The sequence below is a fragment of the Tiliqua scincoides genome, chromosome 8 (genome assembly GCF_035046505.1).
Source record: "Tiliqua scincoides isolate rTilSci1 chromosome 8, rTilSci1.hap2, whole genome shotgun sequence".
In the NCBI taxonomy this organism is placed as follows: Eukaryota; Metazoa; Chordata; class Lepidosauria; order Squamata; family Scincidae; genus Tiliqua; species Tiliqua scincoides.
Window position 1 is genome coordinate 54,154,799 of NC_089828.1, and position 270,844 is coordinate 54,425,642.

At 45.4% G+C, this 270,844-nt stretch overlaps 5 protein-coding genes and 3 pseudogenes across 7 annotated transcripts; 4 read left to right on the plus strand and 4 right to left on the minus strand.

Moving 5' to 3' along the window:
• The first annotated feature begins 20,718 nt into the window (after nucleotides 1-20,718).
• NLK (nemo like kinase) lies at nucleotides 20,719-120,851 on the plus strand. 2 transcript variants are annotated; one of them, XM_066635905.1, is made up of 11 exons: nucleotides 20,719-23,707; nucleotides 74,410-74,539; nucleotides 78,816-78,871; nucleotides 98,452-98,558; nucleotides 100,225-100,310; nucleotides 104,537-104,746; nucleotides 107,607-107,708; nucleotides 112,299-112,385; nucleotides 116,472-116,670; nucleotides 116,923-117,022; nucleotides 118,918-120,851. In XM_066635905.1, exons 1-10 carry the CDS (start codon nucleotides 23,253-23,255, stop codon nucleotides 117,018-117,020), a joined length of 1,530 nt encoding a protein of 509 aa, XP_066492002.1. In that variant the 5' UTR covers nucleotides 20,719-23,252; the 3' UTR covers nucleotides 117,021-117,022; nucleotides 118,918-120,851. The 2 variants fall into 2 exon arrangements, with proteins under 2 accessions (XP_066492002.1, XP_066492001.1); XM_066635904.1 differs by having other exon boundaries at nucleotides 116,923-117,016.
• Nucleotides 120,852-124,671: 3,820 nt separating this feature from the next.
• TMEM97 (transmembrane protein 97) lies at nucleotides 124,672-130,826 on the plus strand. The gene is made up of 3 exons (XM_066636552.1): nucleotides 124,672-124,787; nucleotides 128,407-128,551; nucleotides 130,513-130,826. Exons 1-3 carry the CDS (start codon nucleotides 124,674-124,676, stop codon nucleotides 130,761-130,763), a joined length of 510 nt encoding a protein of 169 aa, XP_066492649.1. The 5' UTR covers nucleotides 124,672-124,673; the 3' UTR covers nucleotides 130,764-130,826.
• Nucleotides 130,827-132,211: 1,385 nt separating this feature from the next.
• On the minus strand, nucleotides 132,212-138,093 carry IFT20 (intraflagellar transport 20). Its single transcript, XM_066636188.1, has 5 exons — nucleotides 138,004-138,093; nucleotides 136,083-136,229; nucleotides 134,901-134,986; nucleotides 133,662-133,765; nucleotides 132,212-132,677 (listed from the first exon to the last, which is right to left on the minus strand). Exons 2-5 carry the CDS (start codon nucleotides 136,207-136,209, stop codon nucleotides 132,596-132,598), a joined length of 399 nt encoding a protein of 132 aa, XP_066492285.1. The 5' UTR covers nucleotides 136,210-136,229; nucleotides 138,004-138,093; the 3' UTR covers nucleotides 132,212-132,595.
• A 4,841-nt stretch (nucleotides 138,094-142,934) lies between these two features.
• On the plus strand, nucleotides 142,935-161,922 carry TNFAIP1 (TNF alpha induced protein 1). Its single transcript, XM_066636312.1, has 7 exons — nucleotides 142,935-143,174; nucleotides 152,315-152,666; nucleotides 153,657-153,826; nucleotides 154,965-155,054; nucleotides 156,817-156,869; nucleotides 157,317-157,512; nucleotides 158,433-161,922. The coding sequence occupies exons 2-7, from the start codon at nucleotides 152,450-152,452 to the stop codon at nucleotides 158,649-158,651; spliced, it is 945 nt and encodes a 314-aa protein (XP_066492409.1). The 5' UTR covers nucleotides 142,935-143,174; nucleotides 152,315-152,449; the 3' UTR covers nucleotides 158,652-161,922.
• A 30,187-nt stretch (nucleotides 161,923-192,109) lies between these two features.
• SGSM2 (small G protein signaling modulator 2) lies at nucleotides 192,110-261,647 on the plus strand. Of its 2 annotated transcripts, XM_066635732.1 has the most exons (23): nucleotides 192,110-192,212; nucleotides 215,154-215,316; nucleotides 219,275-219,436; nucleotides 221,621-221,688; nucleotides 223,462-223,607; nucleotides 225,750-225,884; nucleotides 229,488-229,612; nucleotides 230,834-230,901; nucleotides 231,949-232,109; nucleotides 233,100-233,235; nucleotides 236,729-236,863; nucleotides 241,950-242,100; nucleotides 243,654-243,718; nucleotides 244,309-244,454; nucleotides 247,044-247,172; nucleotides 248,789-248,965; nucleotides 249,319-249,714; nucleotides 250,943-251,067; nucleotides 252,032-252,114; nucleotides 253,997-254,106; nucleotides 254,270-254,366; nucleotides 260,792-260,959; nucleotides 261,559-261,647. In XM_066635732.1, the coding sequence occupies exons 1-23, from the start codon at nucleotides 192,110-192,112 to the stop codon at nucleotides 261,645-261,647; spliced, it is 3,138 nt and encodes a 1,045-aa protein (XP_066491829.1). The 2 variants fall into 2 exon arrangements, with proteins under 2 accessions (XP_066491829.1, XP_066491830.1); XM_066635733.1 differs by lacking the exon at nucleotides 236,729-236,863.
• Nucleotides 196,085-196,204, minus strand: LOC136659824 (5S ribosomal RNA; annotated as a pseudogene).
• On the minus strand, nucleotides 201,722-201,838 carry LOC136659795 (5S ribosomal RNA; annotated as a pseudogene).
• On the minus strand, nucleotides 237,175-237,291 carry LOC136659570 (5S ribosomal RNA; annotated as a pseudogene).
• Nucleotides 261,648-270,844: the final 9,197 nt, after the last annotated feature.

Here is a 270,844-nt window from a genome sequence, read left to right on the forward strand (position 1 = left end):
TCTGGGAAGCCCACAAACTGGGGCATCCATTAAAATTGACTGGTAGGAGAGTTAGAACAGACAAAAGGAAATATTTATTTTCCCAGTACATAATCTGTGGAATTCCTTGCCACAGGATATGGTGATGGCATCTGGCCTAGATGCCTTCAAAAGGGGATTGGACCTGATTTACGGAGAAAAAGTCCATCACAGGTTTGTATTTGTATTGGCAACCTTCAGTCTCGAAAGACTATGGTATCGCGCTCTGAAAGGTGGTTCTGGCACAGCGTCTAGTGTGGCTGAAAAGGCCAATCCGGGAGTGACAATCCCTTCCACACCGGGAGCAAGTGCAGTCTGTCCCTGGTCTGTCTCCCTGGCTATGGGCCTTCCTTCTTTGCCTCTTAGCCTCAGACTGTTGGCAAAGTGTCTCTTCAAACTGGGAAAGGCCATGCTGCACAGCCTGCCTCCAAGCGGGCCGCTCAGAGGCCAGGGTTTCCCACTTGTTGAGGTCCATCCCTAAGGCCTTCAGATCCCTCTTGCAGATGTCCTTGTATCGCAGCTGTGGTCTACCTGTAGGGCGCTTTCCTTGCACGAGTTCTCCATAGAGGAGATCCTTTGGGATCCAGCCATCATCCATTCTCATGTCGTGGGTCATGTCGTGAGAATGGATCACAGGTTACAAGTCAGGATATATGCAACCTCCAGGCTTTAGAGGTAGCCTATCTCTGAATGCCAGATGCAACAGGATATGGGTATCTTGTTGTCCTGAGAGCTCCCTGGTGGGCCATTGTGAGATACAGGAAGCTGGACCAGATGGACTCTTGGCCTGATACAGCAGAGCTCTTCTCATGCTCTTATGGCATGGAGTCAGGTATTCTCATCTCAGAGCAGGGAAATGAGGGTCACTCTAAAAGACCTGAGGCAACAGTTGTGATCAAGGACTGCTGGATGGTCAAGTACCAGCTCATGGAAGGAAAGTGCTGTTGTGGTCAAACCAAGTAACTCAACCTGGAACAAGTGTTATGGGGGCCAGCTTGACCCCCATTGGTTCCCTCAAGCTACTTGGGTTTGGGAGCTGCAGTACCGGTTTTAGCCATTATGTAGGCGGTGCTGTGGTGCTGCTAAGAGCACAAGGCACCCAAGCCCTGCTGTCAGGTGCCTGATTCAAGGTCCCCCCCCCCCCCCCCGCACCTTGCATTCAGGGGCTTGGAGCACTGACCCAAGGCTCAAGATCCTTTCCCCAGAAATGACCGCACAAGATGCACACAAGATGCATTGCACACAAGATGGAAGAAAATTGGTGCCAGTCTCAGGATGGATGTCCAAGAACAAAAGCAGCATTAAATATTTAACTGGGACCAGGAAGGGGGGTAATATTTAACTACTCCCAACTCTGTGGCTTGTTCCACTTTGCTCCAGTTTAGAAAAACTCGCAGTCTGATTTACCAGCTGTTGCAAACCGAGAGATAGAGGGAGGGTTCACATGCCATAGAAATCTTAACCCTCACCAGTTACTGTATTTCAGAGGAGAGACTGAGGCTCTGTCCGCAGTGAATGACGTTTTCTTGATTTGGAAGGGGGGTGGGAGGGGGGCTGCCAATCGCGTGAAGGTCAGAGAGATGTTGGGCGCTCTGCCGATTCCGAGGCGGCGTTGACAATTTCCATCAGGCCTTGTTATCTCGCGCCTCTCGTTCTGAAAGCCAGCTGTACGCCATGGATAATTGATGCGCTTGATTTCAAAGATCCCCTGTCCTGCCAATTATGGGGGGGAGGGAAATAAAAGACCTCTGTTCCATTCAGGAACGTGCGCGCATATTTGTTTCTAAGGTGATAATTTTCCCGGCAATCGTTTCTAAAGTGACCGAATCGAGGACAGGAGTGTGTGAAAACCACAGTTGGCATCTCTGGCCCCTGCTAGGAGCATAGCCGTAGAAGTTCAGAGACTTGAAAGCCGTGCACACACCCTCTGCGGTGATGGACATCTCACCACATCCTCTGAGCAAGTTCTCCCAGGGCTCTGTCGTTTTCAGAATGTGTGGAGAGTCCTGCTCTAGGGGCCTAGAGCAGTGATTTTCAACATTTTTCTTCTTACAGCACTGGGTCTATCCCCATGGTCTACGCACTAGATGTCATGCGGTGTCACGCAGCAGGTGACGGGGGGGCTGAGACCACTACTCACCAAAATTTTTTAAATCTTGTTATTTTCGAATAATACCATCATGTCATATATCAGCCGATGCGTAATTTCACGTGGAATGCAGTGAAACAAACCAGGCTGAAATATCTTTATCCTATCAAAAGTTATAACCCAAAAACCAGCAGGGGCAAGGTGATGGCACATCATCACGCCCACACACCCAGGGAATTGCCCTGCCCACTGCATGGGGGGAAGTCCATCACAGAGGTGGCGTGTTGGCCTCTTGCACCAGGTGATGTAAACCCTAGTGACGCCACTGCCCTTCGGCCTTCTCTTCTCCTGGCTTCTCTTCCTCACACTTCCCTCCATCCTCTTTTACTTGCAGCATGGAGTCTCCATCTAGGCATCACATTTCATAGCCAGTGATAGGTCTGTCCATGCATTTGTTTAATCCCCTTTGGGACTCATCTCCTTTGGAATCCCCTTTGGAACTAAACTGGAGTGGAAAAGGAGGAGGGGCAAGAGGGGAACAGAGTGGGAGAGGAAGGCTCTGGGCTTCTAGCCCATCACTTTCCTCTCTTCCACATTTCCTATCCCACTCTGCCCTCTTTCCCTTTTCCAGTCTAGGGAGTGGGAGACATGGCACATTAATAGGTAAGGGGGAGGGAAGGGAGCATTTAGCCTGCTGCCTCAGATGCCAGGAGGTCATCGACTGGCCCTGACCAGTTCAGACACTTTGAACCAGCTTAGAAACTTTTTATGCACAGGAATGTTAACCTTTCTGTTATGGCTTGGAATGTCACTCTATAAAACCATGATAACTATTTACCTGAGGGGGGGACGGGACATTTTTTTAAAGGTTTATTTTTCAAGTTTTCAAAGGTTTGTTAGAACAAAATGCCTGTGGAAAAACAGGAACATATAACATTAGCCATATAATTGCAATATGGGTCCCTGATGACTGAGGGAACAAGCCTATGCCTGTCTACTCAGAAGTAAGTCCCATTATAGTCAGTGGAGCTTACTCCCAGGAAAGTATGAAGAGGATTGCAGTCTGAACCACTTATTTCAATTGGTCATTTTGTGTGTATGGGGATCTGAGTTCAGTTCTGGTTTCGGGGGTCACTCCCTACCTACCTACCTACCTACCTACCTACCTACCGACCGACCGACCGACCGACCGATTGATCTATCTATCTATCTATCTATCTATCTATCTATCTATCTATCTATCTATCTATCTATCTATCTATCTATCTATCTATCACATTTTTATACAAACCTTCCTCAAATGAGCTCAGGTTGGTATACATGGTTCTTTCCCTCCTTTTCCCTCCTTCCTTCACAACCCTGTGAAGTAGGTGAAACTAGTAGGTGAAGTACCTATCTAGAACTAAGATAGTGACTGACCCCAGGTCACCCAGGAAGCTTTATCACTGAGCAGGGATTTGAACCTGGATCTTCAAGTCCAGCTCCTGAACCATGTCACCATCCTGGCTTCTTTGCAAGGTGTGCCATTTCCTGTGATTGTAGTCATTGTTTCGGTTTTGACCAAATAGGCGCCGTTGGCAAGAGGATCAGAAAGGGAGGTAGATGTGTCTGAGAGCAGGCATTTTAATCTCACACCCAGATATGCAAGTAGGTGCATAACATTGACTTACGGCAATGACCATGTCATTTCGCTGCTTCCTCTGAGAATATTTAAATGAGGGCTCTCCTTTGCCACCTTCTCTCTGTTGCTAAGTCACTTTAAAAAAAAAAAAAGTCTTCACACATGTTGCAATTTAAATATTATTAGAGATGCATTATCTTCCCAGAGTATAAAGTCTTTTGCAGAAGACACAGTTATGAGAGATGATTCTTGGAATGGCTTTTGATGACACTCAAAGGACATGGAAATGGGGAGACACACACACACACACACACGTATATGTATATGTATATGTATATGTATATGTATATGTATGTATGTATGTACTAAAAGAGAATTCTGACACTGAGATAGTTTAATTAACTGGCGTTCTTAAAGAGCCTCAAATCCCCAAAAGAGAACAAAGCAACAGCATCGGATTGAATATTCAGCTCAGGGTCGCAGCTCACAGAATGGGAGCCTGCTAAGGAAGGTGGCACCTCTTCCCATCAACACTGCTCTGTGGCTTGTGTAGTCCCCATGTTACTGGCAATGTTGGGGCATGGGGAACTGTCCAACAGGGTCGGAGAGCTCAAGGCAAGGCTGCTGAAAAAGTATTGAAAGAGAGCTATCCAGCAGAGGAGATCAACCTCACCCAAGCCTGCCACCAGTTCCCCGTTGCTTGGGATACAGATTTCACACACACAAAAAAATTAAAAATTAAAAAAATCACAGCATTATTCAGCACAGACAGCAATTCACCATTTTGGATGCTGTGGCTCATACACAGGGGAACATGTGGTTGGTCTGTGGAACTCCTTGCCACAGGATGTGGTGATGGCATCTAGCCTAGACGCCTTTAAAAGGGGATTGGACAAGTTTCTGGAGGAAAAATCCATTATGGGGTACAAGCCATGATGTGTATGCGCAACCTCCTGATTTTAGAAATGGGCTATGTCAGATGCAAGGGAGGGCACCAGGATGAGGTCTCTTGTTATCTGGTGTGCTCTCTGGGGCATTTGGTGGGCTGCTGTGAGATACAGGAAGCTGGACTAGATGGGCCTATGGCCTGATCCAGTGGGGCTGTTCTTATGTTCTTAAGTGAGAGATTTTGTAGCTGGCCCTGCTGTCCACCCCTTCAGTGGAGCCGTGTTCCTGGGGTATACTCTGGTTCATTTTTCCCCCTACTGCGTTGGGCTCAGAAATAGAAGATGCTAGACATGCCTTGTGCTATCTGGGTCAGGCTCCAGCTCAGATACATTGCTTTCTCTGCTCCTGGAGTCCCAGAGGTCATTGGGGGGAGAGTCTGGAGCTGAGTGGAGGGTCTGATCAGTTGGGATGCACAGATTTCCTGAATGAATAAGGCACCTTCCAATGTCCTGGCTGCGAGTGGGAGCCCACATGTGAGTGGCAGTGCAGCAGGTAGGGTCAGACTGGAGCTGTGGTACCTTGGATAGCTTCAGGTTTCCTCCAATAAAAGGCTAGAGTCCAAGTGAATGGACATCCTCCCTTATCTTGGTTTCATGTCCTAGGTTTTGCCCCCTCTGGGATAAGAGAAAGAACATTTAAAGAGACAGCCTCTCTGACTGCAGAGTGCTATTCTATCATTGTATGGCTAGATGTTGCTGGGCAATGGCTGGGAGAGTGGAGACTAGGAGGTCCTTGAGACCCAGTGGTTTGCCTGGGGTTGTGTCCCAGAGAGTTCTGCCTTAGGGGATCTCCAGTAGGGCGGAGATTGGGGTCAGGCTCTGAGCTGTCTTTTGTGCATCTGTAGGCCACTCCGCTGCACCCCAGAGCTCCCCAGGATGTTCAGATGCCGGCTGAAGCCATCTGAGGATAGCTGAAGCCTCAGTCCATGATGTCTGTAGTTCAAGCCCCATTATATCCAACAGGATGGTTCTCCCTCCTTCCCTTGCCAAATAAATCCATTTTCTTGTATACAAGCCTGCACAGATCATTCCTCCCTCCTCTGCAATTTGTTACTTTGGTGTCTTCTTTGATGTATTATCGACAGAAACAGCATCACTGACTGTACTGTCTATTTTAAGGGGGAAATGGCCCTCTGGTTCCAACCCACACCCTCACACCACCTCTCCCTCTTTCAGCTCTGAAAAATAACTCTGAAAACCACATGGAAAAATAGCATCAGCATGAACCTTCTCCCCAAAGCAGTCAGGAACGAAAGCAGCAAAGAAGTAACATGGCAACGCCCGGCTCAGTTTCATCTAGAAAAGGGGAATTTGGCACTGGGGATGCACCCAAAATGGAATAAGGTTTTGTTGAACAGGGTGGAAGGTGTTCAGGAAACTGCGGGCTTCTTTCTCAATGGTGGAACATGTCTTAATCCTGCTGGGTTTGTGGCCTGAGTAATTAGTGCAGAACACTGGTTCCCCACCTGTGGTCCATGGACCACAAGTGGTCCGCAAGACCCTGAGAAGTGGTCCGCGGGGCCTCAGGAAAAAAATGAAACACCGTTGATCACTTCCAGTGTCTTGCTGTGCAAGCAATCTCCCATGGACCACCAAAGAGGGTAGAGAATGGACTGCCCACAGCCATTGAAGTGTCAGCTGTGGCTGTGGGTAGGCCATTCTCTGTCCTCTCTGATAATCCGTTTGAGAGACAGACCACCAGAGAGGGTGGAGACCAGACTCTTCACAGTCACGTGTAGTCCAATTTTTGCCTAAGTGGTCCGCGGGACCCTAAACATTGGTGTGGTGGTGTAGAAGAACATTTGTAGAGCTGAAGCTCACTTTTTGGGGTAGAACTCTTTAGAATATGGCAAACTGCCCCTCTTCCCAAGACTATTTTAATCCCAGGTGCATTTGCCTCTATATTATATGTAGACTGTGTTGATGGTTGGTTGGCAACCTTTAGTCTCGAAAGACTATGGTATAAGCCTACAGCACCTGGTATTCCCAGGCGGTCTCCCATCCAAGTACTAACCAGGCCTGACCCTGCTTAGCTTCCAATATCAGACGAGTTTCATTTATTATTATATATAAAGGTTTCAGGGTGCAGTACCAGTGGGTTGGCCAGGTTGTGCACTGGCCAAGGGCTCACACCACTGGAGAGACTGCCTGACCAGACTGACCCCTGAACCCTCAGTTCCAGTGCCCAATGCACCATCCAAGGACAGGCAGGGACAATGGGAACCCAGTGTAGGCTCTGCCCCAGGCCCGAGCAACCAGGTGACAAAACTGGGTACCAGGTTGACTCTTCTTGTCCTCCCTAGCCCATTAACAAGGATGAAGTAAAGGAGTGGGAAGGGGAGATGAATGAGAAGAGGAGCGTGATGCTTGCAGGTGCTGCCAAAATTCACACCTCCCATTCTCTCCCAGAGACTCCCCTGATCCTCCCCCTCCATGCCTGTTCCCCCCACCCACTGTGCCAGCTTATCTGAGCTCCCACCAGTATCCGGCAGCAACAGCAGGCCTCTGACCCCATCCCTGTTCGTGGTGACAGTTCCAGAATGGCTGCCAGCTGCTCATTGCACACCCTGCGGTATGGCCATTTACGACAGTATAACAGCTGTTCCTGGGACAGAAGACCTTCTAAAGGCTTAAAAATATCACTTCTGGTTTCCTTTGTGAAAGGCAAGGTCCTCAGAATGCCTCTAGGCTTTCACCCTGAGTGATGCAAGAGGGGTTGCCACATTGGGGGGGGTGGCTAGTAGTGTGGTGCTGCCCCCAACCTAATGCCCAGGCAGTGGCGTAGCTGGAGGGGGGCGGAGCGCTCAGTCCGGCGGGGACCCTCAGCGAGGCAGGCAAGCGGCCCCTCCCTTTGGAGCCATTCCCAGCAGGGGGAGCAAAACGGAGCCACCCCCCTCCAGCTATGCCACTGCGCCCAGGGTGTTTGTCCCCCTTGCCACCCTCAGGTACACCACTACTGTTCTGCTATCATAGAGCCCAGTTAGGTTTGGGCTGCAGTTTTTAAATAATGGCATTGTTTTTTAATTTTTAATGTTTTTTTTTTTGTGTGTGTGTTTTTTTGCAGCTATTACTAGAGAATTGGGAGCCAGAAGCCCTTGCCAATCTACTGTAGACCACTCAGAAATCTACTAATAGATCCTGATTTACCTTCCACCCACCCTCACCATATCTGGAATCAACTGACGTTTCCAAAGACTCTTGAACGTTTATGGTGTGTCTTACTTGTGAAAGAAAAAGGAGGTAGACGCTTTAAAAATTAATTTGAGCGTCCATAATTCTTCCTTCCAACACCCATCAGGCAGCAATGCCTTGAAACCAGGAACTTTTTCCAGTGCAGAAAGCTTCTTTCCCCCAAAAAGTGTTGCTTTCTTTCCTGCCTCCCCCTCCCCCCGAGATATTCTTAACAACCTGGTGCCTGCAGCCTATTTTGAACTGGCACCCCCCCGACCATGCCAAGTGGGCTCAGATCTCTTTTCCTACAGATGGCTGGCAATGTAGGCCTGCCAGAGCGCTGGTTTATATATTGGCATTTGGCAGGGCCTGTGGTGTGCTGGGTGAACATCCAAGCAGTAGCATAGCTAGAGGGAGTGCAAAGCACTAAGTTTTGCAGGGAGCCTCACCACGCTGTGCAAGCGATTTGTCATTCATTTTAGGTTCCCATAGTACCTTGCTTTTCAAATGCAATAATAATAATAATTAATAATAATAGCAATCCACCAGGAGCAAAGGTGTGATTTACGTAAAATGTACATCATTCAGATGTCCCACAATAGAGTTAATTGCACTTAATGTGTCGATTAGCCCACTTTTCAGCGGAAAAGCTCCCATTATCTTTTCTCCTTATCTCCTCTCCTCCATGAATCTGTGTTTAATATCAGCCTGTCTTGTTACAATATAAAGTTGATCTGTTGCCAGCATTATCTCCGTTTGATGTAAGCCGCAGCTGACTTTAAAAGGTCACCGACAAACCAGCTGCTTGATAGAAATCTCGGCATCCTGGTTGGAGGAATTTGGAGGCTGGGGAGTGTCACTGGGCCTGCAAAGTCTCTGTTGCAAGGTTGCCCCAGGTAAGCTAGCTGGACATTTTGTAACCCATGAAACAGTCTGCTGCTTTGTTACTTAGCCTTAGACAAAGGACTTGTGTGATTCTGTGATAGAAAGGAATTTAAGATATGTATGCCTTGATAGTATCTAGGGACTGTCTTTGAAGACTGCCAGGAGACTACAGGAGACGTTGGTACAATAAATAACCATTAAGCTATCAGCCTGCACTGATTGGCAGCAGCTCACCAAGGTTTCAGGCAGGGGTCTTTCCCAGCCCTTACCTGAAGGTGCTGACAGAGATTGAGCCTGGGACCTTCTGCACTGAAAGCAGATGCTCACTGAACCACAGCTCATCCCCTCTATTCAGGACCAACAATGACTTCCCATTTGTTTTGAAGTGCTGATTTTGCCCTCTCTGGTCCAGCTGACTTGGGATAAGAGTAACTGCAGGATCACCTTCTCAAATAAGAACTTATTAAGATCTTATGTGTTTATTTTTCACAATTTTAGACCGCCCTTCCTCCAAGGAACTCCAAGGTAAATGGTTCCTCCTCTCCTTTTGTCCTCACAACAACCCACTAAGGTAGGTGAGGCTGAGAGACAACAACTGGCCCAAGGTTACCAGGAAGTTTCACGACTGAGCAGGGATTTGAACCTGGTCTTCCAGGCCTAAGTCCAACGCCAGAACCACTACACTGCCCTGGCTGGTGCAGAGGTGCTTCTGTGGCTCAGGGTGCAATACTGAGCACTCCTCAGGAGTGCTCCCCAGTCCCTTGTGCTGAACCGGGAGTGTCGCAAGCATACTATAAAAGCATGTTTGAGCTTCCTTGTGAGTCAGGGAGGCTGGTGCAAGGATGCGTGCCGGCTTTCCCCTTGCCAGAGCAAACCCCAGGACTGGGAAGTTCACGCTGGCCGTGTCAGGCTGGTGTGGGGATCTGGGGAGGGTGGGGAAAGAGCAGAATGGAGGTGTTCCAGGGCAGGGAGAGGGTGGGCAATAGGTGGGCCTGCAGGGGGGCTAGGGCTGAGCAAGGGATGGGGCCAGGATCTTGCACTTGGACCAGATCCTAACCCCACTCCTGGGCAACCCAGCACAGTGCTGGGTTGCTCAGATCTGTGTCACCTCTTTAGGTGGTGCAGATTCGAGTAGCCCCACTGGGGCTGCTGCTGCGTGCCTGGGGTAAGGGGAATTCCCCTTGCCTTGGGCTGAAGCCCCAACCCTGTGCTGGATTCAGCACAGGTCTACTGGCCTGCCTGTTCCAGCACAGGTTAGGACTGGGCTGTCATATTGTAATGACCCTTATAAAACACCAAAGAGCTTTGCTTAGGCTCAAACCAAACTCTCCAATGAGAGGGAATTCCATAGGTCAGGCGCCACAACAATTAATCAATTCATTGCATGTTGTGTGAAGCAGAACTTTGATTTATGCATTTATGTTTTTGTCTATTCTAGTGGGGAGAGAGAGAGAGAGAGAGAGAGAGAGAGAGAGAGAGAGAGAGATTATCTCCATTTGTAGTACCAGATTTGCATTGCACAGCCCACCTAACAAAGTGCCACTTCCACATGCGGGAGGGGGGGTGTCTGTATGTCTGAATGCTTCTCCTTATGAAGAAAACTCCCTTCAGCGAGAAAACTAGCAAGTCAAGGAGAAGAATTCTAACCTACTTTACTTCTCATTCTCATTGGGCACTGTATTTTTTTTTTTTTTTTTTACAAACTGCAATACTAATCCAATGCAGGAGTCCTTTGGTGTCCCAACTCCCGAAAGAATTAATTTCCTTGACCCAAATATGGAGTTCCATTTTGCTGGAAATTGCTTTATAATCCTAGCTCTTGAGGACTGCCTCTGAAACCATCTGCTGCGCACGCAGGGTGACAGGTCCTAGATTGCTGTTATTACCGAAGACTTTCTTTTGTGTAATGTAATGTTCTTCAGCGCCTCCATGCAACAAATTAGGAAATCAAAGCAAAACTGCAAATCACAACTGCTCTGCCATTATGCACTCTGCATTTTTTTTTTTTAACATGGAAGTCAAAAGCCATTTACAGCAACTCCAAGGGTGCAGACAACTTTGTCATTTCCTTTCTTTCCATCTTCTCAAGACATTTATAAAATAGATATGGGCCTATTTATATGATTATGGGCACAATCCTGAGCAGGAGATGGCCGTTAAGCACTTTTGCGACGACTTAGGTGCAGGGAGACTGGTGCACGGACATGCGCCAGTCTCTGGAGGCTGACATGGGAGCCACTCAGTCAGGGCAGCAGGTAAGCCCACGCCAGCCGAGCTAGGCTGGGGAGGTCTGGGGGGCATGGAGAGGGTGGAGGGAGACGTTTCAGGGAAGGAGGAAGGCAGGTAGTGGGCAGGTCCATGGGTGGGCAGCAGGGAAGTAGGGGCAGGGCCAGTATCTGACACTAATACTGGATCCTATCCCTGTTGCCGGGCAGCCTGGGGCATCTCTGAGCTGCTCAGATCTGTGCCACCTCTTTAGGTGGCGCAGATCCAGGTAGCCTTATTGGGGCCACTTTACCTGGGGTAAAAGGAAGCGATTCCCCTTGCCCTGGGCTGAGCCGCTTTCAGCCCCAGCTCTGCCTTGGATGTGCTGGCCTGCCTGCTTCAGGACAGGTTAGGATTGGGCTGTAAGGATAAGAAGAGCCCCACTAGATCAGGCCAAAGGCCCATCTAGTCCAGCTTCCTGTATCTCACAGTGGCCCACCAATGCTACAGGGAGCAAGGCACAACCTGCATCCTGGTGTCCTCCCCTGTATCTGGTATTCCGAGGTAGTCTACTTCTAAAAGTAGATAACTATTTGGGTTTCCACGTATTTTTTTTCTTTTTACTAGCCCTGCTCCTGTGCTTCTTGAAAAGCAACCTGACACACAGGTAAGCTGTTCCCATCATTTTAGCTTAATGCCAGGGAAAGTTTTACCCACTACATCTTGGGGTGTCCAGTTGGCGTCAAAGACACAGGAGCAGAGTTGTTGGCAACAACCTCTGAACTTCTGAATTTACACATTTCAATAACTTCTGAATCAACACATTTAAGCCTGGAAAGTACATTTAAGTGGGGGCTCAAGGCAGCAGCCAATGGCATCAGGGATGGGGCTGTAGCTCAGGAGGAGAACCCATATTTATTATTTATTTTTCACATTTGTTTTCCATCTTTCCTCCAAGGAGCTCACTTTTGTCCTCACAAAAATCCTGTGAGGCTGAGAGACAGTGACTGGCCCAAGGTCACTCAGGAAGCTCCATGGCTGAGTGGGGATTTGAACCTGGATCTTCCAAGTCTAACACCAGAACCACGACACTTTCTTCGCTCTCAGCCTTGCATATCTTGCATACTGCCATTTCCAGCGCTGGGAAAGAACCCTGTGTGAAGCCCTGGAGAGCTTCTGCCGGTCCGAGTAGGCAAGAGATGGATCGAGGGTCTGACTCTGGAGAAGCTTTGGTATGTACTCATGTATATTCAGGTGGCTTGATTCTGGCTAGAGGTGGTGGAAGTCCCACAGTGCACAGACAGGTATAGGAGTTGCTCACACCCTGCAGAACTCTGGACAGCTCCTAATAGACAACTCTTTCCAACAACCTCTATAGCAGAGCAGGCCGGCCCTCTTTCACCAGGAATGGATCCTGGAATCTAGGGGCATGATGAATGCAGGTCCCTTCAAAAGTCAATGCTGTTTTTTTTCTGCTGTGATCCCCCCATCTTTGCCCTTCTTTTGAAACAAGTACTTGCTCTAGCTCCTGCAAGGATTTCCTCTCCTTCCTTGCCTTGAGCAAGGTCTTCTTTTTATATTTTTTTCAGGCACCCGACTTGCTCATCCAGTTGGGTAATTGTTTTTCTTTTCTTTTTTTTAAAGGCCTTTTTAGAAAGTCAGATTGGCAGGGGTGGCGGTGTGTGGCTTCACGACCACTGCAAGGAGCAGCACTTTGTGCAACCAAATGAAGAGATGGTTTCTTGGATGCCCTACATTTTGGGGTGCCTTGTCCTCTTTCGGGGTTATGACATCTGGTCGCCTGCACTGAGCACAGTGGGATTTATTTCTTTATCAGCATGCAGTGTTAGTCAGACACTCTAGCCACTCTGCCATAGTGTCTCCCAAAGAGCTGATGACGTTTTGCTCCTGTCCAAATATAGGGTTCTGGAAGGGAGAAGTGCATGCCATTCTTTGCAGAAGGGGGAAAAAGAACCCCACATAGAGTCCATATACTGTACCGAGATCTAGTAATAGGCAGAAGGACATGTATAAAAACTGCCAATTTTTTTTCCACTAATGCAGAAAACAAAGTGCATTTGGGATGATTATGACAAGAAGGAAACCCATAAAAGCAAAATGATACAGTAGCATCATTTGGGATGACAGGCTGAAAGAGCTGGTAATTTGCCATTCTCTTAATGCTGCTTTTTGCATTAAAAGCAACCACATCTGCAGGCCATTTCCACCCTCCCCCCCCCATGCACAAGTTTGCTGAAATAAAATCATTTGCTTGTCTATGCATCCCACATTCTTCCAACATCTGCATGGCGACATCCCTTTTTGTGGGGGTCATTATTTTCCAGTGTTGATTGCTTTCTGCGTGTTTTTAGGAGAAACTGATAGGGAAAGGGGAAGCAAGCATGAAAGGAGAGGGGATATGCTGGGCGGGGGTATCATCATTTATTTTGGTTTGGGCTTCAGCAAGAGAAAATGAGGATTAAACTTTTATTCCGCCCCCCTCCCCCTGTAGCACCAGTGAACTGACTGGTTTGGCTGTTCATCATAAAGAACCTCATTGATCAAAGGGTTCCTTTCCTCTTAAAATCTGGCTTCCAGTCTACTAGGGCAGCAACTCCTCAGAATGGCCTAGGGTGATAGTAAACCCAATGGGGTGGTGCATAGGGCATGTAGGATATCCCTGCCAGTTCACCTGTCCAAGACCATTATCTGAGGCAGCTACTTCACCCCACCAAATACATGAGTCAGGCCCCATCACTCAAGATCCTTCAGTGGGAGATGCCAGAATTCAAACCTGGGACCTTCAGTGAGCAAAACATGTGCTCTCGCATTGAACTGTGGTTCCTCCCCTGGGCATTTTTCTTCAACTCTAAGGGCCTTCTTGCAACAACCTCAGAAAACAGGACCCAAGTGGTAGGTCAGGAGAGTTTACAGGGTGACCTCACAGACAGAAATAACTCGGACTGGGCCTTAGGCACTTGAAATTCCATGTATCTGTAAAACAGCTGGGGACATTAAAGGTTAATAGACCCTTGCCAGAGATGGGGAAAGAGGGATCACTGCAACTTGCAGCTTAAGTTGGTTCCAGCTGAAGTTCACGTGAGGACACCAGACGCAATGTGTTGGTGAAGAGCCAATTAACTAACAGGTGGGAGTAAAAAGTAACTGGCACATTTTACTTTAAACATACATTTGCCAGCAGGTGGCCTTTATAAGGGCAGCAGACTCCCTCCTGGGTGCAGAAACAAGTCTGAAGAACAAAAATGTAAATGAAGCTGTTATTTTAGTCAGGCTCTTGCAAGCCTGATGTCTCAGCAGGGTGACTTGGGTGCTCTGCTCGGCAAGGGATCTTCCCTGCAGAGCTGCTGCCATGAGCAGCTCACAGTCACTGAAGTGGCTGAGGCTGGAGCTGGCTTCCCTGTTCTTCCTGCATCTTGGCCAGATCCTCATCCCAAGCTGGTCCTGGTGCCTGCCACCCCTTCTCCTAGGAGGGTGCCTGGAGGCAGTGGCGAAGCAAGTGGGGCTGGGTGGGTGGGCCTCCTTGGGTGCCAGGCCGGAAGGGGGTGCCAAGTAAATGTTTCAGGCAGCATATTGGCTGCTGTGTCACCATTTCTGAGCTTCTGCATGAACCTGCTGCTGCTCTTTGATGGCTCATTGGCAAGACACAGAACAAAATAAGATCAAACGCAGATCTCAGCCCTGGGAAGCTGTGGGAGGGGTGGTGCCAACTGGTCTCCAAGGGAGCTGGTTTTAAATTGTAACAAAAAAAGAAATACATGTACAGATTTGAAAACCTTACTCATAGCTGTATATCATACTGCTCTTAATGGTAAAGCATGGGTTTTTGGGTCAGTTGGCAAACATATTAGGGCCCAATCCTATCCAACTTTCTGGCACCGGTGCAGCCGCAGTGCAGCTCCGAGGTAAGGGAACAAATGTTCCCTTACCTTGAGAAGGCCTCTGTGACCCCCCCCTCCCACAGTATGCAGTGCATGCCTCATTGGCATGGTTGCATTGGCACTGGAAAATTGGATAGGATTGGGTCCTTGGTTGGAAGTGATCCAGGGATCACAGGTGAGAGTCCATGCAACCCAGTCTGCCCATAAGAGATAAATGCAGGCCATGTCTCTTCCATTTTGCCTTGTACTTCAAAAAAAAAAGTAATTGGTCAGAACAGATAAATGTAATAGAAAGGCCCTCCCTTCGCTCAGTGGAAGAATGATAAAGAACAGGTCTTAAAATCAAGCCAAGCGTGAAAGGTTTGTGTGACAAAATTTCATGCAACACAAGTAATATCACCCTTTTTGGCTGTACTTTTATCCAACAGACTCAAAGCAAAGCCTTATCTCTGGGTCACAGCTGGCTGAGCAAGGTAGTAGTATCTTGGCAAAGACCAGGTAGTAAATCAGTGGCACAGGCAGAAAGATAAAAACGGTCCTCTATCCCATCACCTCAGCAGCCAGTCTACACATGTGCAGGGAAAACACTAGAGGCCCAATCCTATCCAACTTTCCAGGGCTGTTGCAGCTGTGTGAATGGGGCATCCTGTGGTAGTAGTGGTGGTGGGTAGTCTAGGAGGCCTCCTCAAGGTAAGGGAATGTTCGTTCTCTTACCTCGGGGCTACATTGCGGCTGCATCGGAACTGGAAACTTGGACCCTAGATGTGTTTGTGCATACCTGGGATTGTATTCCCCTGCAACATGTGCGTGGTGATGCTGGCATTAAGGACTTCACTTCTGGAGCACTGGAATGCAGGGCTGCTGCCATGTAGCTTTTCCTGTTCTCCCCTGCCCTGCTTTGCAAACACAAACTCTGTGCTAGAAAAAAAATGCCTCCGCTGCATTGTGCTCTCAGCCCTTGAATACTATAAATAGCAAAAAAGAATCAAGCATCAGATGGACCTTCCCTTAGGTGACTTGGCAGCCCGTGAGCTGTCGAGGAGGCCTCAAAGTTACTCTGCAGTGGAATTAATGCGTAAAGCTACTCCAAACGTCTTCTGCCTTGTACCCATACCCCTGTTAACTGGGTAAGGGCCCAGTCCTATCCAACTTTCCAGCACCGGTGCAGCTGCAATGCCGCCCCGAGGTAAGGCAACAAATGTTCCCATATCATAAGAGGGCCTCTGTGACTGCCTCCCCACGACAGGATTCAGTGCATGCCCCATTGGCACAGCTGCACCGGCACAGGAAAATTGGATAGGATTGGGTCCTAAGAGGCATTTTTTTCAAGTGGGTGCCCCTTTTAGCAGGGGAGAGTAATTGGCCCTCCTCACCCCAGCAGTGTCTTTTCAAGTGGCTGTCTGCTGGTGTTCTTTTGCATCCTTTCAGATTGTGGCCCATTTGGGACTCATTAGTTATTTGATTTTTCTCTGTAAACTGCTTTGTGAACTTTCGTCATGAAGCGGTATATAAATACAGTTATTAATTATTATTATTATTATTATTATTATTATTATTATTATTATTATTGTTGTTGTTGTTGTTGTTGTTGTAGGCAACTGTCCTAAGGGAAATAGGATCTACCCCACAGCCCAATATCTTTCTTTTGCCACTTTACTTCCCAAGATGTAAGGATGAAGTACAGGTAGATTACACCTTATCAGGACATTCAAAATGCAGACCATTCTAAAATCCAGACATTTTTGTACAAGACTTTTTATTTCTGTGCACTAGAAAGTTTTGTGCTCATTCTCACATACAGTGCAAGTACAGGCTGGAAGTTCTGTTCTCTGCTCTGGTGTGTACCATAAGTGGTGCAGGTGGTGGTCCCAGAGGTGGTCTCTGGTGGTGCATACCTGATAAGTCCAGATAAGGGATACTCAACCTGTACTTCCTATTTGCATGAAGAGAAATGGGTCTCTCTCACTCATAGACATGTAAGTTGATAAGTCTACATATCACATGATCCTGTTTGTAAACCTTCTTTAACTGGAATGCGTTTGGTGGGTGCCACAGACAGACACCTTTTGGGTGGTGGCACTGGAACTGTGGAACTCGCTGCATAGAGATGTGTCAGATTCCCTGTTCTGTTGTTGTCAAATGGCAGCTGAAGTCCTTGCCTTATGCTTTAAACCAGGGGTGTCAAACTCGCTTCATACAGAGGGCCAAACTGAGCATTCGTGGTGCCTGCTGAGGGCTGGAAGTGACATCATTCAGCAGAAAATGACATCACTCGGCAGCAAGTGATGTCACTCAGCAGATGATGGCCAGAAATAAGCACTTTGTTCTCACATAGAAACTCATGAGCTCCAAGTGACAGGAGAGAAAGCAAGCAAATCTCCTTCGTACTTTCAAGATACAAAAGAGCCCCATTAACACGCTGGGAGAGCCCAATTATAATGAGGGTTGGATAAATCGCTTTTGGGGACTGCATTCAGTCCGCAGGCCTGGTGTATAACTTGTGTTAATGTGCGCTTTAAACACTTAACAGATTTTGAAACTCTTGTCTATTTTGAAACTACCGCTTTTGTATTCCTATTGCACATTTTTAGATGGCTACTCTTGCGCCATTTGTATTGCTACCATATATCATGTTGAACATGTTACTTTTACTCAGCAGTTTATTGTTTTAATTCGCCAGCCGACGAAACTGAGGGTCAGAAAAACCTTTTCCCCCCAACATTTATGGTGGTTTTATATGAATTTGTGGGTTGCTGATTGTGAAAATGGCACCAGTTTTGCCCTCTCACGTCTGGCTTCATAAATGTGGCATAGTCTTGTTAGTGAAGGGTTCAAGCAGCTTATTAGTGAGGAAGCCACGGTGTAGGCTTCATATATACACAAACAATATTAGTATAAGTCAATTGTGATAATTATAATTATATTTAGTGTATGTATGTATGTATGTATGTATGTATGTATGTATGTATGTGTATACACACACACACACATATATGTACATATGTATATAGTGTGTGTGTATATATATACATATATATGTGTATCTATATATACACACACACTATATACATATATATAGTGTGTATGTATATATAACTTACTATGTATATAGTATAGTTATATAATTATAATCTTTTATTATAATTTATTTTATTATATTTTATTATAATGATTTTATTATATTTATTTATTATTACATTTTATTATAATTATAATATTATATAGTAAAATTATATATATATATATATATATATATATATATATATATATATATATATATAATTATAATAATGATGTTCGTCCATCGATTTCGAAGAAGACCTTGACATCTAAGGGGTTGTGGACTGTCCACGGTGTGTCCACAGGTGACTAATAAGGCCGATACAAGCACGGAATGTTCTGCCACATGTTGGGCAGACATGTGTAGGCACCACTGTTGCAGCATTTGCAGCTCTGGCTTTACGGAGTGCATGCTTCTCTTGTGCCATGGTTGTCCTTCTGGCTTCAGATGCCTGACAGCCTTGGTGGATCAGCATGCGCCATGTCGATCAGTCTTGTGCCAGTGTATCTTTATATCGCTTCTTTTGTCCCCCATGTGATCGCTTTCCTTGAGACAGCTCACCATAGAAGAGCTGTTTGGGGATGCGGTGGTCTGGCATCCTTACAACATGACCTGCCCAGCGTGTCTGCGCTTTCATCAGCAGGGTGTGAACTGACAGCAGCCCTGCTCTGGAGAGGACTTCTGTATCTGGCACCCTGTCCTGCCGCCGGATCCTCAGAAATCTGCGGAGACAAGTCGTGTGGAAGTGGTTCTGTTGCCTGGCGTGCCTCGTGTACACAGTCCAAGTCTCACTGGCATACAGCAGAGTAGTTAGCACAACTGCTCGGTAGACTTTAAGCTTTTGTTGGTTGGCAACCTTCAGTCCCGAAAGACTATGGTATAAGCCTACAGCACCCAGTATTCCCAGGCGGTCTCCCATCCAAGTACTAACCAGGCCTGACCTTGCTTAGCTTCCGAGACCAGACGAGATCGGGCACAAGGCTTATTCCATGGCAATTCTGCATGTTGGTCCGCAGTCTGCCGAATGCAGAACTTGCCTTGGCGATTCTGCAATTGACCTCGATGTCAACTGTCACTATACTGACAGAGAGGTGCTGACAGAGAGGTGAGGGAGAGGGTGCTGCCAAGGTGTGTCAGTTGGTCCACTGCTTGCAGCTTTTGTCCCTTTGCTGTGATGCTGGGCTCTCGGTGTTGGGCCTTCAGAGCTGGCTGGTGCATCACTTAGGTTTTCTCCTCAACACAGAGAAAAAAATTATAATAAGATAAGATTTTCGTATATTATTATAATTATATACCATATTTATATATAAGTATAATATAAAATATAGTAAAAATAATATATAATTATATTATTATAATTATTATAATTATATTATTAGGGCAGGAGGTCTGGTCTAGAGGGTAGAGCCTCCGTCTGCCTGAAGATAACATCCACAAGGTCGCCAGTTCGAGGCCACCGGCACCGTGCGACCTTGAAGCAGCTGACAAGCTGAAGCCGAGCTATTCCATCTGCTCTAAGCGTGGGAGGATGGAGGCCAGAATGTGAAGCCAGATCGGAATGAAACACCTGAATGTAGTGGTTCTTGAAAGAAGGAACCTTCTTTCAATTGTAAAAATTCCTATTTAATAAGGGATTAATAAAATAATAATATTTTAATTTATATAAATAAGCCTGCCTATGTAAACCACCTTGAATAAAGTCTTGAATAAAGACCAAGAAAGGCGGTATATAAATACCTGTTATTATTATTATTAATTATATAATTATATAATATTTTTATATTATTATATATAATATAATTATATATATAATTATATTATATATAATTATAAAAATATATAATTATAAATTATATAATTTATAATATGTAAATTTATAATTTCCTCTCTCTCTCTCTGTGTAGATATGTATATATATGTATTTGTATGTTATGTATGTATATATGTGCATGTATATGGTATGTACGTATGTACACTGGAAGTTCCACTGACTGGGGACTCAGCTACACTGGAGTCCCCCAGCCCCCCCTTCCCTCTTCACTGAGGTCTAGCGCCTTACCGAGCCTCGCTCCTCCACCCTCCCTAAGTCCCGCCCCTCCTGGAGCCGCCGCTGCGCGAGTCAGAGGACTCCTGTCTTCACCCCGCCCCTATCATTTTGATTGACTCCCTTCACTGTTCATCACGCGTGGGCCCCGCCCTTTTTACCCCCTCAGAAGAGCGTTCTCAGTGGAACCGCCTCCTTTTCTAGATCCCGCTTTTTCATTCGTCGATTCTTCTTCGTCCCGCCTCCTTCCATCCACGAAGGGGCTTTTTGAGAATGGGACAGATTATCGCCGGTCATTGGCCAGCCTCGATGCGTGCACAGGAAATTGATTGGTCGCGCGAGGAGCGCTCGATGTGATTGGCTAGACGCGTCAAAACGGAGGCGGGACCAACCAATCCATTGATCATGGCCCGCCCCTTTCCCTCACGTTCCCTTTCCAGAACTGGAATCTAGGTGAAGGTTGCGTGAGGTGAGAGAGTCTCGCGGGGTCTCATTGGTAAAAAGGACGTGGGGGCGGAGCCTGGGAGCGCAGGCGTGCCTCGTGATTGGTCGGTGGGCGTGGCCTATTCACCCCCCCCTTTTCCCAGAGAGAGGCTGAAGTAAAAAGCCTGTCGCGTGTGGGCCGGCGCTGCTCAGCGATTGGGTGCGGACCCGCCCCCGAGAGGGGTGGGGCCAGATTCCATTGGCCGAGAAGACGAACAGGGTGGTGATTGGTTGACCGACGGAAGATGCGCGCGCGCGCGAGGCAGTTGAGCGCGCGCGCGCCGCCTTGGTATGGCAAGGCGGTGGGGAAAAAAAAGAGCTTAGCGAAGGCAGGCCGGCCGGGGTGCGCGCATGCGCGTGCCCGCCGCTCTTTCGCTCTGGGGCTCCGGTGAGGAGGAGGAGGAGGAGGAGAAGGCGGCGGCGGCGGCGGGTCGCGGCCGGTCCGGCGGCCCTGAGCCGACGACGGAGGCGGACGACGAGGAGGCGGCGGCGGACACGGCTGCCGGAGGAGGAGGAGGAGGAGCGGCGGCGGAGTGGGGGGCGCGTCGTGGACGTGGAGCGCCGCCCAGGGGCCTGAGTGACCCCCGACCCCCCCGCCCAGGACTGGCTGCAGCCCCCGCGCCCCCCCGTGGCCCGGAGCGCCGCCGCCGCTCCCACCGCCACCTCCCCCTGCACTGGGTCAGGCTGTCAGGCAGGCAGGCAGGCAGGGCCGGCTGACTGAGTGACTCTCCAGCGCCCCTCCCCCACGCGCTCCTCTCCCTGCCGCCCCCCACAACACCCCCCAGCACTGCACACCTTGCCCCCTTCCACTCCCTCTGCAAGTTCCCCTCCCCCCCCCTCTCTTACACACACACAACCCTACTCTCACACACAACAAGCAAACCTTTCTCACACACCCCTCTAACACACACAGATCTCTCTCTCAAACACACACACACAGCAAACCCCTACTCACACATACACAAACCACTCACACATACAGACACGCACAAACCTCTCTGTCACACACAAACCTTTTACACACGACACACAAACCTTTCACACACACAACAAACCTCTCATACTCACAAACCTCTCTCTCTCACACACACGCACACCCCTCATCACTGTACACACTACCCTTCTCTTTCTTTCCAGCCACCCTCTAGAAGTTCCCCTCCTGTCTCTCACATACATACACTTCATCTCTCATCATTGTACATATAGGTTGCCCCTTTCTATAGTTCCCCTCCTCTCTCTCTCCCCTTCTGCCTCTTGTCCCACAATCTTTTAATACTTTTAAAAAGTGAATTTTCTCTCCTCCAGAGCAGTTCCTTGTGTAGTTTTTCCTTTTGACACTCTTTTTAAAAAAAAAACAAAAAACTTTTAAGGTCCTCTGTGATCTGTCAACTTACACTCCTGTCACTTTTTAAGGAAGAAAAAAGTCCTCTTTTTTGCTGCTAATTTCTTATCTGTTCTTACATGTGTGGACACACCCTGTTCTTTAACTTTTGTTTTTAATTTTTTTCTTTCCCTTTGCTAAACACTTCATTTCATTCTTCTGTCTACACTTGTACTTCCTTTTGTTTCCATTGTTTTTTCTTTCCTCTAAAAATAGTCTGTTTAGGTTCTTCTTTTCCTTCCACTCTCATTTTTAATGCTTTTTGCTCTGTAAAATTTCCTTTTGCTCTCAATCTCTTTTTTGTTTGTACTCTTTCTTGTCTGTGTTTGCTTCCTCTACCCTGTATTTTCTTTGCTGCCCTCCCCCCAGAAAAATTAGTCTTTATTTCTGTGTTGGTTCTCTGATCTTCTGCCCAATCACATTTTTTATTCTTCCCTGCATATCTCAATATTTGTTTTCATTCTTGCTTTCTTTCTCTCCAGCATGTTCTTTCTCCTTCTTTCTTCATTTTTTTCTTGGCTATAACTTTCTGATTTGTTTAGTCTTTCCAGATACAATCTAAATTATTTCTCTCCCAAGTTGCTTTTTTTCTACCTCATTCTTCTTTTCACTCTGCCTGACTGTCTCACTTTTCGCTGCTTAATTTCTTCTCCATTTTCAGTTCTTTTCTCAACTGCCTGGTTCCCCTCTACTTTCATTTTCTCCCCCCCTTAAAATTCTGATAGTCATTTATTTTTTATCCTTCATAACTTCCTGACTTCTTTCTGCATCAAGTTTTTTAAAGTCCATTTCATCTGCCTGCCTCATTTTGCTTATAATTCATTCATTGATACTTCCAACAATCTTCCCTGTTTCTTCTTTTTTATCTCCATTATTATTACTCCATTTCATTGCTCAGTTCAGTTTTACTTGATTAATTTAGCAACTCTTCTTGCTTGTCTGTTGAAAGTTGTTCACGTCTATCCAAGTTTAAAATTTTAAGGTGGATGGATGTATACACGAAGCAGAGAGGAGTAGAGCTCTAGAAGACCTTGTGGAATCCTTCTTGCCATTTTGAAGATAAATGAAAAGGATGTGGGAATGGAAGGGGTGGGCTTGCCAGTACTCCTAACATTTTCTAGGGGGGTAAATTCACATATTTTTTCAGGGGGGGAAGGGGATTGACTTAAATTTCAAGACTGGCACAGAAGAAGTGGAGCAAGGATGGCGTTTTAGTACCAACTACACCAGCCATCTTGGGGGGGAAGGGGTTTGTTTGCATGCTCACACGCGCACACACACAAAAGCCTCCATTTTTTTTTGTCAACTTGATGAAGACATAAAGGCCTGTTGAGCTCCATGCTTTTGAAGGTGGGCAACTTGTTTGTGGAAGTGTAGTGAACTTCATTTTTCTGTGGCCAAATGACAGCTTGACCCAGTTGTTATCCAACCAAAGGGCATCAACTTGAATGTCTCTTTGTAGTGCCACAGCCAGCGCAAAAATGATGGCGGCTTACAATGGCGGTACATCTGCGGCAGCAGCAGGTCACCACCACCACCATCACCACCACCTTCCTCATCTCCCCCCTCCTCATCTCCATCACCACCACCACTCTCAACACCACTTGCACCCAGGCTCTGCGGCAGCAGTACATCCCGTACAGCAGCATGCTTCTTCGGCGGCCGCTGCAGCTGCGGCCGCAGCAGCCGCAGCAGCAATGCTCAACCCAGGGCAGCAGCAGCCGTATTTCCCATCGCCGGCACCAGGTCAAGCCCCTGGACCAGCGGCAGCAGCCCCAGCTCAGGTACAAGCTGCAGCAGCTGCTGCAGTGAAAGCGCACCATCATCAGCACTCACATCATCCACAACAACTGGATATTGAGCCAGACAGACCTATTGGATATGGAGCCTTTGGTGTTGTCTGGTGAGTATAGGGAATAAGCGTGACTTTGACTTTCTAAGCTGCAACATGTTCCTCCTGTCATCAGTTAGCCTGGAAAGCCCCTTTTCAACAGGTTCCTGCTCAGCTCCACAGCAGCAGGTTTGCAAGAGGTTTGGTGCAAGAGGGCTGCATTAAGAATTTTGTTGTGGTCAGAAGAGCCGTCACAACTGTGTGTATTTAACAGCATCGACTTTAGTGGAAATACTTCCATTAATGTGGCAGTTGCCCAAATAGTGTTGCAGAATTTGAATTCTCAAGGTGTCATTTGCATATAAATGAAAAATTTAATTAGTTTCTTTAGGAAACTAATTCTTCATGTGATTTTAGACATCTTCAGTTGCCAACTGAAGTGAATTTGGATTTCTTGTTTGACTTTGTTTTCAATCCTTTAAGGTTTTTGTGCCTGCATGTCCAAGCTTATTTCTCCAGTTGTAAGGACAGAAACTTTATTCAAAATGAAAGTTGGCATTCTGGGATTTTGTGGTACATGCCACCCACCCATATGCAGTTGAAAGTTTGGCTTGGCTTGAATTGCTTGGTAGCTACAGTCTGTTGTGCATCATGACCTAAGCTACATTAGATTATGTCTGACGTCATTACCTTGAGACAGATGCAACATGCTTAGACTTTCTGAAAACATTCTGCTCCTCCTCTTATCATCTTGTAGAGGTCAGCAGCCTGGCTTTCAATCAAAATGTGACTTGTTTGCAGTAATAGAACTTCAGCCATGTGTATTGTGAGTTGCAAATAGAGGAGGAAAAAAAAGCTGAAGTGATTTCTGGATTTAGTGGCTGGCTGGAGTTGAAGCAATTTCTTTTGAACTGTGGTCTTGGCAGGTGACTTGGGTCTGCATTTCCTCTGCAGTAGCACATAATGTATTTCCTGGAGCTGTGATCTTAGTACTTTGCACCTTACTCAAATGGATTTTTCCATCTAGCATTACTTTGGCACGTTCCCGTCCGTTGTTCAGTCTGTGACACAACCCCAGTGGCCTTCTGAACAGAATTTGCATCTTTTAATGACTCCCCACATGGGCCTGTTTAACGGTGGCTGCATGCTTTAATGAATTCAACTGAGCCCCTTCCAGCTTTAAAAATACATATTAACTGATTATACCTTTAGACTTATACAGTGTTTGGATATTGCCTCTCATAGCAGATGCATATTGCAATTGCTTTCTGCATTGTGTCGTGAAGCCAAACGTGTTCATGAATACCGTGACCTATTGATCGGTTGCAAAATGAATAAGTGGCAGAGCTTTTCATTTGCTCAGGAAATGGATCCAAAAAATGCTGTCCCCTATTTGTATTGTGTTCTCCAGTACCAGCAGGATGGCAACTCTCGATTCAGCAAAATCTCCCCTTTTGTCCTTTAAGGAATGCTTTACTTCAGCTGTCATGCTGTAGTTTTCACTGCACTGAACTAAGTCCATTGCATTTATTAATGTTATGATTCATTGGATTAATTTGCACTGTTTTTGAGTGTTTTAAAACCAAGTGGTTTTGGCAGTTAAGGCATAACTGAATTTAGATAAGTGAAGATGTTGTACAATTGTATTGCTTTAACAGGTTTCAACATAAATGCATTATTTAGTCAGGGAATGGCCAAGGATCTCAATGAACGCTTTGTTTTGTAACTTGTGAAGGCTAAATCAAAGATGATATAGTAAAGTGTAGTTTCTGCCTATCTTGTACTACTTTGTGGTTAAGGGCAGAATTTAAACTATTTTCAGTTGGACATCCCGTTTATGTACTATAACAATGCATTAATGCTGTCAATGAGATCCTTAGTAAACAGCATGTACGTTAACTTTCCAGAACAGCAGATGCCAAACTTCAGTCCACGGACCGGATCCAGTGCCCTTGTGTGAACAGAGCTTACTGTTCTGCTGGGCAGCCTCCCATCTGTGCCTCTGATCACGTCTAAACTTCGCACTGACCAACCACTTCCTCATTCTGTCGCCCCCAGCAGGTTTTGCACCTGGATTTCTGGGCAGACCCAGCTGGCTGATGCATAGTTTGGGGGCGATCAGAGGTACAGACAGGAGGCTGCCTGGCAGAACAGTAAGCTCTGTTGGTGCCTGGGAGGAGTTTCTCAGTGTGCAACGGTCTCCAGTTTAGCAACCTACAGTGTTTTTCAAACTGTGGGTCAGGACCCACTATGTGGGTCATAAGCCAATTTCAGGTGGGTCCACATTCATTCCAATATTTTATTTTAATATTTTAGACTTGATGCTACCATGGTATGTGGCTGCATTTGGGGAAATGTTACAGACTTGTACTTTTTAACAGGCTACTATGTATTTTTACATCATTTTAACAATGATAGTCAATGAGACTTACTCCTGGCTAAGTGTGGGTAGGATTGCAGCCTAGGATTGTTAAAAATTTTCCTGCTTGATGATGTCACTTCTGGTCATGACATCACTTCCCGTGAGTCCTGACAGATTCTCATTCTAAAAAGTGGGTCCTGGTGCTAAATGTGTAAGAACCACTGTTCTAGAAGATACATGCTCCTTGTGGTCTCTTGTCAGCTGAAAAAAATTGTTGCATTCTTTGTTTACGTAAACTAGTTTGACAAGATGGAAACAGAGGGCTACCGGAAGGTTCATGCTGATAGTAACAGAAAGTAAAATATTTTCTTGAAGGCACAAACTTAGTTGCTTTCTTTACAAGAAGGATAGACTGGTGTGAAAGAATCATAGTGTTGCATTTGCAGCTTGATCCTAAGCATGTTTCTTGGAAGTATAGGTGTCCCGCTGTATCTGCGGATCGGGTATCTGCAGTTTCACTTACCAGCAGTTTTCTGGGGGTCTCCACACCCATTACTTCTTTTTTTCTTTACTAGCTATGGAAGCATACTTTTGGGGCTTAACAGAGGGAAGTGTTTCTTGCTTAACTGAGGAATGTGATATGCAGGCAAGCAGCCTGAATACTAGAGGGACTCAACCAGGACATTAACAGGAAGCATGAACTGTCCTGCTTCCTGTTAATGTCCAGTTAGTTGCTTTCCTGTAGTGTGCAGGCTCACTGCCTGCATGTTGCATTCCTCAGTTAAGCAAGCAACCATTCCTGTGATAAGCCAGAACACCTTCTTTCACAGCTAGTAAAGAAAAACATAGGTAATGGGCGTGGAGGGTCCACTATGTACTTGATATAGGATTCCCCTGTATCTGCAGCTTTCATTTCCATTGGGGGGGAGCCCGTTGGGGAACAGAACCCTCACAGATACGGGGGACGCATGGGTTGTAACATATGAAAGTGAATCTTGAGTAAGCATCCCTGAAATCAGTAAGATAACTTCATTCTTACTCATGTCCTATTCATTTCATTGGGACTTGGGAACCCCAACGTTCTTAGGATACTGAGTTAAATGGGACTTTATCTCTACTAAGCACGTTTAGGGCACAATTACTAAGGAGTAAGCCCCATTGGTCACAGTGTGACTTCAGAGTAATTGTGCATAGGACTCAATTGACAGTTGTTTAACCTTTAGACAACATTTGCTTCAAATAGAGAGGGCGGTCTTCTGTCCAGTTTAATATCCAAGTTAACAGGCAGCCCAGTTCTATGCCCTGGGGCCACCCTCCAGTGCCCCTCCCCATGCGGTCTTCCCGCTTTGCCCCCACACCCTCTCACACAACACCCCCAGCACTGCACACCTTGCCCCCCTTTCTACCACCCCTCTACAAGTTCCCCTCCCCATTTCACACTCACAAATCCCCCTCTCACACACACAACAAACCTCTCTCTCTCTCTCACCATCCCCACTTCCCTCCTGGGCCTGAACTGCCCTCTTCCTCACCCTCCCCTTGCACAGTATTGTCACCTTCTCCCTGTCCTGGAATGTCCCTGTGCCAGTCAAAGGCAAACTCACCACTAATGGCTCCCAGAGCCTCTCTAGCTGGTGTGGAGGCCCAGCACCTGCCTGTTCTAGCCTCTGTACTGGCGCCTCAGTCCTAACCTTATAGCACTTTCGCAACGGCCATCTCCCTGACCATACATGCAAGACCAGCCCTGCTGAGGAGCAAAATTGGGCCATAAAAATTCAATCTGTGCTGTGAGTTGTATCTTTGTTTTGTTTTTGCTGCTTTCTGAAGTGAAGACATTTGAAGAAATTAAGCTAGATACTTGAGGAAATTCTGTCTTTTCTGATGCCCTGAATTGGAGACCTGGGATGAAAGGCTTGATGTTGGGGAAAAATTTTTTTTTTTGCTCAATAGTTAGGAAGTTATGGACCATTTTGAACTTTTTAGACTGCTTAGTATCTTCTGGCTTTGGATCATGTAGGAAGTGTCTTGTGTGAATGTTGGTACACCTTCCATAGCCTTTTAAGTTGCAGCTGGAATGGCAAGTGTTTGCTGGATCGTTTGATGTGGGCTAGCTTCTATTTTTTCCAGTTCACGGATGCAGTTCATCAGTCATGAAGTGTTAAAGCATGAGGCCTTGGCAGGCTTTCATACACAATCTGTTATTGCTAGTTTGTCGTCTCTGTGCTCCAGTGTTCGTTCTTGTTTTTTCCACTCAGTTTTGCTGTGTAACTTGCCTATCTGTAGCAAATATTACCCCCTTTTTAACGCAAACCGGTGAGAAGTCCCTAGTGGTTTAAGCATAGCAAACTAGCAGTAAACAAGCAACCACAGTGTTAAATTGCCAGCCTTTGAGTTACAAAAGCCTGGTGAAAAGTGGAGAATTTTTTTGCAAAACAGCAAGTGTTTAACAGCACTGTAACCAAAGTCTTTACCAATTTCTTTGACTGAGGCTTCAGTTTAATTGACTAGGAAGAGGTCTGATGCTTGTGTGTTTAAAGTGTTACTGGCAGTTCTCACTGAATGCCATATTCTTATACACCCTGATCTCTAACTGAGACAGCCTGATATGGATGTGAAGATATTGTAAAAAACATGGTCCTCAAAATGCTCAAACTTAAGAGGAATTCTTGAGTCTGGTAGTGGGGAAAAAACCTGTGATGCTTGGAATATTCTCCCTGGAATTGGAAAAGAGGAACAGCTTTAAAAACTAAACAATTTTTGAACTAGTGTTTTGAAGGAGTTAAGCAGTGGGGTGGCTTAAGGCAAGTGATGTGTTTTGGGAGCAGAAAATAGGTTGTGAGCAGTATGTGCTAGGACAGTGTTTCCAGACTGTTGTTCAGGACCCACTAGCTGGGTCGTGAGCAAATTTCAGGTGAGTCCTCAGTCATTTCAATATTTTATTTTTAATATATTAGACTTGATGCTCCCATGGTATGTGACTGCATTTGGGTAAATGTCACAGATCTGTACTTTTAACAAGCTACTATGTATAATCTTTTAACAATGTTAGTAAATGGGCCATACTCCTGGTTATACTCCTGGTTTGCAGCAGAGGATTGTTAAAAAAAATTTCTGCTTGATGATGCCACTTCCAGTCATGACATCACTTTCAGTGGGTCCTGATAGATTTTCATTCTAAAAAGTGGGTCCCAGTGCTAAATGTGAGAATCGCTGTGCTAGAAAGGGTATTATGTGGTGGGTTGTAGGTTCTTGAGTGGAAGACATTGCAGATTCTCTGAACCGCATGATGTTCCTTGCACTAGAGCAGCAGTTCTCAAATTGTGAGTCAGACCCATAAATTTAACTCAGTATTTATATACCGCCTTTCTGGTCATTGGATTACTCCTCTGACTTTATTCAAGGCAGTTTACATAGGCAGGTGTATCTAAATCCCTCAAGGGGATAGAGGTTCTCTCTTTCAAGAACCAACAACATTTCAGAATGGATCTTCCTGGTTTGGTCTCACTTCTGGCCTCCAGTTCTCCCATGCAGGCTGACAAGCAGCTCCATCTCTCACATGGAGGGCAGCCAAGACGCTTCTTGCTCACACCAAGAGCAATGGTCCCAACCCAATTTTGGGTGGATTGTGAAACTGACAAGCTGATATCTGACAAGGAAAATGTATTGAGTCCTATGGAAACTGAAATGGAGCCACATGTGTGTTCACTTGTGAATAGGTGATCAGGCCTCTGCTCTTATCAAAGGCTGAGGAAAGGCAAGGCCCATAGAATGGTCCTGATCCAATAAAAATGAACAAATGCGCCAGAAGGCGGTTCCCCCCCCCATAGTAGAAAGGATAAAAACAGAGGCTTGAGCAGCTGGTAAAGAGAAACCTTTTTTCGTTTCATAAAGCTGCGTTGGTCCCTTGAGAGTATCATTTTAAAAAGTTGGTCTATGTGCTAAACAGTTTGGAAACCACTGAACTAGAGAGTTTCTCTCTGATTGCGCACTTGAAAAATAAACATAATTCTAAAAGAAAGAATAGTGCAGCTCATAACCAAGAAGCATCAGTGTGGGAACCTGGGTAAACTTCTAACTGAGTGACTTGCAAAATATAAGCATAGTGATTGTACAGTAGCAAGGGTAAGTTCCTTGATACGGTATTTAGGCTGCATTCCTGTATACACTTACCTGGAAGTGTGCTTCATTGAACACAGCGGGACTTGGTTCTGAGTAAACCTCTGTAAGATTGTGCTGCTAGTGACTAGCCAAACTTTGGTTTAATTTCATTGCAAGAAACCTGTTTGGATAAGGCTGAATCATTAAACTTGGCAGGTTATAAAGCCCCAAAGTAGAGTTGAAAAATTACTGGCTTAGGCTTATGAGTGTCAGCAAAGCACAGAAGTGCTTGTTTCCTGTGAATAAGACCAGATTAGAATACACAAAGGGCTTACTTATGCGTAAAATAACACCATTTTCAAACACCTCTCTAAGCCCAAGGCTAGAATTAATTTCATGGAAGCAGAAAATTCCCATTTTCTGATGAGTGACATAGAATTTCCAGGTGGTGCAAGTTTAGGGGCCATTAAGATCCCAAAATTTTGCTTGAGATCGATATATGATTAGCCTTCAAGTGTCAGGTAGTATTGACTGTAAAATGGACACCTTAAAAGCATAGCAATGGATCCTGCAAAAGTATTCCTATGTTGTTTGGATGTTGGGATTTTATTATACTTCTATGATTCCATATGTATTTGAAATTGCAGCTTAAATTTTTTTCATTACTCCTGTTTTGTCCTGTCTCTTACCTATGGATGGGGCATTAACAATAAATTGCTGCTCTGCAAGAGTCTTTCTTTCTCCCTCCTATGTATCAAAAGGGTGAAGAAGTAATAGATACAGATGGGGCCTCCATGTCTGTGGTTATCCCCTGGACCTGTGTTGAGCCTTAGGGTTGAGCCTTCACTCCACCTGAGCCCTCTGGAGGCAACCAGAGCTGTGCTGTGGTCACCTCCAGAAGGTTTTCTGAAGCCTGCAGAGGCAGTGCAACCCAAGGGAAACTGCAAGTGATGTTTTAAAGACATATAAGGCTTAAAAAGTCACTTGCAGCTTCCCTTGGGAAACCAGAAGTAGCATTTTTCTGCCAGAACAGCCAGTCTGAAGCCTCCTGAGATAGCGGGTGGACATACTCTGCCTCTGGGCTTCAGAAAGCTCTCCAGTGGGGATCAGAGCACAGTTCTGGTCCCCTTTGGAGGGCTGATGGGGCCAAAAATCGTGGATTTGATTATTTGATTGAGATCGGATCCCCTGTGGATACAGAGGCCCCACCTGTATTCCCTGTTCCACTACACTCCTAACTGGACAAAGAGGCACCTTTTAAAATGGTGTCCTCTTGTATTTCGTAGGGGGAGAGGAACCATTCCTGTTCAACCCAGCTTGGCATCTTTTCCAGTGTCTGTTGCTAGTATCTCTTTTGCGTCTTTTTAGACTTTTTCCCTTTGGGGACTGGGAACAATTTATTTGTTTTGCTATGTAAACTGCTTTTTGTTGAAAAACAGTATATAAATATTAACAGAAATATTTGTGGTAGGCTTGGAGTGGCTTGTGCAGAGTGATGAGGAGAATGTGTGACCATTACTGTCATACAGATTGTGTCATATCAGGACACATGGATGCAGGTGTGTGTTGATCACATTTTTCAGTGTAGGAAAACCATCTGTTAAAATGCAAGAGCAATCCAAGATGAAATATTTGAGTTTAAAAGAAAAACGACATAGATAACTTTTCACAAAATGAGGAAAATAAACTGACATTTGCATGTACACTCCCTCTTTTTTTTTAAATGGTTGTTTTGCTAACTAAGACTCCATGCCCAACAAGAATACATAGTGTTTTTAGGTTTCTGGCCACTAGTCAGGCAGAGCATCACAGTGTTCAAGCTCATAGTATAGACAGCTTGAGTTGGTCTTTGGTCTTCAACCTGTGATTATGTCACACATCTAGAGCAAGTATGAAGTGTGTAACACAAGTGTCATTCATGCAAACAGATGCAAATCATGTTGTGGAAATGTTAAGTGCCTTATTTTTTAATGGCTTTGATCTTATGCACAAACCCTTTACTGTAGCATGAGGAGTTTGGTGAAAGAAAATGGAGTATCATAAAGTTTTTGTCTTTCCACTGTATGTTTCCTTACAAGTATTTATTGGAGTTGGACACCATGGAGAGTGTCTAGATCAGGGGTGTCCAAACTCTGGTCCTGGGACCACTTGCGGCCTTTGAGGCCTCTCAATGCAGCCCTCAGGAGACCACAGTCTCCAATGAGACTCTGGCCCTCTGGAGATTTGTTGGAGCCCGCACTGGCCTGACACAACTGCTCTCACCGTGAGTGTGACTGTCTGACCTCTCACATGAGCAGTGGGATGAGGGCTCCTTCCACTGCTTCTTGTTTCAAGTCTGTGATGCAGTAGCAGCAGCAAAGGAAAGGCCAGCCTTGCTTTGTGCAAGGCCTTTTATAGGCCTTGAGCTATTCATTCATTCATATAAGTTCATCTTTAATATATTCATTTATGTAAACTTATGTAAATTTATTCAAATTTTAAATGTAAATTAATTCTTTTTTCCCCCGGCCCCCGACACAGTGTCAGAAAGATGATGTGGCCCTCCTGCCAAAAACTTTGGGCACACCTGGTCTAGATACATCATCTTTTCTGTATGTAAAAGACCCCTGGGGAATGGCGGAGTGAGATTAATGCTAGGTGTCTTCTTAACAGCAAACAACTCAGGGTTAGGTATTGATAAAGTTGAATTGTATGGGCTTGAAGGTGGTGTGTGTTACTTAACTAAAACAGCTGAATTGTATTGGCAACCTTCAGTCTCGAAAGACTATGGTATCGCGCTCTGAAAGGTGGTTCTGGCACAGCGTCTAGTGTGGCTGAAAAGGCCAATCCGGGAGTGACAATCCCTTCCACAACGGGAGCAAGTGCAGTCTGTCCCTGGTCTGTCTCCCTGGCTATGGGCCTTCCTTCTTTGCCTCTTAGCCTCAGACTGTTGGCCAAGTGTCTCTTCAAACTGGGAAAGGCTATGCTGCACAGCCTGCCTCCAAGCGGACCGCTCAGAGTTCAGGGTTTCCCACTTGTTGAGGTCCATCCCCAGGGCCTTCAGATCCCTCTTGCAGATGTCCTTGTATCGCAGCTGTGGTCTACCTGTAGGGCGCTTTCCTTGCACGAGTTCTCCATAGAGGAGATCCTTTGGGATCCAGCCATCATCCATTCTCACGACATGACCGAGCCAACGCAGGCGTCTCTGTTTCAGCAGTGCATACATGCTAGGGATTCCAGCACGTTCCAGGACTGTGTTGTTAGGAACTTTGTCCTGCCAGGTGATGCCGAGGATGCGCCAGAGGCAGCGCATGTGGAAAGCGTTCAGTTTCCTCTCCTGTTGTGAGCGGAGAGTCCATGACTTGCTGCAGTACAGAAGTGTACTCAGGATGCAAGCTCTGTAGACCTGGATCTTGGTATGTTCTGTCAGCTTCTTGTTGGATCAGACTCTCTTTGTGAGTCTGGAAAACGTGGTAGCTGCTTTACCGATGCGTTTGTTTAGCTCAGTCTCGAGAGAAAGAGTGTCAGAGATCGTTGAGCCAAGGTACACAAAGTCATGGACAACCTCCAGTTCATGCTCAGAGATTGTAATGCAGGGAGGTGAGTCCACATCCTGAACCATGACCTGCGTTTTCTTTAGGCTGATCAATTAACAATTGATCAATGAACAATTAATGAAGAGTAGGCATTTTGACTTATTTTTATTTTGCTCAAGAGATGTCAGATCTGGTTTTGGAGAAAACGTTTGCTAATTGTATTAGAATAAATACTTTAACCTGGAATTATTGATGCAAACAACTTTGCCGCAGACTTTGCCACAATTCCTGAGAATGAGAAATTTGTTCTTCACTCATTGTAATAAGCCTAATTCTAGTTATAAAATCCTAAAACTAGCTTATTGCAGTACAGAAACCCAACAGATAAATGGTTAGAGAACTTGGTTGTTTAAAGCTGTAACAGTAGTTTTGCCAGGTGTGTAAAATTTCATTGCCTAATGTTGAGCCATTTTATATGAAGGAGAGAGAGACTTGGGGAAAGCAGCCTAGTGATGGTGGCAGCAAAAGTGGGAACAGCTTAACTGTAGGTGGTAGTTGAAATGGTTATTGAAGTTGAAAAAGTTTGTCTACTACCCCTAGGAGCCAAGCAACAAAATGGCAACTCAATTGATAAACCAGGAAGTTCAAATGGCAAAGTCAGGTTCAAAAAGACTGCCATCAGCAGGTTTTGCCACCGCAAAAAAAATCTAACTAAGAGTTGTTGATTCTTCCCATAGCCTATATAAGATCTGTGACTTGGTTTGGACGGGTTGTGGAATAGGATGTTAGACTGGTTCTTGTTCTGATTAAGGCTGCAATCCTAACCTCACTTTCCTGGGAGTAAGTCCCATTGAACACAATAGGTCTTACTTCTGAGTAGACCTGGTTAGGATTGTGCCCTAAGTTTGTGTATCTTCCCCCCCCCCCCCCACTCATCAAAATTATTCCATATCAGCTCAAATTAATTATCTTTCCTGTCTACACTAAGGCAGGTTTTCTCGGAGTTCTCATGTGCCTTTTAATTTTGGGTCTTAGAAAATATTTTCTTCCATTAGCATTAAAAATTTAATGGCAATGCTGCTTTGTCTATTTTCTGGTTTAATAAAACAAGGACAACAAAACTATGGTTAAGGTTAGAACAAAATTACTGCCTTGCTAATGTGCGACAAATGTGATCCATTTTAGTGAAAGATTTAAATAAAACGAACTCACTTTTAATTAAGTGTATAGCATGCTGATTGTTGTAGAGAAAAACTATTTGTGTTTCTGTGATAAGGGGGAAAACACTTCTGTGTCAAGGCAACTCATATGCATTGCTTATTTTATGCAGTTCTGCTTCTCCAAGCCATGGAGAGATGCAGCCACCTGTGACCCCTCCTGGAAGGCCTCCTTGGCACTACCTGTTGCTTAAGGGACATTGTCGACTTCTAAAACAGGGGTATCAAATGTTTTTCATAGTGGGCTGAATACCATACATGGTACCTGCTGAAGGCCAGAAGTGACACCATTATGCAGGAAGTGATGTTATTAAGCAGATGATGGTGAGAAATAATCACTTTGTTCTCATGTAGAAGCTCATTAGCTGCAAATGACAGTAAAGAAAATATGCAAATTGTGGTCATATTTTCAAGATTATGGGAGATCCGAATTGTGGGCTGCTCTCAGCAGTGCTGCTTCTGTGTAGACATTACTTTGCAACTTAGCAGCTGAGAGGTGATCTGCAAAGTGATGCCACAGTAGATGTGATGCTGCTAAAAGGACGGCCTTTATGATAATAGGGCTCTTTTAGTGCATCAACATTGTCGCCCTCTGTCTTCATCTGCCCCTTCCCCCATAGTATTTCTTGCCTTCCGAGGCCTCCTTCCATCTCTCCCTTACAGAGTTGACTGAAGCGGTGATGCTGAAAGGATAGCACTGAGAGACTCCAATTATCATGGGGATGTAACTGGCCAGTGGGCCTTATGTTTGTTGCTTCTGTTGTAAAACAACAGTTCAAGGATGAGAATTCTGTGCATAATGGCAAAGGTCAACTCCACACATTCCAGTTTGAAAAATATTTAGGCAGTCTAATCCAGGGGTGTCAAACCAGTTTCATACAGCAGGCCGAATAGCATTCATGATGTCTGCTGAGGGCTGGAAGTGATGTCATTAACCCATTTTTGCCCGGCCTACATGTGTACATGTTTTGTCCCTGTTGTGTATATTCAACATTGGGCAGAAATGGCTTAAAGTAGGTCATGACTAGAACTCTGAACTTCTTTCTTTATCATGGGGGTTGCCATTTCAGCAGTGACACCTCAGCAAAGCTCACAGCTGAGAGCAGCTGATGGTGATGCTGAGAGAGCCCACGGTGTGAACACCGTGGTGTTCACACCACGGTCTGATCCGTCTTCTAAAGTTCCTAAACTGATAGATCTACTGAATGAATCCTCCCCTTAGTCAGGGTTCCCGGAAAATTGGAATAAATCTGTAATTATGCCTCTCTACTTGCTTAGAAGTACAATCTGCAAGACTAGTTTTGCTTCAACTGTTAAGTACTTACGGTTAATCATATCTGCCAGTCTGTCAAAAATTATTACTGCCAAACTGGATCCCTTGGCAGAGAATGTTCAACCTAACCTGAGGACAGAACCTCCTTGCGTTTTTCATTATGGGGGCCCAGCAAATTTTGTAAAAATACTCCATCTTAGCTTGGTAAACTTTTATTCCACCAGTTGTTTTAAATAGTCCTGCATAGAATATTTCAGAACCTTGAACAGATATTTAAATTTTGTTATGGTTTCTGCCATTGCATATACAAGGGATTCCCTTTATCAGCTGGGGTTAGGAACCAGAAAACTTGAACTTATAGTGAAACATTGGATAAAGAGGAATTTCCCCCTGTAAGAAATAATGTAAATAGAGGTTAATGGGGAGAGGGGGGAACATGACATTACATTGGAATTGGAGGGCAATTTTCTCCTATAGAGAGCAGCATATAAACCACCACCACTCCCGACATCTCCTTCCATCACATGACACTTTGTGTCAGGTAGCAAGCTGGGAGTTGGCAGAGGAATACCACCTGAAGTCTTTGCTGATTCAGTTCTCGTCTTGTGTGCTAGAATGCAAGAGAAGGATGGGGAAGGCTCATCTCTCTTTGGTGTTCAGTGCCATGGCTGCCACAGCATCTAAGAGCCAGTGGGGGGAATGCTGGGAACCCAGTGTCCCACCCACGGCTGTTAGAGGAAGTGGCAGCATTGATGCTGAACTCCAAAGGAGAGAGGTAATTGAAGTGGGCAGAGATAAGGGTTTTTCTTCTCCTTTGGTGTCTGATGGTGCCATCTCTGCTCCTTCCTCTGATGGCCAAAGGAGGTAATGCTGGGAGCTCAGCATTCTTCCACAGCTGTTAGAGGTGGTATAGATGGCAATACTGGACCCCAAGGGAAGATGTACACTCTCCTCTCAGGCAGGCGAGTGGATCCCATCTGCATACACAGTTGACGGGGGTGTGTGGGTGGCAGAATTGGGGTGCGGTAGAGCAGTATGTGGGGGGAATCTGATGGTAGCTTGACTTAGACTGCCATTGGTCCTCATGTCTAGAGGTTTGTTTCCGGTGAGTAAGATAGGGTTACAGCCTAAGTCTTTGTGAACACAGTGGGCTTACTTCTAAGTAAAAAAAAAACCCACCATTTTCAAACACCTCTACTGATTTGTAACAACCCAGAACATGAAAGCTACACCCATTTTTAACCAATAATTTGTCTTGCCTAAATAATTATATCTCTTTAAGAACTTGAAGAGTGGGAGAGAAGAGAGAGAAGAACCTGCAAAGGGTGTAAGCCTGGGGAATTTTTATGTCAGTTTCTCAAAGCTGAGGATTTAAAACATGGAGAAATATACAACAGGGAGACTTATAATGAAGACCTCTTGTAACAAGAGAGCCATCCAACATTTAATTTCCGTAACTTTGCCTCAGTTATATCATCTTGTTTTCTTAATCTTGGAAGGTATGCATGGGTCATTCCTGAAGCTGAGAGAGCTCCTAGTTGATCAGAGTTGAGACAGCATCCTTACTGCCACTTAATGACAATAACATCTTATGAAAATAAAACCTGGAGTGCTTCCAACTACAGCTGCCGCTAAACATGGTTCGTGAGTAATTGCTTGAAGATTAGAGTCAGATCTGTTTACTTTTGTGTTCTCCTGTTGGGTGCAAACCATTGTTATATATCAATCATAAACAAGTGCTGTGGGAAGGATGGATTGATAGTCATACAATCTCCTCTATCCGAGGGTTCAGAATTTGCAGCTTTGGCCCAATGCGGGTTCTGAACTCGTATCTAGTGGACCCACTGGTTGCATCTAGGGGTGTTCTGAGGCATGGGGAGGCCTTGTGCAGCCTCCAAGTGCCCCAGAAGTCCTCTGAGAGGCACTTCTGGTTTGCCAAGAAATGGGAAGTGCCTCTCAGAGGCCTATGGGAAGCCTTCTAAGAAGAGGAGGGCAATAGCAGCCTCAGAACACCCCTCAGATGTGTCCGGAAGACACGTCTGCTCACACCCATTGGTCCTCTGTGCCCCCCCCCCCGGTTGATCTCTTTATCAATGAGTTTGGATACTCGGAACGGATCCCCTGCAGATACCAACAACCAACCTGTATGTTCTTTGAATTATTTCCTCTTACCGTATTGGTGTGCTGTGGTCCATGGGGTCACGAAGAGTCGGACACGACTTAACAACTGAACAACAGAAACCTTATTCACATTCAACTCAGAAATACCCTCTTGAACTTAGTCATCAGTGGTAATAAATGATATGTGCGTCCTGCTGCACCACCCCCAATCACTTGAGAGTTGCCTGTTTCCTCGGGTGATTCTGTCTTTTGGTGATTCAGACCCCTTATGCTTTGGAACTGCTTCCTGGAACATCTGCAGGATGCTTCCTTGCTTGTGTCTTTCAAATTTCTCCTTAAAATCCACTTTTTCCATGAAGTCTTTGACACCATGCTGTAGTCCTGTTCCTTAATGATTCTAAGCCTGTTACATGTAACTGAACTGAACTGTTCACCCCTACCTCCATCTCATTTCCTCTCTCTGTAATCTCTCTTGTGTCAGTATCTAGTTTGAAAGCCCGTTGTGGCAGGGGCTTTTTGCTTTGTCGCTTTATAGAAAGCACCAAGCACCATAGTAGTATTGGCAACCTTCAGTCTCGAAAGACTATGGTATCACGCTCTGAAAGGTGGTTCTGGCACAGCATCTAGTGTGGCTGAAAAGGCCAATCCGGGAGTGACAATCCCTTCCACACCGGGAGCAAGTGCAGTCTGTCCCTGGTCTGTCTCCCTGGCTATGGGCCTTCCTTCTTTGCCTCTTAGCCTCAGACTGTTGGCAAAGTGTCTCTTCAAACTGGGAAAGGCCATGCTGCACAGCCTGCCTCCAAGCGGGCCGCTCAGAGGCCAGGGTTTCCCACTTGTTGAGGTCCATCCCTAAGGCCTTCAGATCCCTCTTGCAGATGTCCTTGTATCGCAGCTGTGGTCTACCTGTAGGGCGCTTTCCTTGCACGAGTTCTCCATAGAGGAGATCCTTTGGGATCCAGCCATCATCCATTCTCACGACATGACCAAGCCAACGCAGGCGTCTCTGTTTCAGCAGTGAAGCACCATAATGGTTTTATATAAATAATGTATCATAATAAATTATACATTCTCTCTCATGTTTTCTAACATTTTTGGACAAGGCACTTGTGAATATTCTTTCAGAAACCACATTTTTTGTAGATTGTATAAACATCTTAAGGAGCAAGAGAGTAATTGTGTATAAAATCTTGAAAAGTTATGTGTAACCATCCCTGGATTCTGTGAATGAGACTTGGGAGCTAGATGCTGGTATGATAGTTCAGATGAATCTCTGTGGGACAAAAACTTTCATATCCATGTCATCAGATTTGTAACGGAGTCAAGAGAATACTTTGTTAATGGTGTACTGGACCTTTATGAAATGCCAGCAGAGGATAGTGAATGCTGTACCTACACAATATCCAATACTTTACTTGTATGTAATACAATGCAAAACACACCTGGCATATGATAAACCAGCAAATCAGGGAGAGATCTGTGCTAAACCATTCCTTCAGTATGCTCTTTTACCACATGCAATGAGCGTTGTTTTTGCATTGAGAAGCATTCTAGAATATGGCTCTCCATCTGCAACCTGAAGGGGAATAATCCAGAATTCTGCCTTCCCAGTTTACCTTCTATCTGGATAACATGCAGATTGGATCTCATGTGGCCTCAGACCATGCTAGTTGCAGAAAACCTGAATATCTGTGTTTCATATCAATAGTTCATTATTTTTTCATTATCTACAACAGTAACTAGTAGAAGTGATAAAAAATTATAGTTGAAATTAGAACAAAAACCTTGGGTGTGTGTGTGTGTGTGTGTAAAGGCAAATGATCTCACTCCTTTGGGGTGCTACAAGCTATTGAGGAAGAAAAGAGACTTCTAATAATTAATGAAGTGATGTCCCTGTTACAGATTTCTCCTCTGTGGAATTATTGAAAAACAAACCTTGTGTTTTTAGTGAAATAAGTAGAAATATAAGGAACCAGACAATGAAAGATAAAAGAGAAGCAAGAGTTAGGAAGGGTATGAAGAGGTAAATTACTGTATTCTGTATTAGCTAGTCACAAAAGTTGCTGTTGGGAGGCAATAATGTTGCCGTTTACTCTAGTTACAGTGTTTTAAAGCAATGCAGTACAGTCAGCCCATGTCTTATGCGAGGATTATGTTTGAGGTCAGTGTGAAAAGCCAAAATCACATACAACCAGTTACAGGTGCTATGTTCCTGGAAACCCCAGTAGATATTCAAATAGGTGGACCATGTGAAGCGGTACAGTGGAAGACAAACCTTAAGAAACACTGCTTTGGGAGGCTGCAGAGAGATTTAGAATGCAAACAGCTGCAGTTATCATATAGCATGAGATAAACAGCAGTCCTGCTGCCTGCAGATAAGTGAGGTTTGACTGTATAGTCCAGTGGCTCCTAATCTTCTGTCCCTTTAAGACAGGGTTGGGACTTGACAGAGGACCTGTAGTTGACAGTGCCCATCACTTCTGGGTTCTTCCCACTGCCAGTGCCGCTAAATACCTGGAAGAACCCAGGTAAGAAAGAAACCCTGTAAAAAACCCTTTCTCACCTCCCTGTAGTAGCTGGCAGTAGGGAGAACCAAGAAGTGATGGGTGCCATCACCTATGGGTCTCTGCTGGTTGTCACCCCCTTAAGGGGAGAGGATTTTTCAAATGCCACACCTGGGGAGTTGACCCCCAGGTTTGGAATCACTGGTATAGTCAAAACTCCCTTAAACCCAACAAATACCTATTGTCTCTTTAAGAGCTAAAAGCACAGTACAAGAGACAGGGTGAGGGAAAAGCAGCTATGTTCTTCTGTTTCAAGCTAACTTTGGGGCATAAATAAAGTGGAATGACAATGGAGTCACCTGCACTGTTGATGCTGGGGGGGGGGGGGAGCAAGCACATACACTTGAATTCCCATGAGTATTGGATATAAGATGCTGTGTACTACCAAGGACCTTTATAGCTTTTGAAGTTGTATGGATTGAATCCAGCTTCTCAGTAGGATTGAATTTATTAGAATAGTTGTTACTACTTAAATTTCAGCTTGCCATAGGTACCTGTTTTAACACTGGCAAATAAGCTCATGAAATATGACTTTGGAACTAAACTGTGGTGTTAATTTCTGTGCAGAGCATCTCTCTGTGTGGATTTTTAAAATGATATCGTAGCACATTCTTTTTGTTTTCTGGCACATTTAGCACAAATGAACAGTGATTTCTTGATTATGTCAACTTGATCCCTCTGTTGCTTGGAGGGAAACCACAGGGGTGCCTGAGGCAAACTTTGCACTGCCTCAGTGAGCATTTGACAAACCAATGAATATACTGAACCTAATTGTGGTGGTTCTACTTTTAAGAATAACTCGCAGCCTATCCTTATAAGACGATTCTGGTATTCCAAAAGGAATACCCTGTTAAAATCCCTCCAGGGTTGTGACTTTACTCAGGATCCATGCAGGGATAGCTAATCCACCCATTCACTATAAATTGCAACTTGGTTGAAAAGCTGCATTTGCATGCCTGCAAGTTTTTACTTAACGAAAATTAGGAGCCTTTTTCTTGTGTAGCTTTCTTTCCTCCCTCCTTTGTTGAATATTGCTTTTAAGCACCTTAATGAAATGTTCTCCTAGTCTATTCTGAAAATCTTTATGGACAGCTGAATCCTAGAAAGACCAGCATGCAAGGTTGTCTTCCTTCCAAACTGCTATAAGCAAGGAAGGGGAAAATGTAAGGGTTCAGAAATTAACTGCAGCTAAATAGTAAAGGGTGTGTATGCTTTGAAATGGGGTCATAGCTAGGGGAGTAAGGGTTATACACTCTGTGACCTTGATCCAACACCCATCTCATTCATTAACTTTTTTCTTTTTGAAAATGAGAAGGATTGCCAAATCCCAAATCATATCTAGCTTAGTCTTTAGGCATTTCAGTAGTTAGGGCCCACTTTTCTTTTAGGCGCCAATCCTGAGGTCTGAGTAAATATTTCCAATTCTTTAAGCATTGTCATTAATTTTTAGGGACCCTGACAACCAGTTGCCTGTTTTTCCATTCCTGATTAAATTTAAACTGGCTTCAGCATTCAGAGGACTGATGTTAACTGTATTGGGTGCTTATGATCATAGGAGCAAGCAGCATTGTTTAGTAGAGTAATAAAATTGCAAGATGGGATCCTGGAGTTCTCTCCCCACCCCACATCTTCATTCTGTCATTCATTCACTGGTTACTCTGTAGTGGTTCAGTAAAATGTTAAAACTACAATAATGTTTTTTGCCAACATGTACTTTTAGTTGCAAGGATTTAAGAATTAAGTTTCCTCAGGCATGCAAAAGACCTCATCCTTCTCTCTCCAGCCCCATTCTTTGTGTTCGCAGACCAGTCTCTTTCAGCAAGTCAGTATTCAGAAAATTCTGTACAGGTCGGTTTCATGACTAACCTGATTATTTTGTTCTAGTACAGCATTTGCAGGTCTTGATATTGTTTGTGTCTATGTAATTGCATGTTGGCAGTACACATAGAAGTGAGACAGAATCCAATATTTGTTTCAGTTCTTCTGTGCAAATGTTATAGCTGAACAGCTTGTAACTCAATTGAAAAGCAAATTTAGCTTTTTGTGCGATATTTATATTTTAAATGTGATGTTTTTCTTTTGAGTTCATGCACCTGTGCCCCCCCAACTGTCAGCTCTGGTCATATTCTCTGAGCCTCTTCCCCCTCCCCTCCCCCACTGACAAATGTAGGCAAAAATTTGGATTTGGCTGAAGCTTTTGAACTTGGCTAAAGGTCAGTAGCTGGTTTAGGAAAGCACAGATGAAGAGTGATGCCCCAGTGTTGTCTGTGCGTTCTGCCACGTCAACTTGCTGGGTTGACATCTGGGCTTCCAGTTGTTGATTCTTTCTTTACAGTATTGGCACTTAATGTTCCAGTGGCCTCGCTAGTTTGAATACTGTGAGCCCATATTTTATTTTTATTATTTTAAAAGCCTTCTGTAGTATACTGCTTTTCTCCTTTCAGACCCAAGGTTGTTTGTACAAAGAAAACATTTTATGTGGAGCATTTATTAGTTACTTTCCAACTTAATAAGTCCACCTTTTTCTCAAGGTGACTTGGAAAAAACAAAACAAAAATGAAAAATCCACATATTACTTTTCTGTTAATTAGCATGTGGTAACATTAAAGCTCTTCAGCAGGCTCAAGTAGAAGGGCTGGCTGTTAAATGGCCATGGAGGCACTACCTTCCTGGCTGTTTTGGAAGTTGGTAGAATTCAGGGAGTCACCTGTAATCTCTATCTAGTCTGTGGTCTGGCAGCAAGTGCTGAGAAGGGCTAAGATGTAATAATTATGTTCCAAGAGGCAGAAGATAATACAGCCAGCTTGATATGCCCAAAGTCGCTTAACTGTATTGCTTCTTAGTGAGCAATTGGATGTAATACTTGGTGGATAATTTATTTATTTATTAAAGTAAGATTGTACATTCAGAGAGGGTACCTAGAATATTGCTGAAAGTGTCAGAAAGCCTGTAAAAGTGTCAGTGCTGAAAGCCTGTAAAAATAACTTGCTGATATTTTACGGAAGGGGGGGTTAGGGGTGGGAGGGAGACTTTTGGCCCCCAAAGCACGCGTGTGTAGAGTTTCCCTTAATTACTTGCTTATTCCATAAAAAATTCCTGCTTAAATGTTTGAAATTTTGGTCCTTGGATATTTGAATGAACACTTGGAGCGAGGAGATCTCACCTGACATACCACTTCATTTGAGGGTATTAGTGCAAAATGGACTTATGGAGCTAGATTATCAGAGGAATGGTTGCTTTAGAATTAGATATGTATGTAACAGTCAAAATTTTGTAGGTGGTTTAATTTTGCAGTACTGCAGTAGATTTTCCGTCCCTTCCCCACTCAACTTTGACTGAAATTGTAAGGAAGCTTGCTTTAAGGATAAGCCTAAATACATATAAGGCAAAAAAAAAAAAATCAGTTGAAATAACTATAGATTCTAATTTAAAACTCCATAGTACATGGAAGAGCAAATATAGTAAATACCAGGCTGTGACATGAGTAAGTCACTTTAAGCTAGTGGGGTATGTGTGTGTCTTCTAGTTCTTGCTCTCAGTAATTCCATTGTTAAACTCATTTTCCATAAATAAGCCATTGTTCTATACCTAATCATCTGTTGAATATTTATTACTGAAGACAATATCTCATCCAAAGATATGAATGCCACATTATTTTAAAATTAGAACCCTTTGCATTATTTAAAAGTGCTTATTAGACTACAAATTCACTTTGCAAATTACAACTTAGGCAGGCCTTGCGTCATTAACATTTCTTCTGAAATTTACTGGCAAAAATATTCAGTTGCTTGAGGTATTCAGTATGTCAATAACTGAAGCTATAGTATTTTTTTTACTATACTTAGTTTATATTCCACTCTTCAGTAATTATTCCTTGGGTAGATCACAACACAGAATACAACAATGCAATGATAAAATCAGAAAATTCATGATTAATCATATAAAAGCATATTTTAAAAACTCATCAGATAATAAAAGCATGGCTATATAAAAAGGTCTTTGCCTGGTGCTAAAAAGACATTGGTGTGTAAAATACCTAGGATTTCTGTCAGTATCTGAGTATGCAAAGCACTTTGCACTTGGTATTTTTGTGTAATCCTTACAACAGCTCTATAAGATAATGGAATATTATTACTGCCATATTATAGATGGGGAAGACTGAGGCTGAGGGAGTGACTTGCCTAAGGCCACCTCATGAATTTATGGCAGAGGCAAGGTTTGAACTGGTTCTGATTTGCTGCTTGGTCTCTAGCCACAAGCTATGTAAGCTCTGTCCCTGCTAGGTGAATCTCACAGTGAAAGAGGGGTGGGAAGCTACGACATAAACCCCATATAGTTGTCTGCTAGGAGCTTGAAAAATCTTACTACCATATATAGCATTCAACTTGCAGGGCTTGTAAACTCTGACTACAGACAGTCATTGGGGTGGTGATGGTAAGTGTTTTATTAGCAAACTGGTGAGTGAGAATGCTGTTGTTTTACTCATGAAACTACTCCTAACATTGAACAATCTAACTCAGGATTGTGTACACTGACTGGCAGTGGCTCTCAAGGATTTTAGATGGGGGGGGGGGTGTCTTTCCTAGCTCTATCTGGAGGTGCCAGGGATTGTACGTGAGACCTCCTGCAGGAAAGACATATGCTCTTCTACTGAGCTATGATACCATTCTTAGACTTCAGTGGTCTAGAGTGGTAGCAGTATAAGTGTGGCACTAAGATCGGTTCATGTTCTAAGTTCTTAGAAAAACTCTTGAGGAGTCTTTTGTCTAGTTGAAACTAACTCTTCCAGTCTGCATGGTCAGTCTAAGGTCTTGTCTACTGAGCTACGTAGAACAATTATGCGCAGCGCAGTGGAGCTTACCCTATATATAGAACAGTGTTCACCTGAGGAAACAATGGGTGGTGGCAGCACGCAGCTAAAGAAGAGAGCATGTAACTCTTACCTAAGAGAATGTAGAACTGGAGGTGGGGAAGGAGGCTGGGGAGGGAAATTTGGAGGATTGTTGTCTGAGGGGAGTATAGTATTACTAGATATTGAAGTACTGTTGTAAATGCAACCAAGGGTCTTGTGGCAGTTTAAGGACCAACAAATTTATTGCTAACTAGACACAGACCAGGTTCTTGGCTAAATGCCAGCAAACTTGATAGGATAGTCCCAACTCAGGTCAGCAAATTGTCTTGATCTTTTCAGGTGGTGGATTGTTACTATGTTTGTAGTTTGAGAATGGAAGTACATCTATCATGTTTGGAAAACTGGGTTGTGCTTTAGGTTTTACTCACCTGTAAAGTGAGCCCAATCCTATGCCTGTCTATTCAGAAGTAAGTCTCAGTATAGTCAATGGTGCTTACTCCTAGGAAACTGGATAGGATTGTAGCCTTATGTGATTTTGCTTATCTGTCCATTACTGTAGTATGGCTTAATTTATGTTTCAGTCACATAAGTTGATTTTTAGCTGCATGCACTCTTCACAAAACGGATGTGTAATGAACAATCATTTGATAACCTTAAATCAGTTAGGGAGAAGATGGACCTTTCTCCCCACCCCCACCACAATAATAAGTGTTCGTGTGTAATTGTTCTTCTAAGGAGCTTGGTTCTCTGACCACTTTAGCTTAATAACAGCCATGTGAGATGGGTTAGTCTGGAGAAGGGGGACTGGCCCAAGGTTGTCCAGTGAGCTTCATGGTTGAATGATAATTTGAACCCAGGTTTTCTTGGTCCTAGTCCACATGAATTACTGTGGTACTTAACACTGATCCAACAGGTATTATAACTACCACTTATCCTTGACATTAGTTTGTCAACAGAAATTCTCTGCTGACTCCCACCCATCACTTGACTGGTATAGGTGCTGAATGTCAAATTTAGTCTTTATATCAATGGTTCCCAAACTTTTTAGAGGCCCTAGAGGCTGCTGCCTGATTTATAAATGCCCAGGGGTTAGCTGTAATAGTGATTGGGTAGCAGTGCTCTCTGCCAAGTAGCAGCTTGTTTAACCCTTGATGCACATAGCCTAATCTGCCGTCAGTTTCACGAACCACTAAAAATTGGGCCATGACCCACTGGTGGGTCCTGGACCCACAGTTTGAGAAACACTGCTTTATATGATAAAGCTGGCCTGGTTGTGTCTTACAATGAGGGAAAATACTTTAGTTTTGCTTGATTTTTAAACTAAATGCTAACATTTTTTACAGATGAGGAGCAAATTTTGCCTCTGTAAATGAAACTACCTGTGGGCTTATGTACAGGTCCTGTCTTGTTATACACACATTTTTTATACCTGGATTTGACTCAACAGGAATGGCCCCCGCAAATGAGAAGGAATGTGCTGATCCCTGGAGAAGGGGAAAAATGCATCCCTTTAAAATCAGTTTTAAAAACTGAACAGTTCTTTAACTATGGCCTCCTTAATGAGAGAGAGAGAGAGAGAGAGAGAGAGAGAGAGGGCAGCTGGCTGACAATCCATCAATCCTTCTCTCTCCAGCAGACCCCTCCCTTCTCCCTGAGCATGTGAAAGAAAGGTGATCACTTTGCATTGGTGAAGGGAGGGGCTGAGTGAAGCGCCTTCCTAAGAGCTTGGAGGACAACTGATTGATGGATTGTCTTTTTAATGACATTTATCTTACATCACAAAGGTCAGCAAGGCTGTTTTTAAATCACCAGAGCAAAGAAACTTTGTTTTTTAAATGGATTTGCTATAGTGGTTTTTTTGCCATCCACCTGAGTGCTTGGAACGGAACCCACACGAATAATGAGGCTCAACCTGTATAGGTTTTCTGAATAGTGAATTTGGAAAGGTTACAACTCCCTTATGGGCTCCCTGAGGCATCTGGTGGGCCACTGTGAGATACAGGAAGCTGGACTAGATGGGTCTTTGGCCTGATCCAGTGGGTGTCTTATGTCCCCTACTGTACAGTAGTCAAAACAAAAATGGTGATAATTGGGAGATGTGCTGAAGAATGAATACTGGTGGGGTATAGGGTATGTGAGTATGGTTTTATAGTGCCTTTATTTATGACCATTGGTATGCCACAAACCTCTTGCTCAAGAAAACCTTTCCCCATGTGCAACAGGTGTTATAACTACTGCTAACCATTACTGTAGTGTGCTTGGCAATGCATATAGTTCTGCTAGGACTTAAATATCCTTAACTTAAACACAGTGGTATCCTACTGTGTTTAACTATGGTTTCTCTGGTGGTTCTGAGATGGTTCAAGCTTTGCATGTAGGACACTCCTCTTTTTGGTAGCAAGCAGGCTCACATGACCTGAAGAACACCAAGAGGAGGGTCTCCTGATCTTCAGGTCAACCTTGGCTAGCCTTTGCTTGGCTCCAGCTGAACTTCATTTCTTTACAGCAGCTGAATTTCCTTCATTTACAGCAGCAACATTATCTTTTGTCACACGTCAGTCCCAACCCTCGGAGTGACCTAGAGCAGCTCCTGTGCCTTTCTTAAAGACAAGCCGTGGGAAAGGACAAAAAGGACTGTCTTGCCTGACTTTGGCCCACTTTGATTTGGCCTCTTCTCTCTCCCCCCCCCTCCCACTAGCAGCAGGTAAGGCCTTTTAAGCCACAAAGAGTGGACTGAAGCCTCAGTGTTGGTCCCTCTCCCTCCCATCAGCAGCAGGAATGGCTGGGGGCTTAGCATACATGAAGCTGGATGAAGTGGTCTCCTCAGGCAGCAGATTGATAAGAAGTACCCATCTCTTTTTCCACCAGTTTGCCTCCACTTCTCCTCTTTCTCTCTCCACTCCCTGAAGTGGAAAAGGAAGGGGGAACAGAAGAAATGTTTAGAGGAAGAGACTGCTGAGCTAGAACATTGGAGAGTGGGAAGAGCAGAGGTTGATGCATCCTCCAGTAAGGGGGTGGCATTTGGTGTGCTCCCTCAGGACAAGGGTGGTCTTGGTTAAGTTAATTAGTATCCCTATATTGGAGATGGGGAACTGAGGATAGGAGGAAGTAGTTTGGCTAAGGCCATCTAATTTAAATTCATGACAGAGGCAAGATTCAGATACACAAAGTCCTGATGCTCGGCTCAGTCTCATAACCACAGTGTTACAACAGCTTTTGCGTCTTGGAGTTTGGGATATAAACTCTGTCTTTGTTGTTTTATCTATTCAGGTAAATCACAGGGATCTGCTTTCTAAAAAGAGAAAGCAAGAGGTTAAATGGTCAGAAGATTTTCTTCCACTTCCTTCCCCTCCTGTGAAGGGTTCCTGCTTGGTGTATTATGACTGACATTTGAAATGTCAGACAGCAGGTCACTGCATCCCTCAATCTGGTGTAGCCACAATTTTCTTGGTCTCAGCCCTTCAATACAATACAATGATAATACTACTGATCTGCTATATAGGGCAGCTGTAAGGATAACAACAACTGTATGAAGCACTTCAAATGCTTTGAAGCATAGATGGGCAAACATCAGGAGTGAGTGAGTGTTTTGTTTGCTGGAATTCCCAGCCCCCAAGCCAGATACAAAGTAATGGCTCAGGGATGGACATATACTTAAAGTTAAGGAAGAGAGTGCCTTATGTTCAGCTCAACCAAGTCATTCATAAAGAGAAGGAAAAAATATGCCGCCACCCCCCCCCCCCACTTTGGTTCAGCAGCATAATGGAGGTTGAGACAGGGAATTCCTTATTGCTTAACTACAGGTTAAGGGATTGGCAGCATTGCTAGGAGTCATCAGGTGTGTTTGTCACTGGAAGGTACTTCTTGCCCAAACTTGCTGTTGATCCCCAGTATAACAGGGCTAAACCCACATGCCATACCCAGGTCAGAGCTGGGGGGAGGGGCTTACAGTTTCACTAGGGCTTCAGAGCACTTCTGAAGTATATTCTACCATATTCAGAACTTCATCCCTTTTGAAGGGTCAGCACAAATTTGTGGTTGCCTACTTAAGGGCAGCCACTTTTTATGGAGCCCTAAGCTTTGCTCTTGTGACAGCCCTTCTGGTTCAGCAGTCTAAAGTGTTGAATTTCCAGCTAACGGCAGCTGCTTTGTAAAGCCTGTTTTATAATATTCTGTCAGAAAAAAGGACATATCTTTGCTCTCTGTTAAAGGCAGTGAAGGTGGATAGATGGATCTAGGAACCACTAAATGTATTGGCTGCCTGATCTGTGTCCATAAGCAGAAAACACTCCTCCTTCATTAATACGTCATGGTGATAGAATTATTGTTTAATGTTAAAATCATCAGTCTTGTGGGGGAGAGTAAAAAAGAGACATCCATATACCTTACCTGCTAGAGTCTTGACACAAATTCAGTTTTTGCCGTCACCTTGTAGCTGCAGAAATTAAGGCTATTGAGCATCTGATAGCTTACCACTGATGGTTGTTGGGCTGGATTGGGATGGCTTGGAGAATAGCAAGCCTCAGAATGCCAGATACAGTAGAGGGCACCAGGATGCAAGTCTCCTGTTGTCTTGTGTGCTCCCTGGGGCATTTGGTGGGCCACTATGAGATACAGGAAGCTGGACTAGATGAGCCTTTGGCTTAAGAACATAAGAACAGCCCCACTGGATCAGCCCATAGGCCCATCTAGTCCAGCTTCCTGTATCTCACAGTGGCCCACCAAATGCCCAGGGAGCACACAAGACAACAGGAGACCTCATCCTGGTGCCCTCCCTTGCATCTGATCTCGCTTGCATCTGATCTCCCTTGCATCCCTTGCCCATTTCTAAAATCAGGAGGTTGCATACACATAATGGCTTGTAACCCATAATGGATTTTTACTCCAGAAACTTGTCCAATCCCCTTTTAAAGGCATCCAGGCCAGACACCATCACCACATCCTGCGGCAAGGAGTTCCACAGACTGACCACACGCTGAGTAAAGAAATATTTTCTTTTGTCTGTCCTAACTCTCCCAACACTCAATTTTAGTGGATGTCCCCTGGTTCTGGTGTTATGTGAGAATGTAAAGAGCATCTCTCTATCCACTTTATCCTTCCCCTGCATAATTTTGTATGTCTCAATCATGTCCCCCCTCAGGCGTCTCTTTTCTAGGCTGAAGAGGCCCAAACACCGTAGCCTTTCCTCATAAGGAAGGTGCCGCAGCCCAGGAATCATCTTAGTCACTCTCTTTTATACCTTTTCCATTTCCACTATGTCCTTTTTGAGATGTGGCGACCAGAACTGGACACAATACTCCAGGTGTGGCCTTACCATTGATTTGTACAACGGTATTATAATATTCGCCATTTTGTTTTCAGTACCTTTTCTAATGATCCCAAGCATAGAACTGGCCTTCTTTACTGTTGCTGCACATTGGGTCGACACTTTCATCGACTTGTCCACCACCACCCCAAGATCTCTCTCCTGATCTGTCACAGACAGCTCAGAACCCATCAGCCTATATGTGAAGTTTTGATTTTTTGCCCCAATGTGCATGACTTTACACTTACATTGAAACACATCTGCCATTGTGCTGCCCATTCTGCCAGTTTGGAGAGATCCTTCTGGAGCTCCTCACAATCACGACTGGTCTTCACCACTCGGAAAAGTTTGGTGTCGTCTGCAAACTTTGCCACCTCACTGCTCACCCCTGTCTCCAGGTCATTTATGAAGAGGTTGAAGAGCACCGGTCCCATGACAGATCCTTGGGGCACACCATTTTCACCTCTCTCCATTGTGAAAATTGCCCATTGACACCCACTCTCTGTTTCCTGGTCTTCAAACAGGTCTCAATCCAGGAGAGGACCTGCCCTCTAATTCCCTGACTGTGGAGTTTTTTCAGTAGCCTTTGGTGAGGGACCATGTTGAACGCCTTCTGAAAGTCCAGATATATAGTGTCTATGGGTTCTCCCGCATCCACATGCGTGTTGAGCTTTTCAAAGAATTGTATAAGGTTTGTGAGGCAAGACTTACCCTTACAGAAGCCATGCTGATTCTCCCTCAGCAAGGTTTGTTCATCTATGTGTTTTGAGATTCTATCTTTGATGAGGCATTCCACCATCTTACCCGGTATAGATGTTAGGCTGACCAGCCTATAGTTTGCTGGGTCCCCCCTCTTTCCCTTTTTAAAGATTGGTATGACATTTGCTAGCCTCCAATCCTCTGGTACTGTGGCTGTTTTGAGGGACAAGTTGCATATTTTAGTCAAGAGATCAGCAACTTCATTCTTTAATTCCTTAATAACCTTTGGGTGTATGCCATCAGGGCCCGGTGACTTGTTGATCTTTAATTTATCAATGAGGTCTGAAACATCTTCTCTTTCAACCTCTATCTGACTTAACTCCTCGGTTAGGAGGGGCCGTTCGGGCAGCGGTATCTGCCCGAGGTCTTCTGCCGTGAAGACAGATGCAAAGAACTCATTTAATTTTTCTGCCATCTCTAAGTCTCGTTTTATCTCCCCTTTCCCTCCCTCACCATCCAGAAGGCCAACCGCTTCTCTGGCGGGTTTCCTGCTTCTAACATATTTGAAGAAGCTTTTATTATTCCCCTTAATGTTGCTGGCCATGTGTTCCTCCTAGTCTCTCTTGGCCTCCCGTATCATCTTCTTACATTTCTTTTGCCTCAGTTTATGTTCCTTTTTATTCTCCTCATTAGGGCAAGACTTCCATTTACAGAAGGAAGCTTCCTTGCCCTTTATGGCCTCTCTAACTTGGCTGGTTAGCCATGCAGGCACCCTCCTGGACTTAGTGGAGCCCTTCTTCCTTTGCAGTATACACTTCCACTGGGCCTCTATTTCTGTTGTTTTAAGCAGCCTCCATGCACTCTGGAGAGATTGGACTCTTTTTACCTTCCCTTTCAACCTCCTTCTAACCAGCCTCCTCATTTGAGGGAAGTCCGCTCGTTGGAAGTCAAGGGTTTTTGTGAGAGATTTGCCTGGTATTCTTCCCCCAACGTGCATGTCAAAACGGATCACAGCAACGGCTTGATCCAACAAGTGGTCTTATGTTCTTATGTTGTGTCTTGGATCATGACAGACAGGAGGTTCCTTTCCATCTCTTGAATGCTGAGAAAATGTTAACAGATTGACCTTGGGTGCTAACTTTATAATTGGTCAATGTGCAGTACTACCTTTTGTGCGCAGTGGAAAACTGCATGCTCTCCTGTTCCATTGTGGTCATTGAATGTTAAGTCTCAAACATTGTTTTAGCATTTCACATTTCAAGGTAATTAATAAAGTGCACTGTACTCTTGCTATCAGAACCTGTTAGTACTGTGCAGTGTTCAGAAGAGTTATTCTAAACTTGGTATACTATCTTGGACATCTTCTGTGAAACTTTTAATGAAGAGATAAATAAGGAATGAAATCTGTCTCATGGAGATTAATACATCTGTTGAACAGCTGGCTCCTTGCTACTATATGCTAGTCCAGAGCTCATGTTTCTTTATCCTAGCAACCACACAAGAGCAACTTCTGCTGTCTTTGGTCACTGCAACAGCTCTATTTTGTACAAGAACAAATCATGAGGTATCTCAAAGGGGTTCAATATCTGCCTCAGAAGCTGACGTGCCAGAGCATTCTTTGCCTGTAGCTCCCAGGTTCAGGCTACTTTTGGAAAACTCTTGTCAAGGGGAGCAAGTTGAGGAGGAAATGGCTGATGGCATGTATAGTGTGTGTGTTTTAATCAAGTGGCCTTGATGTCTTCTCCAAGGATGAAATGGTTGAGAATTATTTGTCAGCAGGAGAAGGGGGAGGGAAAGTGACTATGGAATTATTGTGGTTGGATTATTTGTTTGGGATTTGCAGCTGGCACTACAAATACTGCATTCTTCCAGTTCTTCCAAGAAATGGGATGGAGAAAATGGTAAGGGTACAGATGTCAGGGTCTGTTAGAAATCTGGAGGTGGCACCTGAATTTTTTTAAAGGTGCTCTGCTAGTCTGTACCCTATGCATTTCAACATGCAGTGAAATCATATGAGGATGGCAACCTGTGTCTGGGAAGAAATTAATGTCATGGGTACGTTCAAACTGCTTACCAGCTAGGAATGAACTGAAGTAAACAGGTGCCTTGGTCAGAGTAGATAGTGCAGATCATGCAGAATTGAAAGCAAGTCAGTCTTCAGTGGGGAAGTGGCTCAGAGCGGTATCTATACTATAGGATGTCATGTTTAATTCTCTTTTCTTGTTTCATTGGCAAAAATCTTCAAAGTGGCTTTGGTTAGTAATGAACCATACTCTCCCCTGTTGTGAGGTCCAGGCAGTGGCGCTGCTAGAGGGCTGCGGGCCGCACTGGGTGATTCACTAGGGGTATGTGTGACGCTAGGCCAATATTCTTAAAAATCTTGTTATTTTTGAATAATACCATCATGTTATATATTGTTTGATGCATACTTTTATGAGGAATGCAGTGAAACAAACCACGTTGAAATATCTTTATTCTGTCAAAAGTTATAGCCAAAAAACAAACGGGTGGGTCAGTGCTGTATCACTTTGCCCATTGCCCAGGGCATTGTCCCGGCCATTGCATGGGAGGAGATACATCATGGGGGTGATGTAAACCCTAGTGATGCCACTTGCTAGGTCCATGTGCATCCTGAGTGTGCTTCTTTTTGAAACTGGAAGAGGGTATTTTTCTCTGCTCTCCTACTTCCAGTGCCACAGTCCATATAAAAACTTGGAAATGCTGCTTCCCTTTCCCCCATTTTGCATCTTTCCTAGCTCCTGGTGATCAATGCGCAAGAACGTGAATGTCTTCTTCATGAGGAGGGACCATGGCTCAGTAATAGAGCACATGTTTTGCTTATGGAAAGTCCCAGGGTCCAGTGTCTGTCACTATCCCTTAAAAGGCTATGAGGCCTTGATGAGCCCCTGCAGGTTAGAGTAGACAATACAAGACTATGTGGGCCAATTGTTTAAGGTAAATTTGCTTTAGCTGAGTAGTTGACCTTTACTTTCTTTCTCTTCCTCCCACTTCTGTCCACTAGCTAAGACTTGTATTCTAAACTGATATGCCACTGCTTTGGAAGTAGTAAGGAAATAACTAGAAAAGGCGTTTGAAGATACTGGGGCTAGTTTTTCTGCTATATCATGGCATTATCTGTGAGCAAGGGCAACGGTTTTTGCTCTCATAGCTGGATGAGTCAGCATGGCCTTCTGTACTGATAGACATGCTAGTCTATGTGCATGACTTTCATGCATCTCAGGCTCTTACCCAGCTATCCGAAAACACAGCCAAGGAGGGTATGTAATTTAGTGTCCAGGCATCCACTTTCCATGTGGGAAAACTCCAGCATCAGTCATTGGGATTGATAGATGGAGCTGGAAAGAACCCCTATCTGGAAAGTTGTGTCCCATCAGCATAGATAGTATTGAGCTAGATGGACTAAAATGCTGTCAGCTGTGTTGGTTGAAAATCTGCTGGAAACCTTTTTCCTAGACCTGTGGAAGGATGTCCTTTAAAAATCTGATGTTGACTTCTGGGAATCTGAAATTCAGTGGCTCCCTGAGTTATGAACGGTTGCATTGGTGATTTTGTAACAGCACAGTACATCCTTTGGTGGTGCTTTTGTTCAGGCACAATAGTGTTGGGCTGACAAGAGCCACATTTTGAGCTGCATACATTTCAATTTATGTACAGTTCCTGGAATCTTACCAGCTCGTATATAGGGACTTGGTGTATTTGCTGCAAACTTGTATGTGAAATGCAACTATTCTAAAGCTTTGTAGATCTTTTGTTGCTTCCCAGCTTAGTGCTCTTAGTATCAGCATCGCATCTTCACGTCACTTATGTATACTCCTTCCTCATTAACTGTACCTAATTTCTTCCCAAAGACGACCCATAGTGAAAAAACAGAAAATTATTCCAAAGCAGTTCCAAGTTCATCCCAAAATCACTCTAAATGTCCAATACCATCAGGAAGAAGATGCATGATGCAATAAAATGTGATAGACAGAGCACTTCCCTAAAGCCTGCAGGAGCACATCTGAGAAAGAGGGCACTTCTGAACTTTTGTCCTACCGGTGGGAAGAAATAAAAAATTTGGTCCAACCTCCTGGAATTCCTCCTTGGGCATACAAGGCAAGTTCACCCCTTCTCTGTCTCCATAGCTAAAAGTGGAGCGAAGGCCTGCCCATTGGATCAAAGGGGAGCTAGACCTTATCTCCATGATTTGGTCCCACCTCCCAGACCTTATATTGAAAACCTTGGAATGGGGAGAAAGGAATGGTCTTAACATGTACCGTACAAATAAGTGAAAATCCATATAGTGGTCATACTGATAACTGATAAAGAGGAAGAATATATTGGGTTGTATGACCAGAAAGATGCTCACATCCCTGTGCAATCTATGCAATGTATCTTTTTGTTTTATTGTGTTGTATACCACTTTGAGCTTCAGAAAAACAGCAAATTTTTTAAATAAATAAAATATCTTGATGTGCTGTCTCAAATCTGTTACACCCCATTCTAAATAATTCCTTGTTGGCCGAGCAGGTATCTTTGCTTGGGTTATTAATAAGTGAAGAGTACATTATGTAACTCTCAAACTAAAATATAATGCAACTCTTGAGCTTTTATGTTTAATGGATTGCAATAACTTAAAGTCCCTGCTTTTTTAAACAGTGTAGTAATCAGTATTTCATGACTTACAAAACAATTGTAAAAAGCTTAAAACGAAGAGTTTTTTCCCTTCAAGGAGAAATAGAAACTTGATTTTAGAGAATGATTTCCACTTTGAAGTTTCTAAGAATAAGAGACTGAAACATTTTAAGAAGATGTTAACCATGAGTGTATCGCTTGAATGTTCTTGCCTTGCCTTCTAAGTATCTGGAAGATTCTGATTTCTTATAGTAATCACTTTGCTTTTAGTCCTTTTTAAAAAAAAAAAGAATAAGTGATAATGGTGCACGTGCTTGAGGTGGTGATTAGAAATGCATGCTAGAAAGCTTATTTTAAAAAATTGCTATCTCCCATTGAAAAGACGCTTTGGAGACTGGAGACTGAGCAAGACAAAAAATGAAGGTTACCTTTTTGAAGTGCAGTTTAGGGCAAAATTTCATTTGTGTGAAATGCAGGCCAAATACAAGTGGATTTTAATATACGTTTCCAATAGTGTTGGACATCTTTCAGGTTTGTCAATCCCAGTAGATCCTGGCCGATGCAGCCAAGTGTATTGACTGGACACATTAAAAGTAATTTTGTTTTTGAGACACACGAGCTTATTGCGTGTGTGTGTGTGTGTGCGGTGATCAACTTGACAGTTCTATACCATTTTTCATTCCAAAGGCAGCAATTTTTAGATTGTAATGTTACATTTGCGGCGAATTAATTAAGCCCATTTTCCTTTTGGTTAGGCAGCTTTTCTTCTATGGGAGAAAAGCCTTCTTTGTAGATGCTTGTATGGTCACGCTGCTAGTGATCAAACAGAAATCCCAGGATTATAAAATTCATTTCAGCTGCCTCAATGGTAAGAGAGAAAAAAAATATTTAGCTGGGGAAATGGCAGCTTATAGGTCCCAGATGTCTAATTATAACTGTGAGACATGTTTTTTTGCTTTCGTCTGTTAATATATTCATCCAATTTCCAGTCTACAGGCAGGATATATAAAGAATGTGTAAGGACAGTTTCATTGTGAGCAACCTACAGCTGGAGTGCAGATGAAATTGCAGTGGAAATTTTTAAGTGACTAAGGTATGGAAGTCAGGATTTGGTACTAGCATACAGAGTTTGTGCTCTTGAGCTCCATTCAAAGGCATGCAAGATTAGCATATACAGTTACAAATAAATAATTGTAAGCAATTTTATAGTGCTTTCTTGGCATACAAAGTACTTCACAATTGTCTGATATAATTCTGTTAGGGGAGAAAATCCCTATAGTGCAACTGCGGCTGAGACTTAGTAGCTTGCCTAAGGCCACCTAGTGAGATTGTGGTGGAAAGGAGATTTGAACCAGGAAAGCTAGGTGAGGTGGGATGATGATTCAGATGTTCATCTGCACCGTTACTTCATTGGGATGTGCATCCCTACTCACATTTTTGTCGCAACTAGTCAACTACACACAACTGGACTGACATGAGAAAGTGTTAGCCCAGTTGTCTCTGCAATGATGTATTCCCTCTTTTCCCCAACCCTCACAGAAGGTGTGAAAAAACACCAAAATGGGTTGCACAGTGGCAGGGGGCAACAACATCATGTGTCTTTCATTTCAAATCTGCACTAGAAGTCAGTGGTAAAAATGCAGGCTGAATTTTGCTCCCTTCCTAGTTATCCCTCTCAGTAATACTTTCACAGCACACATTTTGTCATATAAAGCACCCTTGTTCATGTTGGTTTTCATTCTTATCCTTTGTCCTCTTATTAGTGCCCTTTGTAGGGTTGCATTTTATCCTGACCTCTCTTTAGCTGTGAAGACCAAAAATTATAACTAATAACCTAGTGTAGTAGTTCCCAAACTTTTTAGCACTGGGACCTAGTTTTTAAAATGTACTCGATTGGGACCCACCTAGATTTTCAAAACATAAGTAAAAATACTTCTATTTTTTTTAATTTACATGTAATAACCAGAAAAAGATACTCCAGCAGTCATCTCCCTATATTTACACATGCATGCAAACTGCAGGAGCTCTTTGAAGGGTAATACTGATTAATGAAATTTGCAGTTTTGGCCCCTTTAAAGCCTCAGAAGGCTATTGGAGCTGTGCTCTGGTCACAAAGATGGCTTTCTGAAGTCTGTGGAGGCCACCTGCATCTGCTTGTGGTCTCTTAGCGGTAGAATGGCTGTAAAGGCTGAAAAACGCTACTTCCCAGTTTCTGGAGGGAAACTGGAAGTGACTATTTTATTATGACATCAGAAATTGACAACCACAAACTCAGAAAACCTTTAACAAATTTTGCCCTACACTGCACTTCAAAAAGTGAACCAGCCCTGGAAGATTGGATAAGATTGGGCCCTTAGTTTCTAGGTGATGCTTGAAAGAGCTGCTGTAACTGCTTTTGTAATTGCTTTTGTGTTTTCGCAAGTGGTCTCAAGGGTCTCAGGTGATATGAATGTTCATGGCTTTCCCCCAGAGGTTGGTTAATCTTTCTAAATGGCTTGTTGCAAAGGATTAGGAATCTGTTTCTTTTCTGCATTTCCTTAGAATGAATACAGTGGCAATGATGCCTCTTCTGCTCCTTGTTTTGTAAAATTCATACACAAATTCTGTAACAAATAAGCTAGTTCCTGTTTCTGCCATGTGTCTGCCATCTTTATCACCTTCTCACTTGGGAGCAGCTTTTCTTAAAATATGGGAATCTTTTCCTTCTCACATTATTTGGTGTGAAAAGCATTAAAGTGTACTTTGTTACTGGGAACTGCTCCACACATCACATTTTAGGTGTGTACTTTGAGTCGTAAAGCGTGAATGAGTTGCCTATGTTTAGAAGCGTCTCTATCATAGGTACACTTTTCAGAGGACCAGGATTTGCTGCCACTTGCCTCTAAGTGTACATTCAATGGCAAACTCAGATTGGCTGCCCTGTAATGTGTGTACAGCATGCCCCTAATTTTGAGCCTTGATTGAAACTGGAGCCCAGATGGTCTGGGAATATTAGATGCTACAGCAGTGGTTCCCAAACATTTTAGCATCAGGACCCACTCAAAAAAAAAGTTTCAGCTGCTCAAGCCTCTGTGGCTATAATGGTGATTGGGCTCCCCCCCAGGTTGTTTAACCCTTGATGCGCATAGCCTAATCTGCTTTATCAGTTTTGCTGTCCACCAAGAATTGGGTCAGGACCCACTGGTGGGCCACAGACCCACAGTTTGGGTACTGCTGTGCTACAGCATTATTAAAGTAAAGCAAGTCTGGATCTGATCAGCGGTCTGGTTGGGAGAATGCTTGGACCCCCATGTGAGGCGAGGATGTGCATATAATTGTTGCCTAATGAATGGCCTGAAAACAAACAGCTGTCTTGCTGTCCCAGCAATGACTACAGACCCACAGCATGTCTTGTGAAGCTAGCAACAGCTAACCTGGCACCAATCCTGTTCACATTTACCATATATTTTCTATATTCTGATTTCTCAGTAGAAATAGGTGTTGCCCCAAAAAAGCATGACTGTCAAAGCTTTTCTCCTTTCTGCCCTCTGAGAACACTCCTTTAAAAATTATTTTTATCCATATATACTTGCTATGCAGTAGTTACAAACTTGTTTTTCTGCTAACAGGTCAGCATTTGAAAGTATTAAGTGGATTTTAAAAAGTGGAGGAGGAAAAAGAACAGCAGTGGCACAAGGCTGCAGGATATAATCACCGGCTTGACATTTTGTCATCAGCATGGCAGTCACTTGAGCCTCCTGGGAAGCCTAGTCTCTGATTGTTGCCCAAAATAAACAAGAACTCTGAGGGCAGTAGGAGTCTGGGCTACACCTCTGACCGTGTTTAGAGAGCCACACAGTTTTCCATGTAGTTATAGCCCTGAGAAGAATATCAATAGACACTTTATAAAGGATCTTAAGGGGAGGGACTGTGTTGAAATGGCCATGGGTGTCATCCCCTCACTATTGACCACAGCCATCTTGCTTTCCCCTGGGTGGGCAGTGAATTCTGGGCATGGTCCATCACTTTTTGACAACAGGATTTCTGAGCCCAGCTGCAGCTTTAAGGCTTTAGCCAAGAGCTACTAATTCCATCTTTCCTTTGTATGTACATCCTGCAGCATTGGGTTTTGAACTGAGGTGACTCAGAACCCTGAAGTTCACTTGGCAGGCAGGCCTGGGGCTAATCATTACTTTTTATTTATTTTACTTGCAGTTATTTTTATCTCACTGTTCCCTTCCTATGTTCTCCAAGTGGCTTATTGTAAAACATTTTAAAAACAAATCATGACTATAATAATAAAGGGATGCCAATAAAAACAAAGAACACAATAATCAGTGTGTGCACCCAGTTCAGCAACAACAGTGCTATGAGCAGGAGACTAATATTCCACATTAAAGTCTTGGAAGACAGTAGTCTTAGTCTGGTACTTAAAGAATAAAACCGTGACTGCCATGTGGACTTTCCTGAGGAGGGTGTTCCATAGATGGGGAGTCACCACGGAAAAGGCACAGTCTCCAACTCTTCACATGCCTAACCTCTAAACACTCAGTTAAGACCTCTGATCTAAATGATGGGTCAGATTTGTGGAGGTGCAAGGTAGGCCCTCAGATACCCTGATGGAGTTGTTGCAGCTTTAGTGATAAAAGCCAACCCAAAGCCACTCTGGGAGCCTGCGTAGTCATCAAGCCGTCACTGCTGCATTCTGAACCAGCTGAAGTTTGCAAAGGTGTTTACAAGGCAACCCTTATATTGAATCATGGAGTTACGCGTGAAAGAGGTCTCCAAAGCCATCAAGCTGAACTCTCTGCTTGAAGCAGGAAAATCCTTTCTAGAGTATCTCCAAAAGGAGCCCATTGAGCCTCCAGCAAGGAGGAAGCCACCACTTGCTCTCAATAATACATTCTATTGTGGAACTGCTGTTTCTGTTAAGAAATTATAGAAAGTATTTGTAAGTCATTACAGTAATTTAACCAAGGGTGCAATCCTAACCTCTTATGTCAGTGCTTTCCAGCATTGACATAAGGGCAATGCAGCTCCAAGGTAAGGGAACAAATCTTCCCTTTGAGGAGGCTTCCGTGAGTGACACCCAGCTGCAGACTGCAGCACACGTCCCATTGGCACCGCTATGCCAGTGCTAGAAAGCAGTGACATAAGGGGTTAGGATTGCACCCCTAGTGTCCATCTAAGATAAGTAGTAGTAAGGTAATGTAATTTTAATTGTTTAACTGTGTTTAATATTTTGTATACTGAGATGTTAAAATTGTTTTATCCTAGTGTTGAGTCACCTTGACAGCTCCTCCAGGGGCTGAAAGGTGGGATAAAAATCCATAAGTAGAGAAATATAAATAAACCACTCTCTTGTGCAGATTGTAATAAATGGTGGTTATATTTTTAAACCTACCTTGTGGCATTTTAGAATACTCTCTTATTCTATGTGCATATTTAACACACAAAGGTGGGCAGTATAGCCTTGTCTCCTCTTCTTGTTCTCTGTCTCTCTTTCCCTTGTGTCTTTGCCTGCTCATTTTGTCACGTTGTGCTGGCAATGGGTGGAGGGAACCCTCTTTGGACTGTAGCTGGAATGTTGGGGGAGGGAAGACCCAAAAAAGGATCAGACTGTACTGTATTGCTTACATTTTGGCTTCAGAGCATGTATATGCCCATTCTTGATGCTTCCACTTGTGACAGTGTAGAGTGAGTCACTGGGATTGAGAGTATTGGGTTATGAGATGTGCCACTTCTGTAACTACTTAGTACTGCTCATAGCTCAGGGAGTTGGCAGTATCATCTGTCACATAAATGAACAACTTTAAAAGACTTGTTTTTCTCTGATCCAATGAGGGTGTGCACCAATTGCAGAGCACACCCTTGATCCTGATATGAAATCACCCAGTGTTTAAATCTGGGTGATTCATATCTGCTTGTGTCTCACAATTGGTGATTGAGCCAAGATGATGAATGCATTTGATCTTTTAGTTTTCCTCTTGATATGAGGAAAGAGAAGAGATCACAGCCTTGCCCTCCTTCCTTCTGGGAAAGTGCTAATTACCCAAAGACCGCAACCTTCCTGCTCAAGAAAAAAACCAACCAACCACTGTGCTTAACCACTGTGTTAAGCACAGAAGTTTGTTGTAAGAGCCTCGGAGCCCAGTCCTATCCAACTTTCCAGCTCTGGTGTAGGCACAATGCAGCCCCATGCTAAGGGAACACATGTTCCCATACCTTGGGAAGGCCCCAGTGACTGCCCCTCCACCACAGGATGCAGCGCACACCCCACTGGCACAACTGCACCAGCACTGGAAAATTAGATAGGATTGGGCCCAAAATCATCAATAACTGGAGCTTATTTTTAAAAAAAACTACATAAAAGATGGTCAATGTGTAATTTAAAATTGCAGTTAATGGCCAATAAATGTCAATTTCTAGGAAGATTAGTTGAAATGTTCTTGTTGACCCACAATGTGCTAGAACTAGAGTGACAGGCATCTCTGATCTGATCAGAAAAATCCTCATCTGCCCTCAGGGTGAACATACTTTAAATTGGATCAAGTATGTGGCCATATGTTAACCTGACAGTCCTGGTAAATGTACCAGGAGCTGCCCGATATGCTGTTCTTGAATGTTCTGTCTTCTTATAGACAGTGCAAAAAAAGCAAGCTTTTTGGGAAGGCAAGCTTAAAACAACATTTCTCTCTTGAAAATATTTATAAAGAATCTGTACCTCACTTTTATTCAGTTCAGTGGTGGAATCAGAGCATCGAATTAAAGACTGGTATCAACACTGCTGAAAATATATTAACTTTAATGCATTGGAACTTACAAAATGCAAACTTTTCACAGTTGTAACAGCAATATTATTAATATTAGCCATTCTAACTCTTTTTAAAACAAATTCTTTGTGTTTTGAAAGGCAGAAAAACCAAACTATTAAATGTTCTGTTTTATTATGCATTTATAATGCCTGAAGTTGTTCCACTTTGATCCAATTTCAGAACAAAATAAGGTTAGTAACAGGTTTTGGCATACCAGAATTACATCAGTAAGTTAATGTGGGAGAAATACAAGTACTATTTTCATGATTACGCAGCTTTGCTTCTGTGGTGAGATGATTGTGAATTTGTATTCTCATCTTTTAAACAATCTATATGTGCAGGAAGTTTGTTAAAAGAATTGTGTGTGCATTCCACAACAGTTTACAAAGATAAATAGTCATCTAGGATCAATAACAACAAAACATTAGGCAACCAAAACTCCAGCAGTGCCTTCCAATAGAAAAGTAGCATGAAATCAAGCCATTAGTCATTAATTGCTGCACATTATATAACACCTTTAATGCATGAAATTTAACTAGATATATTTGAAGACTAAAGCTTGTCTTCCTCTGAGTCAGGATGAACAGCATTCAGTATTTTCTGCAGGTCTCTTTTAAGGAAACAAATGCCTTCTGTATCTTCGGAAGTAAGTATGTTCCACACATTGCTCCGTAAGAAAGTTCAGTGAGGTCCTGTGCTGACTGCCTCCCACTGTGCTTTGGTTTCTAGAAAAAGTAACAAGGTTCCTCTCTAATGAGTAATGTACAGTGGGAAAGGATATGACATAGGGCTTTACCTCCAGCATGGAGAAGTCCAGAAATAGAGGGATGTACTTCACTTCTAACAACCGTTTGTATTTCTGGTTTTCCTAGATCTAGATCCTGTTCACAAGCAGGGGTTGTTGTGATTTTGTGAAACAGGAGTGTGCCCTGTGAAATCATGTGAGATTCTCTTCACCCCATGTACTTGACAAAGGCCAAGCATGAACTTATGTATGCTCTCGCAAGCTCTGTCTGTATGTTTCAGACATACAGTTAAGAGACAGTTTCAGACATGAGTTAAGCAGTGGTCTTTTTTGTGTCTGATGATTTTGTAATGAAACTTAGGCCCAAATCCTAACCAACTTTCCAGCACTGGCATAGCTGTGCCAGTGGGGCATGTGCTGCATCCTGCCCTTTGGTGGCACTCACGGAGGCCTCCTCGAAGTAAGGGAATGTTTGTTTCCTTATCTCGGAGCTGCATTGCCCTTATGTTGGGGCTGGAAAATGGGTTAGGATTGCACCCTTAGTTGAATTTCTGGAGATTCAAATGCTGTGGTTTTTTTTTAATTGGAGCTGCTGATTAAGACGAGCGTTCTGAAAGTTTGGAATGCGTGTAGGATGTTTTATGCTTAGGTAGTTAAAGTGTTTTCTTGGGCAGATAATATCTTGAATGGGTGCTATGTGCACGCTGTTTAATGTGGCCTTTAAGAAGTTGATATGGTTAGAATTTTGGCCAGCTGTGACTACGTATTAACATAAGGTCAAGCTGGATGTGGCTGGACAACTGTGTTTGTTCCTGTGTCTGCCCTGTTAACAGAATTTACATTTTAGCTTCCACCATGAGAAACCGTTTTTGTTTTCAGTTTGTGCATTTCTGTGACAGCTATAAACCCTGGTTCCCCCCAAAAAGTTACCAGTGGTCCATAGATAAAACAAGAGAAACTTTGGTTTCATATCTTCTTCCTTGAGCATATTGGTCTCAATTATTCTTTGCCTTGCAGACACCAAGCACATCACCCTGGAACCTACCTTGTTTTTTGATAAGTGGGTGGCTTTGGTCTCTTAAGTATTTTTCTGTCAATTGTGTTGCATTGGCCATACCCCCTTCTGGAGAATAGGGGCTTCTTCACATTGGTCTTCACTTTTCTGAGTTTCAGGCTTTATGTGGGTCTGCCTTGAAGATCTCTTGGACTCCTCAGCCAGTGCAAGATGCTGCAGTCCTTCTCCTGTTCTGTCTCACAGACTTCACTTCACATGCACCTGCTGTGAATGTGCTTCTGGGCCCAATGCAAGGTGCTGACTTTAATCTAGAAAACATGACGTCACTTGGGATGCATAGAGTTTAGACGGGCCCTATATTAATCTTCATGTGTCTGATAAAGCCTTGCATCAGTGAGCATTGATTTGCGCAATGTGAACATCTGCTGCTATCATTGTGGCCTTGTGTCTATAGAATTGTGGTTCTTTGCTTTCATTTTGGGCAAAAAATGGAGAGACCTTCCTTTCTTGCACATTCTTTGAAATACAAACTTCTCTGTTTAGCTATTCTTTTCTCGATGATGGTTATTTGTTCTGCAAAAACACAATTGTTTTGTGTTTATATTTATTTGGTACCCTGCTTAATACTTTACAAATGGAGTTAGCTAGTTTTGTCTTCTAGTCTGGCTACTTTTGTGTCCCTTATTTTGTTTTAAATTGCAGAAGAACACTTGGGAAGGCCTATGATTTCTTATGTGTATTGGTGTGGCACCTAGGCCTTGATCCTTCCCTAATAGGAGAAACCTAAAGATGATACAAACTAGAAATTGGATGCTTATTTCTCAAAACAAACATGTAATGGGGTGCTACAGAAGGTCTCACATGTTGATTTCACCTACTTTAAGTGTAAAGTTTTGATACCAGAACCTCTGAAAAGGTCTGATGTCTCTGTGTGCTGTACCGTGCAAGCGTTTGGTGGAAACCTCTGCATGCCTAAGACGCAAATCCTATTAAATTAAATGAAACTTACTCCATGGGCCTATGTAGGATTGCAGCCTTTGTCACTTTGCTGGATTACAGACCTTATGCTTTATGAACAGGATCTTGGCATGAATTCTCTCCATGAGAATTCCTGTTTTAGTTAACAAGGACCTATAAACAGAGAGAATTAAAGTCAAGATCCTGTTGATGTGCTGCTTTTCAAGTACAGTGGTGCCTCGCAAGACGAAATTCGTTCCGCAAGTCGTTTCGTATTGCGAAAATTTTGACTTGCGAAGCGCGGTTTCCCATAGGAATGCATTGAAATTTAATTAATGCGTTCCTATGGGCAAAAAAAGTCAGAGCAAAGTCAAATTTGGTTTACAAAGTGTTTATTAAGTGCTCTTTAAAGGCATACATACTGTACAGAGGATTTCAAAAATTTCAAGCACAAAACTTCAACTTTTTAATTTTAAAAATTCGTCTTGCGAAGCACGGCCATAGAAAAATTCATCTTGTGAGTCACCAGAACAAATTGCAAAAACGCTTTCGTCTTGCGAGTTTTTCGGTGTGCGAGGCATTCATCTTGCGAGGCACCACTGTACTTTTTTTAGGTTAAACTTAGTCTCTTCTCTCTCATTTGAACTGATAACTGGTGCTTAATAAGAGAGAACCTTTTGCAGGCTTCTGTGGTGGCTTGAAAGAGTGCTCCTATTGACTCTGAACTGAGTGATGGACAGGTTCCCTGCGAGCTGCTCTCTTGGCTGCCAGAGTCACCCAGAGTGCAACATCCTCATGAAGCTGGTCAGGGAATTGAAATTGCTGTTCTGAAAACTGACTACAGTTGCACTCTCAATTACCTCCTTAGAGACTTCCCTCTAGTGTCTTTGGGGTATTTGCAGCCTGATAACACAATGTGATAAATTATTTTCTTAGTATCCAGCTATATAAAAGGCAATCATTCTCCCCACCCCCGACGGAGAATAGCTATTTTCAAGTCACTTGCATTGAACGTCCAAAGTTCAAAATAGATTATCAGCTATTGCTTCTGTGTGGAAACAGAGGTCTGGGTGGGCACTGACTTGGTTTCTTTTACTAGTTCTTCTGATAATTGGCAAGAGCTGTGTTTCTGCAATGTGAAATGTGCTTTGGCCTTCAAACAGTCTTCATAAAGACCTTTTGATCCTTTTATTGTCTCCTTCCACTCTATCAGCAGAAAGTCATGTGATCAGAAACTCTGGGTTACTTTCTTGTGTCTAATGCACAAATATAGAAGCTATTGATTTTTCCATTAGGCTTTAAGCACAAGTAGTACCATTTTACGTTGCTTCTATGTTTGATATAACAGGACCCGGTACCACCTTAAATTTAGTAATGCATAAACTGGTATGTAATGGATTAGCTGTGAAACAGAATAACCTCTAATTTGGAACCGGGTCTGTCAAGTTTTAATTGGCCAGTTGCTACCCTCCTCCATAAATACAGATGCACTAGTTAAAGCTTAAATGATGAGAGGGCACGCCTGGTTTCCTCTGTTGTGTTTTGTCTTAATTCTTTCCTTCTGAGGACCATTCCTTTTGAACATTGCACCTGAATGATGCTACCCATGACTGAAGGGTGAACTGATCCTAGATAGCTATGATAAGATTGCTGAGGGCCAGATGGAGGGGAAGGTCCACTGAACCACAGCCTCCCCTGAAGAAAAAATTTTGGGGCTTCTGCAAAAGTAACATTATCTTGGACACAGGTTATTCATTCTAATGACACATGCTGTTTGCCTGCTCTCCACACTGTCTGTTATGTGTGAACACATCACTTCTGCAGAAACACAAACACTGTAGATGTGTGTCAGGTTAGGTAACTTGTGTTTGGAGCTGTTCTGTGTGCTTGCTGCTAGTTTCTTTTGTCTCTTTCCACTGTTGGTAGCAAGCCCTATCTGTGTACCACATGGCTAAACAAGTCCTTCCATGTTTGACAGCATAGAAGCAGGGGGCCTGTTTGGGAGAGAGGCAAACTAGACATTACTGCATTTGTCCATGTATAACAATAGCTAGAAATAGTTGGAAACAGTAGCCCTTTCCTTGTCAAGTGCCTTCAGGAGGGGCAATTTTTGCATTGCAAAAGAGGAAGGAATACTTAATCTTTCCCCTTCCAGTTGCTTTATCCCTGGAATTCTCCCTATTGCTCTTCTTCAATACATGTAACTGGCCACTGTTGAAAAGGGATGCTAGTTAGACTTTTCATCTAAACTGGCAAGGTTGTTTTTGTAGTTCTCTTCATTATTGAAGTTGTAACATGTACATGCAAGGAATGCATGCAAAACTGTAAAGAACTTTGAATGTATATATCTGTGGAATGAGATGAACAATCCTTATAGTATCTCATTTTCTCGTTTTTTGAAAAATCAACAGTATAACTTAAGTTTCTTTTAGTCTTTAATGGGGACAGTTCTGCAAAAACATATCAAATGTTCAACCCAGTATGGAAGCTTGTGGAAATTAACTCTGGGAGTTTTTCCTCCATTGTAGTCTTTGTATATTTGCACTAGTTAGTGCTTATTGATGGGATCTGTATAGTGCAGAGGTTTCCAACATAAGGCTCACAGACTGTATATGGCCCTCAAAGTCTATTTGGGTCATGTGGTAATTGGGCTCTCCCACCACCGCCCTTTCAGCAGCATCACTTCCGCCAAGGCTCTGGGAAGGAGAGATGGAAGGCCTCAGAAGGTGAAAACCAAGAAGGGTGAAAGGAACAGGCATTACGGAGGTGCTGAGAGGACCCAGTTATCATGCAGGCCGCCCTTTCAGCAGTTCTTCTTCTGCCAAGGTGTCCCATAACATACAGTCTCAGCTGCTAAGGTGATGCTTTGGCAGAAGCAGTGCTACTGAAATGGCAGCCCTCATGGTAATTGGTCTGTCCCATATCTTAAATATAATCAACATTTGCATATTTTCTATTCTATCACTTACAGCTAATGAGTTCTTACATGAGAACAAAGCTTATTTCAGTCCATCATCTGCTTAACCATGTACCTTTGTGACTGTGTGTCTTTGCTTTGCTGGACTGCTGCATGGTTTTCTGAGTTCTTGTACAAAGCTGTCAATTAAACCACTTCTAGAGACATCCACAACAGATGCCTATTGAAATTCCATATATACACGTGTACAAGTCAAAAAATTCATGCTTTAAAGTTGACCCTGAAAACATGGGTAGACTTATAGACACGGGTCAATACAATAAATAAAGCTTTGAAGAAGCAGCTGCTTGGTGAGGTGGGGGTGGAACTGGGCTAAGAAGCAGGACACAGGGGGTGGGGAAAATTCCATGTTTGTTGGCTCAAAACCTGCCCTCGACTTATCTGTGAGATTGATTTTATACTCGACTGTCTGCGGTACTTTTGTAGTACGGTAGCCACTAAATGTCTCAATATGGCTTTCAAGATTCCCAAATGTAGTGGTGTGGGAACATTGTGCAAATACTTTCCTCAGATACATTAAAGCTTGCAGAACTTCAGATAAAATATCTGTGCTCCTATCTATTATGTTTTCCTGGGATTATTCTTGGGTTTGGCTGTTTTATCAAGCTTTAGTAACCAAGTTTCTTCTAGACCTGGATTAGATACAACAGAAATCATTGGTATGTGCTCATGTGAATGCATAAGCATGATGGTTTCAATGTTGCCACAGCTGACCTTGGTTAAAATGCGGCCAAACGCTCATAAACTCACTTTGAAAATCTGTAGGCTTCATTTTTTTCAAAGAATGACAGTAGATCAGCAGCTCATGTTCAAGATTGCTTAATGTGGGATTAAAATATTTTAGGTTTATCCTTTTGTAAGATGATCAGGTTGGTTAGAGAGGGATGGGTTATATGTAAATAAATTTTTTTACTCCTGTTGCAGTTAGTGCTGTTTACTGTTTTATGGTCCTCTGTTACATGAGTGTTCATATTGCCATTTTTATTACTAATGCCATGTATTTTCTGTTTTTATATTTTGTTTTAATATTGCCTGCTGCTGCTTGATTGGATACTTTATGGGTAGTTTTATTGTTCCATTATGCATGTTATATTGTCTACCTTTGTGCTCCCATGCCAGTGGGGGAAAAGTAGCATAAAATATTTTCAAGGTGAGAATATTTTTCTCCACTCTTGCAGTACATGGCACTGGTGTACCTGGGTGGGTCCAGAATGCCAGATGCAAGGGAAGGCACCAGGATGCAGGCCTCTTGTTGTCTTGTGTGCTTCCTGGGGCATTTGGTGAGCCACTGTGAGCCGCAGGAAGCTGGGCTAAATGGGCCTATGGCCTGATCCAGCAGGGCTGGTCTTATGTTCTTAAGGTGGACGACGACAAATGCCCCAGGACGCAACGCTTATGGGGGTGGCACCACCCTCCTCACCCTGCCCAGAGCCTTCAGAGGGCTGGAGGAGGCTGCATGCAACCCTCCAAAGGCCTTCTGAGGCCTCCAGAGAGCCTTTAAAGAGCACTTCCGATTTTGGGGTGAAAACCACAAGTGACATTTAAGGTCTTCCAGAGGCCTTCAAGGGCTGGAGAAGGTCGTGCATAGTCTCCTGTGGCCCTCAGAAGGCCCCCAATGGGGGGGCATTTAACTTGGGGCAGCATTTTGTGGTCTTGGCCCCAGGTAACACAGGGGCCAGGATTGCCAGTGGTACATAGTTATTTTGAGTTGGTGGGTAGGTAAACAAGGGGTTCAAGCCAGGTTAAGAGTGTTCCTATGCTTACCATGTAGGATAGGCCTGGTTTTTGTTCTGTACAGTCAAATTTCACAATTCTAGACAAAATATTAAAAATATCAGTGATCATGCAGACTTCCTTTCATAAGTGGTCTTGTTACACATGTTCAGAGATACTGGTCTTGGACTTGGAGAAATAATTTAAAAGATTAACAGTTAAAAGATTAAAAGTGCAAATCAGTGATCCTGCTATTTCAGGTAACGAGAGAAGACTGCTCAGGATATTAGACTTGTTTGTGTGTGGTGTGTTAGTGTGAGTCATTGCCAGAATTATTTGGGCTTATTACTGGGAGGTGCTGTTAATGCTAACTGGGAAAGGTTGTGGATATTTCAGAACCGTATGGAGTGATAAAAATACATTGACCAAATGGCTTATCCATCTTATCAATCCAATTGAAAAATGGGCTTCCCTTTTTACACTGGGAATTTCTATTCTCAGTTTAAAAAGACTTATATTTCTGTAATTCTTCTGTTAGAAAATTAAAATTCAGTGGTTGTATCCTAAGTTTGATTAGCCTTTATCTGAGGACTAGTCATGACTAACTAAACTTAGGATACGACACAAGCAACAAGAAATTTTGGAGCTTTCCACCAAGGGATTGGAGCTTTTGGGTTGGGCCAAGGTGTGTTAGGAAATGTAAGCCAGTTCTTTTCAACAAGTGATATAAGTGCCACTGGTGGGATTTCACAGTATGGCAGGTGGTACCTGCCATGGGAGATCACATGAAATTGGTCTACGTGGTTCGTCCTGCCAGAAGCAGAGATGTGGGGGGGGGGGCACTATTGCACTATCAGCAAGGAGTGATTATGGGTTACCTGTCCTTTCAAAAGAGGTGAGAATTGGGGAAGCAGAATTCAGAGTGGAGATCTGGAGGCAGCAGCCGCTACACTCTTGGCAAAAGGATAAAGCAGTAAACTCCATGTTCTCTATTTGGCTTGTATTTTCATAGCTATTCTCCAAACTTCTGATTTTATAAAGCAGAAAATGAATCTCTTGCCTATTTCTAGGGCTCTGTATTTCTAGGTGAATATGGGCAGGAATGTCCCACAGCATTATTTCTGTGGAATCAAACCACTCATAGTTAGCTCCATTTACACTCAGCTGTGATTTCTGTCTGGTCCAACGGAGAGTCAGCCTGACTTTCGGTGTGTTACTGAGCCAAAATGCCAGCTGAGGTCTGATGCAAAATAATAAATTTTATTATTTAAATGTAATTTAAAGTAATTAGTCATAAGACAGCATAAATTTCTGGCTGCATTTGTTTGCTCCATCAGTGAATGAAACATCTAAATTGATGCAATCTGATATTCTTGTAAATCAGGTATACTCTCAAATGTTGTGCTTTTCCCCCCTTGAGTGCTGCACAAAATGTGTGCCCATGTGTGAGGGACTTTCAGAAGTTAACCATGTTAATGTGTTACAGCAAGCACATCCCATGAGTCTTGATGCACTTTTTTAAATTTTTTGTAACATTCATTTCTGCACATTCTGTGAATCTGCTGTCTACTCTACAACTTCAGATATATCAGCCCGCCCTCTCCTCCAAAAATAACAAACTTTGTAATAAAAATCTCACTCTGGTTTTGTGACAAGTTCAGTCATCTTATTTGTGATGTAGAAGTTTTATCACTTCAAAAAAAATTCCTGTTCAGACTCCTGAATATGACCTCCTTCATTCAGAGGATGTGATAGAAGGTTGTGTTAGAACTGGCAGTTATCTTTTGCCGCCTGTAACTCATTAGCTCATATGGATGGGGGGATAACCAGCAGAAGAGCTCAGCACAGCAAGCCTTTTCAGCAACAAAGAAAATAAAAGCATTCCTGTGTAACAGGCTTCAGCACTTATCTCTGATTTCTGGCACTGTTTGTGCTGAACCAAATCAGCTGCTACCCCGAGTTAAGAGAGAACAAACTCAACATGGCGTGAAATTACCGCCCTGCCGTTTGCATTCATTAGAGTTATATTACTACCAGCTACAAGCATGGCTGATCTTTGTATGAATAACTAAATGAAATGCTGCTTTGTGGTTTTTGTTTTAACCTTAACAATATTGATAAATCACAACCTAATGTGTAGAAGTTGACCGTATCTGAGCAGTGGTCCCATAAAATGTTAAAGACTTATACATTCATTCTAAACTTGCATCATAAGCTGATACATGCTTACTCTAAAGAAGATCCTGCTAAATTTAATGGAGTCTTACTTACCAAGAAAGGAAAGTCCTAACCAACTTTCCAGTGCTGATGCAACCATGCCAGTGGGGCGTGTGCTACATCCTGCCATGGCAGGGGCAGGCATGGAGTCCTCCTTCAGATAAGAAAACATTAGGAAACTGCCCTCTGCTTAGTCAGACCATTGGTTCCTCTAGTTCAGTACTGTCTATACTGACTGGCAGCAGCTTTCCAGAGTTTCCTGCAGGAATTTTTCCCAGTCCTTACTGGAGATGCTACTAGCGATTGAATCTGGGACTTTCTGTATGCTAAGCAGGCACTCTCCTACTCATCTATGGCCCCTTCTAAATACACGCAGTTTATTCTTATTTAGGGGAAGGTGCCCAGTGTCAAAGTACATGGTTGCATAATAAGATGTACAGATATAAGTTTCTAACAAGTAAAAATTGTCTCAGACCAAGTAGCCAGCAATGTTATCTTTCTCTCACTAAAACTTTACTTTCTTTTTTGTGAAAGTGTTTTTTAACCTCTCTTTATAGGCTTCTCTATAAACATGAGGCAATGTATAAAGCTGGCTGTATACAGAGGGTGAGATAGCTCACCTTTAGGGGGAAGCCAACTGTTGAGTCTTCCTTCACGTACCACAATTTAAACGTGGGGACTGGGCATTCTTCCCATCTTTGAGTTGCTTGGTGTGCAGGGGCTTTTCCACTCAAGAGCAGGCACAGAGCACTCAACAAAGCTCAAGACGTTTCTGAGGTCAACTCTACCCAGGCACAAAAGTTGGCTATATGTGTCTACATAGATTACCACTTGAACTATATAGTTTCAACCTTTCCTCCTCTAGCTGCACTGGGGAACCAATGTTTAACACAGGACATGACACAGAGTTTTATTTTTTTTATAGTTTGTCCCATCTGATGCTGGGTATTTTTTTCTGTGCGTGTTGGCCATTTATTGCTGCCTTCTGTAGCAATAACCCAGACAGTTGTCTGCCATTGTTTTCCTGAAATCTTTGGCCTTGTCAAGCAGTAAACCCTACCTGTCTTTTGCACAGGGGGAAGCTAACTGCCAAGAATATCAGGGTACAGCAGGGATGCAGTATTGTTCCCCATACCATGCAATTCAGGAAATGCATATAGTACATCTCACTGGAAGATATACACAGTGGTCTAATTGGATGCCAAAGGAGTAACCCCCCCCCCCGTGGTTCTATATAAAATTAATCTTGTGCTTCATTAGCAAGTAGCATTCAAAAGCAACAGACTATAGGAATTTAGTATTGGAAAGGCTTACAATAGGAAAGGTGTCCCAGAATTAATAGAGTAATTAAAGATAAGAAAATGTAAGTAATCCAACCCTGTCATTTATTGATCGGATAGCAAATAGCATTCATTGTATTCAACCCAGGCAAATGGTTTTACTAATGCATGACAGGAGGACCTGAGTGAATGGCAATCCTGTACCTGGATAGCATGCAGTGTAGTAATATGCTTGAATTACAGTTGAAATTCACTTAACTACGCAGAAAAAATGCAGCAGGACTTGTTCAGTATTTTATATTTTGCTGTGCTTGTTTTGAGCATGGAGCAGCCAGATATAGCCCAGAAATGTGTTAACCCAGTTATTTCTTTCTTGTGGGTAAGAACAGGAAACTTGTTTTAAAAGTAGATTTGATGCCTCTTCTTCTTCTCCTCCAGGTCAGTAACAGATCCACGAGATGGAAAGAGAGTTGCACTCAAAAAGATGCCCAACGTCTTCCAAAATCTGGTCTCTTGCAAAAGGGTCTTCCGTGAATTGAAGATGTTGTGTTTTTTTAAGCATGACAATGTAAGTGGCCTGTGACTTGCTTCTAATGAACACTTTCCCCCCCTATCCCAATAGCAATGGGGGAGCAGGGTGAGTTTTAAGGATTGTGGGCCTGCCTAAGCTATGTTAAGACTCATTTTAATCAGATTTGTAAGTTACCGATCACTTGTGCATTCCTACAAGTAACAAATGTCTCCAAGTAAGTATGTGATTAGCACACAACATACACAAACTTCTTCCTTTTTGTAGAAGAGAAACATAGCCAGTGTTCACACATCACTGCATGGCCTAGCAGTTGGCAGAACTGGGACTGATTGTGAATAACATATTCCTAGTTCACCTTGCCACCCGTAGCCATTTGAAGGTGTCCTGCTTTGTCTGAAGTCTTCACTCTTTCTCCTTTCCTGCCCTGTTCCTGGCAGTGCCAGCTTGATACCACCACTCATTCCCTTTTTAAATTCCTCTTCAAAACCCATCTTTCCATGAAGTGTTTAGTTCAACCTCTTGTTCCTGTAGTACACTGTACCTAAACCTAAGTTAGTGTATCCAGTAAATGACTGTATAGTCTTCTGCAGTCTTTCTGACTGTAAAAAGACTGCAATCTTTCCCTGCATCTATTTCACTCCTCTTCCATTATTGTCTCCTTTTGCGTGTCTTTCAGATCATGAGCCTTCAGGACAGGGATCTCTCTTTGCTCTACCTCAAGTGCCATGTGCATGAATGGTACTATATAAATAACATTACTGAGAGGGAGGAGGAAGCTAACTTCCTTCAAGATCATGGCAGTAGCATGAGGAGAGAAAGAGAAGTGACAATATAGCCAAGAACTGTGTGTCGAGAAGGAATGGACTGGTGTGGTGTGGTGGCCAAAACTGAATTTTGGAATGAGAAATCCCAGCTCTCACCTTCACTGTAATCAGGTGGCAGTAGTCAAGCTACTTCAGTCTCAGATGCAACACTTAGGGCACAATCCTAACCCCTTATGTCAGTACTTTCCAATACTGGTATAGTTGTGCCAATGGGACATGTGCTGTATCCTGCAGTTGGGTGTCACTCACGGAGGCCTCCTCAAAGTAAGGGAATGTGTGTTCCCTTACCTCAGAGCTGCATTGCCCTTATGTCAGTGCTGGAAAGCACTGACATAAGGGCTTAGGATTGCATCCTTAGTGGCTAATTCTGGCCATGCTTTTCAAAGGCTGTTAGTACCAAGAATGTAAGTGGAGTGTCAAGTATGTAGTTCTTGTATTGGGCATTTGCTCCCTACATAATTTACATGGTTGAATTTAAGTGTCACAGATCCTCTTTGCTGCCCCTGCTGAACCCTGTAAAAGCTGTACTTGAGCGAGAAGGGGAATTGTGGCATAGGTGTATCTGTAGTCATTTTAAATAATCTTTCTTAGAATGAGCATTCTGATGTATACATAAGTGAAGTGTGTGTGTCAGGGGTCGTCCCCCCTCTAGTCACAACCATTAAATCATTCAATGCGGGATATAGCACACCACACGCTCTCCCCCCCCCCAAATATCTTGAAGCACCTCTGAGATTTATTGTGGCATAAGATTCTGTTCATTAGAGCTCTGTCTAACAAAGTGGGCTCTAGCTGACAAAAGTGTCTCACTATAGCTCTGTTTAGACTTTCAGATGCCACAAGACTGGCAGTCCCTTTTTTGTAAACTAGTTTAGGATTTCAACCAGAGCATTAATGTGCTGCATTTTAACTTGTTCAGTTTTAGTGCTGGATTGTTGTATCTGGTAAAATCCGCCAGTGTTGTGTGAGTGTTGGGCATGGGACCGGGGAGACCTGTGTTTAAATTCCAATTTCCATAAAACCTCCTGGATGACCTTGTAGGTTAGGCTAGGGAATCGGACTGGTACATCACAGGGTTGTTGTGAGGATAAAATGAGGGAGGGGAGATGTATATTACCTTGTGTACCTTGTCATGTATATTACCTAGAACTCCTTGAAGAAAGGGCAGGATATAAATTTAAGGGGGGGGGGAAATGTAAGATTAAAAACAACAAATTCAAATGGTGCAAACCCTCCCCAATAGCAAAAACCTAATTAACAATTTTAATTATATTCCCAGACCTCCCAGTAGTGCCATGTGCTGCAAGTGGATGAAATCATAATGCACCTCAGTTAGCTAATACCCCTTAGTCTTCACAAAGACCATTTTGGTGAGAAGCCCAAAGAGTACTCAAATCTTGGTGATAATGTTCATAATACGAAGTTTAAAGAGCCTCACTAGAGTAGCTACTATACTCCAGTTATTGCAAAGAAGAGGAAGTTAAGTTGCAGATACTTAACTGTAACTTGCAAGCTTTCAGGAAGATCTTACTTAAGATGTTCTTGGAAACTATTCTGTAACAGTAGCTTTGCAAGTTTTTGGAAAAGGTGAATAAAACGGACACAAAGGGTTATAATGTACACAACTACTCTGGAGACACTTGCGTGCATTTTTTTCACACTTTGGTAATTATCTGACAACCCATGTGCTGTGTATACCTCATCCAGTGTACAATTTATAATGTGCTATGGTTGCTTATTTTCAAACTTCCCTGCTAAGATGTTTTCACTGTTTTCATTTCAAATAGTGTATGAAAATGCAGCTTTTTAATCAAGAAGTACAACTGTATAAATCTTATACATAAACCAGCCTTTGTTAGAATAAAATATTGTCTGTGACAGACACTCTCTAAGTATTTCTAAGTATCTAAGTATCTCCTCTAAGTATCTAAGTATTTCATAAGTCATCTGGATATCATTTTATTAAGATGCAAATCTCATTGATTTCAGTAGAATTTCTGAGGTACGTTTGTGCGGATGCTCTAGGTAACCTTGACATTTTCATTGTCAGCAAAAAAACTTAGAAATTGTTTATTAGCTGCAAGAATCCTTTGTGTTGAGGCAAGAAAATGGGGCTGAATTTTGTACCAACAAAAAATAGAAAAAGAACACTTCAGCAAATTGAGGGGGACCCCATAATGCTGAAAGTTTTTAATTATAAGTGCTCCGTCCAATACAGTTGTGAACTCCTGATGTGTTTCAAGCTGATCAGCTCTTCATTAAAGACAACGAAAGTATAAAATGTAAAACTCATTATCACATATACCATATGCCACATGCTATTTGATTATCTTCCAAAGATGGTATGATACAAGTTGTTTTTTGAAATATTCCATGATTTGATATATTTAGTATACTTGTTAAATGATCGTTGTAATGAGTTTTACACTTTATATTTCCATTGCCTTCGTGGAAACTCAAAACATTTCAGGTGCTCATGATTTAATGGGAGCATTTTTATAATAATTATTTCAGCACTTGGAGTCTCCCCTCTCACACCTCGCCCTATTTTCTGAATCTTGCATCATTTTGCTTCAGGCTTTGCAGAACTTGCAATGAATGTATTAAACACAGGCTTGCAACTTTAGGCAATTGATCAGAATAATCAATGAAAATATTTTAATTGATACAATTTCACTTCTGGTTTATTGGGCAATAGTTTCTTTTAATTTTTAAAAAGATTAAAATAAAACTTACAGTACAGGGATGTCTACAGTGAGGTATTAAATTGCAATTTTTTTTTCTGCCCAGGAAATGGGCTGAAACAGTGGAATAAAGGTGTTGTATCCAAAGGCCAATGACTGATTCCTGTTTGCTGTTGACTTCAACTAGGTGTTCTGTACAGGTCAGATTTGCCCCAGTCTGATCAACAGTGCAGCAGCTAGATACCCAGCTAATCGCCCTAGCGCAAGATGCTGTGAGGATCTTTTCTCCTAGGAAAGCACCTGTTTCAGAAGGGGCTTGCTCACAAAAGGTGTGTTCTTCACTGTAATCAGATGCTTAAAGGGTTCAGCTTAATTGAAAGCCTGCTCTGTTTTGCACTGAAGCCTTCTGACAAAGCATGGCAGCATCCCACCTGAACAGGCCCAGCAGGGTTATTTGTAGCTGGCCTGTGTAATATTTGTCTGTTGCTGCTGATGTCTAAACCTGCAGCCTCAGCTCTCATTGAGTCCACTTTGGAGGAAGGAGCAATAATTTTCTTTCTGCATTTGAAGTTGTCTTCTCACTTTGCTTCACAGCTGCCCCAAAACGTAGTTTTGAGCTGAAAGGACAGCCTGGTCTTTTGTTTTTACTTTTCTGTCACTGAAGTGAAGATTTCTAGTATGTTTCAATCAATCAATCAATCAATCAATCAATCAATCAATCAATCAATCAATCAATCAAATCTTTATTTTCTCAGACCAGTGACATTTCAAGTAATCAAATCTGCTTCCCTCTTTGTTTCCTAGGTACTCTCTGCTCTCGACATACTCCAGCCACCACACATTGACTACTTTGAAGAAATGTATCCTAAACATTAAATAAACAATCCTAATTGAGGTAGGTGTGATTGATGCTAGTCAACAAAACTGCCTGCTGGTTTGGAATTTCTAATCTTTGAACTTTCTGACATCTGGAAAGGTGGTAGATGGCCCATATGTCAAAATGTTTGGTTACCCTGTGGAGGGTCGGCAGAAGGGTATAGATATTTGTAGCTGCTTTTTAGAAGAAAGTGGCCGTTTCAGCCACACTAGACGCTGTTCCAGAACCACCTTTCAGAGCGCGATACCATAGTCTTTCGAGACTGAAGGTTGCCAACACATTCTTTTAGAAGAGTATAGTATGTTTCTGGTGTATGGCTAAGAGTTTAATCATGGATCAGATTGCATTTTCATATTTAGTTCCCAAAAAGAGATAAAATTGCTTCCAGAAAATGGCCACAAATGCTTTAAAGTGATTTTTAAAAAGGTTTGTTACCAGGCATGTATTAGGGACCACATATTCAATTTCACTTATTAGTTATTCATGTAGGGCATTTCATGGGGTTCTAGCCCTATACCTGTTTTCAGAGTGTGAGAAAAACAATGCTGCTGAGGCAGGGGTGTTGACACTTGAGTTAGGTTTATGGTTCCTACAAGCAGGTTATCTCAATTCCCCACCTGCCTCTAAACCTGTATTGGATATCACTGTCAGAGTTTGTCTTTTTTCAGTGCTGATACTTAAAAGACACACAATGGTCAGAAACCTATGATTGGAACTTTATAGCAGCTGCGGGGAAGCCCAAAGTGAGTCAAGACTGCAGCACTGAGGGTAGATGGCATTTAACCCTTTGGTACCTATATATTTTCCTCTGCGGGGAGAGCAATGGGGGTGGGTGGGTAACATAACCATGAGAAACACTATATAGATGAAAAAGGTTAACCCTGTCTCCTAACTTCACATACCACAGTCAGTCTCTCTGTCTTGCACACTTGCACGAACTTACTCTCACTCATTCTTGCCTCTGACATTTTTACAGCATCCTGTTTCCCACAGTGGTCAGCTAGATGTCTCTAGGAGGCCCACAAGCAGGAAAGTATACCCATCCTCCACTGTTGCTCCCCTGCAACTAGTTTTTAAGAAGTATACTGCATTTGAACTGGAGATACCAGGTAGCCACTGATATATTTGTCCTCCATTTATTTATTTAAAATATTTTTATCCTGCTTTTTCAGTTCAAAAATGCTTCAAGATAGCATGCAGCACTGATATAAAACCACAGTAAAATAATAATAATAATAATAACTTTATTTTTTACCCCGCCTTTCTCCCCGAAGGGACTCAAGGCGGCTTACAACATATTAAAAACATAATTTAAAAACAAATAAAAACATATTAACACATCATAAAAAACAGCAGTCAGAATAAAAACTAGGTAAAAAGAGCATAGAGCAGCAGCAAGTCATAAAAGAATCAGGCCTGTAAAAATATTAAAAGATGTTAAAAAGATGTTAAAAGGCCGAGAACTCAGAAGGCTTGTTTAAACAGAAGGGTCTTCAGGCCTTGCCGAAAGGTCTCAAGAGAGGGAGCCATTCTTAAGTCAAGGGGAAGGGAGTTCCATAACGTTGGTGCCACTACTGAGAAGGCCCTATTTCTTGCAGCCGCCCCACATACCTCCCTAGGTGGCGGCACTTGTAAAAAGGCCTTCTCTGATGACCTAAGAGGACGAGCCGGATTGTACGGGAGTAGGCGATCTCTAAGATACCCTGGTCCAGAGCAGTATAGGGCTTTAAAGGTCAATACCAGCACCTTGAATTGGGCCCGGAAACGAATGGGCAGCCAATGCAGCCATTGGAGAAGTAAATTGGAAATAACAATACAACAATTAAAACTGCAATGAACAACAAAACCATAGTTAAGAAACAAGGTGGAAATTTAAAGAACAATGTACATAGCATTAAAATCAAATGTTAAGTGCCTGGTGAAACAGAAGTAATCCAGTCATTCAGACACAGCAGTTCATAGTAGTACAATGAAACAACTTTTTTAATGCTTGCAGAACTTCATATGGAACAGCTGTATGCACAAATGTACCCTTAATTTGAGATACTGAGAAGTATCTGAGAACTTGACCACATTGCAGATAATGTTTGGGCTGAGAGCATACTACTTAAAGAATTAGTTTTGTTGAGAACTAAAAACTCTTTGTATTCACTTTGGAAACATATACAGATAGAAACAAGAATTCAAACAGTGCCTTGTTTCAGTTTTGTGCTGTCTTTACATCATTTTTGCAAGTTCCTGAAGGTCCATTTGGAGGCAGGTGAAACTGACAAGGACAGTGATGTAAGAATTGCTTTCATTTCTCTTAGTTCTTCAGCTTAGCGATCTAAAGATCTTAACAGTTAACAGTCTGCCTAGACTCATCCAGCTAATCTCTGGCTATATTTAGAGCTAACTTAAAACATTAGAGCAGATAAAAAGATAATTGCCTCAAAATGCCTGGAAAAGGCTTTGCCAGGTCTGTCTAGAAAAGCAAAAAGGGCAGATGAACTCCAAGATGGGTGCTCTTCTGCAGAAAGATAAACTTCAGACTTGTTTATAACAAAATATTTTACAAATATTTGAAGCAGTAAGGAGCTGCAGAATGAGGATGGTGTCTCATACTTGGGATTTAAAATCACTTGTTTGGAGAAGTCAGTTAGGTGTGATAGTTTCAGGTGTCCTTACATTTAGATACTTGATATAGGGTATGACAGATCTGAGAAATCTCACCGGGCCTGAGGGGATCATAGCAGAAGCACATTTTGAGGTGTAGAAGCCTCAGTTAGTGCGCATGTCTTCATGGCAAGTAGTGAATATAATTTGCATTGCAATTTAAAAGAACTTGCTTGATGTCAAATTATAGTTCTGGGGCATGTTAATGCCCTTCTGAGAAGCAGTCACCCTCTTATTTTAGCAGCTTAAGTAGTTTTGAAATCGTGAATGTTTTGAAATGCTTCCTTGTCTGAATTTTTAGCATCTTTAAACCATTGTATTGCTCTCTTTCATTGTAATTGGTAGAAACATACCATTAAAGCAGAACTTTGGGTACTCAAAAATATGTGAATGTAATAGTGAAAGCATGATCTGTGGAGCTTTATATTTTCAGCCCCATCCTATTTCATTGGAAATATCAATCTATCAGAGGTCAGCAAGGGCCAAACTACATGTGATGTGGAAAATCTATGATCAGTTCTCTCAACATCATTTTTTTTAACTTAAAAGCAGAAGAGTATTGGGCCAAAGCATTGCAAGAGGGAGTGTTCAATGTGCCTGTGTATGTGCTCACACTTACTTTGCCAGTCAAAACTGCTACCTAAAGCTATTGTTAGTTCCCAGAGTTTCAAATAGGTTTCTTCCCCAGCCCTGCCTGGAGATGGTGAGGACTGAACATGGGATTTTCTGTATGCAAAGCAGGTAACTTTCCTCCTGGTTGTAATCCTGTCCCCTCCATATTGTACCTGACTGATTTTCCACAAGGAAGGTATCAGCAACTGGTGGGGGGGACTAGATGGAAGAGAGTTAAACAGTCTATTGACAATAATCCTTGAGTTGGGCATCCATCTTCCCTCGACTATGGCATGGTCCCTGGCTTTTAAATTTTGGCTACGTCTTCATCTTAACATCCACCCTGATTCCTTGCTTATTGACCTTTTAAAGGGCCCTTACACTTCCACCTAGCATAGACTTTTTGAAGTAAAACTTCAAAATATGGGCCTTTCCTTGGAATCTCTTGCAGACACTGACCTTAATCGAGTGTATTTAATCTTAAGGACAAAATTATGGGAGGAAGAAACTCAGTTACTTATTCATAACCTTAACCCCACCTGCTCCCCGTGTTATTCTGGCCTGACTCCTTCTTTTGGTCATGGTTTCAACTATTTCCAAAAGTTAGTGAATCCTGGTAAGAGGCAAGCCTTTATGCTTGCAAGATTTAATATTTTCCCTTCAGTCCTCTCTGGAAAGTTTCAAAATGTCCCACATGAGTGTAGAATTTGTGAATTTTGCCACCTGGAACCCGATACAGTTGCCCATATTTTGTGTCACTGCTCCGCTCATAGTTATCTTTGCAAACGCCTATTAGAGCCAATTTTATCTAACTTTGTTGGCCCCTCTGAAGGAGGTGTGGGCTTCCTCCTTGAGGATAGCTCTGAAGTAACTACCAGCTTGGAAGCAGATTTCCTGATGGCTGTTATCAAAAAATGTAGTCGCTTGTGAATTATTTGGGATGCGTTAACGAAGGCAAGCTCCACAGTGGAGTTATAAAATGCTATTTTTTCTACCTTATGTATTTAACTGTTTTAAATGCCAATAAAGGTTTATGAAATGAATGAGTTAAACAGTCTCTGCACTTTTACTCCAATTTAGTAGTCTTCCTCTTTGCTTTTTGTAGTTTGGTCCTAAACTACAAAGTGTTCCTACTGGAAAATAAGATCCTTTTCAAATCGATGAAGCTTCCAGTTAAATTTGTTTAGGATAGATATGTTAAGAGTGCCAATTACAAGTAGGTTGTAATATAATTTACTGGTCTTTCTCTTTACCTGTTCTGTGATCTTTTGACTCTTAAAGCCTACGCTTGGGAAACATATGGAAGGAAAACCTCATTACTTAAATTATTGTTAAAATGCATATTAAAGCACAGGCTGTTCCTGTAAACCCTTCTTGGAGGGAGTGGAGAAGCCGGCTGATATTCATGACTCCTGCATCTGTCCATCTTGCTGTTCTAATATATTGATGCAGTTTGTGCCAAAGTGTACATGGGATGTTTTCCATCACCAAAAGGTGCTTGGATGAGGCTGGTGAAACAACTTGTGGTAGGCCAGAAGTTTCAACAAATTGGGCATTCTTCCTGAAAAGAGGCTCCTGTGAAACTCTGATCTTGCAATAGCAATTCATTCATCTTGCAATGAATCTCTCTTGCAATAGCGAATGGCATTTAACCATGTAACTTGCATCTGGAAGCATAAGTGCAAAATTTCAGCTGTTTTCCTGATGGCCCTTTTGCTGCTGTAGATTTATTGGCATTTTGCTTTTAAGCTGACCTTTTTGTGAGCTGCCTTGATGCTGTCCCTCTGAAAACCTAACTGCTAAATGCCTGTGTGTGAGAAGGGACTTGCAGATCCCTTCCACTCTTTAAGTGGGACCAGGAAAATATTTTTAAATTTGACCACCTCCTCACCCACTAAATATGTCAAGAGCTAGCCCTGTATACTGTTAAGAAAATGCTATGAGGCGGTCTCCAGTAAACTGTAAAGAACCTGGGCATATGAGCATAAGAAGAGCCCTTACGGATCTGGCCAAAGACCCATCTAGTTCAGCTTCCTGTATCTCACAGTCGCCCACCAGATGCTTCAGGGAGCACACAAGACAACAAGATACCTGCGTCCTGGTGCCACTCTCTTGCATCTGGCATTCAGATATAGCCTACTTCCAGGAGGTATATCCATCAAGGCTTGTAACCTTTCCCCTTCCTCTGTTTCCCTTGTGTTGATATCTGACTTGTAAGCCCTCGTGATGGAGGGACCTGCCTGCTCTGTATAAAGCTCCATATGCACTCTTGGTGCTTTATGAATAAATCTGATCCATTTGCTTTACACCTTTGGCCCTCTCTCCCTAACTGCAGATCAGCCCTTGGGGCTGTACAAAATCATCTTGCAGGCTGACTTAGGCCTATGAACCATTGCATTGCCAACCCCAATTAGACAACCAGCTCAAGGCAGATAGATGAAGAATTGCCTGTATTGTCATGGCCACTTGCTTTTGAGGGTGTTGGCATGAGAAATTTTTTCAGTTGAGGGGGAGTCAGCCAGATGGAAGTAATGCATTTTGCAGAGCCCCGTGCATTTTCTTGCCTTTGTTTTCACGCCATTGAGCTGGATTTTTCAATGAGTTGCGTGGCATGGCACAAAAGCCACTATCTCTGGAGCCATGCTTAGTTTTGCTCAGTTAATAACTTGCGCTAATTGTAGCCTTGTATTGTTGAGAGCCCTGGATGGGGTGCTCAGCAACCATCTTTGTGAACATGTTTGCTCAGATGACTGAAGCGCACCCATTTCCCATATTTATGAGTTAGACAGGGAAATCCTTGAACATTTGAAACATTAAATCTTCATTTGCCTGAGAAATCAGATCTTTTTATGTTGAGACAAAGAAGAATCAGTGCCTCTTCAGATCCTTCCATCATACATTTAGCATCTGTGTGAAACACACGCTGAATGATAGTATGATTCAGAATTTTATTCCCAGAAATTGAATGGAATATAAGAGACAGTGGGACATATCCAAAGTTGTTATCCATATTTTCCACAAAACCCTTGATACTAAACCCCTTCCCTTTCCTACTTACCCATTTCTGCCCAGTCCACAGGTCTGCACATTTGATCCCTTATATATATGCAGCGTTGAGCAGAAATGGCTTAAGTAAGCTGAGTCCCTGTAACTGAAACAACCATATATGCTTCCTCTATCATCCGTGCCTCTCTTTTTCCTCATTTCTTTTGTTTCTATATCTAGATTGTAAGCCCCTAGGGTCAGGGATCTGTCTTCTCAGTCTTTGCAAAGCACTATGTACGTTGGTGCTATATTAACCATAGTTGTTACTAAATCCCATTGATTTTGTTGGCACTTGACTGACTGACTAAACTTGGGATACAACCCAGTGAACCTGAGTGCATCAGGCACTCTTTTTCAGGGCTCAGAAATGAATGTGATGGTATTAAATATTGGCAGACCTGCCATTTTTACATTTTCAGTGTGCTAAAATTTGAATGGAGGCATGTATGGGCAGCTCTAGATGTTGCAAGAAGCACCTGCAAAAGCATGGTGTGCTTTGCTCGTCTTACCTCACATCAGCTGCCAAGGCAGACTCGAACAGGAGAGATGTTCAGGGCTGTAGTTAGTAATGAAACTTGTGCAAGGTCTCCACCTCCTTTCAGATATTATAGTAAAAGCAAGACACACTGCTTGTTGTACCCTGCCTGAAGCTCTCTGTCTTGGTTGCTCTGCTTGACTTGCTTCTCTTTCTCTGAAAGGGAAAAATAGTGCTGTGTATTGTATTGGCAACCTTCAGTCTCGAAAGACTATGGTATCGCGCTCTGAAAGGTGGTTCTGGCACAGCGTCTAGTGTGGCTGAAAAGGCCAATCCGGGAGGGACAATCCCTTCCACACTGGGAGCAAGTGCAGTCTGTCCCTGGTCTGTCTCCCTGGCTATGGGCCTTCCTTCTTTGCCTCTTAGCCTCAGACTGTTGGCCAAGTGTCTCTTCAAACTGGGAAAGGCCATGCTGCACAGCCTGCCTCCAAGCGGGCCGCTCAGAGGCCAGGGTTTCCCACTTGTTGAGGTCCATCCCTAAGGCCTTCAGATCCCTCTTGCAGATGTCCTTGTATCGCAGCTGTGGTCTACCTGTAGGGCGCTTTCCTTGCACGAGTTCTCCATAGAGGAGATCCTTTGGGATCCGGCCATCATCCATTCTCACGACATGACCGAGCCAACGCAGGCGTCTCTGTTTCAGCAGTGAATACATGCTAGGGATTCCAGCACGTTCCAGGACTGTGTTGTTTGGAACTTTGTCCTGCCAGGTGATGCCGAGGATGCGTCGGAGGCAGCGCATGTGGAAAGCGCTCAGTTTCCTCTCCTGTTGTGAGCGAAGAGTCCATGACTCGCTGCAGTACAGAAGTGTACTCAGGACGCAAGCTCTGTAGACCTGGATCTTGGTATGTTCCGTCAGCTTCTTGTTGGACCAGACTCTCTTTGTGAATCTGGAAAATGTGGTAGCTGCTTTACTGATGCACTTGTGCTGTGTACATGTTCTTAATAACACAAGCCTACCAAAAAACCTCCTTTTTTTAGCTGCCTAGGATGTTTGAACGAATTTAGGCTATTTTGGGGGTGCTGAATCAAAAAATGGCATTGGTTTTGCTTTATTGGCTCTAATTTTGGGGGTACAACATAACCACCTTATATTGAGTCACCTTCCTCATGAGGTAGCTGACAGGTTCAGCACCCCAAATATATCTAAGAATAGCTCTAACTTTTAAGACAACAAAATGTGTGTAGACCTGTATAGTAATATAAAGTATATCCATCATTATGAGGTAGGGAACATCATCCTAAACCCCACAAAATATGAATCACCGTTAGGAAACTAGTTTCCTTGTGCTCTCACCTATATTTAGGGCCACTTCTCAGACTGAGAAAGTGTGTGCATGCTGGATGGGAGTTGTTCACAGGCTACTTCCCATATTGTTGTTTTGAAATCGAAGAGTGTTTCCCCCCAGTCTTTATGTTTACTATTGGGAAGGCTCATCATGATGCATTTGAGAACATCTGCATGTGTTTGAGTGTACCTTTTTAAAACTGTGTGTGGTGGACAGGGAGCCAAAGGTATTCTAAACTCCGAATTCCATATGGAGATTTTTATTTACTTGTCGCTGTATTTATGTATCACCTTCCCTCCTCCTCAGTGTACTCTTAGCGCTTGCTCAAGGTGGTTTACATAGGCAGGTTTCTTAGACCTGATAAGGGTCTTTACAATGTTGTTCTTTGAAATTAGAACCCTTCAAACTCCAGCTGTTATCCTTCAGTGGTGTGGCCAACTTTCTCTTTAGCTACAGGAACATTCTGAGTGTTCCTGGCTATAAGGAACAATTATCATCTAATAACTGCCTGCAATAAGACATGTAGCTAGGGGAATACATCTTCCCGCATGGTTTATGGTGGCTGTCCATCACTGTAGTCCTGGAACTGCTCCAGGGCTGCACCTTTCCTGATCCCACCCACCGCCTGCAATTTCTTCACCGCCTCCCCTTTTCTTCATGCAATTCCAATTAATAGGTCCCTTTAAAACGGTTTAGGTGCTGCATTACTTTTGGAAATGTGGCATTGTTTCCCCACTGGATTCTAAAAACATCACATTTTTGGATATCCAAGTATCCTTTGCATTGTAGCCTTTTCTCTGAGAGCCAGTTGTGCTGATATAAGCTGTGTTGACAATAGTGAGGTGCCAGAGTCTGAAGTCTTCATGATATGACTTCCAGCTACATCTTCAGGGGTTGTCATGTTTAACATGTTTGACAGTAATTAGCCCTAACAGTATTGCTTTGTGTTCACGAGAAGCATTTCTAAATGCCACAGAGCATGCACAAACCATTTTTAAAAACAAAATAACTGAACAGCCATAGATTGACTAGCACGTATGTCCAGCAGAGAAGGAGGGACAAGATGCAACAAACAAACTTTTGTTGTGGGGATAGTTTTACAAATGCAGGGAAGAGAAATCAAAGTAAAAGCAATTAAATGTCTCTTAGCCATTCACATGCTAGTCTCTAAATATAATCAGGTGTATACAGAGAGAGAGAGAGAGAGAAGGCTAAGAGGCACTCTTTTAAAGAGAGAGGAATGTGTAGTGGTGCAAGCATGGAGGGGGGAGAGGGGAATGTAGGGAAATTAGGATTCCCCTGGAGGAACTGGGCCTGAGGAAACGGGGATTTTGCAGTAGTGGGAAAGGAAGGGGGGAGGAGAGCTGGGGGAGCGAAAGGAAAGTGGAAAAGGTTCCTGAGGTTTGAGCAGCTGCAAATGTTGTGACTGAATTATGCCACTCCATGACTTCAGCCAAGGGCTACTGGCAAGGAGTGAGGCACTCAACAGCCTGTGAAACACTTATTTGTGGTAGGGGAGCTAACCTGCCCCAGTGGGCAAACTCTCCTAACCAGCTCAGCAGCCACTCCAAGGAGGGCCCCACGATGGATGGATAGCTCGGTTGTTTGAGGAGCTGCTGTGACAGTATGGAGTGGAATCAGAAACTGGTCTTGGGCTTCTCCTGAACCTGAGCGATCAGGCTTGTAGCCTGGGAAGAGGTGGTATAGAAATGTTCTCAAAAAAATTATGCACTGGAAAACCATGAATCCACGCACACAGCACAGTCAAACAGGAAGAAAAGATAGAGGCACTGAGCATGTCACCTGTTTGACTACAGACAAGACAAGGAAAGATGGAAGGGAGTTTGTGGGTTGATGGCAAGGATCAAGGTAACCAATCTGTTTCTGCTGTTTGCTGTGCACTGAAGTAGTTACAGGATACTGGGACAAAGTAGTTCCTCTTGTCTGAATGCAGCATATAAAAGGCTGGAAGGGCTTTGAGGGAAGCCCAGTGGCTCGGTGTCTCCATTGGCGACTTGAGGAGGAAAGCAGGGCTGGCGATTCTTTCCTAGGGGCTGCTGCTGCCATGCCAGGTTTCCCCATCATGTTCTTGTCCGTCTGATTCTTTGTTCCCTCATGCCAGACTTTACTCTTGTCACTGTTGAATTTCATCTTGTTGGTGTGGGCCCGCTTTGAGCCTCTCAGAGTCACTTTAGATCCTAATTCAGTCTTTCAGGGTGTTAGCTCCCCCCACAGGTTTGTATCATATGCAAATGACATGCCCAGTCATCCAGATAATTTATAAAAACATGGAACATCACAGGGCCCAAGACACAGCCCTGCAGTACCCCACTCAAAACCTACCTCTTAGTTGGCATAGAGCCATTTAAGAGCACTTGCTGGGAATAGTTGTTCAACCAGCTTTGAACCCACCTAACAGTAGTACCACCTGGCCCGTATTTTATCTGCACAGATATCATGGGAGAGTTTGTCAGATGTTTCCTGAAATCTAGGTACACTATGTCCACAGAGTTCTTGCTGTCTACCAGACTAGTTTGTCTGTCATAGAAGTAGATGAGATTAGTCTGGCACAATTTGTTCTTGATAAACCCATGTTCGTTCCTGGAAATCTGTTTTCTTAACGCTCACAGGAATTCAGCTTAATGATCTGTTCCAGGATCTCTTGGGGTATTTATGTCAGTCTGGCAGCTCTATAGTTCTCTGGATCTTCTTTTTCCCTCTTTTTAAAGGTAGTTACAACATTTGCTCTTGTCCAGTTCTTGGGCGTCTCATGCATTCAAGAGTTTTCAAATATTACAGACAGCAACTCCAAGATCCCATCTTTCAGTACCCTGGGATGTAGTTCATCTGGTCTTGGGGATTTAAATTCATTTAAGTAACTGGGTGTTCCCTTTCCTTCTCTTTACCTATCCTGAATTTGGATGCCCTCCAGTTCTTCATTAGTGCAGCTGTTAGGTTGGGCCACCTTCTCCTGGTGGGAAAGGATGCAAAGTAAGAATTGAGCAGCTCTCTGTTGTCTGGGAGCCGTGACTGGTATGGCTTCAAGGTTCTTCATCAACCTGTGTGCTTCTGCAAGTATCAAGTATCAATTGCAGTTGCTTTAGTGCAAAATGGTACAGACCTACCTTGTGTTTCACAACTAGACAATCCAGCATTTGAAATCCCTACTGTGTGTGCATGTATATTTTTACTTTCAGGAATAGTGTGTGTGCTGTTCTGTGTTTTTACAGAAAAGCTTTTATTGGGAGCACAGATCCCATTGTGTTGTGCTTGTCTACATTCCACCTGTCTTGGCAGAATCCTAATCTCGCCACATGGGCTGTAGCAATTTGCTTTGCATGGTTGCAGGAGCTATTTTTGGATTTTTTCGTCTTTCCCCCCAACTAATCCACTTCTGAGCTGGTATTTGATGGTGCATTCCCCATTACCATAGGCATAGCCAAGCAGTATGAGATGCTTCTGGGCAGAATTCCAGCTGGCTACAATCCTAACTCCCTAATACTTGATGCTTTGAAGTACACTCTAGTTCTGTGATACGCCTGCATTCTCAGCCAACTGTCATGGTGGCCTCTTTCCCCTTTAGAAAACTTTCAGGTTGTCAGTTATTGGTTGTTGTCATATGATTAGGACTACCTGCGGGTATGTGTTTTTCAAAAGGAATATTCCTGCTTGTGTTAGATCAAGGTCAAGAAGTCTCATCATTGCTTATTGATGGGATGAGCACATTTTATTAATGGTCCAAAGGGGCACTGAACTTCTTTGATCAGGTAGATGTCTTCATTTTGTTCTTCTGTGTGTGACAAGGGAAAGAAAGCTACATTGGCTGTATGGTGCTTTCATAAAATAATATTTCCTGACAGTCTTAATTTCCTATTGTTGTTTTGAAAGTCCATCCTTTCATAAGCAGGATGGGCTGATGATGGTGTTTATTAAAAAGAGTTACTACTGTAATTTCTAACTCTTGATTGAGAGGGTATGCACAAGATTAATAATAATAATAATAATAATAATAATAATAATAATAATAATATTATTATTAATAATAATAATAATAATAATAATAATAATAAACTTTATTTCTATCCCGCCCTTCTCCCCAAAGGGACCCAGGGCAGCTTACAACATATAAAAACAGATTAAAACATAATTTCACAAACAGATAAAAACATATTAAAAACACCTTAACGGAAACCATAAAAACAGTAGTCAGATAAAAGTCAGAATAAAAAAGAGCATAAAACAGCAGTTCTTAGAGGAATCAGGCCTGTAAAAAAGCAACTAAAAGATGTATAAAAGATGTTAAAAAGGCCATGAAGTCAGAAGGTTTGTTTAAACAGCAGGGTCTTCAGGCCTCGCCGAAAAGTCTCAGGAGAGGGAGCCATTCTCAAGTCAAGGGGAAGGGAGTTCCATAATGTTGGTGCCACAAGATTACATTTTAATTGATCTTAAAATTATTTTGAATAAGCTGGCAAGTCTTGGCTTCAGATCCAAATCAGTTTCTAGCTGACCACGCTTTTATTGAAGTGGTTGCTGTGATTCAGGTGGAAACAGAGCACTGTAGGCTCAGGCCAAGCAAATGCTCAGTATCTCACTGGAGTACAAAATACTCTCACACATAGCCAGCCAAAATTGATTTGCTCTGGCTGAATCTGGAAAAAATGTGTGAAGTCTGAAAGCAGTAGTTGAATTTGCCTCAGATTTAGGACTTTGGGAGACTGTGCCGATATGAGACTGTTATCATTGGGTGCTTGTGTCTTCACCCTTAGGATACCTGCTAGACCAGTATATTTGCAGATAGGCACATTTATTGCAAAGAGGTTATTTTTCCTCTATGCTTCACGAAGGGTTTCTCTGAACTTCCCTGGGGAGCTCTGCGACAGGGATGCAGAACAATCCTTGGGATGCTTCAGGCTTGTTTTTTTGCTTTCCTCCTCAGTATGGCATAATCTGTTAATTTCAACAAGTCTCTCGGTCAGCACAAATTAAGGGCTTTCTCTTGTCCTCTGCTTTGTGCCTTGATGATCGTTCGGAAGCAAATTGGTGTGTTCCGTGCTTCTAATCTTATGCAGCTACTCTGCTAATTATTACTGTCAGCAGCGTTCACTCTCCAGGAGTGCTGTTCATTTGAAGCAGCATAACCCAAGCAACCTCTTTTGCCCTCTAACCATGATATGTGTGAATCAACTTTAAATATGGAGAGACCCACATTTACTGACACTCGTGTCCATTACGTGTCCTAACTTTAACTTTGGGAAAGGAAGTGGAAAAAGCCCCAACTAAAAAATCCCAGCAGCAGAGAAGACAAATGTTGTTGACCTATCCAGGCACCAGCTGCTTTAAGAGGTTGCTGTAGTTGTGAAATAGGAACCTCAAGCAAATACCGCTTTTGTACTTGTTTAGAGACCCTTGTTAAATTACCCAGAGACAGTCATCAGATAGATGCTGTTACAGCTAATGGCACCTTTGAGGCCTTGTCAAAAGTGCTTTTTTTTTTTTTTTTTTTTGTAATGCACAGCAGACCTGAAGCACTGCAGGTGCCATTCCAGGCCATAGTTTAATTTAAGCTCCTTTAGTTGGCATGGCAACTAGTTGAGACATCTGGGAGACATTATGCTCAGGATTGAGGTTTAGGAGGATTTAGGTGGGAGAGCCAAACAAGAAAGTCCTACCATAATTAAGTGCAGAGTATTACAGTTCATGTTTGGGAAGTGTGTGTGTATGTGATTGCTTTTCTTTAAAAAGCTGTATGTATGTAAAAAAGGGAAAATGTCAAAGGTTTAGGGATGAGTGGGACTTTTGCATATTCCCTGGATAAGCTTTGCAAAAGTTTCTGGTGTTTCTCTGTAAGAGACAGCTTTGTGGGCATAATTGGCATTGTGTTTTGCCCGCTCTGTGCATTGGGTATAAGTCGGAATATAATATCCTTCCTTGCTGTGTTGGTCCCTCAGGAAAAAAAAATTATAAAGTATGCTTAATGAAATCCTACCTAAGGCAGGGATGACAAACTCATTTCATACAGTGGGCCAAATAACCTGATGAAGTGTCTGATGAGGGCTGGAAGTGATGTCATTAAGCAAATGATTATCAGAAATAAGAATTTTATTTTGTAATAGGAACTCGGTAGCTAGAAGTGATAGAAAATAAGCAAATCTTGATTGTATTTGAAGATATGGGAGAGCCCAACTATCATGTGGGCAGGTCTTTCAGCAGTGCCACTTCTGAGGCAACTTTTCACAGCTCAGAGGTACTCTGCAAAGTAACACCCCAGCAGAAGTGGCACAGATGAAAGTGGCTCCTGTGTGATAATTGGGCTCTCCCAGCACCTCCCTCTCCAATCCCTTTTGGTTTTCCCTCCCCCCAAGCATTCCTTTCTTTCTGAGGTATCCTTCCATCTCTCCCTCCCAGAGCTTTGGCAGAAGTGGTGGCAAATTATCACATGGGCTGGATAAAAAGTTTCCATGGGGCTGTATGTTTGACACCCCTGAGCTATCACTGAATCATGAGCTTCAGTGAGTTCTGTTGGGACTGGTGCTCACTGACAGAGCACGTTTTGCCTTCAGAAGGTCCCTGCTTCAATCCCTAACATCTCCAAGTAGAGTTAAGACTCCATCTAAAAAGTTGAATGTCAATAACATTCAACTAGGTGGACTGATGGTCTCACTCCCTACAAAGTTTCTTATGTTCCTGTGAGTGAGGTATTGAGTTCCCTCCCAAACTCTTCTTCAGGTTGGATATTAAGACAAAAAAACAAATTGAGTTGAGGGGGAAGAGAGAGATATCCAGAGCATGATGAAAAGAACTCGCTCTGCTATTGGTAAAATGGAATAGAGGAAGTGTGCAGAATTTTGTTAACCCATGGTTGGCACAAAAGACAGTCCAAGGTGCAGTAAAGGTCACTGCAAAGGAGGTAATAGCTGCTTTTCATTCTGAAAATATAAGGGTCAGGAGTTATTTGGATCCTTCTGATTGGATCCAACTGATTGGAACATGCAAGTCCTTTGCGAGGGCCCAATTCTGTCCAACTTTCCAGCACCAGCAGTAACTGCAATGCAGCCCTGAGATAAGGGAACAAATGTTTCCATACCTTGAGGAGGCCTCAGTGACTGCCTCCCCACCACAGGATGCAACGCATGCACCATTGGCTACACTGGCTCTGGAAAATGAAATAGGATTGGGCCCTAAGACAGTGCTCTTTATAAAGAGTCTCTGAATGTGCGTGGGCAGCTTGGGTCAGCTCTTAGTCGCTTCTGAAGCTGACCTGGTGTAGTGCAGGGTGGGCAAGTGTTCTGAGTTCAGACATTGGTACAATTGAGGAAGAGTTTTTTTAAACTGCACTTGCTTGAAGCAGTCTTGAATAGCCCTCTTTCAGGGTAACATACCTTAGATTTGAAAGGATACAGTCAAGCATGGACATGGTAATCTTGTCCTAAGCCCGTACAATGGAGTGGAGAAAAATTTTAAACACATGCTAAAGTATTAAATGATGTCAAGTGGCATCAAGATTTCATCATCTGTGGGTTCTAAACTTGTGGATTTGGACCCACCGTGGATTCTCCAAACCTGACCAGAGCACAGCTCTGGTTGGGTCTGGAGGGTGGCCTGAGGGCCGGGGAGTCTGCAGGGCTTCCCCAGGCCTTAGAATGTCTTATAATGGCATAAAAATGTCACTTCTGGTTTCTCAGGGAAACCGGAAATCACTATTTTTTTTTTGCCTGAAATGGGTATTCTGAGGGTATGGGAGGCCCATGTGCAGCCTATTCAGCACTGACAAGATGCTAAAATTGTCAAGGCACACTGTTGGTTTTTTGGCAAATGAGAAGGCCCACCATGCTGTTGATGGGGGGCTCACATCCCCCAATGTCCCTACTAATAAATGACCCTCCCTCAAACTCCTACGGCACACCCACAGACCATTCACGGCATACCAGAGTGCCATGGCACAGTGGTTGAAAATGGCTACTCCAGATCTCACTGAAGCACAGTTCCCGTCAGGATCAGAGGGTTGGGGGTATTCCAATCTGCTAATTTGAACATACGTAGATTTTGGTACCTGTGGGGAATCTGGGAACGGAACCCCTGCGTACAGTGAGGGCCCCCTGTTAGATCTGGTAGAAATTTGGGGCTGAGTGCCATCAGTATGGTTTATTTTCACCAAATAAAAAGGGGGCTGTGGAGGCCCTGAAGCACTGCCTGGAGATGGTTGGGAACTAAATGTGGGTTAATAAGCTGAAATAAAATCGGGACAAAATAGGTCGTGCTGTTTCAGAAATCCATAGTTCAGGTGCTAGGCCAATTGACCTATTCTAAGTGGGGTCGTACTCCCTCTGTAGATCAGGCGTGCAGCTTGTGCATTCTCCTGGATCCACAAGCTACTCCTGAATCACCAGTTGGCTTCTGTGGCCAAAGGGACTTTTGCCCAGTGTCAGTTGGTGCACCTGATGTGGCCATACCTGAGTGAGTCAGACCTGGCCGCAATGTTCTGCATGCCTTGTCGGCATCTCTGTTAAACTACTATAACATGCTCTGTATGAGGCTGCCCTTGAACACGATCTGGAAACATTAGTGCAGACTACAGTGGCTCATGTGCTCACTGGAACTTGGTGATTCGACTCTATAAGGCAGGGGTGCTCAATACGTCGCTCGCGATCGACTGGTTGATCGCGAGGCAAAATGAGTCAATCGCGGAGCCGCCACCGCCCAGCCAGCTCAGCCCCGAGGTTCAGCCTGCTGCATGGCGAAAAAAGGAAGGGCGCAAGGAAGAGGTGCCCGGCTGCCCTGTGCGGGAGGGTCCCCGCCCCTTACCCAGCAGCGTGCTTGCTCACAGTGGGGGCAGAGAGCAGGTCCTGGAGAGCGCCGCCACCCCTGCCTGCCAAGGAAGGAGCTGCTGTGGGCGAAGGTGACGCCCCGGCCCCGCGCTCTCCAGCAGCACATTGCTGCAAGGCGCCCCCCACACCTGCCACCAGCGGCTCTCCTGTGCTTGCTCACAGTGGGGGGCGGATTGCAGGTCCGGGAGAGCACCGCCAACCCTGCCTGCCAAGGAAGGAGCTGCTATGGGCGAAGGTGGCGCCCCGGCCCCGCACTCTCCAGCCGCACATCACTGCAAGGCGCCCCCGCGCCCACCACCAGCGGCTCTCCTGTGCTTACACACAGTGGGGGGCGGATTGCAGGTCTGGGAGAGCGCCGCCAGCCCTGCCAGCCAAGGAAGGAGCTGCTGTGGGCGAAGGCGGCGCCCCGGTCTTGCAGTGATGTGCTGCTGGAGAGTGCGGGGCCAGGGCACCGCCTTCGCCCACAGGGATTGTCACTCCTGAATTGGCCTTTTCAGCCACACTAGACGCTGTTCCAGAACCACCATTCAGAGCGCGATACCAGAGTCTTTCGAGACTGAAGGTTGCCAACAACCAAGTGGAGGAACAAAACCGTTTGAATGCCTTCAGTTTCATTTGTTGAGATTCACTCCCCTCCTTCTGAAATTTGTAAAAGGTCAAGGAATTAAGATATTTATTACAAGGAAAATGCTTACATCTTTGCACTAGATTCTTCCGTTTTGCTTTCCTGCCTTTGGCCTTCCAGAGCTGGAGTCACAACCTGTTACTTGACAATCAAGACACACTGGTTTGGCTTCGGGCTAGCGTCTTCCCAGGCACTTAACAATTGAGTTTGTACATCAGAGAGTTAGGCTGACAGTTATGTTAATACAGGAGTTGGAATCGGCATACCTTCTTGCTCTTTTTGCAGTAATATCTAAGCACTTTATTGCTGACAGTGGAAAAAATCAGTCAGCCAAGCAGGTATGACTCAGGCAAACAGACAACAACTATCTGCAGTTCTCAAGGTGCCTTTTTTGGTCATTTTTCCACCCTAACTATGCATGAGAGAAGCAGGCAGGCTCCCTGATATACTTTTGGTTTAGCACATTTGTGTTTTTCCATCTCTCTGCAAATGTCTTGTGTTCCTGATGCTAATTTGCATCTCCACCTTAAATGTCAACAGGAAGGGGGATGCTGATTTTTGCAATGCTGAACTACTTCTGTAAACCAGCAACCTTCAGTTGCGTTTTCTGTGTCTGTTTCGCCCTACCAAAAATTACCTTTTTATGTTCTTTCACATAAACCTGCCAATTAAAAAATGTATATATAGAATGACCACCTTCTGGAACTTGATATATGCCTAATACCTATGAAATTAACTTTTTACTGAGCCAGAGCATTGTCTCAGCTGGCCAAGTATTGGCAGTGGGTCTTTCCCAGCCCTACCTGGAGCTGCCAGGGACTGAACCTGGGATCTTGTCTGCAGAGCAGGTGCTCTGTCCCTGAGCTCCTTCATGTCTGTTCAGAGTACCTCTCCACAAACACAAAAGGGATTTATAGAATATGTAACCCCTGGTTTGTCTTTGGACTAATCTTACTCCCTGACCCCTTCTTTATGGCCCATGTGTACAAGTCTAGTTTTTATGCTTGTAAAAATGCTGAAGGTTTCAGAAGCATAGAAGACAGCCTGTTTGAGCCTTATGTGTTTTTTAGCTCCCCAGATGCTGAGTTCATATAGCAGGACTTCCTTGCCTCCCTAGATCAGTTTGAGGGGGAAGGGTGATAATTCTGATTATACCATCACTGTGCATTGCACTCTGTGGAGGAAAAGAGGATATTAACTGCCCCCAAGGGCTTGTGGTCTAGATACTGACACAATAGAGACAACAGAGGAAGGGCAGGGAAATGAAGGCTGGAAATAAACAAAGGATAAATGTGTCCCATTTCAGTGACACCTATTTAGGCTTTTGTACAGTAAGGTATGGGGGCTAGGAGAGTGTACCAAAGACTAAGTAGTTTTTGAGGGAGGATTTGAAAGAAACAAGACAGGTGATGTCATGGAGGTGTCTTGGGAAGCAGGAAAAGAAAGGAGGTGTCTTGGGAAGTGTCTTCCCAAGCAGGAAAAGAAAGGAAGGAATGGGGTTGTTTGAGAGGGCAGAAGACCTTTGGGTAGCTGTGATGGTGGAAGAGCGAAGGTAGAAACAGGGATGCCTCCGATATTAGAGGGCTTTACCACATGTGGATTAAAATTGAAAATGTGATAGAAATTGAGGAAAGGATGGCTCCAGCGACACTTCTGTGTTCACAAAGGTGTGCAAATGAGGGTGACATGCCCTTGACGTAAACAGCTGTACTGTTCTGACCTCCTGACCACAGGTGAATTCCAATATGACACCTCCAGGCAGTGCCCAAAACTTGCCTGGGTGCAGGAGACAGTGGTGTTGATCAAAATAATGCTGCCAAACCGCTGAAGCCTTCAGTAACTTTTTTTTAGCATGTATGTTCTTAAAAGATAACCATGTTGTGGAGACTTCTTTCACGCCAAATAGAGGAACCTACATAGGACAGAAGTGACCTGATGTGCTTTCCGTCTGTACTTTTTCCTTAACGAACTGCAACAAAGATATGTTGTCACAGAGTTGATGCAGAGTGACCTCCATAAGATTATCGTTTCTCCTCAGCCGCTCAGCTCGGATCATGTCAAAGTTTTTCTTTACCAGATCTTAAGAGGTAACGTGTCTTTGTTTTTTCATGTAAAATAAATGTATTGGGTTCTCCTCCCCCCCCATCTTCCCACCATGTAAGCCCTGCTGTTTGTAGTTGACAGTAGGACCTGATTACAGAGCCACCCATAATATGTCATGCATGAGGGGAGGGCAGAGCACAAGTTGTGACAGGAGAGACGGGCATTGCTTAAAATGAGGCAAAGTGTGACAAGGGGAGCGCAGAAAGGTTGGAAGGGCCTGTCTTGACATACTCCATGGTTCAGTCTCCCACATTCCTCATGCACAATTCGCCATGATTATTCTTCTGGCATTTAAATCACTTATGATTTAAGCTTGGCATAAAAACGATACCTCTTTGATTTTAATTTCATTTTGAGAGATATTTTTTGTCACTTTTAAAAAAAAAAGGACATTTGTGTTTGGAAGAAACATAAAATAGGCAGAATACATCTCCTGCTTGTTCACGTCTAAAGGCTGCAAAACCACCAAGCCTGGGTTTGGAAGAGATGCTGTTTTGTTTTACCTTGCAATACTGGCATGCGTCTCAAAGGCATTCAAAATATTTAAGTTAGAGTTGGTCCAGTAAAGGACCTTGTTGACCTATGTCACAGGTGAGCAGTCTGACATGCAGTGTCGTGATTTGCCTCGCAAGTACATGGCAACCTTGTACTCGGCGTTTTTCTGAAGGCCTTTGCGTTTTAAAGGGCTGAATTTTAAAGAAACAAAATGTGGCACCAAACCAAACAGCCTTGATATTCCTTGAAGGCATGTACCTTCTGCTGTGCATAGGCTGCAGGCCAGAAGAGAACCTTTCAATCATCTGTGGACTTGGAACTAATCTCATTTGAGAACTTTCACAAGCTGAAAGGTTACCACTTTGAACACCCCTGTTAGAGCATTTCTAAGAAATTTTTATCATATGTTGCTGACCTCTCACTAGGCCTTCAGATGGTTGCAGCAGGCTTCTGATAAGCAGGTCAGTTACTCTTTCATCCTAATGCAGCGGTGTCCAAAGGTTTTGGCAGGAGGGCCACATGGTTTCTCTGACAATGTGTTGGGGGGCGGGGAAAAAACTAATTTACATTTTAAATTAGAATAAATTTACATAAGTTTACATAAATGAATATATTAAAGATGGAACTTATATGAATGAATGAAGGTCTTGCAGTAGCTCAAGGCCTATAAAAGGCCTTGCACAAAGCAAGGCTGGCCTTTCCTTTACTGCTGCTACTGCATCACAGATGTGAAACAACAAGCAGTGGAGGGAACCCTCATCCACAGCTCACGTGAGACGTCAAACAGTTGCCCTCACACTGAGAGCAGTTGTGTCGGGCCAGTGGGCTCCAACAAATCTCTAGAGGGCCAGAGGCTCATTGGGGACTGGGGACTCCCTGAGGGCCGCATTGAGAGGCCTCGAGGGCCGCAAGTGGCCCCAGGGCTAGGGTTTGGGCACCCCTGTCCTAATGGAAGAGGGAAGAATGTGACTATTGGATGTCTTTTGACTGTAAACAGTTTCTATTTCATCTACTGTTGTCATTTTTGTGTACTATTCTTTCAGTTCCCATCCAAGTTGTGCATGCCCTTGGATATCTTCCAAGGCCACTTCCTTTGTCTCACTGTGTGTAATGTCCCCTTTTTGACTGTTTGTTTTTTTTGGGTTTCCTCTGCAGGTCTGAAATACCTACATTCAGCTGGTATTTTGCATCGAGACATTAAACCGGGCAACCTACTTGTGAACAGCAACTGTGTTCTTAAGGTGCATTTTTCACTTGCATATAAATTATGTTCCATGGCACTAGGATCTGTGATCAAAATATTACAGGGTTTCTTTAAAAGAAAGGGAGGAGTTTTATTTCAGTGTTTCTCCTGCTTCCTTTATATCCTGGTGAAAATACATTTAAAGCAACTTAAGAACCATAAGGTTGAAATTCTGTTCAAACTTATTGGAGAAAGGTCCCATTGGACTCAAAGGAACTTTTTTTGAGTAGCCATAAGATTGCAGCCTAAATTTCTCAGCAAAAACTCCCTAAATATAGGATTGAGTTAGTTTTGTTGCCTTTTCATAAAGAAAAATATTGCTTTAGATCTAGTCATTAGGGATGTATGAGTGAACAAAAAAGTCCTCTTAGTCAATCTCATCTGTGAATTGAATGAATGAATGAATGAATGAACCTTTATTAGGCATAGATAGAGAAATCATAAAAGCAAACATAATTAGTCCTAATCCCGTTTATCAAAAACGGAGTTAAGATACTAAATTACTAATAAAACATTTACAGTTCAACATAAAATATCAACATTTTTGACAAATTGCATTAAGAAGGCTTGGAAATCACCAAAAGTAAAAATTTAGAAATTCCCTCTAGCACATCTGGTGAGCAGTCATTTAGGAGACACTTCAGTTTTGCCTCATCCGAAAGCCCATTCATTTTGCCGAGAAGTGGAGTCATGTAAGTGTGGCGGGATCTAGTGTGCCGAGGACAATAAAAAAGAATGTGTATGATTGATTCAACATTTCCCAAATTACAAGGGCAGAGGCGTTCTTTATATGGTATTTGCCTATATCTGCCTTCTGTGACCTTGGATGGAAACACATTGAATCTTGCCAAAGATATTGCACGACGTTCAGAGGGGTTGATCAGAATACTCAGATAAGGAGCCATTTGCCCATACTTTAGTGGGATAGAGAAATTAAGAGGGGAGCAAATTCTAGAAGCAAGTTCAAAGAGGTTTTGTGCCTCAATGTCTAGCATTCTTTGCTTTACCCTTTGATAAACTTCAGGGAATGGATAGAAACTTAAAAAATCCAATGAAAAACCAATTGATTCGATTTTTGATTTAATTTGGCTATACCATTTAGAAGAGCCAGACTCAGATAGCATTCTGGATAGGAGACTGCCTGGTTTCACGTTATAATGTAATTGGAGCCAATAGCGTATGGTTAAAAGCCATGCTCTTGATACTAAGAGCGATTGTCCAGTCTCCAAACATAATGCAGAGTATGGTACAGATTTAGGTAAACCCAGGATAGCCCTCAAAAATGTAGCTTGGATACTCTCAAGGGTGTGATTTATAGAGCTAATCCAGATAGGGCACCTGTACAGGAGCTGTGCCAATACCTTGGCATTAAATACGTTGAGAGCAGCTGGTATATAACGATTGCCCTGACTAAAAAAGAATCGATTGGTGCTCTGCAAAGTGACATGGGCCAAGTTGGTAACTAATTTTTGATGAGTACCCCAGCAAAGATTGTAGTGGAAGTAAATTCCAAGGTATTTAAAGCTTTTGACCTGTTCCAGTTTCTCCCCTCCAATAGACCAAGTACCTGGGCTCCATGATTTTGAAAAGATCATAACTTTGGTTTTCTGAGAGTTCAGTTCAAGTTTATTACATTTCAGATAGTCAGAAGTTCTATTTAAAAGTCGCTTAAGTCCAATAGGTGTACAGGATACCAGCACTGCATCATCTGCATAAAGCAATGCTGGAATATGCACTGAACCTAGTTTGGAAAAATGTCCATCTATCTGAAGGAAAAAGGGGGTAAAATCGTGTAGAAAAAGATTTAAAAGAGTGGGTGCTAAAATGCACCCGTTTCACTCCCCTTTCAACCTGAATTTTGGGGGTCAATTTCCCCGAAGATGTAAATTTAATTTGGCAGGTGGTACCTGTATAAAGTTTCTGAATAAGAGTTAAAAGTCTAGGGTCTATATTGAGTTTAACTAGTTTGTCCCATAGCAGTGATCTATTAACGGAGTCAAAGGCTCCTTTAAGATCCAGAAAAGCAACATATAATTTTTGATTTTTTAGCCTTGTGTACTTGTCAATCAGATGAGCTAAAACAGCACAGTGATCAATTGGTGAAGATCCTTTTCGAAATCCTATCTGATCCCACCCTGGAAGGCCCAGATCTTCCATCCAGGATAGCAGCTTGTTTAAGAGATGTTTTGCATAAAGTTTTCCCCCCACTGATAAAAGGCTTATAGGTCTAAAATTGGAGGGATCACGATGGTCGCCTTTTTTGTAAATAGGCACTATAGTAGCATTTGTCCATTCAGCTGGTATTATACCTGTTTGGTCCACCACTGTGAATAATGAGGATAGAATAGGGGCCCACCATTCGGGGTCCACTTTCAGGATCTCTGACAATACCAAATCTGGCCCAGGAACTTTCCCTTGTTTTCTTTGAGAGACTAGCTCTATAATTTCTTCAGTGGATACAGGAGGCCATGGGGTGGTTGCTGAAGGATTTAAAGTAAAAGATGCTAAGCCACTTTCACCCTCTTAGCAATATAAGGTGGAGAAAAAGCGGCACCACTCGTGTGGGGAGATGACCATTTGAGAGCGAGGTGCAGTTTTCTGAGCAGAATTGGTGATTATACCCCAAAATTGCTTAGAATTTTTATGTTCTATGGCAGCTAGTAGTTTATACCACAGGTGGGAAGCATAATTATGTTGCTTTTCTTGGATCAGTTGTTTCAGCTGCTTCTTTAGAATAAAATATATATCGGGAATTTGAATAGCCCCTGAATAGCAGTATTGCTGGTAAATGGATCTAATCTGATTTTTGAGATCCATACAATCCCTATCAAACCAAGGGGATATTGTTTGGGATCCCTCCCCTGTACCACCTTTAGCAGAGGATATACTAGTGTAGGAGACTAAAGTGGATGAAACCCTAGAGATTAATAACTCATATATCTGAGTCATTAAATGAGTCAGATCCGATAGAACTAATTAAGATATATGAGTTATCTGTGAATTCTTAGTGGCTAACCTAAGCAATTTCACTTGGACTGAGGCAGAGAACCATAATTTGTCCCTTAGAGATTCCCAAAATGCTCACATGCACACACAGATCCCAGGAGCATTCCCTGGACAGGGGCCCCACCCCTCTCATCTCCAGGATGTGTGGATAGTAGTTTTTCTTGTATTGGAGGAGCATAAAATCATGAGAGCCTTTCTCTTTCATTTGCTGCACCAGTGCAGCCCTGACATAGGTTTGCCTCCTACTTTTTATGAGAACTGGAACTTACTGGTCAGCCACATATGCAGTAGAATATTGGGCTGTGTGAATTCGTTTTCCCTGTGTGCACTCTTGAATCTGCTTCTGATTGGTGTAGGTGCTTTAACTTTGCTTGTAGACTGCGAACTGTATTTGTTATAAAAGGACAAGTGAATGTTGTTGAATGGATATTGATCAATACTGTTGAATCCTAGCCTTTCCTGAGTTTTGCGCAAGTGATGCAGTAACAATGAGCCAATATAAAAAAATTTTTTTAATAATTGGGATGACTTCTTATCAAATGATTTTTGAAGGGATATCTGTATAAATATAGCCAGCATGAGAAATGTTTCATACTAGCTTTCATAGGAAATATTTTCAAATCACACAAAAATCTTGGGCAAGAAGGGAATATCTGAACTGGGTCTGCGTAGGAGGAACACTTGCAGTAAGCATTAACTTCACTTGCATATTGGGAGGTCTGATTCTGCAGTGACTGCAACCCACTCTGCTGTTTGAAAGTCACCACCCCACTTGGTCCAGTTAATTGCAGGTACTGAAATATTTGGGGTTCCGATAATAGCTTGCATGACATGAGTCTGAGGATCATATCTGCCTGCTATTCTGCCTACTGCCTGATAGCTTATTCTTATGCTATCGTGCAAAAAAATTCACAAAAAACTTGGACCCAACTGCCTACTCCCTTTGGCGATTGCAGAGACCCAACTTGGACCCAACTGCCTACTCCCTGAGAGCGATTGCAGGAATTGAGCAAATTGCATGTATATTTACATAAGCCTGACTCACATATGCACCATGGTGAGCTCAGGAATTTCAGACTGTTTGGTTCATGTTCAGACTGTTTTATGGAGACTGTTAGTAGGATGGGAAATGTCAGAATCGCCCCCCCCCCCCGTACAGTAACTGTGCTTGTATCTACTGTGTAAAACATACCAAATACTTAGCTTGTCTTTTTTCAGATCTGTGATTTTGGATTGGCCAGGGTGGAAGAATTAGACGAATCTCGCCACATGACTCAGGAAGTTGTCACTCAGTATTACCGGGCTCCAGAAATCCTGATGGGCAGCCGTCATTACAGCAATGCTATCGACATCTGGTCTGTAGGCTGTATATTTGCGGAGCTGCTAGGACGGAGAATATTGTTTCAGGCACAAAGTCCCATCCAGCAGGTACAAAGGAGTTTCCTTTTAATGGAGTAGCAGTTGAAGATTGGCAGCCAGCTCTCTGAACTGTCTTTTACTGATTTAAGTTGCATGTGTCAAACACAAGTTCCAAGTGCTGCGAGGCCTGTTGGGGTATTTTTACCTAACGCAGGTTATAGTGTCTTAAGAACTAGCTTGAGGCCTGTTGTAGGTTGCAGCTTGCTTTACATGCCCAAAATAAGGTGAACTGCCCCACGTTTCTTTGGGATTCATTGTGGACAGTTTTGAGGATCTAGCTGCTGTTCAGATATTCACGCTGTTTCCAGATGTATTTTAAGTGCTGATTTTAATCTTCAGAGTCCTAAATCGGGGTGGACAGAAGTTATCGGGTTCTACTGGTCGATCTCTGAGTGGTTTGCAGTAAATGAGCAAGGAATTTTGACTCCCAAGTGCATTCTTTTCCAAGTTTGGCAGCTGGGGAAAAAATGTGGGGGGGATGGGACTGGGAGTAAATCCTTGGTTGAATAGACTATGAACTCTGTTCTGATTCTTGGATGCATGTGCTCAGAAGCACTGTTAATTCTAAGTGTACAGTGGGCCCTTGGTATACACGGAGGATCAGTTCCAGAGAGTCCTCAGGGATTCCAAAATCCACATATATTTGAATCGGGGGGGGGGGGAGCATGCCACTACAGTTACTCACCTGGAGGCTACGCCTGGCCTTCAGAGGTTGTGACAGCCTCCCAACCTCCTCAGAAGGCCTTCTGGACATAAACAGAAGCCACTTCAGGTTCGCACCGGCAACTTCTGGTCGCTTCCAGGAGACCTCAGAACACCACTGAACTTGACTGGAAGTCACAAATGCTTACTGGGAATTGTTTCTAGTCATGTCTGGGAAGCTCTGTGAGGCCCTCTGCAGCGAGGGCTTGATGCCCAAATCCATGGATGCCAAACCCGCACATAAGGAGGGCCCACTGTATGTCTGTCCTCTGAGTCTTATTCTGATCGTGGGACCCTGGGATTGTAGTGAAAAGCAAAGTTGATCTTGCAGGCTTGAAGGTTTCATAACCCTGCCCAGAGTAACTGAAAAGACCACCTACTTATGTGAACCTGTTTCTGTGTTAATAGCATCTGCTAAGTCTCTGCTTAAAGTACCCACACACACACATACCCTCAGGTGAATGGCTTCTGGTGGCAGGGCCATTTCTGTGGTGTAATTGAGACTTTAGAGCACTTCCTTAGGCATATTTGCCAGGCCTCTCAAATGCTATCTTTTAGACCCCAACTAATTTCTTGGCAGGATTTAATTTGTGATGGCTTTGTTCTTCTGTACAATCTATTGGTAGTACAGTGGCAGATGTTCTAGATTTTTTTTTTGTTCCTTGGCTTTGCTTTTATTATAATGGATTGTTATGGGTTGCAAACCTTCTTGGAGGGCCCACATTGATGGAAGTATAAACATGTTTAAATAAGTATCCTTGAGTGTTTAGGCCCTGCTGAATCAAATAAGGGTTTTATAGCCTCTGAACATGGAGGTTTTATTTAGCCGTCATGGCTAATAACCTCCAAGAGACCTCCTCCTTCATGAGATTCTCTAGTCCTTTTCTAAAGCCCTCTTGTGACCATCACCACCTCTCAGCAGTGAAATCTATCAATTCTGCATTGTGTCAACAAATGATGTGTTAGTGGCCTTTAAGGACCCTGGGATGTTGGGGGTTGACAGCCTTGACTATCTCTTTATTTTTTCCTGGCCCCTTGCATCTTGCTTGAGATTAACAGGGTTGCAGCTTGCTTATGTGATTCATACTTTCAGCAACCTTGTGAGGTAGATTGTCATCCTTCCTATAAGACAGATGGGGAACGGAGGTTGAGTGAGAATTTTGCCCAAGGCTGCCCATCTTGTCCAATAGTTGCAAGGACAAATGTGGGTGGTTAATCATTTGCGCATTTAAAAGGACATTTTTCAAAAGCAAAAAAATTAGTGAGAACAGTGAAAGATTATTCTAAAGTCGTCATCTCCAGAATATTCAGCAGTTTTGGTAGGTATTCCATCTAGTAGATACTGTTAAATGTGCTTACTTTTGCTGTAATCTACTCAAGAGCTTCAACCAATGCTGAAACAATTTGCTGTGGATTTTCAAAGTCAACATAGTCAAATCAAGAATGGTTCTTGCCCAATTAGGGGAAGGAGATTGTGCTATGGCTATGTAAATTTTCAGGTTTAACAACATCTTCTCCAGGCTGAGTATGTAATACTTAGAATGTGTTCTGCTTACATTCTCAAAGGCTCTGCATGGAAGGGTTACAGTCATTTGAATCCAATAATATTGGTGAAAAGTTTCAGTGGCTTTTAATTTCAACAACCTGCATATGAACAGAGAAAGCAGCCTTCTACTGAATCACACCCTTGGGCCATCTAGCTCTGTATTGTCTACTCTGAAGACCTCAATTTCTAGGATTATTTGGGTACTTAAACTAAGCAGGAGTTGTTACAGTGCCTAAGGGCTGAACTCTTGGTGCACTTCCCTCAGAATACTGTACTTTGAATGTTGAAGGTTCCTGGTTCAATCCCTGACATCTCCAGGTAGAACTGGGAAATCCCCAGTCTGGAACCCTGGAGAGCAACTGCAAGTCTGACAATGCAGACTTACACTTCTGGTCCTTTAAAGCATCTTTCTATGATCCAAATGCTAGAAATAGACACCAGTGAAATTCACAAGGCTCAGGATTCAGAAGCAAGCTTGTCTTTGAATGGTGGGAAAGTTGTCCATTTCTAACCAGAAATGGCAGAAAGATTGATTAGGCAAAGTGGGGTTGAGTGAATATGTTCTGTGTTAGGCTACATTGCTATTAAAATAAAGCTCCTCCTTCCTTTTCCCTCTTACAGCTGGATTTGATTACAGATCTGTTGGGAACACCATCACTAGAAGCAATGAGGACGGCTTGTGAAGGCGCCAAGGCTCACATACTCAGGGGTCCTCATAAACAGGTAGGCATCTTGTGAGCTGGAAGGCAACTGCTCTGAAGGCACATAGCCTCATCTTGACAGCCTTGCAGCCGGTGCTAGCTTTATTAATTGCTTGCATACTAAGAAGTCTCCTAAAATGAGGGGGGCTATTGATAAATGTATACCCCACCTTTTTTCCCATGATGGAACTCAAGGCAGCATACATGGGTCATTTCAGACATTCTTCCTTTTAACTACTCACCAGATCCAGATCTGCTTAGCTTTGACAAGCTTGCTACATCATGTATCCTCAGACCATAGCCCAGGGCATTTTACGTCATGTAAGACTGTGTGCTTTCACCCTTCCACCTGATTCTTCAGTGAGTAATCAACCAGTGACACAACATGCTAGTGGTCAGAGAGGTCCTTTTGCTTCTACAGTACTTTGACACAGTCATTTTAAACCAAGGGCAATTGCAATAAGCCATAGTAAAGCAACATACTTGGGCCATGTGTTGTGAAAAGCTGTGTCACTCTTTATTGTTCCTTTATTCAACATGTAGCTAGCCGTGACAGTTATGTTCTCTTGGAGAGACAAGGCTGCTTGGCCTCAGGTCTGGCTGGCTTTCTGCGTGTGATAGTTGAAATCATACTATCAAATCAAGCCTCTAGTTGGTGGGGGAGAAACTCTCAAATTCTTGTACACTGATGATAGCATATGAACAATTACACTTTAGGCTAAATGACATACAATCCAATTACTTTAGAAAGCCACTTAACCTCATTTTCTTCTGCCATCTGTGTCTGGATATTTCAACAAAAGACGTAAGGAAATGAAATAACAGCGTTTGGAGGACTGAAAAGTGACTTGTGAATCTGTAAAATGTCATCTGTCTTGTTCTAGAAAATCTGTTTCTAATACTAGATCCAGCCAGAGAAGTGTACTTGTATGCATGACTCTAATAAATGTGAAGCCAAAACCAACATTTCCACCAACCTTCTGTCCTTTTCATGTGAAAATTGAGGGTGCAGCCACCAACTAGTTTTAATGTTTGTTGACAAAGGAATATTCTCCTTATATTGTGTGCCCTCCGGTTCTCTCAAATCCTGGGTGTGGCTTGAGCTAGGATATTCTCCACACAGGAGCATCAGTAGTGAGGAATTTATTCTGTTCAAGGAAGGGGTGGAAATCCCCTTTGTAGATGAAGGCTTAGTGACTTCTCAGATGATTGTAGGAGTATCAAAATGAATCCATCACAGTTGGGGGGGGGGAGTAAGGAGGCTATCTCAATTTTTCCACACCCCACAAAATCCCCCAAGAGATTAAAGGTAGAGGAGTTTTTCTAAATGTTCTGTCCCCGATATGAGAATCAGTTCCAAGATCTTGTTAATAGAGTTGTAGCACAGGCAGGCCATACTTGCTGTCCCTGTATTATGAACTTTATCTCCAGTTGGGGGCTGGGCAGCCCCCCATCTGAAATGTATGAGGAGCTGCTACCAGTTGGCAGTATGGTTACAAATGGTGCTCCAGTCTTCGCAGGGCAAAGGCGTCCCTGGCCATTGCCACCATATGGCAACACAGGAGGAGAGAGTGTCCAGGAAACTTTCATCCCCCCCCCAGCTGTGAACCTGCTTTCAGAGGGAATACACCACATTTAGAGCAGGCTGTTGATCCAGTATCTGCACTGTGGCTTTCTATAAGCAAGATGGATCATGAGTCCCAATTCCGTAGAAGGCAGCTTCATATGTCAAATATTCAGGAGACCCACATACATAGGTGTGCCCTATAATGATTCTTGCTCCTCATTTGATGGGTTCACGCAGTATGTCCTCCTTGAACAGCAGGCTTGACAGGAGCTGGTTTAGAGCAGCCTGAATGGAAGAGATAAATGTTGTTTATGTCTTCGTTTTCTTACTACCATTTAATAACTGTACATGGGATTGTCATTGTTACTTCCCTCCTCCCAAAGAAGAGAGAAACAAGCTTCAGCATTTGTAAGAGAACTAGCTCAAGGAGCATCCCATGCGATTTGGTGAAATCTTTTCATATATCTTGCCAGCTACTGTCACATCTCACCCTTTCTATTAATATGGTCCCAGAAATAGCTTTGGAAAAGGGCTTGATTACTTATACTCCAAGCACAGTATGTGTTAGTCCTTGGTTGGCATATAGAGCATATTCCTCCCACATCTCAATAACAATTAATCATCCACCATTAATAGGAAAGCTCTTACATAATTTTCCCTTCCCCCTGTCCTTTCTCTGCTCCTAATGGTATTTTTCAACACCTGCACACTCTAGGCCTTCTGGAATAAGCTCTGCTTTTTAAAAATTTGCATAGGAAAGCAGTTTTTTTTTAAAAAAAAAAAAATAAAGCTCCATGTGAAGGAAATGATAGTGTAGGAAGTGCTAGAGAACAAACAGCTTCAAAACCTCGAATTTTTAAGCAATGTACTTTTTTCTGAAGGAAATCAGCAGCTTGTTCGATTTGCATAAAGAGGTCACAGCTATTTTTAGTGGTGAAAATTACTTTTAATTTGTGTACTTCGCCTGCCCCCCACGCCCTTACTCTCATTCTAATTTAAAATTCAGCAGGTGCTTATTACTCTGAGGCTGCAATCATGTGCAGACTTACCTGAGGGGGGGGGGGGTCCAGCCCCATTGGAAGTCCAGTGGGAGATTTAATCCTGCCCTTAGTAACCAGTGGCTATAAGAGTTGTTGGACAAGAGGCACTGTAAAGCACTGCATCTGGAAAGCAGGGGCAAGAATAGTAAACTAACTAGAGGTGGGTTTGTAGTCAGTGATAGAGTAACTACTGGGTTCAATTTCTGGCATCTCCCAGTAGGGCTGGGAAAGACCCATCACTGAAACCCTGGAGAGCTGCTGCCAGCTGGCAGACAATGCTGAGTTAAATGGTCTTCTCAGACAATGCTGAGTTAAATGGTCTTCTCAGTATAAGGCAGCTTCATGTACTCAGTCAAGATACTTCCCTCACCATCTGCAGCTGACAGCCCCAGGTTCTCAGTATTCCTCCAGGCCTTAGCATATGCTGGGGTATTTGGTAAAGCTCCTTTCATCATGTACAAGGAGACATAGCTCTAAACCTCTATGCAATCAAAATACTGTTGGGTGGAGGGCAGGATTCAGTAATTGGCTTTAAGCCATTCCTTCCCAGTGTTCCATATACATGACCGGGATCAAATATGTACACCTGTGGGCTGGGCAGAATTGGGTTAATTAAAAAACACACACACACAACTCAGAAGGCATAAAGTAGTTCAGAGGCTAATCAAAATGCTCAATAAATCAAAATGCTCAAAAGGAAAAAAAAGGAACTAGAAAAGTGAGCTGCCAAGCTTCTTCTCTCCTCATTTCCTCTGCCATACATTTACAGTCCTCCACAAGTCCACTTGCTAACTTGCGCAGGAAATGGTTTTGAATGTGCATGTAGATCCATAGATAATACAGAGTTATTGATACGTTCTCCAGCACTCCGTGACCTCCAAAATGGGACTTGCCCAGTTTCTCAGCCTCAAAAATCCTTCCTGAATAAAAATTCAGGAGGGAGTGCTCCAGACTTGTCTGATTTCTGGGACATAGGAATCAATTGACCTTGAGGTGTGTAGCTGGCTGGGATGGCGCCCCCCAGACTGTCAGCCAAAATCCTACCTGCCCCAGTCTCATTTAGTCCTTTTCATTTTAACCTCTGTAGAAGCTTCCTTTAATAAAAAAATTAGTTAACCAGCCAACATTGAATAACCCATCTCCTTTTTTTAATTCTAAATTTCCAGAGTTCTAGGCGAAGGCCCTTTTAATTGCATTTCACTCTGTCCCCAGCACAACCTACAGTGGTTAAATCTTAACTCCTTCTGCCCAAGACTCTTTGATTGTTGTGAAATATACCTCCTCAAACACAAAATCTTTTGCCCTGGTTTATCAGATATGTGATGAGTATCCATTAGGTACAGTGGTGCTTTTCAGTGGTGCTAACAGTTCTTTAGAATCATCCTCCTTGTAGAAACCAGTCATACTCCCACCCTTGTACATTTCCGTATCAGGCCTAAACATGACTCAAACTGCTTCCTGACCTTCTCCTCCCAAAGTGCTTCTTCACTCAGTGGATTTATTAGCTTATGGAATTGGCTGCCATTATGACTTCTAGCTCTGATGGCTTTGGGAGCTTAGAAAACATGGAAGAGGTCTGTCAATAGTCATTAACCATGATGGCTCTGTAGAACCTCCATATTCAGAGGCACTGTGCCTCTGAACACCAGTTGCAGGCAAATAGCAGGGAGGGGATTGTTGCCATCATGTCCTGCTGTGGAGTTCTTTATAGTGTCTGGTTAACCACTGTTGGGAAGCAGGAAGCAGAACTAGATGGACCTTTGGTCTTAGCCAGCAGGGTTCCTACGTACTTGCACATACTCAACTTTGAGTGCAGCATGAGTGCTAGTGAGTAGTTATTTACCTATAACTGAGAAACCCAGAGTGGTTGAACCTCCGTGCAATATGCACACAAGCCCTTAGTAGAGTGTCCAAGCATATTCAGTGATCCAGAAGTGACTGTGGATGGGTGTGCATGTGGTTGATTGTTCATATAAGGCTTAATGCTTTCTTTTCCTCTTTGCAGCCATCCCTTCCTGTCCTGTATACATTATCCAGCCAAGCTACACACGAAGCCGTTCATCTCCTTTGTAGGATGTTGGTCTTCGATCCAGTGAGTCTGTATTTTTGTATGTTGTGTACTTCAAAATTGGTGGGAGGGGTGCAGGGAGGGAAAGTGAATTATATATTTGTATAATGTGCCTGGGTGATGGATCGGCTGCGTGCATCTGTTTTTGCGTGCTCCAGTGCAAAGTTCAGTGCCCAGAACCTGCCGTGTTGGACAGGTTAGGAGAGACCCTCTGCCTTTGCAGGAGAATTGCAAAGGGCCAGAATGATGCCCCAGAACAAACGTGCGCAAATAGTGTGTGTACCCTTTTCCTGTGCTGCCGGGATTGTATCCCCAGCCTATGGGTAGAACTGTATGGCAGGAGCAACCCTGATCTCTGATCCAGACATAATCTATTCCACTCCCAGACTTGCTTGGGGGCAGGTTTGCTGAAGCAGAGACTGCAAGACTTGCCAGTGACATCAGCGAGGGAGGAGGGTAGGGCCATCAAAGCACTTCTACCTGCCAGCAAGCCGACTGCCTGTGGCAAGAACAGTCCAGACATTATCTCCTCTGCTCCTGTATTGGGGGGGGAGGCACTGAAGGCCATGTGCTTCTAAGAGGGATTGCCCTTTGCTTTAGTGCTCACACTGTAGCACTAGCATGACTTTCTAAAGTAGTGCTTGCTTTGCTCTTGAGGGGGTGGGCAGGGGAGAGATCTAAGTAAGAACCCTCCCCCTGAGACAAATGTATTCAAATATGTTTTTAAACTCCCTTGAGGAGCAAAATGGTGGGAAAGAGAATATAAATTTGTTTAGTTAATAGAGGGCAAGGAAGTAATTGTGGGAGGGTAGGGGGAGATTGGGTGACCAGTTATTGTTTCAGCAGTGGTGGGGAGGAGTTGCTTTCACTGCTGAGGTCACTGGAAATGATCTTAAAGGGAACACTTTCCTGGAGCCAACTGCATCTTGAATTTGCAGTCCCTTCCACCCACCCATGAATTTTCATGGTTCCCCACTTACTCCGCTGCATCCCTCACATGCTCTCTTTTTAAAGAAAAAAACAAAACATTATCCCATGGACAGAACACATCTCAATGCCTTTAAGCTTGCCTACCTAGCCATGGGTTCCGACTTTCCAATGGTAATCCTTGCGAGGGTAGTCGAATCCTGTTTTAGGAAGATGGTGTTGGTGACTCACCCTCTGCTTCCTTTTATTAGTCTAGCTGTAGGTAGTCCAAGCTTGATAACTTCACTCTTGATTGTCAGTATGTGGGCCCCTGGTATTTTGCATCATGCCTGCTTTCCTTTTTCCTTCAACAGTTGTGCTTTCTTGGTTGACACAGTGCTCTGACATCACATTCTTTTTTGGGGGAGGGGGCTTCAGTTTTTTACCTATTTGTGTATTTTGTTCTTGGGAGGAATCTCTTTGAAACATATGCATTTTAGCAATATAAGGGAGGCATCCTTTAGTGGAATGCTTTGGGGGGGGGGGGTTCTCACAGCAGACAAGTTACACCGTCCCTGCTCTGAGAGCCCCATTTATCTTGCTAACATTTCAGAAGGAAGGACCATATGTAGCAAGTCTTCTGTGTTTGTTCCTGGAGCAAGAGGGCACACACTGTGATCAGAGGCTGTTATTAGGGTCTTATAAAGCAAAGGCCACTTACAATGCCTGACTGGTATTCAGAAGTACTATGAATTTTGTGTGCCTGTGTTTTAGAGTGGTTTCTTTCTCTCTCTGATATCACCCTTGACCTCTGCCTGACATGCTGTGTGTGTTTCAGCAATCTTGTCCAAGCAGCATGTCTTCCTGTCCTGTCTTGTCTTCCTGCAGCATCAAGGTTTTCTCAGTTGCATCTTTGACAGCTGCAAGGATCAGTTCCCAGGCCTGTCCTCCTCATCTACACATGAGTCACTCAGGCAGGACATTCCCTGTAGCCACTTGTGGTTCTGTCTTGTGCACCATCTCTTGTATACTTTTCTTGAAAGCCAGCACAACTCCCAGGCAACCACTGAGTCCTCCTCAGCCTGAGTCTTCCCCCACCAAAATATGGGATCCAGACGTGGTGCTGAGCGTGACCCAAGCGGGACACCATCAGCATCTCTTCATGCAGCCCTCGAAAGCTTCTGCTAAAAACAATTGGTTAGTCTTTTAAAGTGCTGCAAGACTCTTGTTGCTGTGGTAGTTGGTTGCAACAGTCACCATGACCTGTCTGAAATGTGAAAAATGGATCCTCAACAGCCTGAGCAGGGCTGCTGATATTGTTTGGTTGCATTCCAGTGGATTCAAGGGAGCTTACAGCAAAAGGTTAAGAGCAGAACAAAACAGTAGCAGTGGAATAATGGGCGGGGAAGGAAAAAATGAGAATCACAAAAAGGCAAAAAAAAAAAAATTTACAGCAGACTGACAAAGGTCTGCCAGAACAAAAAAAGACCTTTAGTTGGTGCTCAGACATCAGAAGGGAGGATGATAACCACATATCACAAGTCAGGGAATTCCATGAGTCGGGCTCCTTTTTTTAAAAAGACCCTTTTGCAAGTTGCCATCAATCAAGCCTCTGAAAGACTTATGATTTGGACTATGACAGACTGACAGTGCAGTCTTATATGTGTTTATTTAGAAGTAAGTTCTGGATGAATGGGGTTTTCTTCCTAGGGTTGGAGTCTTAAACTGCTTTAATGGAACTGTGGTAAACCGAAACATTTCTATTAAGTATATTTATATATTGCTTTTCAACAAACTCACAAAGCAATTCACACAGAGGCAAATGATTTTTTTATTTAGAGAGAAAGAGTTACGGAGAGGATCGAACAACAATTTTTATAATTGATATAGACTAGTGTAATCCTACAGTGGTTCAGGGCAGCCTGCTGCAACATATACATGACATGGATCCTCTTCTCCCAGCAAGTTTCACTATCAGATTTAGACTGGGGAAGGGAAGCAAGACATAGACATGCAATCTATGAGCTCCCAAAAGTCTTTCTCCCTTTGGTCTCTTCTCACCTACCCTGCTTTTTACTGCAGTCTCAATCTGAGCATGCATCTGGAGAGAAGGCCTGCTTCGGTCCCACTCCTCTCTCCTGGGTTGGTATCTTTCATCTCATCAACCAGTAATACTATAGGAGAAGGAAGATTGGCGTAAAAGAAAAGTCCAGCATGTTTGTGATACCATTTCTTCTGGAACGATGCTCTTGTCAGGCAGCTCACTCACCACAATTGCAAAGGCTTTGCCAAACCAGACTCAGACCAAGTCTACACATAACACCGCGTGGTTGAATTTTGGACTGTTTCTGTTCAGAATGTGGTGGTGGCCAGCCTTCATTTAGAATGCTTCCCTGTGCTACAGGTGTAGTACAGGACCACATTGAACTACAAGATGACCTCCCCCCCACACACACACATGCACCCACCCCTCAGCAGTCTGAAACAGAACAGTTCAGAATTCAACCACCTCACTCCGTGCAGTATGCAGACTGGATCTAATATACCACAAAATACCCCCCCCCCCATATCTGCAGAATCAGTTAGTACAGTTTCAGTTATCCACTGCTTGCAAATCCCCTGTCGCGCTAAGGGGGGAGACTACTACATTATCCAGTTGTTACTGTTGCAAATGAAGATCCCCTTTCTTTCATTGTTATACTCAGTACATGAAACTATTTGGAAAGATCTCATAGCAGTATATAATGAATAACCAGAAATAACTGTATCGTGGACTTTGGATATCATCTGTTGGTAATCAAAAGGCTGTATTAGCCCTGTAACCCACACTCCATCTTTCTCAAAGTGCACTCACACATGTGCACACGCACAGTATAGTTCATTTGTAGCATGACCCTGTTAATGTAAAACTTATCAATAAAAACAATTATTAACAGTAGCTGTCTTTTTGGGCAGTAAAAACTGATGCAGTTTGATGCCTTGTGGAAAAAGTGGAGTTACATTATTTTTTTTTCCCCAAGTACGCACTGCCTCCTAGTGGTCATTTTAGTAGGATGTTTATTTAAAATGCAATATTTTATGGGGGGATCTTTATGGTGTACACTATTCACAGGTAAAATAGAATAGGCTCTTTTGTAAAGTCCTAATTCTTTGTTGCTGTGTTTCTCTCTCTCTCTCTCTCTCTCTCTCTCTCTCAAATTGCAGTCCAAAAGAATATCCGCTAAGGATGCCTTAGCTCATCCATATCTGGACGAAGGGCGTTTGAGATATCATACCTGTATGTGTAAATGTTGTTTTTCCACCTCTACCGGAAGAGTTTACACCAGTGACTTTGAACCCATCACGAATCCCAAATTCGATGATACTTTTGAAAAGAACCTCAGTTCTGTTCGGCAGGTTAAAGGTCAGTCTGTTTCAGTGGAAAACATTTCTTCCTTTGGTGCCATTTTTTTTGTTACTCTCTTATTGTTTTGTACCAAAACACACACACACACACAGAGTTTTTCCCCTTGTTTTTTGCTCAAATTTATTGTGGGTCTCATACCTAGTCTATACCACTGAACTCGGTTCACTATACAGTTCTCATCATATTCTCTGAAACTGGGTTTACGTTTTCTGCCTCCTTCACCCCCTCTTTTTCCCCCTTCTCTTTCAGAAATAATTCATCAGTTCATTTTGGAACAGCAGAAAGGAAACAGAGTACCTCTGTGCATCAACCCGCAATCTGCTGCTTTTAAGAGCTTTATTAGGTAACTGTATGTAATCACATCTGATATTCATTCCCCTTTCTTTAGTTTGGCAACTGCTTAGAAAACACTATGCTTGGATGAAAGGCATCAGCTTCAGCTGCATGCCTGCTTGTTTCTGGAAGTGCCTTCATGAGTGTACTGAGCACTACTGCCATGCAAAACCCCCACTAGAAGGGAGCAGAATTTGTTTGACAGGTCACTTCCTTAGAGTTTTTTGCACATGGTTGTAATCTGCTTTGGGCTGATCTGGTGCCAGAGTATATTCTATAAAAAGTTATTTCACAAGAAAGAGTTCCTTTGGGGTTAATGCAGAGCACCTGTTTACTCCCCTGCTGCCTAGTTAGGACATATGCAGGAACATTAAGGCCTGGTTGGTGCATGCAGCAGGTGGAGGATTTCCTGGGATGGTAGAATCCCAGGGTTTCCTGGGATGGCCTGTAACACACCAGACTGCAAGGGTATTTGTCTTGCATTTTTTCCCAGTGCTCCACTACATTTATTTCTTTTTTTTAAAAAATGGTTCTGCAGACAGAATACTAGCATGACAGGAAAGCTTCTGGGATAGAACCCTCTCCTTTTTTATTCTAGTTCTTTTGCTTGCAGAAAGTCTGGCACCTGGAAGAGCAGTCAAGAATGACATCTCTTACTCCGGCACTGCCTGGACTTCATGGTACAGGCCACTCTACCTCTCCATTCTTCCACACTGATAGACCCAGACTACAGAGTAAAGTGGTAGAGATCCTGAAAAATAAGTTTGTAGGTTTTCATGGCCAGCAGTAATCCAACAATTTGACATATCTTTATTCGGGTGGGAAGACCATGGTTGTGTCAAATAATTAGAAGCCATGTTAAAAAGTCCAACGTTCCGTTTGGTTTTTTCAGAGATTCATCAGGGAAAATGCGCCTAGACAGGACACATTGCTAGAGAGCAAGCCAGTCTATACCAGTCTGGCTTGCTCTGTAGCAACGTGTCCTGTCTAGGCTTGTTTTCCCTGATGAAGTTCTGAAAAAAAGAATGAAACGTTGAACTTTTTAACATGGATTCTGATTCTTTGACACAACCATGGTTGTCTCACCCAAATAAGGTTATGTCAAATTGTTGGATCCTGAAGAATGTTTGGGGGTGGGTCTGTGCTGGATATGGATGGGGATAGGAAGTTGCTGGAAGCAGCATTCCTGTAAATTCTCTTGCTGTGCTGAGCCCTTCCATGGTTGTGTAGCAGGGTGCCCGCCCCCCCCCCAAACATTCAGTGATGACATTGCATGTGGTAGCCAAACCGAGCTGCGCGGAGCTCAGCTGCAAGGTGTGTGGCTGTGCACCTTAGCAGGAGCAGTGATTAGAAGATATTGAAGATGGCTGTTATGTGAAAAGGACTGAGAGGAGTCGTAAATCGGCGGTAGTGCATATGCTTTGCAGACAGATGATCGCAGGCACAATCTCTTGCAGTGTTTCCACGTAAGGCTTGTTTGCAAACCTGGAGAGCTACTGCCAGCCAGCACAGACAGTACGGAGCTCTGTAGTGTGCTCTGTATAAGACAAGATCTTGTGTGTTCTCTGAACCGCAAGCGGTGAATTATTCTGGCACCAGAATCCTAGGTAGAGGGGAGGGCAGTGTGAGGGGGTCCGGTCATCAAACCCAGAGGTGGTCTAAGGTAAAAAGTCAGTGTGTTGGTCAAAAAGGGTGGAGAGAGGGGGCCTGGTTTCATCCAGAAGACCAATCGCCTGTCCCTACTTCACACACCTGTGAAGGGAGGAGAGCTTTCTTTAGTCCTAACTGCATTCATCAGGCAATTAACTGCATTAACGCTAGCAGGCAATGTTAGGCAATGGTAGGCTTCTTTGTGCCTTGATGGCCCTCTTTCAAGTGAACACTGATCTTCTGTGTCGGTTTGCCTTCCAGTTCCACTGTAGCTCAGCCGTCTGAGATGCCACCATCTCCACTGGTCTGGGAGTGAACGTGGAAGATGTAAATGTACTACTGAAGACATAATGTAGCTTTCCACTGGATTCTGGGATTTTGCAGTTCTGGAGGTTGAATCATGCTTGTACTGTAATTTTACTAATGAAGTTTTAAATTAACAACCACTATCCTTGTATGATATATGAAATAAGAGATAGAAAATGTTAAACTAGGCTTTTAAATCCTGTCAAGGGTGGGGTTGTGCTTTTAGAAGTCAATATTCTATCCAGAGTTGCACACTGGCTTTTAAAAAATGAATCATAGTGCAGCTGTGATCATGCTTGGCTCTGAAGAAAGAGAAGATTGAACCAAATTGGGAAAGTTGCTATTTTGTTTTTCTTTTTAAAAATGGGGGGGGGGTTCTTTTCCTGCTTTTTTTTAGTTTTACAGTGAGATTGTGCAAAAGGATAAGATTTTTTTTGATATTGAGCCATTCCTGAAGATCTGAGGATTTTCCTAAGAGAAAGAATAGTTTGCAAATACAAAGCTCAAACCATGACCAATCATGAAGTCCCATCATCAGGCGGTGGTGGCCAGGCTTCAATGGACAGTGTTGCCTGGTGGTCAGAGCCCCTCTACTTATTAGCTGTGGTGGTGACTGTGTGCTGTTCTCCAATCAGGTGTTTGTTGAGTAGAGAGAATGTGACTAGGAGAGATGAGACTTTTCCCCTTTCAGTCACCTTCCCTGCCCCTCCCAGTATAAATAAATATATATATATTTAATCTATTTTTATTAGAAGTTTTTCCTGCTCTTTTCTTACATAAACCACCCCTTTTCCCCCAAGCATGCATCTGCAAACGTGTGTAAATAATTCCATTTTATGGGCTAATTTCAGCAGAGCTCAGTATCCATTGCTGTATGTAGGGGGAGAGAGATTGAGAGAGAGGTTGATTGAGTGAAACTAGCTTGCACATTTTTAGGTCTGTGAAACTTCGTGAATTTTTTTTTTTTTAATCCTGCACTGGACAGTTGGAAAGAAAAACGAAAAAGCAAAAAAAGCACATTGGGAAATTATGTTAATTGTATTTGTGTCTTTAGGCAAAGCTGTGGAAGTCTTGAAATGTCACAGTAGTAAATACCTTTTATTACTTTTTTGGCTAATTCCTTTCTTTTTAGTGTGTGTTTTTCTGTTCAAACACTGAATTTATTCTGTGCATATGTATATATATATGAACACAAACTGAAGGCCTCTACCTCCTGGAGTATACAACTTGTTTGTTTACCTCCACATGATTCTTTTTTTTTAAGTTCAGTGTGGAGACTTGAAACTTGAATGTCCCCTTCCAACTTTTATATTTAAAAACAAGGCGAGAGAAGTCGAGGACTGTGTTTCACCTGTACAAAGAAAATAACAAAATGGATGGTCTTAAATTTTGAACATTTGGGTCTGGGATATTAAATGAGAACAAAAAAGAGAAACCTTGCTGTTTGTCATGGACAATTAACTGTTAAAGTTATTATAAGTTACCTGTATTTAGCAGAGTATTTTCAAGAAGAGTGGTCTGAGCTGGGACTGAATCCTGTTAGTTAAGTTATGTTTTTTGGAAGTTTTAACTTCAATGAAGTAATTATTTTGCTGTGAAAGAGACAAACGTTGAATTTCTCAAACAAAGATGATGATGAAATATCTTTGTTTTTTTGTGTGGCTCCTGAGGAATTTTTTTTTTAAAGAGAACCAACAGAAGAAGCATTTCAATATCACTTGAACAAGAAACCTGTTTTTAACTTAAAAGAGCCCAAGAAGACACTGGTATGAAAGGTAAAATCTCAGAGGTTGGTTTGTTAAATGTGGCACACTTGCGGGTCACTTTGTACAATGTAGATTTTGAAGTACAGTGGTGAAAACATTAAATGTGACATTTGAAACAAAAAATGTTGGTTGTGGTTGTATCTGGTCTTCTGTCCCGTTTTCCATCTGTTGAAGCTTGCCGTGGCCTGCGGAATCTTGCAAATCCTCATCCTTAGATTTGGAGGTACAGTATTGAGATTCCCATGTCCTGTTTTCTAAATGGAGTTGTCCTTCAAGACAAATCAGAGGCTGCAGACCAGAAGCTCAGATAAAAGATGCATCTATATAGGACCAACACTGAGGGTCAGTATTGCGGAGCAGCCGATTAAGGCCCACTGGTGATCCTGGAGGCCACATCTGTGCCCTAGCTTTAAGTAGTCACGGTGACAGAATGACTCTCCCTTCAGCCTGGTGCAAGGGGGACCAGTGGAGGGCCATTTGCTCGGCACCCCCTGAAACTGGAACAGAGGTGGTTCACAGGCATTTACACACATAACAGATGCTCCATAGTTAGAAGTGGTTTTCTGTTATTTTCCAAACCCAGATCAAGGTCTAAGTTTTGACCCTACCATCAGTCAGCATTTTCCTTGAGGCTGACTGCATCCATCATCATAGACAGTGGATTGGCAGGACAGTCCCCCTCCAGTCATCTCTCCATCTCAGCTGCTGCTCCTCCTATTCCCTGGCTTTGAAAAGAGGGGAACAGCCGAAGAAGATGTGTGGAGCAGAGAATGGCTAGAGGAGCAGGTTGTTGCAGAGGGTGAGGGGGTAACATTTGCCATGCTGCCACAGGTGTGGAGAGTTTTGGTCTAGTCAAACTAAGGCAAGAGTTGTAGAATATGGTGGATGGAATGGTAGGGAATGATGTAGAAGTCATGGCCACAATGCTAGGCAAAGCACTAAAATTTCACAGATGGTTCAGGTGAGAAAGGGGTGCTAATAACCTTCACTTGGAAAGAAACATCAGGTTGGTATAAATGTCACTACAGTTTTAACTAGAACTCTTGGGAAGCCACGGGGTGTGTGTTGTGACCTCCCTCTTTCCCAGCCTGCCTTGAGAAGGCTTTCCCAAACAGTGGCCTCTGAGGCAGGAGGCAGCAGGATGGGAGCTGAATCCAGGAGAATGAGATCCCAGGTAACTCTTGCTCAGTATCTGAATAAGGCATTTACAGAAGAGTCTGCGTGGGTACAGGCACCAGGAATCCCTGTGGTAAGTGGGGACAGTTGGAGCTTAAGGCAGAGTGGACATTCTTACAGAGGACCCTAGCTGTGTGTTTCAGTGCTCACAAAAAGGTGGAGATCCAGGTGTTCAGCCAAAGGACCGAACATCCTGTGGTATCAGACTGTTCAGGCTGCACAGATTGTGTCAGACTGAGGGGTGGAACGTTGCATGTTTAATTACTTTCCCTGCCAAATTCTCCATGCATACAGAAAACTAGCATTTCAGAGAGTAAGCATTCAGCATGGCCAGGGATGTCTCCATGCTGTGAGTCTCTGAGAGTGCAGAATTTAGCTTCCTGAGTTATCCCCAAATTCTTCATCCCTAGGGCTTAAAAAGTGTGGGCAAGGCATGGCCAAGCCTCAGAAGCCAGAGGGTTTAGCTAATGAAGCCAGTGCTCTGTGTTGGCTTCTTTGTGCTTCTTGTCCCAGAGCAAAGTGTATCAAAGAGAGCAAGTATGCCCTTTGTCTTTATAGTGCGTTCCATAATCATTTGTGCAGAACTTGGAGCAGCTTGGTACAGATTTTTTACTACTACTTAGCCTTGCTGTCTTGAGGAAGGATTTTTTTTTGAACTTGGACTTCTGCTATATACAGCTTGAAATGATACCTCCAGGAAATGCTTTTATGACCTATTTGGAGTGCAAAGTGACTCACAGCTCATCTAGGAATGCTGGTGTGGCCTAGGGGTTGGACTAGGGTGAGGAGATCTGGGTTCATTTCCCTATCCAACCATGAAGTTCACTGGGTGACCTTGTGCCAGTTCCTCTTTCTTAGCCCTAGACTACCCATGGGAGCGTTATGAAGGTGAAATGGAGGAGGGGCAATTCATGCCACTCTGAGCTTCCTGCAGGAAAGGCGGGATGGAAATGTATCTTCTAGTATTCAAAAGAACTAGCTCTGTTTATAGACCTGAGCACAGTCTAAAGAAGCTACACACTTGAACTCCAGCACAAATAACATAGTACAGAAGTGGAAATACAGTACTGTGAGCCCTTGATTTAACAGACTTCAGAAACAATTTACTTTTTCTACTTAATTAAAAACGAATCATTCATGTTTTGCTCATGCATAGACTTAAATGCACTTCAGCTGACTTCTCGCCTTAATGGACTCTCCTTCCCCCATGTCTGTTAAATCAAAGCTTCCCTGAAATTAGATGATCGCTGAAGGCAAGTAGTGGACAGACAGGTGACGTGTCTCTTCTATTTAGCATTCAGGTAACACTTTGTGAGTGGTCATGTGTATTTTCTGATAGAACATAAGAATACCCTTGCTGGATCAGGCCAAGGGCCCATCTAGTCCAGCTTCCCGTATCTCATAGATGACTCTGGAAGCACACAGGACAACAAGATATCAGTATCCTTTTGTCACTCTCTTGCACCTGACATTCAGGGACAGGCTACCTCTAAAGATCAGAGGATGCTTACAGTCATCATGACTTGTAACCTATGATGGAGTTTTTTCCTCCATAAATCTGCCCAATCCCCTTTTAAAGGCATCTAGGCCAGGTGGCATTGCAATATTCTGTGACAAGGAGTTACGTGGAGGAATTACCTGCTGGGTAAAGCAATTTTAGCTGTTATCTGTTCCAACTCTCCCACCAATCAATTTTAATGGGTGTCCCCTGCTTCTGGTGTTGCATAAGAGGAGAGAGAATGGCTCTCTGTCCACCCCATGCATAATTTTGTATGTCAGTCTTGCCCCCTCAAGCGCTTTCTTTCTAGACTGAAGAGCGCTGAATGCTGTAGCCTAGTGCCCTAGTCCACTCATAATTTTGGTCACGTCTGCACCTTTTCCAGTTCCACCGTATCCTTTTTGAGATGAGGGGACCAGAGCTGGATGTAATACTCCTGATGTGGCTTTATTCTCATTTGTACAGTGGCATTCTAATATTGGTCGTTTGAATTCTCAATTCCTTTTTAAAATTATCCTGAGCATGGAATTGGCCTTCTTCCCAGTGGGTTGACACTTTCATTGAGCTGTCCACCACCATCCCAGCATCTCTCTCCTGGTCCACCACGGACAGCTCAGAACCCATCAGGATCCATGGGAAATTGATGCTGATGCATCCACCCAATGGATGGCTCACTCCTAGCCACACTACCCACCCTGATGCAGTTGGCCGCGGCAGTGGCGTAGCTAGAGGGCGTGCAAAGCACTACGTTTTGCAGGGAGCTTCACCAGGGTGTGCGAGTGGCCCCTTCCCCTCCCCAGGCAGGGGTGGGGGAGCATGCTGCAGTGTGGCTCCCTACAAAGCTCAATGCTTGGTTGGGGTAAGGCTCCCTGCAACACTTGGTGCTTTGCACACAGTGGTGAGGCTTCCTACAAAACTCAGTGCTTTGCGCCTTCCTCTCTTCCCCCCCCCCCCCCAGCTAAACCACTGGGCCAGAGCCCAGCTTTGCAGGCAGAAAGTCCCAGCTTCAGGTAGGGCTGCTGGAGAGCCTTGAGGCTGCTGCCAGGCAGTCCTGGCCTGGAGAGATCATCAGAGCTGCCTCCCATCTCCAAAGGGCCATGAGGCCATGAGTTCCACTGGCCCCGCAAGTGGTGGGAGAGGTGCACGTGTCAGCGGAGGAGCTCTTGGAAAAGCTGGAAGGGGGGGCCTGGGGGGCCACGCCTCCTCCTGGGGAGCCAATGAGAGTGGGGGGAAAAGTGGTTCGTTCCTGGGCTCAGAAGGCACAGGCTGGCATGGCCGCCACGCGTCTCCTGGAGTGGCTCTTCGCCTTCTACTTCCTCACCCACATCCCCATCACGCTGTGCGTCGACCTGCAGGGGCTGCTGCCCGGGCTGTACCCGGAGGTCGTAAGTAGCCGGCGAGGCGGGGCGGGGCGGGGGCGCAAGATCGGGCGCAAGCCCCCCTGCAGGCTGCAGTCCCAGGGCGACCCAGTCCAGCCCTCCGCTTCCCACGATCCGCTGCCAGGCAGCTGGACCCCGTGAAGCCTGAGCAGGGTCCCCACACTGGCCCCCTGCAGCAGCTGCGCTTCGGAGGTAGACTGCCTCTGGCTGGGGAGGCTCCCTCCAAGCCCCCAGGCTCACCAGAATTGCCATAGGAAGGAGCCAGAGGCTGGTGTGTGGTGGTATGGTGCTAGGCTTCAGAGGTAGACTGCCTCTGGCTGGGGAGGCTCCCTCCAAGCCCCCAGGCTCACCAGAATTGCTATAGGAAGGAGCCAGAGTCTGGCATATGGTGGTCTGGTGCTAGGCTTCAGAGGTAGACTGCCTCTGGCTGGGGAGGCTCCCTCCAAGCCCCAGGCTCACCAGAATTGCCATAGGAAGGAGCCAGAGTCTGGTGTGTGGTGGTATGGTGCTAGGCTTCAGAGGTAGACTGCCTCTGGCTGGGGAGGCTCCCTCCAAGCCCCAGGCTCACCAGAATTGCCATAGGAAGGAGCCAGAGTCTGGCATATGGTGGTATGGTGCTAGGCTTCAGAGGTAGACTGCCTCTGGCTGGGGAGGCTCCCTCCAAGCCCCTAGGCTCACCAGAACTGCCATAGGAAGGAGCCAGAGGCTGGTGTGTGGTGGTATGGTGCTAGGCTTTGGAGGTAGACTGCCTCTGCCTGGGGAGGTTCCCTCCAAGCCCCCAGGCTCACCAGAATTGCCATAGGAAGGAGCCAGAGTCTGGTGTATGGTGGTCTGGTGCTAGGCTTCAGAGGTAGACTGCCTCTGGCTGGGGAGGCTCCCTCCAAGCCCCCTAGGCTCACCACAATTGCCACAGGAAGGAAATTACCCTCCTTTAGTTTTGTGGCCAGAGTCTGGTGTTTGGTGGTCTGGTGCTGGGCTGCAGAGGTAGACTGCCTCTGGCTGGAGAGGTTCTGTACAAGCAGTGGCATAGCTAGAGGGGGTGCAAGGCATTAAGTTTTGCAGGGAGCCTTACCTCAGTGTGCAAGAGGCCCCCTATTCGGATCCAGGGGTATGCCTCCGTGTTGCTCCCCCCACCCCAATGGGGAGCTCCCTGCAAAACTCAGTGCTTTGCACCTCTTCTGGAGATGCCACTGCCTTCAAGCAGCCTTCTTCTTCGCGCCAATTGCCAGAGGTCATGCCCTTACAAGTTCTCTCTGATACAACGTATCGGCATCCTCCACAATATGGGCCCAGCCACTGCATATCAGGCTTCGTTGGGCTGCCGTTTTGTAAATCATAATTTGTATATTTCAAGTCCTCCCATTAAGTTGTCTGAAATCTGTTCTTTTGCCACACTTTCGATCTGGTTCCTACACCTTGCGCAAGGTGCGCTTAGTGATATGTGGCTGAATCAGCGTAACCTGGATTTCAGGATTGACACAGGAGGAGGTTTCTCTTCCGATATTATCCCTATGTCTTTGTCCCTCCAATGTAGCTTCTTGTTTGACTTCTACAGTTGTGGCTTTTTCCATATTTATTTTGAGCCCGAGGGCTCTTGCTTCTTTAGCGATGGGTTCTACCAGGCTTTGCAAGGTACTGACATCATAGCACCCTAGCTCAGTGTTTCTCAAACGGTGGGTTACAAGCCAATTTTAGGTGGGTCCCCATTCATTTCAATATTTTATTTTTAATATATTAGACTTGATGCTACCATTGGATGTGACTGCTTTGGGGGAAATGTTACTGTACTCTTAACAAGCTACTATATATATTCTTTTAACAATGATAGTAAATGGGACTTACTCCTTGGTAACTGTGGTTAGGATTGCAGCCTAGGATGGTTAAAAATTTTCCTGCTTGATGATGTCACTTCCGGTGGGTCCCGACAGATTCTCATTCTATAAACTGTTACCCTGCACATGCCCAGTCTTGTCTGATCTCAGAAGCTAAGCAGGGTCAGGCCTGGTTAGTATTTGGATGGGAGACCGCATGGGAGTACCAGATGCTGTAGGCTTATACCATAGTCTTTCGAGACTGAAGGTTGCCAACCACCAAAGTGGGTCCCAGTACTAAATGTGTGAGAACCACTGCCCTAGTTCATCACGCTCTTTTACTTTTGTGGCCAGAGTCTGGTGTTTGGTGGTATACTGCCCCTGGATGCTGAGGCTCTGTTCTTAATAATCATGGACCGGATCATAGGTCCACCTGCTTTGGACAATCCTTTAAAAATGGCACACACCTTCCTGAGCAAGCTTTTGAACTCTCCCCTCCTTCCTGCCTGTTGGCAGTGTGGAATTTTTTTCCAGCCTGCCAGATTTTTGTTCTTAGGTCAACACACCTTGCTTCTTATCAGCGGGGCTTGGAACCATGATAGGACGTGTTACGGAACTGTTGTGTAGTGCGTAAAAAGGAGGCTGGACTAAAGGAGACAGTTGTCATATGCAGATCTCAACCCTGCAGAAACTTGGAGCCTAGCAAGAAGTTTTCATTGTCACTTCTGCATCTGGTTCCCAAAAAGTGTTCAGATGATCTTCGGCCACAGCAGAAGAAGCTTTACCCTGTTGGTCTTTGTGCCAGCTCATTTAGCTACTGTTTTTAAGAGGCTATGGGAGAGCATCATTGGGCTAAAATTAGGAGGAGCCAGGGAGTGATGTGATTTAATTAAGGAACCCCTACCTTTCTCCCTAGAATTTGAGCCCTTGACTTAGGACAGTGTTTCTCAAACTGTGGGTCAGGACCCACTAGAGTCATGTAGCTACATGTGGGTCATGTAGCATCTAGCTCAGTTGTCATTGTAAATACGGAGATGAAAGTACAAGGGGGCAGAGCTGCTGGGCAGGGCAGGCTCCCAGTAGGGGAGAGGCCTGGTGCTTTGCCCTGAATAGGTGGGAAGATGGGGCAGGGCTGTGTGGTTGGAGATGGATCCAAGCCTGTGTTCTGCTTTGACTTTCAAGCTGGAACCGGAGCTATGCAAAGTAACAGCTGTGTAATGGGACCTTTGGCTGATTATGGCTTTGGTTTGAAGTCTAAATTGATGGTGTCACTTCTGGCCGTAACATCACTTCCGGTGTGCCCTGACAGGTTGCCAAAGCTTTTTCTCCTGCATTTTGACGGCTACACCCCAAAAACAGGACCATTTTTTCTATCATTCTCCTAATTCGGACTGACTTGGTGCACACTCAGCCCAGACTACAACTCTGCATCTGAACATGTGACGCTCCTTTATCTTGAGCCACACCCTTGGCCTGTTCTGTTCAGTATTGTCCAGCTGAAGTTGCAGCAGCTCTGTTGGGTTCCAGGCAGGGGAAGGGTCTTTCCCAGCCTTACCTGGGGATGCTGCCGGGGACTGGACATTGGACCCTCTGCCTGCAAAGATGATCCCACTGAGCTATAGCCTCTGGCCTTTTTGCTTGCATTCCTTTTTAAGGCACCACAGATGTTAATGTACGTTTTTAAAACAATAATAAATGCTGTGGATTTTAGCACATTAATAGAAACTATATCATTGTGACCCTGCTACCATCATCATCTTCTTCTCTCTCCTCTCTCTCTCTCTCTCTCTCTCTCTCTCTCTCTCTCTCTCAAGCTGACACAATGGTTCAAGTGGTACACAGCTAGCGCTAAGGACTCCCTGATGGCGAATCCGCCAGCCTGGTTCAGGTCGTTCGTGTACTGCGAGGCCTTCTTCCAGTTTCCTTTCTTCTTTGTTGCAACCTATGCATTCTTTAAAGGTCAGTGCACACGTCAGGAGGGAAGGGGGGGTCCTCTCTCTGCACCTTGCACAGATGGAAGTGTGTCTGCTCCGACCAGTCGCAGCTCTCCAAGGCTTCAGTTCCTGCTCACAGGTGGCATGTGGGCACAGAGGCCCCCATAAGAACATAAGAACAGCCCCACTGGATCAGGCCATAGGCCCATCTAGTCCAGCTTCCTGTATCTCACAGCGGCCCACCAAATGCCCCAGGGAGCACACCAGATAACAAGAGACCTCATGCTGGTGCCCTCCCTTGCATCTGGCATTCTGACATAGCCCATTTCTAAAACCAGGAGGTTGCGCATACACATCATGGCTTGTACCCCAGAATGGATTTTTCCTCCAGAAACTTGTCCAATCCCCTTTTAAAGGCGTCTAGGCTAGACGCCATCACCACATCCTGTGGCAAGGAGTTCCACAGACCAACCACACGCTGAGTAAAGAAATATTTTCTTTTGTCTGTCCTAACCCGCCCAACACTCAATTTTAGTGGATGTCCCCTGGTTCTGGTGTTATGTGAGAGTGTAAAGAGCATCTCCCTATCCACTCTGCCCATCCCCTGCATAATTTTGTATGTCTCAATGCATAATGAGACATATGTATGTCTCATCCCCAATGCAAGTAGTTCACCCCCCTGCTTGTAGCGGGGGGGGGGGGAAGCAACTGTCCCTCTTCACCCCATCTTTTCCAGTAACTGATGTCTCTTGTATTTTTTTTTTTTTAAGATTATGACCCCTTTGGGGACATTTGATTTATTTTACTGTGCAAACTGCTTTGTGAATTCCTCTTGTTGAAAAGCAGTATATTCTTATTCATAATGACAATAATGAGGATGGTTGATGGGCAGATCCAAGAAAATATTCCTCCACCCAATGTACCTGCAAAATTCACTGCTACTGAGTGTGGAGATGATCACACAGATGGCTCTTTAAAGGGGTGACAAATTGGTGGAGGAAGAAGTTGGTTCTCTCAATGGCTATTAGCCAGGATGGCAATATGGAACTTCCAGTTCTGGAGGTAACTGTTACTTTTAAAATTACTTTTATTAATAATAATTTAATATCAGTTTCTGAAGGACAGATAAAGGGTGGGGACTTTTGCCTCCTTGTTCTGCATTAGAACTTCTCTTGCAAGCTGAGCTAGATGGACAAATGGGAAAAGGAGTAGCAGGATTTTCAGGGCTGGCCCAAGGCATCCTGGCCTCTGAGTGGCTTGCCAAATGCGGCCCGCTTACCTGATGATGTGCGAGCTTTTGCTCCTCTGACACTCTAGCCCACTGCCTCTTCTCCACACTTTTGTCCCGCTCTTCCTTTTCCAATCCTGGAAGTTGTGAGGACGAGTGAGATCTGTGGAGGTGGGTGGATAGACAGAAGCGGGTGCCCCCACCGCTGCCCGAGGCAACAGTTTCAGCTGACCTCATGAGTGGGCCGACCCCAAGAACTGTGCTATGTAAAACAATAGCCGTTTACATAGATGTTCATGATATTGAACACTTCAGTGTATTTGCCTAATGCTCTGGGTTGAAATAGGAAGCTATCTTCTTATTCTGGGTGCCTGGGAGGGCACCAGGATGCAAGTCTCTTGCTGTCTTGTGTGCTCCCTGGGGCATTTGGTGGGCCGCTGTGAGATACAGGAAGTCTAGATGGGTCTATGGCCTGATCCCTCAGGGCTGTTCTATGTTCTTTTGTGGTTAAGCCCTTGGTCTGTTTCGTTCAGTATCGCAGGTACTGACAGGCAGCCGCTCTCCAGGCTTCAGGCAGGGTCTTTTTCCCAGCCCTACCAGGAGATGCTGCCAGAGACTAAACCAGGGACCTTCTGCATGCAAAGTAGGTGCTCTACCACTGAATGTGGCCCCATTAAAAATGTGGTTCTCTTGGCAGAGGGTTTTGAACCGCAGAGGAAGAGCTGAGAAATGGTTAATTCTGTCTTTTCAACCCCCAGGTAGCTGTAAGTGGATTCGGACCCCAGCCATCATCTACTCCACACACGTGGTGACGTCACTGGTCCCCATTTTGGCACACGTCCTGTTCGCTGACTTCTCAAAGTCCAAGCATCCTAGCCCAAAGTTGCTGCAGGAGCGCCTATACCTTTCCGCCATCTACCTCCCGTATTTGCTGATCCCCCTCCTGCTTCTCTGTACCATGTTGCTCAGTCCCCAGTACAACCAGATTGAGAAAAAGAAGAAGAAATAGCACAGGCGTGGGTTCCCCCTTAGGGTAGGAAGATCCCCTTGCTTTGGAAAGCTTGCGTTTTGGAACCAATGCAATAAAATTTCAATCTGTGTCTCTGTGAGTGGAAATGCTGCTTATCTACGGAGGGCAAGGTAGAATTTGGCAACCTCGAAAAACAAAACTGAACTGTTGAGCTCGTAAAAGAGGTTGCTTCTCCAGTTCTGGGTCAAAAGTCCCCGCCAAGGTCGTACTGTTCCAGCGCTTACCAGCTAGACGGTGTTTATTGTGCAATGTCCATGCTCGTGTTTGGCCCCAGGAACATATCAGATTAATTGCATTACCCCCTGAAAAACACACAGGGGGCGCTCTGTTCCTCTTGCTTCCTACTTGCGATATTGTTGCAGTCAACATCAACATGGGACATCCAGTTTTAGCGCCTGGGGGCCTTAGGACAAGATTGGCCTGCTGTAACAGCAGCTGCCCTTTTCCCTCTGGGCAATCCTGTGTGAATGCAATCATCCATCCTCACTCTGAATGCTGGGATTTGGTTTTTTGCTGAGCCCTGTATCCAGCACCAAATCAGATGTGGCCATTTTGAGTAATTGTATATGGGGTTTTTTCAGAACTTTACTTACATTGTGGTGAGGGATAGCTTCTCTGCCTGTCCACCCACCCCTTCTTATGCATGCTGATAGGGCAAAGAAAGGTTTGTCTTGATAATTAGGATTATAAATCTGGCACTGGGGAGGTGGCGGTCATTCCTGGTTAAATGACATAGTCTTGTATACACATCAGGAAGACGTTTTCCCACTCTAGAATCCCGATAAAGAGCACAAAGGGTACTGTGAGAATGTATTTGCACTAACCTAAGCTGAAATCCAGAGCCACACAGTAAGGAATATGGATCGATCCAAAGGTCCATTAAGTCCAGCGTCCCTGCTTTCCATGGGAGCCAACCAGATTGTGCCCAAAAGCCCACATGAAGGGCATGAAGGTGAGAGCCTCTCTCTAGCTGTATATGCCTACGCCCCTGGTACTCTAAGGTAGACTGCTTCTAGAAATGGAGGTTTTAGTCCTGCCATAGCTGGTAAGAGCAGCCCTGCTGGTTCATACCAAATGTCCATTGTTTTCCATGCCGTCTGGGTCAACACATCGCTGGGCACACAGGTTCCATCTGGCCATCATAACTAATGGTCATGAATTTGTTTAATCCCCTTTCAAAGCCATCTAAGCTACTACCCATCGCCATACCTTGTGGTAGACAGTTCTATGAGTTGATTATGTGTAAAGAGATCTTCGATGCAATCTCTCCTAGCAATTCATTTCATAGGATGACCCTCCTGACACCATGAGCAACAGGAGATAAGGTTCTCTGTCCTTTCTCAACACTGTCCATTATTTTACAAACCTTCATTGTAGCCCCCACTCCATCAGCATATTCTAAGCATGACCAGAAAGGAAACAAGCAGTTTCTAAAAACAATAATTTATTTCCTGATTTCCTTGAAAGTATTTTACCTTTTTTTTTTTTAATTAAAAGAGGAGGTGCATAAACACAGATAAGAACGTACTCTGCGCAAAAGTGGTCTGAATAGTACTGGCTATAAACAGCTGGCCATTAAAAAAAAATTCTTAAAAAATAAGGGTGGTTCTTGTCCTTATAAAGAGTATTCAAAATGAAGCTGCTATTTTATTGATGTGCTATTTTTCTGCTTTTCAAGAGATGATCACTTTTTTTGGTCTTTTTGTTTTTTTTACAAAACACATCAAAACAGACTGTTTTTCTAATCGTTGGGGGTACTGGAATGGCTTCAAGTTTTCCCAGTATCATTTGCTGCTGGTCTAAACTTCCTGCTACTTCTGGAAAATAAACTGGTCGATGAACTCGTTTTGGTCCGCTTCGATTTTACAAAGAGTTTGATATTCAATTCTATACCTGCAGGTGGGGAGAAGAGGGACAAAATTAGCTAGGAGTATGGAGTATAGTTGAGTTAGCAACCAATGAACCCTGAAAGAGCAGGTGGGACAAATTCTGGCTCAGCTGAGGCCACTCCCTAAACCTGCAGCCAATGCATTAAAAAAATTTCCTCCCTGCCCAAAATGTTATACAGTCGGCCCTTGGTATCCACAGAGGATTGGTTCTGTGACCCCCTTACAGATACCAAAACCCACAGATGCTGAAATCTGCAAGGGTGCTGCAAAAACTTACCTGGAGGCCATGCTGGGCCCTCTGGAGGTTGCACCATCTCCCAGCCTCCTCAGAAGGCCTCCTGCATGAGATCAGGTCTGCACGGGTGACTTCTGGTTGCATCTGGGAGGTGTTCTGAAGTACAAGGAGGCCACCACACTCAACCTCCCTGCACCTCAGAACACTTCCTGGACGCAACTGGAAGTGGCTTCTGGTTCTGGCTGGAGGCTCTCTGAGGTGTGGGCTCGGCCTCCGTGGATGCCAAGCCTGCAGATAAGGAGGACCCATTCTATTGTGAAGGGTTTTCCAGGTACCCAAAATGTTGATCTGTTCCAGCATTCATTTTCTTACATTCCCCCCCCCCCAAGCCTTGCCCTACCCTGTTTATTTGAATACTGACTTCAAGGGAGTGAGGGAAGTGGCTTCCGGAATGGCTCTAGTGCTAACCAATCAGCACTAATCCAGTTTGTGGACAAACGTCTCCCACCACGACCAGTCCTACCCTTGGTTGGTGGCTGTACGTGTATGTGACCAGTGAGCCCACAACAAGCTCACGGCTGAAATGATGAATGTCTTCACCCTTATAAGCTGTTCACAGTGTGTGTCCAATCCACTATCCCGTGGCACTACAAAGCGGGGGGCACTGCCTTAAGGAGGGACAAGTTGAACTTGAAGGGAGGAAATCTGTTAAGATTTTTAGGCCTTGTTACTAGAGGTAGGATCTCTCCCTACCTTTCAAGCTGCGTCTTCTTTTCACTTATTAATGCCTGTAGCTGCTGTTGCTGAGCTTCTCTTTGCTTGGCTATTGACTTGAGTAAGTTCCGAGCACCGATAGCCTGCAGTAAGAAGGACGGAGAGATTTCAGCACGCTAGCGACTGGTTTACAGAGGATTGCTGTTTATCATCAGGGCTTCCACTGGGTTAAAGAAACCTTGCAGCACAATCCTATGCATGTCTTGTTTGTTGGCAACCTTCAGTCTCAAGACTCGGGTATCGCGCTCTGAATGGTGGTTCTGACACAGCATCTAGTGTGGCTGAAAAGGCCGATTCGGGAGTGACAGTCCCTTCCACACTGGGAGCAAGTGCAGTCTGTCCCTGGTCTGTCTCCCTGGCTATGGGCCTTCCTTCTTTGCCTCTTAGCCTCAGCCTGTTGGCCAAGTGTCTCTTCAAACTGGGAAAGGCCATGCTGCACAGCCTGCCTCCAAGTGGGCCGCTCAGAGGCCAGGGTTTCCCACCTGTTGAGGTCCACTCCTAAGGCCTTCAGATCCCTCTTGCAGATGTCCTTGTATCGCAGCTGTGGTCTACCTGTAGGGCGCTTTCCTCGCACGAGTTCTCCATAGAGGAGATCCTTTGGGATCCGGCCATCATCCATTCTCATGACATGACCGAGTCAACGCAGGCGTCTGTTTCAGCAGTGCATACATGCTAGCGATTCCAGCGCGTTCCAGGACTGTGTTGTTTGGAACTTTGCATAGTAGACTATGCATGTCTACTCAGAAGTAATTCCCACTGGGGTTACTTCCAGGAAAGTGCGTTTAGGATTGCAGCTTCAGGGTCCAATCCTATCCAATTTAACAGTGTGGCTGCAATGCAGCCCCAAGGCAAGGGAATAAACAATCCCTTACCTTGTGGACTCCCTCTGTACCTTACCTACCTACCTGTACCTACCTTACCTCTGTAACTTCCCTCCCACCACAAGTTGTACTGCACACCCCATTGGCACTGCTGCACTAGGGCTGGAAAGCTGGGTAGGATTTGGCCCTTAGTCCCTTCACTATGTGACATTTAATCATTAGATTGACTTAATGTGTTGATTAAACTGTAAAATGGACATGTGAATGGAACAAGAGTTCTGAAGGGGGGAAAGAAGGAATGTTTATTTTATTTGATTAGGTTTCTAATGGCGCTGCCACAGCCAGCAGAGAGAGCAACATGCTCAGAAATGGGAGCATAGTTGCAATGGCAGCTTACCTTAATCTTCTCATTCTCAGTCGCTTTTGCTAGCTGGTCCACAAGCGCAATGAGGTTGCCCACTATTTTTTTAAATTCTTCAATTTCTGTAAAGAAGGAACAAAACAAAAGCAGAGGTGGCTATGTCTAGTATTGCTGGGAAAGGAACAAAACATCCATCCATTCAAACACTTTATGCTCTTATACTTCTCTAGCACAGTGTTTCTCAAACTGTGGGCCGGGACCCTCTAAGGTGGGTCCCCATTCATTTCAATATTTTATTTTTAATATAGTAGACTTGGTGTGATGTGATGGTACGTGACTGCATTTGGGAAAATGTCACAGATTTGTACTTTTTACAGGCTACTATGTATATTTCACATTTTATTATTTTATTTTTCACATTTTTATACTGCCCTTCCTCCAAAGAGCTCAGGGTGGTTTACACAGCTGTTCCTCCCCTCCTTCTTGTCCTCACAACAAGCCTGTGAGGTAAGTGAGGCTGAGAGAAAGTGACTGGCCCAAGGTCACCCAGGAAGCTTTGTGGCTGAGGGGGGATTTGAACCTGGATCATCCAGGTCTAAGTCCACTTCCCAAACAACTACACCACTCTGGCTCTTAATATGCTTTCAACAATATGTTTTTAATAATGATAGTAAATGGGACTTACTCCTGGGAAGTGTGGGTAGGATTGCAGCCTAGGATTGTTAAAAATTTTCCTGCTGGATGATGTCACTTCTGGTCACGACACCACTTTCGGTGGGTCCTGACAGATTCTCATTCTAAAAAGTGGGTCCCGGTGCTAAAGGAGTGAGAACCACTGCTCTAGCAATTATATCAGACTACATTAAATGCTGGTAGGTTTTTCATATGAACAGATGAATTCTTGGATCATCGGGGTCACTATTGTTTACAATGATTTTCAGTGGTTCTCCAGAGTTTCAGGTAGGGGTCTTTCCTAGTTGGAGAAGCCAAGAACTGAACCTGCAGCCTTCTGCATGCAAAACATGCGATGCATATTCCTGTTGAATGCCAAAAACTGCTTTCTCTTGAGTCAGACCATTGGTCCATCTAACTGACTGGCAGCAGTTCTCCAGCCAGCCTTACCTTTCACCTGCAATATGACCAGGGTGGCAATACCAGGGACCTAACATGGCCAAAAGCACAATAACTGCAGAGCTGTGTCCACTGGCAAAAACTTACTGTCCACAAAGACTTTGCATTCCTCTTTCAGCTCGACCGTCTGCTGAGACACTTCTGGGTCCAAAATCCTCAGCTTATTCAGCTCATCAAAGTGAAGACCTGCTTCTCCTAGGATGTCTTTGGCCATAGCGGGCTGTTTTCAGATATCTATGACAACAAACCAGGCATGAGAAACAACAACAACAAAAAGGAATTAAAATGGAAGGGGTGGGGAAGGAGAGAGAAAGATAGAAGTCTTGATAACAGCAGGACACCTGGGTTCATGTGCTCATTAGCATGGTGATAACAAAATCCAGCTCATTATCCATAACATACTGACATCTGTGATATTTTTGTGTAGTCTTTGGAGGAAGACTGCCTCTGAACATGGAAGTTCCACTCCTGATAGTTAGATCAGGAATTGTAGGAACATCAGATGAGTCAGACCAAAGGCACATTGAGCCCACTGTTCTGTTTCCAACTGTGGCCAGCCCATCAGTTCAAGGAGGCCTACCTGCAGGACATGAAGGCAACACCCTCTTGTGCTCTTTGCCCTCCCCCCCCAGCTGCTGATAGCCAGAGGTATAGATACCTCTGGAAGCCTCCAAGCAGGTCACAAAGGAGGCACCCCCCATTGCTGCCCCCCCATCTGGTATTCAGTCTCTGAACACAGAGGGTCCGTTTACACCTATAGCTTCTATGAATTTGTTTGCCTGGAAGACTACTCTAGCTTTTATGTTATACCTTATGTGACTACTCCAGACACAGGATGAGCCCTGTTGGGTTGGTCCATCAAGTCTAATATGTGTCCTAAGAAGGTGAACCAGACACTTCTGGGGGGGAAACCACAAACAGAGCAGGAAGACCACAGCTCCCCTTTGCTGTCTGCACCCGCATCCCAGTATAAGAACATAGGAAGAGCCCTGCTGGATCAAGCCAAAGGCCCATCTAGCCAAGCTTCTTGTATCTCAGAGTGGAAAGTATGCCCTTCAGAAGTCAAGGGTTTGTGTGTAAAATTTGCTTGGCACTCTTCCCCTGACACAGATGGCAAAACAGACTGCAGCATGGTCACTGTTTCCCAATGGCTCAGCAAGTGTAGACTGCTCCTGAACACAGAGGTTTCATTCCTAAGTAACAAGGGCATATGAAACGCCCTGAGGGATGAGTCCAGAGTTCAACATTCACGAACCCCTGGATGCTCCCGGGCAGTCCACAAGAGGGAATGAGTGCAAGACCCCTCCCCAGCTGCACATCCCCAGCAGTGGGGACACTGAGACTGACTGCATGTGGAGGGTCCTCTTAACCACCCTGGATAAGAGCTCTGCTGGATCAGACCGATCAGTCCAGACAGTGGCCAATCAGAGGCAGGCATGAAAGCAACATTCCTCCCTTGTTTGCCCCAGCACTAGACATTCTGGGGTAGACTGCTCCTGCATAAGGAGGTTCTATTTGGCCAGCAGGGCTAATGCATTACAGGTTTTTCTCCCCCCAAATCCCATGAGCTTCTGCCCCCTTTTCTCTGCTCCTTACCTACCTCCGTCCACGAGAGGGCATGAGCCCTCTCTGGCTGTACATCTCCAGGAGTGGGAACCCTGAGATAGACTGCCCCTGTACATGGAGGGTCTTCTTAACTATTCCAGCTAAGGAGCCTTCCCCGCTGGCTGCACATCCCCAGCAGTGGGGGCCCTGAGATAGTCTGCCCCTGTACATGTAGGGTCCACTTAACTACCCCAACTAAACAGAGCCCTGCTGGTTCAGACCCATCAGTCCACACAGCATCCAGACAGTGCCCAGCCAGCCAGGCATGGAGGCAACAGCCCTCCCTGGCTTGCCCCAGCACTTGGCATTCTGGGGTAGACTGCTCCTGCATGGGGAGGCTCCACTGGTCCAGCATGGGGCTTTTCTCCCCACATCCCTGCGCCCCCCCCTCTCTGCCCCTTACCTGGCTGCTCCAGGTTCCCCCCGCCCCTCCCTCCAGAGCAGCCTTCCGCTGCCACGGCGACAGCATCTGCAGCCACCACCTCTGACTCCGCCCACAAGGATTGTGCCACTTGCTGCGCATGCGCGGGAGTGTGTTCCTTAAGGGCGGGGCCGCTTTGCATCATGGGAGCTGTAGTCCCTTTGGGAAGTCTGGGCATAAGAACATAAGAACAGCCCCCCTGGATCAGGCCATAGGCCCATCTAGTCCAGCTTCCTGTATCTCACAGCGGCCCACCAAATGCCCCAGGGAGCACACCAGATAAGAAGAGACCTCGTCCTGGTGCTCTCCCCTACATCTGGCATTCTGACTTAACCCATTCCTAAAATCAGGAGGTTGCGCATACACATCATGGCTTGTACCCCATAATGGATTTTTCCTCCAGAAACTCGTCCAATCCCCTTTTAAAGGCGTCTAGGCTAGACGCCAGCACCACATCCTGTGGCAAGGAGTTCCACAGACCGACCACGCGCTGAGTAAAGAAATATTTTCTTTTGTCTGTCCTAACCCGTCCAACACTCAATTTTAGTGGATGTCCCCTGGTTCTGGTATTATGTGAGAGTGTAAAGAGCATCTCCCTATCCACTCTGTCCATCCCCTGCATAATTTTGTATGTCTCAATCATGTCCCCCCTCAAGCGTCTCTTTTCTAGGCTGAAGAGGCCCAAACGCCGTAGCCTTTCCTCATAAGGAAGGTGCCCCAGCCCCGTAATCAGCTTAGTCGCTCTCTTTTGCACCTTTTCCATTTCCACTATGTCTTTTTTGAGATGCGGCGACCAGAACTGGACACAATACTCCAGGTGTGGCCTTACCATCGATTTGTACAACGGCATTATAATACTAGCCGTTTTGTTCTCAATACCCTTCCTAATGATCCCAAGCATAGAATTGGCCTTCTTCACTGCCGCCGCACATTGGGTCGACACTTTCATCGACCTGTCCACCACCACCCCAAGATCTCTCTCCTGATCTGTCACAGACAGCTCAGAACCCATCAGCCTATATCTAAAGTTTTGATTTTTTGCCCCAATGTGCATGACTTTACACTTACTGACATTGAAGCGCATCTGCCATTTTGCTGCCCATTCTGCCAGTCTGGAGAGATCCTTCTGGAGCTCCTCACAATCACTTCTGGTCTTTACCACTCGGAAAAGTTTGGTGTCGTCTGCAAACTTAGCCACTTCACTGCTCAACCCTGTCTCCAGGTCATTTATGAAGAGGTTGAAAAGCACCGGTCCCAGGACAGATCCTTGGGGCACACCGCTTTTCACCTCTCTCCATTGTGAAAATTGCCCATTGACACCCACTCTCTGCTTCCTGGCCTCCAACCAGTTCTCAATCCACGAGAGGACCTGTCCTCTAATTCCCTGACTGTGGAGTTTTTTCAGTAGCCTTTGGTGAGGGACCGTGTCAAACGCCTTCTGAAAGTCCAGATATATAATGTCCACGGGTTCTCCCGCATCCACATGCCTGTTGACCTTTTCAAAGAATTCTAAAAGGTTTGTGAGGCAAGACTTACCCTTACAGAAGCCATGCTGACTCTCCCTCAGCAAGGCCTGTTCGTCTATGTGTTTTGAGATCCTATCTTTGATGAGGCATTCCACCATCTTACCCGGTATGGATGTTAGGCTGACCGGCCTATAGTTTCCCGGGTCCCCCCTCTTTCCCTTTTTAAAAATAGGCGTGACATTTGCTATCCTCCAATCTTCTGGCACCATGGCCGTTTTGAGGGACAAGTTGCATACCTTAGTCAAGAGATCTGCAACTTCATTCTTCAATTCCTTAATAACCCTTGGGTGTATGCCATCAGGGCCCGGTGACTTATTGATCTTTAATTTATCAATGAGGTCTGAAACATCTTCTCTTTTAACCTCTATCTGACTTAACTCCTCGGTCAGGAGGGGCCGTTCGGGCAGCGGTATCTGCCCGAGGTCTTCTGCCGTGAAGACAGATGCAAAGAACTCATTTAATTTCTCTGCCATCTCTAAGTCTCCTTTTATCTCCCCTTTCCCTCCCTCACCATCCAGAGGGCCAACCGCTTCTCTGGCGGGTTTCCTGCTTCTAACATATTTGAAGAAGCTTTTATTATTCCCCTTAATGTTGCTGGCCATGCGTTCCTCGTAGTCTCGCTTGGCCTCCCCTATCACCTTCTTACATTTCTTTTGCCACAGTTTATGTTCCTTTTTATTCTCTTCATTAGGGCAAGACTTCCATTTACGGAAGGAAGCTTCCTTGCCCTTCACAGCCTCTCTAACTTGGCTGGTTAGCCATGCGGGCACCCTCCTGGATTTAGTGGAACCCTTCTTTCTTTGCGGTATACACCTCTGCTGGGCCTCTATTACTGTTGTTTTAAGCAGCCTCCATGCACTCTGGAGAGACTGGACTCTTTTTACCCTCCCTTTCAACCTCCTCCTAACCAGCCTCCTCATTTGAGGGAAGTCCGCCCGTCGGAAGTCAAGGGTTTTTGTTAGAGATTTGCCTGGTATTCTTCCCCCAACGTGCACGTCAAAACGGATCGCAGCATGATCACTGTTCCCCAATGGCTCAGTAACGTTTACATCTCTAACCAGGTCCTGTGTACCGCACAAAATTAAATCCAGAGTCACCTGTCCTCTGGTGGGCTCCTTGACTAGCTGATCTAAGCCACAGTCATTTAGCACGTCAAGAAATCGGTTTCCTTATCGTGACCAGAACACAAATTGACCCAGTCAATATGAGGATAATTGAAGTCCCCCATGATTACAACCCTGTCCTTCCTTGTCACCTCCCTGATCTGTTTCCTCATTTCAAGGTCCCCATCAGATTTCTGGTCTGGAGGACGATAGCACGCCCCCAGTATTACATTGCTGCACAAGCCTGGTAATTTAACCCACAGAGATTCTACGGTGGAGTCGGACCCACCTTCAATCTCTACTTTGCTGGATTCTATCCCTTCCTTAACATAAAGGGCCACCCCACTTCCAACACGCCCCTGCCTGTCCCTCCTGTAGAGTTTATAGCCCGGGATTGCGGTATCCCACTGATTCTCCGCATTCCACCAGGTTTCCGTTATGCCCACTATGTCAATATTTTCCCTTGTCACCAGACATTCCAGTTCTCCCACCTTTGCTCGTAGACTTCGGGCATTCGCATAAAAGCATTTATACACGGAATGCCCCAGGATGGGCTGCTTTTTCGCTCCTTTGTCCCCGCATCCTCTCATTGTGCCAAACCGTCTATCACATCCCATCACCCTACCTTTCCCAATTTCTTCTCCTACCCTGCCTTTGTCTTGTTGTTCTCTAACCTCCCCATCCTCATCCCATAGGGATGAGGAGTCCCAAACCGGATGCCCCTCGGCTCCTGTCGGCCTTCCCCCAGGGATCAGTTTAAAAGCTGCTCTGCCACCTTTTTAATGTTATGCGCCAGCAGTCTGGTTCCATTCTGGTTCAAATGGAGCCCGTCCCTCTTGTACAGGCCCTGCTTGTCCCAAAACGTTCCCCAGTGCCTAACGAATCTAAACCCCTCCTCCCTACACCACCGTCTCATCCACGCATTGAGACCCCTGATCTCCGCCTGCCTAGCTGGCCCTGCGCGTGGAACAGGTAGCACTTCAGAGAACGCTACCTTTGAGGTCCTGGCTTTCAGCTTCCTGCCTAAAAGCCTAAATTTGGCCTCCAGGACCTCCCAGCTACACTTGCCCACGTCGTTGGTGCCGACATGCACCACAGCCGCTACCTCTCCCCCAGCACTGTCTACTAGCCTGTCTAGACGAGAAGTGATGTCCGCAACCTTCGCACCAGGCAGGCAAGTCACCATGCGGTCCTCACATCCGTCGCAAACCCCCCTCTCTATGTTTCTAATAATCGAATCCCCCACTACAAGAAGCCCCCGACCCCCCTCCCACCGAGGAGTATCCCGAGTGCGCTCGGATACGGGCCCATCCCCTGGAGAAGGGATCCCCCCTAGGGGATTGTTTCCCTCCTCTCCAGGATGACGTCCTCCAGTCCCGAGACTTCCCACCCGGGCAGCCGAGGAGCTGCACGCCTGAGGTTGGGACGAAGCCTGATCGTCCCCGGAAGTCTCCCCACGGTCCTCCTCTGGCTGCCTGCGCTTCTCCAGGTCGGCCACCAAGGCTTCAAGGGAGCGGACGCGTTCCCTGAGAGCCTGGAGCTCCTTGCACCGAGGACACACCCATGACTTATGCCCCAGAGGCATATAATCATACATGTGGCACTCGATGCAGAACACTGGATAGCCCCCACCCTGCTGCTGGCTGTCTGACTGCATAGCTTGTGGGCAATGGGGAGAATGGGAGAGCCTGGGAGGTGTGCGCCTGTTGTGAGTCTCTCTTTGCCCTGCGCACACTTTCCTGGGAGTAAGCCCCATTGAATTCAGTGGGGCTTACTTCTGAGTAGACAGGCATAGCACTGGGCTTTTGGTCCAAAACAGATGGAGGTGGTGGTGGAGGAGGAATTGTATCTGTCTTGTGCAATCCTATGCATGCTTCCCTGGGAGTAAGCTCCATTGAACACAAAGAGGCTTACTTCTGAGTAAGCTTTGCTGTCAGGTTGCAATGCTAGCCACACTTTCCTGGGAGTAAGCTCCGTTGAACATAGTGGGGCTTACTTCTGAGTAGTCATATTCACTGCATGACCCGTAAATAAATTCTCCGCTCTTGTCCTTACAACCATTACTAGTCCTAATTCAAGATTCAAAATCATCGATTGCTCCGACTTGCGCTAGTATTGCCTGGCCTTTTATCCTCCCTATGCTTCGCGATCGATAGCGCCTACCTCAAAAGCTTTGCCTGGTGGACAGATAATTGGGTATACTGGGAAATGTAGTCTTTTCCTCGGCCTGCGCGCGCTGCATGCTGGGACTTGTAGGCAGAGGCGCCTGACTGGGAGGGGTCGCCTGTTGCAGCCCTGGGCTGGGAGCTCCGCCTGTGGGCCGGGTTGGTCGTGCTTGGTCGCGCTGCCTTGCTTTAGAGCCGGCTCGGGTCAGCTTCCCGGAAGTCGCCCGGGAGTTTCGGAGGTGCGGAGGGGGTTCGGGGCTCGTGTGGAAGCCGCGGCGGTGATTTGGGGTCGGGGACGAAGAGAAGAGCTGCGCGACGGGTCTGCCGATTGCGAGGCGGGCGGGCCCGCGAGACAAAAGGTGGGCTTGGTTTTGTGTTTGCGAGTAAAGCCTTGGGAAGAAAACGGGGTGGGCGGGAGGCAAAAAAGTTTGCTCTAAAATAGAGTTTCTCAAGCTGTGGGTCAGGACCCAATAGGTGGGTCGCGAGCCAATTCCAGGTGGGTCTCCATTCATTTCAACATGTATTTTGTTTTTTAATATATTGTATTTTATTTTGGGTATATTAGACTTGGTGCTATAATGGTATGTAACTGCATTTGGGAAAATGTGACAGATCTGAACTTTGAACAGGCTACAATGTATATGTTTTCAATAGTGATAGTCAGTAGAGCATTACTACCCAGGGTACGTGTGGATAACATTAATGATAGTCAATGGAGTTCACTCCCCCCCCCCCCAAGGATGGAGAGTGGGTCAATAATGGTCAGTGGGGGTTTACTTCCCAGGTTAAATGTGGATAAGGTTAATGATGATCAATAGGCTCACTCCCCAGGTTAAGCATGGATGGGGTTAATGATGATCAATGGGGCTCACTCTCCAAGGTAAGTGGGGATAGGTTTAATGATGGTTGGTGGGGGCTTGCTTCCCAGTGGGGTTAGGATTGCAGCCTTTGGGATGTTTGGGGGATTTTTTTTTAATGGATCAGTTTGCTCTAACTAAAGCAGTGCTTCCAAAACTTTTTAGCACCATATCCCACTTCTTAAAATGATAGTCAACTGTGACCCATGAAGTTTTACTAGACCAAAAAAGTTATCTAAAATAAATATTATTTATTAATAATAATTAATTAATAATCAGGGTCCTGTGCTCCCAAGGCTGCCAGAGACCTTACATATAGTATGTGTGTAGAAATTTGCTAGACTCTCCCTAGAAATACAGTTCAAGGACTGTCTTCCCAACCTTTACAGTTATTCCAGGGTACTCAGAAGGCTGAACTGGAGAGCAGAATGTGCAGTTAGGGACTTCCAGGCCAGGCGAAAAGCTGAAACGGTTCACACGTGATCTATGGCATGCCAGTTACTGGAGAAAAATCAGAAAATGTGACATTTTAATTTGTGGGCGTAAAGTAACCTCATTCCACAGGTTAGCATTCCAGTCACAAGAACGATCTCTCCACCGGATTGCCTGCTGGTGCAGTTTTCTTCTGTAAACTGGGAAGCATGCTTCTGTAAACTGGGAAGCTTTTTTTTTTTTTTTTTAAATTTCTTTTCATGACTCACCAAAAATTGACTTGTGGCCCATAGTTTGGGAAACACTGCTCTAAAGAAAAAAAATTGATTGGGTCTATCAGAACTTTGGGGAGAAGGGGGGACTGGGAAATAGAGTTAATATTTCGCTTCTTCTCCAGTACTTCTCACTCCCCCTGTTTTTTCAAAAATGCTATGCTTTCCACAGTAGGGAAGTCTTGTAATGGAGAAAGCATCACCTGTTGGATTTCTTCCAGATGTTTAATCATCAACCCGGAGAGGACTTAATTGTCAACCCAAGCTCCAAAAGGTTGCTGACCCCTGTAATGTCTCTGGGAAAGGAAGCACTGTCAGGAAGCCATTTTTTTTCCTTTCTCTCTGCAACAACAGCCAAAAGAGCCAAGGGGTATAAAAGTTGGGAGATTTCTCCCACACACCCCCCACCCCCATGGAGGAATTGGCTGTGCCAGACATCACGAGTCTGCCTCCCAAATACCACTGCTCCCTTAGGGTAACCCTTCTTTACTGTCCTTGATGTAATAGGGGCGCCTGTGTACATGGTGAGGCTCTTTCCTGTCTCTCGGAGTGCAGATGAATCTCCCCAGGCCTCTGGAAGATCAAGTGTGGGTTTCCTGATTGTATCAACACCGCAAGGACCCCTGTGGGACTGAGTAGCCCTCCTGTTTGAGCAGCAGGGAAAATTGGCAGGAAAACAGGTTTTCCAGGCATTCTGCAAGACCAAATCCAGCATCCTGACTTTGCTGTCTGGGTAGAGGGGAAGGGGGATTTTAAGTCAGCCATAGTCCTGTTTCAGTAAAGACCTGACAAGAAGCCCCTATGCAGGGCAGGCAACAGCCCTCCCTGGTTTGCCATTCGAGGACCTGATATTCAGGGACGTAGATTTGTATAACCCTTCTGACTCCTTATCTTCTGTGAATTTGTCATCCATTTTTTGGAAAGCTGTCTGAGTTAGTGGCCATCCCTGTGTCTGGTGGCAGCCAGTTCCATAGCTTAATTCTGCATTGTGTGAAGACACACTTTCTTTTGTCTGCCCTGAACTTTCTGCCCATCAATGTCATTGAATGACTTGGAGTTGCTACCATACATAATTTTCTCTGCACCTTCCTTGCTTTGATAGATCTATTTAGAAGCTCAAAATACTTCAGCCTCTTCTTGCAAGGCAGGTGTCAAACCCCTGGGTCGTTTTGGCTGTGTTTTTTTTATTGTACACTTTTCCCAGCTTTTCAGTATGACTTATATATATATTGCATATATATATATATTGGCAACCTTCAGTCTCGAAAGACTCTGGTATCGCGCTCTGAAAGGTGGTTCTGGCACAGAGTCTAGTGTGGCTGAAAAGGCCAATCCGGGAGTGACAATCCCTTCCACACCAGGAGCAAGTGCAGTCTGTCCCTGGTCTGTCTTCCTGGCTATGGGCCTTCCTTCTTTGCCTCTTTGCCTCAGACTGTTGGCCAAGTGTCTCTTCAAAGTGGGAAAGGCCATGCTGCACAGCCTGCCTCCAAGCAGGCCGCTCAGAGGTCAGGGTTTCCCACTTGTTGAGGTCCATCCCTAAGGCCTTCAGATCCCTCTTGCAGATGTCCTTGTATCGCAGCTGTGGTCTATCTGTAGGGTGCTTTCCTTGCACGAGTTCTCCACAGAGGAGATCCTTTGGGATCTGGCCATCATCCATTCTCACGACATGACCGAGCCAACGCAGGCGTCTCTGTTTCAGCAGTGCATACGTGCTAGGGATTCCAGCACGTTCCAGGACTGTGTTGTTAGGAACTTTGTCCTGCCAGGTGATGCCGAGAATGCGTCGGAGGCAGCGCATGTGGAAAGCATTCAGTTTCCTCTCCTGTTGTGAGCGGAGAGTCCATGACTCGCTGCAGTACAGCAGTGTACTCAGGACGCAAGCTCTGTAGACCTGGATCTTGGTATGTTCCGTCAGCTTCTTGTTGGACCAGACTCTCTTTGTGAGTCTGGAAAACGTAGTAGCTGCTTTACCGACGCGTTTGTTTAGCTCGGTATCGAGAGAAAGAGTGTCGGAGATCATTGAGCCAAGGTACACAAAGTCATGGACAACCTCCAGTTCATGCTCAGAGATTGTAATGCAGGGAGGTGAGTCCACATCCTGAACCATGAACCATGTTTTCTTTAAGCTGATCGTCAGTCCAAAATCTTGGCAGGCCTTGCTAAAACGATCCATGAGCTGCTGGAGATCTTTGGCAGAGTGGGCAGTGACAGCTGCATCGTCGGCAAAGAGGAAGTCACGCAGACATTTCAGCTGGACTTTGGACTTTGCTCTCAGTCTGGAGAGGTTGAAGAGCTTTCCGTCTGATCTGGTCCGGAGATAGATGCCTCCTGTTGCAGTTCCAAAGGCCTGCTTCAGCATGACAGCGAAGAAAATCCCAAACAAGGTATCACACGAAAAAGGAAGGAAGACCTCGCATTGATACCAGATCCGGGATCAGAGAAAAGTGGAGGAATTTGCACAAGCACTTGAGGAATCTCTTCCAGGCCCGGCCGATGCAAACGCATCCAACAGATGGGAACATTTCAAGAATACCGTTTACAACACCGCCTTGTCCATATTCGGCAAGAGGACCAACAAGACGGCAGACTGGTTTGAAGCCCACTCTGAGGAGTTGACGCCAGTCATTGAGGAAAAGAGGAGGGCTCAAGCAGCATACAAGGCCTGTCCCAGTGAGCGCAACCTGCAGGTCCTCCGAGCTGCTCGCAGCAAAGTCCAGCAGACTGCCAGGAGATGTGCTAACGACTACTAGCTCCAGCTCTGTTCCCAGATACAGATAGCAGCTGACACTGGCAACATCAAGGGGATGTATGATGGTATCAAGCAGGCCCTAGGTCCAACACAGAAGAAAATTGCCCCTCTGAAGTCTGCAGCAGGCGAGGTCATCCAGGATCGGGCGCAGCAGATGGAACGCTGGGTGCAGCACTACTCTGAGCTATATTCCAGAGAAAATGTAGTCACCGAAGAAGCGCTGAACAACATTGAGTGTCTGCCTGTGTTGGAGGAGCTTGACAGTGAACCAACCCTAGAAGAACTTCATGTGGCCCTGGACTCCCTTGCCTTTGGCAAGGCACCTGGAAAAGACAGCATCCCTGCTGAAGTCCTAAAGTGCTGCAAAGAGATCATCGTCACTGAGCTGCATGAAATCCTGTCTCTGCTGGAGAGAAGGTGGAGTACCTCAAGACATGAGGGATGCAAACATCATCACGCTGTACAAGAACAAAGGTGACAGGGGTGACTGCAACAACTACTGTGGCATCTCTCTCCTTAGCGTTGTAGGAAAGTTGTTTGCCCGAGTTGCACTAAAGAGGCTCCAGGTACTTGCAGAGAGCGTCTATCCAGAATCGCAGTGCGGATTCCGAGCCAACAGGTCCACCACTGATATGGTATTCTCCCTTAGACAACTGCAGGAGAAATGCAGGGAACAACGACAGCCACTCTTTATAGCCTTCATAGATCTCACGAAGGCTTTCGACCTGGTCAGCAGGGACGGCCTCTTCAAGATTCTCCCCAAGATCGGATGTCCACCCAGGCTCCTCAGCATCATCAGATCCTTCCACAAGGACATGAAGGGCACTGTTGTCTTCGATGGCTCCACATCAGACCCCTTTGACATCCGAAGTGGCGTGAAGCAGGGCTGTGTTTTCTTTTAAATGCAGCTACAGCTTCAAGTTATTAATAACTTTAATAACGAAGTTATTGTGATACCGGCTGTTTTGTTTCCAAACTCTTTTTTCTAACGACTTCTCAAAGCCCTCTGGGAATGTGCTGCTCTTCTACAGCCTGTGATTTTCCTACCCATTGACCTTCAGTTCTATCACCCTAAACCAAACATTACCTGCTCTCTCATACAACTCTATCCTTCCACCATCACTGCAACTCCTGCTCGGAACTTGTCTGCCTCCTCTCTCCCTTCCTTCTGATCACTTCTTAAAAATTCCTCTTTTCCAAGAACTCTTTGGCATAGATCCTTAGTCTCCGTACCCTATGCATTGGTTCCCAAACTGTGCATCCGGGACCCACCAGTGAGCCATGACCCAATTTTGGAAGATTCTCTTTTAGAAGAGGCTAGAGTCTTGCCTTCTTGCGTCAGAAGAATGTTTGGTGTTTGGGCGTGTCATGGCTTGATCTACCCATGATGCTTGTCTTCTTGGAACATCCTAGAGCTAATGGTACAAGTTGTTCCTATCCCCTCCAGCCTTCCTGAAGCTTTGTTATCTCCACATTCCTGGGCAGCTGGGTAGTGCCATGGTCGTTCTTGCTTTGGCAGGGTTTGTTCACACCCTCTCCCTGAATCGTGTGTGTGTGTGTGTGTGCGCGCATGCCAGGCTGGGATATCAGTGCAGTACTGTTGGAACGAGAAGGTTGTGAGAGCTTTGGCATTTCCAGTGTGAAAGAGAGAGAGACAGTCCTACTGAGCTCCCACTGAGCTCCCACTGAGAGGAAGCAAAGGAAATGCCTCTATTGTGTGGGATCCTCTGAGTCAGCCCCTTTACATCATCCTGCTGGGATGGGAAGGCCCCCCTTGTTTCCCCCCCCCCCAGTTCCTGCCATTCAGGGACTCAGTGATTGAGCAGTAGACTTTGGACTCCTTCACAGGTTCTGGTGGCTGCCGTATTGTACCCTGCACAAGTGCGACTCAGAAGAGGCAGGTACTTTCCTCCCTGTTCTCCAGTTATTACTTGTATAATATTTGAATTCAGCCTTCTTTTATGTAATGCCCTTGCTGTGCGCAGGGCTTTACAAAGTGCAAAAGGATAGGCCCTTGCCCCAAGAGGTTTACAATGCATCATTCAATACAGTAGGCAGCAGAGGAAGAGGATGGAAATGGAGGCAGCAGTAAACAGGAGAATACATGTTGGTTTCAGATCCATGGGTTTGGACTTTGACTTGATTATAGTAGGATATGGGAACCTGGGGAGTAAGGAAGGGATTTTCAACATTTTTGTTCTTGTGGCACACTGACTTCTATGGTGTTTGCCTCTTGCGATGTCGCTTCTGGAAGAAGACTCTTCCGGGTTCTGCAGCTGTTTCTAGGGCAGCTGTTAATGGTGCAGCTTTAGTTACTAGTTACTACTAGGTACTAGTTACTACTACTACTATTACTACTACTACTACTAGTAGTTACTACTACTACTTTAGTTACTAGTTACTACAACTAGTTCCCCTAGAAACAGAGCCACATAATCCAGGGTTTTTCAGCGATTTTTCAGCCACTGTGCTCCAAACTACCATGGCATACCTGCAGACCTTTCTCAGCACATAAGTGTTCCGTGGCACACCGGTTGAAAATCGCTTGGCTAAGGGCTTCCTGGAGAGGATCAGTTAAGAGGCTTCTGGTTGACTGAAAAGGTGCCCCCAGTTAGGGAGGATATTTATTAAAAGTACTTATTTTACTGCAAGATCTTTGCGAGTTCTTGTACGTGTTATTTTTTTTAAAGTAGACAGCTTTTTTTCAACTTTGGAATAGGAAGCATTACCATAGTTAATTAGGTTGATCGTTTTTTGATGTAAAGAAGAGTTACTACTTAATCAATGTTTGTGTTATCTAGACACAGTTCTAATGTACAGGATTTCAGTAAAATGATATGAATCTTTGGTTGAGTGTATTTTTGTGTTGGTGGCAGTTCATGACTGTGGCTGGTGTGCTTCTCAGGAACCCTGCCTCAAAGTAATGCTTCTATTGTCAGTATCGCATTTATTGCAATGCTCCCTCCCTAGGAAAAATGTGATTCCTTTTTCCAGCACTTGAGCAACTTGCTGTCTTTTGAACCATGAGGGCTAGCAACTTGACTCTTGCAAGGTCTGAGCAGAAGGTAGCTAGGTAGGTGAATGCCCCTGGCAGCTGTTGAATAAGTGCCTAGGAAGATAGCCTTGAGGACCTGTGGTCATTTCTCCCCACTCTCCTTCCTTCCCAGCATACATAGAAATGAATGCCCTGAGAATTGGCTTTATGGAAAAAAAAAAAAAACGGTAAAATACGTGCATATTTTTCATGGTGGTCAAAAAAGGAAGGTTGGCCTAACATAGTTTAAGGAAGGTGGAGAGGAACTGACCAGGCCCAAGTCAGCCAAATGCTAGCTGAAAAGTAAAGGTTTTTCAGCCTTTCCAAAACACTCTCTCTGTTGGGAGTAAGTCCCACAGAGTTGCTGCCAAGTCTGCATGCATTGGATTGTGCTGTCAGACAAGGAGATAGATGGATGCCTCATTAGGAAAAAGGTTCTTGAGCTTTGGGGCCATAACCAAAAAGAACCTGCTTTTAGCCATTACAGTCTAGACTTGTGAAGCAGGATGAAGAGAAGGCCTGAAATCCCAGGTGACTTATTAGTTTTCTTTGACCGCTGCTTTTTACCTTGATTGCTTTGACAGTTTGCCTGCTTGTGTTGTATAAGCCTGTCTCTTTTAATGTTGCAAGCTGCCAGAAAGTTGAGAGAGAGCATCCTTCCCCCAAGTGATAAAAGGCAGAAACTGAAAACACCAGGCTGCTGATTGTAAACTTGGTAACCTGTTTATCAGGGAGGGAAATGTCCTCATCACCCTTACTCTGAATCTGGTAAAGCAGGGGTGCCCAAACCCCGGCCTGGGGGCCACTTGTGGCCCTCAAGGCCTCTCTATGTGACCCTCAGGGAGCCCCTAGCCTCCAATGAGCCTCTGGCCCTCCAGAGATTTGTTGGAGCCCACACTGGCCCGATGCAACTGCTCTCAGCGTGAGGGCAACTGTTTGGCCTCTCGAGTGAGCTGTGGGATGAGGGCTCCCTCCATTGCTTTTGTTGTTTCATGTCTGTGATGCAGTAGCAGCTGTAAAGGAAAGGCCAGCCTTGCTTTGTGCAAGGCCTTTTATAGGCCTTGAACTACTGCAAGACCTTCATTCATTCATATAAGTTCATCTTTAATATATTCATTTATGTAAATTTATTCAAATTTGAAATGTAAATTAATTCGGCCCCCAGCACGGTGTCAGAGAGATGATGTGGCCCTCCTGCCAAAAACTTTGGACACCCCTGTGGTAAAGCAACAACACCGGCAAGAATACTTAGGGTTAACTTCACTGTCGCAACAGTAGCTCCAGTAGCCATTGCCTCAGAGAGGTCTACGTGCTAAGAACCGTCGTTGGACTGAGGAGAAACTTTGGGGTATGTCTGCCCCCACCTCCTTTCAGGGAGTATAGCCGGAAAGTACACGGTACCATTGACAGCACCTGATCTTCCAGTTCTGTGATTAGGAGGACATCATCTGCTTCCAAATCCAGTTGTTGCCATCAACCACAATGGCTGAGAAGCAGTAGGTGATACAATAAAACACCTTGACGTAAATGCAACCTGAGAACCCAATTCTATCCAACTTTCCAGTGCTGATGCAGCTGAAGTGCAGCTCCGAGTTAAGGAGAAAAAATGTTGCCTTGCCTTGAGGAGGCTTTTGTGACTGTGCCCCCCCTGCCCCCACAACAGGATGCCTCACATGCCCTGTCGGCACAGCTACATGGGCTCTGGAAAGTTGGATAGGACTAACATCCTAAAAGATGTTAGCATCCATACAGTATTAACGCAGACCCTTAACAGTTCTTCACCCCAGCGCAGTGTCCCTTCGGTGGTGATTTTGTGGGTGTCATTTTTTTTTTTCTTTAAGACTTTGAAAACTCTGTGAAAAACCAATTTTTTGAAATTTATTTTGCTGTGTAAATTGCTGTGTGAACCTTTTTAATTGAAAAGCAGCAACTAAGTATTTTTAATCAGTTTGGAACAATTAGGGTGATGGCTGCAAAGTCTGAAAAGTGGACCACAAATTTGCTTGCAGGCAGGGTTAACTTGGCCTTCAAAGAGCCAGGACTCCATCACGGGGGTGGGGAGTGGTGTGGGCTAGTGGCAGGTGGGCCTCCCTAGCAAGGAAGTTCCGCCTCCAAGGAAGTTCCGCCTCTTACCTCTCTTTTGTTTTCCTTTCAGTCTCCAGTTGTCAACAGCCAGCAACTAACGGGAATCCCACTATCGCGTTCGCCTGGCTGCTACCCTTCCCCCCCCACCACGGCGGAATCGGCCAAGCCCACCCTCTGCCGCGTCATCATCTACCTGCAGAAGGAGATGTCCGGCGACACTTGCCTAACCACCCTGTGCGCCACCCCGGGAGCCAAGCCCAAGAGCTGCAGCTTCCGGGCAGGCAGCGGGCTTGGCGACAAGTATGTGCGGCTCAATGTGGGCGGGGCCTTGTACTATACCACGGTACAGGTGCTGACGCGGCACGACACCATGCTGAAGGCCATGTTCAGCGGCAGGATGGAGGTGCTGTCAGACAAGGAAGGTAAGACAAGTGGCTGGGGAAGTGTGGAGGGAGATGGCTTGGTGAAGAATTGAGCCTAGGGAGGCCTCTCCTATGGTCTTTGCTGAAGGGGTGTTTCTTGTACCCAGTTCCTTTTCTGTTGTGCCTGGTTCTCTTTCTGGCCAGAAGGAGCTACAGAGCTCCTTCCCCTGTCTCATGCAGCAGTTTTCTAGTTTTTCTTCTCAAGGCACACAGATCTCTATAGTCTTCTCTATGGAGACTTCCAGGAGACTTTCTTGGGTTCTGTGGTTCTATTTCTGCGTCAACTGTCTGTAATAAAGAATTGTCGCTCCCTTGAGGACAGGCAGAGCCACAGCAAACAAAATAGTTTTTCAGCTGTTTTTAACCACTGTGCTCTAAACATTTGTGGACCATTCATGGTACACTGGTTGAAAATCGCTGGTCTAGAAATTGATTAGGAGTCAATATTGACATGTGAAATGACATATTGATGAACGTATATTTGTCTTAGGTTTTTCAATAATTAATCACAAAGGTGAGCTTTGTTTCTGCGAGAATGGACTTGCTTCCTCCATTACTCTGGAATATAATTACTTGAAAATTGAGGGAGAATTAAGACCCCAGGCAGCTGATGTTGGTCAGAAGGAGAGAGCTAACCAGAGCTCATAGATGATATGATGCTTGCATGTTGGAAAATTTAGTATGAGATAGAATTATGAACATAAAAACTGCAACTAAGTTGGAGTTGCTGACATCACTATAGTGAATACAATGCACGATCGACAGCTGTTAAAACCAGACTGAAACACACACACACACCCCCATAAGTAAAGTGTAGCACATAATCTTCACCTGGCTCCTCAAAGATATTGAGGCAGGTGCTAGGTGAGCATGCTGATGGATGACCTTATGGGGAAATTTTCTGGTGAGTAAAGTCCTGCAAGGTCACAAGGTTGTGCAGTATGTCGTCTTCAGACAAGATATTGTCACTTGTCTCATCCCCAACTCTAGGCTGGATTCTCATTGATCGCTGTGGCAAACACTTTGGGACCATTTTGAATTACCTCCGCGACAACAAGGCTGCCCTGCCGAAGAACCGGCAAGAGATCAAAGAGCTGATGGCCGAAGCCAAATACTACCTCATCCAGGGTCTGGTAGACTTATGTCAGGCTGCCCTGCAGGTAAGAGAGGCCAAGCTAGTGGAGGTCTTCTGACGCCAAGTGCAGTCACTCCCTCAAACCCGTTGCATTTAGAACTAGTAACCCCTTTGATTCTGTCACATACCTGCTCCAAGGTTGTAACTCAGTGGTAGGTCACCCACTTTCCATGCAGAAGGGCCTGATTTCGGTCCTGGGGCGGGCTGGCGGTTGCATTGCACAGGAGCCAGTGGTAGCTCTAGGCCAGGGGTGCTCACACTTCTTTTGGCTCGAGAGCTACTTTGAAACCCAGCAAGGCCCGGAGATCTACCAGGGGGGAAGGAAGCGTCTGACAGACACCCCCTTTAATGTATGGAGCCCCTGCTGGAGTCTAGTCAGTTTCGTCAGTTTTGTTGCTGCATGCCTGAAGAGCAGCTAAAGTGTCAGTTTCAGTTTAGTGTCAGCTAAATATGTCAGTTTCGTCTAGTCACTAGACGAAACCGACATATTAACAGTTTGGAGAAACAGGGCTCCGCGATCTACTCATTTTGCCTTGCGATCTACCGGTAGATCGCAATCCACCTATTGAGCACCCCTGCTCTAGGTTATGTAGGGTTCTGGGTCAGAAGACCAGCAAGGGCCCTTCCAGTGTTGTCCCTCTCCATGCTTTGGAAAACGTGTGTGTGCATGTGCTGCCTACCCCTTCCCTGCCCTGCTGCTGTAATTAAGAGTGGTGGCCCAAAGGCAGGCTGATGCCTACTGCTCTTCACCACCTCCAGGTAAATTTCCACTCTAGGCCCTGGGCCCCCGGTTGGCTTCTCTCATTGGGAGGCATCAGAGAGCAAACCACAGCGGTTGAAAATTACTAAAAAAAACTCTTCCGGGTTCTGTTGCTGTGTTTTTAGGGCAACTCTGTGGTAGTGAATTGTCTGCCCTTCTTTCTCCACCTGCGTAGGAAGAGGGACAGATAATTCACTACCACAGACAGTTGCCCTAAAAACACAGCAGAGAACCTGGAAGAGTTTTTTTTAGTAATTTTCAGCCGCTGTGCTCCAAACTCCCGTGGCACACCTGCAGACCTTTTGTGGCACATCTATTGAAAATAGCTGGGCTAGAGCGCTGGTGGTGGAAGAAGGAGCCCTTGAATCCAGTCTAATCCATGCGTGTGATTCTTTTTCCATAGGACAAGAAGGATGCTTACAAGCCCATCTGTAACATCCCTGTCATCACCTCCCCCAAAGAAGAGGAGAGGCTCATAGAAGCTGCCATGAAAGTGAGCACACCCTCGATTCTCTGGGGACCTGTGGTATGGGGTGCCCTTGTGCTGCCTGGTGATGATGATGCACCCTCTGATTGGCCAAGGCCAAATATTCCATTGTCCACTTTCCAGATAGTGTATGTCACTTCAACATTAGCCTTGTGCCATAGGCTTGTGAAAGCTGGGTATCTGATGCTCTTGTCAGTACCCCAACATAACTTACCTTGACCCTTGCCGGACTGTACCACTTCAGGCTAAGGTGGGGGGGTTCCTAGGTTCTCCAGAGTATTCCTCTGTCTCATATTTTCCCTGCACATAGAACAATAGCAATGCTGGCCTGAATTCCACACCCCAGTCTTGAAGTGGCACAGGCTGGGAAATGCAGAATCATGTAATTACAATGGCTGTCTAAACTGATCCAAGGGGAATGTATAAACGGTGGTGTTGGATCAGATGATGGTCTGCGCTGGCTCCAACCAGATATGATTGCAGTAGCCCAGCTCGGTGGTTTGTCCTCTTCCATTCAACAGACTATTGCTCTGACTTTACATTTATATCCACCCTTTGAGTCACAAACACGCCCAGGCAGCCTGTAAACTTGTAAAACAAAGTAGTAGTGGAAAAAGCACATCAGAAGAACTCTGCTGGGTCACGCCACAGAGGACCCACCTAGTTCCCAGATTGTTTCCCACTGTGGCTCACAGGTGCTCTGGGAAATCTGCAAGCTGGGAAGAAAGCTGGACGTCCCTCCCACCTTTGTTCTCTGCAGCTGGTATTCAAGGGCAGGCTGATGTGACACCGTAGCCATTGATAGAGATGTTCTCTATCAGTTTGTTCAAACATCTGCAAGGAAATAAAAATGCCACAGCAAAAGCAGGCTGTTTGGGATTGTTCCAGCACTGCTTGTAGCATGACACCAAAAAGCCCTGTGAAACAGAGCGTTCTTCAGGCATGGCTTGACGGGAAAGGATGGAGCCGGGCTAACTTCCCTGGGTGGGGAGTTCCAGGGATACAGAGCGACTGCTGCTTCTGGTTACAGCTAGCCTCACTTCTGAGGATGGAGCATTCACCAGCAGGGCCTCCATGGCTGAGCTTAAAGGTTGGGCAGTTCCATGCAGGAGGAGACCATTTTTAAGAAGAATTGGTCCCTGGAAGCTCATGACTTGAAACGCTGAAGCCAGTGCTTAAAATTGTGCACTTGAATTTGGCGTCCAGCAGAGCCGAGTCAAAGCCTCTGTGATGCATTCCGGACACCTCGGCCCACTGAGTGCTCTTGCAGCTCTGTTTCTGTGCCTTGAAGCATATGAATGGTTTGCAGAGATAGCCTCACATCTTACACGAGAGAGCCAGGATGGTGTAGTTGTCCAGGAATTGGACCTGGAAGATCCAGGTTTGAATCTCGGTCAGCCTTGACTCTTCCTGGGTGACCTTGGGCCAGTTGGTCTCTCTCAACCTCACATTCCTCACAATGTTGTTGTGAGGACAAAAGGAGGGAAGGAACCATGGACACCACCCTAAGCTCCTTGGAGAAAGGACGGTATAAAAATGTGAAAAATAAACAAACACCTGGAGATAACAAGTGCATGTAGAACGGGGTCCAGCACCACCTGTCCTCGATGGGGCTATAGCACCTGCACCAGCCAGAGCTGATGAAAGGTGATCCTGGACATGGCCATCTCTGAGCTTGCGGACAACTCTGGCTGTTCACAGGTTTGCCACCCTGCTCCCCTTGTACCCTGAACTGACATTTCCCTCTCTTTTTGTTTCCTCCTTCCAGCCCGTGGTGAAGCTCCTTTACAACAGGAGCAACAACAAATACTCCTACACAAGGTATCGTCACAGTTGTCCATGTCTTAGCATGAATGGGATGGGCACCAGTGACATCACTAGGGTTGCATCACCCAGTGCGGGAGGTTAGTGTGTTGCCCCCATGATTGACCTCATCCCATGCAGCGGGCAGGGCAATGCCCTGGACGGCGAGCATGGCAACGCACCATTGCCCCACCCCACTGGTTTTTTGGCTATAACTTTGGATAGAACAGAGATATTTCAACACAGGTTGTTTCACTATATTCTGCTGTAAATTATGCATCGAGTGGTATATAGCATGGAGGTATTATTCCTTAAAAACACAATTTTAACAATTTTGGCCAGTAGAGATGTCTCCTTCTGTGCGCGTCAGCTGGTAGTGGCCCACACCCCCTAGCGACGTCACTGGTAGGCTCTCACAAATGCATGGGGTGCTTCACCTCTGCTCGTCCTGCTGTTGTGTTTCAGTAACTCCGATGACAACTTGTTGAAGAACATAGAACTGTTCGACAAGCTGTCCCTCCGCTTCAATGGGAGGGTCCTCTTCATCAAGGACGTGATCGGAGACGAGATCTGCTGCTGGTCGTTCTATGGGCAGGGGCGGAAATTGGCCGAAGTCTGCTGCACGTCCATCGTTTATGCTACGGAGAAGAAGCAAACCAAGGTATCGGGGCTCTGATTTTTGGTTTCTGGTGGGGAGGGACTGACGTTCTGTCATGCGCAGTTCATTTCGTCCAGGCAGAGTTCAGTGGCTATGTTGGAGGGCTGAACCAAAGCTCTGTAGCGAAGGGGGAAGGGAAGCGATTAAACCTGGTTACTGGGGTATTGTATTATGCACCAGATCGACTTTGGGATTGCACGTCTCAATTAAAGCAACAGAAAATCGAGTCAGACCCTTCATCCATCCAGCTCAGTGTTGTCTACTGTGGCTGGCAGTCAGGGGTGGCTTTGGAGGTCGGGCGCTGGCTGACATACCACACCATCGGAAAGCCCACCTGGCCAAGTCCTGGCCCCTCAGTGCTTGTGGGAGGCAGGTGGAGTCATTATCAAGGCAGGGATTTGCTCCTGCAACCTGGTGCCAGCACTGCTGTCTGATTCTTCAGGGTCTTTCCTAGCCTTATCTGGAGGTGCTGCTTGGGTGGAATCCGGGGCCTTCCGCAGGCAAAGCAGGTGCTCAGCCACTGAGCGATAGCCCCTTAGTCGATCACAAAGCAGCTTTGGGAAGTGCAGTGGTCCCATTTATTTGTTTGAAATACTTGGATCTTGCTAAAAAGATCAAAGCGGCTTACAATATTAAATTAGATAGAACATATAGCATAAAAACATCAAGTACAAAATTACAAAAGGAGCACGAGCAAAAGTTCTGCCCCGTGGCCTTTGGAAGCCCTGCTCGGAAGCTTCCCCTGTGCCAGCCAGCTGACAAGGGGTAGAAGATGGAGATGCTGATGGAACCAGCCAAATATCCAGCTCAAGAGAACTCTGGGGGTGGGTGGTGGTGGAATTATCCCCTGGGGCCTGCTTTGGGCCTGTGCCAGCAATGGCATGTCCTCTTCTCTCAGCAGCCCTCGTGTCTCTCCGTTCCAGGTTGAATTCCCAGAGGCCCGCATTTACGAAGAGACGCTGAACGTCCTGCTGTACGAAACCCCCCGTGTGCCTGACAACTCCCTGCTGGAGGCCACGAGCCGCAGCCGCAGCCAGGCCAATCAGAGCGAAGACGACGACGGTTTTGAGCTGCGCGACAGGGTGCGGCGCATCCATGTGAAGCGGTACAGCACTTACGATGACCGGCAGATTGGCCACTAAGGCCCTCACGGTGGCATTCCCAGAGTGGGTCTGAACCGCCAAGAGTCCATCTGGCTTTCCAAGCACGGCGGCCAGCCCCTTGACTCCATTCTCTGAACGGTTTCCTGGGCAGTGTCCAACCTGGAATTTTATTTGAGCAGGGCCAAGAACCATGTTGGAAAAAGGGGCTTTCAGGTCACATTGGCAGATCCAACAAACCTGTGACTCTATTGCCAAAGGATCGAGATCACGAGCTCCAGAGGGCAAAACTTCAATGAACTCAGTGAAAAGCTTCAATGAACTCTCTTTAGATTAGCATCTCTTCTCAGAGTTGTTGGGCCCCTGCTGTCTGTCTTGAAGTCGGGATGGGCTTGTCTTGTTTTAAAATTTGAAGGTGGTCCTTATGGATTTGAGGCTCTGGAGAGCTCTTTCATTGTGTGTGTGTTTTTACAAGTTTTGGAATCCCAATGCGAAGGCAATGAGCAAAGCCTGAACATGAGCTGGTATAACAAACATCGCAACTTGGCAATTCTTCCGTTACAGAACACTCTGTGCATTTTAGCTTGGAAAATCTGATGCTGTCTTGTAAACTGGTGTTGGAAGGTCTTCAAGTGCCCTCCACCCCATTGTTGCTTGGTGCTGGGTAACAACTGGAAATCTACGTAGTCAGAGTCTTTTTCTTGCCCTGTGCTAGGCACTGATGTGTGCCTGGGGAAAAAAGTTGAATCAAAGATCAGAAACTTGCCAAAAATTCATCTTTGAGCCTTTGCACATCACCAGCCAAGGACTTAAATTCCTGTGCTAGGACATGGATCCTGTTTTTTGTGCATTTACCAGTGTCAAGCTGCTGCCTCGGGGCTGTTCATTTCTGCCACATTACCTTGGAGGTTTCTGTGTGTGGAGAAGTTAGAGCTAAAGAAACGAAGTGTGGGAAAATCCTTCAGGGCCTAGAGGCAAGCAGCATGGTGTGCTATTAGCAGAGTGGGAGTTTAAGATTGTGGGCCATCACAGACAGACTGGGGTTTGGCTGAGTCTAGAATGCATGGAGAACTGTTTGTGTCAAGCGAGAAATGGGTTTGTGTCAAGTTGGTCCCTAATTAAAGAATTGTGCACAGGTGATCACAAACTTGGTGAGTGTGATGTGCCCCAGCTCTTTGTTGTTCAAGGGAGGGGTGGACCATGGGAAATTTCCCTGGCCATTCCTAAGCTCAGGAGGAAGTCTGGGGCTCTCCTCTGTTGGGCTGTTGGAGCCCAACCAGGGTATCTTGGAAAACTCCGGCCTTCCTCCTGAGCTGGTGAGGAGGCCAAGGGAATCGCTCCTGACCTCACGCTGCACTTTGGATGCATTCAAGAACACACTGAGGTTTTGTTCTTTAAATGCTGTCTCTGTTAGTTGCTGAATGGTAACATTTAGTTCCCGTGCATCCAAATTGGGACATATTTGAATAATTTTTGGAGGTGGGGAAGCAAAAGAGGGAACATCCTCTCTCTGTCCTTGCTGGTATCTTGCAGACATACCCCATTCAAAAAGACAGAATGATGAGGTTAGAAGAGACTTCTGGGCAGTCTAAGTGACTCAAGTAAGCAAGCCAAGTTGCTTTTTAGGGGAAAAAAAATCTGATTTTTACTTGGGAGGGGCCGAAAGATTGTTGGACACTGGTCACACACTTAACAGCTATGATATCACTGCCATGAGGACTAGTAGCAACATGTTTTTAAAAACTGAGAGTCTTATGATTCTATATACACTACTAAATCCCTCACTACTGTAGAATAGTGAATGTAGTTTTGTTTTTTGGGGGGGGGGGGCTTCCTTTTGGCCCCAAGAGGGATATCTCAAGTCATGGCCTATTCAGCAATAGGTCTTTCTCTTGTCCAATAATTGAGAACACGCAGTGCCAAAAATGGATAAGGTGGTTTTGGAAACATGGCAAAATGTAATCTTTCGTTTACTCCTTGCTCAAGGAAGGGTTCCCTTTTTTTGGTTCTCCAGACTCCTCAGAGGAAATGCAGGCAGATCTTAGCAAGGACATCAGCAATCCTATCCCACTTCTCCCCAGTCACCTTCTCCATTGAATCTAGCCAACCCCTTCCCCTCCTTGATCAACGCAATACAGTCGACTTTATGCACACATCCGCAACCACCTTTTGGCCCCTCACTTGCACTCAGTTGCACTTTTCTGTCTTCCCTAATCATTGCGGTTTGATTTTTACTCCCTTAATAACCTTTTAAACCCCAAAAGCTTAACCCTTGCCCAATGAACCTCTTATCTGTCCCCTGGGTACGCACAGGCCTCCCATTGTCTTAAGCTATGCAAATTAAATATTTGCATACATTTTTTTGTTTCCATGGTTTCAGGCTTTCAAGTGCTGTAGTTTAGAATTGGTTATTAGATAATGGGGGGAGGGGAGGGGAGGGAAATGTGCCAAGTTTTTTTTTTCCTTCTTGTTTTGAGGGCTGGCAATGTGGTTCAAAGGTCTTTTCTCCTCTAAAAGACCCTTTTATAAAACTATTTTGACTGAAAGCTAATTCTGAGGATTCTGAAGCTTGTGCCAGAATAGATTCTGCTTGTGCAGCATCCCTGTGGTAGTGTGGAATATACAAATTACACAACTGTACTTGAGGAGGGTTCAGTATATTTCTTTTAACCAAGAAGTTCAGGAGAATGGGCGATTCCATGTCTTGTCTGGCAGTAGCTCTCTAGAGTTTCAGAGGAGAATCTTTTTCAGCCCTAACTGAAGATACCGACAGGGTCTAAGCTTTCCTGCAAAGGAAATGCTCTGGTCAGGCCCCACCCCTCATCCCAAGAAGCTCCACCCCACGGCTCCCAGTCTCCACCCCTGGAGTAGCCAGCTCTTGGCCCAGGTGAGCAAGCCTTCTTTGTTCCAAGTTTGCACAGAGTGGACTTGTTTTCCTGAACCATTCAAAGATCACAAGGATGTTCAAGCCTTTCTGTGTCCCTAGTTATCTTTTTGCCTACATAGCAACACATGAAAGAAGAGATTAATGGCTACTGCCCCACATGTGGTTGGCAGGGGGGAGGGTGGTCATGCCTGGAGACCTGCTCTGTGATGAAACTGTAGGTTATTGCAAGATTGTAACTGAGTGGACAACGTGATTGAGTGAAACAGCCCAGTGCTGGGACAACAATGTAGTTGTGTGAATCGGCCCGGTTCTGGGACAAAGGATGGAATAGTCTGATTTTAAATGAGTGGTGTGTATGTGTTTTCAGTTTGCCTGAAGTTGTCCAGATGGGGCAGCTAGAAGTTTTAAATAAAGAAAATATTAGAAGAGCCTGGTCTTGTGGGTCATTTTTATAAACATTCCCCATATGTTGTCGCCCCACGCCCTGTTAACATATCTTTCTTTCAGCTTAGCTTTTGTATTCTTCACACCTTTCTTTCAACTCCAGGGTCATGTGTGGATGCCGTTTACTTTGCTTCACCATTGCAATGAGTATGTTAGATGGAGTTAAAGACTCCTGGGTCTAATTTTGCAACAGAACCATGGTAAGCGAACCCATGTAGAGGTGAGGATTTGGCATGTTCATTTGAATGTCTGCATGGAGTCAACACCACTTGCAATTGTACAAGTGTAGGGCTCTTTCCATACAATTAAGAATCTCGGGGCAACTATTTCCAATTGCAAAGAGAGAGAGAGACCTATATATGACTACATACAAGTTGATAGATCTCTGCTCTATGTACGCTTGCTGACTTTGGATATGTTGAGAGAACAGGGCTAGTGATTTGCCTAAGGTCACCTGGTGAGATTTATTGCTGAGTGGAAATTGATCTCTACAGCTAAGGAGATCTCAGCTAAGTCTAAGGCAGTGATTTTCAATCTTTTTCATCTCATGGCACACTGACAAGGCACTAAAAATGTTCAAGGCACACCACCAGGTTTTTGACAATTGACAAGGCACACCATGCTGCCAGTTGGGGCTCACATCTCCCCCTGGCGCTATTAATAAATGACCTTCCACCAAATTCTTGTGGCACACCTGTGGACCACTCGCGGCACACCAGTATGCCATGGCACAGTGGTTGAAAATGGCTGGTCTAAGGGATCTACCACAGAGTCTCTTGTTTCCTCTTGCAAATAATAATATAATAACTTTATTTTTACCCCGCTTTTCTCCCCAAAAGGACACAAGGCGGCTTACAACAGGTTAAAACAGATTAAAAACATAATTTAAAAACAGATCAAGTCATAAAAGAATCAGGCCTGTAAAAAATTAAAAGATGTTGAAAAGATGTTAAAAAGGCCGAGAACTCAGAAGGCTTGTTTAAACAGAAGGGTCTTCAGGCCTCGCTGAAAAGTCTCAAGAGAGGGAGCCATTTTTAAGTCAAGGGGAAGGGAATTCCATAGCGTTGGTGCCACTACTGAGAAGGTCCTATTCCTAGCCACCGCCCCACGTACCTCCCTAGGCGGCGGCACTTGTAAAAAGGCCTTCTCTGATGCCCTAAGAGGATGGGCCGGATTGTACGGAAGTAGCCGATCCCTAAGGACCGCCTTATGACAAGGAATGACAAGGAAACCAGCCTTCCTGAAACTGAAATTCGCAGACCCCTTCATTTATTCCATACCTTGTATCAAATCTGTGGGACACAGAGCGGGACCTTCTCTAGCGTGGCCCAAGCTAAGGCAAAAAAAAAAAATCAGACATTGATTTTGTTTTAAGTGGATCTCTGAATATTGTATATTGTGAGTCCATATTTGATTAATTCAGTGATGTGTTTATCTGAGTGTCTTTTATTTCGTGGGGATATTTTGGTGGATACTAGGCCCTGTTGTCTGCCCAAAAGTGTGATGAATAAAGCCAGGCCTTTCCTGATGTAGAGGAAGTGAGCCTGCCAGTTTCCATTTGCCCTGAAGAGGTTTACAGACTGTAAACCTACACGTGGTGTCTTTATGACCAATAGCCTTCTTTCCTCCTTGATTCTCCAGCAGTCATTTTTTTTTCCCCCAATGAGGATATAAGTTTCCAAAAAAGGAAGTGTAGCCTTGCGTCTCCCACGGCTTGAATAAATGTGGAGACAAACCCAAATGTTTAACCTTCACCCTGACATTTACATTTCTGAGCTGAGACATTCATCCATCAGTAACGTCCTGTACAGTTGGCATTTCATCATCCTTTGTACCATAATAATGAAAATTAATTTTTTTTCAACTGTTTGCTGGGGGCTAGGCTTCACTGCATCGGTGTGGATTCTACCTGAGAATGCTACTGAATGAAACAACCCACTGAAGCGAACGCAACAGCCCTCCAAAACTATGGTATTCCAGGATCTATGGCCTCTGGATATACATTGATTTAGCAATCATAACAACCATTGCTCAACTGATCCACTGTGAATTCAACTAATCCTCTTTTAAAGATCTCTTACTCAGTGGCCATTAGTGTGTCTAGTGGCGGTGAGTTCCACAAACTCTGCACCTCCTTGCAGAGCAGCACACAGCCCTTCCTGAACAGTGGCTTTTACTTGTTTGCTTCAGCCTTGCTTCCTCCTTAGCTGCCTGCAACTGCAGCAGCAGTAATTGGTTTTAAACATCTCCTTGGTTATGGTGTTGGTGGAAACCGTTGACAGGAGAAGCAATTTACTTATGAAAGCCAGGGAGCGGGAAGTGTGCGGCAGAGCTTCCAGCTCATTCTGAGATGAGAAAATCACATCCTGCTCTTAGTGGCACTTACTTCCAAGTAAGCAGACTTGGGAGGGGAGTGCTAGCTTCTCTCAGTCTGTGTCCTCCAGCACCCTACGTTCGATCACAGAGCTCTAGAAAAAAGGTTGGCAGCCTTTTTGGGGAAAGGGACTGGGTGTTGATGATGTCGTAACCAAACTTCTGGGTTGCATACCGGAGGGGGGGTCCATGGGGTCAAGTGACCCTGAGCGGCACATCTGGGGGTTTGCGGTGCCCCCCTGCGATACTGCTCCACCCACTGGTCATGCCCACTGCCTCCCTGTCCAGAAAAATGTCACTTCTGGTTTCTCCAAGGAAACTGGATTTTTTTTGACCCTCTGAAGGGCTTCTGAGGGTTGGAGAGGCCATGCCTGGCCTCCCCCTCCCTCCGAAGACTTCCAGATGGAGGCAGCAAGTGTAATGGTGGGGGAGGGAGGGTGTAGCAATTCATGGTTGTGGTCCTGGGCAGCACCAGAGCAAAGATCAACAACAACACTTGGGATTGGGCTGTTTAATGTAACATGAGATACATTCAGCTAGCCTATGGGAAAGATAATGGCATGGAGCAGGGTTTCCCAGACTGTGGGTCACAACCCACTGGTGGTTTGTGAGTTCACGTACAGTGGGTCACAACCTGGGCCTTCCCACCTTCCCTTGCTCCGGTTTAGCTCCAAGGAGCCATTCCGGAAGCCAAATTGCTCACTGAGAGGGTGAGGAAGCCTCTTCTGGGTTGCGCCAGGCTGGCGATCCACTCTGCTGGCCTCAGAATGGCCCGCAGAAACCTTGGAAAGCCACTTCAGTTTTCCTTTGACCAAAACTGACTTTCCAAGACTTCTGCTAGGACCATTCTGAGGCCTGCAGAGTGGGTTGCCAGCTTCGTGCAACCCATAAGAGCCTCTCCAGCCTCGCGGCAAATCAATCCTGCATGGCACTCTTTCTCTCCCCCTTCCCCAGGACAAGGTGGGTTGTGGTACCAAGAAGATTGGGAACTGCCGGCCTAGATCAGGGGTTAGCAACCTTGTTCTTTAAAGGGGCCAGATGTTTGACGGTGACGTCATCACATCATCGCTGATCTTCTGGGGTGCCAAGCACCTAGAATTGACCCACATGGAGCATGGCGTGGGAGGCTATACCTCCTGCCTAGTTTTCTGCATGCCAGATGTGGAATGGTGGAGCCGCCTGTCATGTTAATTCTTGGACATTTTTTGGAACATGGTACACAATTCCTTTTCCCAACATACTGCTTAGAGTAGGGGTTCTCAAACCTTTAGCACCGGGACCCACTTTTTAGAATGAGAATCTGTCAGGACTCACCAGGAGTGATGTCATGACTGGAAGTGACACCATCAAGCAGGAAAATTTTTTAACAATCCTATGCTGCAATCCTACCCAAGGGTAAGTCCCATTTACTGTCATTGTTAAAAGCATACACATAGTAGCCAGTTAAAAGTACAGATCTGTGACATTTCCCCAAATGCAGTCACATACCAGAGTAGCACAGTTTGAGAAACACCGGCTTAGAGTGACTGCTCTCTTGGGCAAATGTGACAGTTTCCTTGCTTTGTAGGTCATTGAGACTTTCCTGGCTGTTTTATTTTGGATCTGTTGTTGTCGTTAGGGTTTATTTTAATGAATTTTTCCAAGAAGCTAGCAAGTCAATATTTGGTTGTTTTCTGAGACAGCCTGGAGAAGTTCAAAGCCTGCTTCCTTGCTACCCCTTGGATAATCTTCGTTTCAGGCAATTAACTAGCGATAATGTTTTGGCAGAAGATGGCATGTCACAGACGCTTCTTGGAAGAGCAAAAGCCCCCCCCCCCCCCCAGCTCGACTGGTGTTTCCAAGCTGCAAAGGAACTGTGTGGCAAACAGATGGCGCAGGCAGCCTTAGCAAGAGAGCTGCTGGCAAAAGCCAGCTCTGATTTTCATTCAGGAAGAGAATGGGAGGCACTTTGTGCATCTCGGTGTCAATTGGCACAGTGAATCCCAAGATCCTTTTTTTGATGGGGCTGCTGTGTGTTGTCAAGGAGGGAGAGAGCAATCTGTTAAATTACTCACAGGTAATGTTTTTCCAAGATATGGTTACAACCAACAATATTCTCCCACTGGCAAAGTGCCTTCTCTCTTTATTTCTTACATTGATTCTCTTGTCTTCGCCCCCAGGAGCTCAGGTGCGGTATAGGCTGCACCCTCTGTCCATTTTATCCTCACAACAACCCTGCAAGGTAGGTTAAGATGAAAAGTTACAGGCCCAAGGTCATGCAGTGAATTTCATGGAGGGATGAGATTCCCCCCCCCTTTTCTTTTGCTCTCTCAGCTCCCAGGTCTCTATCAATTCCAAACTGACTGGAAAAGGGGAAATGGGTATTAGAGCTTCCAGCTTTGCAAGTTCCACGCTGCACAGAGCTCAGCTTGGGCGTCAAAGCCTCCCACCCAATTTGCCGCGCATCAGACAGCCAATGGCAAACCTGCCTGCCCTGCCTCGTGGAGTCTCAGTGCAAGTGGCGTCACTAGGGTTTGCATCACCCCGTGTGAGAGGCCAGTGTGTCGCCCGCACGATGGACCTCCTCTTATGCAGTGAGTGGGGAAATGACCTAGGTAGTGGGCAGGGTGATGTATCCTCACCCTGCCCCCACTAGTGTTTTGGCTACTCCTTTTAATAGAACACAGATATTTCAACATGTTTTTTTTTTATTGTATTCTGCTGTAAATTACATATCGAATGGTATATAACTTGATGGTATTATTCTTGCAAACTACGATTTTGGCAATTTTGGTCACTTGTGCACTTCACCCCCCACCCCAGTGCACGTCACCCGGTGTGGCCTACACCCCCCACACCCCCTTAGCGACACAACTGCCCAGTGTTGCTGGCACCACTTCCCAGAAAAAAAAAAACCTGTCACTGTGTTATGGGCTGGAGACTGAGGGCCGGGTAACTTCAGATGGCAGGTCAGAGCCAGCCCACGGGCTGTAGGTTGCTAACCTCTGGGTGAATAGATACCATAATGAGATACCAAACAGCGCATAATATATTCCATTTGATCAAGCATTTAAAGAGCAGAGTCTGATGAGTCAATTTTTCTAGGGCAGCTAGTTGCTGTATCTGAGTGTGCCAATGGTGTTATTACCCTGGCTCAGGGACCTTCAATTGCTGTGCAATCTTGATGTGACCATATGGACGACTGCATCGAGGTTTAAATATTTATATGCCACGGTGCTCTACTGATGCGCTCTTATGTAACAGTAGAGACATCACGCAAAATGATTTTGATAGAACTGCATGTACGATTGCGTCAAGTTTTGCATTTCTGCACAATGGAAGACACCGGAAAAACCCTCGGTGGAAGAATGGTGGGTAAAAATTTTGGACTTAGCAGAGATGCACAAACTGGTGACCTCGCTTAAAGAAAAAGCAGGAACTTTTGTAGAAAATTGGAAACCACTCACCGACTTTCTGCATATGAAGGGGAAAAAATGAGAATGATTTGTGGATTTGATGAATAAGAATAGTGGGGGGAAACGAAAAGAGATAATAAGTATAAAAAAGCTCTGATGAAGATCTGAATTATATCATTTGAAGTATTGAATAGTGTAGGGATATAAGTAAATATGGTACACTTCTTCATATACTTTGCCCTTAAATCAGAACCTTTCAAACTCCAGCCCGGGGGCCAGATCCGGGATTTGGAATAACCCCTTGGCCAAGTGATTGGAGCTTACCATTCCACTGGGTCACCACATGACTTCTACTGAGATTGGGAGATGCTGTGGGCAATTGGGTCTGCCCGGACACCCTGTTGCAGACTGCTAGGAGGCCAGGCAACAGATGTGACTGCCCAGAGTGTCCCCAATCTCAGTAGAAGTCACGCAGCAACCAGGCAGAACAGTAAGATGTCAAACAGGGACCGGTTTTTTGTAACGCAGCAGTCGCGAGTTTGGTGACTGCTGCCGTAGATAGTTTATGTTTATGCATTGTCTGTTATTAATTTTGAAATAAATACATTTTAAAAAAGTTTTGTATTTTGGCAGCTTTATCCATGCGCTCGTGTGCTGTGGTCATGTAGAGAAAGGCAAAAATGGACCCTAAACTAGAAAAGTACAAGAGGAAGCTGGTGCCAGGCTGCATAGGGCTTTCCAGGTTAAAATTAGTACCTATGAATCTTGCTTGGAAGTCAAATGGTTGGTAACCTTCAGTCTCGAAAGACTATGGTATAAGCCTACAGCACCCAGTGTTCCCAGGCGATCTCCCATCCAAGTACCAACCAGGCCTGACCCTGCTTAGCTTCCAAGATCAGACAAGATGGGGCATGTGCAGGGTAACAGTTGCTACATTGCTTGCAAGTCAGCGTCATTGCTTTTTAACGCTGGTGAAACCTGTGCCACGCTCCACACCCCCAGTCAGTAATCTACCTGCTAAATTTGGTACTAATGGTTTGTTCTAAAGGCAGCTCCATGCAGAGTGCATCACAGTATTCTAGATGGGATAAATGCAGAAGGGAGTGAGATCAAGAACATGCATGCACATGCTCACACCCACACCTATCTGCTCAGTTGAATTCTGGACAGTTCAGGTGCAACACAACCAGTTGCTACAGTGACCAGCGTCACAGGCCAAGCCTTCCACGTAGATGGCAACATTCTGCCTCCGGCTCCCAGGGGAATGGTGGTTCATGTACAACTCTTCTGGCTGAGTTGCCTCTCCATAAATGGTATATCTCTGGCAGGGTCTCGATGCTGAAAGCAGCTTTGGTTCTGGTCCAGCTGTCCAGAGTTAAAAGCAACCGAGAACCACTTCACTTTGTTTCAGATCTAGGGCATCTTTCAATAAATAGGTCCTTACTAGTTTCAGTCTTAATTTGGCGGGTTGGCAGGTCCCAATTTGTTAAAAGTATGTTCAACATCCAATAAAAAGTGTTTATACTTTAAAACCACATTGATTTAATTGTATATTGTTTGGCTGCAACTGTTACCCTGCACATGCCTGATCTTGTCTGATCTCGGAAGCTAAGCAGGGTCAGGCCTGGTTAGAACTTGGATGGGAGACCACTTGGGAATACCGGGTGCTATAGGCTTATATCATAGTCTTTCAAGACTGAAGGTTGCCAACCATACCATTGATCAATGAGATCTGTGTATGTTTGTAGGTTAATAAAAACAAAACCCAGGTATTGTAAAGCGGGGGGAGAGACAGACAGTCTCTCTCTGGAGAGATGTACCTTCCCACACACATAAACAAACCGGAATGCCTCTTCTAAGAAGACGCCTGCTAGGACTCCCATGCACAGATGCCAAGTATCATTCCTTTCCTGGTCTGAACTCTGACATAAGAAATAGATACAGGATGAACTCCAGAAGTTTCTCGGTAGTACAGAGGTGCTTTGCATGTGTTCAGAGGTACATTATTATGTTAGCAGAGACTGTAGTTCAGTGGCAGAGTGCATAGATTATATGCGGAAAGCCTCAGCTCATCTCTGCCATCTACTGTTAAAAGAATCAGACTCTTGAGAGCTGCTGCAAGTCAGGGCCAGGCAGATTGAGGGTCTGGCTCCACAGAAAGCAGTTTTACATGCTAAGATTGAGCAGGGGCCATTGCACCAAGGTGGAGTCCATGATCTGCATGCAGAAGGCCCTAGGTTCATATTCCCAGTTAGCCCATTTCTGCCCAGCCCACAGGTGCACACATTTGATCCCTGTTGTGTATATGCAATGCTGGGCAGAAATGGGAACTCGCATGGAAGGAAGGGCCCCTACCTGATGTCCTGGGGAGCTGCTCCAGTCAGAAAATTATTAATAGCATTCATTATTATTGTTTATATATTAATATAAATAATATGTTTTATTATTAATAATTAATAATAACAATTATTAATCTTGTCAAATATCTGTATACAGCTTTTCAACATGGATGTTTACAAAACAGTGTTCACAGGAAAAGGAATGAGAAAATGTCTCCCTGTCCCAAATGGTGTCACAGTCCTTAAGAAAGGTAAAAAAGAAAAGACACCAGAACTCCATAACTGTTATTATAACAATACCTGTTGTTATAACTGAAAAAGACACGATGCTGGAATGAAGAGGGACAATTGTTCTTCCCCTGCTAAACACATGAGAAACAGTGGCGTACCTGAGTGGGGGGCAAGCGGGACAAATGCCCTGGGTGCCAGGCTTTGGGGGTGGTGGCATGCTGCTGTTCATTCTCCCCACAGCACCAACCCTGTGGCATTCAGTTGGCCACCAATAGTGCACTGATCTGAGGGCTGCTCCCTGGGGCCTCCCCCCATTTGCGTTCTGAGGGCCAGGGAAGCAGTGGACTGTTTCTCTGGCCCTCTGAACAACTTTGGGGGGGGAAGGCAGTGGCGTGGGGGATGACATCTAGGTGGGGGTGGCAACCCTGGAGGTGTGGCCATGGGAGCCACAGCGGCTAGGAACGCCACTGCTTAAAAACATGGCTTTAAAGGAAGCTCTTTGCCCTGGTGGCAGGGATTAGGCAAGACTAGGCAAGGGGTCCACTAGCCGTGACTCAGGGTCTGTGTTCATTATTCATCCAGGCATTTATTTCCCTTTCAGGCAACAATCCTACCCACTCTTTCCTGGGAGTAAACCCATTGACTATAATGGAACTTACTTCTGAGTAGACATGCATAGGATTGGGCTCTCAGTCCCTAAAGCCCCCAAGGCAGCTGCCAACACAATGAAAAACAATTTCAAGAAAACCAATCAATAGAAGCTTCAGTCCAGTACAAACCAGCATAAACATCCACTGGAAATTCCTGCATTGGGGGGGGGGGTGTCTAGAATCATCAGGTCCCAGAGCCGATCACCTGTTGCTGGCCTCCCCTTCGGGGCAGGGAACTGCCTTCTCCCTCCCACCATGCGCTCTGATGCTCTCAGCTCCCCCACATGGCTTCCTTCACGCACCACAGAGTCGGTGAGCCGTTGCAGGCCAGGTCCTGGACGCCGCGCCTTCCTCACACTCACCTGCTGGAGCGGTGATGGGAGAAAGAGCACTCTGTGTACGCTCAGGAGCCCCCTCCCCTTCTTCCTTATGACGCACTTGGTGCAAATCTTGACCGGTGGGGGGGGGGTGAACCCAGCTCCTACAATGTCCTAGCCCCCTTTTGTCCACCCCTCCCCAGAGGCAGGTGCAAGCCAGCCACTCCCATCACAAAAGTGCATTGTTACCAAATAGTCTTTCTTCCCCCCCTTAAAAGGCAGGCAGGGCCAGATCTCCTGACGTCAATGTGGGGGAGGGCTGGGAAGCTGGCTGCAAAGGGAGGCGTGCAGATTGCAACAGCAGCCAGATCGAGGGAGGAAGAGGAGAAGGTGCAGCAGCAGTACCTGAGCATCCCCCCCTTTGCACCAGGAGGAGGACAAGGGGGGGACACACCTCTTTTCATTCATTCATCTCTTTTGGAAAGGGCTCCTGTCCTGCACCATGAGCTGCTCCGAAGAGGCGATCAAGGAGAAATTGCTGTGGAACGTGAAGAAGGAGGTAACGTGTGGATGCGTGGATGCGTGTCATGGGTGGGGAAGCGTCCACCCAAGGAGAAACCCCCCCCCCCACTCTCATCACAGCACGATCCTGTGCACCTTGACTCAGAAGTAGGAGCCCACGGGGTGCCATGCACCTTGCTCTCCCAGAAGCGTGCTTTTCAGGCTGTAGTCTCACCGGTCGAGCTGGTGTCATGCAGGTCCCGTGGAGTTCAGTGAGAGTGGCAGAGGTGACTTCTGAGCAAGCACGCTTCCTTGGCATGTGAATGGTCATGATGTCCCCTTTCCCCAAGCAGATCTCCTCCCCCCCCCTCCTAGACATCCACTAGGTATATTTGGGGGTCTCTGTTTCAGGGTCCTGCCCTAAGGAAGCAAGAAGCGGGTGAGAATTCTGCCTTATTTCAGAATTTTACAAGCGCAGGGTGGCTCATCCCTTAGCTACACCTTCCGCCCGCCCCCCCCTTATATACTTTTTCTCTAAGTCCAGAATTGGGACAGGATGGAAGGAGGAAAGAAGTTTTTCTGCGCTAAGCAGATAGTGAAGAGAAGGCACTCTGCATGAGCTCAGAGGCCCCTTTGTCTCCTGGTAGGACTGAGCCATATGGATATGGGAAATGGGTGCTGGTTGTTAGGGAAGCCCAGGAAGAACTACCTGTTTTAAGACTGTTGTGTTTGCGTGTACACTTGGAGGAGGGGCAGGATGTAGATCTTATTCCTAAGGATACTTATGTTGGAGCAATCCCTACTGATCTGAATGAGTCAGGTCCAGAACCACATACTTTTATGGATTCCTTGCTTGGCTCTGGAAGCTGTTTGGTCTTCCCACGCTGTTTAGTGTCGTAATTGTTGTGTCTCTGGACATGTGTAAAGAGTTGCCCTTCCCTGCCCTGGGAAATGCACAGCTAACTCTGGGTAGGTTTAAAATTTGAGCCTGGGCTCAGATTTGAAATCTGTCTCCAGGGTTTGGGATTTGTGATGGGCAAGAGTGTCTCTGGACATGTGCAGAGTGTCTCCGCCGAGGGACCAGTTGTTTGCAGCTACGCTTCTGGATTAGCCTGATGAAGGATTGTGGAGTCAGACGGTGTGATTATGAGGTTGTCCTGACCCCCCTGGCAATGTTTAGGTGAAAAAATTAAGTACTGCCCTTAAGGTTCCCTTCCCAGGCCCCTTGGCTGGGGGATTTTAGTGGGTATAAACCCTTTATTTAAAGAGCAACACGACAGAGTTATGTGGGAACCACAAGTCTGGCAGAAGCTTGTGTGAACTCAAGTCCACTTTGTCAGGTGTGTGAAGTGCTAATCCCCAACTAGCAGATATTTAATCGCGGTGGGGGGGATCAGAGGAGAAGGAAGGGGGCAAGCCCCCCACCAGACAAGTAGCTTGTCTCCCTACCCTCCATAGCTGAATCATAAACTGGGAATTGGAATAAGCCTGCAATTCTAAAAAATGCGTACTTGAGAGTTAATTCTGTTGTAATCAATAGGGACATAATCAATACAGCTTGCTACAAGGAAAGGATTTGTAGGGTAGGAGCATTAATGTGAAATATATTGTTTCTGAAAAAAGAAATAGGGCATGCAGGGCAAGCTTTGCCCACCCCCACTTTGCCCCTTTTCTGCCTCCCCCATATATGTAGTTTGGTCCTGGCACTGAGCACAGCCTGTGATCTTTGCAAAGATTCAAAAGATGTTTACTGCAAAGGACGCATTGCTACTCCCCTTCAGGGCACATAGAGGGAAACAATCTGGGCTCCTGGGTAAAGGGAGGTGACAGAGAATCTAGTCTTGGGGTTGGATCTAGACTGGTTCCTCTCAATGCTGTCTTTCTCTTGCTTCCCCCCCAGCACTCCCCAGTTTGCAGCGTTCTCAATGACGCAGATGCTCCTGCCTTGCTCATGTGTGTGTGTTGGGGGGGAAGCGACGTCAGGGGAATTCATTCAAAAAAATAGAAGCGCTCCGTCCATGCCACCGAGGCATTTTAAGTAGCGCCATTGTTCCATTGAAGGAATCTGACTTGATTATTTTTATACATACTAATTGACTGATGAAATCAGTGAAGACTGCATGCATAAGAACATAAGAACAGCTTCACTGGATCAGGCCATAGGCCCATCTAGTCCAGCTTCCTGTATCTCACAGCGGCCCACCAAATGCCCCAGGGAGCACACCAGATCACAAGAGACCTGCATCCTGGTGCCCTCCCTTGCACTGGCATTCTGACATAGCCCATTTCTAAAATCAGGAGGTGGCACATACGCATCATGGCTTGTAACCCGTAATGGATTTTTCCTCCAGAAACTTGTCCAATCCCCTTTTAAAGGCATCCAGGCCAGATGCCGTTACCACATCCTGCGGCAAGGGGTTCCACAGACCAACCACACGCTGAGTAAAGAAGTATTTTCTTTTTTCTGTCCTAACCCTCCCAACACTCAATTTTAGTGGATGTCCCCTGGTTCTGGTGTTTTGTGAGACTGTAAAGAGCATCTCTCTATTCACTTTATCCTTCCCATGCATAATTTTATATGTCTCAATCATGTTCCTCCTCAGGCGCCTCTTTTCCAGGCTGAAGAGGCCCAAACGCCGTAGCCTTTGCTCATAAGGAAGGTGCCCCAGCCCAGGAATCATCTTAGTTGCTCTCTTTTGCACCTTTTCCATTTCCACTATGTCCTTTTTGAGATGTGGCGACCAGAACTGGACACAATACTCCAGGTGTGGCCTTACCATCGATTTGTACGACGGCATTATAATATTAGCCGTTTTGTTCTCAATACCTTTTCTAATGATCCCAAGCATAGAAGTGGCCTTCTTTACTGCCGCCGCACATTGGGTCGACACTTTCATCGACCTGTCCACTCTCCCCAAGATCTCTCTCCTGATCTGTCACAGACAGCTCTGAACCCATCAGCCTATATGTGAAGTTTTGATTTTTTGCCCCAATGTGCATGACTTTACACTTACTTACATTGAAGCGCATCTGCCATTTTGTTGTCCATTCTGCCAGTCTGGAGAGATCCTTCTGGAGCTCCTCACAATCACGTCTGGTCTTCACCACTCGGAAAAGTTTGGTGTCGTCTGCAAACTTTGCCACCTCACTGCTCACCCCTGTCTCCAGGTCATTTATGAAGAGGTTGAAAAGCACCGGTCCCAGGACAGATCCTTGGGGCGCACCACTTTTCACCTCTCTCCACTGTGAAAATTGCCCATTGACACCCACTCTCTGTTTCCTGGTCTTCAACCAGGTCTCAATCCAGGACAGAACCTGCCCCCTAATTTCCTGACTGTGGAGTTTTTTCAGTAGCCTTTGGTGAGGGACCATGTTGAACGCCTTCTGAAAGTCCAGATATATAGTGTCTATGGGTTCTCCCGCATCCACATGCGTGTTGACCTTTTCAAAGAATTCTAAAAGGTTTGTGAGGCAAGACTTACCCTTACAGAAGCCATGCTGATTCTCCCTCAGCAAGGCCTGTTCATCTATGTGTTTTGAGATTCTATCTTTGATGAGGCACTCCACCATCTTACCCGGTATAGATGTTAGGCTGACCGGCCTATAGTTTCCCGGGTCCCCCTTCTTTCCCTTTTTAAAGATCGGCGTGACATTTGCTATTCTCCAATCCTCTGGCACCGTGGCCTTCTTGAGGGACAAGTTGCATATTTTAGTCAAGAGATCAGCAACTTCATTCTTCAATTCCTTAATAACTCTGACTTCCTTAATAACTTCCTTAATAACTTTGCTGCATGAGATCAGCAGTGGTTCTGCAGGGGAAGAAAATGGATTCATTGTTTTGAGATTATGGCTACCTGTGCCTAAGAAGAGGCATTCCCTCCTAGGTGTGATAGAAAGGGGGAATGCCTCTTCTTAGAGGGAATCCGGGTAGTTGATCCTGTAAGCTCAGAGTGGTGCCCACTGACTTGGGGCAGCTTTCCAGGGGTTCAAAGAAGTGCCTTCCTCTGGTCCTATCTGGGATTGTACCCTGGACCTTCTGCATGCAAAAACATATGTGTAAAAGAAGGGGCACATTTTTTAATTGGTCACAAGATTTTTAATTGATTCATCTGGTTGATTAACAGTTCTGATTTTAAGAGGCCTTGGAGTTCCATGTAGTTGCAAAATTATTTGGGACCAGGGTACTTTAAAGATCACTTTCTCCCATTGGTGCCCTCCTACTCTTTCTTCAGCACTGAAGCTCCTCGTCTGTGTACCTCTGCTAAGTCAGATTTTGACAATGTCTGCTCAGAGCAGGGCTTTCTTGGTGGTAACACCAAGTGTCAGGGCTTGGTGACTTCTCCAGGAAAGATTGCCGATCTTTGATACTGTATGCATACAAATATCAAGCCCGGAATCTCTTCTTCCATCAGAAATGTGCTGATTTTGAATAAGGATGCTACCTTAACAAGGGAGAATACCCCCTCATTCTTGCTACACTCTATTTTGGGCCATGTCTGAGTATATCTTAGGAGCACCTCTGTTCCTGTCAGTGCTGGAATCAGGTTGTTGTGGAACCCTGGTGCAAATTCCGGCACTAGGGTCCCCATTTCACCCCCCCACCTCCTGATGATGTATTGGGCATTACCAGTGACAGTGAGGGGTTCAGGGTTGGCGAGGTTGGCTCTTGGTTGGTTGACCTGGGCAGACCCTTCTTATTCTTTGACCCTGGAGAGCTTCTACCAGTCAGTGTAGAGCAGGGGTATCAAACTTGTTTCATACAGAGGGCGTAAGTTAGCCTTCATGGTGCCTGTGGAGGGCCCGGCACCACATGACGTCATTAAGCAGAAAGTGACATCATTAAGCAGATGATGGCCAGAAATCAGCACTTTGTTCTCGCATAGAAACTCATTCACTGCAAAGGACAGAATAGAAAATGTGCAAATTTGTTTACATTTTCAGGATATGAAAGAGCCCCATTATCATGCTTGGGTGAGCCCAATTATAATGGGGGTCTGATAAATTGCTTCTGGGGACCACATTCGGCCTGCAGGCCTTACGTTTGACACCCCTGGTGTAGAGAGTCCTGAGCTAGGTGGACCAATGTTTTGAAGTCATTGGTCCAGGAGAAGGCATTGGTCCAGGAAAAGGCAGCTTCCTGTGCCTTTTACAGGGCTGGCTCAGAGCCAGGTTTCCAGCCCCTGAACCTATTGGGTATCCCAGGACAGGGCTTAGAACATGGAAAGGAAAAATCAAGGTGTTTCTGAGCATGTTTGAGGTATCTCTGAATGCAGAGTAACTGGAACTACCTTTTGTACATTTGGGATTAGGATGAAGGACTTCCAGGCCTCTTCGGACAGGCATGATCACCAGTGCCTCTCTTAAGGAATTAAGAGTTGGTTGTATATATACCACTCTGAGACCATCTCTAGCCAAGAACATGCAAAATGTCCTACTACTGGATAAGACCAAAGTTTCATCTAGCCCAGCGTCCTCCTTCCAGCCGTGGCCAGGGCCAGATGCCTTTGGGAAGTCCACAAAGTGGGCCTCAAACCTCCCTTGCTTGTTTGCTCTGAGCAGCTGGCTCAAAGGTATACTGCTTCTGACCTTGGAGGTTCTGTTTAGCTCTTGTGTTATTAGTTTTGACTCGTAAGATGGTTCCTGTGTCCGTCATTGGACTTAAACCAGTTTAGCTCACCTGACTTACTCCCATCCAGAAAACCCTTGCAAAGACCTCCCAGAGTGTTTTCATAAGGATTTTCAGAAAAGAAACCAAACCAGTTTAAGGTCTAGCCATGCAGAAGCATTCTGACCATAGGTAAACAGCGCTTGTTGCTTTCCTTTCTCATTATGACATGGATTTTCAATTCCAGGTCCTTTCCCACGTCTTTTGCAGCTCTGTGTGAAGACGCTACTGGGGACTGAACCTGGAACTGTCTGAACACAAACCAGGGGTGGTACCACTAAGCTCAGGATTTCAAGTCCCCCTCCTGTGGTACTACACTGGCTATACCGTATGCTCTTCTGTGTGAGCATTGTCAGTTCTGGGGGGAAAAAATGTTTTAAAATGTCCTTGGGAAACATTTAAGAACTTATTTATGGTTCTGAGTTTCCCGCCAGCCCTTTGGCTCCCCACTGATGAAAAAATGTATTCTATTGCCTTGAACAGAAAGGTAGAATTGCAGTATATCTTAGATATTTGACTTAGCAACATCTCCCACTGTGCATGCCGCTCTCTGCGGGAAAGTCTATTGTGACAAGTGCCTTTTGCGAGGCCTGATTTACCTTGAGCTGGTTAATTTCCGGTTCGGGGAAGGCACCTTGGGAGTCCTTTCGCGACTGGAAGGTGGGATGAGAATGTTTAGAATTGCATTAGAAATAAATAGGCTCAGCTAGAGCAGAGCCAGTTCGCCAGGGGTGATTATGTCTTTGATACTGGCAATCACCTGAGGTGAAAGACACTTCCTTTTCCCCAGGTATATCTGAACAGCAAAGAAAGGGGCTGGGGAAGTGGGTCTTCTAGAGTGGGGGCAGTTGGGAAGTAGACGGAGATACACGCATTGCTAGATGATGTCAGTAGATCAGCCAGGATTAGTGACTCCCTACTGTTAACAAAAAGGCAGTAGCTTGGTGGTGAGGCCCCTACCTTGCAGGTAGAAGGTTCCAGATACCTCCAGATAGGGCTGGGAAAGACCCACTGTCTGAAACCGTGGAGAAATGCTGCCCATCAGAGCACTGGGCGGTCCTTTTCAACCAGTGGTGTTTCACAGGTGGTACTTGGCCCCATTGCCATTTAACTCTGTGGCTCTGCCCTGCCTGGCCCAACCCTGCTAGAACTAGAGCAGAACTAGAATTCTGCAGCTTCCTGGCTCTTCCACAAAGATTGGGGAAGCAGAGTGCAGAGCCAAGCCCCAACTATAGGCTAAACCAGGCATTACTTGTGCATAGCTGCTGCCTCTGCTTTAGACATAAGAAGAGCCCACTGGATCAGGCCAAAGGCCCATCTAGTCCAACTTCCTGTATCTCGCAGTGGCCCACCAGATATCTCAGGGAGCAGACAAAACAACAAGAGACCTACTTCCTGGTGCCCACCTTTGCATCTGGCATTCTGTGGTAGCCTACTTCTAAAACAAGAGGTTGCACGTACCCATCATGGCTTGTAACCTGTAATTGACTTTTCCTCCAGAAATCTGTCCAATTCCCTTTGAAAGGGAACTAGGCCAGTTGCCATCACCTCATCCTGTGGCAAGGAGTTCCACAAGTTAATCACACACTAGGTTAAAAAAATTTTTTTCTTCGAAATAGACCCTGTGCATGACTCTGTATCATGTAACTTCATATGTATATATGATGTGGAAGGCTTACCAAGATGCATCAAAGCACATGGACCTTGCCTTGTAGCAACAGGAAGATCATGTCAGGCTGTAGGGACCAAGGGCTAGGGTGTCCTTGTCAGGCTGTAGAAACAAGGTCCAGGGGTATGGATAAGGTCTGACCCAGGATAAGGCAGCTTCATAGGTACAGAGAAGAGGCACCGCTTAGGTGTTGAGCATCTGCATTGCATGTTCTTGGCATCCTCATGTAGGGCTGAGAAAGACCGCCCTCTTGAAACTCTGGGGAACCCCTGCCAGTGAGGGTAAACTGGCCTAGATGAGTCCAGGATCTGCCTTGCTTGAAGCTTGCTTCCAACACTCACCGGGGACCGGAACAATTGGAGCATGGAAAGCAGACTTTCCATCTGAAGAGGTGTCAGTGCCTTTGCAATCGATGCCCAGCTCTGTGTGTGGGCGTTGGAGAGAATTGGTACGTGTGAAATGCGTCCACTCTCACACGGCCTCTCCAGGCAGTCTTTCGGGGGAGCATCGGAACCAGAATTCTCCAGCTCAAAAAAAAAGTTATTGGTTGTTTTTGTTTTTAGTCAACTCCACTCTGCAACCCTTGTCCAGCAGCTCTCAGCTGGTCTGATTCAGGACTCCTTTGCTAGGCATGGCTTCAAACAGCAGCCATAATGGAGAACAAGTCTCAAAATATGGAATTAAGCGTATGAATTTTTGATTTTTGTTTTGGTGACCTGATACAGCTTTGCAGTTTCTCCTGAAGCTGGATCTTGCCTGTATCGTGTCTATATCCCTTTCCCCCCCAGCTAGCAAATAAACATCAGTTTGGGGATGGGGAGAGATTCTAAATCTGGGGGGGGGGGGGAATGGAAGAACATCCTGGCCTTTCACCATCAAGTGATCTTGAGATAACTCACAAGTATAATGAAAGTAAAATATTGCCAGTGGCTCCCAGCGGTTTGGGGCTGGAAGCTGGCTGTCAGTCCACAGTCAGCAGGAGGACATTGCAGACAGGACTGGCCCATCAGTGAGGCCAGCTGAGATGGTTGCCTCAGGAATCAAATTGCGACGGGGCACCTGCTTACTCCTCCTCCTCCTCCCCCCCCTCCACTGGATTGGAAAAGGAAGAGGGGAACTGAATGGGAGAAGAGTGGAATTTCCTCTTCTGCTCAGTTCCCCTCCATCCAGGGGCTCGGAGGAGCAAAGCCCGGCGTACCACCAGGTTGAGAGCAGCCTTTGGCAGGCTGCCTCAGGCATCAGGAAGTTTTGGGCTGGCCCTGGTTCCAGGGAAGCAAAGATGGTTCAGAGGGGGCCACAGACAGTGATGCACCTGTAGTAGTCAAAGCCAAGTAGAGGTGACAGTTCATGGGACCTTTGGCCTGGGGGGAGGGGTGCGATCCAGCTGACTGCATGCCTAGGCAGAAGATGGCAATCTCAAGACCTAGAGTTTAGTCTTTCAGGTAGGGCAGGAGGTAAAGCACTGGAGACGCTGCTGGGAGCTCCAGTTTGAGATTGTCCCTCTCACCAGAGGTCTTCAAAACTGCCCTAAAAGAACTCTGCCCCCCGCACAAAGATAAAAGCAGCAGGCCAACTGATAAAGGAACTAAAACCCTTAAGGACCTAGTTCTAGGGCATGTATGAAGAGTGTGAGAGGGCAGGATGGAATTTGCTTTGCACCTTGGCAAACACGATAGGAGAGAATTCCATAATTTGTGTGCCACCACCGAAAAGGCCCTGTCCCTTGTCATTGCCTGCCTGGCATCCGAAGATGGAGGCTCCTGAACCCAGGCCACCGAAGTGGGCACGTCCATGTGGGAGGGTGAAATGCCCCAACCTGCTGTGTTCTTGCCAAATTAGCATATGCGCACTTGCACATTGTAGCTCACATTTCATAAAGAGGAAAACAAGAGCTTGATTGTAGATCGCTTGGCATAATGTGTAGCCTGGTCCTTGTTTACAGTTGCTGTCAGGTTGAGAACTGTGTGATAAATGCCCACCATCTTGGAGAGTCCTAGCCTTGTGCTTTACTCTCTTTACAATGATATGTCACTGTTTCCTCCAGACTGGCAAGCGGAGAGAATGTTCTTTGTTCTTCCTAATTCTGTCTGGGAAGCATTGATGTTTGTGGCCAGAGGGCATCACGGTTACCCTGCTGAAAAATGGTCATGATATTGTTCTACGGCTTCTACTTCCCTGGGCACTGAGGAGGTCTAGACTAGAGGCAGCACTGACTGGCACTGAATTCCTTTGCAGAAGGGATCTCTGCAACCTTTTGGTGCTTTAGGTTTATTTTGAAAATGTGCATCAGGTGGAAGCAAAAATTATGCGTGCTTCTATGTGGTACGAGATGTGCTATCTCACATCAGATCATTAGAGAGAGGCCTTGTACCCCTTCAGCTCTGTCTCTCATTCATCCTGTCTTTCAAACTGCAAACTGCTGTTTCTGTATGCCCTTACATGACCCCCCCTCTCCTTAGCTTGGTGGCCACTCCTTCCAATCTCTAAAAGCAGTGGTGGGGTGGGAGAAGTGGGCCACACTGGGTGATGTGCACATGGGAGAGTGATACCACTACTCGCCAGAATTTTTAAAACCTTGGTATTTTTGAATAATACCATCATGTTATATATCAACGGATGGGTAATTTTATGCAGAATGCAGTGGAACAAACCGTGTTGAAATAGCTCTACTCTATCAAAAGTTATAGCCAAAAAACCAGCAGGGGTGGGCTGATGGTACATCACCACGCCCACTGCCCGGGGTGTTGCCCCACCCACTGCATGGGAGGAGGGCCATCATAGAAGTGATGCACTGGTCTCCTGTACCAGGTGATGCAAACCCTAGTGACGCCACTCTCGAATGGCTTTCCCCGTTCCAGAGATATATCTGTATCCAGAGACCACCCGTTAAGAAACATCTACTGCTAATTAAAAGTTACACTGTCCGGACACACTGGAAGTGATGTTATTAACCTGGAAATGGCCAGAAGTGACATCATCAATTTTGGCTTCAAACCTAAGCTGGGATCAGCCAAAGGACCCGTCACGCAGCACGCTCTCCAGTGCTCTCTTCTCCAAAGCCAGCTGAATCCTACAGCGCATCTTCTAGACCTTCTCCCCACTTGGGCGAAACGGGGAGCATGCGGTGTGATGTTCCTGTCCTGCCCTTTCCGCTCTATTCTGTTTACACCCCTTGAGAGACTCTGCCTTTCCCTGCACGTGACTCTGCAAACTCTCCTGGGTCTCTGCTTTGTGGATTTTCCTGCCAAGGCAAACAATGGATGGAGCAGCTAAGTCAACATGGGCTGTTGTGGAAGAGATGGAGGAACGGGAGCCCTACAATGCAGCCAGGTTGCCCTCTTGTTGCTGTGGCAATGCCACATGGGCCTATTTCCTCCCAATTGTGCTTTGGGTCAGCCTTCCGTTTCATCAGATCCCTCAGTGGCTCACGTCCAACAGGAGATCTTCCCTTTCCAGAGTGGTCTTGGCAGGCAGCGAGGCAAACGGCACAAGGCAGTTCTTGACTGAGTGCTTTTATTGGCACAGGAAGGGGGGGTGAGTGTAGAGCTAAATCCAAAAAGAAGTCTGTTTCCCTCTTGGCCTCAAATACTGTCATCCCAGAGGGCAGTCTTGGGGTATTCAGTGTAAATCAGGGGTGTCATACATAAGGCCCATGGGCCGAATGTGGCCCCTGGAATAAACGCATCCACCCCTTTTTTATAACTGGGCTCTCTCATATCTTGAAAATATGGACAAGATTTGCATATCTTCTGTTGTTTGCATCTAATGAGTTTCTAGGTGAGAACAAAGTACTTATTTCTGGCCATCATTTGCTGAATGACGTCACTTTCTGTTTAATGATGTCACATCCTGCTTAATGACGTCACTTCCGGTCCCCGGCAGGCACCACGAATGCTATCTTCAGCCCTCTGTGTGAAATGAGTTTGACTTCCCTGTGTTAACATGCTAGCCCACCTGTTCTCAATGGAGCTCAGGGTGGTGTGCAGTTTCTGTAACAGGAAAGCAGACGTCTTCACTGCCACCATTGAAAGCTAGAAGCCCAGGCAGGCAGGCAGAGACTGCCGTGGGGAAACATCTCTCCCGGGTAAAGGAGGAGCCCCGAAATCTGAGTGGATCCACTTAAGGTCAGACAGTAGGAAAACTCCCAAGTGAACTGAGATCAGGCAGGTACAACCGTCAAAGTTGGAGAGCCGGAAAAATTGAAATGAGGGCCAAGTGCTGGTGTGGAATGAAAATAAAGGCTGATCAAGGAACCTGGGGAAAAGAAAGGGGTGGGCAGGCAGCAAAGGCTGGCAAGGGGGTTGAAAGACAAACTGAAAGCAAATATGCACTGATGCCAATAACTGAGACCTCTTCCTGCCCCGGTTTCTTGTGCTGTTCCAAGGGGCAGCAGGGAGAAAATCTGGTCTTTGCTTTCTCATGTGCAGCAGATGAAAACACCAGCTGCTTCTAATCCTGGGAGTGGGCATCAGGCAAAAAGGATGTGTGTGCCCCCTCTTCATATAGCTAGGGGACTTAACTCTGCTTTGCCTGGGGTGGTGGTCTTGTGGGGGGGGGGTCACATGTGTTTCCCACTCTCCCACTCTTGGACATCAGGTGGGTTTCATGGTCCAGGACGCTGGCTCAAAATCGAGTTTCTCTGATTACCAGTAAAGGAGAAATGATTGATGCCACACAAAGGATGGAGACTGGGTTTACTGGAACAGTGCTGTGACGAGAGCCTGGTGTATTTGAGCAAGATTTTGGGATTCAGAACCTTCCGATGGCACAAAGGAACAAGGAGATAGCAACAGAAAAGCATATCTGTCCATCAGTCGCCATGAAACGAGCAAGTGGGACATGTTGCTGATAAAAGTCAACACTTCTTACAGGTCTAGGAGAATCAGGAAGAAAACACAGGCCACAAGGTCCTTTGATAAGCCCCCGTGCATACTGACAAGTGTATGGTTCACTGAAAACCAGAAGTGCCTTTCAAAGGCCTCCGAAAAGCACCCCTTTGACACCCCCTCAAGTCATAGTACCCTGGGCAGTGGACCCCCCCACCCCTCCTTAGCTACGCCACTGTTCAGGGCCAGTGGTGTATGTGACTCTCCCATCTAAAGGGAATGGGGGGAAGACTAACAAGATTGAGTCTGAGACCTGTGCTTTTTAACCCAGGGGAAGGCCTAAATATAAGACAAATGCCCCTTCCTTAAAGCAAAAATCAAATTTTTTGCCTTCGCAGGTCAAGGGGGGAAGATGAAGATGCTCAGATGAAGGGCGGCATCTGAGATAATGGCCACTGCATCAGGATGACTCAACAACCTTCGTAGAGTGCAGGGGAATCTCAGAAGCCTCTGGAGGGATTGGAGGGTGAAAAATAGAGGGGGAAAACTGTGGATTTTAACCCACAATAATAATAAAGAACATGAGAAGCACCCTGGTGAGTTAGACGAAAAGGTCTGCCTAGTCCCATCTGAACCAGAACAAGCTCATTTTCAATGGTTGCCTTTCTGGTCTGCTTCACCCAACCTCGCTTGGGTCTTGCCTTTTCTGCATCTTCTCTTCTGCTTGGGTTTCCAGTACTAAGTGTTTTCCTAAGGGAAGAAACTGGAATTTGTGGGCATACGGCGGACTGGAATCCTCTCTTCGCTTGGTGATGCAGTTCCTGTTCTCATTGCATCCACTTGAGGAACAGAACCATGGACTGCTCACAGCCAGTGGTTCTAGAGAGGGTGCAAAGCACTGAGTTCTGCTGGGAGCCTCACTACAGCTTGCAAGCGGCCCCCCCTCCCCTTCAGAGCCATTCCGGGTTGGGGGGGGGACAAATCGGAGGCTCTCCCATCTGCTCTATGGTTATTTCTGTGCATGTGAGTCAGTTGCGCCAGGCTGCCGCTTGGCACTGCGCCTCTTCTCTCTTTCTCTATGGCCTTGTTGTGGGTTTGCCTGGCTGCGCATCAGGGCTCTCGCTATGCCGGGGCAGAACAGGTTAGCGAGAGTTGCCTCTTGCCGAGTGTTGTGTCGCTGTTTGTTTTGAGCACAGAACGGCTCAGTTTCCATCCGTGCTTTCCCTCTCGCTGAGTGAGGATTTGGCAGCCCATTGATGACAGGGTGCAATTGAGGCTTGTGTCATAGCAGGATCGGAGCGTCTTACTTTCTGTTCCGGGGAAAAAGTTTTCCAAGGGCTTACTGCTCAACGGCTAGAGCTCAGAGGGCTGCTCGGAAGGCCCTCAGCATCTCTGACTAGGCCCGTGCACGAAATGACATGCGTGTGCAGGATTAGCAATGTGGGTAGAAGAGCAATTCGGACAAGATTTCACTGCTCACACATTTGGGGAGATTTAAGGAAAACAAGAGGAGGCACTGGGTTATATGCATGCTGTGAGTGTGCACATCTTTGAGACAGTGGGGCAGGTTGGATAGCCCTTACCTAGCATGCAGAAAGTTCCCCATTCAGACTTTGGACGAACCAGTTAAAGGAAGACTTTTGGGTCACCAGACTGGGAAAGCCCCTCTGCCAGGAGCTCTTGGGGAGCTGCTACCATTGGCCCATCCAACTCAGTATCACCTGTACTGACTGGCAGTGACTCTCCAGGATCTCAGACAGGAGCAATTCCTGGTCCTATCCAGTGATGCCAAGGATTGAAATGGCTTGCAAAGCGCATACTGAGCCACTTGGAGATGGGGCAAGTGGACCTGACTTGGTGCAAAACAGCCCTATATCGTCATCATGTTCTCATTCTCTAGAGCTGTGGCCATGAGCTTCCTAGTCTAGAGACGGATGGTTGCCCAGTTTGGACAAGTCCCGCTCTCTCAGCTCTACATGCCTCACATTGTTCTTGTAAGCTTGAAATGGCATATGTCCCACGAATCTAAACCTGAGTAAGGGCAAGTGTGGACAACATATAACAGTAATTACATTTGTCAGTTTGTACTTAATGTCCTGTGTTGGGGACTTGTTGTTGTTTTGGGGCAGAGCACAAGCTTTGCATGAAAAGAAGATCAATCCCCAGTTATGGCTGGGAAAAGAGATCAACATGACATGTACCCCTCATTCTTCAGATCTGCCTTTGAGAAAAATGTGTGTCTCATTAACGCATTGCATTTTTTAGATGTATATATACAGTTGGACCTTGGCAGCTGCAGGGGTCTGTTCCCAGACCCCCTGTAGATACCAAAATCCGTGGATAAGCGAATCAGTGGGTCTGGTCCATTAGAGGACCTCCGGATGCGACTGGAAGTGCCTTCTGGTCATGTCCAGAGGTGTCAGAAAGGTAGTTCTGGGTTTAGCGAAAGCCAGAAATGTCTTTCCAAAGTATTCGGTGTTCTGTGGCTAGGGGAGATTGCTTGCAGCCTCCCTGGGTCTCCAAAAGGTGTCCTAGACTGTCTGCAGGGGAGGCTTTGAAGGACTAGGAAGTTTACTGCCCCAGAAGGGCAAACGCTCAGGGGAAGGTCATGCCCTTTTTGGCAGGCATGTGCTGTTGGGATACATGCAGACTCAGAGAGACAGCCAAAGGATGATTGACAACACTGGAGGTGGGACTTAGCATAGCTTTTTCCACCGATAATGCCTCGGGTTGGGTGTGACTGTGTGATTGCAAATCCCACATGTTTTGAAACTCACAAAAGTGCACACAAATGTATTCCCACAGAATAACTGCATGTCTTTCATGGGCCTTGAAGATGTGATCCCCCCCCCCCCCACAAATGTCTGGGCCTTAGGAAAAGAACAAGAAGAGCTGTTTACCTTCAATCTAGCAGCTAGAGAGGCATTCTCTCTTGTAGGAAGAGGCATTCCACCTTGTGGGGATGGCCTTCCTTGTTTCACAAACAAGAGGGAATGCCTCTTTGATGCACATGCCATTTGAACACGTGTTTTTAACAGAGGTCTAGGGACAGTAACTCCCCACAGCCCAAGAGGTCTGCATTTTAGCTGTACAGTTCTGCCTTTTTCTTAAAGGTTGAGCCCACTTAACCTGGCATATCTCTTTCTGGGGTTGCAAGTGGGGTGGGCACACACACCCCTCACCACCAGTCTTTTGCAAGTTGTTTCAGTGTGGTTGCTGGCCACCTGGAGAGTGCGACGGTGTCAGAAAGCATTTGGTCTTAGGAGTTGTTCTTCTGATTTAACCTCTTAATATCATTTATCTATCATATCATATCCTATATAATATATCATGTATACAATATATTCATCTAAATGCCCTATCTTATACATCTACAACTTCATTTTCAACCAAGCATAAAATGGTCTCCATTGCTCTATCTATATCAGTTTACGCTGTTGATCCAAAATCTCTGTAAGCCTATCTATTTCCGTCACATTCATTATTTTCTCCATTAATTCATCTTTCGTTGCAATTTTAATATCTTTACAGTATCTAGCATATAAAATCCTTGCAGCAGTTAATATCATAATAACTAAATAAACATCATTTTCTTTATCTATAATATCTAAGGTGATATTAAGCAAAAATAACTCTGGTTTCAGCGGTATCGTAAATCCAAAAATCTCTTGTATTAGATTCCTTACCATTTTCCAGTACACTTGCATTTTTTTACATGTCCACCACATATGATAAAACATCCCTTCTTCACATTTACACTTCCAACAATTTTTTAATATGTTCTGATTCATTTTTACCAGTTTTACTGGTGTCATGTACCATCTATAAAACATTTTATATACATTTTCTTTAAAATTTGTTGCTCTAGTAAATTTTATATTATATTTCCAAATCTGTTCCCATTGTTCTAATGTAATATTATGGCCTATATTTTGCGCCCATTTTATCATGCCTTCTTTTATTGTTTCTTCCTGCATCTCATAATCCAACAGGAACATATACATTCTTTTGATGTATTTTTCTTTTGTTTTTAAGAGTATTCTATCAAATGGCGTCTGTTCTGAATAAAATCCTTCTTGTTTATCTTTCCCAAATTTTGAATCAAGTTGCAAGCGAGTCCACCAATCCATCTCCACACCCTGTCTTAACAGTTCTTCTTTTGTCTTTAATTGCCCATCTTTCTTCAATAAACTTTCGTATCTAAGCATTTTTGTTGACTCTAGTAAGTTCGGCCGGGTACATGCTTCTAGTGGTGCAACCCATCGGAGGATTTTGGTATACATCTGTCTTTGTATTTTAGCCCAGGTCCATAATAAAGATTTCCTTAATATATGATTATTGAATTGCTTATATTCATTTGCTTTTCCATACCAAACAAATGCATGTCATCCCCATTCATGTCTTTCCAGTTTAAGTATTCTTTGATCTTCTAATCTAATCCACTCTTTAATCCATAGTAGCGCTGCGGCCTTATAATATAAAAACCAATCAGGAAGCCTCATGCCTCCTCTTAGTTTCACGTCTTGCAAGGCCTTCATTTTAATTCTTGGTTTCTTTCCCTGCCAGAAGAATTTCGAGATAATTTGATTAGTTTCTTGATTCAAAATTACAGGGAATGATTGGAAAAGAAAGTTTATTTTAGGCAAAACATTCATTTTCACTGCAGCAACTCTTCCCATCAATGAACGCTGCAATTCTTTTGTTAAATCTCTTTTTATTTCTTCAATCAGTTTCAAATAATTATCTTTCACTAATGTGCTTGTTTTCTTCGTTAATTGAATCCCTAAATATTTAATTTTTTCTTCTTCTTTGAAATTTGTTAATTCCACTAATTCCTGTATTTTCTTTATTTGCATGTTCTTTGTTAAGATTTTCATTTTCTTGACATTTATTTTCAGTCCTGTCACTTCAGTATATTCTCGCAACACGTCTAACAAATTTTTGGCAGATTCTAATGGTTCTTCTATAATCGCCATAAGGTCATCCGCAAATGCCTGGATTTTAAATTCTTCACCTCTTATTTTTAATCCTTTAATCTCTTCTGTCTTTCTCACTTAAGTCAAAAGTATTTCCATAATCACTATAAATAATAGTGGAGAAAGGGGACGTCCCTGTCTCGTTCCTTTTTCCGTTTTTATCTCCTCTGAAAGCTCTCCATTTATTCTAATTCTAGCAGTTTGATTCTTATAAATAACTTTAATCATAGCAATAAACGGAGTTCCTACATCCATCATCTCAAGTTGTAAAAACGTCAAATTCCAGTTCACATTATCAAATACTTTTTGAAAATCTATAAAAAAACATCACCATTTGCTTATCAGGATGCATTTCATAATATTCTAAAAAGTTCAATATATTTCTCATATTATTTTTAATTTGTCTTCCTGGTAAGAACCCTGCTTGATCTTCATGAATAATGTTTATCAAAACTCTTTTCAATCTTGAAGCTAATATTGTTGCAAAAATTGTATAATCCACATTAAGTAGTGAAATTGGTCTATAATTTTGAATCTCTTCTTCGTCAAGCCCGTCTTTATGTATAACTGTAATAATTGCTTCCTTCCAAGTTATCAGGAATTTTATCCTTTTGCTGTGTTTCTTCTATCAATTTTTTAAATGATAACATCAACTCTTCTTCAAAATATTTATAAAATTCAGCTGGTAATCCATCGCTGCCTGGTGATTTCTGATTTTTTTTGTTTAGCGATTGCTTCTGAAATCTCACTAACTGATATCGGTTGATTTAAACTTTCTTTTTGTTGCTGCGACATCTTTAATTCATATTTTTTTGTAAATAATTCCTTTGAATAATGCTTGAGATCCCTTCTTCCATATATAATTTTTCATAAAAGTTTTTAGCAATATCAATCATATCTTTTACATTCATAGTCTTTTTTCCATCTTCGTTCTTTAATGTGTCTATATAGGATTTCATTTTCTCTCTCTTTAATTTATAAGCCAGCCATTTTCCAGTTTTATTGGCATTTTCAAAAGAGTTTTGTTTAGCAAAAGTAAGTTTCTTTGCTAGTTCTTCTGTCAATAAAATGTTCAATTTATGCTGTACCTCTCTCATTCTCTGTTTTATCTCCGATGCTGTAGGGTTTTGCTTTGCCAATAATTCTTGTCATTTAAATTCTTTCTCTAATTCTACGTATCTTTTCTCTCTCTCTCTTTTCTTTTTCTTGCACCTTCTCTTATTGCCAATCCTCTAAAAACAGCTTTACTAGCATCCCAGACCGTGGCCATTGGTATATCAGGTGTAAAAATAGCTCTAAAATAATGTTCTATTTCTTCTTTCAAACTCTTTTTAAATTTTTCATTTTTTAAACTATTAATAGTCAGTCTCCATTGGCTTTTGAAGAGTTTCAAATTTGCTCATTACTGGATTGTGATCTGATAGTATCTTTGGTAGTATTTCTATTTCTACCAGATTTTTAGTCCATGCCCGTGGAATTAAAAGAGCATCAATCCTTGACCACGTCTGGTGTCTATTTGAATAAAAAGTAATAGTCTTTAGTTTCTGGATATCTTGTTCGCCATACATCTATCAGATACATCTCTTCTGCTAATTGTAAAAATGCTTTAGGAGTTTGTGGTCTCCTTTTTTTCTTCTCTTTTACTTGCGTCGATGTAGAATCCATTTGTCTATCAAAAACTGAGTTAAAGTCTCCAATAATACAGCACTGTTCGTATTCTCTAATTCTTGTGTCTTTGTATAACTTTACAAAAAATTCTTGCTGATTTTCATTTGGTGCATAAATATTCACAATTAAGACTCTTGTGTTTTCTTTTTGTACTTCCACCATCAATATTCTTCCATCTTGTGAAGCATATATTAGTTTTGATCTCAGTCTTTCTTTTATGTATGTGGCCATACCCCTTTCTTTTTTTAAAATCTGAGGCTATAAATACTTCTCCTAATTTTTTTGTTCACAAGTAGTGCTTTATTCATATTTTTGACGTGCGTTTCTTGTATACAAGTTATATACATATTTAACTTAGGCAGTCAATTAATCAATCAATGCCAGACACACACAGCGGAACAACACTCACTTAGTTCTTCCAATGTCCTTCCCTGCTTGGGGCCTTCCGCTTGGTTTCAACATGAATCCTCACCAACACCGAGATTGATGGCTGGGTTCCCTTGGAGAAAAACAGCCCCTGGCTGGGCCCTTCCTCTCCGAAACCGTACGCCATCTGTAGGATCGAATCTCTCCTGATCACAGATCCTTGGATATCCTCAGACCCACGGTTTTTTGGGAGGAAATAGCATGCTTTCCCAAGAGCTTTCAAGAGCTCAGAAAAGCACAGCCATTGTTGCCTCTGCCCCCCCTCCCCTCAATTCCATCCTGAGTGCCTGAAAGGTCATTGCAAACAGCTTTGGGTAAACAAATCTGCTGGGGGTATGTGGATAATTTTTGTCTGAAAAGCACAGGATTATGGCACTGCTGCCACTTTAATTGTTTGTCTTATTTCTTGATATGGTGTCATCGATGTAAATAGTGCTTTACAGAGAATAGGAACACAGGTCCCTGCCCCAACGGGCTTACAGTGCAGCCTACCAGCAGTTCTCTAGGGCACATTTAGCACTGGGACCCACTTTTTAGAATGAGAATCTGTCAGAACCCACCAGAAGTGATGTCATGACTGGAAGTGACATCATCAAGCAGGAAAATTTTTAACACTCCTAGGCTGCAATCCTACCCACACTTACCCAGCAGTAAGTCCCATTGACTATCGTTGTTAAAAGAATATACATTGTAGCTTGTGAAAAGTACAGGTCTGTAACATTTTGCCAAATGCAGTCACATCCTATGGGAGCATCAAGTCTAGTATATTAAAAATAAAATATTGAGATGAGTGGGGCTGAAATGGGCTTGCAAACCACCTGGTGGGCCCCAACCCACAGTTTGAGAAACGCTGCTCTAGGGCCCTGGGCAGAGGTCTGTCCCATCCTTGCTCCTGGACATGGCTAGACATATTGAACCTGGGATCTTCTTGACTTCCTTCTCTAGTACAACTTGGCTCGCTTGCTCGAGTCACCAGGAGTATGGGTCATCTGTAATAGTAAAAACCCCAAGGACCACGCTATTTTCTCCCTGCCCCCCTCACCAACAGCACAGGAGGAATAACTAAAGGAACCTCATATTCTCCCCACCCCTACATTTTGATGATTGTAGAGTGTTAAAAAGTCCATCAACAAATGTTGTGGTTTCTTTTTGTCTTGCAGGTGAAACAAATAATGGAAGAGGCTGTTACCAGGAAGTTTGTGCACGAAGACAGCAGTCACGTTATTGCACTATGTGGTAAGTGGTAATCGTCCAGATTCCAACGGGTGCAAACAGGATTTTCCTATCTGTCCCACCTTCCCTTGACAGGTCATCACATTCTTGTAGTTCAGATATATATTTTTTTCCTTACTGGAGGCTGCAAGAGCTGGATATCCAACAGAGAACTGGGTATTCAGAATATGTTCTGCAAATAGCTGCATCTGTATGCCTGGTTCAGAGATTAGCATTCGGCTAACCAGATGTTTGGGGAGCCAATGTGGCCGAAATAAGGTTTGGATGCTAGTTCCTGGAAAGAAACCCTCTCTGAACCTTTTCCTTTGGTGCAAGCCTGCCTGTGACCTTCGTGTCTCTGAGGAGGTCCTCCTTTGTGTTCTCTCACTGTCAGAGTTGTAGTGGGTGTCAACGAGAGACAGGGCCTCTCTCGTTGTGGCACTCAAATTGCAGAATAGTGGCATGCATGGCTAGGACTGGTCCAAGACCTTGAGGCACCTGAGGTGGTGTGCCAAATGTGACTCCCCTTTACTTGGTGAGCTCCCACTTCCTGGACTGGAAAAGGAAGAGTAGGACTCAGCAGAAGAGGAAGTGTGGAGGGTCTCCAACATTCTAGTCTACCACATTGCCAGCAGTGGCCAGGCCATTCCTCCTGGTAAGGGATGGGGGCAGGAACAGGCTTTGAGAAAGGCCAGAAGTGGGTCTTCAGGGACCCTTAGTCAGCAGAGGTGCCGAGATTGACCAGATGGAGGACTGGCCAAGGACTGCTACCACCGATGATGAAGGTTTAGTGATCAACCTTGTTAGGTGGGCCCTTAGACGAGCATAGACCTTTGGCTAGTGGCTAACCTCTGGTGCCTTTTTGGGGGGAGGAACGGGAACGGAAACTGAGAGTGGCTTATGACGAATGTAGTCCATTCCTGTGGTTTCCAAATTGCTAGATTTCTTGCTTGGTGGTGGAGCTCATGTCTTCGCCCACACGCAAGAAGCTCCCAGGTTCGGTATCTAAAGCAGCCATTTCCAACCTTTCTTGTCTTATGGCACAGTGACAAGACACTAAAATGGTCAAGGCACACCATCTGTTTTTGGACCACTGACAAGGCACACCGCACTGACAGCAGGAGCTCACATCCCCCAGTGGCCCTACTAACAAATGATCCTCCCCCAAGCTCCCTGCGGCACACCTGCAGACCATCCACGGCACACTGTGGTTGAAAATGGCTGCTCCAGAGCCTCCAGCTGAAAGGCGCTGAGAAAGACTTCCCTCTGCTTGAGCCCCCCTGGAAAGTCCAATGGGTCAGACTAGGCCAGAGAAACCAATATTCTGACTTATTGGGCAGCTTCATATACTGGTGGTACTCCTTCCTCCAGTACATTCCTCCCCTGTTGGGTGCTTGAGCCAATCATTTTGGTGGACTCCTGGTCATTGCCCGCTATTCAGAGATAGTGCTTTTTGGCAGATTAATCCATCTAAGAAAGTAAAGATCCCCCACTAGACTTCTTTACTGGCTGGCTTGCTAGTTGCAGAGTTATTGCCTTGACTGTAACAGTTTTACTGATGGGAGTTCTGTTGCTGATGCCTGAACTGTTGGCTCTAGTCCAGTGAAAGTGATCGCTGCAATGCAGGTGAGGCTTACTGAAGGATCCAGATTCCCCACCCTCCACCCCAAAGAATAAGCTTGCTGCCTTGGTTGGGGAGTGAGCAAAGCTTGCAAGGTGTCCCCTTGAGGTAGGATGGTTGTGAAGCAAGGCTGGGTTGAGAAAGAGGCTAGACATTCTGGGTGGCTTCATGCAGGGAGTTTGAATGAAGGAGAGAGATGGAGCAGGTGAGGAAGACGAGCCAGTAGGCACTGGGGCAATGACATTACCCTCGAATGAATCCGCTCTTTCTCCCTTGCTACCCCTTTTCCCTGGAACTGCCTCCTGCATGATGCCATCTTGCTCTTCTCCAACTCTACTGCCCTGTTGTGTCTCCCACACCCTGGGGAGTCATCTCGGTGGGGTAAGTCCACATCACGGAGGCTTGTGTAGGACATCCCTTCCCATTAAGGTTGCTTCTAGCAAGGCAAAATGAGTGCCGGAAGGCAAAATGGACTAGATGGGCCTTTGGCCTGATCCAGCAGGGCTCTTCTTAAGGAAGTTGCTACTGCTTGTGGATATATATTGAGCCTCTCATGAAGGAAGGTACAGGTCGTACCCCAGTATCTGTGGAGGTTCCGTTCCCAGAACCCTTGTGGATACAGAAAACCATGGGTAGTGAAACCTGTGGATCAGGCACACCAGACCCTCCACAGCTCTAGTTGTGTCTGGAGGGTGTTCTGAGGCCTGTGGCCTAACTCTCTTCTGTCCTCTGTCTTTCGCCTCTTATCCTCTGTTCTATCCTCTTCCTCTTGGCCCCATCTGGGATAAGGACCACAACCTGCTGCAAGGTTCATGAGGAAGGGCAGGCTGGGCGCCGGAAGCCACACTCCCTATGGTGCCAAAAGTTCTCTTCTCCCTCCAACAACTTTGCCCTTTTCCTTGCTACCCCTTAGGCCTGCTCATAATGACATCAGCTTCCTCACAAGGAAGCTGCTTGAATCTGCCTACAAGGTGGTTATGCCATACCCCCGTACTAGAACCAGCTGGGCAAAACCGATTGCCATTTTTGGATACAGCACCCCAAAGATATCCTAAATGTGTTCAAACATCCTTGGCAATTTAAAAAAAAAAAGTGAGTTTTTTTTTGTAGGCCCTTGTTATTATTGTAGGATATTTATACACTATATTTCAAAAACAGCAAGAATTCACAAAGCCATTAATATAGTCAAAAGAACGTGAAGTTAATTCACTGTCCCAAAAGCATCCCCCCCCAACTCACAGTAGAGACATCAGGGACAGTCGCTGGGAGGGATGCTGTGCTGGGATGAATAGAATTCTGTTCTAAGCAGAAGAGAGACACCACTTTAAAAGATGCCTCTTTATCCAGTTAGCAAGAGTAGCCTACCCTAAGCTTCTATTTAAATCGACTGTGACTAAGCCTCAGTTAAATATACATTGAATAATAGCATATTCCGACTCCACTTTGGTCAGCTTCCTCTGTTGTGTCTCTTGTGCCTCTTTTGCAAATCCCTTTGGGGCAGGGGTTGGACTGTCTTCTCATAAGAACATAAGAACAGCCCCACTGGATCAGGCCATAGGCCCATCTAGTCCAGCTTCCTGTATCTCACAGCGGCCCACCAAATGCCCCAGGGAGTACACCAGACAACAAGAAGACCTCATCCTGGTGCCCTCCCTTGCATCTGGCATTCTGACATAACCCATTTCTAAAATTAGGAGGTTGTGCATACACATCATGGCTTGTACCCCATAATGGATTTTTCCTCCAGAAAATGGATTTTTCCTCCAGAAAATCCTCCGATGAAAACCCTCAGTCCTCCGATGAAAACCCACTCTGAGAACTTTTTTTTTTAAAAGCAGTGTGTAAATATTCTAAATAAAGAAGTATTGATATACAAACCCAGTGGGTGTTCTTTAACACTTTTATTAAAAAGTGGTTTTAAGTTTAAATCATTCTTGTGATAGAATTTTTTTTTTTAAGAGCGCTCCTTGATTTTCATTCTTTCTCGGTGGTTGTAAGTGGCTTTGACAATCTCAGATTAAAAGACGGGTAGAAATAAGTTACCTTGTCTTAATTCCGATTACAAAATTTGGGTCACTGCTGAGATACAGTGGATGTTCTATCCACTATCTCCTGTATGTGCTTTCTACACCTGAATGATGCTTGGTTGACTGGTTGGCAACCTTCAGTCTGGAAAGACTATGGTATAAGCCTACAGCACCCGGTATTCCCAGGCGGTCTCCCATCCAAGTACTAACCAAGCCTGACCCTGCTTAGCTTCTGAGATCATGGTATAAGCCTACAGCACCCAGTATTCCCAGGCGGTCTCCCATCCAAGTACTAACCAGGCCTGACCCTGCTTAGCTTCTGAGATCAGATGAGATCAGGCATGTGCAGGGTAACAGTTGCTGCTTACAAGTTTAAAATTCAAGAAGTCATAGTTTTGCAGACGGCAGAGAGCAGACATTGGAGCTAGGAGATTTGGGTGTAGGGTAAACTTTGATCATGTATTGTAGTTGGCCTTGTGTGTATTCTGTCACAGCCCTGCATGATAGATTATTATTGTGTCCATTTCACAGATCAGGAAAATGGACACAATGTTAATCTAGCATGCAGGGCTGTTGTGAGATAGATGTAAAAGCAATCTGGAGGGGAGAATGAATCTCTTCTTAGATTAAAGGCCCTGTATATAATGGGAAGTGTTGCGTGGCATAGCGTGGACTGTTGTCACTTGGGAATGCAGGTGAAAGCACCACATGTTTTAATGTTCACCCATTGTTCCTCAGGCATTTGGTGGGCCGCTGTGAGATACAGGAAGCTGGACTAGATGGACCTTTGGCCTGATCCAGCGGGGCTCTTCTTATGTTCTTATGGGGGACAGAACCCCTTGCCTACAGAAAAATAGAATGTCAAGGAGAAAGCTAGTCTAGAAATAAAGTTCTAGACCAAGGGTGTCCAAAGTTTTTGACAGGAGGGCCACATCATCTCTCTGACACTGTGTTGGGGGGGGGGGGGAAGAATTAATTTACATTTAAAATTTGAATAAATTTACATAAGTTTACATAAATGTATATATTAAAGATGAACTTATATGAATGAATGAAGGTCTTGCAATAGCTCAAGGCCTATAAAAGGCCTTGCACAAAGCAAGGCCGGCCTTTCCTTTGCTGCCGCTACTGCATCACAGACGTGAAACTGCAAGCAGTGGAGGGAGCCCTCATCCCACAGCTCATGAAGAGGTCAAACAGTCGCTCTCACGCTGAGAGCAGTTGCGTCAGGCCAGTGTGGGCTCCAGCAAATCTCCGGAGGGCCAGAGGCTCTTTGAAGACTGGGGGCTCCCTGAGGACCACATTGGGAGTCCTTGAGGGCCGCAGGTAGCCCCAGGGCTGGGGTTTGGGCACCCCTGTTCTAGACCAAGCAGCTTATGGGACTGCACGGTGGCCGCAGAAGGTCCCAATTCCTGGCAGTATCTCCCGGTAGAACTGGGAAATATCCTTGGCGAGCTGTTGCCCACCAGAGTAAACATTACAGGCCCAGAGGAATCAATTGAGTATAAAGCCAATATTTGTTCCTGATTTGCTAGCTTTCTGTCTGCCTGGAATTCCTTTGTATGTGTGGCAACAATCAAACGTGAGTTCCCTCTTCTCCTCCACCTGCAGCTTGAAACAGTTTCCTCCTGGATCCTGCTGATTGCATATCTTAAAAATGCATATGGTTGCAGTTCTACTGTCCTGAGTTTCTTCTTTCTCTATTGCCCAGAATCACAAGTGTGAGAAATTCTGCACACGTTTTTCATGTTTGTTTTTCTGTTGTGCTCTGCAATCGGCAGTTCAAGAAAAACTGTGAATGAGCCCTTCCCCCCCCCCAACATCTTATATTGTGGCATTCTCATTTAGACCCTTTCTATGATTGTGTTCCATTGAACTTGGTGCAAGGAGGGTGGTTTTAACTCTTCGTCAGCCAACGCGCTGTGGCTAAGCGGCCTTAATTAGCTTTGGAAGCTGTTCCAGCCTGCTGCCTCAGATGCAATGGGAGTCTGTAATTAATGTTTTAAATGCTGGAGGTGAGGTTGGGTGTTGTGATAGCAGCTTGGCTTAATTGAAATGGGGAATAATAGCAGTTCCCACAGCTTAGCCTGAATGGTATTTTCCATGACCTTGACTGTTTGAGATAGCTGGCTCAGTTGTGAAGCTTGTTTCCTTTCTATTTTAGCAAGCAGCCCCACTCCAAGGGCGAGTCATTTGCTGCGGGCTACAGTGGCATAGCTAGAGGGGGGTGCAAAGCTCTAAATTTTGCAGGGAGCCTCACTGCAGCATGCAGGCAGTTCCTCCCCCTCCCCTTCGGAGACATTCCAGATGGGGGAGCAAAACAGAGGCTATCTCTTGGGACTTGCACAACAGCCCTGTGAGGTTGCAGCCCAAGCAGGGCTGGCCCTTGGCAGCTGCAGGGCAAGATAGTGAGAAGAGGCTGTGCAGGATTATATCAAGAACTTGAATTTGATAAGGTGGTACCATTACTGGATTGGATCCACGCCCTCTCTTGCCCAGGCTTTGAAAGGTTGTGACAACCCCCCCCCCATGAAGCCTTTGACCCCATTGGGGTCCTGACCCACAGGTTGAAGAACACAGGTGTAGTGGTTTGGGAGTTGGAGAAGTGGAAGGTTCAGGTTCAAATCCCCCTTCCCCACTCAGCCATGACGCTTCTTGGGTGACCTTTGGCCAGTCACGCTTTCTCAGCCTCACCTACCTCACAGGGTTGTTGTGAGGACAAAGGAGGGGAAGAACTATGTACACCACCCTGAGCATCTTGGAGGAAGGGCAGTGTAGAAATAAAAAATAAAATAAGAGCCACCAATCTCCAAGAAATGCAACAGGGAGACCACCAACATTCAGGGGAGGTTTGCTGTGCTGGGATGAATAAGGGCAGTTGTTCTCTTCCTGCTGGGCCTAAGAGAGTCATTATTCTTTAAAAAGGACTCTTTGCCCAGTTAGCAGATGTACAGTTATCCTTGTGCTTATTTTTAAAACCATTCCAGGATTGTAATCTCTGCTCATGTCCCCTTTGAAAAAAAAATTAGAGTACAAAATGTCCCTGATTTGTCTTTTTCATGGCAAACAGAGTCAACACTGGCTTTCCTCTTAGTCAGGTATTAGTCACATCCTTCCAAAGATTCTCTCTCCAACTGATATCAAATTAGCCAAGCCTGTGCTAAATGACCAAATAGGAGAGCAGAAGCAGTCAGTGGAATGGCTGAGAAACCCCTTAGGCCTTAGTTTTAAGAGAGAGAGAGAGAAGCTTCCGTTCTAGCACCATGGAAAGCTCCAGGAGGCTGTTTCTCAACGCTCGTAAATGCTATTCGGTCTGCGTGGTTCTTCCTGATATCAGGCAGTCGTGTCAAACACAGAAGCCGGTTTGGAGAAGTTTGTCAGAGAACCAGGAGCAGGGGTGCCCAAACTCCGTCCCTGGGGCCACTTGCGGCCCTCGAGGACTCCCCATCTGGCCCGCTGGGAGCCCCCAGTCTCCAATGAGCTCTGGCCTTCTGGAGACTTGCTGGAGCCCACTCTGGACTGATGCTACTGCTCTCAGTGTGACGGCTAACTGTTTGACCTCCCGTGTGAGCTGTGGGATGAAGGCTCCCTCCACTGCTTGCTGTTTCACGTCTGTGATGCAGTAGCGGCAGCAAAGGAAAGGCCAGCCTTGCTCTGTGCAAGGCCTTTGTGCAAGACCTTCATTCATTCATATAAGTTCCATCTCTAATATATTCATTTATGTAAATTTATTCACATTTGAAACATCAATTAATTTTTTTCCCCAGCCCCCAACACAGTGTCAGGGAGATGATGTGGCCCTCCTGCCAAAAAGTTTGGACTCCCCTGATTTAGATTATTGACACTTTGGTAATATCCCTGCTGTCTGTGAGGCAGAAACCCTTCATAACTGTCGGTCCATTTAGTGCTATTAATAGTCATTGATGGGGTAATATAATGGGGCTGCATTATTTATCACTGACAGGAGTCAGGAAGCTGCATCAGGAGCTCAGGATTTCAGAGACCGCACTCGGTACCTGGATGTGTGTTAGATTAAGCGGCTGTGTGTCAGTGTTCCTTATCTGGTGTAAACTCGGGAACTGATCTGCCCCAGCAAGGCATTGCTTGAGGGTGTGTGGGCTTGGATTCAATGAACCAGGGGCAAAAGGAAAAAATGTACCAGCTCTGCCGTGTGTCCTGTCACACTGGCCGTAGCAGGAGACTTCTCACAGTACAGTACCACAAAATAATAGGGGTTGCATTACAGTATAAGCAGGGGTGATTTTTTTTGTTTTGTTAAAAACACAAAATGTTGCTTTTTTGGTGTTAAAATATCTGAATAACAACACAAAGCACCACATTTTGGGGTTTAAGGTATTTTCCAGAAGAGTGGCATCACTAGGGTTTATGTTACCTGGTGCAGGAGGCCAGTGTATCACCCCCACGATCTACTTCCTCCCATGCAGTGGGTGGGGCAGCGCACCAGGCAATGGGTATGATGACGCACCATTGCCCCATCACTGCTGGCTTTTTAGCTATAACTTTAGATAGAATAGAGATTTTTTTTTTTTTGCCCATTACTCAGTGCAGCTCGCATCCCCCAGCAATACCACTGTCCCAGAAATTAAAATAGATTATTTTTCCAGTTTGAAACGATACTGTGGTTGCATCTGCTGACACTATATCACCTACCTAGTACATTTTTAAGCCATTTCTGCAACAGTGACCTAACGTGTACACCTGTAGGCTGGGCAAAGATGGGTTAAAGTGATCATAATTGTAATGTATTAAAATGCACCCTTGGAATAAAAACATATAACACTACAACTTGCTATTTGAATCAAGAAATTTTGGGGACACTATCACCAACAAACCACACCCCTAAGTATAAGAAACACAGGCCTCTTTACTGTTACAAGAACAAGCCTCTGGCTTGCTTTCCCCTCAACTCTCCTCCTACGTCAGTGTTATTCTGGGGGAAAAATGGTGGCTCCTGTTGAGAACTGCCATGTTTTTTCTTCCGAATGCGTCCTGGAGTGACGCTATGAGACAATCCCACATTCTTTTCCTGCTTCCATTCTTCTGTTAATTACCTTTATATAGACTGTAAGCCTCTCGGGGCAGGGAACTGTTCTCTTAATCTGTGTATAGTGCTATCAATGCCATATGTTGATGGTATGAAAATACTTGTAGCCGTAGGTTCCATTCCCCTCCATAGTCAGTCTGACTGACATATATAAAAGTCAGTGAATGTACATTCAAGCCTATACTCTTCATTACATGGGAATTAAAAGGGAGATTAACTTGTTAATCTATTTATACTGGCCCTTTTTGTCAGCATGCTGTGCTTTGTGACATATCTGGAGGCTTTGAATTGCTGCTATAATTGCTCCATGTTGCTGACATTCAGGTTTGTAAACCTGCACTTGAAAATTCCTTTTCAAAACAGGAGATCAGTCTTAACAGTACAAAAAAAAAGTCTATTTTCTGCCTGAGTGCAAAACCCCATTAGCAAAAATTAAACCGATTTTAATTTTCAAAAGCAGAAGCCTTGTCATGGCGAACTGAAGAGTCCACGCTCTTTATTGGAGGGCTTATCCCAAAATTGGTTTTAGCCATTTTAAAAATCTTATCCTTGGAATCATAGCTAATAGCATACCTAGGACACCTGAGGAATTATCAGGCTGCAGACAGACACAGGTTTTGGAACGGCAAACATGGATCAGTGGAGTGTGTGAGGTGTGTAGGCAACACTATGGAAGGACTATAGAACTCTGTTAAAGCTCTCCATTTAGGAAAGAAGACATGGAGTGTTTCTTAGCTCGGTTGTCAGTGCTCCGTGGTGAAAATTTTTGGAGCCTTTAAACACTGGTTGGCAACCTTCAGTCTCGAAAGACTATGGTATAAGCCTACAGCACCCGGTATTCCCAGGCGGTCTCCCATCCAAGTACTAACCAGGCCTGACTCTGCTTAGCTTCCGAGATCAGACAAGATCGGGCATCTGCAGGGCAACAGTTGCAGCTCATGCATCACCAGCTAACCATCAGTGCATGTTAGTGAAAGCAATCACATTTACACAATGGCATCCCCTTTGCACAGGACAAACGGGCTTCCTTAGTTTGATTTCTGTTGTATGTTTCGCCAGCGGCGTCACGAGGGTTTGCCTCACCCAGTGCGGGAGGCCAGAGTGTCACCGCTATGATGGACATCCTCCCATGCAGTGGGCAGGGCAATGCCCCAGGTGGTGGGCATGGTGATACACCATTGCCCCTTCCCACTGGTTTTTTGGCTATAACTTCTGATAGAGTAGTGATTTTTCAATGCAGTTTGTTTCATTGCGTTCTGCATGAAATCACGCATCAATTGATATATAACATGATGGTATTATTTGAAAATACCATGATTTTAAACATTTGGCCAGTAGTGGTGTCACCCCCCCGCCTGTCACCCCATGCAACCTGCACCCCCTGTACCTCCCTAGTGACACCACTATGTTTCACAATGTCCTGCAAAGCATATCTGGAAACCATTCTGTCTCCCCCCTCGTTTGCCACCCCCGTTTGTTGCCATGGTAGCGACTCTTGGCTTTCCTGATGTTTTAAATACCTTTTGCCACCTGAGGACGTGTGGAGGTTTTGCTGCTGTGTTCTTTCACTGGAAGATCTGGTTATTGGTTAATTATCTTTTGTATGTCAACAAGTCATTTTCCTAGCTGGCTAATGACCGATCGTGGTGCTAAGTGTAATGAGACAATTAGTGGCATCTTCCCTTTGCCCCGCCTCTTCGCACTGGTCTAAAAGGAGCTTTGGGTTGTCTTTTTGCTCATTAAAAATGCAGTTTATTGGTTGCATTTCAACCAGACTCGGGAGGGAGGAAGCAAATGTAATTCGCCGCTTTGTAATTTGCTGCATTTGCCGCAAATGTAATTTGCCACAGTGGTGGGGCCGCTGTGAGATACAGGAAGCTGGACTAGATGGGCCTATGGCCTGATCCAGTGGGGCTGTTCTTATGTTCTTAAACTACAATTCCCAGGAAGCCTTGCAGGTCTCTTGTTATCTGGTGTGCTCCCTGGGGCATTTGGTGGACCGCTGTGAGATGCAGGAAGCTGGACTAGATGGGCCTATGGCCTGATCCAGTGGGGCTGTTCTTATGTTCTTAAGTACAATTCCCAGGAAGCCTTGCAGGTCTCTTGTTATCTGGTGTGCTCCCTGGGGCATTTGGTGGGCCGCTGTGAGATATAGGAAGCTGGACTAGATGGGCCTATGGCCTGATCCAGGGGGGCTGTTCTTATGTTCTTGGTGGTGGTTGGTAACCTTCAGTCTCGAAAGAGTATGGTATAAGCCTACAGCACCCGGTATTCCCAGGCGGTCTCCCATCCAAGTACTGACCAGGCCTGACTCTGCTTAGCTTTCTTAATTTTCCATGGCCAGTCACTTCTTTTCTTGGTTGCTGCATATAAAACAGTTGTGCATAGTCAGGGCTGGCCCACCCATGAGGCCAACTGAAATAGTTGCCTCAGGCACCATATTGGTGTTGTGGGTGCAGGGAAGTGCCCATCTCTGTCTGCCTAATTGTTTTCACTGCTGCTCTTCCTGGATTGGAAAAAGAGGTGAGCAGAGAGGAAGAGAAATGTGGGAGGATGACATGAGTGCTGAGCTAGAACAATGATTTGACATGCTGCCTTGGGCATCAGGAGGTCTTGGTGCACAGTCCATTTGAATCACATGGGGCTCAGTAGACAACGGGCGCCTGTTGTATCTCTTGGACTGCATATGCGTAGAGTGAGATTTTGGGACAAGTCTAGAAACCATGAAGGATAGCAATCCTGACTGCTAGAAGGTCACTGGGGCTCAGTGACAGGCCAAATGTTTTGCGTGCGCCGATCTCAGCCTATCTCCAGGTAGGGCTGGGAAAGAACCCTGATACCTGGAATTGGTGTGGACGACACTGAGTTAATTGAACCAGTGATCTGACTCGATAGACTGCAGTTGCATACATTCATAAACTTTCCTTAGCATGGAGGTATGGTGAGGAAGGAAAGCTATACCTGTTGAATTTTTGACAGCTGTTTAAAAACCAGGAGGAACCAGTAGTAGATTTTTTTTTTTCAAAAAAACAACAACTGTGAGCTCAGTTACAATCCTAAAGACACATTACGGGGCTTGGCATATGCTCTGTTCCTTGGTTCTAAGCATTTGCTGTTTTGCACCTGGCCCCAGTTGGTGGGCCTTGGATTTCTTGTAAACCTTCCCTGAGACCCTAAAAGCCTGAATCAGACCCTAAAAACCTGAATTCCGCCCACCCCGATCTATGTCATATTATGTTTATATGAACTCTTTTGAGATTTATAGCATTTTCCAACTATTTTTCCCCTCCCGTTCTTCTGTTCTATTTTTTAGATTATATGCCCTTCAAGGCAGAGACCTTTTCTGTTATTCTTTCGGTTGCACCATGTATGTAGATGATGCATTATAAAAAATAATCTACAAATTTGCTTGCGTTTTCTCCTTGATCCATGTTCCAAATTTTTTTTTTCCTGGTGCAAACTTTGGTTTCCTTATGAAAGTTCTTTTAAAAACTATTATTTTTTTAAAATGCATGTGGTACTCTCAGCTCTGACAGACGTGTTTTTGTTTTAGTGATTTGAGGAATGGCTTGTGGGGAGGAATCTGTAGACTGCAGGGTTCAATGATGGCAGATCAAAAGCCGTCGATTAGGAGCGTGTATATGGGCTTGTATACGATCTTGTATATGGGCTGTAATCATAAAACAGTCAAGTGATTACAAAGCTGTAAAACACACAGCTTTAAAAAAAAAAACTGCGAAGATAAATATCGCATAAATAATTCAGCCGTGTGGAGCTGAAAGCTTCGTAAAAGAAAAACAGATTTAGGAGATCTCCGAGGACTGAGTGACATCTCTTCAAAAGCTGAACGATGGTTTGTTTTTAAAATGCCAAGCCAAATGGCTTTCCTGTGTTTTGAGTGTAGCCCTTAGCAGTAATATTCATATATTACTTGTACTAGAAAAAGGGAAAGTGTGAAATAATGCATTCCAGGCAGAGGGTCCTGCTATAACATCCCCATTTAGCCTATTGCAGAGGCCCATATCAGAGAGAGAATCGTGCTTGCGCTCAGGAGGCAGAGAAAAGCCATCAAGGAGATGGTGAAGCTTTTATCACGCTTCCTCTCTGACCCAGAGCCTCACTGAGTTTGGATGGAGCAAAGGTGCAACTAGGGCGGAGCTTGAGGGGCGCCTGCTCTGGGCGCTATGCCAAGGGGGTTGGATGGCTGAAGTGGTGCCTCTACAGTTTGCATCACCTGGTGCAGGAAGCCAGGGTGTCACCCCCATGATGGGCCTCCTGCCATACAATGGACGGGGCAACACCCCAGACGGTGGGCATGATGATGCACCCTCGTCCCACCCCCGCTGGTGTTTTGGCTTTAACCTTTGATAGAACAGAGATATTTTGACGCGGTTTGTTTCATTGCATCCTGCATGAAATTACGCTTTGATTGATATATAACATGATGGTATTATTCAAAAATACCAAGATTTTAAAAATTTTGGCCAGTAGTGGTGTCAACCTCGTGTGCGTGTGTCACCTGGTGTGGCCCACACCGCCATGGTGACGCCACTGCATGACTGTCCACAGGCTCTGCCCTAGTTATGGTGCTGGCAGCTTTGTGCTCCCAGTTTCTTCTCCTGTGGAGGCTCCCCTTAAAGGGGCCAATTTGTGACTTAAAGGGGAGCGTCCAGAGGAGCAGGAACAGGAGGTGTGAAACTGCTGCTGCCACTAACACCTCTGGAGTGCAAGGCAATAACTTCTGGTTTCTCCCTGGAGGAGGTGCTGGCGGTTTTGCATCTCCCATTTCTTCTCCCATAGAGAAGGGGCAATGACATCATGATGGGGCATGACATCATGAGGAGCTTCCCCAGGAGAAGGTACAGGGAGTGTGAAGCCTCTGCAGTGAGTGCGCCTCCTCTGGGGAGAACCTGGAAGTGACATCACATGACACAGTGTCACATGTCGTCATTATGTCATTGCTCCGGGAGCTGGGCAGTGCATTGTGCTTCTGGGTAAGAGTTGCAGCTGAAGACCAGTAACCTGGTGATGCTCAGGGAGAACCTGGTTGTTTCAGCAACAAGGAGACTTATCAGTGTATGTTCTGTCGGTGTATATGTGAACCACTGGCATCCACAACTCCCATGCCCTTCAGCCACTGCCATTTTGGTGGCATGCTTCTCCTGAACATGGCTCAGCACTACACGGATGGCAGGGGAGAAGGGGAATATTCCTCCATAATAACCAGTTATCTGGTTATTAACCACAGCGATAGCATGTGTTTAACAAATAAACAATCAGCCATGATTCGGATGAAATAGTGATGCTTTCACCCTGATAATAGCAGCCATGTGGCCTCTGTGTGTGTTTGCACTATTACATAAGAGTTCTGTGAAGAGTTAGTTGTATCTGCTGGTCTACTTAGGCTGTTTTCCCAGACTTCTGCAGAAGGGGAGAGAAAATTGTGCTGGAAACATAATTAGATTTTGCTGTCTTACAAATGCAATTAGAGACCTCTGCCTGAAACTTATGATCTGGGTTTTTTTTATTCAGCTTAGCTGGGGTCAGAAAAGCCAAACATACTTGTTGCATGGCCCTTTGGTGTTCCAAAGCGAAGAATGAATCTTTCTCTCCTCCCCCTCCTTGAAAATTATGAGGGCTTGCATTATGAACATGCTGCCTTTTTTTTGGTCTGGGGGCTTGGGGCATATAGGCCACCTTACCCTTGCAAAGTGAATAATTACTATTGATTTTATTTTGAGATGAAGTTGCAGAGCGGCTGCTGGGTTTGTGCCAGTGGCATTGCTCGGGGGGGGGTGTTTGCAGGCTGCACCGGGTGATATGCACAAGGGGCTGACACCATTACTGACCAAAATTTTTAAGATCTTGGTATTTTTGAATGATACCATCATGTTATATATCATTTGATGCATATTTTCATGCAAAATGCAATGAAATAAACTGTGTTGAAATATCTCTATTCTTTCAAAAGTTGTAGTCAAAAAACCAGCAGTGGTGCATCACCATACTCACTGCCTCCCTGATGGAGGAGTTCCATCAGGGGGTGATATGCTGGCCTCCTAAAATGGGTGACAAACTCTAATGACACCGCTGGTTAGTGCTACCATTTTATCCCACACTTTCCCCAAAGAGCTCCAGGGTTACAGGGTTCTCCCCCACCCCCACCAATTATCACAACAACCCTGTGAGGTAGTTTGGGCTGAGAGAGTGACTGACCGCACTCAGGGAGCTTCAGGACGTGAGATTTGAACCTCACTCCTGATCCAGCACTATGAACTCTATGCTCCGCTGTCTGTACACTCGCTTTAGAGCTGGAAAGAGCTCAGTTCAGCTTTCGAGAGCGGCTGGGTTCGGTTTGCGGAGTGGGAGGAAGCCGTGAAATTGGCGACCCTGCGTGCCCTCGGCCATCTTTAAACAGCCTTGGACACAATGATTTCTTCAAGCAATGAGGGAGAGCCTGGCAAAACGGCAAGAGGAGAAGTCCAATTAAGTCTCTTGGCTGAATAATTACTACCTACAGCACAATTCTATAGGAAAGCCCTCAACTGAGTCTGAATTTTATGACTGCGTGTCTCTCTGCTTTTGATGCATTTGCCATTATTTCTGCTGTTACGCAGCATTTTGGCTGATGTACGATTTCATTAGTCTCCTTTCCAATCTCCCTGGGCGTCGTGGCGATTCGAGACATCTTTGGTGAATTTTCCTGCAAATTCGCGCTCCGTAATGCCCAGCGGTTCTCTGTGGCGGGGGTATCGGGACGTACCCTGGTCGGAGGGGGACACGAAAAAGCAGCCGAACCCCCTTTCATTTTGTCCTCCGACGTTGGACCGACGGGATGAAGAAGAAAGATGGGTTTCCATGTAAATTGACTGGGACGAGCCAAATGAATGGGCTGTTTCAATTCCCGCTGAGACATGAAGATTGGTAAAGAAGTTGTAATTCTAAGCAGTTGCTGAGCAGGAAAGTAGAGAGGCTGTAATTCTCTGGACAGGCAGGCAAAGTCAAATGTCACTGAGGCGAGAACCTAAAGAGCAAATGAAGCCAGTGGGCTGTGCAGGCAATGTGTTAGTGATGGAAAGAAGAAGATTCTAGGATTTGAACCCACTGAGGCTGGAATCTGACATGCAGCACAATCCTAACCTGCTCTGGAGCAGGCAGACCTGGAGGCCGGCGTTGCATCCGAGACAGCATTTGGACTGAAAGCGGCTCAGCCTGGGGCAAGGGGAATTGCGTTGGTGCAGGGAGGCCAGCATAAGCCTGTGCGCTGGCCTAACCCGACTTATGTCAGCACAAAAGTGCTTTATGGCACTTTTGCGACAATGAGCTGGCCTTGCGCCAGCCTATCTGCAGCTCAGGATTGCACCCTTAGCGATCCCTCTGGAAGTGTGCTTGCTTGCTCAGGCCATACGCAGCATCGGCCTGTGTGAGCGGTAGGCAGTTAGACCAAAACAGAGCTCTCCTGGATCAGGTCTAAAGTCCCTCCAGTCTGATACTCAGTTTCCCACAGTGACCAACTCGATGCCCCGGGAAGCCCACCACCAGGGTGTGAAGACAACAGCTTCCCCCCTGTTGCTTGTCCCCAGCATCTAATCACAGATATAGTGCTTCAGAATGTGGAGGTTCCATTTCACTGTCACAGCCAGTGGTTGATGGTCGACTTCTCTGTAAGAACTTTGCTGGATCTCAGGCCCAAGGTCCATTTAGGGTAGGATCCTCTTTCTCTAAGGTGGCCAATGGGATGCTTCTGAGAAATCCAGAAACCAAGCAGTTATTTCTCTCCCTTCTTGGCCAATTGGACTAGGCCGAGCAGAAGGGAAAGTGTGGTCCTTGCATGATATGTCGCAGTGCCTGTGTGCAGAGTGGGTGACTAGGGATTCAGTGCTGGGATGCCCTGGAGAGGTCTTGAACATGTCACTCTAAACTTGACACCAGAGATGCTTGCACTCTGCCCCCCATTTTTAAGGTCTTGACAGTTCAGCTGTATGAAGACTACTCCCCACTTTCTATTTTAATGAAAACACAACTGTACTGTTTCGGGCTGCTGTTGGAGTTTTGCATAACTAAAGTCTCTTCTATTAATAATTTTTTTTTTAAAAGCCCTGCACATAGAAAACTAGCTTATCAGGCTGGACTAGAGTGTATCTCCCTGACACACTAGTTTTCCATGTGCAGGGAATTTTAATCTTTCTTTATGGAGGCACATTCCATTCTGTATAAGCTGTCTGCTCAGGCACAAGCTTACTTCCTAGACCGAGGTGTTTTGTATTTAAAGATAAAAACAGCCTTGGTCATTGTAACAAAACCTCTTCCTCCTTGGCCTCTTTCCATTCCCTTCCTTCTGGCATGATGTCTGCCTGGGTCCTGCACGCTTTACAACCTCTTAAAAATGCCACTGGATTTTAGTCATCTAGCTGGGTGTCAGCACCATAAAACGAGGAAAATGGCAACTGCCCTCCAGTTTCTTTGGAAGGCAGTAATTTGGCTCACAAATCAATGGCCTGGACAATATAGGAGATGGAGGAGTGTGACAAATGGGTGCTTTTCAGCACAAATTGTGACATTTCTCAACGCCCCAGTGCACTAAGAAAGTGATCAGCCTTTAACCGCCCTGCTGGTCTGACTTGGGGTATGACATCCTCATAAGTTCAAGTTTGGTTTGCACCATTGTGAGGTGAAGGGGACTGCTACTCACTTTGCTGAACTCCCAAGGCTGTGTTCACATGTGACTGATCATAAATGCAAAATGCTTCCGTTGTGGCTGGCTGTCGGTAGGACAAGTGCTTCCGCAGTGCCCAGGGCTATGGGGAGCGAGCTTCAGTGGGGCAGGCATCAGGGACGAGAGCTCCTGTTTGCCAGCTGCAACGCTTCTGAACAATTAAAAGCCTCGTCTGCTTTGCATTTTACTAAATTGCGTTCATTAATATTTGATCCCCTCTTAAAAAAAACAAACTTACAGCAAGCGGTTCCTTAGCAACCGAGGCTCTTCTCGTATCTTCTACGCTCCAGAGGAGTGGATGATTTGGAGTTGCTCGTGTTGGTGCCGAGTGTGAATTCTGCTGGAAAGGAAGACCTGGGCGCTGTTGCAGGCAGCTTGGTTAATGAGCTCTATTTCTCCTGCCCCTTTAGAGTCTGTGGCAACTTGGACCGATGGCTTTCCTTCTGGTATTGTCCTAATTTGATTCAAGAGGAGCCCTGTAAGAGCAGACCAAAGGTCCATGGAGTCCAGTTGCTTGGTTGCTTATTTATTCATTTCATTTCAGAGATTCCTATCCTGCCTTTCTCTCATTAACATGAAACTCAAGGTGGTCACTGGCATGTCTTTATCCCCTGCTTGTTTGCTTCCTGGAGGGAACAGACCTCTCGAGGTATTGTTGCCCCAGCGTTTGGAACTCTTGAGGTAGACTGCCTCTGGTGATGGAGGCTTTATTCCCGACTATGATGATGAGATAGATAACAGCGCAATCCTGTCCCCCACCTCAACTGTCGTGGCCATCTCAGAGTGTCGCAAAAGCACGTTTGCGACAACTCATGAGCTGGCTGGCCCAGCACAAAGGCTGGCGTTGTACCTGAGAGCAGCGCTGGCCAGCACAGATACGTGGCACAGGGGCATGTGGAGGGTGGCAGGGAGGGGTCATTTTATGGCGGAGCAGGCCTCTGCCGTATCCTAACCCCTCTCCTGTCATTTGCTCCAGCTATATAGCAGGGGCAGATCTGAGCAGCTCTATAGGGGTGGTTGGAGCTTTACCCGGGGTAAAGGGAAATATATCCCCTTACCCCGAGGAGATCTCCATCCACCTCCTAATCTGCGCTGGATACAGTGCAAGCACAGGTTAGAATTGGGCTGCCCCATGGATAAGTCTCTGGTGGTTCAGATCAATGGTCCAGTGAGTCCAACATCCTCTTTCCAACAGTAGTCCAGCAGATCTCTCTGGGAAGCCGCTAAGCAGAGCATAAAAGTTATAGCCCTCTCTGCTGTTGCTCCCTAGAACCTGATATTCAGAGATATACTGCCACTGAACATGGAGGTTCCATTTAGAAAGCAGGGAATGCCAGTAGCCATTCATGAACCTGTCATTCTCTATGAATTTGTGTATTTTCCTTTAAAAGTCAGGGAAGTCATCCTCTTTCTGACCTGTTGTTAAGAGAGATTCATTTGGTGGGTCCTAAGGACAGGATCTTTTTGGTGGTGAATTGTCCTACTCTACTGCTCTGTGCTATGTCTAACTTCGTAGTTCTTGATTCTGCAATTTTAAAAATTTGGCTGTTTATATCCTGAATAATGGGAGGATGTGAGATGTTGTATAGGTACGTGACTGAATGCAGGGGGTACAGAGGTGTAACTCACTGCCTTGGCACATCACATGACATTGTAGTGTCACTTCTGGGTTCTACCTGGAGGACGGGGTGCTGGCGGCTTCACACCCCCTGTTCCTTCTTCTGTGGAAGCTCCCCTTTGAAGGGGTGCCTCCTTCAAGGGGGGTGGACCTCCACAGGAGAAGGAATGGAGGTGTGAAACCACCAGGGCCTCTGCTGTAACCAGGGCCCTTGGTGTAGTGCCCGGGGTAGTTACCCCTCTTGCTCCACCCTCGTTATGCCTCTGAGGGGGCAGCATCCTTAGAATTTAGGAGAGCTTAGCTAATCTATCTTGAACTGTGTTGCCCTTGAAGACAGCAGCTAGCTATGCTGTGGGTCTGTGTTGGGAGTCCCTGATCAATCTTCCTGTGGATGAATTCCAGACTCTCTCTTCTCCCTTGGAGGAAGTAAGACTTCTGTTTTGTTAGCGGGCTGTTCAGTCTGCTATCCTGTATATCCTGTTAATGTAATCGCAACAATCTTGCATCCTGTATAATCATATTTTGCTATTTTCTTTCCATTTCCTACCTTTTCTGCAGGGAAAGGGCTTGAAGCCCTACTCCTGTCTGCAGCTTCCTCTGGGGCTTAGAACAGGTTTTTTTTTTTTTAAAAAAAATTTATTTATTTATTACAGATACGGGACAAGGATATAGGATAAACTTAGGTATGGGGTTACACAGATTAGACAACACAACAGGATATTTGGCCATTGGGTCACAAAATGCATTTTAAAACAAAGTTTAAACATCAAAATAAAACTAAATATAAACTTATCCATATAAATCATCACCGCATGTGACATTAAAATGCTTAACTTAATCTACTCAATCTATAATATTTATTCAATACTATCTATCCAATCATAAAACGGCTACCAATATCTTCTTGCTTTATCTAAATTTTTATCTTTCATTCTTTCCGTTAATACATCCATTTCTGCAATTTCATAAATCTTATCTATTAATTTTTCTGTATTAATCTCCCTCTGCCTCCTTCCTCCACTGTGACATCAGTGAGCGACAAACTACATGTGTGCGCCACTTAACAACTGTTCGCTTAATGATGGACTGCATATATGTCGATGGTCAAAGCACAATAAAGTTACTCTTAATAAGGCAATCGCATCTCCCACAGCCTGCAGCAGAGGGTCTGGTTACAGAGAGGCTCTTAATGCAAAGAAGAGATAATCTGTCTCCAGTAGCCTGTGCTGCTAGCTAGTGTCTGGCAGGGGGTGTCTGTTTACACAACAATGGCAATAAATTGGACTGAATGTTCACTTAATGACCTAATCACATAACGACAAGGATTGGAGAATGTATCCCTGTCATTAAGTGGTGCACACCTGCATATGGTATTTTAAGCAGGCAGTTGGACAATGCCTAGTGTGACTGTAAAGACCTGGTAATTTTAGCTGTGTGTGTGTGTGTGTGTGTGTGTGATATATAATTTTTTTTTAAGCTTCTAAAAGCCAGTTTCCTTCCCTGGTGATTTCTAGCAGTAAATGATCTAGCTGAACACAGCCTTTTCTGTTTAGACCGGTCTGGAAAAGACGCAATCCATTGTATTTTATTTTATAATTTTCCTTTTGGGGGGAGCAGAGGAGTGTGCATCCCACAGAGCTGCCCTCTCAAGCTCTCATACCCTCTGCCACAGCTCTTTCGTTTTGCATTTTTTAATTTAATCACCCATCAACTGGGATTGATTGTGGATGGAAAAAAAAATGATGTGGGTGTTAAGTGCTGGCTTTGCTATGCACTTCAGTTTGGTTCATCGCTACAGAATTGGAGACGTGGGCAACTTCTGAATTGGCAAGGAAAAAAGATCATAAACAGAGGGCGAAAATTCAGCCCTCGTTCTCTTTTAAAATGTATTTATATTTAACGTGCTTCAGCAACAACACAAAGTCGCAAACATTTCTCATTTCCAGTGGGAGCACAGTAGGAAGGCTTTCAGAATTCTCAACATCTGAATGTTTGCCTGCATTTTGGAGTTTTGGAATTCCAAGTCTTGTTTCCAAACTGGAACCAGTCCATTATGAATTCTTTGTTCTATTTCTGAATTTTGGACTTAGCGCTGTGCCACAGTTTCCCTTTCCCATTCGTTTGTGTACATTACTGATGCATGCATGCACATTGATAAAACACTGTAGAAAAGCAAACTGGTTAGAAATGAATGGGTGATGGCATCAAGATTCTTTTTGTGCTCTGTTTTACCATCTGTACTTGTATGAATGGATGAAATTGTAAAATACCAATGTTGATCTGACTGTATGTGCAGATTCATAATTGTGTGATGTTTTACCAGTGTGCAGAAGCAAGGCCAGCTCCAGGTTTGAGGGGGCCTTTGGCCGAGTACGAACACGATCCCACTAAAGCAGTGTTTCTCAACGTTTGTCCTACACTGTACCACTTTACATGGCTCACCTATTGGTCTATCTCCTCAACATGCTTTGACCTCAAATTATTTTTTCACTCTCACTAATCCACAGTTGGAAAGAGCCTTTTTGTTAGCCCGTTTTAACATATTCCCTTCCGCAGTACATTATGGTCGTTTTTTGCGTATCCCTCGAGACAACTGTCTCTGTTTATTTTGTAAGGAAGTTCCAGACACCCTGTCTCTTATATTATTTTTCTGTCCTTATCATTCTTCTCTACAAAAATTATATTTAGCCACCTGGTTTTCCCATTATCCTCCTTCATGTGAATTTTCTCTTTCAAGGTTTATGGAAGATGCTATTGGATCCATGACATTTGCTGTTGCCAGATACTTGGCTCTTGTCCTATCAAAAACTCCTGCTTTTAGACAAGTTAATTTGTCTTTGCAAAATGTGTGATCTGTTTTATTTTTCTTATTTGCTTTGGGTATTTCTAGAACGCTCTACAGTTGATCTTAAGCCGTGATTCCTTAATCATAGTATTGGTTGGCTGAATCACATACTCTTTGTGGATTGATCTCTCCTTGATGTGTGTCGCTTGTGCTGCATGCTTTTTGGTGTCATTGTTTTGTAGAATTTGTTACAGATGTATTTATGCCATTAAAGGTTTACTACTACTACTACATGGCCCACCTATTTGAAGTACCACCAGAAGTGTGTGTGTGTGTGTGTGTGTGTGTATACCAGAAGTAACTGGTGATGACATCATCGCCAGTTACTTCTGGGTTGGGAAGCCAGATGCAATGTGACCGACAACAGTAAAGAGGCTCGGGGTGGATGGGAGGGCTTTCTTTGAGCACAAAAAAGTCTACTTTGGAGCTCTGCCTGCTGAACCAAGCCTCCTACTGCTGTTTGTTGCATCATGTTCCTGGTCTTGCTATGGGACAGCAGGTGCCAGGAGTCCTACATGTACCAACAGCCCCCCACCTCAAGTACCACTGGTGGTACCTGTACCACTGGTTGAGAAACACTGCCCTAAAGGGACTTGCTTTGGCACTGGGTAATCTGCCTTGTTCACGGGTGCTGTAGATGTTGATGGGAGCAGAAGTCTTCTTCATGGCTGTTGGCCGCCATTTTGTCTTTCCCACAATTGTCCGAATGTAGCGTCACTGCAGGGATTTGTGATAAAAATGGTGCCCCCCTCCACCAGCAGCTGCCATTTTGTTTCCCATATATTGGGGGAATTGTGAGGAAAACAAAATGGTGGCTGGGCCCAGTCGTCCTTAAACTGGATTTCAGAAGCAGAACAGTGGTTGGGTGAACCAACAGAACATTCATTCATCCCTAACCTAAAACTGTGTTTTTCAAACTTGTAGTGCAAGTTTCAAACTTATAGTGTAAGTAACTTATCCTGCAGCTGTGCAAAGGAAAGCAATGGTTGACGTTTAGCAAAGAGCAGAACTGGAGAAGGAGTTGTATCTAGTCATGTCACCGGACCCTCTTTTTCCCCTCCCCATCTTTTAAGGAGTGGTGGAAGCGTGCCTTCTGCACATGCTCAAGCGAAGGGCGGCCGGCTTCCTGCGGACCGACAAGATTGCTGCCCTGTTCACCAAGGTTGGCAAGACGTATGATGTGGCAAGTGACATCTGCCGGAAGGTGCAAGACTTGCTGCAGCAGGTTGAAGGCAGGTGAGGTCAAGGTCCATGACCCTTGAGGTGCATCAGTGGGACCCCCTGAGTTAGAGGCTCAGCCTTGAAAGTTCCAACTTAATCTGGTCTTACTTCCAGGCCCCTGTTTATCCCTGCCTCCATTCCCCTTCCCTTCCTCTGTTGTTTTCTTTGTGTCAGTGTCTAGACTGTAAGCCCCTTGGGGCAGGGCCATGCCCTCTCATTTCTTATAAAGCATCTAGATGGTGCTAAATAAATAAAGCCATTATGATAATGGAGATAAATTTGAATGAGCAGAATTTAGAAAGCGTTCTTAGCTACTATGGAGAAATTCTGGGATGGCACAATTGCCCCCACAATGCAGATGTGTTTGTTACAAGGTTCCAGAGTGAGACAGGGGATTGCTGTAACCCTTGAGGGGTTTCCCTATTAGTTTGGAGCTCCTTCTTCTTCGGCATAGGGGCCAGACTTTGGGTTTGTCAATAGGAAGAACACATGCATGTTCTATATACATGCACAAACCTCCTAATTAGACCATAGAGCTAAGAAAAAGAGATGGGCAATGCAAAGAGAGATGCAGTCCCAGATTTAGAATGATGCTCAGAGGAAGCTTCTGTCTCTGGTCTGCTTACAATGTAAGCCTTACAGAAATAGAATTAAGAACTTGAATTATTTTTTAGGACCACTGTGGCCAGGGTGGACATATCTTTTCGGGGTGATGGGCCAGGTGATTTTGGATGGTGGGCCAGATCCGGCCTTCAGGTCCTAGGTTGTCTGTCCCTGCCCTAGAATTTTGCAGTCTTGGGCAATTGACTGTTAGTCTGAACTGACTCAGACCCCAAACAAATTTTCTCCATTCACTTTTTTCCCCTCTGCATCCCAAGGAAGCCACAAAAGTGCAAAGATTCATTTTTTTTCCTTCCCTCTTCAGGTCATCTTCCCTCTTCAGGTCACCTTTAAGAAATCAGCAGAAAGTAGGCAGCAAGTCCAGCTATCAGACAGCACTTCTATCTCTGTTCAGGTTACCAGCTTATGTTGAATGAGAAATAGTTGTACTAGACCAGGGGTGTCCAAACATTTTGGCAGGAGGGCCACATCATCTCTCTGATACTGTGTCGGGGGCCAGAAAAAAAAGAAGTAATTTACCATTTAAGATTTGAATAAATTTACATAAATGAATATATTAGAGATGGAACTTATATGAATGAATGACGGTCTTGCAGTAGCTCAAGGCCTATAAAAAGCCTTGCACAAAGCAAGGCCAGCCTTTCCTTCGCTGCCACTGCTGCATCACAGATGTGAAACAGCAAGTAGTGGAGGGTGCCCTCGTCCCACAGCTCAGGTGAGAGGTCGAACAGTCATCCTCTTGTTGAGAACAGTTGCATCGGGCCAGCACGGGCTCCAGCAAGTCTCTGGAGGGCCAGAGGCTCATTGGAGACTAGGGGTTCCCTGAGGGCCTGATTGGGAGCCTCCGAGGGCCGCAAGTGGCCCCTGGGCTGGGGTTTGGGCACTCCTGTGCTAGACGAACAAAGGTTTGCTGTTCTTTCCCCCTGCCATCTGTCAAACTTGGGGAGGGAGCCAAAGAGGGAGGATTGAAGGATTCCTCTCTTTCCCTCCCATCTCTCTAGTTCAACTTCTTGACCCATTTCAGTTCACCCTTCCTGTCCCTCCCCCCACGGTGCTTTGTCACCCCCTCACTCCGTGGTGCTCCATCCTTACCCCTCCCCTCTGCTCTCCCACCACATCTAGAAGGGGAATGTAGCAGTGAGTGGGTAGCACTGACTGGCCAGCACCCAGTGCCCTCAACACTCTGCTACCTGAGGCCACTTCTTTTCTCTGCGAGGCTGGCCAGGGGTCAAAGAGCCTTCGCCGAAAGAGCGTGGGGGGGGGGAGATCATGGGAAAGACTCTTGGCTTGAAAGCGCAGGTATTTCACAATGTATCCCTTTTGTCCATCCAGCTCCCTGCACAAGAGCTAGAGTAAGTAACCCATGCAGAATGAGGAATGTTGCGGGTTGCCACCCCCCTCTGTAGATGCAGCTTTTTTACCACTCAAATTAATCTTGGCAACAGGAAGGACTAGTAACTTTAATCTAAATTATTCCCAGGAGGCTCCAAGAGCATGGTATTCCAAGACCCTTTTGACGTGGGGGAGGCTGCTAAGAAAAGAATGATGATGCTGTCTGGAAAGGTGGATGTTTTGTTGCTGCAAAGCTTCATGGATGCTCTGCCTCTCCCCTCCACTGAGTCCATTCCTGTCCTTGGATGGCTCTGTTGAATTATAAGCATTAGGCTGATGATGGCAGCAGCTCCTTTTGCTGTCATCGGAACAGAAGGCTCCTGAATCATCCAAATGCCTCCCAGCCCACGACAAAAATCAAGGGGGGGGGGAGAGAGCGTTCGATAAGCCCTTAACGACTGCTCAAACGAGGCTGCCTTCGCTCTTTATTTTTGTGACGCTTGGAAGAAGTCAGCAGATTTTATTTTGGCCAGAGATAGCAGTTTCCAGCCCTGAAAAATGAGGCCTGCAAGTTGGACACACAGCACTAGGTTTGGGGATTTTTGCAGATGGCAGCCTTGCAGGACCGAAGCTACAGCAAAAGGGCCAGGCTGCTGCTTCTCTGTGGGGGCCCACGAGCAGGTGAAGAGTGCAACAAGGCACACGGAACTCTTCCCCTGCATCCCCTCTGCGACTTGTCCCCCTCCGGTTTCTCTGTTCCCAAAGGTGTGTGTTCTGCATAAGATAAAGTGGTGGGGGTAGGGCGTGTGTGTTGCCAACACAGGGTGGTGCGCCTTTCTGAATGGGTCTGGTGTTAGGAACGCTGTAGCTTGGTGATAGAGCTCATGGCTCTGAGCCAGCCCAAGATCTGTTCACGTCAAATGCCACCAGCACCCCCTAACTTGGCTGCACACCAAGGCACTAAGAATCACTTCCGAATCTGTGTCCTTGTCCCTGGCTGCCACCACTGCTGTTCCATCCTCCAGTGCTTCTTGGATGGGGTAGAAATTATTATTATTATTATTATTATTATTATTATTATTATTATTATTATTATTATTATTATTATTATTAACAGTATTTATATACTGCTTTTCAACTAAAGGTTCACAAAGCGGTTTACAGAGAAAAATCAAAGAACTAAATGGCTCCCTGTCCCAAAAGGGCTCACAATCTAAAAGATGCAAAACAACGCCAGCAGACAGCCACTAGAACAGACAGTGCTGGGGTGAGGTGGGCCAGTTACTCTCCCCCTGCTAAAAAAAAGGAGCACCCACTTGAAAAAGAGCCTCTTAGCCATACATGGGGACTAAGAAAAAGAAAGGGGACAGAGCAAAAGTGTGGAGGAGAGGGGGCGTGTCTCCAACAGTGGCAGAGGTGGTTTGAGATGGAGGGTGATGGAGGAGGAGGTGGTACCTCCCCATCCTACTGCTGGGCACATGTGCACTGATGAAACAGTGCAGAAAAATAGCATTTGCATTGAGAGATTGGTGTGTCGGAGATGAGTCCTGGGGGAAAAAAACTTGCAGATTTTCTCCATGCATCTGGGATGCCTTTTGATCACCTGAAATGGTTTCTAATCCATCTAATTCAGTGCTTCTCAACTTTTTTGCCACTGCGACTCACTTCGTCGGCCGTGGCGGCCGTGTTGCGCCCCAGAAGGCCTTGCGGCATTCATCTAGCGCTGACCTCGGCCCACCAAAAATTAAGTCCGGGCCCACAGTTTGAGAACCGCTGGTCTAATTGATGCAAAGTTGCGGCCTTAGGAGAGGAAAGAGAGCCTGTTTCAGCCCTGACATCCCCTCAATTCTGCACTGAGAATTTGGTGCCTGCCCAAAACAATAAACAGTAACATCATGGCTTATGCAGAGCATGGATCTGTGTGTGAGGTGTGTCTTTGGCCCAAATCCTGCAGCTAGCCCCATTTCCTTTCAAACATCCCCTGCAGTTATTTCTTTCCCCACCTGCTTTCCTTTTTCAGGAAATACCAGTCAGCAGGCCAAGAATCCCTTAAGAGACAAAGCTCGACCACAAGCAAAGCCCCTGTCCTGACCTCCCAGGCCATCAAACATTTGTGGGTGCGCACTGCTTTGATTGAGAGAGTGCTGGACAAAATCATGCAGTACATCGTGGACAACTGCAGGTAAGAAATGGGCAGGAGCTCACGGACCATGGCGCATACGGTCAGGTGTCATTAAGGTATGGGATTCGGTGCCAGCGGCCACTAGTTTAGATGGCTATACAAGGGGATTAGACACATTTGTGGAGCCTCAAAGTTCAGAGACAGAATGCCTGTGCCTACCAGTTACAGCTGAATAGTGCTGGGAGAGGGGTGATGCCTTGTTGTCCAGAAAGGGGCATCTAGTTTGCCTCTGTGTGAAGTAGGGTTGGTGTGGTACTTACTCTAGGTTCTTATTAGCCACGTTAGTTTGGAGTGCAACCTCCATGTTCAGAGGAGTCTATCACAGCATTTTACTACTAGGATATAACCACTGTTGTATTCATGTTCTCTTGTGGGCTTCCCGGAGACATTTGGTTGGCTAAAATGGAAAATAGAATGCTGGACTAGATGGGCCTTGGGCCTGGTCTGGCAGGGCACCTCGAATGGTCTTATGCCAAGCTTCCTTCAGCCTGCCGGATTTCAATACCAGCGATCCTTAATAAAAGACTTGGCATGTCTGTCACCCCTGTTTTATGAATAGCTGCCAAAGTAAGCCTTGGCTGGCTTCTGTACAGCCCTCTCCTCCTGAGCGAGATAATTTTCCAAAGCGGTGGGATGACATCACTGTTAGCATCTCTCAAAGCCACCGTGGGAGTTGTTTGTAGGAAGGGGCCGGGCCTTGGAGAATGTGTGCCACCCAGCGGTGCAACTATGGTACTCCTACCGTTTTAAGATTCTAGGGCGGAAGAGTTCTCCCATGGGCATGGGCGCATTCAGAGCCCGGTTTAATGCAGAGTCGTTTCTGCTGCATATTTTTTTTCCTAATTGATCCCCTTATTTACAGGATGAGTAAAAAGAAGGAAGGGGCACAACTTCTTAACTTGCTTCATCCTTTCTCCCTTCTTGGCCATAATGTCTGGAAATAGCCCTCCAAATGCCTCCACAGAGCCTCCACTTTCATTATCACCTGATCCCCCTCTCAAAAGCCACACTTGCCTTGAAACCTGTGGCTCAAACCCTGTTGCTCTGTACTCTGTCATAACGCAGCCAAAATGTGTGTAAATGAAGACACTGCATGGTCTTTCCCAGCCTCCATTTCCCTCCCCTTCTATTGTCTCCCCTGTATGATTTTTGACTGTAAGACTCATGGGGCAGGGAGCTTTTTCACATGCTATGTGAAACATAGAAGAGGGATCTGAAGGCCTTAGGGATGGACCTCAACCAGTGGGAAACCCTGGCCTCTGAGCGGCCCGCTTGGAGGCAGGCTGTGCAGCATGGCCTTTCCCAGTTTGAAGAGACACTTGGCCAACAGTCTGAGGCTAAGAGGCAAAGAAGGAAGGCCCATAGCCAGGGAGACAGACCAGGGACAGACTGCACTTGCTGCCGGTGTGGAAGGGATTGTCACTCCCGAATTGGCCTTTTCAGCCACACTAGACTCTGTGCCAGAACCACCTTTCAGAGCGCGATACCATAGTCTTTTGAGACTGAAGGTTGCCAATACAATACAGTAATACAGTATACAGTATGTGAAGCACCATGCCCATAGATGGCATATAGGTATAGATCAATCCATGTTTCTCAATGTGCTCCTAGGAGCACCGAAACTCTCTGACAGCCCAATCCTGAGCTGCCCGGCGCGCTGGGCTGCCGTGGCGCCAAAATGGCTGTTGCGGCATCCTGAGCATGCTGGGTAGCTGCCAGCAGCTCCTTGGGGGAATGGGACATTCATCCCCTTCCCCTGCATAAGGAAAGTAGCCCCGCAATGGGGCTACTTGACTGTGTGCCCACTATTTAGCCGGCACAAAGTAACGGAGTTACGTGTTGGTCCAAGAGGTCCGATGCTGGGCTGTAAATCCTGCGGCACTGAGCTCTGCCTGTCCCACCCCCTCTCGCCCTGCTCCCTCCCCACCACTCCTCTCTCCACCCTTCCCCCACCTCCGCCTCCTGGCGCTCCCATGGGCACCAGGTGGCAGTCTCCCGGCACTGGCCCTAAGACCCTTCAGGGGCTCTATAAGCCCTACCTGGAGCTTCTGTCAGGGACTGAGCCACAGATTGACCATGTGGCCCTACTGCAGCCACATGACACAAAAGCTGTTGCCTGCACAGTTTTTTTCCCCCACTGAAATATACATATATGTTTTTTGTTGATTTTGTGGTCTTTTCCAGCAAGTATTACGAGAAGGAAGCTTTACTGGCAGATCCGGTCTGTGGGCCCATCTTGGCGTGTCTCCTGGGTAAACCATCTTTTGATGTTATTTCCGTGTGCTTTAGAATAACTCTGTTTTGACAGTTCCCATGTGGTTTTTTTCCAAAGGCATTTGCATGATGATGAACATGAGTCAGAACGGGCAAGGCGGTTGCACCACAGAAGGGGAGGGGAGGTTGTGTTAAAGAAAAGCATCAGAACTGAGACTCTGCTGAGCTGTTGTGCATCACCTAGTCTTTTATGGATTAGGAATGCCAAAAAGGCTGGAAACCCCCAAAACAGCAGTGCCTTACAAGGGAGACCTACGCTGAACATGTGAAGCTGCTTTCTGCCGAGTCAGACTCTTGATCCTCCTTACCTACTGGGTAGGCGTCCGCGGATTTGACTCAGGTGCCAAACCTGCGACTAGAGGGCGTGAGAAGACACTCCCAGATGTGATCCCCCAACTACTGCCTTCTAGTTGTATCCAGGAGGCCTTCTGAAAGGCACTTTCAGTTTGCCAAAAAACCAGAAGTGCCTTTCAGAAACCTCCTGGAGGAAATATATATATATTTCAACGTGGTTTGTATCTTTTTATTCCTTATGAAAACTACACATCGATTGATATGTAACATGATCAGTTTGGCTGTACTTGTCGTAAGAGGCGACTAAACAGCCACTTGGTAGATGGGACACGTCAGCCTGGGAAGGCAGCTCATCTGAGAGAAGGAAAACTCTGATCCCAAACCTCCACTGCCTTGTGGCTACATCCAGTTATGGAAAAGGCTTCAGGAGTCAACCTCGAGGCAAAATCCGGAGCCGGAGTCCCTGAGGCAGTTCATGGCTGAACACAGTCACGTTCTGGCAACTCCTGCGACGCCGCTGGAACCAACCGTATTGGCCTCTGCCTTTCCATTGGACCATTTCAGCGACGTGGAGAGGGGGGATTTGCTGCATGGGTAACAGCCTATCCTCCATACCTACTTTACCCAGGCTTCGCACACTGGAGAGGACACTCTGTTCCAGAACCACCATTCAAAGCGTGACACCATGGTCTTCCGAGACTGAAGGATGCCAACCCCTCTGATGATATTCGAAAATACAAAAATTTGGCTAGTAGTCAACCCCTCCCCCCTGTGCACATCACCCAGTGTGGCTTGCACCCCCTGAGACCTCCTAGTGTCACCACTGACCTTCTGAAAGGCAGTTCTGATTTTTCGAGCAGGCCCCCCTGTGAATTCCACTATCCGTGGAATTCTGTATCAGACCCTTCGCAGATATTGAAGGCCCACTGCATTTGGAAAGTGATCTTTCCAGCCCTACCAGCCAGGGATTTAATCCACAGCCTTTCTGATGCAAAGATGGTGGTCTGTCACTGAGCTATTGCCCAGCCTGTTGTGTGATGTTCTGTGATGACACAAGAGAAAGCAATGCTAGGCCTGTACTGAGGATTTTTTAAAAATATATTTTTAATTGCAAACATTTCTATACAATCTTTCAACTAAATTTTGTTTTTTTGCATGTGATTTACACTTAAAAATTCAAAACCATGCATTTTTGCTCCCCACAGCCTGAAATGAAAATGACGGACTCTGTGTACAGCAGAACCTAGTTCTCTTTGTGATAGTACAATTGTGTCTGGACTGTACCACTTTAGGCAGAGAGTCAGATGATCTAGTATGTCTTTCTATATTTGAAAAAAAAAAAAAAATCCCTGCTCATAGAAATGTAGCATGTCAGGTGACAGGTTAGGCTAGAACACAGTTATTTTCCAGTCGAAAGCATGCATTTCTCACTTTCCCCCTCTTGTTTCTTTTTTCAGTTGGCCCTTGTGCACTAGAATATACCAAGCTCAAAACAGCTGACCACTTCTGGACAGATCCCTCTGCAGATGAGTTGGTGCAGAGGCATCGGATTCACGGAGCCCACGGCCGCCAAGACTCCCCGTCCAAACGGCCAGCACTAGGAGTGAGTCAGTTATTGTATTGTTACTGTTACCCTGCACATGCCCGATCTCGTCTGATCTTAGAAGCTAAGCAGGGTCAGGCCTGGTTAGTACTTGGATGGGAGACTGCCTGGAAATATCGGGTGCTGTAGGCTTATACCATAGTCTTTTGAGACTGAAGGTTGCCAACCAACCAGGTAATGTAAAATAAATTAAAGTGAATAAATAATTTTATTTATACTTTGACCACATCCAATTAAAATTTATGCATGAAGAGAGAGAAAAAAGCTTTCCTCTCTGTCTGTCTGTCTGTCTGTCTCTCTCTCTCTCTCTCTCTCTCTCTCTCTCTCTCTCTCTCTCTGAGGACACCAGAGCCTGAGGTCAGCCAGTGAAACTGATCTGTTTTCATATGTTATGATTTTTATTGCATATTGATTTATGCTTTTATTTTTAAATTGCCTTGGGATCCAAAGATGAAAGGTGAGTTTTAAGTTTTAAGAATAAATATTTTAGGGCAGGCTGAAAGAGACCTAGTTCTTCATACCGCACGTAATTCATCTATGGAATTTAATGTCACTGAATGGTTTTACATGCTTATCAGATAAATTCATGGAGGATAAGTCATGGTTACTAGTCATGGTGACTATGCGCTAGCCTCAGGTTCAGTGCTGGTTTGCCTCTGAACACTTCTGAACACCAGTAGCTTGGGAGTTTGGTGGAAGAAGAGGATGTGAGCTATGCAGAAGCATAAGAACATAAAGGCAGCCCCACTGGATCAGGCCATAGGCCCATCTAGTCCAGCTTCCTGTATCTCACAGCGGCTCACCAAATGGCCCAGGGAGCATGCCTGATAACGAGAGACCTGCAAGGCTTCCTGGGAATTGTAGTTAAGAACATAAGAACAGCCCCACTGGAACAGGCCATAGGCCCATCTAGTCCAGCTTCCTGTATCTCACAGCGGCCCACCAAATGCCCCAGGGAGCACACCAGATAACAAGAGACCTGCATCCTGATGCCCTCCCTTGCATCTGACATAGCCCATTTCTAAAATCAAGCATCTGGTGGGCCACAGTGCAGAATAGGGTTCTGGATTAGATGGGTCTTTGGCCTGATCCAGCAGGGCTCTTCTTATGTTCCCCCTCCCGCAACATCAGAACATAAGAACATCAGTGTGTATGGAGAGGGTGGCTGCCCCCCCCGACCCCGGCTGCCAAGCTGCAGAGGGGTGTCTGAGAGGCCGCCCCAAGATATTTAAAGTTCTTTGTCAAGAAGAAAACGTATTTCTTTTAAACTAATTTTTCAGTTGTTTATTGTTGTGATTATATATACACCCCACACCTACTGGCTGTCCTTCTCCAATGGCTACATTGGACATGTCCAAAGCACCCTGACACTGTGTTGCCTGTGGAAGGGTTTATTTATTTAGCATATGGCATATAATGCATGGACTTCTATAACATTTAAACTAGATCACATATCAATGTCCAGTTTGTCCGGCTGTTCAAGGGCAGAGTTACCTTTGATAAAAAAAAAAGTCAGACCATGGGCCAGTATACACCCTCAGTATACTGCCAGACACAGTGTGGTGTATGGTTTGCAGCCAGACACAGTGTGGTGTATGGTTTGGCGGGGAAACCCGCAATCACACTGTGGGGAAGGAGCTCGACGGGGAAGCTCTTTTCTGTGGGGAAGTGCCTGTGGAAGGAGCTCTACCCTCACACTGTTGAACATGCCCAGGACTCCTCCATGCAACTTGGGTTTGGAGAAGCCCTGTGTGTGTACAAATGTGTGTACAAATGTAAGTGTGTACAAATGTTCCTTAGGCACAAGCGCTGAAGGTATGGAAACCAGGACCATGTGATCTGTGCGTGGTGTCTTTCCCATACCCTATGTGAATGCATGTGGGGTAAATATAGGGCTTCTCTTGGCCTGGAAAGATGTGACTATATATCCATTTGGATTCAGTTCTAGTGGGCAGAAAAATCAAGTTGAAAAAGTGAGATTTAAAGCTAAATTTAAAGCTAGATTTAAAGTGAGATTTAAAGCTAAAGAGCCTGGAGGCTCTTCCAGGCATCAAAGCCCTTACTCAATCTGTATCAGTTTTCCCTGTTCCCTGGTCAATGTCAGATTGACCAATGTCAATGTTGGATTCTTGTGTCCCTTAGATACGGAAGCGCCACTCTAGCGGGAGCATGTCAGAGGACCGCTTTGCCTCCTCAGCCAGAGATTATGTGGAATCGTTGCACCAGAATTCGAGGACACACTTGCTGTATGGGAAGAACAATGTGCTGGTTCAGCCAGTAAGTGCTTGGATTGGGAACAGCATGTGGGCTGATGTTTCAAATCTGTTGCAGGAAGTAAGTGGCTGTGGACCGGCAACATTGCTAGTGGGACAAATGGGAGGATGCTGGCTAGCTGTGCCCCAACACTGATACTATCACACTACCTAATGAAAGTTGGTTGTCTACAGGATGTGCTTCAGTCTGCCAAAAGCTCGTGTGATCTGTGCTGTGCCATGTTCCTGCTCTGACATGTGGCAGACAATTGCAAGGGTTGGTATCAGTATCGCGCCCCTCTGGCCACCGCAAACCTACTTCAGGTGGTCCAGTTTGAAGAGGTGACACTTCCTTACGCAGAGTTGGGCCCATTGATCTATTTAGCCCAAGGCGCTCTACTCGGACTAGGCGAGGTCTCTCCAGGGTCTCAAGCAAAATTCTTCCTTGCTCTGTCCCGTGCATTTAACTGAAGATGCCAGAGGTTAAACCTGGGACTTCATGCAAAGCCTGTGGTGTCACTAGGGGGGTGCAGGGGGTGCAGGCCGCAGCAGGTGTCATGCGCAGGGTGTGTGACACCACTACTGGCCAAAATTTTTAAAATCTTGGTATTTTCAAATAATACCATTGTGTGATATATCATTCAATGCGTAATTTCATGCATAATGCAATACAACAAACCGTGTTGAAATACCTCTGTTCTCTTAAATGTTATAGCCAAAAACTCAGTGGGGATGAGGCAATGGTGCATCACCACGCCCATTGCCCAGGGTGCCCGTTGCCCTACCTGCTGCATGGGAGGAGTTGTATCATGAGGGTGACATTCTGGCCTCCTGAACCAGGCGACACAAACCCCAGTGACACCATTGGAACAGACACATGTGGAGAAACCCCTAGCTGAAACCTTGATACATACCAAGCAGTTAGAGCTCGGAATTGCAAGATGAAACTGATTTTCAGTAAAGGCAAACCAAAGAAAATCCTTCTTCCCATAACCTGTTAATAGTTAGTAGTCATTTTAGCCAAACAGAACCCCATGTTCAGTGGTAGTGTGGCTGAGTATTGCTTACTGGGGGGCAGGAGTGGGCAAGGGCTATTGTCTGACTGCCCTTTTTGTGGCGTATCTGTCTCATAAGAACATAAGAACAGCCCCACTGGATCAGGCCATAGGCCCATCTAGTCCAGCTTCCTGTATCTCACAACGGCCCACCAAATGCCCCAGGGAGCACACCAGATAACAAGAGACCTGCAAGGCCTCCTGGGAATTGTAGTTAAGAACATAAGAACAGCCCCACTGGCTCAGGCCATAGGCCCATCTAGTCCAGCTTCCTGTATCTCACAGCGGCCCACCAAATGCCCCAGGGAGCACACCAGATAACAAGAGACCTGCAAGGCCTCCTGGGAATTGTAGTTAAGAACATAAGAACAGCCCCGCTGGATCAGGCCATAGGCCCATCTAGTCCAGCTTCCTGTATCTCATAGCGGCCCACCAAATGCCCCAGGGAGCACACCAGATAACAAGAGACCTGCAAGGCCTCCTGGGAATTGTAGTTTAAGAACACAAGAACAGCCCCACTGGATCAGGCCATAGGCCCATCTAGTCCAGCTTCCTGTATCTCACAGCGGCCCACCAAATGCCCCAGGGAGCACACCAGCTAACAAGAGACCTGCAAGGCTTCATGGGAATTGTAGTTAAGAACATAAGAACAGCCCCACTGGATCAGGCCATAGGCCCATCTAGTCCAGCTTCCTGTATCTCACAGCGGCCCACCAAATGCCCCAGGAAGCACACCAGATAACAAGAGACCTCATCCTGGTGCCCTCCCTTGCATCTGGCATTCTGACTTAACCCATTTCTAAAATCAGGAGGTTGCGCATACACATCATGGCTTGTATCCCGTAATGGATTTTTCCTCCAGAAACGTGTCCAATCCCCTTTTAAAGGCGTCCAGGCCAGTCGCCATCACCACATCCTGTTGTGGGAAATGGGATGCTGGACTAGATGGGCCTCTGATCTCATCCAGGAGGGTCATCTGTAGTTCTTCAGCTGTGATAGTTCGTAGTGGAATCTCCATGTAAGGAGGCCTATACCCGCGAGTACTAGATGTTGTGATCGACAGTGAGGGAAATGACATTGAGCCATTGGTTTGCTGGAAGCATTTGGTGGGCCACCATGGGGAAAAAGGATGCTGTACAATTGAACCTTGGACCTGATTCAGTGGGATTCTTCTTATGTTATTAAGCCATATTTAAAATAACTGAGATGACTTTCAACAGGGGGAGCATGGACCTTTGAGAGGGAGTGTTTATGTTGCCTGTGCTTGGCCCAAGAGCCATCTTGTTCTTTGCTCCACGGAAACACGACTTGCACACCTTTTTGGAAAGCGTGCAACAAATGTTTAATGGAGACCTTCTCATTCAGATGCCTCATCGAGCTTAGAGAGGGAAGGTGTACGGTTTCTTAGTTGGGGTCTCTGTGACCCAGGCTGTTGGAGGTAAATGGAACTTGAATTTCCTTCCTCCTCGTTGACACACAGGAGTTGATGACTCATCCCAGTGATTCTTCCCCCTTTCCCCTGCCAGTTTATGACTCAAGTCCTTAAACAATCCAGCTTTATCAGTGTCTGGTTCGTATCTTCATTTTGAATGAGAAGGTCGCAAATTCCTATCGGCTTGTAATTGTGTATTTAGTAGCTGGGGCTCCAGAGGAAGGGTGCTGTTCGGTGATGAGATTAAGTTATGCCTTTGTGTCTTGTGCATGAGACACATTGGAGAATGCCAAGGTGGAAAGGTTGGGTTGTGCATTCATTTACGGAGCGGAGAGGGACTTGATGTGAATGGCCAGTGTGATATGAATGAAGATGGATGGGGTTCATTTTCAGGACCCCCATTAATTCCCCATTTTTTTTTCCAGGGTTCTTCCTGTTTCCCTTTTAACACCATAGCAATCCCTTGAGGCAGTTTAGCATCTCAAGAGCATTTTGCATAGTTCATGTTATTAGGTTTACTACAATCCTGCAGGATGGGTACTGTATCAGTGGATCTCATTATATGAGAATAATTATATTTCCAAAGTGGGAAAGTGGGCAAAGTGGGGTCTAAGACTAAGAAAGAGAACTGCTTGTTTTTGTCCAGTAAGTGACTTCACGGCAAAAGCAAGATCCAAACCTGGGATTGCCAGATTTGAAGCTTGGTGTTATCTACCTCAGCTACTCATCTACCATGAGACTTGTCTGCCATCAGATCAGTCAGTGTTATTATCCCCATGTTGCTGATGGAGGCTGAGAGACAGTGGCTTGCCTAGGTTTGTGGCATGGTGGAGATGTGATTTAACCCAGAGAAGTCCTGACTCGTAGTCTCCAAGTCACTAAACTACACCAGCTCTCCTACAGAGGTCTACATCTGGTCTGTGTCTGGATGGAGACTGCCTGGGGATTATGTAGGGTATGTCATTGTGAGTTCTGTGACTGAAGAAAGACAGGATGTAAATGTAATAAAATAAATAAGGAGCAGCTCCTGTGTTGGTTCTTGTCTGGCTTGCTCTGCTGCTACTCTCCTATTTTAGTCCTGGAACAGGTTGTGAGTGTGTCTGATTTCCTTGTCTTCTTACTTTGGCTAACTTTCACACAGAAAGATGACATGGAGGCTATCCCAGGCTACCTCTCCCTTCACCAGTCTGCCGACTCTTTGACGTTAAAGTGGACCCCTAATCAACTCATGAATGGGACCCTGGGGGATTCGGAGCTCGAGAAAAGGTAATATCTGCCAGCATGGTTTGCTCTTGAAAAGGAGGAGGAGGGCAAGGGAAGATGGGTTGGTGTGTTCACTTGATGTGATGGTCCAGGAGGATGGTTGGAGAAGGGTTTTTTTGTGTTCTGCTGGTCAAGTGGCTTATTTCCTGTGTCTTTACCAGGTGAAATATTCTCAAAGTGCTTCCATCAAACCTTCCTACACATCAAGAGAGTTTCATGCAGGTCTTTGTTTTTCCCTGGGGAACGACTAAAGACGACAACCTTTGCTGTTCACCAGTGGCATAGCTAGAAGGGGTGCAAAGCAATAAGTTTTGCAGGGAGCCTCACTGCAGCCTGCAGTCGGCCCCTCCCCTTCGGAGCCATTCTGGACAGGGGAAGCAAAACAGGCATACGGAGAAAGCAAAACAGAAACACTGAGCTCAGTCTGTTGAATTTGAGGTGAAAACAGCACTGGTGGTACAGGATGTCGGGCCCCAGAGCCTGATTGCTGGGAGTCCCAGTCTGAGACGTCTCACCCTCCCCAAGTGCTTTACTGATGGTCATGTTTGGCCCCCCCACAACCCGATACTGCTGCTCTGCTAAGCTCCGGATCTAGGCGAGAACTTGAGTGTGGACATGATATAAGCTATTATGTTTATGTCCCAACTTTCCTCTGTGATGAAACTATGATGAAACTCTATGATGTAACACCTTTCCAGGTGGTTACACTGAGCAGACCTAGGCCAGATATCTGCGTCACGTGCTCTCAGACCATGCCTGGGACTCCAATTCCCCTTTGAACCAACTTCAGCCCAGGTGGTGGGAAAGTCTGTCCCATGAGAAATAATGACTGGAGATGATTTGGTCTATGAGACTCTTGCCCAAGTGAAGCCATCCCTCCGTGTTTTTTTTGAATTGATCTTCACTGGTTGGCTTGGTTAAGGATTCAGGGTGGAGGACTGATGTACCTGGCTTGTTTGTTTCTGAAGATGCTGCCAAATCCAGAAGGTGAAGGGGGCAATCAGAATGCCAGACGCAAGGGCGGGCACCAGGATGCAGGTCTCTTGTGGTCTTGTGTGCTCCCTGAGACATCTGGTGGGTCACTGTGAGTTGCAGGAAGCTGGACTAGAGGGGCCTTTCACCTGATCCAGTGGGGTTCTTCTTATGTTCTCATGGGGAGATGACTGATCTGTGTAAGGTGAACCACTAATAATGGTCACCTCCTGTATTTTCCCCCCTTTTCAGCATCTATTGGGACTACGCCTTGATTGTTCCATTCAGCCAGATTGTTTGCATTCACTGCCACCAGCAACGTAAGCATCTACTTTCCTTCTTCAAGAGGACGTGCCCTGTGAATGAACCTAACAATAAGGGCTACCGTTGTTTTTAGAAGGGCTGTTGCTTAGAATTGTTGTTTGGTAGCAGAATGCATTGCATGCATTTTAATTGATTAACTGGTTATATTTGCATGTGCCAACCTTAGTAGCAAGGGCACTGTGTAGCCATTGCTGCTCACCCCAAACAATGTTGGGAGGGGGCGAGGAGCAGGCGTGGATGCTGAGCGAGGAGGGCTGGACCACTTGGGGAGCTGTCCAGTAGAAGCTAAGCCTGCTGGCCTGGGAAAGGGGAGAAGTTGCACCAGCAGGTAGCTGGCAGAGACAGAAGGGTTTTGCAGCTCCTCTTCCTGGACCTCAGCCAGGCCCTGATCTAGAGCATGTGCTTGCTCCAGGGTCGGGCTGATGGAGGAGAGGCTTTGGGTGGTGAAATGGATGCTACATTGGCAATTGCCTCATCCTAACAGGAGGCATTGGGTCACTTGGCACTATTTCCTCCTTGGATGAGAAGGTGTCTCCTGGCCACCAGGGGTGGTGGACCCTTCAGGTGGCCTATGCTGGGGGCAAAAATAGGTTTGAATTTCTTGGCTTTGGAAGAGGTTGAGTTGAGAATCTTGACACAGGGGAAGAATAGCGATAATCATTTTCAGTGGCACCCAAGCTGCCAGGTGGGTACCTGATTCCATATTGGCCAATACTGTTTTATTTATTGGTACAACTTGTATCCCATCTTTCTTCCCTGACGGAGCTCAAGGAGTCATGTGTGGGGTTCCCAGGTGGCCTCTCTTCCGGCCTCTGGCCAGACCCAGACTCACTGAGCTTCAGGAAGGTTGCAAAATCCGCTGCCTTCAGACTGAGCAGGCGGTAGGCCTAGATGACCTCCATGGTTCCTTCCCAGTCTAATGTTCTGTGAGTCAGACCCTGTGCTTGGACACGGGCAAATGTACAGCTGCCATTCTGTAGTGCTGTTTTCTAAAAAAGCTACTATCCAGGCAAATTTACCCTGATTTTCTCTTCCTGCAACAGAACGAGGAGGGACGTTGGTGCTGGTGAGCCAGGATGGCATCCAGAGGCCCCCGCTTCACTTCCCACCTGGTGGTCACCTCCTTGCCTTCCTTTCTTGCCTTGAAAACGGCCTTCTGCCCCGTGGACAGCTGGAACCTCCTCTGTGGTCTCAGCAAGGAAAGGTATCATCATCCTTGCAGCTGAGCTCTTGAGGAAGTTTTCTTCGGACCATATGCACAAGTTGGTGTATGGAAAGCGCTATCAGAAGATGTGGCAGTGGGCACTGGCTTAGATGAGCGCAGTCTTGGAATCTGCTGTGAATGTCAACCAATGGCCACTGATTGCATCTCAAGTACATGAGAAGAGCCCTGTTGGATTTGAAGGGCCATCTGATTGGGCTCCCAGTTCCCTGCAGTGGTAGAACCAGATGCTTTTGAGAAGGAAAAAAGCAGGGCATGAAGGCAGAAGCCTTTCCCCTGTGACTTGAACCCAGCACCTGCAGTTCAAAAGTAGATTGCTTCTCCATATGGGGGCTCCATTTAATTTTCACTGCAAATAACAACTGAGAGAGCAGTCCTCCATATAAGAACATATGGATGAGACCAAAAATTCACAGTGGTGATCCAGATGCGCTCACGAAGAAGGTCATAACCCTTCCCAACGGTTCCCACCTCCCAGTGAGAGCCAGGATGGTGTAGTGGTTCTGGAGTTAGATGCCGATTCAAATCCCTGCTGAACCATGAAGCCTCCTGGGTGACCTTGGGCCAGTCACTCTCTCTCAGCCCACCTACCTCACAGGGGTGTTGTTGAGTACAAAAGCACAGGAGGAACCATGTACACCAACCTGAGCAACTTGGAGGAAGGGCCGTATAAAAAAATAAAAATAAATGAGTGCTCTTCAGTGGTACACTGCCTCTAGACATGGAGGATCCGTTTAGCAATCAGGACTAATAGAACACATCCAATCCTATTTTAAAGTCAACTAAACCAGTGCCTGTTGCCATATCTTGTACTCCATAACTCGGTTATGTGTTTGGTGAAGCCATTTTTTTTTTTGCCTGTTCCAAATCTATGACCCTTCATTGGGTGACCCCTCCGTTTTGCGGGAGTAAAAATATTTCTCTGATCCTGACCTGTTGAATCGCTGCATGTGCTCCGTTTGAATCTTGCAGGGTAAAGTTTTTCCAAAACTACGGAAACGGAACAACCACAACAGATCTGTGGATCTGGAAGAAATGCCGGCTGCCAAGGAGACTGCAATGGATTATGTCTTCAGAATTATTTATCCTGGGCACAAGCATGACAACAGTAAGAATTTTCCGGGTCCTGGTTTTGGGTTTCCGTGTGCAAGACAAGAATGGGGGAGGTGCAATTTTAAAGTACTTCTTTAGTTATCAGTTTTTGAAAAATTGATAGATTACACAGGCCAACACACATTTTGCTTCCTTAAGCGTTACACCAATTCCTGGGTATATTTGGGGTGCTGCTTCCAAAACTATGGTTGGCAACCTTCAGTCTCGAAAGACTGTGGTATAAGCCTACAGCACCTGGTATTCCTGGGTGGTCTCCCATCCAAATACTAACCAGGCCTGACCCTGCTTGGCTTCCAAGATCAGACAAGATTGGGCATCTGCAGAGTCACAGTTGCTGCCAAAAATGGCATCCGTTTTGCCCTATCACGTCTAGTTTTGGAGATATAGTATAGCCTCATTAGTGAATGGTTCAAGCAGCTTCCTCGTGAGGAAGCCATGGTGTAGCCTTCCTCATGAGGAAGCTGCTTGAATGATTCATAAGAACATGCCCCACTGGATCAGGCCGTAGGCCCATCTAGTCCAGCTTCCTGTATCTCACAGCGGCCCACCAAATGCCCCAGGGAGCACACCAGATAACAAGAGACCTGCAAGGCCTCCTGGGAATTGTAGTTAAGAACATAAGAACAGCCCCACCGGATCAGGCCATAGGCCCATCTAGTCCAGCTTCCTGTATCTCACAGCGGCCCACCAAATGCCCCAGGGAGCACACCAGATAAAAAGAGACCTCATCCTGGGGCTATTCACTAAAGAGGCTATGCCGTGTCTCCAAAACTAGACATGATGGGGCAAAACGGATGCCATTTTTGGAATCAGCACCCCAAATTCATATCAAACCACCATAAAGTTTGGGAAAAACCTTTCTGACCTTCAGTTTTGTAGGCCTGTGTTATCATCAAACAGCCATTGAAATGAAAATCTAGCCCAATATTTGTCTACTCTGGCAGCAGCCCTCTGGGGTTTTCAAAGAGAAGCCTTTTCTAGCCCTGTTACCAGAGATTATTTTAACTGGGGGTGGAATCTGGGACCTTCTGGATTTACTCTCCTGAGCTGCAGCCCAGGGAGCATATGCTACATGAGACCATTAATCTGCAAAGCCTAGTACGCTAGACTCTGACTGGCAGTGGTTCTCCAACAGAGAGAGGGGTTTCCAGTCCTACTCCCTGAGAGTCATCAACTGGAGAAGGAACCTGGACACATGTGCCTGCAAAGCATGGACTCTACCACTGGGCTTTGACCTCTTCTGAATAGTAACCTGAGCAAATGAAGGGGCCTTTACTAAGTCAGGCTATTGATCCATCTTTAACAGCATTGGCTGCACCGATTAGTAGCAGGTTTTGGGGCATGGATCTTTCCAGTCCTACCAGGAGATACCATGGGTTGAACCCACAACCTTCCAGATGCAAAGCAGTTGCTCTGTCCTTGAGCTACAGCCATGGGTAGACCATATGGGATGGCTGAACTTCTTGTGGTTCACCTTATGGTGAGCTTATAGCCAGCACTAGTCACTGTCACGAGAGTGTAGTGCCGGTGAACAGGCTTTCTACGCAATCAGGCCAATCCCTGTGGCAAGTATGTGCTGTGCATTACTATCCTCTGCTTGTGGTAGTTGCTACATACAACTTTCTTTTGACACCTTGCTATACACTGCCATGTTAGAACTGATGCTTTGAGAATCCACAATGAGAGGCTCTTGTGGCAGCTGTAATTTAGCTTGTTTTGTCCTCCAGATCTTCCAGTTGTCCACCTTAATGAATTATTTTATACACTTTTTCACGGTTTATTTTCAAGATTTATGCTCTAACTTTTGATTGGAAAGATCCACAGATTGGCTAACACTAAATTATTAAGCTAGTTATTTATTACATTTGTATCCCAACTTTCTTCTGTCTTGGAGCTCATAGGGTTTCCAGCAGTCATGGGGTTCCTAGAAGTCTCCCAGGCTCTGACCATATGGAGACCTGTTTAACTTCAGCTAAGCTGGCCCACATTGCCCCCAAACCAATCAGAAGGTCAACACATTGTCTTTAGTTTTTAGTGAGATTTTTTTGTTTGCAGAAGTTTGCTTATAGGAGCAGGCAAGTTGTCTCCAGTTGTGTGACTTTCTAGTGTCCAGGTTCTGCCTCACTCATCCTCGAATCATTAACATGTTGTTCTTTGAAATTTTGGGTACAATAGAGCTGGTGTAATGTGAGGAGGCTGCGGTGTGAATCGGAACCTCCCCAGTTTGAATGCTGCCTCTCCCATGAACTCACTAGAGCAGTGGTTCCCAAACCTTCCTGGGTTTTGACACCTGCAGCCTCTTCTTCCTGGCTGTGCTCAGTGCCACCATCTTCAATCTCACAAAGTATTGTAATATCCAAGATAGCAACACCCAAATTTTGTGAGATCCAAGATGCTGGGGGAGGGGAAACAGGTGGTTGCGGGGGGAATGGATAGAAGGAACAACTGAGCTCATCCTGTGGGGCCCCTGCATGTGTGCCACAATGCCCTAACACAGTGGTTCTCAGTTATTTAGCACTGGGACCCACTTTTTTAGAATGAGAATCTGTCAGGACCCACCGGAAGTGATGTCATGACCAGAAGTGACATCATCAAGCAGGAAAACTTTTAACCATCCTAGGCTGCAATCCTACCCACACTTTCTCAGGAGTAAGTCCCATTGACTAACATTGTTAAAAGCGTATACATAGTAGCCTGTTAAAAGCACAGAACTGTGAGATTTCCCCAGCTGCAGTCACACACCAGGGTAGCATCAAGTCTAATATATTAAAAATAAAATATTGAAATGAATGGGGACCCACCTGAAATGGGCTCGCGACCCACCTAGTGGGTCCCGACCCACAGTTTGGGAAACACTGCCCGAAGGCATTGTATCACACACTTAGGGAACCCCTGCACTAGAGGGTTTCAGGGAAACCGCTGCCTTCCAGCTTAGGTCTTCTCCAGTGACAATATGGGGAAAATAATACTTACCTTGCAGGGTTGTTGTCAGGGTGGTCAAATAATATGTGTGGAGGGCTTTGCACACTTGAAAGAGCTATGCCCATCCTAATGATGAGGTGCACAAAAGGAAAGAGGTGCTGTGGGTTTTTCTTTTTTTAATGGAAAACAGCTCCCTAAACTAGCAAATGAAATTGGTGTGGTGTTATTTTTTTTTCTTTTTTACACTTTTCCATGGGGAAATTTTTATGTTCTTCATGGTATGAGATTGTGTGCAGCCTTCGGACGGCTGAGCAGTCATTCGGTTGGGACCTCCTGGAAGCAGCATGCTTCGTGCGCAAGTGCTGTGGTTGTAAGGAACACGTTTTTGTGGCGGAGATGCTGTTGGCCGGACAAGATTCCTCCAAATCCATGAAGTTTGCGTCGCCCCCTTTGCAGAGGGGAGGCTCCGTTTCCCACTGCATCGAATGTGTCCTTTAAAGACGTGACTGTGGGTCCGGGCGCCATTTGTTGTCTCATGCTCCTCTTTCGCTATTTTCTTTGAGCAGTAACTATTAACTACCACCACTTAGCTGCTAGTCGCTCTGCCTCCGTCGACGATGACGAGGAGGAAGAAGATAAGCTGCACGCAATGCTATCCATGATCTGCTCTCGAAACCTCACAGATCCTAAAAGGATGAAAGGTTTTTATCCCATTTCCCCTTCCACTACTTTCTCTTCATTCCTCCCAGTGGCATTGGGGCGAGCTGCACATGCACCATGTACAACAGTGTTGCCATTTCTGCAAGATGTGCCTGAATATCCTCCCATGTCAGAGTGCCTATATGGCAATCCAGGGCTGTCCCTGGTTGGCAACCTTCAGTCTCGAAAGACTATGGTATAAGCCTACAGCACCCAGTATTCTCAGGCGGTCTCCCATCCAAGTATTAACCAGGCCTGACCCTGCTTAGCTTCCAAGATCAGACAAGATCGGGCATGGAAAGACTATCGTATAAGCCTACAGCACCCGTTATTCCCAGGCGGTCTCCCATCCAAGTACTTACCAGGCCTGACCCTGCTTAGCTTCCGAGATCAGATGAGATCAGGCATGTGCAGGGTAACAGTTGCTGGGTCCCAAGACCTCCGGACCCCTGAGGCCGCATGCCAAGTGCTGTCCCCTGTACCTGATGATGTGTGTACCCCGTGCCCCATCTCCAATGTTCTCACTCAGTTCCTCCCCTCAACATTTCCTCTTCGTTGCTGTCCTTCTCCCTCCTTTTTCCAATCAGGAAGAGCAGTGGAGGCAAACAGGCAGACAGAAGGCACCCTCCTCCCATCAATCTGCTGCCTGAGGCAACTGCTTCAATTTACCTCCTGGATGGGCCGGCCCTGGAGCTGTCACTTGGAATCAAACTCACAGGAGACTATCAATGTCTACTGTTTATATTATATATGACTATATGATTCCTCCAGTTTCAATATCAGTTGGTGGCGTAGCTGGAGGGGGCCCCTCCCTTCAGAGCCATTCCCGGCAGAGGGGCAAAACAGAGCCGTATGGCTCCATTTCGCCCCCCCCGACGGGAATGGCTCCGAAGGGAGGGGCCGCTCGCCCATCTCCCTGCCAGGCTGAGTGCTCCGACCCCCTCCAGCTACGCCACCGATATCAGTTGCAGTGGAGCAACAGCAGGAGAGGGGTGTATCTTTTCCCATGGGGGGGAAGCTTCTAATTGGCCACCACGGGAATAAGGAAGCTGGAGTTGTCAAGCCTTTGGCCTGATCCAGCAGGGCTCTTCTGCTCAGAGAGAGGGAAATCTGAAAGAAGCTATTACTAGTTCCTTCTCTCTGGTTTCCCTTCTAGCTTGGGCTTGATCTAGCCGGCTTGTCGATCTATGAGTGTACAGGCTTCTGCGCCTTCTTCCAGGCACATGGAAGTAAAGCAATTGGTCCTGTGATTTGCATATGAAACTTCTGAATTGGCTAGGCCCAGTATAAATAGGGAAACTCTGACTTTCTGGTCTTACAGCAGGACCTTCCTGTTGCTTCAGTCTCCAGCTCCCCATTGCTCCAATATGGACTTGTCTCAGGACGCGTCACGTGATGGGACCATTGCGTCTTGGACAACTGTGTCCTGGCCAAACTGTGTCCAGGTCATTGGCATCCCTGGACATTTGCACTTTTCTTCACATTCTGGACATTTGTGTCCCAATGTATGTACAGGTTTGCCCTTCTTATCCGCAGGTTTGGGACCTGCGAATTGGACTGACGGTGGGTCCCAACCCATGTCTAGAGGACCCCACTGAACCTTGCAGATGTGACCAGAAGTGGCTTCTAGTTGCACCCAAGAGGTGTTCTGAGACACAGGGCGGTCGCACCAGGAAAACCAGAAGTGCCTTTCAGATGCCTGCCTTCTGACAGCCTCTTCACGCCTCAGAGCACCTCCGGATGTGACCAAAAGGCACTTCTAGTCTTTTCCAGAAGTCCTCTGAAGGCCCCCCTCCCCCGTAGATCTCGGTATCCGTGGATTTGGTATCCATGGGGCTTTTGGAAATGTGGGTACCGAGGGCTAACCTGTATATTTATATTAGATATACTTCTTAATTTTTAAAATGCAAAGGTAGGGTAGGGGTAGGGTAAGAAGCTTAGCATATATAACATGGGGTTTGTTGCCCAGTTATAGTTTGTTATCCAGTTATAGTGGGACACAATTAACTGGGCTGCAAAAATGAACCAGATGCAAATGTCCAGGAATGCCAATGACGGGGACACAATAGTCCAGAATGCAACTACCCAGGTACCAACAGGTCAGACCTTGGTGCTTCTAATGTTGTCTAAGCTTAACAGGCTGCAGCTCCCCAGGGTTGCTGTCAGGGGTTTCCCTCTGTCCTACCTGGGGATGTTGGGAAGTGAACCTGGGACTTCCTGTGTACAAGATGTTCTGCAATTGTGCAATAGCCCCACCCCTGTCAGTGACCTTTAGTAGGGCTCCTGTTAGCTGCTTACCTTTTTGCCCAGGAAGAGGATCAACTCCATGACCAACATTCCCATGCTCTGCAGGTTGGTGGAGATGGGTTGCTTGGCATCTTGCATAGTCAGTCAGCCTTTCTGCACTTGTAACGTGGTTCTTTAAGCTCCATTGCTCTGGAATTGCCCTGTGCCCTTTTTTTCTTTGAGGACAAACCATCTGGCATTTCACCAATGGAAATGAAGGTGTACTTCTGTAATTGTCACACCTGTTTGTTTTTTTTTCCTTTTCAAATATTTTATTTTCTTAATCATATAAAGCACTGGTTCCCAACCCATGGTCCGTGGACCACAGGTTGATCCACGAGACCCCGAGAAGTGGTCCATAAGGTCATAAAAAAGATGCTGAGGTGCTAGATGGAGGAATGTGCTCCTTGTCTGGGATTTCTTACCTCCCCACTCCTCCCTCTGGCACCACCTGTGCTCAGATGGCAGATTCTGGATACCATTTAAGGCCAAAGTGGAAGGGAGATGGGGGGGTGGGCGGACACAGAATCCACTGGTAAGTTTTCTTGCAGAATGTACAATCCTTGCATAAATTCCCTGCTTTCCAGTGTGCTTGTGGAGGAAGACTTTGTAATGGGTTGTGCTCCATGTCAGCAGAGCATAGCAGAGGTGTGGAGTAGGGTGGGATGGCATTGACTTGCCCCCTTGAGCACCCCCCCATCCTCGGCAACATAATGACAACACTGTTGTACCCCGGTTTGCTCTCCATATTGCTTTGAACTTCCTGCAACCTCTTTAACCTGTTTGCATGTGGCCAGATATTTGCAGAGATTGACCATTGCAATCCAAATCGAAACCGTTCTGAAGGTGCTGTTCACTCTAATTCTTCACTAATTCAGGTACCTTTCATCTGAATTCTTAGGTTCTGTGGGGTTCACCTTAAAAGGATACCGTTTCTTTAAAAAAGGAAAATCAAAGCTTTTTTGTTTGTTTGTTTGTGGGGGGGGGGGAACCACAAAACATACAAGTTGCCATAAATACTGACTGGTTCAGCTCCTTCCTTGAAGAATTAAGGTGAAGAGCATATTTTGTTTTCTGTTTTCTGTTTGCTTTGATGGACTTGAGTTGCTTTTCTAGGCAGGGAGTTGAACCATTAACAGTCGGGGCTTCATTCTGACTCCAGTTCATCTGTGTATCTTAGCCCTCCATCTCCAACCTTTTACAAAATGGTTGGGTGTACGATCCAAGGAGGGGGAGGAGAGGAGCAGTGGAGTTAAATGGGTGGACGGAAGTGACTGCTCTCTGCTGGTCTGCTGCTGAAGTCAACAGCCTCAGCTGGCCTCATGGATGAGCCGGGCCTGATTGGCTTAACTGGTTCAGATGCCTTGAAATGTTTGAATACATTTCCTGCAGAACTGAATGAGCCTCTTCTGTTTGCAATGTCGCTCAGAGCGATTTGCACGCTACGGCACACTGATGCGCCAGAAAAGTTCCACAAGTGCGGCTAAGGAGTTTGGAGCATGGCGGTTGAAAATTGCTGAAAAACTCTTCCGGGTTCTGAAGCTCTGTTTCTAGGGCAAACTTATAGTAACTAAGGGCACAATCCTAACCAGATCTACTCAGAAGTAAGTCCCATTTTGTTCAATGGGGCTTACTCCCAGGAAAGTGTGGTTAGGATTGCAGCCTAATTGGCCCTCTTCCCGGCTATTAACAATTCATTACTACAGACAGTTGCCCTTGAAACAAAGCCACAGAACCCAGAAGAGTCACCTGTAAGTGACGTAGAGAGGACCTTAGAGGTCAGTGTGTTGTCGGTTTAAGGCAACCAAGAAATAGGAAGTTTGGGTTCAGTAAAAAAAAAAAAGACTCTCTGAACCGGTTTGTCGGTTCCAGTTTGGTTCAACTTCCTGTTACTGGTGATCTTGTGCTTTTGTGAACCTCATCCATCCAGCCTCGATCCCCTAACTTGCTGTTCAACATGACTTGCATTGAAATCTTGGCTTTAATCTGCTAAAGCAGCCCAGCCCCCTTGGCGGAAAAGTCCACTTTTTAACTGAAATTGCGATGTCAGATGGCCTCATGCATGGATGGGGGGAGAGGGCGCAATCCCCTCCTTTTGTCATACTTCCCCTCCAAAAAACATTGAGAGCATGGCTGGAGCTGGGAAAGTGGGTGTGTGCATGAATTGCTTGCATGCCTTTGCTCGTAGCCTTTGCCTGTTGCCTTAACGGACATCATGGATGAGCTGACGGCCAGTCATTTATGAAAAGCTTCATCTGGAGAAATGGTTTATCAACCGGGGTTAGGGTTTTTTCCCCAGGAACAATTTGCCATATCCGTCACGGTTGGCCTGAACGGCCTAAATGGAAACAGGGCCGGCCCCCTTGTGTGGCAGGGTAAGGCAGTCTTCTACTCGCACCTGCAGCTCCTCCTCATCCTACTCCCTGACCTGGAAAAGGAAACTAGGAGGGGAGTGGAACAGGATGTGCGGAGGAGAGGAGGTTGGAGAGCTAGAGTTTGTTTGCACTTCCTCTAATGCTCCGTTCCTCACTTCCTTCACAAATCGTGGTTCAGGAAGAGAAGGGGTATTGCCATTGTACCGCCAGGTAAGGGGGGGGTGAAAACTTCATAGATGGGCCACTGGGCAAAGGAGGGACAGCTACATTTGTTGTGCTGTCTCGGGTCTTGGGCCAGCCCTGGACAGAAGATAAATAAGATGGAGGGCGAGACTGGAATAGAGCACATACGACCTTCTCCAGCCTGATCAGGAAATAGAAGAATTGAATGTCACTCACCTTCTGTTTCTCCCCCCCTTCCCCTTAGATATTGGTGACGTGATGGAGATGCAGGGATTTGGCGCCAGCCTGTTGTCGTGGCAGCTGGACCCCTGCAGCCAGGGCTCCTCTTGTCTCTCATGTTCCACGGGCAGCTCCCCGTACGACCGATCCACCTGCTGTAGCTGTATTCACGACAGGTGAAACAAGCCGGGAGGGGATCCACACTTGTTTCTGATGGGCTGCTGCATGAGTCTCAGGAAGCTTGGGGCAGTTCTGTAGGGCTCGTGGTGAGCGGGGCAGACAAACTTTTTAAAAAATTAAATTTAGAGCTGGATCAATTTGTCTTGAATGTAATTTTATTATAAACTTCAGTATCCTGCATTTCCACCCACCAGGGCAGATCCTGTCCCTTAGGGCAGATTAACAATGCAGTACAAGTCCTCACTTAAATAATTTTCATTCAAAGTTGTTTCATTATATAGCTGATGAGAAAAACAAAACTAGATTCCAGGGCCACTGTCTGTATGGCTCCAGGTCTGTGTGCGTTTGCTCTGGCCCGGAAAGCTCACATTTATTTAACTGTTTAACATTAGAAGTGTTTTGGGTCGTTATTCAGGAATTTGGTGTTTTTCTGTGACCAGAAATATACTGTAGGAAAATAACTTTTGTTTACGTATATCAACTCACCAACGGCGAGATTGGTTTCATTATAAGTCATTTCACTTAAAAGTTGCCGTTTCCACGAGCTTATCGAGAACTTTGAGGACTCGCTGTATATGACAGCTGAGAGAACGTTCATCCAGAACAGGTGTAGGGAGGGTAGAGGTAAGCTAGAGGTGGTTTGCCCCCTCCCCATGTTTTCCCCCACTGCCAGTTTTGCAGTGGCAATGCAGCCTTGGGTGACTGGCAAGCACCCAAATACTGCAAATAAGAACCCCTTTTTGCCTCTGGGAAATGGTTGAAATTGTCCCTGCCATAACAGAAGAGCTCCCCCCAAATCTCTGTCATTGGGAAGGAAAGGGTTAATTAAGCTCCTTCTCTCTCCCCCCCCCCCCCCGCATTTATTTTTAGATGATGCATGCCTTTGTTTCAGCAGTCAAAATGATAGCCTTCCTGCTCTTCTCTCCCACCTTAGGGAATGCCTTATTGCAAGATGGCATTTTTGGGCTGCAGTTCTTATAAGTTTTTGTCTTTTTCTGTCCAGCCCACAGGTGTACACATTTGATCCCGGTTGCATATATTTATTTATTTATTTTTCACATTTTTGTACCGCCCTTCCTCCAAAGAGCTCAGGGCGGTTTACACAGCTGCTCCTCCCCTCCTCCTTGTCCTCACAACATCCCTGTGAGGTAGGTGAGGCTGAGAGAAAGTGACTGGCCCAAGGTCACCCAGGAAGCTTTGTGGCTGAGGGGGGATTTGAACCTGGATCATCCAGGTCTAAGTCCACCTCCCAAACCACTACACCACCCTGGCTCTCGTTGGGCAGAAATGTCTAAAGATCCACTGATCAATGAACAAGACATCTTTTAGGTCAGCTGGAACATGGTTTTTTTAGTCATTTAATCTTATTTTTTAGCGAAAGGCTGCAGCCAAGGAGGGGCAAGAAGAGGTGCCATTGTGATGTGACAGTTACAGGGTTGGACTGACACCAAGGAGAACTTGATTTGAGTTGCTGCAGGAAAAAAAAATGATGTATGCTCATTTGATGTTGTGAACAGAAGGATAATTGGGATTTTTGTTCTTTCTACAGAACCCCTTTAAAAATGCTGTGTGAAAATATGAAGAGACAAATTGTTTCCAGAGCCTTCTATGGTTGTAAGTGTGCTGCTTGCTTGCTGCTGTTTGGGCAAGGAGGTGTATTTACATGGTGCTTGGAGGCAGTGTAATCACTAGGGTTTCTGTCACCCTGTGTGGGGGACCAGCTCATCCCCCTCATGTTGAACCTCCTTCCCCTGCAGTGGGAGGGGCTATGGTGATGCACCATTGGCCCCCCCCCCCACTGTTTGTTCGGCTATAACTTTTGATAGAATAGAGATATTAGGATAATTAGGAATGGCTTTTCAAATAAAGGACAAAGGTTACTCCTAAAGTATGTCTTAGGAGCATTTGGGATGTTGAGCCAGCACAGAAGCTTCTGGGGGACTAGAAGAGTCCCAAAAAATAGGGCATTTGTCACAACCTGGAAGTTGAAGCACTATAAGTTTGGGTTCAGTTCTGATTCTTTTTTTTTTTTTTTAACTTTCCAGGGCAGTTCTGACTCAGACACTTTTTAAAAAGTGGTTGGCCTACCAGTTTAGTACTTGGATTTAGTTCAGATGCCCTACCTAATGTAGTGTTCAGGCAGAACACTTATCAAACGAGCTGCCACTGGATTCCATTTCATTCCTCTCTCCCACCCACCACAGGGCTTGCCTACTGTCGCCATTTGTCCACCGTTCGAACGCATTTGTCCGCTTTGGTGAATCACACAATTATCCCGCCAGACAAACCCACGAGTGCTGCAGGAGGACTGACGAAAGAGGTCTGGAGCAAGTATCAGAAGGACAAGAAGGTAGGCGAACGGACCGTTACACAGGTGGGGGGGGGCTACCCACTCCCAGGACCTGCCTTTACTGAATGCCTAAAGTGGAGCTGCGCCTTCTGGTTAGCTATAGTTAGTTAACGGCAATGGATCGTACTGCTGTCTGACATGAATTTGGCCTTACTAATTAGATAATTAATCATAATTCTTGCCCTACTGTTCAGGCTCCCAAACTAATTTAGGTAGAAGTGTCTGTGAGAGCCTAGCTGCAGACAGGGGCTGGTGGATGACCCCAAAATCCCTTTCATTGCTCTGTAGAGCTGTGTGGTTTTTAGATCTAGTGTCCATTGCGGTACATTTATTGTCCTTATTTGTTTAGAATACTTATACAGGTGTTTACCAGTGATTTTCAACCCTTTTCCATCTCATGGCACACTGATAAGGCATTAAAATGGTCAAGGCACACCACCAGGTTTTTTACAATTGACAAGGCACACCATGCTGCCAATGGGGACTCACATCTCCCATTGATCCTATTAATAAATGACCTTTCCCCAAATTCCTGTGGCACACCTGTGGTCCACTCGCTGCACACCAGTGTGCCACGGCACAGTGGTTGAAAATGGTTGAGTTACACTGTGACTAATGACGGACTACATATACAAAGGCAGTGCCCTAAGAACACAAGGTTCTTACATGCTAGTCAGTTTCATTCAATTACATGCTATAGAGCTGGGGTGAAGTCCCTGAATGTAAGAGCCACATATAATAAACAGCAGTTGTTTGAGATACGCAATGTTTAAGAAGCATTTAAAGTCTTAAATATGTGTATTTAAATATGTGAAATTTTTGCCAAGTAATCAAGCTCCAATTCTCACTTCGCCTTATCTCCCGGTCAATCAAAGGGCAAAGCCTTTCAACTCTGAACAGTTTGTTTCTCAGCTGAGCAGTTGCTCAGCTCAGGCAGGCACTTCCTTAGTTCCTATAGTTACTTTCCAAGGACATTCCAACCAAAGTTGACCAGGGACATCTCCTTCCTTCTGCTGCAGCCTGGTTCTGCTTTGCAAATGCTTGCAAACGCAAATGCTTGCAAAGCAGGTCTGTTTTTGGAAACACCAGGATGGGACCCTCCTTCCCAGGCTACAATTCAGTGCACCGTTACTTAAGAATAACACCCATGGAAAGCAGTGTGTCTACTTCTGAGTAAAAAGGGTTGCAAATATCTCATCTCTCTGCTGTGAATTGAATTGCACACTCTCATTTATGTCTTATGGGTTGTATGTTGTATGTAGAGCTTCTGGCTTAACACACCAGACACCTTAACGGTGTCTTTGATTCATGGTTCTCCTCATGTCCATGATTCATGGATCTCCTGCAGTGGTTCCCAACCTTTTTCACTTGCATATCTTTTGGCAGCCCATTTCCATAAATTGTACCCTTCATTATTAGCAAAATGTTTGTAATTAATAATACAAGCCCTCATCTCCTCCATATGAAAGCCCAGTCTTCATGTATTCATCACATATTTTCTCTTTTCATCTGTTTGAAGAACCAAAGACTCTGCCTTTGCACTGTTTTGCACCAGAAGTGTCCTGAGAAATTCTGGGTGCTTGATCACTTTCCATATTATGTTTCAGCTTTTTTTACTGTGATGGTTTTCAATCACTGGTTCATAGATAAATTGATGACCAAAAACTAGCTATTGGTGGGGCTTTCACAGCCAACTAACTACCTCCCTTCCTGCCTTGCAAGGCATTCTGGAGCACGGCCTGCCTTTTTCTGCCATTCTGCCATTCTTTTTCAAGTACCCCTAAAGGTTCTGTTGAGTGTCCCTGGGAGTACGTGAATACCAGGCTGGGAACCACTGTTTTACTGGTATGTAGTTTACAGTGCACTTACTCTGATAGTGTTTACAAAAAGGTGGTGAAGACCAGAATTTAGAAAAGAATAAAAATGTATCTTATGATCTTTTACTATGTTTTTAATAAATTAGAGACTACAGTTCTTAGGTAACAATTAGTGGTAGGTTATTTTTTAGGATCTGGCCTCGGGTAAAATCAGACAAAACTATAGTCAGACACACACACCCCCAAGTTTAACCCCCGACTTATCTGAGGGTCATAGAAAATTCCATGATTGTTGGCTCAAAACCTGCCCTCGACTTATCTGTGGTGTTGACTTATGGACGAGTGTCTGCGGTAGTTGTGATGCTGAAAGAAGCCCAGTCAACACGTATGTCTGGGGGCTGCACTTTATATGTCAAAGAGTGGCATGTGCCCGCAAGCCATGGTTTGGCTACCCCTGCTATGGATGCAATACTGCGTTCAGCCATTAGATGGTGCTGGTTGTTAACCAGCACCATCTAGTGGCTGAACACAGTATTGCACCTCTACGCCAAGAGTTCTCAAAGCGATTTACATATCCAAAAGAAAGGCAAGATAGTCCCTGGCCCCAAAGGTTCTTGCCATCTAACAAAAGATGTAGGAGAAGGGGTGAGGGGGAAGCAGGGGAAGAGGGAAATAAATATGTGATCATTTTACATACAGGGTATGGCGGATGCTGGACGTTAATCGTGCTTAGCTGAGATTTAAGTTTCTTTTTTTATGTTCACTGTCTTAGAATTACAAGGAACTGGAGCTGCTCAGACGGGTCTACTATGGTGGTGTTCAGCATGAAATCCGAAAAGAGGTCTGGCCATTCTTACTGGGCCACTACAAGTTTGGCATGACCAGAAAGGAGATTGATCGGGTGGGTCCTCACGGCTAAGATTTACAGAGCATTCTGGAGTGTGGGCTCCATTTGCACAGGGATCTGATCCTGATAATCCGTTTCTCAACATCCATTCATTCCAGGTCTGAGGGATGTGGAAGGCCACCCTGAAGCCTAGTCTGCACCCAGGTTTGGGCAGTGAGATCCACTGGTGGATCTCTGGGTGACTTGCAGCAAATCAGCAAAGATTTTTGATGCTTAGTAGTTTAATAAAATCAAGTAAAATGGCAAAGCAAGACCAAACAAAAAATGTCTGTGCTATGGCTGACCTTGTTCTACTCACTTCTCTCTCTTGGCCTGAGTGTGTGGCACCAGTAAGATGGGAATATCCATTGGTGACCTTTGAACATTTCTATACATGGAGCTCTGCTGGTCAGTTTTAGAGTTTTGAGTTAGAATTTCTGATCTGTTGTAATTCAAGTATAAATCTGTACTTGTATATGCAGAGTTCTCCCAGTGTGAGGCTGTCAGATGCGTATGAAGCTGTTGTGTGTGTGGGGGGGTTGGTTGGTCGATCAGTTGCTTGGTCTTCAATAAATCCCTGGATTGTAGATTTTTCTAAAGATACAATTATTCTCCAGGTAGTGGTCTTGGTTATTGGTTCTCACGTGCACTGATCATGCAACAGTGCAAGCCTTTATAGAGTTCATTGATGGATAATGGTGACTGTTCCTTAAATTGAAATGGTCCATGGAACAGTTGCATCTTTCCAAACCCGCTCACTCTTCTTTTCTGTCCCAAGAGAACTACAAGGGTAGCCATAGACTGCAAGGTCAGCTTCTGGTCACAAATGAGCACCCGTGTTACAGACTGGATTGTTAGATTTCTGTTTTTGTTTTCATTTAGGATTTGTTAAATTAGGAAAACATGCATTATGCAGACAAAAAAGAAGAGCAGGGTATAGAGGTCTAAAATATAAAAAGATAACAAAAGAGTTTTGTTGCACCCTAAAGATGACCAAATACGTAGTCACTGAGTTAAGAACATAAGAACAGCCCTGCTGGATCAGGCCATAGGCCCATCTAGTCCAGCTTCCTGTATCTCACAGTGGCCCACCAAATGCCCCAGGGAGCACACAAGACAACAAGAGACCTGCATCCTGGTGCCCAACCTTGCATCTGGCATTCTGACATAGCCCATTTCTAAAATGTGGAGGTTGCACATACACATCATGGCTTCTAACCCGTGATGGCTTTTTCCTCCAGAAATTTGTCCAATCCCCTTTTAAAGGCATCTAGGCCAGATGCCATCACCACACCCTGTGGCAAGGAGTTCCACAGACCAACTGCAAGTTGCTGCAAGACTCTGCAACAGACAGACAGGGCTGTTGGTTTGGGAGCTGAGCATGTGGAAGGATGTACTTTACCTTGGAAAGAAACTATTGCATTCATCTTTTCCAAATCAACGCCGCTTAGCATAGTCTGATAGAACTTCTCACGTTTGTCCCAGGTTGCCCTGAGGATGCAGTTGGTTGAGAGGTGATGCTTGCACATGGTGGGGCATGTCCACAATGGGGAAAAAACATGTTGCCTTCCCCCCCCCCGGCCTTTTTTTAGAGATCGGCTTCTAACAGTGTCCTTTTACATGTCTTCAAGGTGGATGAGGAAATCACGCAGAGATACCAGAAGGTCATGGCGGAATGGAAGGCCTGCGAGATCATTGTGAAACTCCGGGAGAAAGAGTCGCAACCGGCCACCAAGTTCTCCTCCGGAAGCAGTATCGACAGCCATGTCCAGCGTCTGATCCACAGAGACTCCACCATTAGCAACGATGTAAGACGGTGTGTCCCACCCATGTGGTCAGCTCGCTTCTCGCTGGGCCTAAGAAGAACCCGAATGGAGCAAGCAGTGGTTTAGCTACTCCATCTGGCACCCAGGGGTGCAACATTTTTTAGCACCCCCGGCCCCCACTTAGCTACACCACTGTCTCTCCATTGTGAGCAAGTCTTTGAAGAATTTGTTGTTGCTTTGTAGATTAAAGGGGGAAAAATTGAATTTATCTTCCCCTTGTCTAATTTTTCCAAAAATTTTGGAATGCTTTTTTATTGAGATCTTTGCTTCCCTACGTGAGACGTACTTGCTAATTCATTTTTTTTTCTTCTTGCTTGCAATCAAATTGCCTTCAGGTCTTTATATCTGTCGATGAAATGGACTCAGTAGAGCGAGACGTGAAAGCCCCAGAGGAACCCTCGCTGACTGTGGTGAGCGCCGACACCCCAGTGGTGGCTGTGGCAGCGGAGCAGCAGCAATCCGTCGAATTTGACTCCCCAGACTCTGGGCTGCCTTCCTCTCGGAATTACTCCGTCACGTCCGGCATCCTCTCCAGCATTGACGACGGGCAGAGTGTCTGCTTTGAGGATTGCACTGAGGAAGAAGCCGGGGTAGATCTACGGAGGTCGGATTCAGATCACACCTCCAGAGCAAAGGGCTTGGAGCCCCAGGGATCAGTTAGTGAGGAACAGCCAATGGACTGCAAAGAGTCTGCGGAAGCGAGCGTGTCTGTGTGTTCTGCGGCTTACACGGTAGGCTGAGTAGCTCAGCAGTAGAGCATCAGTTTTGCATGCAGAAGGTCTTGGTTTCAATCCCTAGCAGCATCTCTCCAGGTGCTCTCTCCGGGTCATTTATTAAAAGGGCCTTTGGGGGATGTGAGCCCCCCCACCATCAGTGTGCCTTGTCAGTTGTCAAAAAAAACCTGACAGTATGCCTTGGCAATTTTAGTGCCTTGTCAGTGTGCTGTGAGATGAAAAGGGTTGAAAGTACCAACCAGGCCTGACTCTGCTTAGCTTCCGAGATCATGGTATAAGCCTACAGCACCCGGTATTCCCAGGTGGTCTCCCATCCAAGTACTAACCAGGCCTGACCCTGCTTAGCTTCCGAGATCATGGTATAAGCCTACAGCGCCCGGTATTCCCAGGCGGTCTCCCATCCAAGTACTAACCAGGCCTGACTCTGCTTAGCTTCCTAGATCAGACGAGATCAGGCATGTGACTTGCAGTGAATCAGCAAGGCTTTTTAGTGCCCACTAGCTTCAGCGGTATCGAGTAAAGCAAAATTATTTGCCATGGCTGTGTCCTTGTGTTAATTGTTCGTCTTTTACGGTGCAATCGTTGGCATGTGTATTCAGAAGTAAATCCTATTTATTTAAATGGGACTTACACCCAAGTAAGTGCATGGAGGATTGCAGCCTTAGCCTTAATGTTCCTCACCTGTAAAATGAGTGTATTAATTGGAGCTCTTTCTGTAGCTCTGCTGGCCAAGTTTAGAGATTTGCATTTGACTCCTTGGTCTGTACAACTCTCATGTAGATCTTGATGGGGGCAAGTTGTTACTGGAGCTCTGGCACACCTGTCCGTGGAGGTACAGTTTAGCGCTGGAGACCTTTTGCTCTCTTTCAGTGTTATGCTTCTTCAAATCAACATCAGCCATACTATGGATGGCAGAACTGAGCAGCTTCTACCCAGAATCTCTAAAGAAATTCAGCATATTATTTTGGAGGGGAAATCAAGTTTCTAGTCCTCATTACCTGCAAAGAAAGTCCTTAAAAATGGGTGTGAGCCCCTTTTGAAGAACATGCTACATACTGCTACATGTGTTTTTGTGTGTAGCAGTAAAGACCTCTCTTATCTAATTTGTGTGTATCAGAATTAAAACACTCATACACACATACACACAAATTAAAATCGTGCCCCTGAATCTCAGATGCAGCAGAGAATTCATGGTTTTTTTAAATGGTATATTTGTATCTTCTAGATAGAAATGTTGGACACCGTTGCCTTAAACTTGCATAGAATTGATAAAGATGTACAGAGGTGTGATCGGAATTACTGGTATTTCACTGCTGAGAACCTTGAAAAGCTTAGGAACATAATGTGCAGGTGAGTTAAACTTTGTGGTTCTGAGACTTGGGGGTGAAGCCGGAAAACTTGCTTGGGAACTCAAGGCCACTGCCTTTTGGTAAAAGGGTAGAGTTAGGTCTAGTGTGGACCTGCAAAGATATTGCTGCTTAAATTTCAAGTTCTCCCTAGACACCACTACTGGCCAAAATTTTTTTTAATCTTTGTATTTTTGAATAATACCATCATGTTATACATCATTCAATGCATAATGCAATGAAACAAACCATGCTGAAATATCTCTATCAAAGTTATAGCAGAAAAATCAGTGGGGGTGGGGCAATGGTGAATCACCATGCCCCACACCTGGGGCATTGTCCCATCCACTGCATGGGATGTGGTCCATTATGGGGGTCTCCCACACTGGGTGGTGCAAACCTTAGAGTCGCCACTTGAGATGATAATTCTTTATAGGGTTGCTGTAAAGATTACTTCAAAGGAAGTGCATACAATGTGCTTTTCACTCTGAAAAAAGTACCATATAAATCAGGGGTGCTCACACTTTTTTGGCTCGAGAGCTACTTTGAATCCCAGCAAGGCCCGGAGATCTATCAGAGTTTTTTTTTACAATGTTCGCACCATCATAACATATAACATTTATGTGTACAATGTATGCTGGTGTATGCCTTGAGCCCCACTGAGTATAACAAGACTTACTCCTGAGTAGACATGCCTAGGATTAGGCTGTGAGGCTGCAATCCTAGCCACACTTACCTGGGAGTAAGCCCCATTGAGTGCAATGGGCCTTACTCCCGGCGTTTCCTCCCAGAGGCACCAGAAGGGGGGGTCGGCACTCCGCGATCTACTCATTTTGCCTCGCGATCTACCGGTAGATCGCGATCCACCTATTGAGCACCCCTGATATAAATGTTAATTATTATTAACCCATGTGAGATATGCATCTAGTGTGTGTCTCATGTTTTCTTTCCCTTCCTCTTTGCTACAGTTATGTCTGGGAACACTTGGATGTTGGCTATGTTCAAGGAATGTGTGATATATTGGCACCTCTCATGGTTATCCTAGACAAGGGTAGGATATGCAAACATTCTTCTTCCTGGATTATGTGCATTCTTGAAAATAGATTGTATGAACATCTTATGCTGCCAAACTGAGCCAGGCCATTGGTCTCCCTAAACCAATATTGTCTACTCAGACTGACTGCAGCTCTCCCGGGTCTCAAGTAGAAAGAGGTCTTTACCAGCTCAGCTACCCGAAATAGCCTCTTTGTTCACTAAGTGGCAGCTTTTCTAGATTAAATTGTTACATTATCTTATAAAGTATTGAGATTTTGCTACTGTTCAAATGTTATTTTAATTTGTAAGTTTTTATTTATTTTGAAAAACTTATAGACTGCCTTTCAGTGACTCAAAGGGTGGCAATACCATTTAAAGCCAGTAAAAATAATAAAATCACTGTCGTAAACGCACTAAATGACTGAAGCAACAGCAATCAGTTGCTTCTCCAGCGGCTGCATTGGCTGCCCATTCGTTTCCGGGCCCAATTCAAGGTGCTGGTATTGACCCTTAAAGCCCTATACTGCTCTGGACCAGGGTATCTTAGAGATCGCCTACTCCCGTACAATCCGGCTCGTCCTCTTAGGTAATCAGAGAAGGCCTTTTTACAAGTGCCGCCGCCTAGGGAGGTACGTGGGGCAGCTGCAAGAAATAGGGCCTTCTCAGTAGTGGCACCAACGCTATGGAACTCCCTTCCCCTTGACTTAAGAATGGCTCCCTCTCTTGAGACCTTTCAGCGAGGCCTGAAGACCCTTCTGTTTAAACAGGCCTTCTGAGTTCTCGGCCTTTTAACATCTTTTTAACATCTTTTAATATTTTTTACAGGCCTGATTCTTTTATGACTTGCTGCTGCTCTATGCTCTTTTTACCTATTTTTTACTCTGACTGCTGTTTTTTATGATGTGTTAATATGTTTTTAGTTGTTTTTAAATTATGTTTTTAATATGTTGTAAGCCGCCTTGAGTCCCTTTGGGGAGAAAGGTGGGATAAAAATAAAGTTGTTATTATTATTATTATTATTATTATTATTATTATTATTATTATTATTATTATTATAACATCCATGGAAATCCTGCCAAACCTTGAGCTGGAGCCAGCTATAAAACATTCAGGAATTGATTAGTTGAATCTATGGATTATCTGTTTTAATTGGCTGGGACTGCCAAGCCTACTACATTGGAGTAAGCTCCTCTAAACAAAATGGGACTTACTTCCAAGGAGACATGCATAGGATTGTGGTCTAAAAGTATTATAATAATATAGTGTTGTTATTGGTTGATTGTTGTTGTTGTAGGCTAATGCAGTGGTGTCACTAGGGAGGTGCAGACTAACTAGGTGACACACTGGGGGGGGGGGTGACACCACTACTGGCCAAAATTGTGAAATCTTGATATTTCTGAAAAATAAAAAAAATGTCACATCATTTGATGCGTGACTTCAAATAACCAGAAAAGGAAAACTCAGTTGGAACAAAAGATGGATTTTCTTAACTCAAAACTGACCAATGAGACTGGTTTTTCTGAGAGCCAATGAAGTGTTATTATGACACATCAGGGAACCAATAAGGTATTGTTTGAGTCAACACTCGTTTCCGTGTATTAGAGCAGATACTAGAACTCCTCTTTAGTTGTGTGAGCGCCATCAAATTGGCCACGGTTTTTTTTGGTTGGTTACTGATTTGTTGGGTGACCTGTACTGTTATATATTAAAATAAATAAAGTTTATGGCGGTTACACCAGCAGGAGTGATGCCACTGATTTTTATGATATTGTAATTTATTCTGTATTTTCTGGTCCGGGAGGAGGTCCATCTTAGGGGTGACACAAGGGGCTCTTTCACTGGGTGACACAAACCCTAGTGACTCTCCTGGGCTAATGTCCATCTTGGTTGGATTTCAGATGAGTTGGCCTACAGTTGTTTCACACACCTAATGAAGAGAATGTCTCAAAACTTCCCCAACGGAGGAGCCATGGACATGCATTTTGCAAACATGCGGTCCCTCATCCAGGTGGGTTCTTGTATGTTCTTACTTAAAAGATTTGTATCCTGCCCTTCCATCCATTTGAAAGGAAAGCCAGAGCGTCTCCATAGTCTGCGTTCCTGGCAGGAAGTGTGGCCTCTCTATCTCTTTTCATTGTTTGTCTTTTCCTTCTTTTTTTTCTGTTTGAAAGATTCTGGATTCTGAGCTCTTTGAACTGATGCACCAGAACGGAGACTATACCCACTTCTACTTCTGTTACCGCTGGTTCCTGCTCGATTTTAAAAGAGGTCAGATTTTTACAGCCTAATCTCCCTTGTCTTGCATACTCTCTTGGCTTAAAACATTACCCTGACTTTATTTTTCACAACTTGGAGTTGATAAACAGGACTCCCAAAAGGAAATCTTACAGTCCAATGCTAGGTATGTCCACTCAGAAGTAAGCCCTGCTGAGTAAATGGGATTTGGTTGGCAAACTTCAGTCTCGAAAAACTATGGTATAAGCCTACAGCACCTGCTATTCCCAGGCAGTCTCCCATCCAAATACTAACCAGGCCTGACCCTGCTTAGCTTCTAAGATCAGACAAGATCAGGCATGTGCAGGGTAACTGTCATGTAAATGTGCATGACACTGCAGCTTTAGCCAGTTCGACAAGTATTAGGCTGCAATCCTAACTTTCCTGAGAGTAAGCCCCATTGAACAAAATAGGACTTACTCGCGAGTAGAACTGGTTAGGATTGTGCCCTTAGTCAATTAATAAACCAGAAGGAATTTACATGTGAGGAAAATTAGGTCTGCAGATCGAAAGCTCCATTTTGGGAGAGGCTTTCCGCCATTTGGGATAGTAGCAAGAAATATATTTTTTCTTTTGTTTTTAAGATGACACCCATGTCTGTTGCATCATCTTGGAAGAAGCAGCTTCTGTCCCACTGAAGGGAAAGCCTCTTCCGAGACGGAGCTTGTGTTCTGCAGTATGAATATTAAAACTAATATAAATCTGTTGCTTGATTAATCAACAATAATCAGCAAATTAATCAGTCTATTAAAAAAATTCAAAGGTTTACAAATGAAGAGAGTTTTTTTAACCCACGTAACATTAATTTTTTTTATGTCAATGATCTTATTGTTCATTTTCATGATAGACAAATATCTGCGTATGATGGTATCATTGAAATGGGTGAGGTTGTTCGATGCTGCATCATTTTCACATGGGACCTCACCTTGAGAACACTAGAGAACTACTGCCAGTTTGGGTGGGCAAATGCTGAACAAAATGGACCAAAGCTCTGACTCAGTTTGATGCAGCTTCATATAGCATACAGTCCTTCATACAGTCCTGAGAAGCTGTAGCTCGGTGATGGAGAACCTACTTTGTGGACTACAGAGAATCCGTGTAGACACTGTGAGTCAGGAACCACAAGTGGGTGGTGACCTGATTTTTGGTGGGTCACAAAACTGACACGCCGATACTGGCAAGGAAAATGTATTGAGCCCTATGGGAACACAGAGCAGCAGGTGTGTGTTTACTCACAAGTAGGTGAACATGCTTTGCCCATGTTGAAGGGAAGGCTAAGGGGAACATAATGCCACCAGAATGATCCCATCTTCTTGCTCCGCTTGGGGGTATCCTCTTGACAATGGAATGCTGGACCAGATCCATTTGGTGTGATCCAGCAGAGCTCTTTCTATTGTCTTCACACAAGCTGACTTATCCTGAGTCAGACCATAAGTCCATCTAACTCAGTGCACTGATGGGTAGCAGCCCTTCCCGTTTCAGGCAGGGTTTTGCCAAATTCCCAGTCCAAGCTTGCAGCAACTGTTACCCTGCACATCCCTGACCTTGTCTGATCTTGGAAGCTAAGCAGGGTCAGGCCTGGTTAGTACTTGGATAGGAGACCTCTTGGGAGGTCTCCCAAAAGAGCCATTGTTCATCCTCGGCGACTTCAATGCTAGAGTTGGTGCTGATAACAGTTCGTGGCCCACTTGCTTAGGTCAGTTCGGCACTGGGAAGATGAACAAAAATGGCCAACGCCTGCTAGAGTTTTGCTGTCATCACGGTCTCTGTGTCAGCAACATGTTCTTCAACACGAAGCCCCAACATAGAGTCTCTTGGAGACACCCAAGATCAAAGCACTGGCACCAGCTCGACCTGATTCTCACCAGACACTCCAGCCTTCCCAGCATCAAGATCACACGCAGCTATCAGGGTGCTGCCTGTGACACCGACCACTCCCTGGTGTGCAGCAGAGTGAAACTGCAAACAAAGCGACTGTATCACACGAAAAGGGAAGGAAGACCTCGCATTGATACGAGCAAGACCCGGGATCAGAGAAAAGTGGAGGAATTTGCACGAGCGCTTGAGGAATCTCTTCCAGGCCCGGTCGATGCAAACGCATCCAACAGATGGGAACATTTCAAGAATGCCGTTTACAACACTGCCTTGTCCATATTTGGCAAGAAGACCAACAAGACGGCAGACTGGTTTGAAGCCCACTCTGAGGAGTTGACACCAGTCATTGAGGAAAAGAGGAGAGCTCAAGCAGCATACAAGGCCTGTCCCAGTGAGCGCAACCTGCAGGTCCTCCGAGCTGCTTGCAGCAAAGTCCAGCAGGCTGCCAGGAGATGTGCTAACGACTACTGGCTCCAGCTATGTTCCCAGATACAGATAGCAGCTGACACCGGCAACATCAAGGGGATGTATGATGGTATCAAGCAGGCCCTAGGTCCAACACAGAAGAAAATTGCCCCTCTGAAGTCTGCAACAGGCGAGGTCATCCAGCAGATGGATCGCTGGGTGCAGCACTACTCTGAGCTGTATTCCAGAGAAAATGCAGTCACCGAAGAAGCGCTGAACAACATTGAGTGCCTGCCTGTGCTGGAGGAGCTTGACAGTGAACCAACCCTAGAAGAACTTCATGTGGCCCTGGACTCCCTTGCCTTTGGCAAGGCACCTGGAAAAGACAGCATCCCTGCTGAAGTCCTAAAGTGCTGCAAAGAGATCATCATCACTGAGCTGCATGAAATCCTTTGTCTCTGCTGGAGAGAAGGTGGAGTACCTCAAGACATGAGGGATGCAAACATCATCACGCTGTACAAGAACAAAGGCGACAGGGGTGACTGCAACAACTACCGTGGCATCTCTCTCCTTAGCGTTGTAGGAAAGTTGTTTGCCCGAGTTGCACTAAAGAGGCACCAGGTACTTGCAGAGAGCGTTTATCCAGAATCACAGTGTGGATTCCGAGCCAACAGGTCCACCACTGATATGGTATTCTCCCTTAGACAACTGCAGGAGAAATGCAGGGAATAATGACAGCCACTCTTTATAGCCTTCATAGATCTCACGAAGGCTTTCGACCTGGTCAGCAGGGATGGCCTCTTCAAGATTCTCCCCAAGATTGGATGTCCACCCAGGCTCCTCAGCATCATCAGATCCTTCCACAAGGACATGAAGGGCACTGTTGTCTTTGATGGCTCCACATCAGACCCCTTTGACATCCGAAGTGGCGTGAAGCAGGACTGTGTTCTTGCACCAACCTTGTTTGGGATCTTCTTCGCTGTCCTGCTGAAGCAGGCCTTTGGAACTACAACAGAAGGCATCTATCTCCGGACCAGATCAGATGGAAAGCTCTTCAACCTCTCCAGACTGAGAGCAAAGTCCAAAGTCCAGCTGAAATGTCTGCGTGACTTCCTCTTTGCCGACGATGCAGCTATCACTACGCACTCTGCCAAAGATCTCCAGCAGCTCATGGATCGTTTTAGCAAGGCCTGCCAAGATTTTGGACTGACAATCAGCCTGAAGAAAACACAGGTCATGGTTCAGGATGTGGACTCACCTCCCTGCATTACAATCTGTGCGCATGAACTGGAGGTTGTCCATGACTTTGTGTACCTTGGCTCAACGATCTCCAACACTTTTTCTCTCGATACCGAGCTAAACAAACGCATCGGTAAAGCAGCTACCACATTTTCCAGATTCACAAAGAGAGTCTGGTCCAACAAGAAGCTGACGGAACATACCAAGATCCAGGTCTACAGAGCTTGCGTCCTGAGTACACTTCTGTACTGCAGCGAGTCATGGACTCTTCACTCACAACAGGATAGGAAACTGAATGCTTTCCACATGCGCTGCCTCCGACGTATTCTCGGCATCACCTGGCAGGACAAAGTTCCAAACAACACAGTCCTGGAACGTACTGGAATCCCTAGCATGTATGCACTACTGAAACAGAGACGCCTGCGTTGGCTCGGTCATGTCGTGAGAATGGATGATGGCCGGATCCCAAAGGATCTCCTCTATGGAGAACTCGTGCAAGGAAAGCGCCCTACAGGTAGACCACAGCTGTGATACAAGGACATCTGCAAGAGGGATCTGAAGGCCTTAGGAGTGGACCTCAACAAGTGGGAAACCCTGGCCTCTGAGCGGCCCGCTTGGAGGCAGGCTGTGCAACATGGCCTTTCCCAGTTTGAAGAGACACTTGGCCAACAGTCTGAGGCTAAGAGGCAAAGAAGGAAGGCCCATAGCCAGGGAGACAGGCCAGGGACAGACTGCACTTGCTCCCAGTGTGGAAGGGATTGTCACTCCCGAATCGGCCTTTTCAGCCACACTAGACGCTGTTCCAGAACCACCTTTCAGAGTGCGATACCATAGTCTTTCGAGACTGAAGGTTGCCAACTATATAGGAGACCTCTTGGGAATACCGGGTGCTGTAGGCTTATACCATAGTCTTTCGAGACGGAAGGTTGCCAACCATGAGTCCAAGCTTCTCCTAGAGCACCTATGCCCACTTTAAGCTAATTAGTGTTACCAAGAGGGCTGTTTTGTTTAGGGGAATTATTACACTACCCTTATTGGAACTTCAGGATCGCAGGCTGGATAACAAGACGGCGTAATGCAGAGAAATTCCCTTTAGCTTAAGAGGAGACTGAGAGAAAGCTAACTTTTAATAAAAGATTGTAGTTTTATTACAAAAGAACAAAGGTAAACATAATGCACATGGAAAAATGATAAGTATATGTTTCTTGGTCCTAGTACTTGAATCTAGTGTACATAGCTTTCATGGTGGTTGCATGTAAAGAGTATTTGGTGCATCTGAGGAAATTAGAAAAGGGAAAGGTTGTAGGGAAGGATTTTAGGGGTCCCTGATCTGCCAAACCCAGTTGCTGACTAAAGATTGGGAGAGAAGGAGAAAAAAGGGGGGGAAGAAGGGAAAAAGTTCCAGACGCAAGATAGTTACCTGTCCTGTAGAGCAGTTGGATGGGGGGGGGGGGGAGAGTCCGGTGTGGAGGACCCTCTGACGCAACACAGATGTGTTGGTCCTTGGAGGGAGAGCCAGAGAGAGCATGTGGCAGGAAGCTCTCTCTTAAAAAGGGGTTTTCGGACAGAGCTGAGCCGGATTGTAGCTTGCTAACTACCGCCCAGCATGGTGTTTGGAGTCAGGATGTCCCTTATCAGCAAAATTCAATGGGGGCTAATGGCTGGCTTCCTAGATGGGGGAACTTAAACCGTACAATGAAGAAGGCAATACAATACAACCCAAGCAGGCAGTTCAAGTTTGCATACAGGACTTAAACAGTGATTGAGTTAAAACAATGCAATGAATAGGAGACACTTAAGCAATGATTTACGATGCCAGACTTCCTGCCATAATGTGTGACCATCGGGAGGTGGAGGTTTTATAACCTTGTGACTTGACCTGATTGTGGCCTGTATGCTGAGGTTTAATCTGCGTGATATTTTAGTCCGTAGTACATAACCAGACAGAGAGAAAATCACAACTAAAAGGAAAAAAGGGAATTTTCACGTAACATTAGCTCCCTTGTGTTCTCCAACAATGGCCCTAGTTCTGCACTGCTGGACCCCACCACCACCACCACCAGGGTAGCTCAACCTGCAGAGGTACTCCTTTCTCCCCTCTTCTGCCAGCAGCAGCAACTTGGTTGTTGGTTTTGGGCAGGGCAGCCACACACCAGTCTCCGTTCCAGCAATCCTCAGATGTCCATTTGCCCATCTGTCCATTAGTCAGTTAGTCCATCAGTCAGTCAGCAAGTCTAGTAGTCCATCCACCAGTCCATTAGTTCCTCAGTCCACTAATCCATCAGTGTAGTTCTTTCCCCTCCAAACTCCTTCCTTCTACATCCACCAAACTCTCCCTTCTTCAGGTGCTGCTTTTATCCCTTAATGACCTGGTTGCCTCTAGTGGCTGAAGCTGTGCAAGTCACCCACTGCTAGTTGGAGCCCTGGGATTAACCCTATGTTGCCTGCCAGAGCCACTGTTGACACCACACCCTATGTCCTCAAGGGATCTTGCACGTTTTCATTGCAGAAGGTGCCAGGGATTAAATGTGGGGCCTTGGGCATCACACGAAGCTGTGACAGACCCCCCACACCCATGGTATGAAGGAACCTCCTACTGAGCCAGACATGTGTATCCCAGTACTGGACTCTGACTAGCAGCATCAAGATCTCAGGTTGAAGAATTGCCTGGCCCTCTGACATCCTTTTGTGTGGTGATGCTGGGGATTGAACCTGGGACCTTCTGCATGTTGGGCATGTGGTGTTTTTCACTGAGTTACAACTCCTTATAAGCTCAACCTTATTGTTATTTATAACTTTATTAGCCACCATTGGGGGGGGGGAATAGCCTGGAGATAACTGTTGACGCTGATCCGCTTGAGTAATTGAATGCTCTTGTAATGTTTATTCCCCCCATTCAGAATTGTTGTACGAGGATGTGTTTGCAGTGTGGGAAGTAATTTGGTCAGCAAAGCACATCTCTTCAGAACATTTTGTACTTTTCATTGCCTTAGCACTGGTGGAAGTCTACCGGGAGATCATCCGCGATAACAACATGGACTTCACTGATATTATCAAGTTTTTTAACGGTAAGGGGGAGGGAGCCGGGATTTGTTTGAGGATTCTTTTCCATTTCAGATGGCTTAAATGCTCTGCATGCCTCTCTCCTTTGCAGCGCAAAAATGTTGATTCTTTAGGGAACACAGACAGGCAAATAAGTACATACAGACTTGCCTTCTACGGAGTCAGTCCTTCTGGTTTAGTATGGTCAACACTGACTGGCAGCATCTCTCCAGGGGTTCAGGCAGGGCTCTTTCCTCACTTGATCCTGGGACATTCTGCATGTACAGCTCTACCCCTGAATGATGGCCCATCCTCAACCTCGTTCAGTCCTCTTCCCCCCCCCCTTCGAAAGGCACAGGTTGGGCAAAGAGGGAAAGGGAGGCGAGACCAGGAGGCAGCAGCAACCGGAGAAGGCAGCAGTGCTTGCAGAAGTGGTGCCCAGAAAAATAAATGGCAAAGCTGGAACTACAGCCTTGCCCTTGCTGGGTTGGGGAAACTTTTGACCTGGACCAGACCATCTTATTTCATTAATTAATTTCAAGGCAGTGTCCACAGGGTTCCTGGGCAGCCTGAAATCGGAGCTTCTAAACCTTTCTCCCCCCCCCCCATTTTTTTTTTTGCGCAGAAATGGCGGAGCACCACAATGCTCAGGAAATTCTGAAGATCGCCAGGGACTTGGTTTGCAAAGTCCAAACGCTGATCGAGAATAAGTGAACCTGGGCACCGCTGGACAGGACTGCATTGCAAACAACACTTGGGGCCAAGGAGGGAGAAACAGTATTTTCTGCACTGTCACTTAACTTGCATCTTAATGGCATCTTCCATGTAATGTAGTAAAAACTCCAGGGATTTCTAAGACTTTTTTTTTTTTTAAAGCTACAGATTTGTCCCACCAGGAGACAAGGTTGTGTGTGAGTTCCCGTTGTGACTTTCTTTGTTTGTCCATTCTGTTACATTTCTCAGGTTCTAAGAACGAGATCCTCAGCAGATGGACACACACCTATGGAGTGTCCCAATAGACATTGCTCCCATCGACCTCCCTGCACTGTAGTTTGGCCAACTCTTTTCTGGGTTTTTTTTGGTGGTGCCCGCATGTGGGTCAGGCCTTCCAGTGCTCTTGCCTCCTCTCAATGTTGTCATAGGGAGCAGGACCGATTGCAAGCAGGCTCTACTCATCACCTATGTATGTGATAGGGATTGCCTAGGAAGAGGCAGGATTTATTGCTTGGTAAGCAGGAGACTTCCTCAGCGTTCTGTGCAGCTCTTGCAACTGGGGCAAGGAGGAAAGCTAACTAAATAAGTGCCATACACCAGACTTCCCCTCTTCTTGTCTCTTTCTTTGAATAATCAAAAGATGTGCTTCACTCTTATCACGACAGGCTTAACCACCAGGAAGAGAGGCCCCTATCAGGATCCCGGAGAAAGGCAAGCAGAGGTTCCTAAACTTTTTCTGCACAATCATGAGGGCTAGAAACTTGATTATACTTAAATTTAAAAAAAAAACAAAAACACTAGGGAGCCAGAAGAGTGACTGAAAGCTCTGGATACCCAGAATTTATACGGCCTTAATTCTGTAAGAGGGCCTCCAGTGGGCAATAGAGAAGGATGTCTCTCTCAGACGTTGAGTTTGCTTTGTCAGTTTGTTATAACTCTGGAAGATTTCCAGGTTTCTGGCTTGCCCTCTCTGCATTCCAGGTTGCTAGAGTGCATCCCCCTTTGGGCTCAACTGGCTTCTCAAAGGCTGGCCACGGCCCCACTGGACCAAGGATCATCCACCAAGGGAAGTGGATGCAGTTAGTCCCAAAGCAGCATCAAAGTACATCCAGCAGAATTTATCTTTGTTTCTTTTTGGGGTGCAAGGAAGGTTTGACCAGAAAACTCCCAATTTTTTTGTCCCCGTTCGCATGCACGCCATCTCTCAATCCCGTTGTGAGTTCCTTTCCGTGTGTGTGCCCAGTTCAGTGTGATGCACGCATGGTCCTTCTGGACAGTCTCATGAAGAGGCTGCTACTTACTGTGTGTATGTTTTTGTTCAGTTGAAAGGTGAATTCTTAACCCTTGGCTGCCGTTGACCGCAAGGGATTAATGTCTAAAACAACAAAGCTGCACTAGATTTTTTGGAGAATGTATTATATGACACTTTATTATGTAAAAAAAAGAAAAGAATTTAACTGTGCAAACTTTGTTGTATCTGTTTCTATGTCCGGCAAAATGGTATTTTATGACTATTGTGTATTGCCTTATTTATTTTTGTCAAGAGCAGAGTATTTTTCTTTATGGCTCAAGAGTTTATTTATCTTTGAAGTGCAACTGATGGATAGAAAATACATATCGTCAAAGCTTTTCTAATGGGAAAAAAAATTGTCTTCTGTCATGTTTAAAAGCAAAACCTCACCATGCGTCTAACGAGAGCTCCACCGGATCAGGGTCTTATCCTGCTGCCTGCACTGGCTCCCCAAGTAGGGTATGAAGGAAAGTGCCCTCCTATACTGTATATCAGTGTTTTTTTAATCACTCTACCTTGCTCAGGATCAATCAAGGTTGAAACACTTTAGAGCAGACACATGTACCTTTTAATACACTCTTGCAATTCTACATTCTACCATTAGGTGGCAGATTTTTCCCATTGCAGTAGGGATGGGAAGAGATTTTTCTCATTCAGAGGCTGATTCTGATGTCAGAGATCTGATATCAGGAGTGGATCAGGGACTGTCACACATGGATCCTGCCAATTAAAACCTTAACCTAATTGGGACAGCATAGCTTGATCCCACAAGAGCTCCTTGTGGCAAAAATGGTAAAATATGGTACATTAAGTGGGTTCAACTCTGGTTGAGCAGCTTTTTCCAGCCAACCTTGAGGGAAATATTGAGTCGAGTGGCCAAGGGTCCGGTTTTGGGTCCTGCGCTGTTCCAACGTTTTTGTAAGCGGTCTGGATGATGGGGTGGGGAGAGATGCTCAGCAAATCTGCAGCTGACACAAAGGAGAGAGGAGAGCCAACACCCTCCAAGACCAAATTAGGATCAAAAATGTTTATATGGGCCTGTCAACAAGAGACAAAGTCCTGCATAGAGGGACAAAAATTCAGAGACACAAGTACAGGCGAGGGCTCTGCAGACTAAATTGAATATCAGCCAGCTGTGTCATCTGGCTGCAAACAGAGCAAATGCCATTCCAAGCTGCATGAGCCAAGGAATATAATCCAGATCCCAAGAAGCAACAGTTCCACTCTATTCTGCACTTGGAATACTGCATCCAGTTTTGGATCCCACATTTTTAAGAAGGCCACTGACAAGCTGGAGAGTGTATGGGAGAGCAATTAGGCTAGAGAGGGTTCTGGAAACCAAGTGCCATCAGGGTGGGTTAAAAGAGCCTGGTAGGTTTCTCCTAGAGAAAAGCCACCTAAGGGGAGAGATGAACATAAGAACATAAGAACATAAGAACAGCCCCACTGGATCAGGCCATAGGCCCATCTAGTCCAGCTTCCTGTATCTCACAGCGGCCCACCAAATGCCCCAGGGAGCACACCAGATAACAAGAGACCTCATCCTGGTGCTCTCCCCTACATCTGGCATTCTGACTTAACCCATTCCTAAAATCAGGAGGTTGCGCATACACATCATGGCTTGTACCCCATAATGGATTTTTCCTCCAGAAACTCGTCCAATCCCCTTTTAAAGTCGTCTAGGCTAGACGCCAGCACCACATCCTGTGGCAAGGAGTTCCACAGACCGACCACGCGCTGAGTAAAGAAATATTTTCTTTTGTCTGTCCTAACCCGCCCAACACTCAATTTTAGTGGATGTCCCCTGGTTCTGGTATTATGTGAGAGTGTAAAGAGCATCTCCCTATCCACTCTGTCCATCCCCTGCATAATTTTGTATGTCTCAATCATGTCCCCCCTCAAGCGTCTCTTTTCTAGGCTGAAGAGGCCCAAACGCCGTAGCCTTTCCTCATAAGGAAGGTGCCCCAGCCCCGTAATCATCTTAGTCGCTCTCTTTTGCACCTTTTCCATTTCCACTATGTCTTTTTTGAGATGCGGCGACCAGAACTGGACACAATACTCCAGGTGTGGCCTTACCATAGATTTGTACAACGGCATTATAATACTAACCGTTTTGTTCTCAATACCCTTCCTAATGATCCCAAGCATAGAATTGGCCTTCTTCACTGCCGCCGCACATTGGGTCGACACTTTCATCGACCTGTCCACCACCACCCCAAGATCTCTCTCCTGATCTGTCACAGACAGCTCAGAACCCATCAGCCTATATCTAAAGTTTTGATTTTTTGCCCCAATGTGCATGACTTTACACTTACCGACATTGAAGCGCATCTGCCATTTTGCTGCCCATTCTGCCAGTCTGGAGAGATCCTTCTGGAGCTCCTCACAATCACTTCTGGTCTTTACCACTCGGAAAAGTTTGGTGTCATCTGCAAACTTAGCCACTTCACTGCTCAACCCTGTCTCCAGGTAATTTATGAAGAGGTTGAAAAGCACCGGTCCCAGGACAGATCCTTGGGGCACACCGCTTTTCACCTCTCTCCATTGTGAAAATTGCCCATTGACACCCACTCTCTGCTTCCTGGCCTCCAACCAGTTCTCAATCCACGAGAGGACCTGTCCTCTAATTCCCTGACTGTGGAGTTTTTTCAGTAGCCTTTGGTGAGGGACCGTGTCAAACGCCTTCTGAAAGTCCAGATATATAATGTCCACGGGTTCTCCCGCATCCACATGCCTGTTGACCTTTTCAAAGAATTCTATAAGGTTTGTGAGGCAAGACTTACCCTTACAGAAGCCATGCTGACTCTCCCTCAGCAAGGCCTGTTCGTCTATGTGTTTTGAGATCCTATCTTTGATGAGGCATTCCACCATCTTACCCGGTATAGATGTTAGGCTGACTGGCCTATAGTTTCCCGGGTCCCCCCTCTTTCCCTTTTTAAAAATAGGCGTGACATTTGCTATCCTCCAATCTTCTGGTACCGTGGCCGTTTTGAGGGACAAGTTGCATACCTTAGTCAAGAGATCTGCAACTTCATTCTTCAATTCCTTAATAACCCTTGGGTGGATGCCATCAGGGCCCGGTGACTTATTGATCTTTAATTTATCAATGAGGTCTGAAACATCTTCAGTTTGGTAATAGAAGACTATTAGAAGATGGTAATAGAAGACTAGTACCATCTCTCCCCTTGTACATGAAGGGGTGTCATGTAGAAGGAGTGTCATGTAGAAGGAGGGGATGGGCTTGCTTTTGGGGGGCTCCTGAGGGCAGGACTAGAACCAGTGAGCTGAAACTACAAGGAGGAACATTTAAACCGTAAGAGCTTCCTGGCACCACAACCCCTTGCTTGAGTGGTAGTGAGCTGCCCCTCATTGGAGGTTTCTGCACAGAAGAATGGGGTTGAACTAGACGACCTCTAAGGAACCCCTCCACCCCTAGTAATCTAACCGGTCCACACTAATCGGTCCGGACTAATCTCAGTACGCACAGTTGTAATTTCTAGGCAAGGTTTTTGTCTATCTTGAATCGCTTACCGATTCGTTTCATTAGCTGAGCCTAGGCTGAAGTGGGTGGAGAAAGACTTCTCCTTATCCACTCATATTCTGCCTTTCTGATTTAAATAATGAGACCAGAGATGGCTGGTATCAGCAAAGATTCAAAGTTTTTAAAAAAACCAGTACAGTACAGTGAAAACAGTGGACATACAAAAATAGGTAACATCATCAGAGTACAGAAGGGCCAGGAAGGCCAGACGATGGGAGCATGTTAAATCAGCACTGGCCAGAAAAAGCTGCTATGGTGAAACTGCACCTTTGTGACAGGGGCCTCTCTTTTACAGGCACCTAGGAAGTGCCCTTCTACAGGGTCAGTCCTGCCCCCCCAGCTCAATACACTGACCAGCAGCTTCTCTCCAGGGTTTCAGCTAGGACCATCTGTATGCAACATAAACACTCTGGTACTGGGTAAGAGCCCCCTTCATGCCATTGATACATTTTAGGTCAAGCATGATGTACATGCTTGTCAAAATAACGGGATTCGGGTCCCCAGCCACCCCCTTCAACTGTCTTGCTCAGAAATGGAGTGTTGATGGCTGGCCAAGACCTCCAGAGCGGCTGGGATCACAGCCTCTAGTGCTGAGCCAGCCCTCCCTCTGGCTACCTTATCGACTAGGATGGGCAAGGGTCAGGAAGAGTACAGGGGGGATGAAACCAGGCTGTAAGGCTCTTAGGAGGAAGAGATGATTAGCCAGCCAGACATGAGTGGTGCAAGAGTTCCTTGTATTGGCAACCTTCAGTCTCGAAAGACTATGGTATCGCGCTCTGAAAGGTGGTTCTGGCACAGCGTCTAGTGTGGCTGAAAAGGCCAATCCGGGAGTGACAATCCCTTCTACACCGGGAGCAAGTGCAGTCTGTCCCTGGTCTGTCTCCCTGGCTATGGGCCTTCCTTCTTTGCCTCTTAGCCTCAGACTGTTGGCCAAGTGTCTCTTCAAACTGGGAAAGGCCATGCTGCACAGCCTGCCTCCAAGCGGACCGCTCAGAGGCCAGGGTTTCCCACTTGTTGAGGTCCATCCCCAGGGCCTTCAGATCCCTCTTGCAGATGTCCTTGTATCGCAGCTGTGGTCTGCCTGTAGGGCGCTTTCCTTGCACGAGTTCCACAGTGGTGGTATAATGGTGGGTCATGCTAGTCAGCTAAGCCACCAATCGATGAGTGGCTGGGAGAACATTCCAGTGGCATCGCTAGGGGGGTGTGGGCCACACTGGGTGACGTGCATGGAGGGGGGGTGACACTACTACTGGCCACAATTTTTTAAATCTTGGTATTTTTAAAAATACCATCATGTTACATATCATTCGATGTGTAATTTCACACAGAATGCAATCAAACAAACCATATTGAACTATCTTGAGCCTATCAAAAGTTATAGCCAAAAGCCCAGCGGGGGTGAGGCAATAGTGCATCACCATGCCCACCCCTTGGGACCTTGCCATGCTCGGGGCATAGGAGGAGGGCCATGGGGGGGTGACTTTTCAACCTTCTACATCTCACAGCACACTGGCAAGGTGCTGAAATTGTCAGTCTTCCAAAAAAGCGATGCTGGGGCCTCGACAAGGCACACTGTGCTGCCGGCAGGGGGCTCACATCCCCAATGGCCCTCCTAATAAGTGACCATCCACCGCACATCAAGGCGCCAGAGCTTACTGGTTGGAAATCGCTGCCCTAGAGCACTCCATCCCTCAACTCCTCTAAGAGCTGAGCTAGGCTGCACCCCAGGCTTCAGGCTCTTCACACTGTGCTGTTTTCTGCTGCTCTGAGGACACTGCCAAAGCACCTAACAGGCTGCATTTGTATCATATTTTCTGGGCATGCAAAGTGCTTTCACGTGTGTTCTCCTGATGGTCCTTGCAACAACAACCCTGTAAGGTAAGCAGAAGTCTCAATTCTCTCTCAGACCGCATATTAGACCAGCTCTCCCCCGCTCTAGTTCCCCAAATGTTCTGTTGGATCTCTGCCTGGCCCAGGCTACTACAGCTGCTGCCACTGACCCCTAGCGTCCCTTGTTCGTTGCTCTGGAACAGTCTTCCCTGCCCCACACTCCTGCATCTGGCCAACCACCAGCTCTCTCCTGCATAGCATCCCAGAGTGCAGCTGCTGCCAGGCTGACCCTTATTGAGGCCTGACAGTATTTTGCTTGAGGACCACCAAACCTGGAGCCAGAACAGATCCCTCATGGCCTGCCAGCTTCTCCAGGGTATCCCACTGGCCCCTGATGGAAACACTGGGCCATACCCACTTTTGACCTGAACCAGCAAAATTGTTCCCTCTTAAAGGGGTAAGGGCCTTTTTCCGGGGACAGAGCATCTGCTTTGCATGCAGAAGGTCCCAGGTTTGATCGCTGGCAGCATCTCCTGGTAATGCAGGGAAAGAGCCCTGCCCCAAATCCTGGAAGGTTTTGGCCAGTCAGGGCAGCTGAGCCGGATGGACCAATGGCTTGAGCCACGTCTGTTCGGAGTATCCTGATCTCAGAAGCAGAATGCATGTATGGCATCTCTAGCTAAAGAACCGCAGATTGCAGGGTTTGGAAAAACTCTTTATCTGCAAGACTTAGGACAGCTGCGGTGCAGACAGTACTTACCAAATACATCAATGGCCTGAACCAGGATAGGGTATCTGCTTCTATGGGGAGGGGTTGCAGCACATGCCTAAAGCCCCAGGGTCAACTCCTAGCATCTCCAGGTAAAAGATGCCGGCGTCTTCAAAATAAAGGACTGGCAACACTGGCACAGAAGACCAGAGGCAGTTCCGTAGATGGTCAGGAGCAGGAGGTAGCACCAATGCGGCAGGGGGACTTGGCACCATCTCTGGATTGGTGGAGAGGGTGGCACTGGCTCCCTGCGCATGTGCAGGGATTAAACGGTGCCCTTGTGCAAGACTAGACTCCTATAATTTAGGGCTGTGGCATGCCAAGTGCTGTCCTTTCCCTTACCCAATGAGATGCCAGCCTTTGCTCCACCATTGGACTGGAGAAGGCAGAGGGGGTCGGAGCAGGAAATGTGAAAGAGAGGAGAGTGGGCTAGAAGGTCAAAGGCGTTCTACATAAGAACACAAGAGTCCCACTGGATCAGGCCAGAGGCCCATCTAGTCCAGCTTCCTGTATCTCACAGCGGCCCACCAAATGCCCCAGGGAGCACACCAGATAACAAGAGACCTGCAAGGCTTCCTGGGAATTGTATTTAAGAACATAAGAACAGGCCCACTGGATCAGGCCATAGGCCCATCTAGTCCAGCTTCCTGTATCTCACAGCGGCCCACCAAATGCCCCAGGGAGCACACCAGATAACAAGAGACCTGCAAGGCTTTCTGGGAATTGTAGTTAAGAACATAAGAACAGCCTCATTGGATCAGGCCATAGGCCCATCTAGTCCAGCTTCCTGTATCTCACAGTGGCCCACCAAGAGGTGCTACACTTCCGCTTTCACTCCACCCCACTCTCCCATTTACAATCCAGGGACTGAAAGGAGAAGCAATGAAGGTGGGTGAGTAACAGTGGCTGCCCCCCCCCACAACCCTCCTGCCTGAGGAGACCACCCCAGCCAACCTTCTCAGTGGGCCAGACTGGCTACCACTGGATCTCTTGACTTACGGCCTCCATATATCAAAGTTAAGATCACTATGGAAGCTGTCTGGCTTTGAAGGATACATGGCGGGTGGGGAACTGACTAGGGGAGTTTGCTTACTGCAAAAAGTCACTTTGATTGGGGGGAGCACTTCCTTTGACATTTAATGAACCTGGGGTGACTGAAGCATAGTTAGCGGCCCCTAAATTGAAAAGTGAAGGACTTGCAGTTCAGTTATTTAGGACCTCGCAAAGACAGAGGCATTTCAGCTCCTCACCGTCTTCCTACTTAAGACCTCTTTAAAATAATCCCCCAAAGGTTAAAGGTTGGCAACCTTCAGTCTCGGTAAGACTATGGTATAAGCCTACAGCAAAACGTCCCAAAAAAACAGGAGGAAAAGTCACAATTGACCACCTCTTTGCTCCAGACCCCAAAACGAAGAGGTTTTCGCCAAAGGTGCCCTTCGACCCACTTCTCACCCCTACGGAAAGGCCAACAGTGACGGTCTTCAGATCTCCATCCATCTCAACTAATTGGATGGATGCAGGGTCTTTCCAGCCTTACCTGGAGATGCCGGGGACTGAACTTGGTGCCTCCTGTGTGCAAAGCATGCCTTCTACCACTGAGCTACAGCCCCCCGCCAATCACTCTTACCGCACCAGGGGGGGCCCAGTGAAATGCATCATTGCAAATTGTACAGTTCAGAAACGTAAGAACAAAGTTTGCACAGATGATGTGGATTTAAAAAGGAGCACTTTGGAAATTCCAACCACCACAACAACAACCCCATGGT

Bases quoted from the DNA above. Each gene is read 5' to 3' on its own strand.
- NLK (XM_066635904.1), top strand. From the start codon at position 23,253: ATGTCTCTTTGTAGTGCCACAGCCAGCGCAAAAATGATGGCGGCTTAC. The intron at 23,708-74,409 runs GTGAGTATAGGG...CTTCTCCTCCAG, and splicing joins GGAGCCTTTGGTGTTGTCTG to GTCAGTAACAGATCCACGAG. The intron at 104,747-107,606 runs GTACAAAGGAGT...TCCCTCTTACAG, and splicing joins CACAAAGTCCCATCCAGCAG to CTGGATTTGATTACAGATCT.
- SGSM2 (XM_066635732.1), top strand. From the start codon at position 192,110: ATGTTGTGGTTTCTTTTTGTCTTGCAGGTGAAACAAATAATGGAAGAG. The intron at 247,173-248,788 runs GTGGGTCCTCAC...CATGTCTTCAAG, and splicing joins CCAGAAAGGAGATTGATCGG to GTGGATGAGGAAATCACGCA. The intron at 249,715-250,942 runs GTAGGCTGAGTA...TGTATCTTCTAG, and splicing joins TGTGTTCTGCGGCTTACACG to ATAGAAATGTTGGACACCGT.
- IFT20 (XM_066636188.1), bottom strand. From the start codon at position 136,209: ATGGCCAAAGACATCCTAGGAGAAGCAGGTCTTCACTTTGATGAGCTG. The intron at 134,987-136,082 runs GTAAGTTTTTGC...CCTTCTTTACAG, and splicing joins ATGCAAAGTCTTTGTGGACA to AAATTGAAGAATTTAAAAAA. The intron at 132,678-133,661 runs GTAGGGAGAGAT...CCCCACCTGCAG, and splicing joins AAGAAGACGCAGCTTGAAAG to GTATAGAATTGAATATCAAA.
- TNFAIP1 (XM_066636312.1), top strand. From the start codon at position 152,450: ATGTCCGGCGACACTTGCCTAACCACCCTGTGCGCCACCCCGGGAGCC. The intron at 153,827-154,964 runs GTAAGAGAGGCC...CTTTTTCCATAG, and splicing joins TATGTCAGGCTGCCCTGCAG to GACAAGAAGGATGCTTACAA. The intron at 156,870-157,316 runs GTATCGTCACAG...GTTGTGTTTCAG, and splicing joins AACAAATACTCCTACACAAG to TAACTCCGATGACAACTTGT.
- TMEM97 (XM_066636552.1), top strand. From the start codon at position 124,674: ATGGCCGCCACGCGTCTCCTGGAGTGGCTCTTCGCCTTCTACTTCCTC. The intron at 124,788-128,406 runs GTAAGTAGCCGG...CTCTCTCTCAAG, and splicing joins CCGGGCTGTACCCGGAGGTC to CTGACACAATGGTTCAAGTG. The intron at 128,552-130,512 runs GTCAGTGCACAC...TTCAACCCCCAG, and splicing joins AACCTATGCATTCTTTAAAG to GTAGCTGTAAGTGGATTCGG.